Source organism: Gossypium arboreum, chromosome 6, assembly GCF_025698485.1.
Source record: "Gossypium arboreum isolate Shixiya-1 chromosome 6, ASM2569848v2, whole genome shotgun sequence".
Classification (NCBI taxonomy): Eukaryota; Viridiplantae; Streptophyta; class Magnoliopsida; order Malvales; family Malvaceae; genus Gossypium; species Gossypium arboreum.
The window spans coordinates 73,918,745-74,207,102 of NC_069075.1; the positions used below are offsets into that span (position 1 = coordinate 73,918,745).

The 288,358-nt window shown below is 37.0% G+C and overlaps 1 non-coding gene across 1 annotated transcript; it reads left to right on the forward strand.

Moving 5' to 3' along the window:
- The first annotated feature begins 277,089 nt into the window (after positions 1-277,089).
- LOC128294973 (small nucleolar RNA R71) lies at positions 277,090-277,196 on the forward strand. Its single transcript, XR_008285280.1, has one exon. It is a non-coding gene; the product is annotated as a small nucleolar RNA R71 (small nucleolar RNA).
- Positions 277,197-288,358: the final 11,162 nt, after the last annotated feature.

Consider the following 288,358-nt stretch of genomic DNA (forward strand, 5'->3'; position numbering starts at 1 on the left):
TCCAAATATGAACCCTAGGTTAAATTATTACTAGCATAAGCTTAATCGAGCTTCCGGATTCCAAAAGCGTAAAGAACATTAAAAGCGGGCTTAGAATCACTTACTATGGAGCTTGAAAGTTGAAGAATCCCTAGCTATGGAGAGAGTGAAGTTTCGCAGCAACTAAATGGGGAAGATGACTATTTTGTGTTATTTTTCCCATTTTATTTCATTTAATATCAAAATGACTAAAATACCCTTACTACTAAACTTTCCAAAAATTCCTTCCATGTCCTAAATTTGTCCATGAACTTAAAATTGGTAGAATTGCTATTTAAGACCTCCTAATAAATATTTCAAAACAATTTCATACTAAAATTTCTAGTATGCAAATTTTGCAACTTATTCGATTTAGTCCCTACTTTCAATTTAAACACTTTAGGCATAGAATTTCATCACGAAATTTTCACACAATCATGCAATCATATCATAAACCCCAAAATATTTATAAAACAATTATTTCTATCTCGGATTTGTGGTCACGAAACCACTATTCGATTAGGCCCTAATTCGGGTTGTCACAATTCTCCCCCCTTTAGAGATTTTCGTCCCGAAAATCTTACCCATAAAGAGGTTTGGGTCTGTTTCCTCATAGCTTCCTCGGGTTCCCACGTAGCCTCTTCTATCCCATGTCCGTGCTACAATACTTTCACTAAGGCTATACTTTTGTTTCTTAACTGTTTAACTTCTCGAGCCAAAATCTTTATTGGTTCCTCCTCATAGGTCATATCCGATCAAATCTCAATTTCATTGGGGAAATCACATGTGAAGGATCGAACGATAACGTCGCAACATTGATACATGAAACACGTTATGAATCTTTTCTAACTCTGCCGGTAAGGCCAACCGATATGCCATTGGTCCAATTCTCTCAAGAATCTCGTGACGCCCAATAAAACGCGGACTCAACTTGCCTTTTCGACTAAATCTCGAATCTTTTCCATGGTGACACCTTCAAGAACACTTTATCACCCACTTTAAATTCAATCTCTTTTCTTTTTAAATCGCATATGACTTTTGTCGATCCAAGCGACTTTCAAGCAATCCCGAATTACTTTTATTTTCTCTTCGGTTTCTTTAACTAGATCAACTCAGTGAATCTGTTTCTCACTAAGCTCGGTCCAATATAAAGGAGTCCACACTTACGACCATATAAGGCTTCATGCGGTGCCATTTGTATACTTGATTGATAACTGTTATTGTAGGCAAACTCAATCAAAGATAGATATTTCTCCCAACTACCTCCAAATTCTAAAACACAAGATCTAAGCATATCTTGAGTACCGGATTACTCTTTCCGCTTGACCATCTGTTTGTGGATGAAATGCGGTACTAAAGTTCAATTTTGTACCCAAAGCTTCTTGTAACTTTTTCCAAAATCTCGAGGTAAATCTTGGATCTCTATCGATATTATAGACATATTACTCGTGCAACTTCACAATTTCAGCAATATATAATTGGCTAATTTATCAAGTGAGTAATCAGATGCGTCTTGGTATAAAGTGGGCTGACTTTGTTAATCTATCAACCACTACCCAAACAAAGATCCTTCTTTTTAGGAGTTAAAGGCAAACCGGTTACAAAATCCATGGTAATCTTGTCCCATTTCCACTCGTGCACCATTACGGTTGAAGTAATCCTCAAGGTACTTGATGTTCACTTTTACTTGTTGATGATCAAACACTTAGTTACAAATTGAAATGTCCCTTTTCATACCGCCACCAATCTGACTTCTTTAAATCATTATACATTTTGTGCTACCGGTGAACTCGATAAATGTACCATTGTGTGCCTCATGCAATATTTTTCGAATCAATTTATCATTTTTCGGCACACATATTACGTCTCGAAACATCAAACAGTCATCGGTCCAACTCGAAAATCGAGTCATAACTCGATTCGCATTGAGTTCTCTTGATCCGCAACTCACTATCATTCTTTGAGCATCACAAATCAACTGGAGAAATAACGGTTTAGCTCTCATCTCGCTAAAATTGACCCGTCATCGACAATGCTAACCCGTGTTCATGGCTCTCAAAGTGAAAAGAAATTTTTCGCTCAAGGCGTCAAGAACTACATTTGCTTTTCCGGATGATAATCAATCACTAGATCATAATCCGTTAATAATTCAAGCCATCTTATTGTCGCAAATTTAGGTCCTTTTGATTCATCAAGTACTTCAAACTTTTGTGATCGGTAAAATTCGGCATTTTTCACCGTATAAATAATGTCGCCAAATCTTCAAGGCAAAAACAACAGCAGCCGGCCCAAATCATGTGTAGGATAGTTCTTCTCATGCGGTTTTAAGCGCCTCAAGCATAAGCTACTACTTTGCCCTCTTGCATCAACACACATCCAAGGCCCGTCAATGATGCATCACTATAAATTATGAACTCCTTTCCGACTGGGCTGTACTAAAATTGGTGCTTCATCAATCGTGCTTTCAACTTTTCAAAACTCGTTGACATTTATCGGTCCATTCAAACTTAACATTCTTTCGCAACAATTTAGTCATAGGAGAGGCAATTATCGAAAATCCTTCAACAAAACGCCTATAATACCCGGCCAAACCTAAAAGCTTCTAACCTCAGATACATTCTTGGCGGTTTCCAATCAACGATCGCAGAAATCTTGCTTGGATCCACCGAATACCATCACCGAGACTATATGCCCCAAAAATCCGACTTCACGAAGCCGAACTCACTTTTACTAAACTTGGCAAAGCAGTTTCTTTTCTCTCAAGATCTCGCAATATAGTTCTCAAGTGTTGGCATGTTCAAACTCATCTCGAGAATAAATTAAAATGTCATCTATAAACACTACTACAAACTTATCCAAATATGGCCGGAAAATCCGATTCATTAAGTCCATAAATATGGCTGGAGCATTTGTTAAGCCAAAAGGCATCACCGTAAACTCATAATGTCCATACCTTGTCCTAAAGGCGGTTTTAAGACATCGACTCCTTAACTCTCGGTGATAGTAACCGGACCTCAAATCAATCTTTGAAAACACTGTGGCCCCTTTAACCGATCGAATAAATCATCAATCCTCGGCAATGGGTACTTGTTCTTTATAGTCACCTTATTGTCGACGGTAATCAATGCAAAGTCTCATTGAACCATCCTTCTTCTTCTGAATAATACAGAGCACCCAGGAGAGAAACTCGGTCTCACAAATCCCTTGTCTCGTTAACTCCTGAATCGAGCCTTCAATTCTTTTAATTCATGAGCCATTCTATATGGAGCAATCGAGATCGGCAAGATGCAAGCAACAAATCAATGGCAAAATCTATCTCTCTGCTTGGAGGCAACCTGCAATTCCTCCGAAATACATCCGAAACTCACAGACTATAGGTATCGATTCAAATTTCAGTTGAGACATCTCAACATTCATTACATAAGCGGATAAGCTTCACACCTTTTCTCATGTATTTTGCAGACATATGCGAAATCACCATAGGCAATTTATTTGATTAAATCTGTTTCAACCCACGTAATTTCTCCATTTTCACATTTTAACTCTAGTGTCTTTTGTTTACAATCTACCTTAGCATCATACAATGTTAACCGGTCCATTCCCAAGATAACGCCAAACTCACCAAATGGTAACAAAGATCAAGTTGGCCGGAAAATGTGACCTTGAATCATTAATGGGCAATTCTTGCAAACCTTGTCAACTAGCACATATTGGCCTAAGGGTTCGACACTTTAATCGTAAACTCAATAAATTCAACAGCAACTTTTATTGGATACTAAATTCATGCAAATATAGGAATGGGTGGACCCGGGATCAATCAATGCAATAACAATAGTATCATAAAGAGAAAATGTACCAAGAATGACATCGGAGATGATGCATCTTCTCGAAACACGTATAGCATAAGCTCTAGCAGGTGCTCTAGCTTCGATCTTGCCGTTAAATCTTTCATCACAGTTCTACTACTAGTCCCACCTCCAAGATTTCTGGTGGTCTACCTCTACTAGCGGTGGTATTCATCTAACACTGAAATCTTTCTTCTTTAACCTTTCCAGGACGGTCTCTAATAAAATGCTCGCGAGAACAGAGACCAAACAAGCTCGCTCGATCCCCAACACTCACCATAATGTTGCTCGCCACATTGTCGACACTCGGGCTTTCTAGGTCGCACATTACCCACACTTGCCATCAAGTAGCTTGAGCTTTAGACCGAATATGCTCTACCACGATCTACGTGTAAATCCCCAATTGAAACTGTCATTCGAGGGTTTGTCTCTTTGGACCTCTTTGGTTGAGATTGAAATGGCTTACTTATCTGTCTTTTTCGACATCTCGAGCCTCAATAGCAACTTTTCTTCTTTCTTTGTTCAATTCTTCGGCTTTAAGAGCTCGATCAACCAATACTACAAATTCTTTCAACTCCAAAATCCCTACAAACACTTTAATGTCCTCATTCAGCCCATCTTCAAATCTTCTACACATAATGGCCTCGGTGGACACACATTCTGGGCATACTTGTTGAGTCTTACAAATTCGCGTTCATACTCTGCATGCGGACATTTTTCCTTGCTTCAATTCAAGGAACTCCTTCCGTTTTTGATCAATAAATCGACTTATGTATTTCTTTCTAAATTCTTCCTGGAAGAAATCCCAAGTAACTTTTTCTTTTGGCACCACTGCAACCAAAGTCTTCCACCAGTGGTAGGCCGAATCTCTCAAAAGTGATACAGCATACTTTAAGCATTCCTCAGGTGTACATGAGAGCTCATCAAATACACGGTAGAATTTTCAAGCCGAATTCCGCTTTCTCGGGATCATCATCAACCTTTGCTCTAAACTCTTCGGCCCTTGTTTTGAATCTTGTCAACCGGAGGCTTGTTCATTCTTACCAAATTTATACCTTGAGCACTCTGAGAATCGTCGAGGTATAGGAGGGGTGGAGGAGGTTGAGCATTTGGATTTGCTCGAATAAATTCAAGATACCAATTGTTCATCATTTGGAGAAAGGCGCCCCGAGCCTCATCTCCTTGTCCCAATGTCTCGGTCTATTTTCCACAGTAGCGGTCCCTTGTGCGGGAGCCATTACATTAGCAAACATCATCACCGTAGTTCCTTCAGGATCCATTACTATATTAAAATAAAACACGCTTTAGAATAATCAGAGTCACCACACTATCACAATATTTTTATGGCATGTATAGCTAGACTTTTACACACACTTTATTAGTCCGAGAACCGACTAAACCATAGCTCGATACCACTAAATGTAACACCCTTACCCGTTACTGTCGCCGAACAGATACAAGGTATTACGTAACATAACATATACCAAGATAGAAATATGTCATCCCATTTGATAATGCATCGTATAACATATATCTTGAACAATATTAGCCAACTTTTATGGCTTGTACAAAGTAATCGGTCGAAATCAGAACTAATATTTTAAACCTAGACAAATATGACACATAACAAAATAATTTTTTTGCCTACTATACATGCCATAATTCAAAACATTTAGTTCAAATACCCCAAAGTATGATAGTGCGGGTAGATCTTCACGATCCTTGACTCTGAGCAAGTTGGAGAACACTATAAGACAAAAGAGAGAAAACGAAGTAAGCTTATAGCTTAGTAAGTAGTATGTAAATACTAATTTAAGAATCTAACATGTTTACACAACAATTCAAGTATGTCTACTTTAACTTCACTACTTATTCCACTTCGATTAAGCTGTCTCTGCTGTGTCATATTCACTAAATAAATCATAACTCGAGTTACAAAACTCGAAATTCATATCCGTAAAATTTCCTGAATCTAGACTCATAAAGATTCTTGCTAAATTTTTTTATAATTTTGGTTCAGCATATTAGTACAGTTTATTAGTTAAAGTTTCCCTGTTACACAGCTCGACTGGCCTGACCTCTGTCCACTACGAATTGAATTTCTCTCAGTACATAACTCAAACAACCCTGAAGTCTGTTGTATTTAAAACTAGTCTCAATAAGGAATTTAGGCATGTAAACTATAATTCTTAGTTTGCTTTTTACAATTTTAATGATTTTCAAAGTGGAAACAGGGATCACGTATTCATCCTGAGCAAGTCAGTTACAATTGTAAATATCTCAAAATATAGAATTCCTTTGCTTGCCCTGCTTCTTTTATATGAAAGTAGACTCATTAAGCTTTAATTTCACATCTCATTCAACCTCTAATTATATTCCTCCTATTTTTGGTGATTTTTCAAAATCACGTCACTGCTGCCATCTAAAAACAGTTTTAATACTAATTTCACTCTTTCACACATTCTTTATGCTAACCTCATTTTATCGTATATATGTATATGCCACAATTCATTTTCACCACATTTCATTCACTATAAGTGTAGGTCCAAACCACAATGTCACCACAAAACCATCCCGTTGAACAATTCGGATCAATCCTCGATATTTAACGGTTTCAAAGACACACACCCACCATCATACTTCATTTAGTTCGGCTCTCTTGTACACATGGGGAACACTTAGTACCACTCATGCGACCTAGCCGATTTGTCTCGTAGCTCTCTTGTCTACATGGTGTCCTTCACTTGGAATCACGCATGCACCTAGCTACATTTATCTTCACGTAGCTCTCTTGTCTACATGGTGTCCTTCACTTGGAATCACGCATGCGACCTAGCTACATTTATCTTTCACGTAGCTCTCTTGTCTACATGGGATACATCTCGTATCACGCATGTGACCTAGCTACTACAGGTGTCTCAGTAGCTTTCTTGTACACATGATGTGCACTCAGCATCATACATGTGACCTAGCTACGCCCTCTATTTCATTCGATCTCTCCAATGTTCAACCGGGATCTCTCTCTCAGTATTTATTTCCATTCTTCCCATAGTCAATTTATATTTTAACATCAGCTAGTATATTTATATAATAGGCTGAAATATAAGAATGTACATGAAATTATTGTAATATTTACATACAACTTACCTTGGTGCAAAATATGGAAATTTTGCAATTTAGTCCAAAACTTTTTCTTTCCCCGCTCGAGGTCGGTTCAGCGCCTTTCTTGATCTATAATAACACATTTAGCTCATTTAATACTCATACTATTTATTTCAATCCAAAAATCACATTGTAGAAAAATTACATTTTGCCCCTAACTTTTACAAAATTACAATTTAGCCCCTAGGCTCTGGAATTTAATTTCAGCCCTTATTCTTATGTTTTATGATATGCTGAACATTTTCTCTTCTACAACAACATCAAATTCCCACTCTATCATATAGTTATGAACATTAGGTATTTTTACCGATTATCTTGCTTTTACTGCGTTTTCACTTAAAACCGAGTAGCACAAATTATTTAACACAATTTAAAACCTCATATTCTATCATAAAACATCAAAATACACAAATTTCACCTATGGGTATTTTTCCAAATATGAACCCTAGGTTAAATTATTACTAGCATAAGCTTAATCGAGCTTCCGGATTCCAAAACGTAAAGAACATTAAAAGCGGGCTTAGAATCACTTACTATGGAGCTTGAAAGTTGAAGAATCCTAGCTATGGAGAGAGTGAAGTTTCGCAGCAACTAAATGGGAAGATGACTATTTTGTGTTATTTTTCCCATTTTATTTCATTTAATATCAAAATGACTAAAATACCCTTACTACTAAACTTTCCAAAAATTCCTTCCATGTCCTAAATTTGTCCATGAACTTAAAATTGGTAGAATTGCTATTTAAGACCTCCTAATAAATATTTCAAAACAATTTCATACTAAAATTTCTAGTATGCAAATTTTGCAACTTATTCGATTTAGTCCCTACTTTCAATTTAAACACTTTAGGCATAGAATTTCATCACGAAATTTTCACACAATCATGCAATCATATCATAAACCCCAAAATATTTATAAAACAATTATTTCTATCTCGGATTTGTGGTCACGAAACCACTATTCCGATTAGGCCCTAATTCGGGTTGTCACAGACTCAACTCAATGAGCTCGGGTGTTCGCATCCATAAGTGAACTCGGACTCAACTCAACAAGCTCGGATGCCTAGTTACATCTCACGAACTCGGACTCAACTCAACGAGTTCGGATGCCTAGTTACATCTCACGAACTCGGACTCAACTCAACGAGTTCGGATGCTCAACCATCCTAGTGACATGTCACTTGTATCCTAATATATTCCTAAGGTTCAAACGGGATTTTTCTCGAACACTTATCCTTACCGTCTTTCGTAGAATGCCGAAATTAATACTCGGTAACTATTATATTTAACAAGTAGCTCACATAATTTACATATTATTTGAAATTAACCACAAAGCATACATTTCATAATGAAATTCAGCATAACATATAATTAACATCAATAACTTAAAAATAACCATTATGCTACATTATTTACACATGAACTTACCTTGGTACCAAAATACAAAGATTTTGCACTTTAGTCCACAATCTTTTCTTTTCCTTGATTGAGGTCGATTCCACATCTTTCTTGATCTAAAATAACACATTTAGCTTATTTAATACTCACATTATCAAATTAATCCTTAACTCAAATTTTGGCAAAATTACAATTTTGCCCCTAAACTTTTGCATATTTACATTTTTGCCCCTAAGCTCGGGATTAAACTTTATTCCTTATTCTTATGTTTTACAACATGCTGATCACTTTTCTCTTCTATGGCAACATCAGATTCTCACTCTAACATGTACTTATGACTATTAGGTATTTTTACCGATTAAGCCCTTTTACTCGTTTTCGCTCAAAACCGAGTAGCACAAGTTTTCTAACATAATTTAAAACCTCATATTCTATCATAAAACATCAAAATACACAAATTTCACCTATGGGTATTTTGCCAAATATAAACCCTAGGTTGAATTATTGCTAACATAAGCTCAATCGAGCTACCGGGATTCCAAAAACGTAAAGAACATTAAAAACGGGGCTTGGAATCACTTTCTATGGAGCTTGGAAGCTTGAAACAAACCCTAGCTATGGAGAACCCTTGAAATTTCGGCCTAATGAAGAAGATGGACAAAAATTGGCTTTTAATTTTGTTTTTAATTCATTTTAATAACTAAATGACCAAAATACCCTTACTACTAAACTTTCCAAAATTCCTTCCATGTCCTAATTTTGTCCATGAACTTAAAATTGGTAAAATTTCTATTTAAGACCTCCTAATAAATATTTCAAAGCAATTTCATACTAAAATTTCTAGAATGCAAATTTTGCAACTTATTCGATTTAGTCCCTACTTTCAATTTAAGCACTTTAGGCATAGAATTTCATCACGAAATTTTCACACAATCATGCAATCCTATCATAATCATCAAAATAATTATAAAATAATTATTTCTATCTCAGATTTGTGGTTACGAAACCACTATTTCGATTAGGCCCTGATTCGGGATATTACAACTCTCCCCCCCTTTAAGGATTTTCGTCCTCGAAAATCTTACCAGAAATGATGTGGGTATTGATTTCTCATAGTTTCTTCGGATTCCCATGTAGCTTCTTCTACTCCATGCCTTTGCCACAACACCTTCACAAGTGCAACATTTTTATTCCTTAGTTGTTTGACCTCTCGAGCTAAAATCTTAATCGATTCTTCTTCGTAGGTCATATCTGGTTGTAGTTCAATTTCTGTCGGTGAAACTACATGTGAAGGATCCGAACGATACCGACGTAACATAGATACGTGGAACACATCTTGAATCTTCTCTAATTCAGGTGGTAATGCTAGCCGAGATGCTACCGGTCCAACTTTTTCAATTACTTCATACGGCCCAACAAAACGCGGACTTAATTTGCCCTTCCGTCCAAATCTAAGGACTTTCTTCCACGGAGTCACCTTTAAAAATACTTTATCACCAACTTGAAATTCAATGTCCTTTCGTTTTAAATCTGCATAAGATTTCTGTCTATCTAAAGCAGCTTTCAAACAATCTCGAATTACCTTCACTTTTTCTTCAGTTTCTTTTATTAGATCAACTCCATAAATTTGATTTTCCTTGAGTTCAGTCCAATACAATGGCGTTCGACACTTACGACCATATAATGCTTCATAAGGTGCCATTTTCAAGCTCGTCTGATAACTATTATTGTAAGCAAATTCCACCAACGGTAAGTATCTTTCCCAACTTCCTTGAAATTCCAATACACAACATCTAAGCATATCTTCAAGAATCAATTATTCTTTCCGATTGTCCATCAGTTTGTGGATGAAAAGCAAGATGAAATTTAACTTCGTACCTAACGCGTCATGCAACTTTTGCCAAAACCGCGAGGTAAACCTTGGATCTCTATCTGAAATAATCGATAATGGTATTCCGTAATCTAACAATTTCTCTAATATACGCTTTAGCCAACTTGTTAAGAGAATAATCCGACGCATAGGGATAAAATGAGCCGACTTAGTTAATCATCAACTATTACCCAGATGGCATCTTTCTTTCCGAGTCAATGGCAATCCGAAACAAAATCCATAGTAATCCGATCCCATTTCCATTCAGAACCATAATAGGCTGGAGTAATCCTCGAAGGTACTTGGTGTTCACTTTACCGTTGACAAATTAAGCATTTGGACACAAACTTTGATATATCTCTTTTCATTCCATTCCACCAATACATTTTCTTCAAGTCATTATACATTTTCGTACTACCGGATGAATCGAGAAATAACCACTATGTGCTTCCTATAGGATCTTTTGAATCAATTCCTCATTATTCGGTACACAAATCCGATCTTTAAACATTAAGCACCCATCGAACCAATTCGAAATCGATCTCGTGATCGCCTTCACTTTGCTTTCTTTTGGCTAGCAAATCTTGATCATTTTTCCGAGTTTGAAATCTCTTGTAAAACTTCGGTTTTACTCTTAGCTCGCTAGAATAGAACCATCATCCGACACTTTCAACTGAGTGTTCATAACTCTCAAAGCAAACAACAACTTTCTGCTCAAAGCATCAGCAACCACATTTGCTTTTCCTGGATGATAATCAATAACAAGCTCGTAATCTTTCAATAACTCCAACCATCTTCGCTGTCTTAAATTCAAGTCTTTTTGTGACATCAAGTACTTAAGACTTTTATGATCGGTATATACCCGGCACTTTTCACCAAACAAATAATATCGCCAAATTTTCAAAGCAAACACCACCGCAGCCAATTCCAAATCGTGAGTAGGATAATTCCTCTCATGGGGTTTTAACTGCCTCGAAGCATATGCCACCACTTTTCCTTATTGCATGAGCACACATCCCAAACCATTTAGAGAAGCATCACTATACACCACAAATTCTTTACCTGATCCGGGTTGTATCAACACTGGTGCTTCAGTTAATAACTTTTTCAATTCTTCGAAACTCTGTTGACATTCTTCCGTCCATTCAAATTTAACATCCTTTCGGAGTAGTCTAGTCATAGGAGCCGCAATTATAGAAAATCCATTTACAAACCGCCGATAATACCCAGCTAGCCCCAAGAAACTTCTAACTTCAGTTACATTTTTCGGTGGTTTCCAATCAACAATGGCTGAAATTTTACTAGGATCAACCCATATACCATCACGAAACAATATGACCCAAAAATCCAACTTCCTGAGCCAAAATTCACTTTTACTAAACTTAGCATACAACCGCTTATTTCTCAAAGTTTGTAAAACTATCCTCAAATGCTCAAGATGCTCGTCTCATCTTTTGAATAAATTAAAATATCATCTATAAACACCACAACAAATTTGTCCAAGTATGGCGAAATATGCGATTCATTAAATCCATAAACACAAGCAGAGCATTTGTCAATCCGAATGGCATAACTAAAAATTCATAATGACCATACCTTGTTCTAAAAGCGTTTTAGGCACATCCGACTCTTTTACCCGCAGATTGGTAATACCTAGATCTCAAGTCAATCTTTGAAAACCATGTCGCTCCTTTTAGTGATCAAACAAATCATCAATTCTTGGCAACGGATACTTGTTTTTGATTGTCACCTTGTTTAACCGACGATAATCAACACACAACCTCGAGAACCATCCTTCTTTTCACAAATAACACGGAGCACCCCAAGGTGAAAAACTCGGTCTCACAAAACCTTTATCACCAACTCTTGCAATCGCAACTTTAATTCCTTCAACTCTGCTGGTGCCATTCTATACGAGCAATCGAAATCGGAGTTGTTCCCAGTATCAAATCAATACCAAATTCTACTTCCCCGATCGGAGGCAAACCCGCAATTCTTCCGAAATACGTCGCAAATTCACACACAACCCAAGACCGATTCAACTTTCTTTTCAACTTCTTTTGTATTAATTACATACGCCAAATAAGCTTCATAACCCTTTCTCAGATATCTTTGAGCCGACATTGAAGAAATCACACTAGGCAATGCCTCTGATTTATCTGATTCAACCCGCAGAGTTTCACCATTTCCACACTTTAATTCTATAACCTTTTCTTTGCAATTTACTATAGCATCATGCAATGTCAACCAATCCATACCCAAAATAACATCAAATTCATCAAACGGTAACAACATCAAGTCGGCCGAAAAGTAATGACCCCGAATCATTAAAGGACATTTCTTACATACTTTATCAACAGTCACACATTTGCCTAACGGATTCGACACTCTAATCATAAATTATGTGTTCTCAACAGGTATATTCATACTAGACACCAATTTCATGCACACATATGAATGAGTAGAACCGGGATCAATCAAAGCAATAACATTAACATTATAGAGAGAAAATGTACCGGTAATCACATCAGGTGAGGAAGCATCTTCACGCGCTTTAATAGCATAAGTTCTAGCCGGAGCCCTTCCTTCAGGTCTAACCGGTGCATCCCTGGCTACATTCTTACTGCTTGCTTCGCTCCCAGCTTTTCTTGGATATCTTCCTCTCGAATCCATCCCACTTGTTTTTGTATTCTGAAATTTTTCTTTTTCACTCTCTCTCAGGCGTCTCTAATAAAATGATCTGGAGAACCACATCGAAACATTCATTTGCTCTACACGGACCAAAATGATTTCTACCACACCGCGGCACTCAGGTTTAACAAATCTCGAGTTCCCTACACCTTTGGTAAGTATATTCGAGATTTAGGACCCACATTTTGCTTCTTATAGTTCCCATATGATTGTCTAGCTGAAGCTTGGGAATGAGGATTCATATTCCTTGACTTTCTAGGTTGCTGTGAAAATGAACTACTCATCGGTCTTTTCTTCCAATTTCTAGTCTCAGCCTCTACCTTTTTCTTTTCTTTAAGTAGTTCTTCAGCCTTGCAAGCTCGATCAACCAGTACTACCATTTCTTTTAGTTCAAGGATCCCGAAAAATACTTTAATGTCTTCGTTGAGCCCATCTTCAAATCGTCGGCACATCTTGGCTTCAGAGGAACATATTCCCGCATACTTACTCAATCGAACAAACTCTCTTTCATATTCGAGATCGTCATATTACCTTGCTTCACTCAAGAAACTCTTTACATTTCGATCAATAAACCTTTCACTAATATATTTCTTTGAAACTCTTCTTGAAAGAATTCCTGTGTTACCTCTCTTTTGGTACCACCGAAATCAAAGTCTTCCACCAATTATAGGCTGAATCTCTCAACAAAGATGTAGCACATTTCAAACATTCTTCAGGTGTACAAGATAATTCATCAAATACCGGATAGAATTTTCAAGCCGTAACTCGCTTTCTCGCATCATCATCAATATTTGCTCTAAATTCTTCAGCCCCTTGTTTACTTAATTCGTCAATGGGGTTCTGTGAAATTTTATCATATCCATACCTTGAGGCATCGGGTGCAGGTTGAGGAATTGGGGGTGGTGGGGGAGGTTGTACATTTGGGTTCGTACGAACGAACTCAGTGTACCATGCACTCATCATTTGGAGAAAGGCTTCCCGACCCCTTTCTCCTCCTCCCTGACCAACAGTAGGAGGTGGATTTTCAGTCGGCGCTGCTCCTTCAGTCGGAGCTGGCGCATTACTCTCTACTTCATCTGCCACAGCTGGATCGGGATCCATTTACTATATAAAAAATCATTTAAAAGGTCAAGTCGTCACACTATCACAATTTATACATATGGCATGTATAGCAAAATCCGTACATACAACACGTAGTCCGAGAACCGACTAAACCTGCTCTGATACCACTAAATGTAACGCCCCCACGCCCGAGACCGTCGCCGGAGTCGAGTATGAGGTGTTACTAAGCTTAATTTAACATATTTAGAACTTTGGATTATTTATTTCTACATTCGCAGCTTTTAAGCTACTTGCATCACAGTAACAAGAAAAATCATATCTCGAGTTACGAAACTCGAAATCAAGATCCGTAAATTTTCTCTGACTCTAGACTCATATACCTATCTACTAATTATTTTCTAGAATTTTTAGTTGGGCCAATTAGTACAGTTTATTAGTTAAAGTTACCCCTGTTTCAGGACTTGACTGGTCTGACCTCTATTTACTACGAACCACATTTCTCTCTGTAAAAAATTCATATGAATATGAGGTTTATTTATCCTGAAACTAGACTCAATAAGGATTCTTATAATATAAAATAAACCACATAATTATATCTTTACAATTTATGGTGAATTTCTAAAGTTGGAACAGGGGATTCAGAAACTGCTATGACCCTGTTTCACTAAAATTCAAATATCTTCTAACATATAATTCCTTTACTTGTTTCATTTGTTTCATGTGAAGCTAGACATAATAAGCTTCAATTTGATATGTATTCCATCACCAAATTCAATTTATATGATTTTTAGTAAATTTTCAAACTCGCGTCAGTGTTGCTGCAGTATTCTGTTTATGGCAAATTTCATCCCTTTTATGAGTTTTTATGCACTAAGTATCTTATTAATTTTCCTTATCATCAAGCATAATCTAAACTAACCATTTTCATAATTTATCATTATCAAACATTTCCTCAACCATTCCATTACCATACCATAAGATCATTTACACAAAATAGATATATTGCTATACATGCCATACTTAAATTTACAAGCCTTTACCAAAAGTCTTCCGGATAGTGTGACTGAGCCTTCGACCTATCCCGACTCCTGAGCTAGCTTGGCCAAAACTACAATGAGTAAGAAGGAGGGAGTAAGCATAAATGCTTAGTAAGTTCATATGCAAATAATAAGTAACATAACAAACAGTTATACCAATCAACATTAGCATACATCAATAAAACACATGTCACATTTCAAATCATTTTTCATCATCTTATTACCTTATCATGATTGTATCAATACTCAACCCGAGGGTTAAATACATACTTGTTCAAAATATCCATTTCACATCACTTACCAATACGTCTCTTTACATCTCAAATATTCCTCCATTTGAGTAGAGCTTTACCCGTTGAACACATCGGAATATAATTCGGATACATGGATAACTTGCACATAAGTGCCATATATGAAATCAAGCAATCATGTAACCCGCCCATAAGTGAACTCAGACTCAACTCAATGAGCTCGGGCGTTCGCATCCATAAGTGAACTCGGACTCAACTCAACAAGCTCGGATGCCTAGTTACATCTCACGAACTCGGACTCAACTCAACGAGTTCGGATGCTCAACCATCCTAGTGACATGTCACTTGTATCCTAATCTATTCCTAAGGTTCAAACGGGATTTTTCTCGAACACTTATCCTTACCGTCTTTCGTAGAATGCCGAAATTAATACTCGGTAACTATTATATTTAACAAGTAGCTCACATAATTTACATATTATTTGAAATTAACCACAAAGCATACATTTCATAATGAAATTCAGCATAACATATAATTAACATCAATAACTTAAAAATAACCATTATGCTACATTATTTACACATGAACTTACCTTGGTACCAAAATACAAAGATTTTGCACTTTAGTCCACAATCTTTTCTTTTCCTCGATTGAGGTCGATTCCACATCTTTCTTGATCTAAAATAACACATTTAGCTTATTTAATACTCACATTATCAAATTAATCCTTAACTCAAATTTTGGCAAAATTACAATTTTGCCCTAAACTTTTGCATATTTACATTTTTGCCCTAAGCTCGGGATTAAACTTTATTCCTTATTCTTATGTTTTACAACATGCTGATCACTTTTCTCTTCTATGGAAACATCAAATTCTCACTCTAACATGTACTTATGACTATTAGGTATTTTTACCGATTAAGCCCTTTTACTCGTTTTCGCTCAAAACCGAGTAGCACAAGTTGTCTAACATAATTTAAAACCTCATATTCTATCATAAAACATCAAAATACACAAATTTCACCTATGGGTATTTTTCCAAATATAAACCCTAGGTTGAATTATTGCTAACATAAGCTTAATCGAGCTACCAGGATTCCAAAAACGTAAAGAACATTAAAAACGGGGCTTGGAATCACTTACTATGGAGCTTGGAAGCTTGAAACAAACCCTAGCTATGGAGAACCCTTGAAATTTCGGCCTAATGAAGAAGATGGACAAAAATTGGCTTTTAATTTTGTTTTTAATTCATTTTAATAACTAAATGACCAAAATACCCTTACTACTAAACTTTCCAAAAATTCCTTCCATGTCCTAATTTTGTCCATGAACTTAAAATTGGTAAAATTTCTATTTAAGACCTCCTAATAAATATTTCAAAGCAATTTCATACTAAAAATTTCTAGAATGCAAATTTTGCAACTTATTCGATTTAGTCCCTACTTTCAATTTAAGCACTTTAGGCATAGAATTTCATCACGAAATTTTCACACAATCATGCAATCCTATCATAATCATCAAAATAATTATAAAATAATTATTTCTATCTCAGATTTGTGGTTACGAAACCACTATTTCGATTAGGCCCTGATTCGGGATATTACAACTCTCCCCCCTTTAAGGATTTTCGTCCTCGAAAATCTTACCGGTAAACAGATGTGGGTATTGATTTCTCATAGTTTCTTCGGATTCCCATGTAGCTTCTTCTACTCCATGCCTTTGCCACAACACCTTCACAAGTGCAACATTTTTATTCCTTAGTTGTTTGACCTCTCGAGCTAAAATCTTAATCGGTTCTTCTTCGTAGGTCATATCTGGTTGTAGTTCAATTTCTGTCGGTGAAACTACATGTGAAGGATCCGAACGATACCGACGTAACATAGATACGTGGAACACATCATGAATCTTCTCTAATTCGGTGGTAATGCTAGCCGATATGCTACCGGTCCAACTTTTTCAATTACTTCATACGGCCCAACAAACGCGGACTTAATTTGCCCTTCCGTCCAAATCTAAGGACTTTCTTCCACTGAGTCACCTTTAAAATACTTTATCACCAACTTGAAATTCAATGTCCTTTCGTTTTAAATCGCATAAGATTTACGCTCTATCTAAAGCGACTTTCAAACAATCTCGAATTACCTTCACTTTTCTTTTTCTTTTATTAGATCAACTCCATAAATTTGATTTTCCTTGAGTTCAGGTCCAATACAATGGCGTTCGACACTTACGACCATATAATGCTTCATAAGGTGCCATTTTCAAGCTCGTCGATAACTATTATTGTAAGCAAATTCCACCAACGGTAAGTATCTTTCCCAACTTGAAATTCCAATACACAACATCTAAGCATATCTTCAAGAATCAATTATTCTTTCCGATTGTCCATCGGTTTGTGGATGAAAAGCGAGATGAAATTTAACTCGTACCTAACGCGTCTTGCAACTTTTGCCAAAACCGCGAGGTAAACCTTGGATCTCTATCTGAAATAATCGATAATGGTATTCCGTGTAATCTAACAATTTCTCTAATATACACTTTAGCCAACTTGTTAAGAGAATAATCCGACGCATCGGGATAAAATGAGCCGACTTAGTTAATCATCAACTATTACCCGGATGGCATCTTTCTTTCCGAGTCAATGGCAATCTGAAACAAAATCCATAGTAATCCGATCCCATTTCCATTCAGAACCATAATAGGTGGAGTAATCCTGAAGGTACTTGGTGTTGACTTTACTTTGTTGACAAATTAAGCATTTGGACACAAACTTTGATATATCTCTTTTCATTCCATTCCACCAATACATTTTCTTCAAGTCATTATACATTTTCGTACTACCCGGATGAATCGAGAAATAACCACTATGTGCTTCCTGAGGATCTTTTGAATCAATTCCTCATTATTCGCACACAAGTCCGATCTTTAAACATTAAGCACCCATCGAACCAATTCAAATCGATCCGTGACGACTTCACAATTATTTTCTTTTGGCTAGCAAATCTTGATCATTTTTCCGAGTTTGAAATCTCTTGTAAAACTTCGGTTTTACTCTTAGCTCTGCTAGAATCGAACCATCATCTGACACTTTCAACTGAGTGTTCATAACTCTCAAAGCAAACAACAACTTTCTGCTCAAAGCATCAGCAACCACATTTGCTTTTCCTGGATGATAATCAATAACAAGCTCGTAATCTTTCAATAACTCCAACCATCTTCGCTGTCTTAAATTCAAGTCTTTTTGTGACATCAAGTACTTAAGACTTTTATGATCGGTATATACCCGGTACTTTTCACCAAACAAATAATGTCGCAAAATTTTCAAAGCAAATACCACCGCAGCCAATTCCAAATCGTGAGTAGGATAATTCCTCTCATGGGGTTTTAACTGCCTCGAAGCATATGCCACCACTTTTCCTTATTGCATGAGCACACATCCCAAACCATTTAGAGAAGCATCACTATACACCACAAATTCTTTACCGATCCGGGTTGTATCAACACCGGTGCTTGATTAATAACTTTTCAATTCTTCAAACTCTGTTGACATTCTTCCGTCCATTCAAATTTAACATCCTTTTGAGTAGTCTAGTCATAGGAGCCGCAATTATAGAAAATCCATTTACAAACCGCCGATAATACCCAGCTAGCCCCAAGAAACTTCTAACTTCAGTTACATTTTTCGGTGGTTTCCAATCAACAATGGCTGAAATTTTACTAGGATCAACCCGTATACCATCACCCGTATACACATCGGAATATAATTCGGATACATGGATAACTTGCACATAAGTGCCATATATGAAATCAAGCTATCATGTAACCCTCCCATAAGTGAACTCGGACTCAACTCGACGAGCTCAGGCGTTCGCATCCATAAGTGAACTCGGACTCAACTCAACAAGCTCGGATGCCTAGTTACATCTCACGAACTCGGACTCAACTCAACGAGTTCGGATGCTCAACCATCCTAGTGACATGTCACTTGTATCCTAATCTATTCCTAAGGTTCAAACGGGATTTTTCTCGAACACTTATCCTTACCGTCTTCCGTAGAATGCCGAAATTAATACTCGGTAACTATTATATTTAACAAGTAGCTCACATAATTTACATATTATTTGAAATTAACCACAAAGCATACATTTCATAATGAAATTCAGCATAACATATAATTAACATCAATAACTTAAAAATAACCATTATGCTACATTATTTACACATGAACTTACCTTGGTACCAAAATACAAAGATTTTGCACTTTAGTCCACAATCTTTTCTTTTCCTCGATTGAGGTCGATTCCACATCTTTCTTGATCTAAAATAACACATTTAGCTTATTTAATACTCACATTATCAAATTAATCCTTAACTCAAATTTTGGCAAAATTATAATTTTGCCCCTAAACTTTTGCATATTTACATTTTTGCCCCTAAGCTCGGGATTAAACTTTATTCCTTATTCTTATGTTTTACAACATGATGATCACTTTTCTCTTCTATGGAAACATCAAATTCTCACTCTAACATGTACTTATGACTATTAGGTATTTTTACCGATTAAGCCATTTTACTCGTTTTCGCTCAAAACCGAGTAGCACAAGTTGTCTAACATAATTTAAAACCTCATATTCTATCATAAAACATCAAAATACACAAATTTCACCTATGGGTATTTTTCCAAATATAAACCCTAGGTTGAATTATTGCTAACATAAGCTTAATCGAGCTACCGGGATTCCAAAAACGTAAAGAACATTAAAAACGGGGCTTGGAATCACTTACTATGGAGCTTGGAAGCTTGAAACAAACCCTAGCTATGGAGAACCCTTGAAATTTCGGCCTAATGAAGAAGATGGACAAAAATTGGCTTTTAATTTTGTTTTTAATTCATTTTAATAACTAAATGACCAAAATACCCTTACTACTAAACTTTCCAAAAATTCCTTCCATGTCCTAATTTTGTCCATGAACTTAAAATTGGTAAAATTTCTATTTAAGACCTCCTAATAAATATTTCAAAGCAATTTCATACTAAAAATTTCTAGAATGCAAATTTTGCAACTTATTCGATTTAGTCCCTACTTTCAATTTAAGCACTTTAGGCATAGAATTTCATCACAAAATTTTCACACAATCATGCAATCCTATCATAATCATCAAAATAATTATAAAATAATTATTTCTATCTCAGATTTGTGGTTACGAAACCACTATTTCGATTAGGCCCTGATTCGGGATATTACAACTACACAAGGATGTCAAGTTTGAATGAACAAAAAAGTGTCAATAGAGTTTCGAGATATTAAAGGCTTTATTGACCGAAGCTCCAGTGTTAGTGCAACTAGAGTCGGCAAGGAGTTTGTGGTATATAGTGATGCCTCCTTGAATGGTTTAGGGTGCATGCTTATGCAATAAGGTAAGGTCATAGCTTACGCTTCAAGACAGTTAAAGCCACATGAGAAAAATTATCCAATGCATGATTATAGTTGGCTGCCATAGTATTCACGTTGAAAATTTGGAGACACCATCTATATGGCAAGAAGTGTCAGGTGTTCACTGATCATAAGAGCCTTAAGTACTTGATGACTTAAAAGGATTTGAACCTAAGGCAACGATGATGGTTAGAGTTAATAAAGGATTATGAGTTGATTATTGACTACAACTCAAGAAAAACGAACGTGGTTGCCGATGCATTGAGTAGAAAATCATTATTTTCACTGAGAGCAATGAATGCCTCTATGGCTTTGTCTGATGATGGTTCAGTTCTAACAGTTTTGAGAGCTAGACTGACGTTTCTTCAAGAGATCCAAGAAGCTCAGAAAGGTGATGAGAAATTGCAAGCTAAGAGAACTCAGTGTGAGTCAGGAATTGAATCAAACTTTCGTATTAGTACCGATGGATATATAATGTTCAAAGATAGAGTTTGTGTACCCAAGAACAATGAGCTTATTTAGAAGATTTTGAGAGAGGCACATAGTGGTTGTTTGTCTGTCCACCCAGGTAGTGTGAAAATGTACAACGACCTTAAGAAAATGTATTGGTGGTCGGGTATGAAAATAGACATTTCAGAGTTTGTGTCTAAGTGCCTAGTGTGTCAGTAAGTGAAGGCTGAACACCAAGTACCTTTGGGTCTACTTCAGCCTAGCATGGTCCCCGAATGGAAGTGGGATCGGATCACTATAGATTTTGTGACAAGTTTGTCGGTAACCCCAAAGAAAAAAGATGTTGTTTGGATTGTTGTGGATAGGCTAACAAAGTCGGCATACTTCATACCTGTGCGTACCGACTACTCCCTTGAGAGATTAGCCGACTTGTACGTTTTCGAGATTGTGAGATTACACGGGGTGCCCATATCGATTATTTCAGATAGAGATCCGAGATTTACCTTGAGGTTTTGGAAAAAGTTACAAGAGGCATTGGGAACAAAGTTGAGTTTTAGCATAGCTTTCCATCCTCAAATCGATAGTCAGTCAGAGAGAGTAATTCAGATATTAGAGGACATGTTACGGTGTTGCGTCCTTGAGTTCCAAGGAAGTTGGGAAAAGTATCTACCGTTGGTTGAATTCACCTATAATAATAATTATTGTACAAGTCTGAAAATGGTGCCTTATTTGTATGGGCGGAAGTGTCGAACGCCCTTACATTGGACCGAGCTTAGAGAAGGTTAGATTCAGGGGGTCGATTTAGTCAAGGAGACTGAAAAGAAAGTTAGAGTGATTCGTGACTACTTGAAGGCTGCCTCAGATATACAGAAATCCTATACAGATTTGAAACAAAAGGAAATTGAATTTCAAGTCAGTGATAAGGTATTTTTGAAAGTGTCCTTGTGGAGGAAAGTCCTCAGATTTGGTAGAAAAGGCAAGCTGAGTCCTTGTTTTATAAGGCCTTATGAGGTTATTGAGAGAGTAGGATCGATTGTCTACCGATTAGATTTGCCACCGAAATTGGAAAAGATTCATGATGTGTTTCATGTGTCCATGTTACGTCGATATAGATCAGACCCTTCGCATGTGATTTCACCATCAGAGGTTGAGATTCATCCGGACATGACTTATGGTGAAGAGCTGGTCAACATTTTAGCTTAGGAAGTCAAACAATTAAGAAATAAGAGTATAGCACTTGTGAATGTTTTTTTCCATAGACATAGAGTCGAAGAAGCCACATGGGAACCCGAGGAGACTATGAAAGATCAGTACCCAAACTTATTCACCGGTAAGATTTTTGAGGACGAAAATCCTTAAGGGGAAGAAATGTAACAGCCTAATTTTGGGGCTAGTCAGAATTTTAGTCTTGAGACCACAAATTTGAAGTTGAAAAAATTATTTTATTATTATTTTGGAGTCATAGCATGTTTATATTAATACATGAAAAATTCGGTGAGTTAATTTTGGCATTTGTGAGCTCAATTGCGAAAAAGGACTAAATCGCATAAAGTGTAAAAGTTCTATTCTGATAGCTAAAGGTGTTATTTTATTAGAGAAGAAAAATTGGGGGACTCTAAAGGGCAATTAGACCCCTAGAAATGGAGTGGCCGACCAAAGGAGACATATGTGGTCAAAACTTTCAAAATTTGTTGGGTGAGGTGACCAATTTTGACTAAAATAGAAATAAAATAAAAGAAGGATGATATCATCCCTTACACAACTCTTTTCTCCATCGAAAATTAGCCATGGATGGGGGTTTGAGAGCTTAAAATTTTTTAGCAACTTGAAGCACTCACAAGTAAGTGATTTCCATACCCTTTGTTGATGATTTTTGCATTTTTGAAACCCTTGAAGCATGAGCTTTCAAATGAGGGGTATATCTTGCAAAATGGTTGAAGGTCTAAGGTTTTTCCATGAGAGAATTTAAGGTGTTTTCTGAAATTTTATGAAAGAATATGAGTCTTAGTTGGGTAATAGAAAACTTTTGTGAAAGGTGTTACCATGACAACACCAAAAGGGACTATTTTGCACAAGTTGTAAAATAATTGATAAATGTGTGAAATGGAGAGAATTTGGGGTTGCTATAAGTGTAAAAGGAGTTTAGCTAAGCTTAAGATTGGAAGAAATTTGATAAAAATCGATTTTCGAGCATAGGGGGTAAAATAGTCATTTTGCCAAAGTTTAGGGGAAAAACGGTCATTTTATCGAAGATGTGAATTTTAATTTCTTAATTTTATTTAGTGATTAAATGAGTGCATTTTTCCATTTTAGATTAAGAATTGCCAAAATCTGAACCTAGACTAGAGAAAAGCCAAGCAAATCGACTAAACCGCTAGTCGTGTACATTTTGTAATCCGAGGTAAGTTGTATGTAAATAATACAACAACATTGTTATTGTATGTATTGAATTGTATTGAGTTAATATAGCATGAATTGTTTGGTTGTGAAATTGAGAATGTATAATGATAATTGGGATAGTGGAAATTCCGTTGTAACCTTAGGAAGTAAATCAGATATTCATGCCATGACGTTTGGGTCATTTGTTTGTGAGCTAGTGCAAGACATGTCTGGGACATGCATCGACCACATTATGAGAGCCAGTGTAAGACCATGTCTAGGACATGGCATCGGCATTGAGACGAGTGCTAGTGTAAGACATGTCTGGGACATGCATCGGCTATGAGATGATACTTAGTGTAAGACCATATCTGGGACATGGCATCGACTTGAGATTTGAGCCAGTGTAAGACTATGTTTGGGACATGGCATCGGCACCTTACCCATGCTTGAGGCTTAATGAATATCCGGTAGTGTTTCAAATGGTTCAACAGTGAACGTTATTTTTTTAAGCTAATGAGGAAAGTATAACTGTGATGTGAGTGGTAAAATTGGTACATATGAGATATGACCTCCTTGAACAATAAGTGACTGGTATGGATGGTAATGAGTAAGTTATGCTTATGCATATCTTGGTAGCATGAGCATATGGATCATTGATAAAATGTTGTTGTTGTGTACTTACTTATATGCAACTTACTAAGCTTTTATACTTACTCCCTTTCCTTTCCATTTCCTTACAGTGCCGCCTAACTAGCTTAAGGATCACCAGAAGTCAGAGATATCGATCAGACTATCGACCGAAGCTTCTGGTATAGTTGGATTTATATTTTTGATTATGGCATGTATAGAACTTATACTTTATTATTTTGTGTCATTGAGGATTGGCCAAATGTGTTGTCTTGGGTTGGAAACCCTCATTTTGTATTAAGCCTTCAACGATGATTAATACTCATTTTGATTTTATAAAAAAATACACTATCATGGTTGAATGAATGTCAAATGTGGTTGATTGGATTATAGAAATTATGCCCGTTTTGGTTTTGGTTGGCATTTGTATAAAACTCGGTAGGTAAGGGTGGCATTGAGGCTTGGTAAATAGCCTTATATTGTCCACACAGGTAGACACATGGGCATGTGTCTAGGCCATTTCTGACACACGGTTTGCACTATAGGCGTGTAGATCGGTCGTGTGTCCCCTGCACGTAAAAATTTCAAGTCAGTATGCATTGTAATAAACACACGGGTAGAGACACGACCGTGTGTCTCTGCCGTGTAAAGGACATGGCTTAGCACACGGGCGTGTGCCTTGGCTATGTGACATCATGAGCATGCTGACATCAGAAATAGAATGTCCATGTTTTTGCACACGGGCTAGGACACGGGCATGTCATGGTCGTGTGAGGGACATGGGCAATTGACACGGGCGTGTGTTTGGCCGCGTGAAAACCCCTGTAGGTTTGAATTAGAAATTAATTCTACAAGGGTATGGTACGTAGGTGTGTCCTAGGGTGCTTCGGCCGTGTGAGCCACATGAGCCAACAGCACGACCATGTCAAAATAGCCACACGGGCATGTTACCCTTCCACACGGGCGTGAGCCCTGTTTTAAAAGCAAAATTTCTTAAGGTTGGTGTAATGACCCGGAATGGTCCTGAATAGTTTTCAACGGTCGATTTGAAACTCGTAGGCCCACAATAAGAAGTTTAAGGTAGAAATTGAAAAGGTTTTAATTCGGACCGAGTCTCGGCGACTTGAGATTGTTTGCATGCATGAGATCAGGTATAGGTAATACCTCGTACCCTGCTCTGGCATGGGTTACGGGTATGGGGTGTTACAACTTGGGAGTTCTTCCAATCTAAATTCTGAAAGAAATACATAAGTTAGTGATTTCTTGATTTGAAACATAAAGAATGTCTAGAATAAAAACAAGGCGGAATGACTGTGATCGAGTACGAAAGAGAATTTGTGCGATTGAGAAAATATGCTTGGTAATATGTGTCGACTGAAAAGATCATGTGTAAACAATTCGTTGATGGATTGAAAGAAGATATAAAAATGTTAGTCAGAATTCTTGAATTGAAAGAATTTTTTGTATCGGTTGAGAGGTCTTGTAAACCGAGGATCACGGCAAAGAAAACAGAAAAGCTTATTTTGAAGCAAGATATTCGAGAAAAAGATCAACAAGTAAATATTATTAGTCTGCATCGAAGAAATTTTGAGACTCGTTTAATCATTCAAATGCATGTATCGGACATTCAAACAGAGATCGAGTGAGACAAGAGTCGAGCTTCAAAGCTTCAGCTACTTCGATAGCTAGTGTTAAGAGTGCGAGACCTAACCGACTTGAATGTAAACATTGTGGTAAAAGGCATTCCGGTGATTGTAGATTAAATGATCGGGCCTATTTTAAATGTGGATCATTGGATCATTTTATTTGTAATTGTCTTGAGTTGGCTGAGCAAGATACAGTATGAAACACGAGGCCGAGTAACATTTCAGCTAGAGGTAGACCACCCAGAAACACGGAAAATGTGAGTGGTAGCCAGAAAATAACTTAAGACTCTATTGTGAGGTCAAAGGCGAGAGCACCTGCACGAGCCTACACTATTCGTGCTCGCGAAGAAGCGTCATCTCCAGACGTCATTACCGGTACTTTTACTGTCTATGATACTAAAGTTATTACATTGATAGATCTAGGATCAACCCATTCATATGTATGTGTGAATTTAGTATCCAGTAAGACTTTGCTTGTAGAGTCTACTGAATTTATAATTAGAGTATCGAACCCCTTAGGCAAGTGTGTGTTGGTTGATAAAGTGTGCCACAACTGTGCATTAATGATTCGGGATACTTGTTTTTTGGTTGGTCTGATTTTGTTACCATTTGATGAATTTGATATAATTCTGGGTATGGATTGGTTAACGTTGCATGATACTGTTGTGAATTGTAAACAAAAGATGATTGATTTGAGATGTCAGAATAATGAGATTATCTGAATTGCGTCAAATGATTTGAATGGTTTGCCAACGGTGATTTCATCGATGTTAGCTCAGAAATACGTGAGAAAGGGTTGCAAAGCTTGTTTTGCTTATGTGCTAGTTACGAAAGTGACTAAAAAAAATATCAAATCAGTAGTAGTTGTGTATGAGTATCCAGATGTGTTTCCCAAAGAGTTACCGGGTTTACCACTAATCTGAGAGGTAGAGTTTGGCATTGACTTAATGCCAGGTACAACACCGATATCGATAGCCCCATACAGAATGGCTCTGACAAAGCTAAAAGAGTTGAAAGCTCGGTTGGATGAATTGATGGATAGAGGTTTTGCAAGACCGAGTTTCTCGCCTTTGGGTGCTCCTGTGTTGTTTGTGAAAAAGAAAGATGGTACGATGAGAATGTGTATAGACTACTGACAGCTTAACAATGTAATGATCAAGAACAAATATCCTTTACCACGGATTGATGATTTGTTTGATCAATTGAAATGGGCTACTATGTTTTCGAAGACAGATTTGAGATCGGGTTATTATCAGTTGCGAGTTAAAGACTCCGATGTGCCAAATATTGCTTTTAAAATGAGGTACGGACATTATGAATTCCTTGTTATCCCTTTCAAACTAACGAGTGCACCTGCAGTCTTTATGGATTTACTGAACAGGATTTTCAGACCGTACCTAGATCGATTTGTCGATGTATTCATTGACGACATTTTGATTTATTCACGAGATAAAACTGAGCATGCCGAGCATTTGAGAATTGTATTCCAGACTATGTGTGATAAGCAATTATATGCAAAGTTTAGTAAATGTGAATTCTGGTTGCATGAGGTTGGTTTTCTGGGGCATATTGTGTTAGCATCGGGTATTCAAGTCGATCCGAGAAAGATTTCTACAATAACGGATTGGAAGCCTCCAAGAAATGTATCCAAGGTCCATAGTTTTCTGGGACTAGCTAGCTATTACCGACAATTTGTGAAAGGATTTTCAATGATTACAACTCCATTGACGAGATTACTTCAGAAAGATGTAAAGTTTGAATGGTCAGAGAAATGACAGAAAAGTTTCGATAAGCTGAAAGTTCTTTTGACTGAAGCTCCAATGTTAGTATAGCGAGAATTGTGTAAAGAATTTGTGATCTATAGTGATGCATCGTTGAATGGTCTAGGCTATGTTTTGATGCAGGAAGGCAAAGTCATAACCTATGCTTTGAGACAGTTAAAGCCTCATGAAAAGAATTACCCGACGCATGATTTGGAGTTTCCAGCCATTGTGTTTGCATTGAAGATTTGGTGTCATTATCTGTTCGGTGAAAAATGCCATGTTTATTCAGATCACAAGAGTTTGAAATATCTGATGACTCAGAAAGATTTGAATTTACGACAGTGAGGATGACTAAAATTGCTAAAAGATTATGAGCTAGTAATTGACTACCATCCGAGAAAAGAAAATATTGTTGCTGATGCATTAAGCCGAAAATCTTTGTTTGCTTTACGTTCAATGAATACTCAGTTAGCTCTATCTAATGATGGTTTAATTGTAGCTGAGTTGAAAGCGAGACCTTTGTTTTTACAGTAGATTTGTGAAGTCAGAAATTTGATAATGAAATGTTAGCAAAACGAGCTCAATGTGATTCGAACCCTGATTCAGAGTTTCAAGTTGATTCAGATGACTGGTTAAGATTGAGAGGCAGAATATGTGTTCAAAGGAATTCAGAATTAATTCAGATGATTTTAAATGAAGCACATAGTAGCCATTTATCTATTCATCCCAGAAGTACGAAAATGTATTTGAAATAGCTCTATTGGTGGCATGGTTTGAAACATGACATTTCAGAGTTTGTTTCTAAATGTTTGAATTGTCAACAAATTAAAGCTGAGCATCAGGTACCATCTGGTTTATTACAGCTAATTATGATTCCGAGTGGAAATGGGATAGAGTGACTATGGATTTTGTTTCACCCTATCTCCAAGTAAGAAAGATGCAATCTAGGTTATAGTTGACAGATTGACAAAATCATCTCATTTCATTCTGATATGAACGGACTATTTGCTTGAAAAGTTAGCTGAGTTGTATATCTCTGAGGTTGTGAGATTACACGGAGTACTTGTTTCTATTATTTTAGATAGAGATCCGAGATTCACATCGAGATTTTAAAAGAAACTGCAAGATACGTTGGGTACAAAGCTACACTTTAGTACTAATTTTCATCCAAAAACAGATGGTCAATTTGAGCCGATTATTCAAATACTCAAGGATATGTTGAGATGTTGCATTCTTGAGTTTGAAGGTACATGGGAATGATACTTGCCATTGATTGAATTTGTGTATAATAATAGCTTTCAATCGAGTATCAAATGGCACCATACGAAGCTTTATACGATTGTAAATGTAGAATACCGTTGTACGGGACTAAACTTAGTGAGAATAAGGTTTTTGGAGTCGATTTGATTAAAGAGACTGATCAGAAAGTGAAAGTAATACGAGATAGTTTGAAAGCAGCATCAGATTGACAGAAATCATATGCAAACATGAAATGGAAAGGTTTCAAATCGGGGATAAAGTGTTTCTAAAAGTATCACCGTGGGAAAATATATCACGGTTTGGTCCAAAAGGGAAATTGAGTCTGAGATTCATCGGACCGTATCAGATTATCGAGCAAGTCGGACCAGTGGCTTATCAGCTACCATTATCATTCGAGTTAGAAAAGATTCATAATTTACTTCATGTATCGATGCTACAAATGTACAAGTTAGATCCTTTGCATATTATTTCCCCAACTGAAGTTGAAACTCAATCAGATTTATCGTATAGTGAAGAACCGGTCCAAATTCTAGCTCGTGAGATCAAAAAGCTGAGAAATAAAAGAATGGCATTAGTAAAATGTTAAAGCATCGAAAAGGGGTAGAAGAAGCTACGTGGGAACCCAAGGATGCTATGAGAAAGCAATATCGAAACCTATTCACTGATAAGATTTTCGAGGACGAAAATCCCTAAGGGGGAGAGTTGTAACAGCCCGATTTTAGCTAAATCAGAATAGTTTTGAAACCACAAATCTGAGGTCGTAAAATTATTTTAATATTATTTTTGGTGTTTATGTTTACAGCATGTGAATATGTATGTGCGAAAATTTTGTGAGTTAATTTTATCGTTTAATAGCTCAATTTGAGAAAAAGGATTTAATTGCGTAAAATGTAAAAATGGCATTCTATATGTTAAATGTGTTTAATTGCTATGGTTGATTAAATGTGAGGTCCTTATGATGTTATTAGACCATAGATAGTGGGAATGGACATAAATGGACATTTATTAAGGTGTTTTAATGAATTAATATTAAGGTTAAATTAGTAAAATTGTAAATAATCATAAAATAGCTAAAACAAAAAAGCCATATCATCTTTATTTCTTCATCTTAGCGAAATTTGAAGAAGAAAAAGAAAGCTTTCATGCTAATTTAGGGTTCGGCACTTGTGAGCTTCAATTGGTAAGTGCTTTGAGCACAGTTTTTTATGATTTCTATGTTTTGTGATCGTTGCTTCTTATTTTAGCTAGTCCGTACCTTAATTTCTGAACTTGTTGATGAATTTGTGAGTTTCCATTGATGAATGCTTGAGCTCTTGAATGTTTGATGATGGAAAATGAGTATTTGTTGATAGAGTATCATGTTTTGTAAAGTGATTTTTGGTAAAAATACAAATTAGGGATTAAATTGTGAAAACATGAAAATGTGGGGTTAAAAGTTTGAATAAATGTGACATATAGGTTGCTAGGGGTATTTTGGTAATTCGGATAAGCATGGATTAAATTGAATTGTCTTAATTTGATGTATTTGAGAAATGTGGACTAAATTGAATAAATGTGTAACTTTAGGGGCTAGAGTTCAAAAATGCCCAAATATGTGATTGTGAATGAAATTGAATGTGTTGATGAATAAAAGAGTTAATTTTGAATGTATATAGATCAAGAATAAAAGAAATCAGATTTAGATCAGGAGAAGTCAAAAGTTATTAAATAGCGATCTGGTTCCTCTATTCCGACTACAAGGTAAGTTCATATGCAAATAAGTGTATTTAAATTGAATTATATGTGATTACTTGCCTTTGAGTTGTTATGAATGTTGAACGAGTAATTACAAGCAAGAATTTATGAAGTTACGATATCCAAAAGCCTCGTACGATCCTTAGGAATAGTATAGGATACGAATGTCATGACATTAGGTTACCAGGATGTGATTACATGTAAGACCATGTCTGGGACATTGGCATTGTATTGAGATTACATGTAAGACCATGCTTGGGACATTGGCATCATTAATCGATTTCGTGTAAGACCCTGTCTGGGATAGTGGCATCGATATGTAATAACATGTAAGACCATATTTGGGATATGGCATTGTATGAGCTATATATGTTTGTCGAGTATCCTTAATGATTCCGAACAGTTCAACGAGAAAGGTCAAGTTGAGAAAGAATATGTGAATGAGATAAGTGACTCAGTTTCGTACGAGATTCATATGAGTATTAAGAAGTGAAGTAAATGATGAATTTGATTAAGATATTGAATATGTGTTCAATGAGAAAGGTTTGTGAACTTGTGTGTGATTAGTATGTTTAGCATATTTGAATTGATATGCAAAGGTTCATATGATAACTTTATTTGTATATGACTTACTAAGCTTTTAAAGCTTACTTTGTGTGCTCTTTCCATGTTTTATAGATAATCAAAGCTAGTTTAGGCATCGGGAATCATCGGGAACCATCATCACACTATCGACTACTTGTTGGTACTTTTAGAGCTTGTATATATGGTATATGGCATGTATAGGCTAGTGTCATTTTGGTATATTTTTGAATCATGATATTAGCCATGAGATTTGGCTTGTAAATGTTAGTGTGTACGGCAATTTAAGTTGGCTTGAATTATGTGTTTGTTAAGTAATATATATGAATCATAAGTTACCTTGTGTTTAGGTATGTTCGCCATAGTTGTTGGTATAGCTAAATAGTTGCATCTTTTGATTGATTATTAATTGATGTACTAATGCTTGGAAATTGGCATATTGTAGTTTGTTTTGAGATGATGATATGGTGTGTTATGTGACTTGAATTAGAGGATTAGTTGATGAATAAATGAGATTATAAGTTATGTAAGTTTTGTTGATTTTGGTATATTGATTTGGTATGTTTTTTATTATGGAATTGAATAGTTGAAATGGTTGAAGATAGATGGCATTATATGTGTATGAATTGGCATGTTTTGGCTGCCTATATATGTGTTAAAATGATACCATTTTGTTGGTTAGGTGAGCATGAGAAAAGGGTGGCAAATTGGCTTTTCAAATGGCCTATTTTTGTCCACACAAATAGAGCTGCAACACATGGTCATGTTACACGGCCGTGTGTCACCTAGGGTGCTCTTCGAATTAAAGTCAGTATACCCTACAGGTTTGGCACGGCCAAAACACATAACCCTGTCAACTGGCCGTTTGTGGCACACGGGCTCACATATGGGTGTGTGGTCGGCCGTGTGACCCAAGTCAGTAACTTCCCAAGTTTTCCCATGGCCATGGCACTCGGGCATGTCTTCGCCTGTGTGGTGCAAGTTAGTATGTGTGTCCTTTTTTCACACGGCCTGTAACACAGGAGTGTTTGGTGACCGTGTGAGGCACACGGCCTGTTCACACGGGCGTGTGACCCTTATATGTTTGAAAATTTTTTAAGTTTCCTAAAGTTTGTAAATGTTATCGGTTTAGTCTCGAATCACTTCTAAGCATGTTTTAAGGTCTCGTAGAGCCTTATAAGGGACAATGTGAATGGTTTGAATGAGTTTTATATATAAGTGCATAAATGAATATGTTATGTATGTGAATGATGTGTATTGATTGGTAATATCTCGTAACCTTATTTTGGCGATGGATACGGGTTAGAGGTGTTACAGAAAATCCCTAAAGGGGGAGAGTTGTAACATCCCGCATTAGGGCCAAGTTAGAATAGTGGTTCTGAGACCAAAAATCTAAAGTAGAAATAATTATTTTATGATTATTATGAGGTCTATGATATGATTGCATGCTTGTGTGAAAATTTCATGAAGAAAATTTGTGAATAAGTGTCAAAATTAACTTTTAGGACTATATTAGAAAAGTTGCAAAATGTGATTTCTAGAAGCTTTAAGCATGAAATTGCCATGGATTATTAATTAGAGGTCCTTAAATAGTAATATAGACATAGTTAGGAAAATTTGAAATAAAGGCATTAAAGGGCATTTTGGTCATTTGGTTATTAAAAGAATAAAAAGGGAAAAATGAAGTAAAATTTTCTCATCTTCTTCAAGTTTGTGCCGAAAATTAGAAGTGCCATAGCTAGGGTTTTTCTTCAACTTTCAAGCTCGATTGTAAGTACACCCTAGCCCCATTTTTAATGTTCTTTATGTTTTTAAGATCCTTGAAGCATGATCTAGCTATTTCTAGCCTTATTTTGAGTTAGGGTTCATGCTTAAAAATTGACCCATGTGTGACATGCATGTATTTTGATGTTTAATGGAGGAATATAAAAGTTTGATGTGTGATAAACATCTTTTACTAAAAGGTTCTTCATGAAAGCATCTAAAAAGGACTTATTTGTAAAGTTTGTAAAAAGAGTAGTAAGATGTATGGTTTGATGAGAAATGTGGACTGTTATGAGCATGTTATAAGTTAGGCTAGGCATGTTATAAGTTAGCCAATCTAGCTCGGGAATCGAAGGACATCGGAGCTCGATTCACACTACCAACTAATCTTTTGGGTATAGTGAATTCAAGTATTTTGAGTATGGCATGTATAGGGACTTGGTCTTTTTTGTTATGTCATATTTGTGTAGCCAAATGTGTTGGCTTATAATGATTTGATGATTCATTATGTATATGGCCATGAGATGTGGCTCATATTAATTATGGGGATGTAATCCTATTCGTATATGCAAGCATGTGCTATGGTCACTCATGATGTGGTTAAATTCATTTGGCATGGATGAATTGTGGATATGATCATGGATATTTGATGATGGAATTGTAGGTAAATGGCATAAGGCATGAATGTATAAAATGGAAGTAAATTGATGTTACATATTGCATGTGATTTGGTAAACTTGATCTAAATAAAATATGGAGTCTTAAGCTAGCATAAATTGATAAGAAGTTAATATGCATGAGCCATGTTTATGAATGCATAAGTGCTCATTTATGCCATGTAGGATGTCATTGAGATGTTTAAGTGTGCATGTGTTATTGAGGGTGACAAAAGGCTTGGAAAATAGCCTAAAAGTTGTCCACATGGGTAGGCACACGGGCATGTGTCTCAACTGTGTGTGACACACGGTCTGCCCCATAGGCATGTGATCCAGCTGTGTGTCCCCTACACCCTAATTAGGTAAAACAGAATGTCTAGTAGTAAACACATGGGAAGAGACACGGTCGTGTGTCTCATCTGTGTGAAGGACACGACCTCAAGACATGGGCGTGTGCTTGGCCGTGTGAAGTCTGCATCTAATTTTTGGAATTTAATTCGCCACACGGCCTCAGTACACGGGCTTGTGACTTGGCCGTATGAACCTAATTGTGTCGATGATGTCATAAACAGAGAGTTACACGAGCTGAGGACATGGGCATGTCTCAAGCCACATGGGCGTGTGCGATCACACGGCCTACCCACTCGGGCGTGTGACCATCCAAAAGTTCTTGGTTTAGTCCCGAACTGTAACAGCCCGACTATGGGCCTAATCGGAACAGTGGTTTCGGGACCACAAATTTGACATAAGAAAATTTATTTTTATAATATTTTAATGGTCTACAATTTCACGAAATGATTTCGTGAAAATTTCGTTCGAAAATTTCGACGTTTGGGCACTCAATTTAGTCAAAAGGACTAAATTGTAAGAAGTGTAAAAATTGAGTTCTACATACTAAAGGTGTCCAATTGTTATGAAATTTTAAATTGGAGGTCCTTATATGGTAGACCATTGGTTAAGTTGGTGGACAAAAATGGACATGGTTAGGCATGTTTCCAAAGTTTTTCATTAAGGGCATTTTGGTCATTTAGTTATTAAAATGAATTAAAAACAAAATTAAAAGCCAATTTTTATCCATCTTCAACCCTTTGGCCGAAACTTGCATGGAGAAATCATGGCTGAGGTTTTTCCAGCTTTTAAGCTCTATTGTAAGTCCGTTCTAGCCTGGTTTTTAATGATTTTGCGTTTTTGAAATCCTCTTAACAAGATCTATCTATTTCTACCACTAATCTGAGATATGGTTAAAGTCTAGGGTTTTGACCCATGATGAATATGTGTGTATTTTGATGTTTAATGGTAGAAAATGTATATTTATAGTCAGAGAAATGACTTTTACAAGGTGATTTTCGGTGAAAATGCCTAAAATGACTAATTTGTAAAAGTTATAAAATGTCATAACCATGTGTTTTAATGGAAATTGTGGGCTGTTATAATTATGAAAATGGTTCAGCTAGGCTTCAAGTACAAAGAAATTTAATGAAAATCATTTTACGAGCCTAGGGGCAAAAGTGTAAATATGATAAAGTTTAGGGGCAAAATTACTTTTTTTCCAAATATGATTTTTGGGCTGAATTGAGTAGTATATTGATAAAATAAGTTAAATGTGATGTTATAGATCAAGAAAATGAGGCTCGGACTTAAATTAGGGAAAAACAAGTATTTAACGAATAAGTCCTTTTTTACCGATTTTGCTTTCGAGGTAAGTTTGTATGTAAATGATGCATCGTTTTTACTTACGTTATCACATTTTATTATGTTTTATACAAGTATCAAAAAGTAAGAAATTTTTCAGTTGAACATTGGAACAGAATAGGATACAAGTGACATGTCATTAGTGACTCAAGTGTGGTGCTATGTGAAGGCCACTTTGAGAAGAGATAGCTTGGTCACAAGTGTGGTACTATGTGAAGGCCATTTTGTGGAGAAAGATAGATTTGGTCACAATTGTGGTACTATGTGTGGTACTATGTGAAGGTCACTTTGTGAAGAAAGATAACTTTGGTCACAAGTGTGGTACTATGTGAAGGCCACTTTGTGAAGAAAGATACCTTTAACTACAAGGGTGGTACTATGTGCGGGCCACCAGGTATCCATTATTATTCTGATGTGTTCAACAGTAAATGACTAAGTGTAATTAAATATGGCTATGTGATGAATAAGTGTAGGTACGTGTGTGTAAACTTATGAGCAATTTGCTCAATATGTGATCAATCGTTGGTAATATTGATATGAAGTAAGTGTTACAATGAAAGTTACTACAAAGAAAACATGAACGAGTGAAATTTAGTAATAAAATAGTTTTGGATGGCAATAGTTGTGTGACTTTGAAAAATCACCAAAAATGATAAAAATTGAATTAGAGGCTAAATAAGATATGAAATTAAATTTTATTGAATCTATTTTCATATAAAGGAAACAAAGAAAGCAAAAGAATTTTATATTATGAGATATTTGAATTTTTGTGAGACAGAGTTAGAATGATTTTGGAATCCCCTATTCTAATTTGGGAAAATCATTCAAAATTGTTAAAACATAATTATGGGTTATAATTTATATGCATAAAATCCTTAATGAGTTTATTTTCAAAAGAAACAAATGGGAACATCATCCTAATCTCATATGAGGAGATAATTAAATTTTAATGAAGAGGTGTCGAAATTGTCAGACAGCAAAATAGGGGTGACTTTAAAGAATAAAATATACTTATTGGCTAAACCAAAAATTCTGAAAATTTTATGGTCAAAATATATGCGAGCCTAGTTTCTGGAAAAATTACCAGATCTTAATTTAGAGTTCCACGGCTTTAGATATAAATAATTTAGTGACTGTGACTCGAATAGACAGCTTGTTTTGAACTTGAGTAAATAGTGAAATTATTATGATGTATTACCTTGAGAACATATTCTGAGAATTGGTGAAAACATGTTATTGAATTGCTTATTATTTTCATATGGGCTTACTAAGTTATATAGCTTACCCCTCCCTTTTCCTCATTTTATAAGGTCACTAAGCTAGCTTGGGTTAGAGATCGTCTGAGATTCTATCACACATCAAGCTATCATTTGGGTATAAGTGAATGCAAGTATTTTAAGTCTATGACATGTATAGGGACTTATTCATTTTGTGCATGTGTTATTATGTTTTGGAAAAATGTATTGGCTTGTAATGGTTAAAGGTTAATGTATTATGTAGCCATGTTAATTGGCTTATATTAGCTAATTGATTGTAAGCCTATATATTTATTCATATGCGTATGCCAATGTCTTATGATGTGAGTTATGTTTGCATGATACATGATGAATTGTGGTTATGGCCCAAGACCTAATAGCTGAATGTGCTAATAGTCTTGATGTTGAATGTCTAAGTTTGGCTCAATGGTATGGTATGATAATTAGATGTAACTATGCATGTATAAGAGTTGTTGCTGATGCATATTGAATGTGGCTAAGTGTGACTATGTATGATGGTTTTTAAATGACAAGTCTAAGGCTGAATTTTTGATGTATCGGTAGCTTATTTATGCCATGAAATGTACTATTAAAGTTGTGTTTAAGTATGTGAAAAATGAGGGTGGCAATTGGCTTGGTAAATTGTAACGCCCCGTACCCGAGACCATTGCCGGAGTCGAACACGAGGTGTTAACGGACTTAATTCATTACTTAAACAGCTCATACAATTCATTTTAAAATTTCGGACAAGTCGGCTAACTGCATCATAGTCGCTTTAAAATCATATCTCGAGTTCAAACTCGAAATCCAATTCCGTAAATTTTACTGAAACTAGACTCATATATATATCTACTAATTTTTATAGAATTTTTGGTCAGGCCAATTAGTACAGTTTATTAGTTAAAGTATCCCTGTTTTGAGGTTCGACTACTCGACCTCTGTGTATTACTTAATCGATATCTCCTGCATGAGCTTCAATGACTATGCCGTTTGTCTCTAATAAAACTAAACTCAATAAGAAATCTGTATATATAAATCATGACGTCTAATTATCTTTGTAAAATTTATGGTGAATTTCAAAATTCAGAATAGGGGATCCAAAAATCGCTCTGGCCCTGTTTCACAAAAGTTTAAACATCTCATAAAATATAGCTCATATACCTGTTTCGCTTCTTCCATATGAAAATAGACTCATCAAGCTTCGATTCCATAACTTATTCATTATTTAATTCCATTTCTACTATTTTTAGTGATTTTTCAAATTCACATCACTACTGCTGTATCGAATCTATTTTATGGTAAATTTTACCTATTTCATGGTTTCCATGGATTAGCTAGCAATTTGACATACATAACACCAAATATGATCATGATTAGCCATTCCAATGGCTAATCATTACCAAGCATTTCCATACCACTCAATAACCATATCATAAGACCATATATACAAAATGATTATAATGCTATACATGCCATACTCAAAATATACAAGCCATTATGCCAAGATGGTATACGGATAGTGTGAGCGAGCCTCCGACCGTTCCCGATTTCGAGCTGACTTGTCAAAACTACAAGGAATGAAAAGGAGGAGTAAGCATAAATGCTTAATAAGTTCACATGCAAATAGCAAGTAACATAACCGTATAAGCAAACATAAAACATCATTTGCATAATCATCACCAAGACATTCATATCACATTTTCATTTATCATCTTACCATATTGTTGTTATATCAATTTTTCAACCCGAGGGTTAAGTACATACCTGTTCAAAGTACCCATTTCACAACACTTACCAATACGTCCCTTTCATCTTGAGTATTCCTCCATTTCAGTAGAACTTTACCCGTTGAACATATCGGAATATAATTCGGATACATGGAAAGTTTGCACATAAATGCCACATATGTAGCCAAGCTACCATGTAACCCGCCCATAAGTGAACTCGGACTCAACTCAACGAGCTCGGATGCCTAGTTACATCTCTCGAACTCGGACTCAACTCAACGAGTTCGGACATTTGCATCCATAAGTGAACTCGGACTCAACTCAACGAGTTCGGATGCTCAACCATCCTAGTGACATGTCACTTGTATCCTAATCTATTCCTAAGGTTCAAAGCGGGCTTTTTCCTCGATCTCACATTTGCCGTCTTCCATGGAATATCGGGAACCGATACTTGGTGATAGTTCATACTCATCAAGTAATTCACATAATTACATATTATTCAACAATAACCACAAAGCATAATATTTCATGATAATAACCAGCATCATATCATACAAACAACATTAAATTGCTTAAAATGACAATTATGTTACTACATTTACACATGAACTTACCTCGTATGCGAAAATGACTACTTTTACCATTTCGTCCACAACTTGGTATTTTCCCCATTTTAGCCCGAATTTCAGTTTTCCTTGCTCTATCATTTAAAATATAGTCTAATTAGGACTCACATTATTCAAATTGACCCAAAATCATATTTTGGAAAAATTACAATTTTGCCCCTAAACTTTTGCATATTTACACTTTTGCCCCAAAGCTCGTAAATTAAACTTCAGCCTATTTTCTTATGTTTTATGACATGCTGATCATTTTTCCCTTCTATGGAAACATCAAATTCTCACTCTAACATGTACTTAAGACTATTAGGTATTTTTACCGATTAAGCCCTTTTGCTCGTTTTCACTTAAAACCGAGTAGCACAAGTTGTCTAACATAATTTAAAACCTCATATTCTATCATAAAACACAAAAATACACAAATTTCACCTATGGATATTTTTCCAAATATGAACCCTAGGTTGAATTATTGCTAGCATAAGCTTAATCGAGCTACCGGGACTCCAAAAACATAAAAATCATTAAAAACGAGGCTAGAACGGACTTACAATCGAGCTTGGAAGCTTGAAAAACCCTAGCCATGGTTTCTCCTTGCTATATTCGGCCATGGGGTTGAAGATGAGCAAAATTGGCTTTTAATTTTGTATTTTAATTCATTTTACCCCTAAATGACCAAAATGCCCTTACTACTAAACTTTTCAAAAATTCCATCCATGTCCAATTTTTGTCCATAGACATAGAAATTGGTAAATTTGCTATTTAAGACCTCCTAATTAATATTTCAAAACAATTTCATACTAGAAACTTCTAGAATACAAGTTTTGCAAATTATTCGATTTAGTCCCTAATTTCAATTTAAGCACTTTATGCATAAAATTTCTTCACGAAATTTTCACACAATCATGCAATCATATCATAGACCTTAAAATAATCATAAAATAATTATTTCTGTCTCGGATTTTGTGGTCACGAAACCACTATTTCAACTAGGCCCAAAATCAGGATATTACAACTCTCCCCCCTTCAGGGATTTTCGTCCCCGAAAATCTTACCAGAAAAGTGGTCTTCACTTTTAATCTCATATTCGGTGCCGAAGAACTTGCACTTAGACTGTACCTCCAATACATCTCTTCAATTTCTCATATGATCTAAAATCTTACAGTCTCAACTCTCAACTGTTCTTAAACTTTCAACCCTTCTCAGTTTCCCATGATATCATGACATAAAACCCGGATCTCAACTTGATTTAATGGAGACCAAAATTTCAAGAAATCCAACAATCAAAGAGACCTGAAGTTCCATGAATCTGATGAGTAGGAATTCATTCAATACAGATATGATTTATAGATCTCGCCAAACATTTAATAATAGGATACATCACATTTTCCTCTTTCCGCCATAGAAATGATTTTGACATGGCCTCAAGAATAATCCTTCTCATTTCCATCCCAATATCAACACTGACAAGGATAATTTTGATAGATCCCAATGCTCGACTTTAACCCCTTTAACAACTCCGATTTTATGTAACATCAGATGCTCTAAACTATCACATTACCTCACTGTCTTGAAACACATCACAATTCATACAACAATACATTACTGAAAGTCAAGAAGTCTTTGCTCAATGTAGACTAGTATAGTTCAGACGCTTCGGTTACCAATATTCTCATCTATCCGAACTCTGTCAACATGTAATAAACTTTTCAGCTTTCACAAGATGGAAACCTTATCATTCGTAGTGACTTAAACTAATATCCAACTCTTTTCTAATAAATATACACTTCTCGTTCAAACTATTTACTCTTTTATCCGTACAAAATGAAATTCTATTATCGACTTGGGAAAATAATCCGACATAATTGTCACATGAAATCTTTCAAATAAATAATTTACCATACCGATGAAACTCGCGCTTTTATCACCTATGCCTTTCTCGATGTCAAATCCTTACACAAAAATTAGAAAAAATCCCAATACTAAAATCACCACATTACTAAGATCAAATTAGAAGTATAGTCATATTTTACATGATTATCACGAGTTGAAGAACCCACTTCGAACATGAGTCGTAATTGACAAATTATGGAACAAAGATAATAAGAAAACCGAATAAAGAAATCCAAGATAGAGACACCCGGAATAAAGAAATCCAGAATAAAGAGATCCAGGATAAAGAAACCCAAGATACGATACTATGCTAGAGAATCGAAAACCAAACTCATAGAGAAAATACGGAATACCCCGATAATTCTTCAAAGAAAGAAAGTCCAGAAGAAAACATCATTTAATCCCACTAAAATCAAATATAACAAGATCAATATATCTTCCCATACATATATATCAGATGAAGCATCAAGCAGAAGAAACAAAATCATAATATCATACGTATTCTCTCATCAATTCTTATCAGACGAAATGAAATAGAATACCTGATGAAATAGAGCAATATAAATTATAAACCAGTTAGACTACCAATGCTTTCATCCAACACCGAAATTAGAAGACATTCCCATATAACAAGAATTTCTTCAGAAGATCAATAGCCATAGAAATATTTTTGAGAACGGGTAAACACATAGAACATCTCAAAAGAGACTGCTAAATCTGTCCATCATTAACTGTCACACTCAGATAGTTCACATTTCAATTATCATTTCCCCAACTAGTTTTGCCGTCACAAATTTCATATTAAACCATTCACTAAAGAAGGCCAATTCTGAATAAATTTCGATTTACACTTTTCTCAACCTTGCACCTGAGTAATTCGGTTTACCAAGGAGAATTCCTTTTCTAACTGGGACAGTGCATAACTCCAATAATCTTTACGTCAATCCGATACTTTCTTGGCTCGACTTTACTTATCAGCTCATTTTCAATCTCTAATCATACTTATAATTATTCTATCACTTTGTACTCTTTGGGTTCTCAACCGGAAACTTATTCAATACAAATCTCATGAAATTCCATTATAAGTGCCACTTGGTAAGGGGAGGGTTGTAGGACCTCGACTCGACTTTCTTATACATACACATATGACACAACTTCCATCATCATAGTAACATCATCAAAATCATGTCATTCATTCATGTTGGCTTACACCAATTTTCCTATTGTCCCATTTAGACAATATACTTATGCATACATTCTATGTTTTCTAGACAGACTTTACTTATCCATTCATTTGATTAAATTAATTCATGCTCATGACATTATATAAGGCCAAACAAACATAGATATTTGCATCACAATCACAACTTTCATTTTGTGCATCATCATGTACATATCATTACAATCATATAATTCAGGTCCAACAATTTAACATAGATAAGTTCATTTCATTATAATCATTTATCTCATAAAATTATATATCATTAACATTTATCAACATTCGACGTCCAAATCAAGACAAGGACATTTTCACTCGTATCATAATATTATGACCTTTATTCATACCTCTACTACTTTCTATTTATTCCGTTCATCTTATCAAGTAAGCCACATACACTACATCATATGAGCATTAAGCAAATATGAATATTTATCACATATGTATCATAAACCTTTAATCATACTTTTCTGAACCGAGACTTATCATAATCATAATTTTACTCAAATACCTTCACATAACATTGAACATGGTCGGCACAGCTCGGTTGGAGAGTACCCTGTCTAAATAAGACGGTACTCATACGCATCAGAAGACATTACACTATCACAAATCAGTGGCATGTATAGCTAAACTTTTACACATGCTCGGTTAGTCTGAGAACCGACTAAACCTACTCTGATACCACTAAATGTAATGCCCCGTACCCGAGACCATTGCCAGAGTCGAACACGAGGTGTTAACGGACTTAATTCATTACTTAAACAGCTCATACAATTCATTTTAAAATTTCCAGACAAGCTGGCTAACTGCATCACAGTCGCTTTAAAAATCATATCTCGAGTTTCGAAACTCAAAATCCAATTCCGTAAATTTTTACTGAAACTAGACTCATATATCTATATACTAATTTTTTTATAGAATTTTTGGTCAGGCCAATTAGTACATTTTATTAGTTAAAGTCTCCCCTATTTCAGGGTTCGACTACTCTGACCTCTGTGTATTACGAATTAGATATCTCCCTGTACAGAGCTTCAATGACTATGCCGTTTGTCTCTAATAAAACTACACTCAATAAGAAATCTGTACATATAAATCATGACTTCTAATTATCTTTGTAAAATTTATGGTGAATTTCAAAAGTCAGAACAGGGGATCCAGAAATCGCTCTCGTCCTGTTTCACAAAAGTTTAAACATCTCATAAAATATAGCTCATATACCTGTTTCGCTTCTTCCATATGAAAATAGACTCATCAAGATTCGATTCCATAACTTATTCATTATTTAATTCCATTTCTACTATTTTTAGTGATTTTTCAAATTCACGTCACTACTGCTGTCTGAATCTATTTTATGGTAAATTTTACCTATTTCATGGTTTCCATGGATTAGCTAGAAATTTGACATACATAACACCAAATATGATCATGATTAGCCATTCCAATGGCTAATCATTACCAAGCATTTCCATACCACTCAATAACCATATCATAAGACCATATATACAAAATGATTATAATGCTATACATGCCATACTCAAAATATACAAGCCATTATGCCAAGATGGTATACGGATAGTGAGAGCGAGCCTCCGACCGTTCCCGATTTCCGAGCTGGCTTGTCAAAACTACAAGGAATGAAAAGGAGGGAGTAAGCATAAATGCTTAATAAGTTCACATGCAAATAGCAAGTAACATAACCGTATAAGCAAACATAAAACATCATTTGCATAATCATCACCAAGACATTCATATCACATTTTCATTTATCATCTTACCATATTGTTGTTATATCGATTTTTCAACCCGAGGGTTAAGTACATACCTGTTCAAAGTACCCATTTCACAACACTTACCAATACGTCCCTTTCATCTTGAGTATTCCTCCATTTCAGTAGAACTTTACCCGTTGAACACATCGGAATATAATTCGGATACATGGAAAGTTTGCACATAAATGCCACATATGTAGCCAAGCTACCATGTAACCCGCCCATAAGTGAACTCGGACTCAACTCAACGAGCTCGGGCATTCGCATCCATAAGTGAACTTGGACTCAACTCAACGAGCTCGGATGCCTAGTTACATCTCTCGAACTCGGACTCAATTCAACGAGTTCAGACATTTGCATCCATAAGTGAACTCGGACTCAACTCAACGAGTTCGGATGCTCAACCATCTTAGTGACATGTCACTTGTATCCTAATCTATTCCTAAGGTTCAAACGGGCTTTTTCCCTCGATCTCACATTTGCCGTCTTCCATGGAATATCGGAACCGATACTTCGGTGATAGTTCATACTTATCAAGTAATTCACATAATTACATATTATTCAACAATAACCACAAAGCATAATATTTCATGATAATAATCAGCATCATATCATACAAACAACATTAAATTGCTTAAAATGACAATTATGTTACTACATTTACACATGAACTTACCTCGTATGCGAAAATGGCTACTGTTACCATTTCGTCCACAACTTGGTATTTTCCCCATTTTAGCCCAATTTCAGTTTTCCTTGCTCTATCATTTAAAATATAGTCTAATTAGGACTCACATTATTCAAATTGACCCAAAATCATATTTTGGAAAAATTACAATTTTGCCCCTAAACTTTTGCATATTTACACTTTTGCCCCAAAGCTCGTAAATTAAACTTCAGCCTATTTTCTTATGTTTTATGACATGCTGATCATTTTTCCCTTCTATGGCAACATCAAATTCTCACTCTAACATGTACTTAAGACTATTAGGTATTTTACCGATTAAGCTAGCTTTTGCTCGTTTTCACTTAAAACCGAGTAGCACAAGTTGTCTAACATAATTTAAAACCTCATATTCTATCATAAAACACCAAAATACACAAATTTCACCTATGGGTATTTTTCCAAATATAAACCCTAGGTTGAATTATTGCTAGCATAAGCTAAATCGAGCTACCGAGACTTCAAAAACGTAAAAATCATTAAAAACGAGGCTAGAACGGACTTACAATCGAGCTTGGAAGCTTGAAGAACCCTAGCCATGGTTTCTCCTTGCTATATTCGGCCATGGGGTTGAAGATGAGCAAAATTGGCTTTTAATTTTGTATTTTAATACATTTTACCCCTAAATGACCAAAATGCCCTTACTACTAAACTTTTCAAAAATCCCATCCATGTCCAATTTTTGTCCATAGACTTAGAAATTGGTAAAATTTCTATTTAAGACCTCCTAATTAATATTTCGAAACAATTTCATACTAGAAACTTCTAGAATATAAGTTTTGCAAATTATTCGATTTAGTCCCTAATTTCAATTTAAGCGCTTTATGCATAAAATTTCTTCACGAAAATTTCACACAATCATGCAATCATATCATAAACCTTAAAATAATCATAAAATAATTATTTCTGTCTCGGATTTTGTGGTCACGAAACCACTATTTCGACTAGGCCCAAAATCAGGATATTACATAAATAGCCATTTTCTTTGCCAGATGGGCAGAGACACAGTCGTGTGTCTCAATCGTGTCCAAGACACAACCCCGGGACATGGGCATGTGCCTAGGCCTTGTGAAGTCTACACTTTATTTTTTAGAATTTAATTCACCACACGGTCTACTCACACAGGCGTGTGACCCTTCAAAACTTGAAAAATTTCTAAGTGTTAAAAAAATTCTGAAAGTTCTCAGTTTAGTCCCGCACCACTCCCAATGTATGTTTTGGGCCTCGTAGGCCCATATAAGCGATGATATGCATATGTATGAATGGTTTTAAATTGAATGAAATTTTATGACACAATTTTGTATGAATGTTTATGTTAAAGTTTGGTAATCCCTCGAACCCTGTCCCGGCATCAGACACGGGTAAGGGGTTTACACGAACCACACTCAATGTATGTTTTGGGCCTCGTAGGCCCTATAAGGGACGATATGCATGTGTAAGAATGGTTTTAACTTGGGCAAAATTTTATGGCCCAATTTTGTATGAATGTTTATGTTTGAGTCCGGTAACGCCTCAGACCCTGTCCGGTGTCGGATACGGGTAAGGGGTGTTACAGTTATAAAGCTTAGTAAGCTCGTATAGTTAATAAGTAAAACTCACCATTCATTCACAAATCAAGTAGTATGAACATATTATACTACAAAATCATTAAAGCATAAGGATAACATATATTCAATCACATAAATAATCATGAACTCACAACTTTCATATGTTCAATGCTCATATAGTTTCCGTACATACCTGTACTGATACGTATCTATTTCTCACCATTTCATATCTTCGATATACCCGTTGAACCATTTGGAATACTATCGGATACTCAAAAATCTTGCACCCTAAGTGCCAATACATAGCCGAAGCTATCTCAATCTCATATCACATATAATGCTCACTCTCGAGCTATCAATGGGTCTGCTCACAAAAGCTGATGGTCATGACATAGCTACACGGTGCTGCTCACACAAGCTGATGAGAATCCGCAAGACATACTGGATAACTCAGCCACCGGTAGGACGTACGGACTAGCACCCAAATCACATAACCCCTAAGACATGTCATTCGTATCCTAATCTATTTCTAAGGTTCAGCCGAGATTTCTCAATGCCGAATCTCCGTCGAACTCTTCCATGGAATCATATTCATTAATAATTAAAATATAAATAATTTAAAGCATAATTACAATAATGCATATTATCATACGAACTTACCTCGATTGCAAAAACAACAAAACAGATCGGCTAGTCCAAAACTTTTTTTCTCTAATTTAAATCTGATATTCACTTTTCTTGATCTATATGTAATAAAATTTAGCTTATTTAATTATCATTCTATTCAATTAAGCCCAAAAATCATAATATGGCAACTTTACACTTTTGCCCCTAATATTTCAATTTCTTTACAATTTAGTCTTTATCTCATAAAAATACAAATTCATGCAATTCAATTTCAACCCATTACAGTTGAATATCAATTCATTCCCTAGCAGCCCAAAATTTTCATTTATTTCACAATTTTTTACCAAAAAATTTCCACATTTCTTAATTTAATCCCTAATTGACAATTTTACTAAAAATCACTTTACAAATGTTGTTTATCTAACAACAAGCATACATTTTCTATCATCAAACATAAAAATACACCTATATTCATCAATGGGAAAACCCTAAACCCTTAACAGTTTTGCAAATTAGTTGCTAGGCTTGTTAGATTAAGCTGCAATGATCTCAAAAATATAGAAATCATTAAAAACGGGACAAAAATTAACTCATATGCACTAGATGAACTTGGTCGACTGTTAAGCACCTCCCATGGCTATTTTAGGTTGAATTTTTGGTGGATGAATACACTAAGGAAGAAGAGACATTTGTTTTTCTATATTTTACTTAATTTAATTCATTAATTTACAAATTTAACCTTAATTAATAACATTTAAAACACTTAATAATATGTCCAAATATGCCCACTAACATTAACCATGGACTAATTATAATGACCTCTATTTTAAGATTCCATAGCTATTAAACACCTTTAGCTGATTGAACACAAATTTTACACTTTACGCGATTTAGTCTTTTTTAACTAATTAAGCATTTAAACACTAAAATTTCTTAACGAAATTTTCACACATTCATACTATCATGCTATAGACCTCAAAATAATAATAAAATAACTATTTCAACCTTGAATTTATGGTCCCAAAACCACTGTTCTGATTTGACTAAAAATGAGTTGTTACAACTCTCCCCAATTAGAAATTTTCGTCCCCGAATATATTACTAGAAAAGAGGTTAGGGTACTATTTTCTCATAGGTTCCTCAGGTTTCCAAGTAGCTTCTTCGACACCGCGATGTTGCCAAAGAACCTTAACTAAAGCTATGCTTTTATTTCTCAATTCTTTAATCTCTTGAGCCAAAATTGTGATCGATTCTTTGCTATATGTCATATCAGGTTGAATTTTAATCTCTGTCAGAAAAATTACGTGTGATGGATCTGATCTATATCAACACAACATCGAAACATGAAATACATTATGAATCCTTTCTAATGTTGATGGTAAAGCTAGTCGATATGCCACTGGCCCTATTCTTTCAATAATCTCATACGACCCGATAAATCGCAGACTCAATTTTCCTGTGCAACCAAATCGAAGAATCTTCTTCCATGGAGATACTTTCAAAAATACTTTGTCACCAATTTAAAATTCAATTTCTTTACATTTCAAATCTGCATAAGATTTCTGTCGATCAAAAGCTACTTTCAAAGTGCAGCAAATTACTATCACTTTGTTTTCAGTCTCTCTGATCAAATCAACCCGTGGATCTTTTTCTCACTAAGCTCAATCCAGTACAATGGAGTTTGACATTTACGACCATACAAAGCTTTATACGGTGCCATCTTTATGCTAGATTAAAAATTGTTGTTATACGCGAATTCAACTAATAGTAAATATTTTTCCCAGCTACCTTTAAACTCTAAAACACAACAACGAAGCATATCTTCAAGAATATGAATTACTCTCTCAGATTGACCATCAGTTTGCGGATGAAATGCAGTACTAAAATGCAACCGCGTACCCAAAGGTTCTAGCAATTTCTTACAAAATCGCGATGTAAATCTTGGATCTCTATCCGAAATAATAGAAACTGGCACCCAGTGCAATCTAACGATCTCAGAGATGTACATCTCAGCTAGTCTATTGAGTGAAAAGTTTATATGTACTGGAATGAAGTGTGTAGACTTCGTCAGTCAATCAATGACAACCCAAATAGCATATTTCCTTTTTAGAGATAAGGGTAATCCCGATACAAAATCCATCGTATCTCTATCCCATTTCACTCTGGTACCACCACTAGTCCCAAAGGTACTTGATGTTCGGCTTTGACTTGTTGACAAACCAAGCATCTCGATACAAACTCTAAAATATCTCGTTTCATGCCCGACCACCAATGCAATTGTTTCAAATCATTGTACATTTTTGTACTCCCTAGATGAACAGATAAACAACCGCTGTGTGTTTCGTGTAGAATTTTCTAAATAAGTGTAGAGTTTCTCAGTACACATATTCTACCTCAGTACATTAAACAATCATCGGATCGGATCTAAAACTCTGAATCAATAGTCAACTCGTATTGTACTCTTTTTGCTTGCAACTCGTTATCACATTTCTAAGCTTCACAAATGTGCTGAAGAAATAATGGCTTACCTTTTAACTCAGCTAAAATCGAGTCAGCATTAAACAAGTTAACTATGTATTCATTGCTCACAATGCAAACAAAGATTTTCTACTCAAAGCATCTGCGAGTACATTCGCTTTCCCCAGACGATAATCAACCACTAATTCATAGTCTTTTAGCAACTCGAGCAATCTTCGTTGTCGCAAATTCAAATCTTTCTAAGTCATTATCTACTTCAAACTCTTGTGGTCGGTAAAGATATGGTGTAATGTCCCAAGCCCAACCTGGACGTTATGGCCAAGTCTGACGTGTCACATTGACTTACAGTTGGTTGTGTTCTTTGTTTATGGTAATCAGGGTGATTTTGTAAAAAAATGGCTAATTATTGACTAAGAAAAAAAAACCGATTAATTAAGTCTTTAGGTTATCCGTTTGTTACGCTCGTTGTGTTTTGAAATCGCTTATTAATTTTGAACAAAAACCCATACAGCCTGAATCTAACAGTTTAAATCGAGTATAAGTAAAACAATTAATAAAACCATAAATTTACGAGCGGCTTTATTACAACTTAAAATCCAAAACAATTAAAGTAAGTAAAGGCTTCTCAAAACACATGAAGAAAACCGAATTTGTAGAACATGTGGCCACTCCGAATCCCTCATAGCTCCAAGTCCACTATGGTTAGGGATTTCCTGCATGGATGAAATTAAGGGGTGAGTTTGGAAAACTCAGTGTGTAAAATAACCCAACCATAGTCCAAATTAGATCAAACCACAAAAATAGATTAAGTTGGGCCTTAGCCCTATAGAGTATTCAGAATGAAGCCATAGGCCCATAACAGATACAGATCAGATATTTCATGTATGCAGAAAACCCAACCCATATCCATCCGTATACACCCCCGTACCAACCTTACACCATGCAGGGAGACAACTCGACCCACCCATCTGCTACACACCACAGAAATTGCAGCATGGCTGCCAGAACAGATATTGTGACAGAGTCACCAGATACAGATATTGTGGCAGAGTCACCAGAACAGATATTTGTGGCATAGCCACCAAAAACAGATATTTGTGGCATAGCCACCAGAATGCTTCCTCCAACAATATAACCTATATCCCATGTAACAGATATACATGTCATGGCATACAACATACAGAATCAGAATATCATGCATTTCAGTCAAAATTAACCCTAGGGGTATAACGGTCACTTTGCACCTAGAGGTATCTTGGTAATTTTCATACTTAGGGGTATTTTAGTAAATTTACTATTTTAGGGTTTTCATGCATATTACAGCCATTAAAGTATTAACAGAAACACTTTCTGAGCATTTTTATCGAATTGGGCCAACGGGCCCATTAACCCGATTTTGGCCCATTAAGCCTAAATATACTGAAGTGCACGAAATTGCGCACTCTGTAATCTTATCGCTTGAGATTACCAGGATTAACAAACAAACTATCTCACGAGCACTCACACGCTGGCAAGCTCACAAAATGCCGACTCTTCAGCATGTGACAGCCCTAATTTGACCCTAGTTGGAATGTTGTTTTGGGACCACAAAACCGAGTCATAAAATTTATTTAAAATTTTATTTGCATATCTTTTATGTGTGATAGTGCTTGTATAAAAATTTGATGTTTTAATTTTATTTTAGGAATGTGAATTTTGATTGAAAGGATTTAGTTGAGCAACTTAGAAAAATATGATAGGTAAATTTGTAAGGACCAAACAATAACAAAATGTGAAAGCTTGGATTTGCATGTCAATATGCCCAAAATACAATAAGTGCCCGACCAAGTAATGATGCCCCTCCACTAAGTCTAATTAATTATAATATTTTGTTAGCAAATAATTAAAATATTCTAAATAAAATGAATTAATAAAAGAAGAAATAGAAGGAGAGAGAAAGTGTTCATCTTCTTCTTCATCTCCCAAAACCGAAACAAAATGAAAGAAAGAGGGAAATTGATACTAAGGCAATTCGGCATCTTCTTTTGTTAGTAAGAGGTGAGTTTTGAATTTTTTTTGATTAAATCTTATATATGTTAAGTTAATTTTGAATGCATTTTTGGCAATGTCAATAAAATTTTAATAATCTATGGTGGTTTGGACACTAAGCCGTGTATCAAAGTGTTAGATTTAGAGATGGTTTTCATGTTGTATTGAATAAGTAGACGATAGAATAGGGTTGAACTTGTTGAATAAGTAGTTGGGTAATATTTTGTGCATTCGACCATATGGAGTCTAGATGAAATGTCATTTTGTTGTTATTTTACTTGTATGATAAATGGTTCATTGTTAAGACCGAATGAGTCATGATAGAGAAGTAGAAATTAGATGAACATTAGTTGAAGTTTTAATTTCTCAAACAATGACGATTGTAAGATGTAGTGAAAATCATTAAACTATATATGTGAGTAATTAGCAAGGGTGGTTGCCGTATATACAAATATATATGTGTTTATATATTTGTGTTTAAGTGAAGTATTGATTGGATTATTGATAGTAAGGTGATCTTAAGTGGTCAATAGCTGAATAGCTTAAAAGCATAGGGTAGAAAGATCAAATTTTACCGTGCAGTTCTTGTGATATAAAATCATTAATATCATTGGATATAAATAAATAGCAAAGTGATTAAACTAGTTAAATTTATTTATTTTAAGCTCAAGAACTTAAAGGAGGGGAATCAAGCAAGGGCAAAGCAAAGAATATCGAGTAGCCGATTGGAACCGGTCCGTCAAAAACAAAGTAAGTCTATAAGCAATTAAGCTTAGTTATTCTATACATAATTGGTGTATGCATATCGTGAAGGAATTACTATTGTTTATGTATTATTTTGATTGAAAGGCAAGTGACCGATTATGCTTAGTTGATAGAATGAATCACTTTGTTAAAACGAAATGACTTTGGCACTATGTGTGTGGACTTGTATGGCACTATGTGTGTGGACTTGTATGGCACTATGTGTGCGGAATTGTATGGCACTATGTGTGCAGATTTGTATGGCACTATGTGTGCGGATTGGAATGTCAATATGTATGTGGATTACTAAGGCACTATGTGTGCGGGCTAACATGGCACTATGGGTATGAATTTCCTTGCTTGAGCATTACGTGCGTGAAATTAATTGTTGATAAAATAAATGCAGGAACTGAATGAAGGGCAAAACTATTGTCCGAATAGGAAATTTGGAACATGAAAATTAAAAAATAAATACATGAATGCATCTATTTCATTGTTGTTAAATATTGGAGGAAGGATTTAAGGTATTCGGTTATATGATCCTTTGAGTTAATAGTAAGACTTGACTAGTAGTTGAATAGAAAATTTCGATAATCTATGGACCTTTCTAGTTTTTAGGTCGACATATTCAGTTAATTGTTTGCATTATATGGCTTATGACTTACTGGGTTAAAAAACTCATTTGGTGTGTTTACTTGTCTTTTATTTAGATTTCTTTTTGATCCGTTCCGTGCTCGGGACCAACCTCGAAGTCATCACACCTGCCAGCATCTTTTTGGTACCTCTTCCTAGTTAATTATAGGTTAATATTATGGCATGTATAGGATAATATTTTAGGAGATTTTGTTGTCTTGATCGCATTGTACATAAAGGTCATGAGAAAGTGGCTTAAAATCTTTGTAAAATTTTGTTTTTTTGCTAGACTATGACTTAAGTTCTTTTTGATTATTATATAATGTGTCATGGTTGATTTTAACTAATTCTATGTGTTTGCATTATTTTGGTTAACTATTAAATTTGGATAAGGCATGAATATAGCAAAAATATTGATTATGCTATATATATATACACTTGGTTTTGTTTTTGAGTCTATTATGAGAATGTAAAGAAAATACATGATGTTTGTGATGATGTTATGTAAATTCGGTCTAACATAGTAAATTGTGGTTGCATTCCTAATTTTTGGTTATCATGAATATGTTGTTAAAGTGGGTCTCAAATGTCAATGAGTAAATCCAAGCTTGAGTTGTCTGAATATGAATTATTGTTTGGTTATTGAGTATATGATCATAGACATATTAGTTAGTCTAGGTAATAAGAGTACTTTTTGAGGGATGTGTGTTTATTAAATGATTAGATTTATTAAAACCAAATGTGCATAATCTAATGACCTGGAATAAATATGTATAGTCTTTTGGGATTATTATTTTTTTCTTGAAGTATGGTAATGTGTGGTTGGAGCCGAATGGTTGTATCATTTCGTATATAGGTACAAATCATGCAAGTTTAAAATTGATCTTGACTTAAGTTGCATGCGTAAGCAATTTTATTTATGTATATTTTGACTTTTTAAATTATATGAGTAAGCTTGTGATATTTGATGGTTATGCATAACTTCATTAGTAACTTAATAATATTTTTAACCATGTTGTTAATAATTAAAGTTGAATATATATGCTTTATATGCAGTAAATGCTAGGCTGGAATTGGATATGATATTTGTTTACATTGTGCAACAATAATATATGTTTTGACTTGAGTGGAAATTTATAAATAATTGTGATTGTGTTTTTGATCGGTAATGCCTCAGAACCTTAATCCGTCGATGGATATGGGTTAGGGGTGTTACATTTTATTGGTATCAGAGCTACGGTTTAGTCGATTCTAGGACTACCGTAGCGTGTATGAGTCTAGCTGTACATGCCATAATGCTATTAAATGATAGTGTAATGACTTTTGACGGTTGAAATTGTGGTTTTGATTAGTAAATGGAATCCCCTCTGGAGAGAGCATTAGCGGATGATGTGGAGAGTGTAGCGCCTGCTCCCGCGCAAGGGACAGCACCTGTTGAACCTCAACCTTCTGCGAGTAATCAAGATAATGGGGTAAGCAAGCCTTCTTTACCATGATGAATGAGTGGGTTGCACAATATGCCCGAACAAACCCGGCTGCTCAACCATTTTCGAATTTAAATAATCCTCCTCCGGTGCTTATAATACCAGCAACTACTGATCCCTTGAGGCTGAGTAAACCTCCTGTTGATTTGATTAGGAAGCGCGGGGCCGAGGAATTTAGAGCCACAGCTATTGATGACACTGAAAGGGCTGAGTTTTGGCTTGATAATACTATTCGCATTTTCGATGAGCTGTCTTGTACACCTGATGAGTGTCTAAAGTGTGCAATATCCTTATTACGAGATTCAGCCTACTATTGGTGGAGAACCCTAATTTCGATTGTTCCAAATGAATGAGTTACTTGGGACTTCTTTTAGACGGAGTTTCGTAAGAAGTATATTAGTCAGCGGTTTATCGATCAAAAGTGCAAAGAATTTTTAGAGCTTAAACAAGGCGGATTGACGGTATCTGAATACGAACGTGAGTTTGTAAGACTCAGTCGTTATGCTCGGCAATGTGTAGCTGATGAAATTGCCATGTGCAAAAGATTTGATGAGGGATTGAATGAAGATTTAAAGCTGCTGGTGGGTATTCTAGAAATAAAGGAATTCGTAACACTAGTTGAACGAGCTTGCAAGGCTGAAGAGCTTGGAAAGGAGAAAAAGAAAGCTGAATGTGAAGCTAGGGACTTTCGTAAAAGATCGGTGGGTAAAAATCCTTTTTTGACTGCAAAGAATTCAGAGATGATACTAACAAATCAAAGACAACTGCAGGAATTCCAATTAAAGAACGACCATCAACGAAATCTCGAGCTACTTCGGTCGCTAGTGTGGGCAACAATCAGCAAGAAAAACCCGAATGTCCACAGTGTGGAAGACGACATGTAGGTGAATGTTGGGGTAAGTCTATTAACAGAGCCTGCTATAGATGCGGTTTGCAAGATCATTTCGTTCGAGATTGCACGGAACTTGATGAGAAAAATAAGGTGCAAGGTGCGAGATCGAGTGGTACAATGATTAGAGGTAGGCCACCGAGAAATACAGGAGGCAGGGGTGGTAGTCAGAGAGGGACTTTCGATATGGCTGTTCAATCTAAGACTTGTGCTCCTGCCAGAGCTTATGCCATCCGTGCACGAGAGGAGGCATCTTCCCCTGATATTATCACTGATACATTCACTCTCTATGATACTAGTGTACTTGCTTTAATTGATCCTGGTTCAACTCATTCTTATGTATGTGAAACATTAGCATTCAGTAAGACTCTACCTGTTGAGTCTACTGAATTTGTGATATGAGTGTCAAACCCTTTAGGTCCGTATGTGTTAGTTGATAAAGTATGTAAGAGATGTTATTTGATAATTAAAGATTTCTGTTTTCTGGTGAATTTGATGCTATTACCCTTCGACGAATTCGGTATTATTCTCAGAATAGACTGGTTAACCGAACATGATGCTGTGGTAAATTGCAAGCGAAAGACTATAGAATTGCGATGTTCGAGTGGTGAAATGATTCAAATTGAATCTAATGATTTGAGTGGGTTACCAGCAGTGATATCTTCTATGTTAGCTCAAAAATATGTGAGAAAAGGTTATGAAGCTTATCTTGCATATGTACTGGATAGCAAGGTATCGGAACGAAAGCTCGAGACTGTGCCTGTGGTTTGTGAGTATCCAAAAGTGTTTCCTGAAGAATTACCGGGATTACCCCCTGTTAGAGAAGTAGAGTTCGGCATAGAATTGGTTCCAGGTACGACTCCGATTTCAACCGCTCCTTATCGTATGGCACCGACCGAGTTAAAAGAATTGAAAGCTTAATTGCAAGAGTTGACTGACAGAGGTTTTGCGCGACCCAGCTTCTCACCCTAGGGTGCTCCAGTTCTGTTCGTGAAAAAGAAAGACGGAACTATGCGAATGTGTATTGATTATCGTTAGCTCAATAAAATAACGATAAAGAATACATATCCATTGCCGCGGATAAATGACTTATTTGACTAGTTGAAAGGAGCTTCTGTGTTTTTGAAGATTTATTTGTGATCTGGCTATTATCAGTTGTGAGTTAGAGATTCTAACGTTCCTAAGACTGCTTTCAGAACGAGATATGGACACTATGAGTTTTTAGTGATGCCGTTTGGGCTCACTAATGCCCTGGCAATTTTCATGGATCTGATGAATTGGATATTCAGATAGTATTTAGATCGATTTGTAGTGGTGTTCATAGATGATATTCTGATTTACTCACACAATGAGTCCGAGCACGCTGAACACTTGAGGTTGGTACTTTAGATTTTGCAAGATAATCAATTGTATGCAAAATACAATAAATGTGAATTCTGGTTAAAGGAAGTCAGCTTTCTGGGGCATGTTGTATCCGCTTCGGGAATTAGAGTTGATCCAAACAAAATTTCAGCCATTCTTTATTGGAACCCTCCAAGGAATGTTTCTGAAGTTTGGAGCTTTTTGTGACTCGCGGGATACTATCAACAATTCGTTAAGGGTTTCTCTATGATCGCAACACCGTTGACAAAACTACTCCGGAAAGATGTCAAGTTTGAGTGGTCATAGAAGTGTCAGACAAGTTTTGACTAGCTGAAAACCCTTTTGACGAAGGCTCCTGTGTTAGTTCAGCCAGAGTCTGGTAAAGAGTTCGTAGTCTACAGTGATGCGTCTTTGAACGGTTTGGGTTGTGTGCTGATACAGGAGGGTAGAGTTGTTGAATATGCTTCGAAAAAATTAAAGCCTCATGAGAAAAATTATCCAACTCATGATATCGAGCTAGCTGCGATTTTGTTTGCTCTTAAAATTTGGCGTCATTACCTGTTTGGAGAGAAATGCCATGTTTATACTGATCACAAAAGCCTAAAATATTTAATGACTCAGAGAGACTTGAATCTGAGACAACGACGGTGGCTTAAATTATTAAAGGATTACGAAATTGTCATTGATTATCATCCAGGTAAGGCAAATGTGGTGGCTGATGCCCTAAGTCGAAAGTCTCTGTTTGCTCTTCGAGCAATGAATGTACATTTGTCTATTTCCGCTGATGATGTGTTGGTAGCGGAATTAAAAGCAAAACCAATGTTAATACGACAAATTTGTGAAGCACAGAAAATCGACGAAGAATTGGTTGCTAAATGAGATCAATGTGATTCTAATATGGGTTCAGAGTTTCGAATTGACGACAATGATTGTTTAAGATTCAGAGGTCATTTGTGTGTTCTGAGAAATTCAGAAATTGCTTCGATGATTTTGAGTGTGGCCCATTGTAGCCGAATGTCGGTCCATCCTGGTAGCACAAAAATGTACAACGATCTAAAAAGACAATATTAGTGGCATGGTATGAAAAGAGACATTTTTGACTTTGTTTTTAAATGTTTGATATGTCAACAAGTGAAAGCAGAGCATCAGGTTCCTTCGGGATTATTACAGCCGATCATGATACCTGAGTGGAAATGGGATCGAGTAACGATGGACTTTGTATCTGGTTTACCGTTGAAACAGAACAAGAAGAACTTAATCTGGGTTATTGTGGATAGATTGATGAAGTCCGCTCTGTAATATCCTGATTTTGGGCCTAGTCGGTGTGACAGCCCAAAATTGACCCTAGTCGGAATGTGGTTTCAGGACCACAAAACCGAGGCATAAAAATAATTAAAAATTTATTTTGATGCCTATAATATGTGTGTGCTCATGTATGACATTTTATGATGATTGATTTAGTGTTATAAAGGTGAATTCCACTAGAAAGGACTTAGTAGTGAACTTTGAAAGTACGATAGGGAAATGTGTGATGACTAAGTAGAGCATGCATGCAAAATAATGGACTTGCATGTCAAATTCCCCTTTTTACAAGTGATGGCCGGCCATGACAAAGAGATATGGGCTAAACATGTCATGAAACATGTTTTGTTGGGCATTAGGGAGAAATAATAAACAAATAAGCATGGGTAAGAAAAGAATGAAAAAAAATGTGTGTGAGAGAGTAGCATTCCCCCCATTGCCGTGCAACCAAGAAGAGAAAACAAAAAAAATTGTTCATCCTTGTTCTCTCCTTTTGGCCAAAAATACTAAGAGGAAGAGGGATTTTGCTTCATTTCCTTTGTTTAGAAGAGATCTAGAAGGTGATTTGGCTAAATTTGCATCAAGAGTAAGGTATGTATGAGGTTGTGTTGGGAGTTTCATGCATGTTTTGGTTGCTAATTTGATGTGCATGTTAGCCATGGCTCAAATCTTTGTTATGCCATGGAAATGGCATTTGGCCAAAGTTGTTATGGTGATAAAGCCATTGCATGCTAAGTGTGAAACTTGATGATGATGCATGCAATGATGGATTGTCTACTCATGAGTAAGATTTTGAGCTTTCTTTTGTTTTATCATGATTGAAGTTGAAAAGAAGCATGATTGTCATATTCGCCATGATGCATTCTTGAGCATGATTCATGCTTCTTGCATGTTAGTTAAAATTTGTGTTTTGGATGGCTATGGACACCTTGAAATTGCCATGCTCATATATGCATATATATGATTGCACATTATGTTTTGGTTATGAACTAAGTGATGAATATATTGGTTTAAAGAAGAAGATGTGGAAGAATGCTTGTGAAATTGCAAGCACAATTGCCTAGCACACATGTAGGTGCTTGATGCTATATTATAAGTTTTGGGCCATAATGTGCAAAGCATTAATTAGTAAATTGCACGCTGTTTTGTGAGGTATTAAGTGCAAAATTGACCTCAACATGTACATGAATATTCGCCTTGGGTAGCCTATTGAAGGCCTTAGCATTTCCTTGATGCTCGAATAAATTGTATTGAATTGCTTGATGTAGTATAAAATGTGCATGACCATTGTGTATTCAAGCTAAAGGGTGGCCATATGACCATTTAAACTCCTTGTCATATTCGCCAAAAACTAGCACAATGAGGTTTTAATAAATTGAATTTGTTTGAATTAGCTCAAGAGCTTAGAAGACCACAATTGGACAAGGGAAGGAAAAGGTGATCGAATAGCCGAAAAAGCCGTTCGACAACATCCGAGGTAAGTCCTCAAGAAGTGACCGTACTTGAATTGTGTGAAATAAAGTATGGATGTGTATTGATTATTGATTGTGTATGCATGAGTATTTGAATTCTACCGGGCCAAGTCCCAAGGCGAATATGCTTGTGACTATAATTGCGTTTGAGCCTTAGTAACGAAAATGGATTATGTATGTCCAATGATAATTGATGTATGTGTTCATGGAAATTGAATGATATCCGGCTAAATCCAAGACAATTATGCTGGAAATTATATCCGGTTAAGACCCAAGGCAATTGCGCTAGTGGCTACATCCGGCTAAGACCGAAGGCATTCGTGCAAGACATTTTATCCGGGCTAAGACCGAAGGCATTTGTGCACGTGATTATATCCGGTTATATTCGAAGAATCTTGGGCTGGAGGTGAGTGTTGGTTGCTGTAATGAATTCAATTAGCACACTCGAAAAGCCCAAAGGATAAGGTACGTTATATGTGCATTGGAAAGTCGACATGTTTGAGCAACATTCGCTCAATCGACTAATGAATTTCAGTTATTGAATTGATTGATACTTTGTGAAATTATATAATGATGAAGTGTGAAGTAGGAATGTGTACAAATGAAATGATGCATTTGGCTATGTGAATGTATTGCTGTAATTAGAGTTGAGTATATTCCTTGAGACTTACTAAGCATAAAAATGCTTACCCCGTTGCTTTGGCTCTCAGTTTTCTAGATTTCGCTCGAGGCAATCGGATTTGGGATCGTTGAAGTCGAAGTCATCCACACTATCAAGCCTCCATTTTGGTATAAATTTTTGGTTGAACTTGAGATGGCATGTATAGGACTACCCCTTGTTTGTTAAATATGTTGTAATGTAAGTATGTACGGCCATGCGAAAATGGCTCGAAAAGGGAAGCATGAACTTAGACTAATTGTGGGTTGTATGTATATATTTGGTGTCATGATGTGGCTATGGCTTGGAAATGGGAATGTTGGTCATATGATCAGCCATTGGCATGGTTAAAATGATCATATATGAACCTATGTATGGCAAGACTAGTTGAATCATGGAGACTACCAAATAGGTAAGTCCTACCTTAAAAACAGATGCTGCCAGCTGCAGTGGCGTGAATGTGAAAAATCACCAAAATTCATAGGAATGGAATTAAATAGTGAATAAGCTATGTAAATGAACCTTGATGAGTCTATTTTCATATGGAAGAAACGAAATGGTCATAGGAGTTACAGGTTAAGAGATATTAAAGCTATTGTGAGACAGGGCCAGAATGGTTTCTGGGTTCCCTGTCGCAACTTTAAAATTCACTATAAATTATCCAAAAAGAATTAGGAGACATACCTTATATGTACAGATTCCATTTTGAGTCTAGTTTCATTAGAAACAAACGAAACCAGCATTAAAGCCCTGTACAGAGAGATATTCAAGTTATACCGCGCGAAGGTCAGAGCAGTCGATCCCTGTAACATGGGTGACTTTAACTAATAAACTGTACCAATTGGCCCGACCAAAAATCCTAGAAATAAAACCATGGATGTATATATGAGTCTAAATTCAGGGAAAATTTACGAAACCAGTTTCCGAGTTTTGAAACTCGAGATATGATTTTTAAGGCGACAGTGACGCAGTTTTCCAGCGTGACTGGAAATGTCAAATTGGTGGGCAAAAACATGTGAACTTGGCTTGTTAACCCCTCGGGTCCGACACCGGCGATGGTCTCGGGTTTGGGGTGTTACAGTCGGAATAGCGGTTTCATGACCACAAAATCCGAGATAGAAATAATTATTTTATAATTATTTTGAGGTCTATGATATGATTGCATGATTGTGTGAAAATTTCGTGAAGAAATTTTATGCATAAAGTGCTTAAATTGAAATTAGGGACTAAATCGAAGAAATTGTAAAACTTGCATTCTAGAAGTTTCTAGTAAGAAATTATTTTGAAATATTAATTAGGAGGTCTTAAATAGCAATTTTACCAATTTCTAAGTCTATGGACAAAAATTGGACATCGATGGAATTTTTGGAAAGTTTAGTAGTAAGGGCATTTTGGTTATTTAGGGGTAAAATGAATTAAAATACAAAATTAAAAGCCAATTTTGCTCATCTTCAACCCCATGGCCAAATATAGCAAGGAAAAACCATGGCTAGGGTTTTTCATGTAACACCTCGTACCCGAGACCGCTGCCGGAGTCGGACACGAGGGGTTAACGGCTTAAACCATTCATTTTCACAGTCCATTTTAATATTTTCCAGACGACTGGCTAACTACGTCAATGTCACCTTAAAAGTCATAACATGAGTTCCACAACTCGAAAATCAGATTCATAATTTTTCCTCGAAACTAGACTCATATATCCATCTACAGATTTTTTTCTAGAATTTTTGGTTGAGCCAATTAGTACAGTTTATTAGTTAAAGTCTCCCCTATTCCAGGGTTCGACTACACTGCCTTCATGCATTACGAATTGGATATCTCCCTGTACAAGGCTTAAATATTGATGCCATTTGTTTCTATAGAAACTAGACTCAAAGAGGAATCTATACATATATGGCATGGCACCTAATTATCTCTGGTTAATCTACAATGAATTTCCAAAGTCGGAACAGGGACTCCAGAAACCGTTCTGGCCCTGTCTCACTAAAACTTAAATATCTCTTAACATACTATTCATATGATCGTTTCGTTACTCTCCTATGAAAATAGACTCGTCAAGGTTCTCTTACATAATTTATTCACTGTTTAATTCCATTCCTACTATTTTTAGTGAGTTTTCATATCCATGTCACTGCAGCTGACAGCATCCGCCTTTGAGGTAGACTTTACCTATTTCATAGTTCCATGATTCCATTAGTCCTTTTTGCATACACAGCACAAATCATAATCATAATTAACCATTCCAATTGCTAATCGTTTCCAAACACTTCCATACTTCTTAATGATCAACATACAACACGATTATAGTACTATGCTAAAAACGTATATAAGCCATTTTCGCATGGCTATCCAAATTTACACAAAATCCATGGGTACATGACCAAATATCCTCTCACTACTAGTCTATTCTATACATGCCATAAGATATTCCAAAACATAGCAGTACCAAACAGTGGATAGTGATAGTGTGACTAGTTCTTGACGATCCCGAGCCTGTAGCTTCCAAATGAGATCTATAAAACAGAGAAAACAAAGTAAACGGAGTAAGCATTTCAATGCTTAGTAAGTTTCAAGCAGTGTCAACAGATAACAATCAAATTATAACATAGTTATTCGTATTTTTATCTCACTCTTCCTTCGGGCATACCATCCCTTTACCAAATATGCACATCTCATCATATACAATAGGCAGATAAACTTTCACATCTCATCATGGGACATAGATATATTGTATGATTTCACATAACCTCTCACACTGATCCGATGTCACATACTCATAGGAATAGTCTCATGGATTGCTCTCGTATGCATCACATAACTACCTTATGATTTAGTTCAAATCAAGCTCACATATAAACTTGGAGTACATACCTGTTTAACCTTTCGCATTGCGTATATTTATAAGCAATTCTTATTGCGAAGTCTTACCCGGACATAATCTCCACACGTAGTCATCGGGTCGTACCCGGACATAATCTCCACACGTAGTCATCGGGTCTCACCCGGAACATATTTCCAAGTTTCATGTACACTTAATCACATGTTTCAACATTCACATTAGCCATTCGGCTTTGCCACATATATATATACACTTTCACATTCATCACGTCAGCCATTAGGCCTTATCACATATATACACACTTTCACATTCATCACATCGGCCATTAGGCCTTATCACACATATACACACTTTCACATTCATCACATCGGCCATTAGGCCTTATCACATATATACACACTTTCACATTCATCACATCGGCCATTAGGCCTTATCACACATATACACACTTTCACATTCATCACATCGGCCATTAGGCCTTATCACACATATACACACTTTCACATTCATCACATCGGCCATTAGGCCTTATCACATATATACATCTCATACATATTTCATATTTTTCTTGTACATCAATTTCAGCAATAGCTTATAAGCAACTCAAATAGTTTCATCAAAGTTTACAACAAAATCACATATTCACTACATGCAGTTTTCCTGAGCAACAGTCACTAAATTGTTTATAACTGGAGCTACAAAACTCAAAATCAATTGCCGTTAATTTTTCCTGAATATAGACTCACATATCTTCCATCCATAAAATTTTCAGAATTTTTGGTTTGGCCAATCAATACCAGATTTTTCTTAAATTTTCCCCTGTTTCACTTTTGACTAATCTGACCACTCTTCACTACGAATCAAATTTTTCATTGTACAGAATTCATAATGTGTTCTATTTGATTCCATTTGAAACTAGACTCGTTAAGGAGTCTAAGCATATAAATATTATCTTATAACCATTTTTGTACAAATTATAATGATTTTCCAAAAACAAATCAGGGAATTTCGGAGTCAATCCGACATTGTCTCACAAAACTTTAAATATACCTTTATAGGAAATTCCTTTGCTTACATAGTTTCTTTTATAAGACACTAGATTCAATAAGCTTCATTTTCATATTTTATTCAACTTCGAACTCGCCTTCTACAATTTTTGGTGTATTTTCAAAGTTACAACACTGCAGTAACTCAAATCTGTCAAGACTAGTTCGGCACTTAAACTATATAAATTCATCCTTCTCGCTACTAAGTTTATACAATCTTTAAGTATACTAAAGTAAAGTTCAAACACTTGAGAACTTACCTCGGATACTGTTGATCAATTTCAAAACGGCTATTCAATTATATTCGCCTTCCCGCTATGCAAGATTGATTCCTTGAGCTCGTGAACTAAATCAACCAATTTAACAACTCAATTTACATTCGCAATGTCATCACATACATAACAAAATTAGATTCATTTCTTAAACCATCCCCGGCAATTCACCTTCCAAGAACCTTGATTCACTTTAAGCTAAACCACTTCATGGTATACATTTACACATTCGGCTAATATAAACAAGGTTAGCACTTAGCCGAAATAATTTCTTTAACATTTTAAATTTCATTCGGTCTAATCTCCATATCAACTACTAATTCACAATAAGAATCAAATCCAAAATCAGCTACTATAATATATATCTAAATGCCATGTAGCTACTTAGTTGATTATCAATTATCACTTAATTCACATATTAATACATAACATCTCACATTAGCAATTCATTTGTATTATTCGAATACAAGCTCAACATGTAACCTCATCCCTTTAGTTTTCCATTCAATAATCGAACACAAAGATCACATGCCTAACTCACTATCCAATCTTGATTTCTAACACAAATACTCTCCCTTAACCGAATGTCCATAACCAATTTGCAAAACATTTTCGCTTCAACATAGCCGATTGTCATTAAGCAATTAAGCCACATCTATTCAATTTTTTTACCAAGCTCAACTTATCTATAATCAACCTTCAATACACTAAAGCATCAAAAACAACAAAAAGGTACAACCATCCATGACCGAATGTCATCTTCATAAATTTACAAAAACATTTGCCAAGAGCTAGCTTCTATACTTGATGACCACTCCAAATATACAAAGATTTTCAATGAAAGAGCATTAACATACCTTAATCCCAAGAATCACCTTGGCCAAACTTCCCCTCTTCTTCCTCCTTCAATACACGGCCAAGAAGAACCAACTTCTTCTTTTCTTTCTTTCTCAAGTCACGGCTAAAGGGGAAAGAACATGGATGAGACAACTTTTTTTTTCTCATCACCCTTCCCATTCATTTATTTATTACAAACCCTTTATTCTTTTCTTTCTCCCATAACCCACTAACACAACATGTTTCCAACATGTTTCACCCCATAACATTTTGTCCATCCTCATGCTCATGGCCGGCCACTACTAGTTAGGGGGGGAAAATTGACATGCAAGTCCTCCCTTTTGACTACATGCACTATTAGATCCTTGTAGATTAGCCTATCACATTTCAAAAGTGTCACACAAGTCCTTTTGACTAAATTCACATGCAATTTACTAAATCGAAGCTTAAAATTTTTGCACATTCATATTCACATATTTTAGACCATAAATATCACATCCAAATAATTTGGTGACTCGGTTTAGCGGTCCCGAAACCGCTTTCCGACTAGGGTCACTTTAGGGCTGTCACATTTCAAGCTTCAAAGCTCGATTGTAAGTCCGTTCTAGCCTCGTTTTTAATGATTTTTACATTTTTGGAGTCCCGGTAGCTCGATTAAGCTTATGCTACCAATAATTCAACCTAGGGTTCATATTTGGAAAAATATCCATAGGTGAAATTTGTGTATTTTGGTGTTAAATTATGTTAGACAACTTGTACTACTCGGTTTTAAGTGAAAACGAGCAAAATGGCTTAATCGGTAAAAATACCTAATAGTCATATGTACATGTTAGAGTGAGAATTTGATGTTACCATACAAGGGAAAAATGATCAGCATGTCAAAAAACATAAGAAAATTGGCTGAAGTTTAATTTACGAGCTTTGGGGAAAAAGTGTAAATATGCAAAAGTTTAGGGGCATAACTGTAATTTTGCCAAAATATGATTTTGGGTCAATTTGTATAATGTGAGTCCTAATTAGACTATATTTTAAATGATAGAGCAAGGAAAACTAAAATTCGGGCTAAAATGGGGAAACTACCAAGTTGTGGACGAAATGGTAAAAGTAGCCATTTTCGCATACGAGGTAAGTTCATATGTAAATGTTGGTAACATAGTTATTATTTTAAATGTTTTAATGTTATTTAAATGATATGATAATTATTATGAAATATTATCTTGTGATAATTGTTTGTTAATATGTCAAATTATGTGATATACTTGGAAAATGTGAAATACTACCGAGTATCGATAGCGGCATTCCGTAGAAGATGGTTGAGACACATGATTGGGAAAAAGGTCCGTTGAACCTTAGTAATGGATTAGGATACAAGTGACATGTCACTAGGATATTTGGGCATCCGAACTCGTTGAGTTGAGTCCGAGTTCACTTATGGATGCGAATGTCGAACTCGTTGAGTTGAGTCCGAGTTCGAGAGATGTAACTAGGCATCCGAGCTTGTTGAGTTGAGTCCGAGTTCACTTATGGATCTGACGCCCGAGCTCATTGAGTTGAGTCCGAGTTCACTTATGGGCGGGTTACATGGTAGCTTGGCTACATATGTGGCACTTATGTCCAAACTTTCCATGTATCCGAATTATATTCCGATGTGTTCAACGGGTAAAATTCTACTCAAATGGAGGAATACTCGAGATGAAAGGGATGTATTGGTAAGTGTTGTGAAACGAATACTTTGAACAGGTATGTACTTAACCCTCGGGTTGAAAACTCGATATAACAACAATATGGTAAGATGATAAATGAAAATGTGATATGAATGTCTCGGTGATGATTATGCAAATGATGTTTTATGTTTGCGTATATAGTTGTGTTACTTGCTATTTGCATGTGAGCTTACTAAGCATTTATGCTTACTCCCTCCTTTTCATTCCTTGTAGTGTTGACAAGCCAGCTCGAAAATCGGGAACGGTCGAGGCACACTCACACTATCCGTATACCATCTTGGCATAATGGCTTGTATATTTTGAGTATGGCATGTATAGCATTATAATCATTTTGTATATATGGTCTTATGATATGGTTATTGAGTGGTATGGAAATGCTTGGTAATGATTAGCCATTGGAATGGCTAATCATGATCATATTTGGTGTTATGTATGCTAAATTGCTAGCTAATCCATGGAAACCATGAAATAGGTAAAATTTACCATAAAATAGATTCAGACAGCAACAGTGATGTGAGTTTGAAAAATCATTAAAAATAGTAGAGATATAATTAGATGATGAATAAAATATAGAATTGAAGAATTATGAGTCTATTTTCATATGGATGGAACAAAACAGGTATATGAGTTATATTTTATAAGATGTTTAAATTTTTGTGAAAGAGGTCCAGAGCGATTTCTGGATCCCCTATTCTGAAATTTGAAATTCACCATAAATTGTTCAAAGATAATTATAAGTCATGATTTATATGTACAGATTCCTTATTGAGTCTAGTTTTATTAGAAACAAACGGAATAGTCATTGAAACTCTGTACAAGGAGATATCTGATTCGTAATACACAGAGGTCAGAGCAGCCAAACCCTGAAATAGGGGAGACTTTAACTAATAAACTGTACTAATTTGCTAGACCAAAAATTCTATAAAAAATTAGTAAATAGATATATGAGTCTAGTTTTAGGGAAAATTTACAGAATTGGATTTCGAGTTTTGGAACTCAAGATATGAATTTTTAAGCGACTGTGACGCAGATTGCTAGCTTGACTGAAAATTTTAAAAATAAATTCTTTGAGCTGTTTAAGTAATGAATTAAGTCTGTTAACACCTCGTGTTCGACTCCGGCGACGGTCTCAGGTACGGGGCATTACATTTGGTGGTATTAGAGCAGGTTTAGTCAGTTCTCAGACTAACTTAGCATGTGTAAAAGTTTAGCTATACATGCCACTGATCTGTGATAGTGTGATGTCTTCCAACGCGTATGTGTATCGTCTTATTTAGACAGGGTACTCTCCAACCGAGCTGCGCCGACCATGTTCAATGTTATGTGAAAGTATTTGAGTAAAATTATGATTATGATAAGTCTCGGTTCAGAAAAGTATGAATAAAAGTTTATGATACATATGTGATAAATATCCATATTTGCTTAATGCTTATATAATGTAGTGTATATGGCTTACTTGATAAGATGAACGGAGTAAATAGAAAGTAGTAGAGGTATGAATAAAAGTCATAATATTATGATACGGATGAAAATGTCCTTATCTTGATTTGGACGTCAAATGTTGATGAATGCTAATGATATATAATTTTTATAAGACAAAGGATTATAATGAAATGAACTTATCTATGTTAAATTATTGGACTGAATTATATGATTGTAATGATATGTACATGATGATGCATGAAATGAATGTTGATATCTATGTTTGTTTGGCCTTATATGATTTCATGAGCATGAATTAATTTAATTAAATGAATGGATAAGTAAAGCTATCTAGAAAACATAGAATGTATGCATAGGTATATTGTCTAAATGGGACAATAGGAAAATTTGTGTAAGCCAACATGAATGTTGCATTGCCTGAATGAATGACATGATTTTGATGATGTTGCTATGATGATGGAAGTTGTGTCATATGTGTATGTATAAGAAAGTCGAGTCAGAGGTCCTACAACCCTCCCCTTACCAAGTGGTACTTATAATGGAATTTCATGAGATTTGTATTGAATAAGTTTCAGTTGAGAACCCAAAGAGTTCGATGATAGAATAATTATAAGTATGATCGAGATTGAAGATGAGCTGATAAGTAAAGTCAGAGTCAGTAAAGTATCGGATTGATATAAAGATTATTGGAATTATGCACTGTCCCAGTTAGAGAAGGAAATTCTCTTTGTAAATCGAATTACTCAGGTGCAAGGTCGAGAAAAGTGTAAATCAAAATTTATTCAGAATTGACCTTCTTTAGTGAATGGTTTAATATGAAATTTGTGATGGCAGAACTAGTTGGGGAAATGATATTTGAAATGTGAACTATCTGAGTGTGATAGTTATGACTGGACAGATTTAGCAGTCGCTTTTGAGATGTTCTATGTGTTTACCCGTTCTCAGAAATATTTCTATGGCTATTGATCATTTGAAGAAATTCTTGTTATATGGGAATGTCTTCTAATTCTAGTGTTGGATGAAAGCATTGGTAGTCTGACTGGTTTATAATTTATATTGCTCTATTTCATCGGGTATTCGATTCCATTTCGTCTGATAAGAATTGATGAGAGAATACATATGATATTATGATTTTGTTTCTTCTACTTGATGCTTCATCTGATATATATGTATGGGAAGATATATTGTTCTTGTTATATTTGATTCCAGTGCGATTAAATGATGTTTTATTTTGGACTTTCTTTCTTTGAAGAATTATCGGGGTATTCTGTATTTTCTCTATGAGTTTGGTTTTCAATTCTCCGGCATAGTATCGTATCTTGGATTTCTTTATTCGGTTTTCTTGTTATCTTTGTTCTATAATTTGTCAATTATGACTCATGTTCGAAGTACATTCTTTAGCTCGTGATAATCATGTCAAATATGACTATACTTCTAATTTGATCTTGGTAATGTGGTGATTTTAGTATTAGGATTTTTTTTCTAATTTCTGTGTAAGGATTTGACATCAGTAAAGGCATAGGTGATAAAAGCGCGAGTTTCAGTCGGTATGGTGAATTATTTATTTGAAAGATTTCATGTGACAATTATGTCAAGATTATTTTTCTCAAGTCTGATAATATAATTTCATTTTTGTACTGATAAAAGAGTAAATAGTCTGAACGAGAAGTGTATATTTATTAGAAAGAGTTGGATATTAGTTAAAGTCACTATGAATGATAAGGTTTTCGTCTTGTGAAAGCTGAAACATTTATTACATGTTGACAAAGTTTGGATAGATGAGAATATTGGTAACCGAAGCGTCTGAACTAGACTAGTCTACATTGAGTAAAGACTTCCTGACTTTCAGTAATGTACTGTTGTATGAATTGTGATGTGTTTCAAGACAGTGAGGTAATGTGATAGTTTAGAGCTTTCGATGTTACATAAAATTGGAGTTGTTAAAGGGGATAAAGCCGAGCATTGGAATCTATCAAAATTATCCTTGTCAGTGTTGATATTGGGATGGAAATGAGAAGGATTATTCTTGAGGCCATATCAGATTTAATTCCATAGCAGAAAGAGGAAAATGTGATGTATCCTATTATTAAATGTTTAGCGAGATCTATAAATCATATCTGTATTGAATGAATTCCTACTCATCAGATTCATGGAATTTTAGGTCTCTTTGATTGTTGGATTTCTTGGAATTCCGGTCTCTATTAATCAAGTTAAGATCCGAGTTTTATGTCATGATATCATGGGAAACTGAGAAGGGTTGTGTAACACCCCGAACCCGAGACCATCGCCGGTGTCGGACACGAGGGGTTAACAAGCCAAGATCACATGTTTTGCCCACCAATTTGACATTTCCAGTCAGGCTGGAAGACTGCGTCACCTTCGCCTTAAAAATCATATCTCAAGTTTCAAAACTCGGAAACTGGTTTCATAAATTTTCCCTGAATTTAGACTCATATATCCATCCATGGATTTATTTCTAGAATTTTTGGTTGGGCCAATTGGTACAGTTTATTAGTTAAAGTCACCCATGTTACAGGGATCGACTGCTCTGACCTTCGCGCGGTATAACTTGAATATCTCTCTGTACAGGGATTTAATGCTGGTGCCGTTTACTTCTAATGAAACTAGACTCAAAATGGAATCTGTAAATATAAGGTATGTCTCCTAATTCTTTCTGGATAATTTATAGTAAATTTTTAAAGTTGTGACAGGGGACCCAGAAACCGTTCTGGCCCTGTTTCACAATAGCTTCAATATCTCTTAACATATAACTCCTATGACCATTTCGTTTCTTCCATATGAAAATAGACTCATCAAGGTTCATTTACATAGCTTATTCACTATTTAATACCATTCCTACGAATTTTGGTGATTTTTCACATTCACGTCACTGCAGCTGGCAGCATCTGTTTTTAAGGTAGGTCTTACCTATTTGGTAGTCTCCATGAACCAACTAGTCTTGCCATACATAGGTTCATATATGATCATTTTAACCATGCCAATGGCTGATCATGTGACCAACATTCCCATTTCCAATCCATAGCCACATCATGACACCAAATATATACATACAAACCACAAATAGTCTAAGTTCATGCTTCCTTTTTACGAGCCATTTTGCATGGCCGTATACATATACATCACCACATTTTTAAACTAACAGGGTAGTCCTATACATGCCATTTCAAAGTTCAAACAAAATTTATACCAAAATAGAGGCGTTGATAGTGTGGATGACTTGACTTTATTGATCCCGAATCCGATTGCTATCGGCGAAATCTATAAAACAGAGAGCCAAAGTAACGGGTAAGCATTTTTATGCTTAGTAAGTCTCAAGGAATATAATCATCTCTAATTACAGCAATACATTCACATAGCCAAATGCATCATTTCATTAATACACATTCTTACTTCACACTTCATCATTATATACTTTCACAAAGTATCAATCAAGTCAATAACTGAAATTCATTAGTCGATTGAGCGAATGTTGCTCAAATGTGTCGGCTTTCAATGCACATATAAACGTACCTTATTCTTTGGGCTTTTGGTGTACTAATTGAATTTATTACAGCAACCAACACTCACCTCCAGCCCAAGATTCTTTGAATATAACCGGATATAACCATGTGCACAAATGCCTTGGTCTTAGCCGGATAGAATGACTCGCACGAATGCCTTGGTCTTAGCCGGATATAGCCACTTGCACAATTGCCTTGGTCTTAACCGGATATAATTTCCAGCATAATTGTCTTGGGCTTAGCCGGATATCATTCAATTTCTCATGTACACATACATCAATAATCATTGGACATACATATTTCATTTTAGTTACTAAGGCTCAAACGCAAATATAATCACAAACATATTCGCCTTGGGACTTAGCCGGGTAGAATTCAAATACTCATACACACATAATCAATAATCAATACACATCCATACTTTATTTCACATAATTCAAGTAGGGTCACTTCTTGAGGACTTACCTCGGATGTTGTCGAGCGGCTTTTTCGGCTATTGGATCACTTTCTCCTTCCCTTGTCCAATTGTGGCCCTCTAAGCTCTTGAGCTAATTCAAACAAATTCAATTTATTAAAACCTCATTGTGCTAGCTTATGGCGAATATGACAAGGAGTTTAAATGGTCATATGGCCACCCTTTAGCTTGAATACACAATGGTCATGCACATTTTATACTACATCAAGCAATTCAATACAATTTATTCGAGCATCAAGGAAATGCTAAGGCCTTCAATAGGCTACCCAAGGCGAATATTCATGTACATGTTGAGGCCAATTATGCACTTAATACCTTACAAAACAGCATGCATTTTACTAGTTAATGCTTTGCATATTGTGGCTCAAAACTTATAATATAGCATCAAGCACTTATATGTGTGCTAGGCGAATTGTGCTTGCAATTTCACAATTATTCTTCAACATCTTCTTCTTTAAACAAACTTATTCATCACTTCCTTCATAACCAAAACATCATGTGCAAACATATATATACATATATGAGCATGGCGAATTTCAAGGTGTCCATAGCCATCCAAAACACAAATTTTAACTAACATGCAAGAAGCATGAACCATGCTCATGAATGCATCATGGCGAATATGACAATCATGCTCCTTTTCAACTTCAATCATGATAAAACAAAAGAAAGCTCAAAATCTTACTCAAGAGTAGACAATCCATCATTGCATGCATCATCATCAAGCTTCACACTTAGCATGCAATGGCTTTATCACCATAACAACTTTGGCCAAATACCATTTCCATGGCTTAACAAAGATTTGAGCCATGGCTAACATGCACATCAAGTAAGCAACCAAAACATGCATGAAACTCCTAACACAACCTCATACATACCTTAATCTTGATGCAAACTTAGCCAAATCTCCTTCTAGATCTCTTCCAACCCAAGCATGAAGCAAAAATCCTCCCCCTTTTTCCTTAGTATTTTCGGCCAAGAAGTGAAAATAGATGAACAAATTTTTTTTCTTTTCTTTCTTTAGGATATTCGGCCAAGGCTATGGAGAAAGATGAACACTTTTTTTTTGTTTCTCATCCTACTAACATTAATTTTTTTCCATACTCTTATTTTATTATTTCTAACATCATCCATTAGTAAAACATGTTGGGAACATGTTTCCCTTGCCCATAATTTGTCATGGCCGCCATCCACCTTAGGAAATGGGATAATTGATATGCAACTCCATTTATTTCACTTCATGCATTATTAGGCCACTTAAAAATACACCTATCACATTTTCAAGTCCTAGCACATGGGTCCTTTCTTATAAATTTGCACCTAATTAATAAAAATCGAGACACGAAATATTTACGCATACAAATTCCACATACAATAAGCACGGAATATAACACCTAATTATTCTTGTGACTCGGTTTCGTGGTCCTGAAACCACTCTCCGACTAGGGTCACATTAGGGGTGTCACAGGTTGAAAATTTAAGAATAGTTGAGAGTTGAGACTGTAAACTTTCAGATCATATGAGAAATTAAAGAGATGTATTAGAGGTACAGCCTAAGTGAAAGTTCTTCGGCACCGAATATGAGATTAAAAGTGAAGACCACTTTTTTGGTAAGATTTTCGGGGACGAAAATCCCTAAAGGGGGGAGAGTTGTAATATCCTGATTTTGGGCCTAGTCAGAATAGCGGTTTCGTGACCACAAAATCTGAGATAGAAATAATTATTATATGATTATTTTGAGGTCTATGATATGATTTCATGATTGTGTGAAAATTTTGTGAAGAAATTTTATGCATAAAGTGCTTAAATTGAAATTAGGGACTAAATCGAATAATTTGTAAAACTTGCATTCTAGAAGTTTCTAGTATGAAATTGTTTTGAAATATTAATTAGGAGGTCTTAAATAGAAATTTTACCAATTTCTAAGTCTATGGACAAAAATTGGACATCGATGGAATTTTTGGAAAGTTTAGTAGTAAGGGCATTTTGGTCATTTAGGGGTAAAATGAATTAAAATACAAAATTAAAAGCCAATTTTGCTCATCTTCAACCCCATGGCCGAATATAGCAAGGAGAAACCATAGCTAGGGTTTTTCAAGCTTCCAAGCTCAATTGTAAGTCCGTTCTAGCCTCGTTTTTAATGATTTTTACGTTTTTGGAGTCCCGGTAGCTCGATTAAGCTTATACTAGCAATAATTCAACCTAGGGTTCATATTTGGAAAAATATCCATAGGTGAAATTTGTGTATTTTTGTGTTTTATTATAGAATATGAGGTTTTAAATTATGTTAGACAACTTGTACTACTCGGTTTTAAGTGAAAACGAGCAAAATGGCTTAATCGGTAAAAATACCTAATAGTCATAAGTACATGTTAGAGTGAGAATTTGATGTTACCATAGAAGGGAAAAATGATCATCATGTCATAAAACATAATAAAATAGGCTGAAGTTTAATTTACGAGCTTTGGGGAAAAAGTGTAAATATGCAAAAGTTTAGGGGCAAAACTGTAATTTTGCCAAAATATGATTTTTGGTCAATTTGTATAATGTGAGTCCTAATTAGACTATATTTTAAATGATAGAGCAAGGAAAACTAAAATTCGGGCTAAAATGGTGAAACTACCAAGTTGTGGACGAAATGGTAAAAGTAGCCATTTTCGCATACGAGGTAAGTTCATATGTAAATGTTGGTAACATAGTTATTATTTTAAATGTTTTAATGTTATTTAAATGATATGATAATTATTATGAAATATTATACTGTGATAATTGTTTGTTAATATGTCAAATTATGTGATATACTTGGAAAATGTGAAATACTACCGAGTATCGATAACGGCATTCCGTAGAATATGGTTGAGACACATGATTGGGAAAAAGGTCCCGTTGAACCTTAGTAATGGATTAGGATACAAGTGACATGTCACTAGGATATTTGGGCATCCGAACTCGTTGAGTTGAGTCCGAGTTCACTTATGGATGCGAATGTCCGAACTCGTTGAGTTGAGTCCGAGTTCGAGAGATGTAACTAGGCATCCGAGCTCGTTGAGTTGAGTCTGAGTTCACTTATGGATGCGAACGCCCGAGCTCGTTGAGTTGAGTCCGAGTTCAATTATGGGCGGGTTACATGGTAGCTTGGCTACATATGTGGCACTTATGTGCAAACTTTCCATGTATCCGAATTATATTCCGATGTGTTCAACGGGTAAAATTCTACTCAAATGGAGGAATACTCGAGATGAAAAGGACGTATTGGTAAGTGTTGTGAAATGAATACTTTGAACAGGTATGTACTTAACCCTCGGGTTGAAAACTCGATATAACAACAATATGGTAAGATGATAAATGAAAATGTGATATGAATGTCTCGGTGATGATTATGCAAATGATGTTTTATGTTTGCATATATAGTTGTGTTACTTGCTATTTGCATGTGAGCTTACTAAGCATTTATGCTTACTCCCTCCTTTTCATTCCTTGTAGTGTTGACAAGCCAGTTCAGAAATTGGGAACGGTCGGAGGCACACTCACACTATCCGTATACCATCTTGGCATAATGGCTTGGATATTTTGAGTATGGCATGTATAGCATTATAATCATTTTGTATATATGGTCTTATGATATGCTTATTGAGTGGTATGGAAATGCTTGGTAATGATTAGCCATTGGAATGGCTAATCATGATCATATTTGGTGTTATGTATGCTAAATTGCTAGCTAATCCATGGAAACCATGAAATAGGTAAAATTTACCATAAAATAGATTCAGACAGCAATAGTGATGTGAGTTTGAAAAATCATTAAAAATAGTATAGATACAATTAGATGATGAATAAAATATGTAATTGAATAATTATGAGTCTATTTTCATATGGATGGAACAAAACAGGTATATGAGTTATATTTTATGAGATCTTTAAATTTTTGTGAAACAGGTCTAGAGCAATTTCTGGATCCCTTGTTCTGAATTTAGAAATTCACCATAAATTGTTCAAAGATAATTATAAGTCATGATTTATATGTACAGATTCCTTATTGAGTCTAGTTTTATTAGAAACAAATGGAATAGTCATTGAAACTCTGTACAAGGAGATATCTAATTCGTAATACATAGAGGTCAGAGCAGTCAAACCCTGAAATAGGGGAGACTTTAACTAATAAACTGTACTAATTTGCTAGACCAAAAATTCTATAAAAAATTAGTAAATAGATATATGAGTCTAGTTTTAGGAAAAATTTACGAAATTGGATTTGAGTTTTGGAACTCAAGATATGAATTTTAAGCGATGTGACGCTTGATTGCTAGCTTGACTGAAAATTTTAAAAATAAATTGTTTGAAATTTGTTTAAGTAATGAATTAAGTCTGTTAACACCTCGTGTTCGACTCTGGCGACGGTCTCGGGTACGGGGCATTACATTTGGTGGTATCAGAGCAGGTTTAGTCGGTTCTTGGACTAACTTAACATGTGTAAAAGTTTAGTCGGTTCTCGGGTACGGGGCGTTACACGCTCACTTTATTCCTGTTCGTACAGAGTTTTCACTCGATAGATTGTCAGAATTATATGTTTCTCAAATTGTTCGACTACATGGAGTACCTACTTCTATTGTTTCTGATAGAGACCCCAGATTTGCATCCCGATTCTGGAGAAAATTGCATGAAGCGTTGGGTACTAAGCTACATTTTAGCACTGCTTTCCATCCCCAGACAGATGGTCAATCTGAACGAGTTATTCAGATACTCGAAGATATGTTGAGATGTTGCATTCTCGAGTTCAGTGGTTTGTGGGAACAGTATTTACCTTTGATTGAATTCGCATACAACAATAGCTTCCAATCAAGTATCAAGATGGCACCATCGAGGCTTTATATGGTCGCAAATGCCGCACACCATTGTATTGGACCGAACTCAGCGAAAATAAGATATACGGGATTGATTTGATCAAAGAAGCTGAAGAAAAAGTAAAAGTGATTAGTGATAGTTTGAAGGCAGCATCGGATCGTCAGAAATCATATGCAGATTTGAAACTCAAAGAGATTGAGTATCAAATTGGTGATATAGTATTTTTGGAAGTCTCACCCTGGAAAAAGTTGCTCCGATTTGGCCGTAAGGGTAAATTGAGCCCAAGATTTATTGGACCGTACAAGATAGCAGAACGAATAAGGCCAGTTGCTTATAGATTGGTTCTGCCACTTGAACTCACAAAGATTCATAATGTGTTTCACGTATCGATGCTTAGACGGTATAGATCGGATTCGTCACATGTGGTTGGTTTATCTGATGTTGAGATTCAATCGGATTTGAGCTATGAAGAAGAACCGATCCGTATCTTAGCTCAAGAAGTGAAAGAATTGTGGAATAAGAAGATTTCTTTAGTAAAAGTATTATGGGTCAAACATGGAGTAGAAAAGGCTACTTGGGAGCTCGAAGACACTATGAAAGAACGTTATCCGAATTTATTCGCTGGTAAGATTTTCGAGGATGAAAAACTTTTTTAGTGGGGGAGAGTTGTGACAGCCCTAATTTGACCCTAGTCGGAATGTGGTTTCGGGACCACAAAACCGAGTCATAAAATTTATTTAAAATTTTATTTGCATATCTTTTATGTGTGATAGTGCTTGTATGAAAATTTGATGTTTTAATTTTATTTTAGGAATGTGAATTTTGCTTGAAAGGATTTAGTTGAGAAACTTAGAAAAATATGATAGGTAAATTCGTAAGGACCAAACAATTACAAAATGTGAAAGCTTGGATTTGCATGTCAATATGCCCAAAATACAATAAGTGGCCGGCCAAGTAATGATGCCCCTCCACTAAGTCTAATTAATTATAATATTTGTTAGCAAATGATTAAAATATTCTAAATAAAATGAATTAATAAAAGAAGAAATGGAAGGAGAGAGAAATTGTTCATCTTCTTCTTCATCTCCCAAAACCGAAACAAAATGAAAGAAAGAGGGAAATTGATACTAGGGCAATTTGGCATCTTCTTTTGTTAGTAGGAGGTGAGTTTTGAATTTTTTTTGACTAAATCTTATATATGTTAAGTTAATTTTGAATGCATTTTTGGCAATGTCAAGAAAATTTTAATAATCTATGGTGGTTTGGGCACTAAGCCGTGTATCAAAGTGTTAGATTTAGAGATGGTTTTCATGTTGTATTGAATAAGTAGACGATAGAATAGGGTTGAACTTGTTGAATAAGTAGTTGGGTAATATTTTGTGCATTCGACCATATGGAGTCTAGATGAAATGTCATTTTGTTGTTATTTTACTTGTATGATAAATGGTTCATTGTTAAGACCGAATGAGTCATGATAGAGAAGTAGAAATTAGATGAACATTAGTTGAAGTTTTAATGTCTTGAACAATGATGATTGTAAGATGTAGTGAAAATCATTAAACTATATATGTGAGTAATTAGCAAGGGTGGTTGCCATATATACAAATATATATGTGTTTATATATTTGTTTTTAAGTGAAGTATTAATTGGATTATTGATAGTAAGGTGATCTTAAGTGGTCAATAGCCGAATATCTTAAAAGCATAAGATAGAAAGATCAAATTTTACCGGGTAATTCTTGTGATATAAAATCATTAATATCATTGGATATAAATAAATAGCAAGGTGATTAAACTAGTTAAATTTATTTATTTTAAGCTCAAGAACTTAAAGGAGGGGAATCAAGCAAGGGCAAAGCAAAGAATATCGAGTAGCCAATTGGAACTGTTCCGTAAAAAACAAAGTAAGTCTATAAGCAATTAAGCTTAGTTATTTTATACATAATTGGTGTATGCATATCGTGAAGGAATTACTATTGTTTATGTATTATTTTGATTGAAAGGCCTGTGACCGATTATGCTTAGTTGATAGAATGAATCACTTTGTTAAAACGAAATGACTTTGGTACTATGTGTGCGGACTTGTATGGCACTATGTGTGCGGAATTGTATGGCACTATGTGTGCGGATTTATATGGCACTATGTGTGCGGATTGGAATGTCAATATGTATGTGGATTACTAAGGCACTATGTGTGCGGGCTAACATGGCACTATGGGTATGAATTTCCTTGCTTGAGCACTACGTGCGCGAAATTAATTGTTGATAAAATAAATGCAGGAATTGAATGAAGGGCAAAACTATTGTCTGAATAGGAAATTAGGAACATGAAAATTAAAAAATAAATACATGAGTGCATCTATTTCATTGTTGTCAAATATTGGAGGAAGGATTTAAGGTATTCGGTTATATGATCCTTTGAGTTAATAGTAAGACTTGACTAGTAGTTGAATAGAAAATTTCGGTAATCTATGGACCTTTCTAGTTTTTAGGTCGACATATTCAGTTAATTGTTTGCATTATATGGCTTATGACTTACTGGTTGAAAAACTCATTCGGTGTGTTTACTTGTCTTTTATTTAGATTTCTTTTTGATCTGTTCCGTGCTCGGGACCGTCCTCGAAGTCATCACACCTGCCAGCATCATTTTGGTACCTCTTCCTAGTTAATTCTAGGTTAATATTATGGCATGTATAGGATAATATTTTGGGAGATTTTGTTGTCTTGATCGCATTGTACATAAAGGTAATGAGAAAATGGCTTAAAATCTTTGTAAAATTTTGTTTTTTTGCTAGACTATGACTTAAGTTCTTTTTGATTATTATATAATGTGTCATGGTTGATTTTAACTAATTCTATGTGTTTGCATTATTTTGGTTAACTATTAAATTTGGATGAGGCATGAATATAGCAAAAATATTGATTATGCTATATATATATACACTTGGTCTTGTTTTTGAGTCTATTATGAGAATGTAAAAAAAATACATGATGTTTGTGATGATGTTATGTAAATTTGGTCTAACATAGTAAATTGTGGTTGCATTCTTAATTTTTGGTTATCATGAATATGTTGTTAAAGTGGGTCTCAAATGTCAATGAGTAAATCCAAGCTTAAGTTGTCTGAATATGAATTATTGTTTGGTTATTGAGTATATGATCATAGACATATTAGTTAGTCTAGGTAATAAGAGTACTTTTTGAGGGATGTATTTTGAGGGATGTGTATTTATTAAATGATTAGATTTATTAAAACCAAATGTGCATAATCTAATGACCTGGAATAAATATGTATAGTCTTTTGGGATTATTATTATTTTTTCTTGAAGTATGGTAATGTGTGGTTGGAGCCGAATGGTTGTATCATTTCATATATAGGTACAAAGCATGCAAGTTTAAAATTGATCTTGACTTAAGTTGCATGCGTAAGAAATTTTATTTATGTATATTATGACTTTTTAAATTATACGAGTAAGCTTATGATATTTGATGGTTATGCATAACTTCTTTAGCAACTTAATAATATTTTTAACCATGTTGTTAATAATTAAAGTTGAATATATATGCTTTATCTGCAGTAAATGCTAGGCTGGAATTTGATATGATATTTGTTTACATTGTGCAACAATAATATATGTTTTGACTTGAGTGGAAATTTATAAATAATTGTGATTGTGTTTTTGATCGGTAATGCCTCAGAACCTTAATCCGGCGACAGATACGGGTTATGGGTGTTACACGGTATTTTGGCTTTTCGGTTTTTTTCGATCTAGTCTATAAGTGGGTGTCGTTTACACACCTATTTTGCGACGAATTGACGACGGGATCCCCTTACGATATCCTACAATCGGTTACCCACATGTTAGACTACAAGTCGATAACTATCATGTATTAAACTCCTTACCATATTTGGCCATTAACACCTTAGGCCTTAAAGTTCTCACCTTTGCCTAAATTTGGACTAGATCTAGATGTCCAACAGTGTTAGCCTTCGAAGCCCTTTGCTGAATGTCCCCCTTGTCCACACTAGCGCACACAAAACCAAAAGAAAGAGGCCAATATGCACTTAGTCCAAACGTTAACCACCCTTAGTTGATAGGGATTTCGACTTTTACCTTAAAACATGAGTAACTAATGAAAGATTCAAGCACTTACCTAAAACGTTATGACACTACTCCCGATCTACTGTAGATCCAACCACCGTACAAGAAGAGAAAATTATAATCAAAGATTCGGCTTCTGAAGTACCTCAGTGTAGAAAATTTTCAATTTGAAAGAAAGGATGAGAGGTTCGGCTTCAATGGAGATTCGACTAACCAGCTTTGATAAGGGTTAATGAGGAAAAGAAGAAGAGAAATATGGAGGATATAGGTTCGGCTAAGGAGAAATCGGCAGCAAGTATTTGGTTTTGAGGGAAAACAAAGGTGAAGAAGATGAGGGTCGATAAGAAAAGAGAAAAGAAGAGGGGAGGAGATGAGAGAATTCGGTTTTGAAGAAGAGAAAGGATGATAGTTTTATCTTACACAAGTCGGCAGAAGTGTAGGGTGTAGGTTTCGGCTTTTAGCAAAAGAAAGAAAAAGAGAAAAACCTAAGGTACCCTACCCTATTTAGGAAAAACAAGAGAATGACCAAACAAATCCTGAAAATGTACAAAAAGAATTCGGCAACCACTAATCCAAATGCCGAGATTGCAAACACTAAGAGACCTAGCCAAATTTGCACTTACAGAGTCCCCTATACGGTCAACTCTTGCTTTCTACTCAGACTCCTTGATTTTCTCCCCTTATCCCTCCTTTACTCAATCCCCTGAACAACTCAAACTCTTTCTGACAAAGTTTCACCTGATTTTCATCACATACCATTCCTGCTTATAAAAAAAAAATAATACCTTTATTTGCTTACCTTGTGACTTGAATCTTAGCTCCCCCTTGACTTCCACACGCCACCTTTTTAGCACCTCAGTGGCGTCACCCTGCCACTTTACCACAAGTCTTCTTGTGGATTATTCTACCAATTTAATCTTAAAAGCCCAATACACCAAAGCCCCCTTCCCTTTTAAAATCAAAATTTATTAAATCTACCAGGTTTTAACTTAGACTTGGGCCTTCTAGAAGCCCACTAACATTCTTAAACATGATTTATACAATCAGATTATACAAAAATCAAGATTCACCAAAACTCACAGAAATCCCGAAAAGTCCTGAAAATCAGGGCGTTACAACTCTACCCTCCTTAAAGAAATTTCATCCTCAAAATTTACTTGATCCAAACAGATGAGGGTATTATTGACGCATCCCCTCTTCTGGTTCCCAAGTAGCTTCCTCTCTGCCATGATTACGCTAGATTACCTTTACCAATGGAACTGACTTCCTTCTTAGAACCTTAACATCTCGATCCAATATTTGCACAGGCTCTTCCTCGAAAGTCAAATCAGGCTCCACTTCAATCTCTGCAACCGGCACGACATGAATAGCGTCAGAACGATATCGCCTTAACATGGAGATGTGAAAAACATCGTGAATCCTGTCTAACTCCGAAGGTAATTCCAATTGGTAAGCCACTGGACCTACTTGCTTAAGAACCCGATAAGGCCTGATGAATCGCAGACTCAACTTGCCCTTCTTACCAAACCTTAATATCTTCTCCCAATGAGAAACCTTCAAGAAGACTATAGCACCCACTGAGTACTCAATCTCCTTACGTTTTAAATATGCATAAGACTTTTGCCTATCAGATGCTTCTTTTAACCGATCTCTGATTATTCTGACCTTATCTTCAGTATTCGCTACCAACTCAGGTCCAAGAACCTGTCGTTCTCCCAATTCAGTCCAACAACTAGGTGTACGACACCTACGTCCATACATCGCTTCATATGTTGCGATTCGAATACTCGCCTGATAACTATTGTTATACGCAAACTCTGCCAATAGCAAGTAATCATCCCAACTACCTCGGAAGTCAATAACGTATCCCCTCAACATTTCTTCCAAAATCTAAATAACCCTTTTCGACTGACCATCAGTCGAGGATGAAAAGCCGTACTAAAGTTCAATCGCGTTTCCAACGCCTCATGTAACTTTTACCCGAACTGAGATGTGAACCTAGGATCCCGGTCAGAAATAATTGAGACTGGGACTCCATGAAGTTGAACGATCTCTGTACATACAACTTAGCTAACTTCTGAAGTGAATAATCAGTGCCGACATGTATGAAATGAATAGATTTGGTCAACCTATCCATAATCACCCAAACAGAGTCCTTCTTCATCGGTGTCAAGGGTAGCCCACTCACAAAGTCCATGGTTACCCTCTCCTACTTCCAAAGTGGTATCTTCACTAGCTGTAAAAGTCCGAAAGGTAGTTGATGCTCAGCTTTCACTTGCTGGCATGTCAGACATTTCCCCACAAACTTTGCTACTTCTCGTTTAAGCCCAGGCCACCAATACAATTCTCGCAAGTCACGATACAACTTTTTCCCTCCAGGATGCATAGCACAAAGTCCTCCATGAGCTTTTTTCAGTATCGACTGCCTTAAGTCAGAGTCCTTTGGAATGCAAACTCTTCCTCGAAAACATAGAACTCCTTCACTATTCAACCCAAACTCAGAAGTTTCCCCTTTCTTAACTTGTTGGAATCGAGAAACTAAAGACTCATCCTTCAACTGCCTTTCCCTAATCTGATCCACCCAGGTTGGCCTTACTTGTAACTCAGCTAACAAACTACCATCATCATACCGACTCAGACAAGCAAACATTGCTCTTAGATCAGATACAGTTCTACGGTTTAGGGCATCGGCTACCACATTAGCCTTACCTGGGTGATACTCAATCGAACAGTCATAATCCTTAAGCAACTCTATCCATCTTCATTGTCTAAGGTTTAGCTCCTTCTGAGTCAGCAAGTACTTAAGACTCTTATGGTCTGTGTATATGACACACCTTTCTCCATACAAGTAGTGTCTCCAAATCTTAAGTGCAAAGATTACAGCTGCCAATTCTAAATCGTGAGTAGGATAGTTTACTTCGTGAGACTTAAGCTGTCGCGATGCATAAGCAACCACCTTACCCTCTTGCATCAACACACAGCCCAAACCCACATGTGATGCGTCATTGTACACGGTAAAATCCTTCCCAGACTCTGGCTAAATTAATACAGTTGCCTCGGTCAGAACTTTCTTCAATTTCTCAAAAGCTTCCTGCTGCTTCTCACTCCAAACAAACAGTGCTCCTTTCCTTATAAGCTTTGTCAATGGTGCTGCCAACACAGAAAAACCTTCCACAAACCTTCTGTAGTACCTTGCCAAACCCAGGAAACTCTGAACTTCTGATACCGACCTAGGTGGCTTCCACTCTAGAATCGCTTCAATCTTTCGAGGGTCCACCTTGATCCCCTTAGCAGAGATAACATGACCTAAGAAGGTTACCTTCCTCAACCAGAATTCACACTTACTGAATTTCGCATAAAGTTCCTTCTCCCTCAACACTTGCAACCCAATGCGGAGATGCTCAACATGCTTCTCTACAGTTTCAGAATATACTAGAATATCGTCAATAAAAACGACTACAAATCGACCCAAGAATGGTTGGAATACACTATTCATCAGATTCATGAATGCTGTAGGAGCGTTCGTCAGTCCAAATGGCATAACTAAAAAATCATAATGACCATACCGAGTCCTGAATGTCATCTTATGAATATCTACCTCATTGACCCTTAACTGATGATATCCAGATCGAAGATCGATCTTGGAGAATATCGAAGCTTCTCTAAGTTGGTCAAACAGATCGTCGATTCTTGGCAGAAGGTACTTATTCTTAATCGTCTGTTTGTTCAACTACATATAATCGATGCACATCCGCATCGTCCCACCCCTTTTTTCACAAAAAACAATGGTTCTCCCCAAGGAGACACACTCGACCTAATAAAGCCTCTATCCAACAACTCTTGAATCTGTGCTTTCAGCTCCACTAACTCCTTCGATGCCATCCTGTATGGTGTGATGGACACTGGTCCTGTTGCAGGCAACAAGTCGATTTGAAACTCGACTTCTCAGTTCGAAGGCAATTCCGGAAGCTCCTCTGGAAAAACATCTTGGAATTCCTTAACGACTCTAACCTTATCCACCGTCAGTTCCTCAGTCTCCGACTGACTTACAAATGCCAAATAAGCCTCACAACCCTTACGAATCCACTTCTCGGCTCTCATCGCCGACACCACATTGGACAAATAATCCCTTCGCTCACCTATCACCATAATTTCCTTACCCTCCACGGTCTTTAACACCATTCACTTAGTGGCACAATCTAGAGTTGCCCTATGCTTAACAAGCCAGTCCATTCCCAGAATGAGGACGAATTCTCCGAACAGTAACTCCATTAAGTCTCCAGAGAAAATCTTACCTTGATTTTCTAAAGGCACGTCTCTATACAATTTGTCTACCCTAACCGAGTGGCCCAAAGGACTTAGTACCGATACCCCACTCACAGTCTCCTTAGAGTGCACACCAAACGACCTAGATATGGCACATACATGCAACATACGAATGAGTAGATCCAATATCTATCAAAGTAGTGTACAGCATGCTAGAAATCAAGAACGTACCGGTTATGACATCGGGTGCATCACCCTCCTCTCGACGACGAGCTGCATACACCAACGCTGGTTGACGAGCCTCAGCATTTTCGGCACCCTTGCCAGGTGCTCCTCTACCCTTACCATTTCCATTACCGCCCCTACCTTGTCCACGTCCTCTTGGTGGTTGTGATCCACCTCTCACTGGTTGAGCAACCTTGTGTTCTGCAACTTGAACCTGATCTGTTTTCTGAGGACAGTTCTTGACTTTATGCTTCATAGATCCGCACTGGAAACAAGCACCAGAACGTCTCCTACAATCGCCCAGATGTACCTTACCACAGTCCCCACAAACTTGCGGTCTAACAACATTCATTGGAACTGCTCGAACTGGCTCTTCCACTCTTGCTCTTTTAACATTCCTATTTGCACCACCCGAAGGTCCTAAATCCCTCTGAAAATGGTTTCGATCCTTCTCACGATTCTGTCTTTCAGTACGCTTCACCTCTTCAGCTATCTTAACTTTCTCCACCAAAGCAGTAAAGTCACGCTCCCTTTACGGAGCAATCAGCACCCTAAGTTTATCTCTAAGACCATCCACGAGGCGCACACTACGTTCATACTCTGTAGGTACTATCCCAACAGCATACCGGCTCAGCCTCAGAAACTCATTCTCGTACTCAGCAACTGTCTTACCCCATTGAACCAATTCAAAAATTCTTTCCTGCAGGCATCCACATAACTAGCCCCAACATATTTTCCCTTGAAGGCTATCTTAAATAGCTCCCAAGTACCCTGTCAGCTAGGGTCCCATCTCTCATAGTGAGCCACCACTGATAAGCCTCATCTCGTAGCAATGATATGGCTCCCTTCAGCTTCTGCTCTACGGAACAGTCCAAATCATCCATAATCCATTCCGTGGCCTCTAACCAATATTCAGCCACATTCGGGGCTACATTAGATACATCCCTAAAGATCTCCGCTCCATTAGCTCGAAGTCACTAAAAAATAGATCCTCGAATTTCGTTACCCGTACTTGCCCCGGCAACCCTTTCTAGAGCACGAAGTATTGCCTGAGATAGAGCGTCATCCTTGGCACCTCAATCATGAGACTCCACTTCTGTTACCGGTGGTACCGGTGCATCTGCCGCTGGCATATGTCCTGAAGACGAAGATCCAACCCGTGCACTACCTCGGCCACGTCCCCGGCCTCTTCCACGAGCTGCTCTCGTACTCATATCGTATTATCTGATTACGAATTTTATGCATCAATTAAATATTTCAGTGTTTATAATAGATGTTTTATGAACAGACAGTAATTTAGAGTTTGTTTTTCGCGGAATCGTAGCCTAGCTATAGTCTCAATCTACTTATCAAAATTCCTACAGTTTCAATGTCACCCTAACTAGAGTATCATAATAGGGTTTCAGTACAGGCATATAGCTGATAATTTAGAAACATTCAGAAAAATTCAGAATGATACTTACAGACTTGGGCCTGAGATTCGGTGTGCCACTTTCTTAGAATCCAAATTTTTAGAAAACCAGATTTGCAATCTTTGAAATCATTTATTGTAGAAAGAAAATCTTAAAAAAACGAATTCCCAAAGCGATTTTCGAAAATCTTTGTTTTATTTTTAAAAAATTTCCAAAAACTTTTGTTTGCTTGTTTGTTTTTTTAGACCCATTCCACAGCCGAGTTGTTGCAACCTAGCTCTGATACCACTAAATGTAACGCCCTAAACCCAGCCTGGACGTTATGGCCAAGTCTGACGTGTCACATTGACTTACGGTTGATTGTGTTCTTTGTTTATGGTAATCAGGGTGATTTTGTAAAACAATGGTTAATTGTTGACTAAGAAAAAAAACACCGATTAATTAAGTCTTTAGGTTATCCATTCGTTACGCTCGTTGTGTTTTGAAATCGTTTATTAATTTTGATCAAAAACCCACACAGCCTAAATCTATCAGTTTAAATCGAGTATAAGTAAAACAGTTAATCAAACCATAAAATTTACGAGTGGCCTTATTACAACTTAAAATCCAAAACAATTAAAGTAAGTAAAGGTTGATCAAAACACATGAAGAAAACTGAATTTGTAGAACATGTGGCCACTCCAAATCCCTCACAGCTCCAAGTCCACTATGGTTGGGGATTTCCTGCATGGATGAAATTAAGGGGTGAGTTTGGAAAACTCAACGTGTAAAATAACCCAACCATAGTCCAAATCAGATCAAACCATAGAAACAGATTAAGTTGGGCCTTAGCCCTATACAGAATTCAGAACAGATACAGAACAGATATTTCATGTATGCAGAAAACCCAACCCATATCAATCCATATACACCCCCGTACCAACCTTACACCATGTGGGGAGACAAATCGACCCACCCATCCGCTACACACCACAGAAATTGCAGCATGGCTGCCATAACAGATATTGTGACAGAGTCACCAGATACAGATATATGGCTGAGCCACCAGAACAGATATTTGTGGCATAGCCACCAGAAACAGATATTTGTGGCATAGCCACCAGAACGCTTCCTCCAACAATATAATCTATATCCCATGCAACATATATTCATGTCATGGCATACAACATACAGAATCAGAATGTCATGCATTTCAGTCAAAATTAACCCTAGGGGTATAACGGTCACTTTGCACCTAGGGGTATAATGGCAATTTTCATGCATATTACAGCCATTAACGTATTAACAGAAACACTTACCGAGCATTTTTACCGAATTATGCTCATTGGCCCATTAACCCGATTTCGGCCCATTAAGCTCAAATATACCGAAGTACATGAAATTGCGCACTCTGCAATCTTACCGTTTGAGATTACCAAGATTAATAAACAAACTATCTCATAAGTGCTCGCATGCTCGCAAGTTCACAAAATGTCAGCTTTTTGGCATTTAGGCTTTTCAGCTTTCGTCAATCTAGTCTATAAGTGGGTGTCGTTTACACACCTGTTTTGCGACGAATTGACGATGGGATCCCCTTACGATATCCTACAATCGGTTACCCGCATGTTAGACTACAAGTTGATAACTATCATGTACTAAACTCCTTACCATATTCAGCCATTAACACCTTAGGCCCTAAACTTCTTACCTTTGCCGAAATTTGGACTAGATCTAGATGTCCAACAGTGTTAGCCTTCGAAGCCCTTTGCTGAATGTCCCCCTTGTCCACACTAGCGCACACAAAACCAAAAGAAAGAGGCCAATATGCCCTTAATCCAAACGTTAGCCACCCTTAGTTGATAGGGATTTCGACTTTTACCTTAAAACATGAGTAACTAATGAAAGATTCGAGCACTTACCTAAAACGTTATGACACTACTCCCGATCTACTGTAGATCCAACCACCGCACAAGAAGAGAAAAGTATAATCAAAGATTCGGCTTCTGAAGTACCTCAGTGTAGAAAAGTTTTAGTTTGAAAGAAAGGATGAGAGGTTCGGCTTTAATAGAGATTCGGCTAACCAGCTTTAATAAGGGTTAATGATGAAAAGAAGAAGAGAAATATGGAGGATATAGGTTCGACTAAGGAGAAATCGGCAGCAGGTATTTGGTTTTGAGGGAAAACAAAGGTGAAAAAGATGAGGGTCGATAAGAAAAGAGAAAAGAAGAGGGGAGGAGATGAGAGAATTCGGTTTTGAAGAAGAGAAAGGATGATAGTTTTATCTTACACAAGTCAGCACAAGTGTAAGGTGTAGGTTTCCGCTTCTAGCAAAAGAAAGAAAAAGAGAAAAACCTAAGGTACCCTACCCTATTTCGGCAAAACAGGAGAATGACCAAACAAATCCCGAAAATGCATAAAAAGAATTCGGCAACCACTAATCCAAATGCCGAGATTGCAAACACTTATCCCTCCTTTACTCAATCCCCTGAACAACTCAAACCCTTCCTGACAGAGTTTCACCTGAGTTCCATCACATACCATTACTACTCATAAAAAAATAATACCTTTATTTGCTTACCTTATGACTTGAACCTTAGCTCCCCCTTGACTTCCACATGCCACCTTTTTAGTACCTCAGTGGCGTCACTCTGCCACTTTACCATAGGTCTTCTTGTGGCCTATTCTACCAATTTAATCTTAAAAACCCAATACACCAGAACCCCCTTCTCTTTTAAAATCAAAATTTATTAAATCTACCAGATCATACAAAAATCAAGATTCACCAAAACTCACAGAAATCCCAAAAAGTCTAGAAAATTAGGGCGTTACATAGGCACTTATCACCGAATAAATGATGTCGCCAAGTTTTCAATATGAAAACAATAGCAGCCAATTCTAAGTCGTACATCAGATAATTCTTTTCAAGCGGCTTTAACTACCTAGAAGCATAAGCTATCACTTTGCCCTCTTGTATCAAAACACAATCCAAACTGTTCAATGGTGCATCGCTGAAAACCATAAACTCTTTACCGGACTCAGGCTGAACTAAAACTAGTGCTTTAGTTAACAATGCTTCAACTATTCAAAACTCTGTTGCATTTCTCGGACCATTGAAATTCACAGCTTTCTGTAATAAATGAGTCATTAGTGTAGCAATCATCGAGAATCCTTTTACAAAACGTCGATAATAACCAGCCAATCCCAGAAAAATTCTAACTTCAGATAGGTTTCTTGGTGGTTTCTAGTCAACAACTGCTGAAATCTTACTCAGATCAACTTGGATGCTTTCCGCTGAAACAATATGTCCCAAAGATCCAATCTCTCGGAGCCAAAACTCGCATTTACTAAATTTAGCAAATAATTGCTTATCTCTCAATGTTTGTAACACAATTCTCAAATGTTCAGCATGTTCAAATTCATTTTAGGAATATATCAGAATGTCATCAATGAATACAACAACAAATCTATCTAAATACGATCTAAAGATTCGATTCATCAAATCTATAAAAACTGCAGGAGCGTTAGTTAATCCAAAAGGCATTACAAGAAATTCATAATGCACGTAGCTTGTTTTGAACGTAGTCTTCAACACATTCGAATCTTTAACTCGTAACTGATAATAGCCAGATTTCAGATCAATCTTTAAAAATATTATTGCTCCTTTCAACTAATCGAACAAATCATCAATTCTCGAAAAAGGATACTTATTCTTAATTGTAACCTTGTTAAGCTGATGATAATCAATACACAATCTCATCAATCCATCTTTATTCTATACAAACAATACTGGTGCACCCTAGGGCGAAAAACTAGGTCGCACAAAACCTCTATCTGTTAACTCTTGCAATTGAGATTTCAACTCTTTCAGTTCTATCGGAGCCATTTTGTACGGAGCTATCGATATCGGTGATGTTCCCGGAACTAATTCAATAGAAAACTCAACTTCTTTGATTGGTGGCAACCCGGGCAACTCTTTTGGAAACACATCCGGATACTCACAAACCGCTGGCACTGATTCAATTTTGGATTCAAACACTTTTGTATCCAGTACATACGCAAGGTAAGCATCGCAACCTTTTCTTACATATTTCTGAGCTAACATCAACGATATCACAATAGGCAATCCACTCGACTCATCAAATTCAATTCGAAGAGTTTCGTTATTTTGACATTTCAATTCAATAGTCTTTTGTCTAGAATTCACTATAGCATCATGCAAAGTAAACCAATCCATACCCAGGATCACGTCGAATTCATCAAATAGTAAAAGCATCAAATTTGTTTGAAAACAGTAACCCCAAGTCATCAAAGGACAATTCTTGCAAACTTTATCAACTAGAACATACTTTCCTAAGGGGTTCGATACTTTAATCACAAATTTGGTATACTCAATTGGGAAACTCTTACTAGGCACTAGATTCATATAGCTATATGAATGAGTAGATCCAGGATCAATCAAAGCAATTACATCAGTGTCATAAAGAAAAAATGTATCGGTGATAACATTTGGTGATGTTGTATCTTTGGGAGCACGAATAGCGTAAGCTCTGGCTAGTGCTCTAGCCTCGGATGTCACAGAAGAGTCCTTTGCCATTCCTTTGCCACTAGACATATTTCTCGTATTTCTAGGTGGTCTCCCTCTAGCAGCTGTATTACTCGGTCTTGCATTCAGAAGTTTATCTTTTTGGATAACTTAGGACAATCTCAAAAAAAAAATGATCTAGCGAGCCACATTTGAAACAAGCTTTATTATACATCCAATAGTCTTCAAAATGTCGTCTTCCACATTGTTAACACTCGAGTTTATTGTTTCTCACACGACCCACACTCGATACTGAAGTAGCCTGAGCTTTAAGACTCATGTATTGCTTCCCAAGATCACTATTTGAATATCCCTCTGAAGTTGTCAAACGATTATACGAATCCCGTGATTTCTTCGACGAGGTGTGATAGGGTTTACTCATCGACCTCTTTCTCGAATCTCTTGCCTCGAAATTAGATTTCCTCTTTTCTTTGCCTAGTTCCTCTGCTTTGCATGCTCTATCGACTAACACAACAAATTCTTTCTACTCTAGAATCCCAACTAGCAATCTGATGTCTTCCTTTAACCCGTCTTCGAATCTCTTACACAAAATTGCCTCTGTGGAAACACATTATTGAGCATATTTACTAAGTCTCACAAACTCTCTCTCATACTCAGTCAGAGACATACGACCCTATTTCAGTTCCAGAAATTCTTTGTGCTTCTGGTCGATAAACCTTTGGCTTATATATTTCTTTCTGAACTCGGCTTGAAAGAATTCACACATTACTCTTTCTCTAGGTACCACAGATATCAAAGTATTCAACCACTGATATGTAATATCTCTCAGAAACAATACAACACAATTAACACATTCAGCTGGCATGCAAGAAATTTCATCAAATACCAGGATCGTATTCTCAAGCCAAAACTCGGCTCTCTTAGGATCATCGTCAACTGTAGCTCTAAACTCTTCAACCCTATACTTTCTGATTTTATCAACTGGAGGCTTACTCAATAGTAAAGGTCCCAATCCTTAAGGAGTTACAAGGACTGGTTGGGGCATATGTTTGGGTGGAGGATGCTGAGCACCCGGATTAGTTTGGACAATCTTAGTGAACCACTTGTTCACTATTTGGGAGAAGGCTTCCTTGGCCTCTCCTTCCTGACTACACGATATGAGTCTTGACTCAAACTGTGCTACTCCATGAACGGAGGCTGGCGCATTACTCTCAACATCATCAGCTATTGTTCTATTGGGATCCATTACTATATGAAAACACGATTTAAATTGTCAAGAGATATCACACTATCACAGGTTATTTATGGCATGTATATCTAGACTATCACATACGCTATGTTAGTCCTAAAATCGACACTATACCCTTGCTTTGATACTAATAAATGTAACACCCCTAACCCGTTATCGTGGCTGAAATAGGGTTATGGAGCATTACCAAACTTATAACACAATCGAACATGCATTTCACATAAATTTTTCCATTTCAAATATAAAACATTCAGAATCGTTCGTAACACCCCTAGTACAAGCCTACGAGGCCCAAATCATGCTTTAGAAATGGTTCGGGACTAAACCAATAACTTAGAAAATTTTCAAAAAACTTAGAAACTTTTTTTTAAATACAGGGGACACATGCCTGTGTGGCCAGGCTATGTGTCTCACATGGCCAAAGACACGCCCGTGTCACAAGTCGTGTGGACATTCGAAATAGGATCACATGGCTGTGTCCCAGCTCGTGTCCGACCACATGTAACTCCATGGCTTGGGTCACATGGCCAACCACACGCCTGTGTGACCACCCCGTGTGCCCTTCAAAATTGCCATACGCACCCGTGTGCCAGGCCATGTGCTAGGCCATGCCAAACTTGTAGGGTATACTAACTTATGCCACACGGCCAAGTCACGCGCCCATGTGTTGGGACATGTGGAGCATATTAACTTGGTTTCTAATTAAACACCAGGGGACACACGGCTGTGTCACTTGACCGTGTGTCACACACGCCCACGTCTCTGCCTATGTGGACAAAAAAAAGCTATTTACCAAGCCATCTTTCTCACCCAAACTACAACCACCTAAAAACATCAATTAGCATATAACATAACATCGATAGACATTCAAACCAATCTTGATAAGCATAATTCATGCCATTTTAATACCATCAACTACAAGGCACACAAGTACCACAATAAGCTATTCAATTTTATACCAAATTCACATTCTTAATTCACTTAACTAGTTAATTTCATAAATGCACTTTCTTACCTCTAATCACATGCATACAAATCTACAATTTTTCAACCGTATAGAACTCCAAATACCAATTCACAATAAGCATATAAATGGAAATATTACACAACATAACAAAAGGCTATTTGCACATACATATACATCACCAAATATACCAAAATAAGCCAACTCTCATGGCTATACACAAAACCAAACACTTAACATTTATAAGCCAACTCAAATGGCTAAATCTATTACCAAACTATATACCAAAATGACCATAACTTCTATACATGCCATATAACTAAATACAAAAGATCAAAAGTACCAAAGTGATAGCTTGATAGTGTGATGAGATCTCTGACGACTCCCAATCTATGCTAGCTTCGATATTTATTATAAAACACGGTAAAGTAAACATAGTAAGCTATAAAGCTTAGTAAGCTCGTATAGTTAATAAGTAAAACTCACCATTCATTCATACATCAAGTAGTATGAACACATTATACTACAAAATCATTAAAGCATAAGGTTAACATATGTTCAATCACATAAATAATCATGAACTCACAACTTTCATATGTTCAATGCTCATATAGTTTCCGTACATACCTGTATTTGTACGTATCTATTTCTCACCGTTTCATATCTTCGATATACCCATTAAACCATTTGGAATACTATTGGATACTCAGAAATCTTGCATCATAAGTGTCAATACATAGTCAAAGCTATCTCAATCTCATATCACATATAATGCTCAATCTCGAGCTATCAATGGGTCTGCTCACACAAGCTGACGGTCATGACATAGCTACACGGTGCTACTCACACAAGCTGACAAGAATTTTCAACACATGCAGGATAACTCAGCCACCGGTAGGATATACGGACCAACACCCAAATTACATAACCCCTAATGACATATCATTCGTATCTTAATCTATTCCTAAGTTCAACTGAGATTTCTCAATGCTAAATCTTCATCGAACACTTCCGTAGAATCATATTCATGAACAATTCAAACAGAAAGCATTTAAAACGCAATTACAATAATGCTTATTATCATACGAACTTACCTCAATCGCAAAAACAACAAAACAGATCGACTAGTCCAAAACGTTTTTCCTCGATCTAAATTTGAACTTCACTTTGCTTGATCTATATGTAATCAAATTTAGCTTAGCTAATTATCATTCTACTCAATTAAGCCCAAAAATCATATTATGGCAACTTTACACTTTTGCCCCTAATATTTCAATTTCTTTACAATTTAATCCTTATCTCATAAAAATACAAATTCATGCAATTCAATTCCAACCCATTATAACTGAATTTCAATTCAGTCCTTAGCAGTCCAAAATTTTCATTTATTTTAAAATTTTACCACAAAATTTCCACATTTCTCAATTTAGTCCCTAATTGACAATTTTACTAAAAATCACTTTATAAATGTTGTTTATCTAACAACAAGCATACATTTTCTATCATCAAACATCAAAATGCCCCTATATTCATTAATGGCAAAACCCTAAACCTTTAACAATTTTGTAAATTAGTCCCTGGGCTAGTTAGGTTAAGCTGCAACAATCTCAAAAACATAGAAATCATTAAAAATGAACTCACATGCGCTAGATGAACTTTGTAACACCCCAAACCCGGCCTAGACATTATGGCCCAATTTGTGACATCACATTGGAGTGAGTTTTGAAAAGCGTAGTTTTACTAGAAAATGTCCTTTTGTGTTAAAACCTCATTTGTGTTCTTTAAGAGAAGTTAACTTATTTGTTCATTTGTTAATTTACAGGGTTGATTAGCAAAACATGGCCCATGCTAAATCATTATTACGTTTTAAAAACATTGTTCGTTGCGAAAGCTTTTAAAACGAGTTGTGTAGCTTGGTAGCTGAAAATCATTTACATTTTGAAAAAAACCCGTATCCTACTGCTAACAGATATAAGTCAATTTAAATAAATCCCCAAATAAAAACAAAACTTAAAATGGCCTTATTACATAAATTTTACCCAAATAAAACTACTTTTACGAAAATCCAAAACGAAACATAAACAGTAGTGTGGCCATCTCCGAGTCCCTCGCAGCACTGACCCGCTTAAGGATTACCTACATAGATAGGCAGAAAATGTGAGTTTATGAAAATTCAGTGTGTAATCCATAGTTATCAAACAGTCAAACATACAGTGTTGAACAGTCTGGGCCTAACCCCATATCAGTCGTAATATCAGTGTGGGCCTTAACCGTATATAGTGACAGTATCAGTGTGGGCCTTAACCCATTTCATTATAGTATCCAAAATGCATACAAGATCCTACCTTACACTCCACTCTGTCCAACCCTACACTCCATGTGGGGATAAAATCGACCCACACATCCCTACACTCCAGAAAATAGTATCAGTTGCGGCACTAATAGTATTCGCACCAGAGCTGCCAGTAATAGGCTTATAGCCTTTCAGTACACTTCCTCCAATATCATATGTCCCACTCCATGATTTGCAACATAATATAAATGTACATATATAATTAAGATGCATGCTCAAGCATTCATATATCACACAGGGGTATTTCTGTCATTTACCTCCTAGAGGTATAACTGTCATAACATAAATTAGGGTCTAGCTGTACTTATCGACCCAACAGTAAGTCCACAGTCATCTCATGCGATCCGTGGAACCTTAACAATTTTAACAACAAAAATGGCCCAAAGCCCATAATGCGACCCATGTGGGCCCATACACTCGTGTGGTCTAATAAGCCCAAAAAATGGCCTTGGCCGTGTAAACTAAACAGCCAGCCCAATTATCTCCATACAACAATGTGGTTTACCTATGCGAGACCGACAAGCTGTGGGCCCACACGGCTCATTTTTTCCCAACACGACCCAAAATGGCCTAAGCCCCTGAGATCGGTCATGGTGGCCTCTACTGTCAAACGCACATCTTCGTGAATTCGATTCACCATATTAGCGAGCGCACGCTCGCGTAGTGTGTATGAACATGCTTTCTGGCTTTTGTCGATTAGTAGCTTTACAGTGTGATTACATACCTTAAACGAAGATGCGCAAGTAGTCCTCGAGTCCAAAGCCTATATTCCATCAAAATACTCCATTAGCCAACAACAATAGGATTAACATCCCTTCTTATACTTATCATAACTACTTCACTAATACTTGCCTTTATCGCAGCAAAGAAGATTCCACCCTCAAACTAATACACGATCCTGATTACCAACACCTTTAAAGATTACTTGCGTTTCAAATGAACGTATTACTAACATAAAACACATACATGAATCTAACCAAGCGCACAATCACTTACGAAAGATGTAAAACCAAAACTAAAGAAGGCAATAATCGGTTCACAATTCCAAAGGAAAGCCACAAAAGCAAGGCAAGACTAGCGCAGACCCTCCCCTAACAATCGCCGACTAGAAAAGAAGGTGTTATGAAGAGAACTAATGATTTAGTAGGCAGGAAAAGAGTGAACAAAACCAAATTAAAATAATAGCACTTACCACCACAATCAGCAATGATGAATCACAAGAAAAGTCGACACACAGAGGGTAAATGAAGGGCAATATTCGACCAACAAGGAGTAATTGCACTTGAGAGAAGGGGAAAGAGAGAAAGATAGACTCGATCACCCCAGGCTAAACCCAAATGATTTGAGAGGTAAGGACGTAACAGGTGTTCGGTCACAAGGGAAACCATTGGGAAAAGATGTGAGAGAAAAGATAGTTTGTGAACAAATGATTTGGAGAGAAAAGTAGAGTCGCACTTACTAGAACAGAATGGTACTTTCAAAACAACACATAACTTGGCTTCAGAACAAATGGAAAGGACCCCAAATGTCAAAAACCCGAAAGAAAGGAAAATTGAGAGGAAAGCAACAAAAGAAACCACAACTAACACAAATTGGGAAGCACAAATTCACACTAACAAGCCTATGACCGAAATAACACAATGGGGAATCCCACTTTCAGCCAACCATTACCACATCCCCCCTAATCCACTCCTAAAATCTCTCCCCACATCACTCCAACCGAACACTATCCAAATCCCCTCAAAATCTCCTAGTTTTTCTCCTCACAACCACCCATTCAACCACTTCAATTTCGGTCAACCTAGGACACCTTCACGTCATTTGCAGCAAAAAAAAAAAAATCCATTGCGTACACCACAACTCCAACCTCAGACCCCAAGAACACTTCAGACGCCCCTTGCCACTGCACCAGCATTTCTTTATGCCATACTTTACCTAATTTAATTTAAGAGACCCACTAACCAATGACAAGTTTAACTCAAGAAAAAACCAAAATTTAGTACAAGCCAAGGCTTGAACCCAAGACCTCTCCCACATTCCTTAGGACACTCAACCACTGAAGCAAGCATACATTTATGCAACACAGCACCAAAAAATAAATACCTAAATTTTGGGGCATTACAACTCTACCCCCTAAAGAAAATTTTGGCCTCGAAATTTACCTGGTCAAAACAGATGAGGGTATTGTTGTCGCATTGCGTCCTCAGGTTCCCACATGGCTTCCTCAGAACTATGATTTCGTAACAGCATTTTAACCAGTGGAACAAAATTTCTTCTCAGAACCTTTACATCACGGTCTACTATCTGAACTGGCTCTTCCTTAAAGGTCAGATTTGGTCTGACCTTAATCTCTTCAGTCAAAACGATGTGCGTAGGATCAGAGCGATATCGTCTCAAGATAGAGACATGGAACACATCATGAATCCGATCCAACTCCGGAGGTAACTCGAGTTGATAGGAAACTAGTCCTATACGCTTCACTATACGATAAGGCCCGATGAACCTCGAGCTTAGCTTGCCTTTCTGACCAAACCTCAGTACCTTCTTCCATGGTGAGACCTTAAGAAACACCAAGTCCCCCACAAAATACTCAATCTCTTTACACTTTAGGTCTGCGTACAATTTCTGCCTGTCAAATGCTGCCTTCAGTCTATCCAATCAATCTAACTTTATCTTCTGTAGTAGAAATCAATTCAAGACCTAGAACCTGTCGCTTGTTCAACTCAGTCCAACACGTAGGAGTACGACACTTACAACCATATAATTCCTCATAAGGTGCCATATGTATGCTAGAGTGGTAGCTATTATTGTAACAAACTCTACCAACGGCAAATAATCCTCCCAACAGCCCCTGAAGTCAATCACACAACTCCTTAACATATACTCCAATATCTGAATCACCCTCTCTGACTAACTGTCTATCTAAGGATGGAATGCAGTACTGAAGTCCAACCTTGTACCCAAAGCTTCATGTAACTTCTTCCAAAACCAAGACGTGAAGCGAGGATCTCTATCGGATATGATGGAAACCGGTACCCCATGCAATCTCACAATTTCAAACACATATAGCTTAGCTAGTTTCTGCAACGAGTAATCAGTACGAACAGGTATAAAATGGGTAGACTTGGTCAATCAATCCATAATGACCCATACCGAATCCTTCTTAGAAGGTGTTAGGGGTAGCTCACTAACAAAGTCCATAGTTACTCTCTTCCACTTCCAAAACAGAATCTTAACTAGCTAAAGCAACCCTGAAGGCAACTGACGCTCCGCCTTAACCTGTTGGCAAGTCAGGCATTTACTCACAAAATCGATAACTTCCCGCTTAAGACTAGGCCACCAATATAATTTCCAAAGGTCTCGGTACATCTTATTCCCGTCAGGATGCATAGCGTAAGGGGTACTATGTGCCTCTTGCAGTATAGACTGCCTCAAATTAGTATCTTTCGGTACACAAATTTGTTGGAACGCTGGTGCCTCCAAGGCCCAGCGGAAAAAAAAATAATTAAAAACATTCCGACGATCCAAACCATGGATCCATGTGTAAGGAACGTATCAGGGTGATAAAAGGTTTTGAAATTACCAAAAATTCAATCTGAGTAGACAGCGACGCCTAGGCAACGGGAATCCTGAACCACTATTGAACCAAGCCGTAACCTTTCCGATGTCGGCCTCTACGTAGTCCACCTAGTTGACAATGAACGGTAGAAAAATCTCAGAAACTATTTCAGTGATTTTTATGCTTGACGGCTGCTAGACCTTTTTGCATAGTTTCGGGCTTATTTATATATTATCTCTTTAGGGTTTTTACCCTTACCATATATAACACCCTTTTAATTGGTATATCTTTTAATGAATATTAATTCATTAAAATTAATCAACATAATAGTCATCATTAAAATAAATATAATAATGTTTAACGAAAATTATAATTACATTAATTATAATAAAGATTTCAATAAACTATATTTATTTAAACTTATATCTGAACCAAATTCATATACTAATGAAATTATGTTCGATTATGTATACAACATCCTTGTACGTATAGTATGTTCAACAATTTGATTGCCCAATTAAATTAATTCTATAATTAATTTAATTCATCTGACAATCAGAATACAATACCAACTATGTTTTACTCCGTTCATTTCAACCATAGGGTGTGACCCTATAGGTTCTTGTAACGTTAGTAGTAATATTAGAACGATTCTAATTTTACAAACAATGAGTGGCATCTAGCAATGCATCATTGCTACCTAAGTTACGAGAAGTCATGATTCGACATAACCTTTTGTGATTAACCATTCATGCATTAATCCTTAAGTCCTATATCTTTGGAAAGGACACAAGTCATGGAATAGTCACACTTGTATAGTCCATCCCATGTTTCTTGATACCTTAAGTGAACTATGATACACAAATAAGTATGACATCTCATATCAACTTATTTGAGCATGGCCATGCATTTCTAGTCTCACTCAATCAAGTGGCCTAAGACATTACTCCCATTATGTATGAGGGACTTATCCTATATTGATCAACCATATCCCTCTACATATATTGTGGTATATCCAACACTAGTCTTTATAGAACAACTAGTTATGATGTTAGTTTGACTATATCAAAATATACAACTCACCATGTTGGGATAATGATGATCTCAAGTATGAGGATTATATACATATTAATCACTATGAGTAATGTTGTGACAATTACATAATAATCCAAGAAACATACTCATAGCAGGTCAGTCCAATATGTTGTTCTCTAACACACATATTCATGCATTGATTTTGACACTCCATGTCAATGACAACTCTTTATCATCAATCAACTACATGTTAGTCGTAATGCATTATTGTTGTCCTAGCCAACAATAATAATTGACTAAGGATCTTTTAAGAATAATCATATTATTCTCAGGACATTATTATAAAACAGTTTACTTATGTACTCAGAAAAGAAACTAAAATAATAAGGGCAATGCCTTATATCAATAAACATGATAAATCAATTATGTTATTACAACCATCTCGTGATTCATCTTTGGGCATACTCTTACAAAATTCTCCCATGGAAACAAAGTACCTATGACAGCCCTAATTCGACCCTAGTCAGAAAGTGGTTTCGGGACCACAAAACCGAGTTATAAAAATAATTAACCGTCATAATCTATGTTTATTATATGTGAATATGAATGTGTGAAAGTTTCATACTTTAATTTGGTCAGTATATGTGAAATTTATTAGTAGGGACTTATATGAGACAATTGTGAAACGTGTTAGACTAATGTAAAAGTGATCTAATAGTGCATGATGTCAAAAAAAGTGTACTTGCATGTCAAATTAGCCAAATTTTGGATAGTGGCCGGCCATGATATGGGTTATTAATTATAATATGTATTTTTCTATTAACATTTTTAGTTTACAAAATGAATTAATGAATTAAGAATAATAAAATATGGGGTGAGTGGGAGGAGAAACCAAAGTTGGTTCATCCTTGCTCCTCCATTGCTGTAACTTGAGGGAGGAAGAAGAAAAGAATTTTCTTGTTTCATGTTCGGCTTGGATGATGTTTAGGAAGAGGTAAGTACTTTGAAATTCTTGGAAATTTATGTATAAATAAGGTGATTAGTTCAAGTTCTATGGATTAAGTTTTGGTTGTTTGGAGGTTTGATATTCGGCCAAGTAGTTTGAAACTCTTAGTATATATATATATATTTTTTTTTTCTTTACTTGAAAGTTGAAATTGGTTTGTTTATAGGGAGGTGCCGAATGTGGTCATTGAAGGGTCTTAATGAACAATATGTGTGGATTGGGTTTATAACATTCGGTTAAGGAATTTTGTGTGCTAGCAAGTTTGGTTAAATATATAGATGTAAATCACCTTGTATTTGGTAATTTGAAGAGTAGGAAATGGCAAATTAAAATGATGTTGGGTAAATTTTTAGTTTAGTTGTGCTTAAGCATTCGGCATTAATTATTGATATTGGTTATGAAAGTATGAAAGATTAAAGATTATTTTTTTATGAATTATGACATTAATATGAACAAGATAGAAAATTGGTTATAGATGTGATTGAGTGATTCGGTCATTGATGGGCATTATTGTAACCGAATTGTGTTTTGCTACTTTTAAATTTCGAGATGGAATTTGTATATAAAAGCTAAGTTGAGCGGTTAGGGCCGAATGAGGTATTTAAGATATTAAAGCATGCTAGAATTATACATTAGTGAATATGTGTGATTGTACTAAATTCTCTACTTGAATTCGGTTAGGTATAGTCATGGTATGAGCTCATTAGGGATAATACCTTATGAGTGAATGTAGCTTTAGTTAACTTTATGTGTTATGCGTGTGTTAAAATAGTTACTGATTTGGATATTATTATAGGTATTTATGCTAAAGATTTTTCGGCTATGTTTTGTACCCATGTGATGACTCTAATGTCTAATATATATAAGAGTAATTTCGGCTTAAAAAAAAAAATAAATTATGTAGTATGTGTATGGAAATTGTATAAACATGAGGCATTGAAGTTACCTTATAAGACCGAATTGGGTAATTAAATTATTGATGAGTATGCATTTCGATTTTGTGTAGCTTAACATATGAGATGGGTATATGTTAGTTAATAGTTGTACTTAGAGTGATGTGTTAAAAATAATTAGTTGTGACATCCCTAAATTGACCCTAGTCGGAAAGTGGTTTCGGGACCACTAAACCGAGTCATAATAATAATTAACCATCATAATTGATGCTCATTATATGTATATATGCATGTGTGAAAATTTCATGTTTGGATTTTGTTAATTGTAAGTGAATTTTTATCAAATAGGACTTATGTGAGAAAATTTAGAAATGTGCTAGGCAAATGTAAGGTGGCCTATTAATACATGTGGGAAAGTGTTGTCCTTGCATGTCAAATTAGCCAAAATGAAGCATGATGGCCGGCCATACTATGGGTGGAAACATGTCTCCAACATGTTAGACTAGTGATGCATGTAGGAAACAATAAATTAAGAAAGTTAGCATTAAAGAAATGGAAAAAAGATAATGATGATAACAAAAAAAAAAGAGTGTGGATGCTTTCCCCCCTTGCAGTACATGGGAGAAACAAAACAAAGAAAGAAAGAAAAAAAGTGTTCATTCTCTCATTTTCTCCTTGCTTGGCCGAATGTTCTAAGAAGAAAGGGGAAGCTTGAGAAAATCAGCCATGGGAGTTTGCTAGACTAAGGTATGTTGATGTTATCCATGAGATTTATGCATGTTTTTAGTTGATAGTTTGAGTTCCACCTAACCCATGGTCTAAACCTTTACTATGAAATGGGGATGATATTCGGCCATGGGTGTTGTCTTCTTGGTATCATTGATGTTTGATGTTTGATGTTGTGGTGGTGAGGCATGAAGATGAGTTAAGGTTCAACTAAGGTGGATTTGTGGATGTTATTTGCATGCTAAAGGTAAAGCTTGTAATGATGCATGGTATGGTGTTGTATGGCATTTGGCCATGGTAGGAAATAAAAGGAAACTATGTTCGTTGTTCATGTCATTTGAATGAGAAGTGCTAGTAAGGTGAAGTACAAATGTTAGTGTTTGATTTACTAGTGTATATATGCATACTAGCCTAGTTGTGAACTTGAATCAAATTGGTGTTAAGTCGATACAAGCGACCTTACTTGTTGAATGTATCAAGTGTGGAAATCGGCCTTAACATGAATGTGTATGTTCGCCACATGAACGAATACATATGTTGATGTGTATATTCGGCCTTAGGTAGCCTATTGAGGGCCTTAGCTTTTCCTTGATGCTTGAATGAATTGTATTGAATTGCTTGATGTAATATAAAATGTGCATGACCAATGTGTATCCAAGCAAAAGGGTGGCCATATGACCATTTAAACTCCTTGTCATATTCGCCATAAGCTAGCATAATGAGGTTTTAATAAGTTAAATTTGTGTGAACTAGCTCAAGAACTCAAAGGATCAAAGTTGGACAAGGGAAAGACAAAGTAATTGAATAGCCATTGAAAACGATGCGACAACATCCGAGGTAAGTCATTAAGCATATATTTGGTATTGATTTAAATGATCATAATATATATGCAATTGTGTTTAATGAATTGATGTGTAAATGAAAATGTATGTGTATGGAATGATGCCATTGTTGAATGTATAAAGGCAGCAAAATGCATAAGGTATTGGTCACGGCACTAAGTGTGCGGGTATAAATGGAGACGGTGACAAGATTGGCACTAAGTGTGCGGGTATAAAATTGTACAGCACTAAGTGTGCGAGTTTGATTCTATAGCACTAAGTGTGCGAGCTGAAAATATATAGCACTAAGTGTGCGGATTCACTATATGCTCTTGTATTACAATTGGCACTGAGTGTGCGACATTATCGAGTTAATCCGGACAGCGAATCGGGTAAGTACCTTGAGCTCATGACGAATAGACAATATGTTCATGCTCGGGGTTGAGCTTGGTAAGCTTTAAATCTATGTGATGATTGCAATTGTGTGATTGTGGTGAAAATGAGTTAGTGTGTGAAAATGCCTCAAATATCTTATCGTATAAATATGAAATGTGGATGTATGGCTTGGTATGAGATTGAACCGAAAGGTCCGAGGAATTATGGTATAGTTCGATATGGATGAAGTACCTAGCCTTGTTTCATTGTTTCACTTTGTGATGAATTTAGCTAATGGATAATTGTAAAGTGCTTATGACTTACTGAGTTATAAACTCACTCGGTGTTTTCTTGTCACCCATTTTAGGTCTCGGACTCGTATTGTTTGCGTGATCGGGACCGTCGTTGAAGTCATCACACTGGCTGAAATCTTGTGGTATTGTTTTTGTTGTTGAAGAACATTTGGCATGTATAGGCTATTATATTTTGTCGAATTGTGGGTTGTAAACTTTAAACCATGCGAAAATGGCCTATGTGGTCGTCGAGTGGGATGCTAGAACCTATAGCCACGAGTCTTAGAAACTCAAATTTTGATAAGGTGGCCATAATTTGTGTCATGTATGATGGATGATTAAGGCCAAGGAAAAATTCATGAAATTGGCATAGTCTACTGCAGTAACTGCTGCGGACAGCAGCAGTGAGGTGAGATTGAAAAATCACTAAAAATAGTAGAAGTAGAATTAAATAGTGAGTAAATTATGGAACTGAACCTTGATGAATCTATTTTTATATGGACGAAACGAAATGACCATATGAGCAGTATACTGAGAAATATTAAAGTTCTCGTGAGACAGGGCCAGAACGGTTTCTGGGTCCCCTGTCGCGACTTTGAAAATTTACCATAAATTATCCAGAAAGAATTAGGAGTCATGCCTTATATGTACAGATTCCATTTTGAGTCTAGTTTCATTAGAAACAAATGGTACCAGTATTAAAGCCCTGTACAGAGAGATATTCAAGTTGTAACGCGCGAAGGTCAGAGCAGTCAATCCCTGTAACATGGGTGACTTTAACTAATAAACTGTACCAATTGGCCCAACCAAAAATTCTAAAAATAAATCCATGGATGGGTATATGAGTCTAAATTCAGGGAAAATTTACGAAACCAGTTTCTGAGTTTTGAAACTCGAGATATGATTTTTAACGCGACGGTGACGCAGTTTTCCAGCCTGACTAGTAATGTCAAATTGGTTGGTATCTTGAGAGGATTTGGCCGTTAACCCCTCGTGTCCGACACCGGCGTCGGCCACGAGTTAGGGGTGTTACAATTTTATTGGTATCAGAGCTATGGTTTAGTCGGTTCTAGGACTACCATAGAGCGTGTGAGTCTAACTATACATGCCAAATTGTTAGTGCTTAATAATGTGATGACTTCTGACGGTTGAAATTTTTGTTTTGATTAGCGATGGAACCCGGGATAGGGAGACCCTTGGCGGATGACGTTGAAAGTGTAGCGGCTGCTCCTGCGCAAGGGACACCGCCTGTTGAGCCTCAGTCATCCGCGAATAATCAAAATGAAGGGGCGAAACAAGCCTTCTTCACCATGATGAATGAGTGGGTCGCGCAATATGCCCGAACCAATCCGGGTGTCCAACCATTCCCGAATTTAAATAATCCACCCCAAGAGCCCGTGATGCCATCAGTTACTGATCCTGTGAGGCTGAGTAAACCACCTGTGGACTTGATTAGGAAGCGTGGCAATGAGGAGTTTAAGGCCATAGTTACCGACGATGCCGAAAGGGCCGAGTTCTGGCTTGATAACACCATTAGAGTGTTTGATGAACTGTCATGCACACCCGATGAATGTCTTAAGTGTGCGATATCTTTGTTGCGAGACTCAGCCTACTATTGGTGGAGGACCTTGATTTCCATAGTCCCAAAGGAACAAGTTACTTGGGATTTCTTTCAAACGAATTTGGAAGAAATATATTAGTCAACGGTTCATCGATCGAAGCGTAAGGAGTTCCGGAACTCAAGCAAGGCCGTATGATCAGATCTCGAATCTGAACATGAGTTCGTAAGACTTAGTCGGTATGCTCGGGAGTGTGTGGCTGATGAGGTTGCTATGTGCAAAAGATTTGAAGAAGGATTGAATGAAGAGTTAAAGTTACTAGTGGGAATTTTGGAGATAAAGGAGTTCGTGACACTAGTCGAACGAGCGCAAGGCGGAAGAACTTGGGAAGGAGAAGAAGAAGGCTGAATTTGAAGCAAGAGATTACTGTAAAAGATCAACAAGTAAAGCTCCATTCTCATTGTAAAGAGGTTCGGGGAGGACGCTAGTAAGTCGAGGGCGATCATGGAATTTCCATTAGAGCCCGACCATTGACGGACTCGAGCTACATCGATAGCTAGTGTGGGCAATAATCATCAAGAGAGACTGAATGTCCCCAATGTGGAAGACGACACCTAGGTGAATGTTGGGGTAAGTCATTAACCGGCTCATTACGGATGTGGTTCAAGGACCACTTCATTAGGGATTGCACGGAGCTAGATGAGAAGAATAAGATGCAAGGTGCGAGATCTAGTGGGGCGACAGCCTAGAGGTAGACCCCGAGGGTTTCAGGAGGTAGGGGTGGTAATCGAGGGGAGCCACCGACACGGCTGTTCGATCCGAGACCCGAGCTCTGCTAGAGCATATGCCATCCGCGCACGAGAGGAGGCATCCTCCCCGACGTTATCACCGGTACTTTTACTCTCTTTGATACTAGTGTGATTGCATTGATTGACCCCGGCTCTACTCATTCATATGTATGTGAAACTTTAGCATCCAAGAAGACTCTACCGTTGAGTCTCATCGAGTTCGTAATTCGAGTGTCAAACCCTTTGGGTCAATACGTATTGCTGATAAAGTGTGCAAGAGATGCCCCTAATAATTCGAGAATCTGCTTTTCCTACCGATCCGATGCTTCTACCATTTGATGAATTCGATGTTATTCTTGGTATGGATTGGTGACCGTACATGATGATGGTGGATCGCAAAGGAAAACCATTGATTTGAGGAGTGCAAATAATGAGGTAGTCCGAGTCGAGTCTCATCGATTTAAAAGGAGTGCCGCGATAATATCTTCTATGACCGCCGGAGGTATGTGAAAAGGGTGTGAAACATACCTTGCGTATGTGTTTGGAAGTAAAGAGACGTAAAGGAAACTCGAATCGGTACCAGTGGTTTGTGAGTATTCGGATGTTTTTCCGAGGAGTTACCGGATTGCCACCGGTTCGAGAAGTGGAATTGACATCGGTTGTACCGGTACTACGCCGATTTCAATAGCCCCGTATCGTATGGCATTAACGGAATTAAAGGAATGGAAGGTTCAATTGCAAGAATTGACGGATAGAGGTTTCGCCGACCGAAGTTTTTCTCCATGGGGCGCTTTGTATTGTTTGTGAAGAAGAAGGACGGAACCATGAGGTTGTGCATCGACTATCGTCAACTCAATAAAGTGACGATAAAGAATAAATATCCATTGCCACGAATTGACGATTTGTTTGATCAATTAAAGGGAGCCTCGGTGTTTTCAAAGATAGATTTGAGGTCGGGTACTATCGGTTGAGGGTCCGAGAATCGGACATACCCAAAACGCTTTTAGAACGAGCTACGGTCACTACTGAATTCTTGGTGATGCCGTTTGGGCTCACTAATGCCCTCGGTGTTTATGGATTTAATGAATAGAATTTTCAGGCCATACTTGGATCGGTTCGTAGTTGTATTTATCGATGACATTTTGGTCTATTCGAGAGATGAAACCGAACATGCTGAACACCGAGGCTAGTGTTGCAAATCTTACGAGATAAGCGATTATACGCAAAGTTCAAGAATGTGAATTTTGGTTGAAAGAGGTTAGCTTTTGGGGCACGTGGTGTCCGTGACGGTGTCGTGGTGGACCGAACAAAATTCCGCCATAGTCGATTGGAAACCACCAAGGAATGTTACCGAAGTTAGGAGCTTTTGGGGCTTGCGGTTATTACCGATGATTTGTAAAGGTTTCTCGACGATAGCCACGCCAATGACGGCTTACTCCAAAAGGATGTTAAGTTGAATGGACGGAGAAATGTCGAAAAGTTTCGATCAACTGAAAGCTTATTTGATCGAAGCCCCAATTCTAGTGCAACCCGAATCGGGCAAAGAGTTTGTCATTTATAGTGACGCATCCCTACTTGGGTTGGGTTGCGATTGATGCAAGAAGGGCGAGTTGTGGCCTATGCGTCGAGACAATTAAAGCCACATGAGAAAATTATCCGACCCATGATCTCGAATTGGTCGCCATCGTATTCGCCTTAAAGATATGGCGACATTACTTATTTGGTGAGAAGTGCCATGTATTCGGATCACAAAAGTCTCAAATATTTGATGACCCAAAGAGACTTAAATCATGCGACAAAGGCGATGGCTCGAGTTGTTAAAAGATTATGAGCTCGTCATTTATTATCACCGGGAAGGGCTAATGTGGTTGCGGATGCCTTAAGCCGAAATCACTATTTGCTTTATGAGCGATGAATGTACACTTGTCTATCCTACCCGACAATGTGTTAGTAGTGAATTGAAAGCCAAACCATTATTGATACGCCAAATTCGTGAAGCTCGTAAAGTCGACGATGAGTTGGTTGCAAACGGGATGAGTGTGTTCGAACAAGGACTCGAATTTCAAATCGATGATGACGATTGTTTGAGGTTCGAAGTCGTCTGTGTGTTCCAAAGAATTGAACTTATTCCAATAATTTTGAACGAAGCCCATTGTAGTCGAATGGCAATCCACCCGGGAGTACGAAGATGTACAACGATTTGAAACGTCGCTTTGGTGGCATGGTATGAAACGAGACATCTCGATTTTGTTTTGAGATGTTTAATATGTCAACAAGTGAAAGCGGAACATCAAGTGCCTTCAGATTACTTCACCGATCACGATACCCGAGTGGAAATGGGATCGAGTCACAATGGACTTTGTATCCGGACCGCCATTGTCGGTGAGTAAAAGGATGCGATTTGGATCGTTGTCGATAGATCGACTAAGTCGGCTCACTTTATCCCCGTGCATTTACGGATTTTTCAATGGACAAACTAGCCGAATTGTACGTTTCGATTGTGAGATTACACGGGTGCCTATTTCCATCGTGTGGGATAGAGATCCGAGATTTACCTCGCGATTTTGGAAGAAGTTGCAAGAAGCTTTGGGTACCAAGTTGCATTTCAGACCGCCTTTCACCCCAAACCGATGGTCAATCCGAACGGATAATTCAAATACTCGAGGATATGTTGAGATGTTGTATCCTTGAGTTTAGTGGTTCATGGAACAGATCGCCTTTGATTGAATTAAACACAACAATAGCTTTCAATCAAGTATTAAGATGGCGCCTTACGAGGCTTTATACGGTCGTAAATGACGTACCCCATTATTCGGATGAACTTAGTGAAGGTAAATTCTTGAGGTTGATTTGGTTAAGGATGCCGAGCAAAAGTTCGAGTAATTCGTGAAAGTTTGAAAGTCGCCGGATCGCCAAAAGTCGTATGCGGATTTGAAAAGAAAAGATGTTGAATATCGGGTTGGAGACAAGGTCTTTCTCAAAGTTTCACCTTGGAAGAAGGTGCTTAGATTTGGTCGTAAGGGCAAATTGAGTCCGAGGTTCATCGGGCCATATGAAGTATCCGAACGAGTTGGGCCATCGATATCGATTAATTTTGCCCTCGAGCTCGAAAGGATTCACAACGTTTTCATGTCTCGATGCTTCGACGATATAGGTCGATCCATCGCACGTAATTGCTCCATCCGAGATTGAGATTCACCTAATTTGAGCTATGAAGAGGAACCGTTCGCATTATGAGGCGTGAAGTAAAAGAGTTGCGCAATAGGAAAATCCCGTTAGTGAAGGTGTTGTGGCATAAACACGGAATGGAAGAAGCCACTTGGGAACTTGAGGACTCTATGAAAGAGCGATACCGAGCCTATTTACAGTAAGATTTTCGGGACGAAAATTTCTTAAGTGGGGAGAGTTGTGACATCCCTAAATTGACCCTAGTCGGAAAGTGGTTTGGGACCACTAAACCGAAGTCATAATAATAATTAACCATCATAATTGATGCTCAAGATATGTATATATGCATGTGTGAAAATTTCATGTTTGGATTTTGTTAATTGTAAGTGAATTTTATCAAATAGGACTTATGTGAGAAAATTTAGAAATGTGCTAGGCAAATGTAAGGTGGCCTATTAATACATGTGGGAAAGTGTTGTCCTTGCATGCCAAATTAGCCAAAATGAAGCATGATGGCCGGCCATACTATGGGTGGAAACATGTCTCCAACATGTTAGACTAGTGATGCATGTAGGAAACAATAAATTAAGAAAGTTAGCATTAAAGAAATGGAAAAAGATAATGATGATAACAAAAAAAAGAGTGTGGATGCTTTCCCCCCTTGCCGTACATGGGAGAAACAAAACAAAGAAAGAAAAAAAAAAAAGTGTTCATTCTCTCATTTTCTCCTTGCTTGGCCGAATGTACTAAGAAGAAAGGGGAAGCTTGAGAAAATCAGCCATGGGAGTTTGCTAGACTAAGGTATGTTGATGTTATCCATGAGATTTATGCATGTTTTAGTTGATAGTTTGAGTTCCACCTAACCCATGGTCTAAACCTTTACCATGAAATGGGGATGATATTCGCCATGGGTGTTGTCTTCTTGGTATCATTGATGTTTGATGTTTGATGTTGTGGTGGTGAGGCATGAAGATGAGTTAAGGTTCAACTAAGGTGGATTTGTGGATGTTATTTGCATGCTAAAGGTAAAGCTTGTAATGATGCATGGTATGGTGTTGTATGGCATTTGGCCATGGTAGGAAATAAAAGGAAACTATGTTCGTTGTTCATGTCATTTGAATGAGAAGTGCTAGTAAGGTGAAGTACAAATGTTAGTGTTTGATTTACTAGTGTATATATGCATACTAGCCTAGTTGTGAACTTGAATCAAATTGGTGTTAAGTCGATACAAGCGACCTTACTTGTTGAATGTATCAAGTGTGGAAATCGGCCTTAACATGAATGTGTATGTTCGCCACATGAACGAATACATATGTTGATGTGTATATTCGGCCTTAGGTAGCCTATTGAGGGCCTTAGCTTTTCCTTGATGCTTGAATGAATTGTATTGAATTGCTTGATGTAATATAAAATGTGCATGACCAATGTGTATCCAAGCAAAAGGGTGGCCATATGACCATTTAAACTCCTTGTCATATTCGCCATAAGCTAGCATAATGAGGTTTTAATAAGTTAAATTTGTGTGAACTAGCTCAAGAACTCAAAGGATCAAAGTTGGACAAGGGAAAGACAAAGTAATTGAATAGCCATTGAAAACGCATGCGACAACATCCGAGGTAAGTCATTAAGCATATATTTGGTATTGATTTAAATGATCATAATATATATGCAATTGTGTTTAATGAATTGATGTGTAAATGAAAATGTATGTGTATGGAATGATGCCATTGTTGAATGTATAAAGGCAGCAAAATGCATAAGGTATTGGTCACGGCACTAAGTGTGCGGGTATAAATGGAGACGGTGACAAGATTGGCACTAAGTGTGCGGGTATAAAATTGTACAGCACTAAGTGTGCGAGTTTGATTCTATAGCACTAAGTGTGCGAGCTGAAAATATATAGCACTAAGTGTGCGGATTCACTATATGCTCTTGTATTACAATTGGCACTGAGTGTGCGACATTATCGAGTTAATCCCGGACAGCGAATCGGGTAAGTACCGGAGCTCATGACGAATAGACAATATGTTCATGCTCGGGGTTGAGCTTGGTAAGCTTTAAATCTATGTGATGATTGCAATTGTGTGATTGTGGTGAAAATGAGTTAGTGTGTGAAAATGCCTCAAATATCTTATCGTATAAATATGAAATGTGGATGTATGGCTTGGTATGAGATTGAACCGAAAGGTCCGAGGAATTATGGTATAGTTCGATATGGATGAAGTACCTAGCCTTGTTTCATTGTTTCACTTTGTGATGAATTTAGCTAATGGATAATTGTAAAGTGCTTATGACTTACTGAGTTATAAACTCACTCGGTGTTTTCTTGTCACCCATTTTAGGTCTCGAACTCGTATTGTTTGCGTGATCGGGACCGTCGTTGAAGTCATCACACCGGCTGAAATCTTGTGGTATTGTTTTTGTTGTTGAAGAACATTTGGCATGTATAGGCTATTATATTTTGTCGAATTGTGGGTTGTAAACTTTAAGCCATGCGAAAATGGCCTATGTGGTCGCCGAGTGGGATGCTAGAACCTATAGCCACGAGTCTTAGAAACTCAAATTTTGATAAGGTGGCCATAATTTGTGTCATGTATGATGGATGATTAAGGCCAAGGAAAAATTCATGAAATTGTCATAGTTCACTGCAGTAACTGTTGCGGACAGCAGCAGTGAGGTGAGATTGAAAATCACTAAAAATAGTAGAAGTAGAATTAAATAGTGAGTAAATTATGGAACTGAACCTTGATGAATCTATTTTATATGGACGAAACGAAACGACCATATGAGCAGTATACTGAGAAATATTAAAGTTCTCGTGAGACAGGGCCAGAACGGTTTCTGGGTCCCCTGTCGTGACTTTGAAAATTTACCATAAATTATCCAGAAAGAATTAGGAGTCATGCCTTATATGTACAGATTCCATTTTGAGTCTAGTTTCATTAGAAATAAACGGCACCAGTATTAAAGCCCTGTACAGAGAGATATTCAAGTTGTAACGCGCGAAGGTCAGAGCAGTCGATCCCTGTAACATGGGTGACTTTAACTAATAAACTGTACCAATTGGACCAACCAAAAATTCTAAAAATAAATCCATGGATGGGTATATGAGTCTAAATTCAGGGAAAATTTACAAAACCAGTTTCCGAGTTTTGAAACTCGAGATATGATTTTTAACGCGACGGTGACGCAGTTTTCCAGCCTGACTAGTAATGTCAAATTGGTTGGTATCTTGAGAGGATTTGGCGTTAACCCTCGTGTCCGACACGGCGCCGCCACGAAGTTAGGGTGTTACAATTTTATTGGTATCAGAGCTATGGTTTAGTCGGTTCTAGGACTACCATAGAGCGTGTGAGTCTAACTATACATGCCAAATTGTTAGTGCTTAATAATGTGATGACTTGACGGTTGAAATTTTTGTTTTGATTAGCGATGGAACCCGGATAGGAGACCCTTGGCGGATGACGTTGAAAGTGTAGCGGCTGCTCCTGCGCAAGGGACACCGCCTGTTGAGCCTCATCATCCGCGAATAATCAAAATGAAGGCGAAACAAGCCTTCTTCACCATGATGAATGAGTGGGTCGCGCAATATGCCCGAACCAATCCAGTGTCCAACCATTCCGAATTTAAATAATCCACCCAAGAGCCCGTGATGCCATCGCCATCGATCCTTTGAGGCTGAGTAAACCACCGTGGACTTGATTAGGAAGCGTGGGGAGGAGTTTAAGGCCATAGTTACCGATTTATGCCGAAAGGGCCGAGTTCGCTTGATAACACCATTAGAGTGTTTGATGAACTATCATGCACACTCGATGAATGTCTTAAGTGTGCGATATCTTTGTTGCGAGACTCAGCCTACTATTGGTGGAGGACCTTGATTTCCATAGTCCCAAAGGAACAAGTTACTTGGGATTTCTTTCAAACGAATTTCGGAAAAATATATTAGTCAACGGTTCATCGATCGAAGCGTAAGGAGTTCTGGAACTCAAGCAAGGCCGTATGATCAGATATCTGAATCTGAACATGAGTTCGTAAGACTTAGTCGGTATGCTCGGGAGTGTGTGGCTGATGAGGTTGCTATGTGCAAAAGATTTGAAGAAGGATTGAATGAAGAGTTAAAGTTACTAGTGGAATTTTGGAGATAAAGGAGTTCGTGACACTAGTCGAACGAGCTCGCAAGGCGGAAGAACTTGGGAAGGAGAAGAAGAAGGCTGAATTTGAAGCAAGAGATTACCGTAAAAGATCAACGAGTAAAGCTCCATTCTCATTGTAAAGAGGTTCGTGGAGGACGCTAGTAAGTCGAGGCGACGGCGGAATTTCCATTAGAGCCCGACCATTGACGGACTCCGAGCTACATCGATAGCTAGTGTGGGCAATAATCGTCAAGAGAGACCTGAATGTCCCCAATGTGGAAGACGACACCTAGGTGAATGTTGGGGTAAGTCATTAACCTGCTTATTACGGATGTGGTTCAAGGACCACTTCATTAGGGATTGCACGAGCTAGATGAGAAGAATAAGATGCAAGGTGCGAGATCTAGTGGGGCGATACTAGAGGTAGACCCCGAGGGTTTCAGGAGGTAGGGGTGGTAATCGAGGGGAGCCACCGACACTACTGTTCGATCCGAGACCCGAGCTCTGCTAGAGCATATGCCATCCGCAGACGAGAGGAGGCATCCTCCCCGACGTTATCATTGGTACTTTTACTCTCTTTGATACTAGTGTGATTGCATTGATTGACCCGGCTCTACTCATTCATATGTATGTGAAACTTTAGCATCCAAGAAGACTCTCACCGTTGAGTCTCATCGAGTTCGAATTCGAGTGTCAAACCCTTTGGGTCAATACGCACTCGTTGATAAAGTGTGCAAGAGATGCCCCTAATAATTCGAGAATCTGCTTTTCCTACCGATCCGATGCTTCTACCATTTGATGAATTCGATGTTATTCTTGGTATGGATTGGTGACCGTACATGATGCAGTGGTGGACTTATATCCGGACTTATACTTGAACTAAAATGTATTATATGACCATTAAGTGATAAGATGGCCAAAATGTGTCAAAGTATGATCATAATTGTATGTGCTGAAATTATATCCGGACTTCAGTCCGCAGTTATGTCTTTGGAATTATATCCGGACTTCAGTCCGCAGCTATGTCTTTGGAATTTTATCCGGACTTCAGGTCCGCAGGCTATGAGCCGGAATTATATCCAAGCTTAAATTCCCAAAGACTTTTTGCTAGTGAGTGGACCCGGGTTTTAACCTAGTAGGCTTAACGTCGGTAATTTGAGTAAGGTTATGAATTAAATGCACGAGGTAACTATTATTAATTATGTATTATACAAGATGAAGATCGTGTACATATTTTGTACTCATAAGTGAACAAATCTTTAGATTGAAGTAGTAATAACGAGGAATGGAATATGTATATGTGCGTATAGATATATGTATGATGAATACGAATCTCTGAATATGAGAATGACCATTTCGGATGATGTCCACTATTATATGAAAGTATACGATTTAAATTAATTATATAAGCCATGTTGATGATCGAGGTTTAGGTTGTAAATTTCTTTGTGTTTGGCATATATATATATATATATATATATATATATGTATTTTGGGCAAGTGGTATAAAGTTGATATTTCGTAACATTGATTTACATGTCAAGTTTTTATCTGCTTGAATTACTTAAGACTTACTAAGCATCAATATGCTCACTTAGTTACATTGATTCTTTGTTTTATAGATCCTGCTCGTTAGCTATCGCTTTTGGAGTTTCAAAGTTGAAGTCATCCACACTATCAAAGCCCTTTCGGTACTCTTGTAGCTGAACTTTGTAAATGGCATGTATAGGACTAACTTTTGTTGTTAATTAAGTATCCTTTTGGTAATGTATATTCGTATAGCCATGCGAAAATGGCTCGTTAAGTTATTATAATGATTTCATATGGTTAATGTGTATGTGTGGTTGATATTCGATTAGTGTTTTAAATGTTTTGATAAGAATTGAACTTAGGATTATTCTATAGTGTTAAAAGAAATCTCGTGCTTGTTTTGTAATACTTCTTAATCCCTCCGGTGACGGGTACGGGTTAGGGGCGTTACATTTTATTGGTATCAGAGCCAAGTTTAGTCGATTCTAGGACTACCGTAATAATGCTGTGTCTAGCTATACATGCCATTATGTGTTTATTTGATAGTGTGGTGATTTTACGCTTAAAAAAATGTGTTTACTTATAGTAATGGATCCGATTCCAACCGAAGCGGTGGTGATGATGTTGAGAGTGTAGTGCCTGCTCCCGCACATGGGACAATGCGCCGGTGGACTCTCAACCTATTGCTAGTAATCGAACGATGAAGCTAGACAGTGCTTTTTATAGCGTGATGAATGATTGGTTTAATCAAGATATTCGAACTAATACTACTGTTCCACAACCCCCACCTGGACTAATACAACCCTACACTGCGATACCTCCCAGAATCGACTGATGAGGTTAAATAAGCCCCCAGTAGACAGAATCCAAAAACACGGGGCTACTGAATTTAAAGCTATAGACAGCGACGATGCCGAGCAAGCTGAATTTTGGTTGGACAACACTATTAGGGTACTTGATGAACTATCTTGCACACCCGATGAATGCCTAAAGTGTACTATCTCCTTGCTACGTGATTCTACCTACTATTGGTGGAATACGTTGATTTCTGTTGTGTCCAGAGAGCTTAGTAACTTGGGAGTTTTTCAAACCGAGTTTGAAAAAAGTATATCACCAGAGATTCATTGATTAAAATGTAAATAATTTCTTGAACTTAAACAAGGTTCCATGTCTTCATCGATTATGAACGAAAGTTTGTGAGGCTTAGCCAGACGCCGAGAATGCGTTTCTTGAAGTCGTAATGTGTAAACGTTTTGAAGATGGATCGAACGAAGATATAAAAGCGTATGTTGGCATTTTAGAAATCGAGAATTTGTAGTACTTGTCGAGCGAGCTTGTAAAGTCAAGAGCTCAAGAAGGAGAAAAGAAAAGGCGATATGGGAGCAAAAGAGTTTCAGAAGAGATCTTCGAGAAAGCCCTTTCAATACCATCGAAGAAATTTAGAGATGATTTAGGCTGATCTAAAGACACTTGGGCTTTTCTAGACGAGATCGTGATCGACCCCGTGAGTACACGAGTCACTTGGTTGCTGCTGTTGGAAATGATCCACGGATGTAATAGAGTGCCGATTGTGGTAAATGGCATTCGGGGTTGTAGATTCCATGACAGCTCCTGTTACAAGTGCGGATCAGCTGACCACTTTATTAAAGACTGGCCGAGATTGTCTGAGCAGAATGTAGATCAGAGTGGGAGACCGGGTGCTACTACTACCCAGGGTAGACCATCTAGTAATACGGGCAATGCTAGTGGCGGTCAGAGAGGATCTATAAATGTTACAACCAGATCTGAGGCTCGTGCTCCTGCTAGAGCTTATGCTATACGCGCACGCGAGGATGCTTCCTCGCCAGACGTTATTACCGGTACTTTCACTCTCTTTGATACTAATGTGATTGCATTGATTGACCCTGGTTCTACTCATTCATATGTATGTGAGACTTTAGCATCTAGTAAGACTTTACCTGTTGAGTCTACTGAGTTCGTAATTTGGGTGTCAAATCCCTTGGGTCGTTATGTGCTTGTCGACAAAGTGTGTAAGAAATGTCCCTAGTAATCCGAGGTTCTGTTTTCCTACCGATTTGATGCTTTTACCGCTTGATGAATTTGATGTTATCCTCGGTATGGATTGGTTGACCGTACATGATGCGGTTGTAAATTGTAAAAAAGACTATTGATTTGAGGTGTGTAAATAATGAGATAATTGAGTTGAGTCTCTCGACTTAAACGGATTTCAAGAATAATATCCTCGATGTTGGCTCGGAAACATGTGAGAAAGGGTGTGAAGCATATCTTGCGACGTACTTGATAGCAAAGAGTCGAAGGAGACTTGAATCTGTGCCAGTGGTTTGTAAGTATTCAGATGTTTTTCCTGAGGAGTTACCAGGATTACCACCCGTTCGAGAGGTTGAATTCGGCATCGAACTAGTACTTGGTACCACTCCAATTTCGATAGCTCCGTATCGTATGGCACCAACGAAATTGAAAGAATTGAAAACTCAGTTGCAAGAGTTGACGGATAGAGGTTTTACTCGGCCGAGTTTTTCACCTTGGGGTGCACCAGTATTGTTTGTGAAAAAGAAGGACGGAACCTTGAGAATGTGCATCGACTATCGTCAATTGAATAAAGTGACAATAAAGAATAAATATCCGTTACCACGTATTGATGATCTGTTTGATCAGCTGAAGGGAGCTTCAGTGTTTTCAAAGGTAGATTTGAGATCGGGTTATTATCAGTTACGAGTTCGAGATTCAGATATACCCAAAACTGCTTTCAGAACGAGATACGGTCACTACGAATTCTTACTGATGCCGTTTGGGCTCACTAATGCCCCTGCGGTATTTATGGATTTGATGAATCTGATTTTTAGACAATATTTGGACCAGTTTGTAGTTGTGTTTATAGACGACATCTTGATTTATTCACACGATGAAATCGAACATGCAGAGCACCTGAGATTAGTGTTGCAGATTTTATGGGATAAACAGTTGTATGCTAAGTTCAGTAAATGTGAGTTCTGGTTGAAAGAAGTTAGCTTTTTGGGACACGTGGTATCTGCATCGGGTATTAGAGTTGATTCGGGCAAAATATCAGCCATACTTGATTGGAAGCCCCTAAGAAATATTACTGAAGTTCGGAGCTTTTTGGGACTTGCCAGTTACTACAGACGATTTGTAAAGGGTTTCTCGATGATAGCCACCCCAATGACGAAACTACTTCAAAAAGATGTTAAGTTTGAATGGTCAGAAAAATGTCAGAAAAGTTTTGATCAATTGAAAACTTATTTGACTGAAGCTCCGGTGCTAGTGCAGCCTGAATCCGGTAAAGAGTTTGTCATTTACAGTGATGCATCCTTACTTGTGTTGGGTGGTGTGTTGATGCAAGAAGGTCGAGTTGTAGCTTACGCGTCGAGGCAATTGAAGCCACATGAGAAAAACTATCCGGCTCATGATCTCGAATTAGCCGCCACGTATTCGCTTTGAAAATATGGCGACACTACTTGTTTGGGGAGAGGTGTTATGTATATTCGGATCACAAAAGTCTTAAATATTTGATGACTCAAAGAGATTTGAATCTACGACAAAGACGTTGGCTTGAGCTGTTGAAAGATTATGAGCTTGTCATCGACTATCACCCGGGAAAGGCTAATGTGGTTGCCGATGCTTTAAGTCGTAAATCACTGTTTACCTTACGAGCGATGAATGTACACCTGTCTGTTTTATCCGATAATATGTTAGTAGCAGAATTAAAGGCTAAACCATTATGGATTCATCAAATTCATGAATCTCAGAAAGTCGACAATGAATTGGTTGCTAAACGAGCTGAATGTGCTTCTAATGTGGAATCAGAGTTTCAAATAGACGACAATGATTGTTTAAGGTTCAGATGTCGATTGTGTGTTCCAAGAAATTCAGAACTTATTTCGATGATCTTGAGTGAGGCTCATAGTAGCCGAATGTCTATCCACCCGGGTAGTGCAAAAATGTACAACAATTTGAAACGTCAGTTTTGGTGGCCTAGTATGAAACGAGACATTTCTGACTTTGTTTCGAAGTGTTTGATATGTCAACAAGTGAAAGCGGAACATCAAGTGCCTTCAGGATTACTTCAGCCGATCATGATACCAGAATGGAAGTGGGATTGAGTCACGATGGATTTTGTGTCTGGGTTGCCATTGTCATCAAGCAAGAAAGATGTGATCTGGGTTGTTGTTGATAGACTGACAAAGTTGGCTCATTTTATTCCTGTACGTACGGATTATTCCCTTGACAAGCTAGCTGAAATATATGTATCTCAGATTGTAAGGTTACATGAGTACCTACTTCTATTTTGTCTGATAGAGATCCGAGATTTACATCGCCATTTTGGAAGAAATTGCAAGAAGCCTTGGGTACCAAGTTGCATTTTAGCACCGCTTTTCACCCCCAGACTGATGGTCAATCTGAGTGGATAATCCAGATACTCGAGGATATGTTGAGATGTTGCATCTTTGAGTTTAGTGGTTCATGGGAACGGTATTTACCTTTGATTGAATTCGCTTACAACAATAGTTTTCAATCAAGTATTAAGATGGCACCTTACGAGGCTTTGTACGGTCGTAAATGCCGTACACCGTTGTTTTGGACCGAGCTTAGTGAAAGTAAAATCTTCGGGGTTGTTTTGATTAAAGATGCTGAGCAGAAAGTAAAAGTAATCAGTGAAAGTCTGAAAAAAGCTACAGATCGTCAGAAGTCGTATGCGGATTTGAAACGAAAAGACATTGAATTTCAGGTCGGAGACAAAGTGTTTCTTAAAGTTTCACCTTGGAAAAAAGTTCTCAGATTTGGCCGTAAAGGCAAATTGAGTCTGAGGTATATCGGGCCTTATGAGATATCCAAACGAATTGGGCCAGTCGCTTACAGATTGATTTTACCCCCTGAACTTGAAAAGATTCACAATGTTTTTCATGTCTCGATGCTTCGACGTTATAGATCTGATCCTTCGCACATAATTAGTCAATCCGAGGTTGAAATTCAATTTGATTTGAGTTATGAAGAAGAACCGATTCGTATCCTAGCTCGTGAGGTGAAAGAGTTGCGAAACAAAAAGGTTCCTTTAGTAAAGGTGTTATGGCTCAAACATGGGATCGAAGAAGCTACTTGGGAAACCGAGAACTCTATGAGAGAACGATACCCAAATTTATTCACTGGTAAGATTTTCGGGGACAAAAATTTCTTAAGTGGGGGAGAGTTGTGACAGCCCTAATTTGACCCTAGTCAAAAAGTGGTTTCGGGACCACAAAACCGAGTTATAAAAATAATTAACCGTCATAATCTATGTTTATTATATGTGAATATGAATGTGTGAAAGTTTCATACTTTAATTTGGTCAGTATATGTGAAATTTATTAGTAGGGACTTATGTGAGACAATTGTGAAATGTGTTAGACTAATGTAAAAGTGATCTAATAGTGCATGATGTCAAAAAAAGTGTACTTGCATGTCAAATTAGCCAAATTTTGGATAGTGGCCGGCCATGATATGGGTTATTAATTATAATATGTATTTTTCTATTAACATTTTTAGTTTACAAAATGAATTAATGAATTAAGAATAATAAAATATGGGGTGAGTGGGAGGAGAAACCAAAGTTGGTTCATCCTTGCTCCTCCATTGCCGTAACTTGAGGGAGGAAGAAGAAAAGAATTTTCTTGTTTCATGTTCGGCTTGGATGATGTTTAGGAAGAGGTAAGTACTTTGAAATTCTTGGAAATTTATGTATAAATAAGGTGATTAGTTCAAGTTCTATTCATTCCATGGATTAAGTTTTGGTTGTTTGGAGGTTTGATATTCGGCCAAGTAGTTTGAAACTCTTAGTGTATATATATATATATATATATATATTTTACTTGAAAGTTGAAATTGGTTTGTTTATAGGGAGGTGCCGAATGTGGTCATTGAAGGGTCTTAATGAACAATATGTGTGGCTTGGGTTTACAACATTCAGTTAAGGAATTTTGTGTGCTAGCAAGTTTGGTTAAATATATAGATGTAAATCACCTTGTATTTGGTAATTTGAAGAGTAGGAAATGGCAAATTAAAATGATGTTGGGTAAATTTTTAGTTTAGTTGTGCTTAAGCATTTGGCATTAATTATTGATATTGGCTATGAAAGTATGAAAGATTAAATATTATTTTTTTTTATGAATTATGACATTAATATGAACAAGATAGAAAATCGGTTATAGATGTGATTGAGTGATTTGGTCATTGATAGGCATTATTGTAACCAAATTGTATTTTGCTACTTTTAAATTTCGAGATGGAATTTGTATATAAAAGCTAAGTTGAGCGGTTAGGGCCGAATGAGGTATATAAGATATTAAAGCATGCTAGAATTATACATTAGTGAATATGTGTGATTGTACTAAATTCTCTACTTGAATTCGGTTAGGTATAGTCATGGTATGAGCTCATTAGGGATAATACCTTATAAGTGAATGTAGCTTTAGTTAACTTTATGTGTTATGCGTGTGTTAAAATAGTTAATGATTTGGATATTATTATAGGTATTTATGCTAAAGATTTTTCGGCTATGTTTTGTACCCATGTGATGACTCTAATGTCTAATATATATAAGAGTAATTTTGGCTTAAAAAAAATTAAATTATGTAGTACGTGTATGGCAATTGTATAAACATGAGGCATTGAAGTTACCTTATAAGACCGAATTGGGTAATTAAATTATTGATGAGTATGCATTTCGATTTTGTGTAGCTTAACATATGAGATGGGTATATGTTAGTTAATAGTTGTACTTAAAGTGATGTGTTAAAAATAATTAGGTACATGCTTGGTTTCATTATTAAATATAAGGGTTAAGTACCTTAAATTTATCTTTGATGTTCAAAATGATTAAATCAATTCATTTGTTAAATTAAGCTCAAGAGCAAAGGGAAACTAAATCTGATAAAGGAAAGGAGAAAGCAATCGAGTAGCCTATCCGTAACTACTCCAACATACCGAGGTAAGTTTAAGTATCTTCAATTAATATATAGTTAACGATGCTGTAACACCCCGTACCCGATACCGTTGCCGGAGTCGAACGCGAGGTGCTAACAGACTTGATTACTTTGTTTTCACAGTCCATTTAAAAAAAATAATTCCAGACAGGCTGGCTAACTGCGTCACTGTCGCCTTAAAAATCATATCTCGAGTTCCAAAACTCGAAAACTGATTCCGTAAATTTTACCTGAAATTAGACTCATATATCCATCTGTGGATTTATTTCTAAAATTTTTGGTTGGGCCAATTGGTACAGTTTATTAGTTAAAGTCTCCCCTGATTCTGGGTTCGACTACTCTGACCTTCATGTATTACTACTTAGATATCTCCCTGTACAGAGCTTCAATACTCATGCCGTTTGTTTCTAATGAAACTAGACTCAAAGCGAAATCTATACATATAAGTCATGACTTCTAATTGTCTCTGGATAATTGTGGTAAATTTTCAAAATTGAAACAGGGGATCCAGAAACCATTCTGGCCCTGTTTCACGAGAACTTTAATGTCTCTTAATATACTGTTCATATGATCTTTTCGTTACTTTCATATGAAAATAGATTCATCAAGGTTCGATTACATAATTTATTCACTATTTAATTCCATTCCTACAAATTTTAGTGATTTTTCAAATCCACACCACTGCTGCTGTCAGCATCTATTTTCAAGGTAAACTTTACCTATTTCGTGGTTTCCATGGACCAACTAGAGTTTTGTCATACATAGGTCCACATATGATCATATTTAGCCATTCCAATGGCTGATCATTTGCCCAACACTTCCATTCCAGTCCATAGTCACATCATGAAACCATATATATATACATAAACACAAATGGTCTAATGCCATACTCCACTTCTACGAGCCATTTTCGCATGGCTGTACACACATACATCACAAAAAGTACTTGGAAAACAACAAAGGGTAGTCCTATACATGCCATATCCAGAGTTCAACTAAAAGAGTACCAAAAGGGCTTTGATAGTGTGGATGACTTCGACTTCGATGATCCTGAATCCGATAGCTAACGAGCAAAATCTATAAAACAGAGAGCCAAAGCAACGGGGTAAGCATTTTAATGCTTAGTAAGTCTCAAGCAATGAAATCAGCTTTGACTAAAGTATTACATTCACATAGCTAAATGAATCACTTTATTAATACACATTCTCATAATCATACTTACTTCACACTTCATCAACATATACACACACAAGGTATCAACCTATCTAAGAGCCGAAAGTTCATTAGTCGATTGAACGAATACTATTTAAAACGAATCAACTTTTCCGATGCACATGCAAACATACCTTATCGTTTGGGTTTTTCGAGCGTATTAATTAAAATTATTATAGCACAAATCGCTCACCTTCAAACCCAAGTTTCTTCGGGATTTAGCGGATATAACCACACGCCTAATTGCCTTGGGTCTTAACCGGACATAGCAACTTCGCACAAATGCCTTGGTCTTAGCAGGATATAACAACTCGCACAAATGCCTTTGGGTCTTAGCCGGATATTTCAACTCGCACAAATGCCTTTGGGCTTAGCCGGATATCATTCAAATGCTCATGCACACATATATCAATATTCATGACACATCCATATTTCATTTCAAGTTACTAAGGCTCAAACACAAATCATTTATCAAACCTTTCCAATTTCGGCTCAATAGCCACACACAAAGAGCATGATTTCAATTGGCTTTATAACATAGGCTCTATGCACATTCTGGCTATCCGCCATAATATGACAAATCATTTCAATATAAATCAAGTAGGGTCATTACTTGAAGACTTACCTCGGATGTTGTCGAATGATTTCGACGGCTATTCGATCACTTTTTCCTTCCCCTTATCCAACTTTGGTCCTCTAAGCTCTTGAGCTTAATTCAAACAAATAGAGCTTATTTAATAATTTATCAATTTAACAATCCGATTAAATACATTCATATTATACAATTAGTTGCGAATAGCTTTATTGACTAGTTATTCAAGCATTACACATGTGCTCTACTCATGCACCACCGAATAATAGGACTAGCTTAATACCTTGCATTTTCGAATTCATAGACATCATTTCGTTCCTCACAACACACATTTTGTCCCTAACCATCATAAGAGCCCAAGGCATCACTTACAATGCCGAATTCCAATTAAGTCTACCATCATAGCATTATCATATTTATGCACTTGGTAAGTTATGTCTCGAACACATTCGGCACTAGGTGTCGAAACCAATGTTCCTCGAACATTAAACTCAATTTATAACCCATTCAAAATTCCTTAGCAACAAGCATTTAACAACAATGTACTTAACCAATTCCTTAAGCACACATTCGGCAACATATATATATATATATGTCAATGACTAAAACACTTAGGCCGATTCTTTCCATTTTGTATCTATGCACCTATTTGATCATTAGTTTAGTTCAAACACCCTTACACCAAGATTCATCCAATTTAACATGAAACACAAACCTAAATCCTCAATAGCTACCATGGCCGAAAGTTCTAGTCATCCCAAAATTCAAAATTCTTAGCATGGGCTACCTAGAGGATTTGATGACTAGTTCAAATCTCAAACCATTTAACATACTTATCAAAATATATAACATTACCACCATTTTTCTTTAACCTCTACCATGGCCGAATGTTCATGTCACCATCCATTTCAAAGATTTCGGCATGGTTAAGTAAGGGACTTAGAATCTAGCTTAAAACCATGCTAAGATTTTAAAGGACTAGCTTGAGTTTCTTACCTTAATGAAGGCCTACCATGGCCGAATGGCTCCTCCTCTTCCTCTCTTAGAATCAGCCAAGAAGAAAACATGAGAAAGACTCCTTTGTTTCTTTTCTCTTTTCCTTATTTTATTTACTTATGCTATAAAATATAAGCTACTAACTAATAATTAATACATATTATGTGCATATAAGCCCATCATGGCGGCCACTACTTATGATATATGGGAAATTTGACATGCAAACCCTCATTTTTGCATGCATGATCCACTAGTCATCACACATTTCCCCATTATTCTTCCAAAGTTTACTACTAGGTCCTTTCTAGTGAAATTCACATTTATAACTCTAAATCAAAACATCAAAAATGTCACACATGAGTTAACACATATTATAGGCATCAAAATAAATTTTAAATTATTTTTATGCCTCGCTTTTGTGGTCCCGAAACCACATTCCGACTAGGGTCATTTTAAGGTCGTCACAACTCTCCCCACTTTAGAAATTTTCGTCCCGAAAATCTTACCGTAAATAGGTTTGGGTATCGCTTTTCATAGAGTTCTCGGGTTCCCAAGTAGCTTCTTCTATCCCGTGTTTGAGCCATAACACTTTCACTAGCGGAACCCTTTTGTTTCACAACTCTTTCACTTCACGTGCTAGGATACTGAATCGGTTCTTCTTCATAACTCATATTGGCTTGAATTTCAACCTCGATGGACTAATTACGTGCGACGGATCGGATCTATAACGTCAAGCATCGAAACATGAAAGACGCTAGAATCTTTTCGAGTTCGGGGCAAAATCAAACGATACGAATCGGACCGACTCGTTCGAATACTTCATATGGCCCGATGAACCTCAGACTCAACCAAATCTGAGTATCTTTTTCCAAGGCGAAACTTTAAGGAACACTTTATCTCCCACCTGATACTCAATGTCTTTTGTTTCAGATCCGCATTTACTTTCGACGATCGGAGGCTATCTTCAGACTTTCATGGATTACTTTTACTTTCTGCTCAGCATCTTTAATCAAATCCACTCAAAATTTTACTTTCACCGAGCTCGGTCCAAAACAATGGTGTACAAGATTTACGCCCGTACAAAGCCTCGTAAGGTGCCATCTTAATACTTGATTGAAAACTATTATTGTAGGCGAATTCAATCAAAGGTAAATACCTTTCCCATGAACCACTAAACTCGAGGATGCAACATCTCAACATATCCTCGAGTATCTGAATTATCTGCTCGGATTGACCATCGGTTTGGGGATGAAAAGTAGTGCTAAAATGCAGTTTGGTACCCAAAGCTTCTTGCAATTTCTTCCAAAATCGCGAGGTGAATCTCGGATCTCTATCTGACACAATAGAAATCGGTACCCCGTGTAATCTCACAATCTGAGAAACATACAATTCAGCTAGTTTATCCAATGAAAAATCCGTGCGTACGGGGATAAAGTGAGCCGACTTAGTCAGTCTATCGACAATGACCCAAATCGCATCTTTCTTACTTGCCGACATTGGTAACCCAAATACAAAATCCATCGTGACTCGTTCCCATTTCCATTCAGGTATCATGATCGGCTGAAGTAAACCCGTAGGCACTTGATGTTCCGCCTTGACTTGCTGACATATTAAACACTTCGAAACAAAATTGGAAATGTCTCGTTTCATACCATGCCACCAAAACTGATGTCTCAGATCATTGTACATTTTCGTACTCCCCGGGTGAATTGACATTCGGCTAAAATGAGCTTCATTCAGAATCATCGAAATGAGTTCTGAATTTCTTGGAACACACAACCGATTTCTGTACCTCAAACAATCGTCATCATCAATTTGAAACTCCGATTCCACATTCGGAACACATTCAGCCCGCTTTGCAACCAACTCATCGTCGACTTTCTCGAGCTTCACGAATTTGATGAATCAATAATGGTTTGGCCTTTAATTGGCTACTAACACATTGTCGGGTAGAATAGACAAGTGTACATTCATCGCTTTGTAAAGCAAAGCGGTGATTTCCGCTTAAGGCGCCCGCAACCACATTAGCCTTTCCCGGTGATAATCAATGACAAGCTCATAATCTTTTAACAACTCGAGCCAACGTCTTTGTCGCAGATTCAAGTCTCTTTGAGTCATCAAATATTTGAGACTTTTGTGATCCAAAATACATGGCACTTCTCACCAAATAAGTAATGTCGCCATATTTTCAAGGCGAATACGATGGCGACTAATTCGAGATCATGGGTCGGATAATTTTTCTCATGTGGCTTTAATTGTCTCGACGATAGGCCACAACTTGACCTTCTTGCATCAATACGCAACCTAACCCAAGTAGGGAGGCGTCACTATAGATGACAAACTCTTTGCTCGATTCGGCCGCACTAAAATTGAGCTTAGTCAAATAAGTTTTCAGTTGATCAAAACTTTTCGACATCTTTCCGTCCATTCGAACTTAACCTCTTTTGAAGTAGCTTCGTCATGGGTGTGGCTATCATCGAGAAACCTTTACAAACCGTCGGTAGTAATGTAAGCAAGCCCCAAAAAGCTCGAACCTCAAGAATATTTCTGAGGCTTCCAGCTAAGTATGGTCAAATTTTGCTCGGGTGAACTCGAATACCGATGCAGATACCACATGACCCAAGAAGCTAACCTCTTAACCGTAACTCACACTTATCGAACTTAGCATATAACTACTTATCCCGTAAAATTTGCAACACTAATCTCGGTGTTCAAAGATGTTCGGTCTCATCTCTTGAATAGACCAAGATGTCATCAATGAACACAACCACGAACCGTCCAAATATCGCTCAAGATCCGATTCATCAAATCCATAAATACCGTAGGGCATTAGTGAGCCCAAACGGCATCACTAAGAACTCGAGTGGCCAGATCTCGCTCGAAAGCGGTTTTGGGTATATCCGAATCTCGAATTCAAGAATCGATAATAACCCGATCTCAAATCTATCTTTGAAAACACCGAGGCTCCTTTAGTTGATCAAACAAATCATCAATACGCTGTAACGGATATTTATTCTTTATCGTCACTTTATTCGGTGACGATAGTCAATGCACAACCTCATGGTTCCGTCCTTCTTTTCACAAACAATACTGGTGCACCCTAAGGTGAGAAACTTGGTCGGCGAAACCTCTATCCGTCAATTCTTGCAACCGAAGCTTTCAACTCTTTTAACTCGGTTGGTGCCATACGATACGGAGCTATCAAAATCGGCGTAGTCCCAGGTACAAGCTCAATACCAAACTCTATCTCCCAAACAGGTGGCAAACCCGGTAATTCTTCGGGAAAAACATCTGAGTATTCACAAACCAACGGCACCGATTCGGGTTTTATTTCTAACTCCTTATCATCAAGTACATACACAAGTTATGCTTCGCACCCCTTTCTTACATATTTTTGGGCCAACATTGATGATATTACAGCTGGCAACCCCTTTAAGTCCGTAGACTCAACTCGGATCATCTCGTTATTTGCGCACCTCAAATCAATAGTCTTGCTTTTGCAATTCACAACCGCATCATGCACGGTCAACCAATCCAAACCAAGAATAACATCAAATTCATCGAACGGAAAAAGCATCAAGTCCGCCGGAAAACAGGAACCTCGAATTACTAGGGGGCATTTCTTACACACTTTGTCGACAAGCACGTGACGACCCAAGGGATTTGACACCCGAATTACGAACTCAGTAGACTCAATAGGTAAAGTCTTACTAGATGCTAAGGTTTCGCATATATAAGAATGAGTAGAACCAGGGTCAATCAAAGCAATCACATTAGTATCAAAGAGAGTGAAAGTACCGGTAATAACATCTGGCGAGGAAGCATCCTCGCGTGCACGTATAGCATAAGCCCTAGCAGGAGCGCGAGCCTCGGATCTTGTCGTAGCATCTCTAGATCCTTTCTGATCACCACTAGCATTACCCGTATTTCTAGATGGTCTACCTCGGAAATGGTAGCACCGGCTTCCCACTCGATTTACATTACATTCGGGCAACCTCGGGCAATCTTTAATGAAGTGGTCAACTGATCCGCACTTGTAACAGAGCGGTCATGGAATCTACAACTTCGAATGCCATTTGCCACAATCATGGCACTCCGCTCTATCTCGACAATCATTTCCAACATTGGCGATCAAGTGACTCGTGTGCTCACTGGGGTCGATCGCGATCTCGCCTAGAAAAGCCCGAAGTGTCCTCGACCGCCCAAGCCATCTCTAAATTTCTTCGATGATCGTGGGAAGGGCTTCCCAAGACCTCTTCTGAAACTCCCTTGCTCCCACCTCGGCTTTTCTTTTCTCCATATCGAGCTCCTCACCTTGCAAGCTCGCTCAACAAGTACTACAAATTTCTGATTTCCAAGATGCCAACATACGCCTTTATATCATCATTTAGTCCATCCTCAAACGCTTACACATTATGGCTTCGAGGAAATGCATTTCGCATGCATCTGGCTAAGCCTCACAAATTTTCGCTCATAATCAGAACCGACATGGAACCTTGTTTGAGTTCAAGAAATTCCTTCCATTTTTGGTCAATGAATCTCTGACTGATATACTTCTTTCGAAACTCGGTTTGGAAGAACTCCCAAGTTACTTGCTCTTGGGGCACAACAGAAGTCAGAGTACTTCACCAATAGTAGGCAGAATCGCGTAGCAAGGAGATAGTACGCTTTAGGCATTCATCGGGTGTGCAAGATAGTTCATCGAGTACCCGAATAGTGTTGTCCAACCAAAATTCAGCTTGCTCGGCATCATCACTATCCGTAGCCTTAAATTCAGTAGCCCCATGTTTTTGGATTCTATCAACTGGGGGCTTATTTGACCTTATTTGGTCGATTCTGGGAGGCATTGTAGGTCTGGGGGTTGTGTTTGTTGGGAAAGGAGGTTGTGGAACAGTAGTATTAGTTCGAATGTATTGGTTGAACCAATCATTCATCACGCTTATAAAAAGCTTGCCTAGCCTCATCATTCGGATTGCTAGCAATAGGTTGAGAGTCCGCGCTGTCCCTTGTACGGAGCAGCGCCACACTCTCCACATCATCAGCTATCGCTTCGGTTGGGATCGGATCCATTACTATAAATAAACACAAACTCAAATGTCGAAATCACCACAAGATCAATTAATCACATAATGGCATGTATAGCTAGACCCAAACGTATTACGGTAGTCCTAGAATCGACTAAACCGTAGCTCTGATACCAATTTAATTGTAACACCCCGTACCCGATACCATTGCCGGAGTCGAACGCGAGGTGCTCACAGACTTGATTACTTTGTTTTCACAATCCATTTAAAAAAAAAATTCCAGACAGGCTGGCTAACTGCGTCACTGTCGTCTTAAAAATCATATCTCGAGTTCCAAAACTCGAAAACTGATTCCGTAAATTTTCCCTGAAATTAGACTCATATATTCATCTGTGGATTTATTTCTAAAATTTTTGGTTGGGCCAATTGGTACAGTTTATTAGTTAAAGTCTCCCCTGATTCTGGGTTCGACTACTCTGACCTTCATGTATTACGACTTGGATATCTCTCTGTACAGAGCTTCAATACTCATGCTGTTTGTTTTTAATGAAACTAGACTCAAAGGGGAATATATACATATAAGGCATGACTTCTAATTGTCTCTGGATAATTTATGGTAAATTTTAAAAGTCGAAACAGGGGATCCAGAAACCGTTCTGGCCCTGTTTCACGAGGACTTTAATGTCTCTTAATATACTGTTCATATGATCGTTTCGTTACTTTCATATGAAAATAGATTCATCAAGGTTCGATTACATAATTTATTCACTATTTAATTCCATTCCTACAAATTTTAGTGATTTTTCAAATCCACACCACTGCTGCTGTCAGCATCTATTTTCAAGGTAAACTTTACCTATTTCGTGGTTTCCATGGACCAACTAGAGTTTTGTCATACATAGGTCCACATATGATCATATTTAGCCATTCCAATGGCTGATCATTTGCCCAAAACTTCCATTCCAGTCCATAGTCACATCATGAAACCATATATATATACATAAACACAAATGGTCTAATGCCATACTCCACTTCTACGAGCCATTTTCGCATGGCTGTACACACATACATCACAAAAAGTACTTGGAAAACAACAAAGGGTAGTCCTATACATGCCATATCCAGAGTTCAACTAAAAGAGTACCAAAAGGGCTTTGATAGTGTAGATGACTTGACTTGATGATCCCGAATCCGATAGCTAACGAGCAAAATCTATAAAAAGAGAGCCAAAGCAACGGGTAAGCATTTTAATGCTTAGTAAGTCTCAAGTAATGAAATCAGCTTTGACTAAAGTATTACATTCACATAGCTAAATGAATCACTTTATTAATACACATTCTCATAATCATACTTACTTCACACTTCATCAACATATACACACACAAGGTATCAACTTATCTAAGAGCCAAAAGTTCGTTAGTCGATTGAACGAATACTATTTAAAACGAATAAACTTTTCCGATGCACATGCAAACATACCTTATCGTTTGGGTTTTTCGAGCGTATTAATTAAAATTATTATAGCACAAATCGCTCACCTTCAAACCCAAGTTCCTTCGAGATTTAGCCAGATATAACCACACGCCCAATTGCCTTCGGGTCTTAACCCGGACATAGCAACTCGCACAAATGCCTTCGGGTCTTAGCCCGGATATAACAACTCGCACAAATGCCTTCGGGTCTTAGCCCGTATATAACAACTCGCACAAATGCCTTCGGGGCTTAGCCCGGATATCATTCAAATGCTCATGCACACATATATCAATATTCATGACACATCCATATTTCATTTCGTTACTAAGGCTCAAACACAAATCATTTATCAAACCTTTCCAATTTGGCTCAATAGCCACACACAAAGAGCATGATTTCAATTGGCTTTATAACATAGGCTCTATGCACATTCGGCTATCCGCCATAATATGACAAATCATTTCAATATAAATCAAGTAGGGTCATTACTTGAAGACTTACCTCGGATGTTGTCGAATGATTTCAACGGCTATTCGATCACTTTTCCTTCCCTTATCCAACTTTGGTCCTCTAAGCTCTTGAGCTTAATTCAAACAAATAGAGCTTATTTAATAATTTATCAATTTAACAATCCGATTAAATACATTCATATTATACAATTAGGCGAATAGCTTTATTGACTAGTTATTCAAGCATTATACATGTGCTCTACTCATGCACCACCGAATAATAGGACTAGCTTAATACCTTGCATTTTCAATTCATAGACATCATTTCGTTCCTCACAACACACATTTTGTCCCTAACCATCATAAGAGCCCAAGGCATCACTTACAATGCCAATTCCAATTAAGTCTACCATCATAGCATTATCATATTTATGCACTTGGTAAGTTATGCGTCGAACACATTCGGCACTAGGTGTCGAAACCAATGTTCTCTAACATTAAACTCAATTTATAACCCATTCAAAATTCCTTAGCAACAAGCATTTAACAACAATGTACTTAACCAATTCCTTAGCACACATTCGCAACATATATATATATATGTCAATGACTAAAACACTTAGGCCGATTCTTTCCATTTTGTATCTATGCACCTATTTGATCATTAGTTTAGTTCAAACACCCTTACACCAAGATTCATCCAATTTAACATGAAACACAAACCTAAATCCTCAATAGCTACCATGGCCGAAAGTTCTAGTCATCCCAAAATTCAAAATTCTTAGCATGGGCTACCTAGAGGATTTGATGACTAGTTCAAATCTCAAACCATTTAACATACTTATCAAAATATATAACATTACCACCATTTTTCTTTAACCTCTACCATGGCCGAATGTTCATATCACCATCCATTTCAAAGATTTCGGCATGGTTAAGTAAGGGACTTAGAATCTAGCTTAAAACCATGCTAAGATTTTAAAGGACTAGCTTGAGTTTCTTACCTTAATGAAGGCCTACCATGGTAGAATGGCTCCTCCTCTTCCTCTCTTAGAATCGCCAAGAAGAAAACATGAGAAAGACTCCTTTGTTTCTTTTCTCTTTCCTTATTTTATTTACTTATGTTATAAAATATAAGCTACTAACTAATAATTAATACATATTATGTGCATATAAGCCCATCATGGTCGGCCACTACTTATGATATATGGGAAATTTGACATGCAAACCCCTCATTTTTGCATGCATGATCCACTAGTCATCACATTTCCCCATTATACTTCCAAAGTTTACTACTAGGTCCTTTCTAGTGAAATTCACATTTATAACTCTAAATCAAAACATCAAAAATGTCACACATGAGTTAACACATATTATAGGCATCAAAATAAATTTTAAATTATTTTTATGCCTTGATTTTGTGGTCCCGAAACCACATTCCGACTAGGGTCATTTTAAGGCTGTCACAGATGCCATTATAAGAGTATAGTATGTAAATTCGATCTTTGACTTATACTTGAACTAAAATGTATTATATGACCATTAAGTGATAAGATGGCCAAGATGTGTCAAAGTATGATCATAATTGTATGTGCTGAAATTATATCCGGACTTCAGGTCCGCAGGCTATGTGCTGGAATTATATCCGAACTTCAAGTCCGCAGGCTATGTGCTGGAATTATATCCGGACTTCAGGTCCGCAGGCTATGTAACACCCCAAACCCGTGACCGTCACCGGATTTGAAACACGTGGTGTTACCGGGCTTACTTCCCTTTTTTCTCTCTTGACAATAATTGATTTCAGTTCCAGGCAGGCTAGCTAACTGCGTCACTGTCACCTTAAAAATCATATCTCGAGTTCCAGAACTCAAAAATCAGTTCCGTAAATTTTCCCTGAAACTAGACTCATATATCCATCCCTGGATTTATTTCTAGAATTTTTGGTCGGGCCAATTGGTATAGTTTATTAGTTAAAGTCACCCATGTTACAGGGGTCGACTACACTGACCTTCGCGCGTTACAACTTGAATATCTCTCTGTACAGGGCTTTAATACTGGTGCCGTTTGTTTCTAAAGAAACTAGACTCAAAATTTAATCTGCACATATAAGGCATGACTTCTAATTATTTCTGGATAGTTTATAGTAAATTTTCAAAGTCGCGACAGGGGACCCAGAAACCGTTCTGGCCCTGTCTCACAAGAACTCTAATATCTCTCAGTATACTGCTCATATGGTCGTTTCGTTTTGTCCATATAAAAATAGATTCATCAAGGTTCAATTTCATAATTTATTCACTATTTAATTCTACTTCTACTATTTTTAGTGATTTTTCAATCTCATCTCACTGCTGCTGTCAGCAACAGTTACTGCAGAGACTATGCCAATTTCATGAATCTTTCCTTGGCCTTACTAATCATCCATCATACATGACACAATTTATGGCCACCTTATCAAAGTTAAAGTTTCTAAGACTCGTGGCTATAGGTTCTAGCATCCCACTCGACGACCACATAGGCCATTTTCACATGGCTTAAAGTTTACAACCCACAATTCAACAAAACATAATAGCCTATACATGCCAATTGTTCTCCTAGTTCAACTACGAAGACAATACCAAAAGGTTTCCAGCCGGTGTGATGACTTCAACGACGGTTCCGAAAGCACGCGACAACACGAGTCCAAGAGACCTAAAATGGGTGACAAGAAAACATCGAGTGAGTTTATAACTCAGTAAGTCATAAGCATTCATCAACCATCCATTAGTAAAATTTTCACAACATGAAACGAAGAACGAGGCTAGGTACTTCATCCATATCGAAACTATACCATAATTCCTCGGACCTTTCGATTCAATCTCATTCCAAGTCATACATCCACATTTCATATTCTATACAATAAGATAATTGAGGCATTTTTACACACCAACTCATTCACATCACAATCATACAATTGCAATCATCACATAGATTTAAAGCTTACCACGCTCAACCCCGACAAGAACGTATTGCCTATTCGTCATGAGCTCAAGGTACTTACCCGATCCGCTGTCCATACTCAACTCGATGGAGACACACCTCCATATAATTGTTCGACGGAGATATATATATATATATAGAGTACGCACACACGATGCTTAATACTCGATTTCGCACACTTAGTGCCATGCGATCTAAGCCCGCACACACAGTGCCATACCCTTCGAGCTCGCACACTTAGTGCCATATATTTCCGGCATGCACACTTAGTGCCATATATTTCCAGCATGCACACCCAGTGCCATATTTTTCCAGCATGCACACTTAGTGCCAATCTAAATCACCGTACACTCAGATTGTTCAAGACACTTAGTGCCGAAAGCAACTTTCTACACATTTCACTATTTCTTTTACATTCAACAAATGTCATCATTCCATACACATACATTTTCATTTGTAAATATATATATCACCCCATTAAACACAATTGCATAAATTTTACAATCATTTAAGCAATATCAAATACGCGCTTAATGACTTACTTTGTGTTCGGTAAATAATTCCAAGTCGGCTACTCGATGATCTTCGATTTCCCCTTGTTGGACGCCTCTCCTTTAGGATCTTGAGCTTAAACAAATAAATTAGCTCATTCAACCGCTTTGGTACATATATTGGTATCCACATTTTAATGATCTTATGACATACGGAACGACATGGTAAAATTTTTATCTTACTACCTTACGTTTTAGCTATTCTGGCTAATAGCCTTATGCAATTACCATACTATCAATAATCCAATCATATTCATTACTCAAGTATAGTATTTTCACATTCGCAATAGTATTACATACAATAGCCGATTCTTCTTACTTTGTATTTATGCATCTATTTGATCATTAGTTTAGTTCAAACACCCATACACCAAGATTTATCAAGTTTAGCATGAAACATAACCTTAATCCTCAATGACCACTATGGCGAAAATCCTAGTCAACCCAAAATCACAATTTCTAACACATAATTGTTCATAACACAATTAAAGCATCCTCTCCATTCCAACACTTCAAGACACATACATTTCCCACAAATCTCCAACTTCATATTCGGCCTTAGTGTACATACACAAGCCGATTTTTTTTCTTCCTATCATCCAACCTAACTATATGAATATTTAACTAGTGACACTTCACCCATCCACAATCACTCATTTAACACAAAGAAAATAATCAACTCCCTTCACTATCTACCATGGCGAATACTTCATGCACCACCCAAATCCAAAATTTTAACATGGGCTAGTTAAAGAACTTAGTAATCAACTTACATTAAGCTGAAATTTCAAAATCTAACATGAATTACTAACCTTGTTTTGAGCTTAAAGTTGACCGAAATCTCCCTCCCCTTTCTTTCTTCAATTCGCTAAGAGAGAACCAAAGGAAATGAAGCTCTCTTTTTTTCTTTCTTTGCTCCATTCACGGCAAGGGGGCAACCACACACACACACATTTTTTTTTTGTTTCTCTTCCTACAACCTTAATATTTTATCAATTTTGACATCAACCATTAACAAAACATGTTTATGACATGTTTTCTTTTGCCCATCATCCTTGTCATGGCCGCCACTAGGCTATCTTTAGGAAATTTGACATGCAAATCCTCATTTTCACAACATGCATTATTAGGCCACTTTGCATTTGCCTAGCACATTTCTAAATTTTCTCACACAAGTCCTTTCTAGTGAAATTCACCTTTATAACACTAAATCAAAACATCAAAATGTCACACACAATTTAACACATATCATAGGCATCACAATAAATTTTAAATTATTTTTATGCCTCGGTTTTGTGGTCCCAAACCACATCCCGCCTAGGGTCAATTTTAACATCAAAGCTATGTGCTGGAATTTTATCCGGACTTCAGGTCCGCAGGCTATGAGCTGGAATTATATCCGGGCTTAAATTCCCGAAGACTTTGTGCTAGTGACTGGACCTGGGTTTTAACCTAGTAGGCTTAACGTCGGTAATTCGAGTAAGGTTATGAATTAAATGCACGAGGTAACTATTATTAATTATGTATTATATAGTATGAAGATCAGGTACATATTTTGTACTCATAAGTGAACAAATCTTTAGATTGAAGTAGTAATAACGAGGAATGGAATATGTATATGTGCGTATAGATATATGTATAGATGAATACCGAATCTACGAATATGAGAATGACCATTTCGGATGATGTCCACTATTATATGAAAGTATACGATTTAAATTAATTATATAAGCCATGTTGATGATCGAGGTTTAGGTTGTAAATTTCTTTGTGTTTGGCATATATATATATATATATGTATTTTTGGGCAAGTGGTATAAAGTTGATATTTCGTAACATTGATTTACATGTCAAGTTTTTATCTGTTTGAATTACTTAAGACTTACTAAGCATCAATATGCTCACTTAGTTACATTGATTCTTTGTTTTATAGATCCTGTTCGTTAGCTATCGTTTTCGGGAGTTTCAAAGTTGAAGTCATCCACACTATCAAAGCCCTTTCGGTACTCTTGTAGCTGAACTTTGTAAATGGCATGTATAGGACTAACTTTTGTTGTTAATTAAGTATCCTTTTGGTAATGTATATTCGTATAGCCATGCGAAAATGGCTCGTTAAGTTATTATACGTATTTCATATAGTTAATGTGTATGTGTGGTTGATATTCGATTAGTGTTTTAAATGTTTTGATAAGAATTGAACTTAGGATTATTCTATAGTGTTAAATGAAATTTCGTGCTTGTTTTGTAATACTTCTTAATCCCTCCAGCGACGGGTACGGGTTAGGGGCGTTACAGTACCCCTTCACTATTCAGTCCAAAATTTGAAATTTCACCACTCTCTACCTGACGAAATCGAGGACTTAGTGACTCATCCTTCATCTACTTATCCATAATCTACTCAATCCACCTCAGTTTAACCTGAAGTTCAGGCAAGAGACTGCCATCGTCGTATAAGCTGAGACGAGCAAACATTGCCCTCAGATCAATAACAACCCTATGGCTCAGTGCATCGACTACCACATTAGCCGTACTAGGATGGTATTCAATCGAACAGTCATAATCCTTAAGCAACTTTATCCATCTACGCTGCCTAAGGTTTAACTCATTCTGAGTGAAGAGATAGTTGAGGCTCTTGTGATGTGTATAAATGATACACCTCTCACCATATAGGTAATGCCTTCAAATCTTTAGTGCGAATACCACAGCTGCCAGCTCCAAGTCATGAGTCGGGTGGTTTGCTTCATGTGTCTTAAGCTGACGAGATCCATATGCCACTACCTTACCCTCTTGCATCAACATGCCTCCCAAGCCATCATGTGATGCATCACTATAGACAGTGAATTCCTTCCCAAGCCACTACTTTACCCTCTTGCTTCATGTGCTCTATAGATTCGCACCTCAAACATGCCCCCATCCATACCCAGCACTCGCCCTAATGGAGTTTCCTACAAATAGTACAAGGCTACAACACAAAAGTAGCAACAGGGGGCCCAACTCTGACTGGCCCATCAACTGTGGCTTTTTTCTTAGACCTCAAAGTTGAATTGAGGGCTCCCAAACCCTCTTGTTACTTTCTCTGTTCGCCTCGTGATTCTGGTGCTCAGCGCGTTTCATATCCTCAGTGATCTTCGCCTTTCCCACTAGCACAACAAAATCTCGCTCCCTCTGAGGAGCTATCAACACTCGTAGATCATTTTTAAGACCGTCCCCAAAATGCTCACAATGCTCATATTTAGTTGCCACCATGCCTCGCGCATAGCAACTCAAGTGCAAAAATTTCGCCTCATATTCAGTCACAAACTTATCCCCCTGAGTCAAATTTAGAAACTCCTTCCTGCGGGCATCCACATAACTAACGCCTACATATTTCCCTTGGAATGCATTCTTGAAAAACACCCAAGTCAATTAATCAGGTTGAGTACTCTCTTTCACAGTAAGCCACCATTAATAGGCTTCATCTCTCCACAACAACACTGCACCTTTTACTTTCTGCTCTGGGGTGCAGTCAAGATCATCAATGATCCTCTCCATGGCCTCTACCCAATATTCAGCCATATTAGGGGCAACTCCAGTGATACTTCTAAAAATCACAACCCTATTAGACCTGAGTCGTTCCGTTACCGACCCACGGCCTACAATACCAGTATTGGGGCCAACGACCCTTTCCAAAATTTGTAGCATAGCTTGGGACAGTGCGTCGTCCCCAGCTACCCAATCGTGTGACCCAGTTTCAGTCACAGGTGAAGCTGGTGCCTCTCTTGCCTCAATGTTAGGCATATGGCTCGATGTCGAAGACCCAGCTCGAGCATCTTCACGGCCTCCGTCGCGGCCTCTCGTACCCCCTCAACAAGTACCTCTGGTGCTCATATCGATTTGTGTATTATCTTTATTAACAGTTTTATGCATCACTTTTACAGTTCCAGTGTTTATTAACGGATGTTTATGAAAAATAGCATTGATAATTCAGAGTTGTTTTGTTTTTGCAGATCGTAGTCTTACTACAGTTTTAGGTTACCTTAATAAAGGTATTATCTATGGTAATCTCAGTATTTCAATTAAATCAAATAGTTGTTTCAGAAAACTTACAAAATCAGCGCCAAAGACTCGGTAGACCACACATTCGAAAACAACAACACAAAATTTTTTTTATCATTTGAAATAATTCTTTTGATATTTATGTTTTTAGGAAAAACCCAAATCCACAGCTAAGTTTTGCAACCTAACTCTGATACCACTAAATGTCACACCTCAAACCCAGCCTAGACGTTATAGCCCAATTTGTGATGTCACATTGGAGTGAGTTTTGAAAACCGTAGTTTTACTGGAAAAAGTCATTTTGTGTTAAAACCTCATTTGTGTTCTTAAAGAGAAGTTAACTTATTTGTTCATTTGTTAATTTACAGGGTTGATTAGCAAAACATGGCCCATACTAAATCGTTATTACGTTTTAAAAACATTGTTCATTGCGGAAGCTTTTAAAAAGAGTTGTGTAGCTTGGTAGCTGGAAATCATTTACTTTTTGAAAAAATCTCGTGTCCCATCGCTAATGAGATATAAGTCAATTTAAATAAATCCCCAAATAAAAACAAAACTTAAAACAACCTTATTACATAAAATTTACACAAATAAAACTACTTTTACCAAAATTCCAAAACAAAACATAAACAGTGGTGTGGCCATCTTCGAGTCCCTCGTAGCACCGACCCGCTTAAGGATTACCTGCACAGATAGGTAGAAAAGGTAAGTTTATGAAAACTCAATGTGTAATCCATATTTATCAAACAGTCAAACATATAGTGTTGAATGGTCTGGGCCTAAGCCCATTTCAATATAGTATCCAAAATGCATATAAGATCCTACCCATCCATCCTCTACACTCCACTCTGTCTAACCCTACACTCCTTGTGGAGATAAAATCGACCCACCCATCCCTACACTCCAGAAATAGTACCAGTTGCAGCATTAACAGTATTTGCAGCAGAGTTGCCAGTAATAAGCTTATAGCCTTTCCATACACTTCCTCCAATATCATCTGTCCCACCCCGTGCAATGCAACATAATATAAATGTACATATATAATTAAGATGGCATGCTCAAGCATTCATATAACACATAGAGGTATTTCTATCATTTACCTCCTAGGGGTATAACTGTCATAACATAAATTAGGGTCTAGGTGTACTTACCGACCCAACAGTAGGTCCACAGTTATCTCATACGACCTGTGCAACCTTAACAATTTTAACAGCAAAAATGGCCCAAGCCCATAATACGGCCCATGTGGGCCCACACACTCGTGTGGCCCAATAAGCCCAAATAATGGCCTTGGCCATGTAAACTACACAGCCGGCCCAATTATCTCCACACAACAATTTGATTTACCCATGCGAGACCCACGAGCCCGTGGGGTCACACGGCCTATTTCGGCCCAACGCGGCCTAAAATGGCTTAAGCCCGTGAGATCACTCATGGTGGCCTCTACTATCAAACGTACATGTTTGTGAATTCGATTCACCAGACGAGCGAGTGCATGCTCGCGTAGCGTGTATGAACATGCTCTCCGGCTCTTGCCGATTAGTAGCTTTACAGAGTGATTACACACTTTAAATGAAGATGTGCAAGTAGTCCTCGAGTCCAAAGCCTATATTCCATCAAAGTACTCCATTAGCCAACAACAATAGGATTAACATCCCTTCTTATACTTATCATAACTACTTCACTAATACTTGCTTTTATCACACCAAAGAAGATTTAACCCTTAAACCAATACATGATCCTGATTACCAACACCTTTAAAGATTACCTGCGTTTCAAACAAACGTATTACTAACATAAAACAAGTACATGAATCTAACCAAGTGCACAATCACTTACCAAAGATGTAAAACCGAAACTAAAGAAGGTAATAATCGGTTCACAATTCCAAAGGAAAGCCACCACAGCAAGGCAAGACTAGCGTAGACCCTCCCTTAACAATCACCGACCAAAAAAGAAGGTCTTACGAAGAGAACTAATGATTCGGTCAATAGGAAAAGGGTGAACAAAATCAAATTAAAATAACAACACTTACCACCACAATCAGTAATGAAGAATCACAAGAAAAGTCGACACACAGAGGGTAAATAAAGGGCAATATTCAACCAACAAGGAGTAATTGCACTTGAGAGAAGGAGAAAGAAATAAAGATAGACTCAATTACCCCAGGCTAAACCCAAATGGTTTGAAAGGTAAGGAAGCAACAGGTGTTCAGTCACAAGGGAAACCGTTGAGAAAAGATGTGAGAGAAAAGAAAGTTCGTGAACAAATGATTTGGAGAGAAAAGTAGAGTCGCACTTACTAGAACCGAAAGGTACTTTCAAAACAACACACAACTTGGCTTCAGAACAAATGAAAAGGACCCCGAATATCAAAAACCCAAAAGAAAGGAAAATAGGGGGGAAAGTATCAAAAGAAACCACAGTTAACAAAAATTGGGAAGCACAAATTTGGCACTAAAAAGCCTATGACCAAATTAACACAATGAGGAATCCCACTTTAGGCCAACCACTACCACCTCCCCCCTAATCCACTCCTAAAATCTCTCCAAACATCACTCCCATTGAACACTATCCAAATCCCCTCAAAATCTCCTAGTTTTTCTCTTCACAACCACCCATTCAACCACTTCAATTTTGGTCAACCTAAGACACCTCCACATCACTTGCAGCAAAATAAAAACCATTACGCACACCACAACTCGAACCTCAGACCCCAAGAACACTCCACACGCCCCTTGCCACTACACCAGCCAACTCCTTATGCCATACTTTACCCAATTTAATTTAAGAGACCTACTAACCAGTGACAAGTTTAACTCAAGCAAAAAACCAAAATTTAGTACAAGCCAAGGCTCGAACCTGGGACCTCTCCCACACTCCTCAGGACACTCAACCACTAAAGCAAGCATACATTTATGCAACACAACACCAAAAAAATAAATACCTAAATTTTGGGGCGTTACAAACTTGGTTGAATGTTAAGCGCCTCCCATGGCTATTTTAGGTTGAATTTTCAATGGATGAATGTAACACCCCGTACCCGAGACCGTTGCTGGAGTCGGACACGAAGTGTGAACCAACTTAACTCATTTATTTTCACAGTCCAAAAATTTTCCAGACAAGCTGGCTAACTGCATCACAGTAGCTTTAAAAATCATATCTCGAGTTCCGAAGCTCGAAAACTGATTCCGTAAATTTTCCCTGAAACTAGACTCATGTATTCATCTACAAATTGTTTTCTAGAATTTTTGGTCAGGCCAATTAGTACAGTTTATTAGTTAAAGTCTTCCATATTTCAGGGTTTGACTGCTCTGACCTTCATGCATTACGACTTATATATCTCCCTGTACAGGGCTTCAATACTGATGCCGTTTCTTTCTATAAAAACTAGACTCGGAAAGAAATCTATACATATATGGTATGACTTCTAATTATCTCCGGTTAATTTACAGTAAATTTCCAAAGTCAGATCAGGGGATCCAGAAATCGCTCTGGCCCTGTTCCACGAAAACTTAAATATCTCTTGAAATACTACTCATATGACCATTTCGTTTCTTCCATATGAAAGTAGATTCATCAAGGTTCGATTAAATAATTTATTCACTATTTAAATCCATTCCTACTATTTTTAGTGATTTTTCAAATTCACACAACTGCTGCTGTCAGCATCTGCCTATAAGGTAGACTTTACCTATTACATAGTTTCCATGATTCAACTAACCCTTTAGCATATATAGCACAAAATATGATCGTGATTAACCATTCCAGTGGCCAATCATTGCCAAGCATATCCACACCTCTCAATAACCATATACATACAAGATGATTATAACATTATGCTCAAAATATATATAAGCCATTTTCGCATGGCTATCAAAATTTGTACAATACCGAAAGGTACATGACCAACATCAAAAGAGGTAGTCCTATGCATGCCATTTTCAGAGTTCAACCAAAAGTGTACCAAAAGGGCTTTGATAGTGTGGACGACTTCGACTTCGACAATCCCGAGTCCGATAGCTGACGAACCAAAATCTATAAAACAGAGATTCAAAGAACAGAGTAAGCATTTAGTGCTTAGTAAGTTTCGAACAAGGAAATTAGGCACAACTGAGGTATAGCATTCATATAACTAAACGGATAATTTCATATACACATATTCTTAAAAATCAGTCCTACTCCACATTTCCAACCCTTATATTCACACATAAGGAATCAACTTAGCCAAAGGCCGGAAACTCATTAATTGACTGAGCGAATTCTATTTATAAGGATCAACTAATTCAATGCATATACGAAACATACATTGTCGTTGGGGTTTACGAGCGTATTAATTGAAATTATTACATCAAGATTCCTCATTTCCAACCCGGTACCTTCGGGATTTAGCCGGATATAACTACTCGCTCAAATGCCTTCGGGACTTAGCCCGGTTATAGTAACTCGCACAAATGCCTTCGGGACTTAGCCCGGATATAGTAACTTGCACAAATGCCTTCGGGACTTAGCCCGGATATAGTAACTCGCACGAATGCCTTCGGGCTTAGCCCGGAATTAGTCACTAGCACAAATGCCTTCGGGACTTAGCCCGGTTATCATCCGAATATCCATGCACGTGTCAATAAATCATGACACATCTATATTTCATTTTCATAACTAGAATTTAAATACAAGTCACTTATCAAGCATTATCATTTTCGGCTCACTAGCTACATACAAAGGGCGTGATTTTGATTTGCTTATAACATAATCTAAGTTTCATTACTCGAAAACTTACCTCGGATGTTGTCGAACGATTTCGACGACTATTCGATCACTTTTTCCTTCCCTTTATCGGACTTAGTTCCCCTTTGCTCTTGAGCTTAATTTAACAAATAAATTGATTTAATCATTTGAACATCAAAAAGAGAACTCAAGGTACTTAACCCATATATACATTAGACATTAGAGTCACATATATATGAAATCATGAATCAAACTCAACATTTTAGCCCACACTCTCTTTTAGCCGATTATCTAAGCCAAGATAAAAGCATTAATATGCTTGCCTCTAACCGAATACATGCAACACCAATCCATCTCATGTGGCGAATATGCATGTCTATGTTGAGGCCAATTATATACTTAATACCACATATAAATGACATACATTTTACTAACTAATGCATTACATATTATAACTCAATACGCATCCATCATTTACTCCATAACTGAAACACCACCATATATAAATATATACCTTGAGATAATATATATGTCATACCAATACATCATGTGCAAATATATATATATATGTCCAAGAGCCGAATCACAAAGTTGATTATAACCATCTCATATATTTTCATCATATACCCGAATGCACAAGTACATTATAATAACTTCCAACTCAATTCATGTCACAAATTTATACTTCACAAGAATAAATCATTAACCAAATATAAACATATATCCAAAACACAAATCTTACCTACCATGTAATAAGCATATCGAAATAAACTCTTTCTATGTTCGAATATAACCTAATATCATTTAATACCAAATCATGTATAACACCTCAACCAAATATATTAACCAAATTCACATTTATATTTTATTTTTACATGAACCATAGCCGAATCGTTTTAACCATGAGTAACATAACAAGCATAAATCATACTTATGGATATACCATGGCCAATTCAATCTAATCACATCCAAAATCATCAACCATTTTCAATGCATATAACATATATAAACATGAATAAGTTTCATATAATCTCTTAACACATTAATTTCTTTCATCAACAATCTTTTTGTTTCTTTATCCATCAAAACTTAAAGGTAAGAAAAAAAATCAAGTTCTTCTCACACATACCATAACCGAAAGTTCCATCCAACACTCTAAATTCAAAATTCAAAATAGAGTATTTGACATGCAAAGCCATTATTTTCACTACATGCTTTAATAGGTCCTTATAAATTAACCTATCACATTTCAAAAGTGTCACACATACAGGCTATTAACTAAGTTCACATGCAATCGACTAAATCGAAGCTTAAAACTTTCACACATTCATACTCACATATTCTAGACAATAATTATCACATTCAAATACTTCGGTGACTCGGCTTAGCGGTCCCGAAACCACTTCCCCACTAGGGTCAATTTAGGGCTGTCACAACTCTCCCCCTATTAAGAAATTTTCGTCCCCGAAAATCTTACCGGTAAATAGGTTTGGGTATTGCTCTTTCATAGAGTTCTCAGGTTCCCAAGTAGCTTCTTCCATCCCGTGCTTGAGCCATAACACTTTTACTAAAGGAACCCTTTTGTTTCGTAACTCCTTCACTTCACGAGCCAGGATACGAATCGGTTCTTCTTCATAACTCATATCGGCTTGAATTTCAACCTCGGAGGGACTTATTATGTGCGAAGGATCAGATCTATAACGTCGAAGCATCGAAACATGAAAAATGTTGTGGATCCTTTCAAGTTCAGGCGGTAAAAGCAACCTATATGCAACTGGACTAACTCGCTCGGAGATTTCATACGGCCCAATGAATCTCGGACTCAATTTGCCCTTACAGCCAAATCTGAGTATCTTTTTCCAAGGCGAAACCTTAAGAAACACTTTGTCTCCCACCTGATACTCAATATCTATTCGTTTCAAATCCGCGTACGACTTCTGACGATCTGTGGCTGCCTTCAGACTTTCACGGATTACTTTTACTTTCTGTTCAGTATCTTTAATCAAATCAACTCCGAAAATTTTACTTTCACCGAGCTCGGTCCAAAACAGTGGTGTACGGCATTTACGACCGTACAAAGCCTCGTAAGGTGCCATCTTAATACTTGATTGAAAACTATTGTTGTAAGTGAATTCAATCAAAGGTAAATACCGCTCCCATGAGCCACTAAACTCGAGGATGCAACATCTCAACATATCCTCAAGTATTCGAATTATCCGCTCGGATTGACCATCGGTTTGGGGGTGAAAAGCGGTGCTAAAATGCAACTTGGTACCCAAAGTTTCTTGTAATTTCTTCCAAAATCGCGAGGTGAATCTCAGATCTCTATCCGACACAATAGAAATGGGTACCCTGTGTAATCTCACAACTGAGAAACATACAATTCAGCTAGTTTTTCCAAAGGAACAATCCAGACGACGAGAATAAAATGAGTCGACTTAGTCACCTATCAACAACAACCCAAATCGCATCTTTCTTACTTGTCGACAATGGCAACCTGGACACAAAATCCATTGTGACTCGATCCCATTTCCATTCGTGTATCATGATCGGTCAAGTAAACTCAGAGGCACTTGATGTTCCGCTTTCACTTGTTGACATATTAAACACTTCGATACAAAATCGAAATGTCTCGCTTCATACCATGCCACCAAAACCGACGCCTCGGATCATTGTACATTTTCGTACTCCCCGGGTGAATAGACATTCGGCTACAATGAGCTTCATTCAGAATCATCGAAATGAGTTCTGAATTTCTTGGAACACACAAACGACTTCTGAACCTCAAACAATCGTCATTATCAATTTGACACTCTGATTCCATATTCGGAACATATTCAGCCCGTTTTGCAACCAATTTACCATCGACTTTCTGAGCTTCACGAATTCGATGAATCAACAATGATTTGGCCTTTAATTCTGCGACTAACACATTGTCGGATAGAACGGACAAGTGTACATTCATTGCTCGTAAAGCAAACAGTGATTTACGACTTAAGGCATCCGCAACCACATTAGCCTTTCCCGGGTGATAGTCAATGACAAGCTCATAATCTTTCAACAACTCGAGCCAACGTCTTTGTCGCAGATTTAAGTCTCTTTGAGTCATCAAATATTTGAGACTTTTGTGATCCGAAAATACATGGCACTTCTCACCAAATAAGTAATGTCGCCATATTTTCAAAGCGAATACGATTGCAGCTAATTCGAGATCATGGGTTGGATAATTTTTCTCATGTGGCTTTAATTGTCTCGACGCATAGGCCACAACTCGACCTTCTTGCATCAATACGCAACCCAACCCAAGTAGGGAGGCATCACTATAAATGACAAACTCTTTGCCTGATTCGGGTTGCACTAGAATTGGAGCTTTAGTCAAATAAGTTTTCAGTTGATCAAAACTTTTCTAACATTTTTCCGTCCATTCGAACTTAACATCTTTTTGAAGTAGCTTCGTCATTGGTGTAGCTATCATCGAGAAACCTTTTACAAACCGTCAAGAGTAAGCAAGTCCCAAAAGCTTGAACCTCAAGAATATTTCTGAGGCTTCCAGTTAAGTATGGCTGAAATTTTGCTCGGATCAACTCGAATACCCGATGCGGATACCACATGGCCCAAGAAGCTCACCTCTCTTAACCAGAACTCACACTTACTGAACTTAGCATATAACTACTTATCTCGTAAAATCTACAACACTAATCTCAGGTGTTCAGCATGATCGGTTTCATTTCTCGAATAGACCAAAATATCATCGATAAACACAACTACAAATCGATCCAAATACGGTCTAAAGATCCGATTCATCAAATCCATAAATACCGCAGGGCCATTAGTGAGCCCAAACGGCATCACTAAGAACTCGTAGTGACCGTATCTCGTTCTGAAAGCAGTTTTGGGTATATCAAAATCTCGAATTCGCAACTGATAATAACCCGATCTCAAATCTATCTTTGAAAACACTGAGGCTCTCTTTAGTTGATCAAACAAATCGTCAATACGCGGTATCGGATATTTATTCTTTATTGTTACCTTATTCAGCTGACGATAATCGATGCACAACCTCATGGTTCCGTCCTTCTTTTTCACAAACAATACTGGTGCACCCCAAGGTGAGAAACTTGGTCGAGCGAAACCTCTATCCGTCAACTCTTGCAACTGAGCTTTCAATTCCTTTAATTCTGTTGGTTCCATACGATACGGAGCTATCGAAATCGGTGTAGTCCCAGGTACAAGCTCAATACCAAACTCTACCTCCCGAACAGGTGGTAAACCCGGTAATTCTTCGGGAAAAACATCCAGATATTCACAAACCACCGACACAGATTCAGGCTTCTTTTCTAACTCTTTGTCATCAAGTACATACGCAAGGTATGCTTCACACCCCTTTCTTACATACGCACCCCTTTCTTACATATTTCTGTGCCAACATCGATGATATTATAGCTGGCGACCCATTCAAGTCAGTAGACTCAACTCGAATCATCTCATGATTTGCACACCTCAAATCGATAGTTTTTCTTTTGCAATTTACAATTGTATCATGTACGGTCAACCAATCCATACCGAGGATAACATCAAATTCATCAAACGGTAAAAGCATCAGGTCAGTCGGAAAACAGGAGCCTCGGATTGTTAAGGGGCATTTCTTACACACCTTGTCGACAAGCACATAATGACCCAAGGGATTTGACACCCGAATTACGAACTCAGTAGACTCAACAGGTAAAGTCTTACTGGATGTTAAGGTTTCACATATATAAGAATGAGTAGAACCAGGGTCAATCAAAGCAATCACATTAGTATCAAAGAGAGTAAAAGTACCAGTAATAACATCTGGCGAGGAAGCATCCTCGCATGCGCGTATAGCATAAGCTCTAGCAGGAGCTCGAGCTTCAGATCTGGTTGTAGCATCTCTAGATCCTCTCTGACCGCCACTAGCATTGCTCGTATTTCTAGATGGTCTACCCCGAGTAGTAGTAGCACCCGATCTCCCACTCTGATCTACATTCTGCTCAGACAATCTCGGGCAGTCTTTAATAAAGTGGTCAGCTGATCCGCACTTGTAGCAGGAGCGGTCATGGAATCTACAACTCTCTGAATGCCATTTACCACAATACTGGCACTCCGTTCTGTCTCGACGATCATTTCTAACACTGGCGACCCAAGTGACTCGTGCACTCACAGGGGGTCGATCACGATCTCGTCTAGAAAAGCCCGAAGTGTCTCTAGATCGGCCTAAATCATCTCTAGATTTCTTCGATGACTGTTGAAAGGGCTTTCCCGAAGATCTCTTACGAAACTCCTTTGCTCCCATATAAGCTTTCCTTTTCTCCATACTAAGCTCCTCGGCTTTGCAAGCTCGCTCGACAAGTACCACGAATTCTCGGATTTCTAAAATGCCAACATACAGCTTTATATCATCGTTCAGTCCATCTTCAAACATTTACACATCACGGCTTCAAGAAATGCATTCTCGTATGCATCTGGCTAAGCCTCACAAATTTTCGCTCATAGTCAGAATCGACATGGAACCTTGTTTCATTCAAGAAATTCCTTCCATTTTTGATCCATGAATCTCGACCGATATTCTTTTCCAAACTCGGTTTGGAAAAACTCCCAAGTTACTTGCTCTCTGGGCACAATAGAAGTCAACGTATTCCACCAATAGTAGGCAGAATCACGTAGCAAGGAGATAGTACACTTTAAGCATTCATCGGGTGTGCAAGATAGTTCATCTAGTACCCGAATAGTGTTATCCAACCAAAATTCAGCTTGCTCGGCGTCGTCGTTGTCTGTAGCTTTAAATTCAGTAGCCCCATGTTTTCGGATTTTGTCAATTGGGGGCTTATTTGACCTTATTTGGTTAGTGACCGGAGGCATTGCAGGTACGGGGGTTGTATTAGTCGGGAATGGGGGTTGTGGAACAGCCGTATTAGTTCGAATGTATTGGTTGAACCAATCATTCATCACGCTATAAAAAGCTTGTCTAGCTTCATCGTTCGGATTACTCTTAATAGGTTGAGAGTCCGCCGGTCTTGTCCCTTGTCTTGAGCAGCGCTACACTCTCAAGATCATCACCTACGCTTCGGTTGGGATCGGATCCATTACTATAAATAAACACATTTTCAATTGTCAGAAATCACCACACTATCAAATAATCACAAATGGCATGTATAGCTAGACCCAAACATATTACGGTAGTCCTAGAATCGACTAAACCGTAGCTCTGATACCAATTTAATTGTAACACCCCGTACCTAAGACCGTTGCCGGAGTCGGACACGAAGTGTGAACCAACTTAACTCATTTATTTTCACAGTCCAAAAATTTTCCAGACAAGCTGGCTAACTGCATCACAGTAGCTTTAAAAATCATATCTCGAGTTCCGAAGCTCGAAAACTGATTCCGTAAATTTTCCATGAGACTAGACTCATGTATTCATCTACAAATTGTTTTCTATAATTTTTGGTCAGGCCAATTAGTACAGTTTATTAGTTAAAGTCTCCCCTGTTTTAGTGTTCGACTGCTCTGACCTTCATGAATTACAACTTATATATCTCCATGTACAGGGCTTCAATACTGATACCGTTTGTTTCTACAGAAACTAGACTCGGAAAGGAATCTATAAATATATGGTATGACTTCTAATTATCTCTGGTTAATTTATAGTAAATTTCCAAAATCATATCAAGGGATCCAGAAATTGCTCTGGCCCTGTTCCACGAAAACTTAAATATCTCTTGAAATACGACTCATATGAACGTTTCGTTTCTTCCATATGAAAGTATATTCATCAAGGTTCGATTACATAATTTATTCACTATTTAACTCCATTCCTACTATTTTTAGTGATTTTTCAAATTCACACAACTGCTGCTGTCAGCATCTGCCTATAAGGTAGACTTTACCTATTACATAGTTTCCATGATTCAACTAACCCTTTAGCATATATAGCACAAAATATGATCGTGATTAACCATTCCAGTGGCCAATCATTGCCAAGCATATCCACACCTCTCAATAACCATATACATACAAGATGATTATAACATTATGCTCAAAATATATATAAGCCATTTTCGCATGGCTATCCAAATTTGTACAATACCGAAAGGTACATGACCAACATCAAAAGGGGTAGTCCTATACATGCCATTTTCAGAGTTCAACCAAAGGTGTACCAAAAGGGCTTTGATAGTGTGGACGACTTCCACTTTGACAATCCCGAGTCCGATAGCTGACGAACCAAAATCTATAAAACAGAGATTCAAAGAACGGAGTAAGCATTTAGTGCTTAGTAAGTTTCGAACAAGGAAATTAGGCACAACTGAGGTATAGCATTCATATAACTAAACAGATAATTTCATATACACATATTCTTAAAAATCAGTCCTACTCCACATTTCCAACCCTTATATTCACACATAAGGAATCAACTTAGCCAAAGGCCGGAAACTCATTAATTGACTGAGCGAATATTATTTATAAGGATCAACTAATTCAATGCATATACGAAACATGCCTCGTCGTTGGGGTTTACGAGCGTATTAATTGAAATTATTACAGCAAGATTGCCCATTCCCAACCCGGTACCTTCGGGATTTAGCCGGATATAACTACTCGCTCAAATGCCTTCGGGACTTAGCCCGGTTATAGTAACTCGCACAAATGCCTTCGGGACTTAGCCCGGATATAGTAACTTGCACAAATGCCTTCGGGACTTAGCCCGGATATAGTAACTCGCACAAATGCCTTCGGGCTTAGCCCAGAATTAGTCACTAGCACAAATGCCTTCGGGACTTAGCCCGGTTATCATCCGAATATCCATGCACGTGTCAATAAATCATGACACATCTATATTTCATTTTCATAACTAGAATTTAAATACAAGTCACTTATCAAGCATTATCATTTTCGGCTCACTAGCTACATACAAAGGGCATGATTTTGATTTGCTTATAACATAATCTAAGTTTCATTACTCGAAAACTTACCTCGGATGTTGTCGAACGATTTCGACGACTATTCGATCACTTTTTCCTTCCCTTTATCGGACTTAGTTCCCCTTTGCTCTTGAGCTTAATTTAACAAATAGATTGATTTAATCATTTGAACATCAAAAAGAGAACTCAAGGTACTTAACCCATATATACATTAGACATTAGAGTTACATATATATGAAATCATGAATCAAACTCAACATTTTAGCCCACACTCTCTTTTAGCCGATTATCTAAGCCAAGATAAAAGCATTAATATGCTTGCCTCTAACCGAATACATGCAACACCAATCCATCTCATGTGGCCGAATATGCATGTCTATGTTGAGGCCAATTATATACTTAATACCACATATAAATGACATACATTTTACTAACTAATGCATTACATATTATAACTCAATACGCATCCATCATTTACTCCATAACTGAAACACCACCATATATAAATATATACCTTGAGATAATATATATGTCATACCAATACATCATGTGCAAATATATATATATATGTCCAAGAGCCGAATCACAAAGTTGATTATAACCATCTCATATATTTTCATCATATACCCGAATGCACAAGTACATTATAATAACTTCCAACTCAATTCATGTCACAAATTTATACTTCACAAGAATAAATCATTAACCAAATATAAACATATATCCAAAACAAAAATCTTACCTACCATGTAATAAGCATATTGAAATAAACTCTTTCTATGTTCGAATATAACCTAATATCATTTAATACCAAATCATGTATAACACCTCAACCAAATATATTAACCAAATTCACATGTATATTTTATTTTTACATGAACCATAGCCAATCGCTTTTAACCATGAGTAACATAACAAGCATAAATCATACTTATGGATATACCATGGCCGATTCAATCTAATCACATCCAAAATCATCAACCATTTTCAATGCATATAACATATATAAACATGAATAAGTTTCATATAATCTCTTAACACATTAATTTCTTTCATCAACAATCTTTTTGTTTCTTTATCCATCAAAACTTAAAGGTAAGAAAAAAAATCAAGTTCTTCTCACACATACCATAACCGAAAGTTCCATCCAACACTCTAAATTCAAAATTTTAGAATGGCTAGGTAAGAAAAACATGATGATTAACCTGAACAAACTAAGATTTCAAAAGAAAGATTAACAAAATTTACTAACCTTCTATTCATTCAAAAGGCCGAATGCCTTCCCCCCCCTTTTTCTTCTTCTTGTACGGCTAAGAAGAACAAGGTGATAACCCCTTTTTTTTTCTTTTATTATCCTTAGTATTTCTTTTATTATTTCCTTTCTTTTACATAAAATAATGACCACTTCATGGAAATTTACCACATATTCTAATATATGCTCCATCATGGCCGGCCACTATGTATAAAAAAAGGGAGTATTTGACATGCAAAGCCATTATTTTCACTACATGCTTTAATAGGTCCTTATAAATTAACCTATCACATTTCAAAAGTGTCACACATACGTCCTATTAACTAAGTTCACATGCAATCAACTCAATCGAAGCTTAAAACTTTCACACATTCATACTCACATATTCTAGACATAATTATCACATTCAAATACTTCGGTGACTCGGCTTAGCGGTCCCGAAACCACTTCCCGACTAGGGTTAATTTAGGGTTGTCACAATGAATACACTAAGGAAGAAGACACATTTGTTTTTCTATATTTTACTTAATTTGATTCATTAATTTATAGGTTTAACCTTAATTAATAACATTTAAAACACTTAATAATGTGTCCAAATATGTCCACTCACATTAACCATGGATTAATTACAACATAAGGACCTCTAATTTAAGATTCCATATCTATTAAACACCTTTAGCTAATTGAACACAAATTTTACACATTATGTGATTTAGTCCTTTTCAACCAATTAAGCATTTAAACAATAAAATTTCTTAACGAAATTTTCACACATTCATACTATGATGCTATAAACCTCAAAATAGTAATAAAATAACTATTTCAACATAGGATTTGTGGTCTCAAAACTATTGCTTTGATTTGACTAAAATTGGGCTGTTATAGATCCTGAACACAGGCGTTCTGGGCAGTCAAGAAACTGAATATGGATTTGAAATCTGTTGGAAATAATCGTTCACTGGAGTTGAATCAGATGGACGAATTTCAAACTCAAGCCTATGAAAATACCAAACTATACAAATAAAAGACCAAACGATGGCATGACAACAAAATTTTGCCACGATAATTTATTCCTGGACAACAAGTCTTGCGTTTCAATTTTGGGCTTAAATTGTTTCCTAGAAAATTAAAATCTTGGTGGTTGAATCCTTTCGAAGTTGTTCAGGTATATCCTCATGGAGCAGTAGACGTCCAAGATGAAAGAAATGAGTCTACTTTCAAAGTAAATGGCCAGTGGTTATAGAATTATTTCGGAGCTCCTATACTTCATGATAAAACTTCCATCATTTTTTCAAACTAATTAATATTTCTCTCCTACACTATTTTTTCAATTATTTTATTTTTAATCTCTTTGTTTCAGTTGATTCAATAATTTTAATTAACTTTTATTTTCATTTTGTTGCAGGTACATTATGGCCCAAGTTTGTAGGATTCAACTTACTCATTCTCTTAGCCACTTTTTAGTTTAATAAATTTACTTAGTATTTCATTTTTTTCCCTCTTAAATATTTACTGTTACTTATGTCAGACCATGATGAAGGCCCAATCATATCACGCATGTCACAGATTCTTTCCCTTCAAGTTTTTACCTTAGGCGATTCAGTTTCCTCTTCACTGTTACCTTCACTTTATTTCTCTGTTATTTTGCTCTCTATTTTCATCCTAAAACTTTTAAAGCTCTCACATTTTTCACTCTTACAGTTACCATCTTCTTTGCAATGGTTCGTTAAGCACCATCTACTTCTACTGCTGCGCAACCGTGTATATTCTTCAGTAAGACAGTGGAAACCAAATACCACCAAAACTTCTCTAAAGATCCTCTGTGCATGGAAAAAGGATTCCTTTTTTCAAGATTCTTTTTTTATGAGCTATACTGAAGCCATTTCCTCAGTTGTGGAGCAATGCGAATGGCAGATTTTCTGTCTCCATCCTAATGATGTTTTTTCTAAAGTAGTAAAGGAGTTCTACGCTCACCTTACTTCCCCTGAAAATACTTTTATATATGTGCGGGGTGCTTCAGTACTATTTGATTCCGACTCGATAAATGCAAAATATAGCTTATTTGATGGTCCCGATGAACATGCTGATTTTGTCAAGATAATGACAGCAAAAAGATTAAACCACATGCTTACTGATAACTATGTTGAGGGCACAAAATGGACGATCTCAATGAATGATTCTTACACTATTAACAGGGTAACTTTGAAGGCCCACTGTAGGGTTTGGTATTATTTCCTCAAAAATCCTCTCATTCCATCCACCCACAATTCTACAATCTCAAAGGACTGTCTGCTACTGCTCCATTCGATTATGGTGGCATGAAGGATAAATGTTGGGAACACTATCTTTTGAGAGGTCCACTGCTGTGCTTAGAAAAACACATATACTATGAATTTTTTGTCGCTTATCATTGCACTTTGTCCGAAGGTCAACATTCCTTTTCAAGTCAATGAAGACTGAGTCCCTAACAAAGGTGTTATGACTAAGCACATTGCTCTGAAATTTTCTGGCAAGGAATTGCCATGGCATTCGGATCCTTCCCTGACATCTTCTCCAGCTAAGCCTAATGATGCTACTCCATCAACCTCTAAGAATGCATTTGAGTAGAAGGTGGTTGAGACTCTAGAGGTTTTGTAACAACAATTTCAGAAACTAGAGAAACACCAATAAAGGCTAGCCACTGATTTGGTCGTGCTCAAGAGGAAATGGCTATCTTTTGGGGGTATATTCGACGAAGAGATAGGGCCCTGAAGAAATCTCTTTAGAAGAACTTTACAAGACCAATGCCTACATCCCTTGATTTTCCTAACGAGTTGTTGTTGGAGTCTAAGGAGGATGATGGCGAGAGAAGCAGAGAAAATTGAATATGATATGCTTAATTTGGGAAGCAAGATAATGATGTGACTCAAGCTACCGCACTTGCAGACACTACCACAACCACCACACCAAGATTGAAAGCACCTATAACACCCCTAACCCATATCCGACACTGAAATAAGGTTATGAGGCATTACTGAAAAACACATCTCATTCACATACATTTATGCCATCATAATCAAAATCCATTCATATGAACCACATTGTCCTTTATAAGGTCTATGAGACCTTAAAACATGCTTAAAAGTGGTTTGGGACTAAACCGATAACATTTACAAAGTTTGAGAGACTTAGAAAATTTTCAAACATTTAAAGGTCACACACTCGTGTGCCTCACATGGCTATCAGACACGTCCGTGTCACAAGTCGTGTGAAAATAGGGCATATATACTGACTTGCAGCACACGGCCGAAGACACGCTCGTGTGTCATGGCCATGGAAAAATTAGGGAGGTTACTGACTTGGCCACACGGCTGACCACATGCCCATGTGCCAGCCCGTGGGCCAAACACAGCCAATAGACATGCCCGTGTGCCTATGTCGTGTCAAAACTGTAAGGTATACTGACTTAATTCGAAAGGGAACCCTAGAGGACACATGGCAGTGCAACATGACCGTGTGTCACACACGACTGAGACACACACCTGTATCTCTGCCCGTGTGGTCAAAAATAGGCCATTTGCAAAGCCAATTTGCCACCATTTTCTCATGCACACCTAACCATCAAAATGGTATCATTTCAACACATATATAGGTAGCTAAAACATGCTAATTCAATCACATATCATGCCATCTATCATCAACCATTTCAATAACTCAATTCCTTATTCAAAACATACCAAATTACTAAACCAAAATCATCAAAACTTACATATCTCCTAAATGAATTTTCTGACCTTTCTACCAACCAAATCATGCTTCTCAAACATACCAATTCATCATCTATAAATCATACCAAAATATACCATTTTTCAAGCATTAATATATCAACTAATAACTAACCAAATGAGCAACCACTTAGCCATACCAACAACCATGGCAAACATGCCAAAACATATGGTAAATTATAAACATCACATATATCATTTGTCAACATATAAATCAAGCCAACTCAAATGGCCAAATACATGCCAACATTTACAAGCAAAATCCCATGGCTAATATCATAAGTCAAAACATACCAAAATGACACTAGCCTATAATGCCATATACCATATATACAAGGCTTCAAAGGTACCAACGAGTTGATCGATATTGTGATGACATTTCCCGACGATCCTTGAATTTGAGTTAGCTTTAATACTTTATAAAACACAGACAAATAGCATACAGTAAGCTTCATAGCTTAGTAAGTTCGTACTAAATAACTCGATAGTTCATAATATTTAAATCATCAATTAATAAACACTTAATAAGTTTCATATCATCAGTCAATTCTAACCCATAACCATTTATCATATTTTTAGAAATCCATCAAGCTTCATACACATAGTGTCAACTACCACATAGGTATCGTACGTACCTGTACTCTCCCGTATTTATTTATTACATTTTAACCTCTTTGTTCAATACGTTATTCCATCCAGAAATCTTTCAATACTCAAAGAATTTGCACACTTAGTGCAAAAATGATTAGTCGAAGCTATAACGATGTCACACACTTAGTGCCATCACATTAAACCGAAGCTATCTTAGAATTGCGCACTTAGTGCCACATATAACTGAAGCTATTCCAATTCACACACTAAGTGCTATATATAACCGAAGTTATCTCGAAATGCACACTAAGTACGAAACTTAGTCAATTTGTCGTCATACTCAACCTGTAACACCCCTTACCCGTACCGAGGCCGGGCTAAGGTACGAGGAGTTACCAGACAAACATACAAACATTAAACTAAAATACGAGCCATAAAATTTTATTCATATTTCAAAGCATTCATTCTCTTACACATAGTCCCTTATTTGAGTCTACGGAGCCCAAAACATACTTTAGAAAGGGTTTGGGACTAAACCGAGAACTTATGAAAATCTTGGAAATTTCATGCTTTAAGGCTCCACACGCCGTGTCCCAAAGTCGAAATGTTCCATACACTACTGAGACACATGGTCGTGTCTCTGCCTGTGGAATATACCTAGGCTATTTTCCAAGCTTTGGTCAACCTTGATCTCTTACACACTTATACAAAATCAAAAGCATATAACATGGTATTCATTTAATGATTAAACATCCTCAATTAAACCACAAACATAGCATTTGTATATCATCATACATGTGTCTCTCATACTCATTTTACCTTGTTTATTATAGTAGCACTTATACATTTATACCAAGATTATCATCTTACCAAATATCTTCAGCTTAATCATCAAGCATTCATATTTAAAGCTAGATCATATCTTTATAAAATACCACGATTCAGGTACGAAGAATAACATGTTTGACTGAAACATTTCAATTCAATTCCGTACCCAACAAGCATTACGTTGAGACTAGTCATATATATATATATATATATATATATACATGTCATGATACATAACATTCTCTTTTTGTTTTCTTATAAACACATATCATTTATTTCATTATATCAATATTTCATATACCATAGTTTCCATGTATTCCACATATATTTATTTTCCTCCTCCTCCTCTCCATTCCACATCCTTAATGTATATAGCATTCTTGTAAGTACGATTTCACAATTTACTAATAAATGTTCACATCAAACTATCCACACGAGTCATAGTCACTTAATTATTTATAATTTGAGCTACAGAGCTCTAAATTAAGATCTGTAAATTTCCCCTGAAACTAGACTCACATATCGTTCCATCATAAAATTTTCATAATTTTTGGTTTAGCCAATTATTACAGTTTATTCATTAAAATTTCCCCTGTTTCACTTTCTGACAGTTCTGACCTCTCTTCACTAAAAAATAATTATCTCACAGTACAGACCTAGGATAATGTTCTTGTTGATTTATCTTGAAAATAGACTCATTATGGATTTTAAAAATGTAATTTTTAGCCTCTAATTATTTTTCTCCAAATTTTTGTGATTTTCCAAAGTCAGAACAGGGGATCACGTAATCATTCTGAATCAGTCTCACGAAAACATAAATACATAAAAGTATAGAACTCATTTTCTTTCTATGTTTCTTTTATATTAAAATAGACTCATTAAGCTTTAATTTGATATCTCATTCAATCTCTGATTCAATTTATACTATTTTTGGTGAGTTTTCAAAATCACATCACTGCTACTGTCCAAAACAGTTTTATTGCTAATTCACTCTTTCACACTTTCTTTGTATTAACCTCATTTTAACATACATATCACAAATCATTTTCACCACATTTCATACATCATAAGTATAGGCCCATGATCACAAGGTCACCATAAAATCATCCCCATGTATAACTTACTTGTTTATAACCTTACCACATCCTGGTCACTTAATGAACACATCATTCACATAACCAAGTTCCTGCACATATTCATCACAAAACTCACAAAGAAATACATAGAAAGTCTCCCATTGAACACTTCGGATCAATCCTCGATACTTGGTGGTTTCAGCACATAGCTCCACCCATCATATAGTTCGGCTCTCTTGTACACATGGTGAACACTTAGTACCACCCATGTGACCTAGCCAGTTTATCTCGTAGCTCTCTTGTCTACATGGTGTCCTTCACTTGGAACCACGCATGCGACCTAGCTACATATATCCTGTAGCTCTCTTGTCTACATGGTGTACACATAGTATCACCCATGCGACCTAGCTACATCATAATGTCTTGTAGCTCTCTTGTACACATGATGTGCACTCAAGACTATACATGTGACCTAGCTACATATCATCTCAGATCATCCAATCTTTCCGAAGGTTCAACCGGATTTCTCTCTTTTCCAACAATTTCACCAATCAAGTAATTATCCACAAACATATTTCCAATATTTTTATAAAATATCATAATAAAAGTAATAGTGATGTATTACTTACATATAAACTTACATCTCATTTAATATCAACATAATAACATTAAATTACACATTGTCTTATTAAAAATCATATGAACTTACAATTTCCCATAATATCCATAATCATAGAAATCACATTTATGTATGATAATTCAATGCACTTCATGTACCATAGAGATATTTTTAAATCAATTCATAAACTTGGCACCATAATCATTTAATTTAACATAATTCAATTAATTCACTAAATTTAACTTTTAAATATAAATTACAGACATTATTGTTGTATTATTATCATACCAACTTACATACTTTCAACACCTCGGAGATCATAGTAAATATATCAATTTTATATTGAAACATGCATAAATTAGTGCTTACTATACATATGAACTTACCTTGATATTAAAACGGCCATTTTACCAACTTTCCCAATTTTCGATTTTTCTCTCATTCTAGGTTCAAATCTCATTTTCTGGGATCTAAAATATCCTATTTTACTTATTTAATTAATGTACTATTCAAAACAGTCCTTAACTCAAACTTTGGAAAAATTACAATTTTGCCCCTAAACTTTTGCATATTTACACTTTTGCCCCTAGGCTCGGGAATTGAACTTCATCCCTTATTCTTATGTTTTATGACATGATGATCACTTTTCCCTTCTATGGCAGCATCAAATTCTCACTCTAACATATACTTATGACTATTAAGTATTTTTACCGATTAAGCCCTTTTGCTCGTTTTCACTTAAAACCGAGTAGCACAAGTTGTCGAACATAATTTAAAACCTCATATTGTATCATAAAACACCAGAATACACAAATTTTACCTATGGGTATTTTTCAAAATATGAACCCTAGTTGAATTATTGCTAGCATAAGCTAAATCAAGTTACCGGGACTCCAAAAACGTAAAGAACTTGAAAAACGGGGTTAGAACGGACTTACAATTGAGCTTGGGAAGCTTGAAAACCCTAGACATGGAGTCTCCCTTGGTATACACGTCTATGGTGAAGAAGATGAGCAAAATTGGCTCTTAATTTTGTATTTTAATTCATTTTACCCCTAAATGACCAAAATACCCTTGCTACTAAATTTTCCAAAAATTTCATCCATGTCCAATTTTTGTCCATAACTTAGAAATTGGTCAAATTCTATTTAAGACCTCCTAATTAATATTTCATATCAATTTCATACTAGAAACTTTTAGAATGCAAGTTTTGCAACTTATTCAATTTAGTCCCTAACTTCGAATTAAGCACTTTATGCATAGAATTTCTTTACGAAATTTTCACACAATCATGTAATCATATCATAGACCTCAAAATAATCATAAAATAATTATTTATATCTCAGATTTTATGGTCCCAAAACCTCTGTTCCAACTAGACCCAATTTTGGGCTATTACACAACCGTAGTCTCATATATATAATTTATATGATATTAAATCATTTGAAACATAATTGTGACAATGTTTATTACGTACGAACTTACCTCGAACGTAAAAACAACGAAACTAGTCGATTAGTCGAGTACTTTGTTCTTGCCTCATCTAAGTCTGAGTTCCTCTTATCTTAATCTATATTATAACAAATTCAACTCATTTAATCACATAATCTTTCAATTTAGTCCACAAACACATATGTGGGCATTTTTACACTTTAGCCCCTAAAGCTACACATTTATTCAATTTAGTCCCTATTTCATAAATGCACAAAATTCACAAAATTCAATGTGACCCATGCTTAGCTGAATTTTCCTAGTACACATATCAACCCATATTTATGATTTATTTCATAATTTAACCCCTCAATTTACATTTTTCTCAAATTAATCCCTAATTGAATTTTTTGTCAAAAATCACTTTACAAAACATGTATATCAAACACCAAGCTTGCATAGTTCATCATCAAACATCATAAAACTCATGGATTCATCAATGGCATTTTTTAAAATCACTAACAAACTCAAAAAATTAAGGTACGGGCTAGCTAATACTCAAGGCAACGATTACAAAAAACATAGAAATCATCAAAAATAGAACAAAAATCACATAACAATTTGAGCTCACAAGTGTCGAACCTTCAAAGCCCTAACTATGGTATTCTTTATTCTTATTTTCAGCTAGACAAGATGATAATGAAGCCAAATTCTTGATTTATTTTATTAATTATAACTAATATGCCATTTTACAATTTTAGCCTTAATGAAACCTTTATAAAATCATCTAATATATGCCCATTTATGACCATTCCCAATATCAATGGTCTAATATCAACATAAGGACCTTTCATTTAATAAGCCATAGCAATTAGACACATTTATCAAATAGAATGCAACTTTTGCATTTTACGCGATTTAGTCATTTTTTCTCAAATTGAGCTATTAAACAATAAAATTAGCTCATGAAATTTTCACACATATATAATCACATGCTATGAACACCAAAAATAATATTAAAATAATTTTTTGACATCGGATTTGTGGTCCAAAAACCACTATTCCGATTTAAGCTAAAATCAGGCTATTACAACACCTATGACCGCACAGGAACGTGCAGTTCATCAATTGATTGATGAACTCAGGAAATCAGATTCTAATGATGATGAAGATGTGTCTATTAATCAACTTAAAAGGAAATGTTACAAGATAACTATGGAAAACCAGTCCAAGCTGATAGTGGTGAAACAAAGAGGCAGCAGCGTTGTAAACATGCAGCCAAAAAGTCCACCAAACCAAATTAAGAGTAACAACTATGTTTTCCAAGCTTTTATTTCTAATTCCTGCATTCAATTTTTTCTGCCATTTCATATCCCTTAGCTTTGGGGGTGTGTTGTGCATATAGGTTGCATTTTATATGTATGTTAATATTTGTTGTCTTGTCATTCATTTTTGCCATAACATACAATTGCCAATTAATTGCCAGACTTTGTTAAGTATATTTTTGTCTATGATATTGAATGAGGATAATAACTCTTCAATAAATTTAGAAATTTGTGATAGTTGATTAGGACTGTTTAGCTTAGGATAGTTGTTTGAAAATTGATCCCTAAAAGTAGAATGCCTTAATTATAATTGCAATTAGTTAATAGTAGGTTTCTTTTAATACACTTAGAAATTCTTTAGCCTAAGATCAGTAAATTAGCAATGTGTAATAACAAATACCACAATAGAGCTGAGGGTAAATTAAAAAGATGCTATGAAGCACTCCAATGTTTGAATTGTTGAGTAGGTTACTAATGCTTTGTTTGACCCATTGTATTATTGATCAGAAAAGCAAGATCAAATAACAGTGAGTAAAAAAAAAAAAAAAAAAGAGAAAATAGTTTAAGGGCACTTCATTATAGTAGTAGGTTGAGTAGCTAAGGGGGTAGTTGTTTGCTCCATCTATCTTTTTAGTCAGAAACCTTAGCTTCATGAGTTACATTTAAATTGTGGCGTGATGTAATACTTGGCAATCTAGTGTATGCTCCATTGAGATTGTCATGTAAAGAAATCATGCGACAAGATGAATTCCCTAGAAAAAAAATATAATTGAAGTATAGAATAACAGAATAATTATAAGAAGAGACACTGAGTTTCAGTGGACAGATAAACTAAGTACATTAAGGCGTGCTTGTTATAGTCAAAATTGTAACACCCCGAACCCAAGACCGTCGCCGGAGTCGAACACGAGGTGTTAACAGACTTCAAACCACTTATTGAGAATTTCCCAGATAAGCTGTCAATCTGTGTACTAGTCGCTTCAAAAATCATAACTTGAGTTTTACAACTCGAAAATCAGTTTCGTAATTTTTCCCTGAAACTAGACTCACATTTCCATCTACATATTTTTTTCTAGAATTTTTGGTTGAGCCAATTAGTACAGTTTATTAGTTAAAGTCTCCTATGTTATGGGGGTTGACTACACTGACCTTCGTGCGTTACAACTCAAATAACTCCCTGTGCAGGACTTCAATACTGATGCCGTTTGTTTCTATAGAAACTAGACTCAAAGAGGAATTTATACATATATGGTATGACTCCTAATTATCTCTGGTTAATTTATAATGAATTTTCAAAATCAGAACAGGGAATCCAGAAACCGTTCTGGACCTGTTTCACGAAAACCCAAATATCTTTTAACATACAACTCATATGATTGTTTCGTTTCTTCCATATGAAAATGGATTCATCAAGGTTCATTTACATAATTTATTCACTATTTAATTCCATTCCTACTATTTTTAGTGATTTTTCACATCCACGTCACTGTTGCTGCCAGCATCTATTTCTAGGGTAGACTTTCTCTAACACATAGTTTCTATGATTCAACCACCCCTTTTATATATATAGTCCAAAATATAATCATGATGAACCATTCTAATGGCTGATCATTGCCAAACATTTCCGTGCTTCTTAATGAGCATATACATACCAAATGATTATAACATTATGCTCAAAACATTTATATGCCATTTTCGCATGGCTATTCAAAATTTTACATACCAAGTTCAAACAAAACATAATAGCCTATACATGCCGAAATGTACTCCAAGACCAACTACGAAGAAAATACCAAAAGTTGTTAGCCGGTGTGATGACTTCGATGACGGTCCCGAATACGCAAAAAGTCGAGTCCAAGAAACCTAAAATAGGTGACAAGCAAACACCGAATGAGTATATAACTCAAGAAGTCATAAGCAATGCACTAACAACCATTAATAACATTATCGCAAGAGGAAACAAAATGGAACGAGGCTAGTTACTCCATTCAAACCGAACTATACCATAGTTCCTTAGACCTTTCGATTCAATCATACATCTACATGACCTTTCACTCATTCCGCGATAATTCTTATGTACGTGACTTCAATTTACATTGTCACATAGGTTCAAACTTACCAAGCTCGACCCCAAATATAAACATAGCGCCTATTAGCCATGAACTCAAGGTACTTACCCGATCCGCTATCCGTAATCAACTCAATAGTGTCGCACACTCAGTGTCAATAGTGATTCAAAAGCATATAGTGTGTCCGCACACTTAGTGCTATATAATCAACTCGCACACTTAGTGCTACATGATCAAACTCGCACACTTAGTGCTGTACAAGTTTTAAACCCGCACACTTAGTGCCATTCTCATGATCACAAATGTTTATACCCGCACACTTAGTGCCGAAATCAACAACTCAATACATCTCACCTCTTTTCCTTCCATTCAATACTTCCATCACCACATACACACATGTATATAAATTCATCATTCCTTTCGCATAATTACATAGACATTATGTCTATTCAAATCAATACAAAATATATGCTTAGTGACTTACCTTGTGTTGGGTAAAACAGTCCAAGTCGGCTACTCGATGACCTTCGTCTTTCCCTTGCTTGATTCTCCTTCTTTAACTCCTTGAGCTTAATCAATAAATCAACTAGTTTAACCATCTTGCTAAACATTCATAATTCAATTACACATGCATATGTATGTTTGTATATTCGGCAACCATCCTCACTTTTTACCCATTTAGTCAATTATCTAAGCCAAGATAAGGCTTCAATACGGTTGCCTCTAACCGAATACATGCACACCAATCTACTTCATTTGGCCGAATATGCATGTCTATGTTGAGGCCAATTTTACACTTAATACCACACAAAAAAACAGCATACATTTTACTAACTAACGATTACATATTGTAGCTCAATACACATCTCTCATTTACTACATAACCGAAACATCATCACAAGCAAATATACACCTTGAAATAGTATATATGTCATACCAATTCATCATGTGCAAACACATATTCATGTAGGTGCAAGGGTCGAATCTCAAGTTGTTTATATCCAAATATAAACACATATCCAAAGCTCAAATCTTACCTACCATGCAACATGCATGAATCATACTTATGGATATACCATGACCGAATACATCACAACACCATAATTTTGGTCATGATTAAGCAAAGAACTTAATGTCTTACTCAAAATACTAAAAAGAAAGTCCAAGAGCCATCAATCCCCATCACATATACCATTAATAAGCTTCATATTTAACATGCAATGGCATTAACACAAAATCCACCTTGGCCAAATACCATACCCATGATATAACAAAGATTTGAACCATGGGCTAATAAGAACATCAAGCTAGTAACTAAAAACATGCATGAATCTCATGGCACAACCTCAAACATACCTTAATCTTGATGCAAGTATAGCCAAACCCTTCCTAATCCTCTTCCAAACCAAACATGAAGCAAAAATTCTCTTCTTCCTTAGGATTTTCGGTCAAGAGAGAATGAAAGGATGATCAAATTTTTTTTTCTTTTCTTTTCTTCAATACACGGCAATAGGGGGGTTCACTCACACACTTTTTTTTTTCATTCTTTATTACCCATGCTTATTTGTTTATTTCTTTTCTCCCTAATGCACCAACAAAACATGTCTATGACATGTTTTGCCCATCCCTCATTGTCATGGCCGGCCACCTCTTATAAAAAGAGGGATATTTGACATGCAAGGCCATTGTTTTGCATGCATGCTTTAATTAGTCATTACACATTCCCCCATCATACTTCCAAAGTTTTCTACTAGGTCCTTTCTAGTGAAATTCACATTTATAACTCTAAATCAAAACATCAAAAATGTCACACATGAGTTAACACATATTATAGGCAATAAAATAAATATTAAATTATTTTTATGCCTCGGTTTTGTGGTCCCGAAACCACATTCCGACTAGGGTCGTTTTAAGGCTGTCACAAAAATTGCATGAATATTTAGGAAATTTTATTTTTAGGTAACAATTTCTACAGTTCGTGTAACACCCTTTACCAGAGTTCGACGTCGAAACAGGAATACGAGGTGTTACCGGACTTCAACACATACAAACGTCAATTTCTTATTTATGAAATCTCGCCCCAATTTTAGATCCTTTCACAATACCTTGATGTCCCTACTATGGGCCCTGTAACACCCCTAACCCGAATCCGTGCCAGAATGGGGTTACGAGGCATTACCGATCATAAGACAATTCAGAACAACATTCATTACAAGGTAAACCATCTAATAAAATTTTAAACCAAATTAACATGTTTTGATTATACCATTTATCTAATTATTCAAATTACTGTTATTACAACACAAATAAATTATCATAGAAATTAAATGCTTAACTTATAACCCAATATAATTCATTTCACATTCAAATCATATATGCAACCTTAACACTTAAAGTATACAAATGGTTTACATATGAATTAATCTATTAACTTACAATTTATAGACACCAACTTTAATTAATAAAATCATACATCACTTTGCTTCATATAAATAACATACATCACAATGTTCACTTCGTTTAACAAATATTACTAAACCTTATACATAATTATAACACGAGCATACAAGTAACAAATTGTGACCTATTTTAATCACTTTTTCTGAACTACAAATGTAGTTTATAAATAAGTCTAAATAACATATCCGATTTGTCTCTACTTAGCCAACTTATTATATTAATAACCATGACTTATGCACATATGTATATATATACTTATACATTGCTGTGACAACCGAATTTAAACAACTAATACCCATTCAAATATATACACATATCTTAATCATTTCACTTCAGTACTAAGCCAAATTTAGTAAGCCATTCTCAAATACAAACATATCAAATAATACCTAAACCAAAATAAATCCCAATCACATTAGAATATAACCGAATACTCTTAGGTATCAATTCACATACATGTTTATCTATGCATGAACTATAACCGAATCATTCAACCACAATTGTCATATCAAACTTAAAACATTCTTGTGAGTGTACCATGGCCAATTAAATCTAATGACATCCAAAGTCATCAACCATATTCAATTTATGAAACACATATCACAAATATCTTTCATCCCTGACACATAACATTATAATAAAAAGAACTTAAACCATAGCAACCCATCATGAATTATACATATCACTTATATTGACCATGAATGAACACCGTATATACCCTATGTACTTATCTTGATTTTTACCCTACTAATATATGATATACCTTAGTTCATTTTATAACCATTATATGTCATATGGTCGAGACTCATAAACAAACTCCATAGCATCATATACCATGGATACAATTCCAATATAAGCTCGAACCAAGATCAAATATTTACACAACTAATGTCATTATAACTGACCATAGATCACGTGAAAATATATAAGGCCGAATCACCAAAATCACAACCAAATACAACCATCATCAAAACGAAACATTAAATCCTAGCATGACAAATTATTAAGCCATTTTCGCATGGCTCACAGTTACACTAACCAAAATTAGACATTTCAAAACTAAAATCCAGCCTATACATGCCATTGATTTGTAAGTTCAATTATAAAGATATCGAAGACAGTCGATAGTGTGATAAGCTTCTCTGACGATTCCCGAGCTCATAACTTGAATCCAAAATCCGTGAAACAGAGATAAACATGAACACACACAGTAAGCTTTCATATCTTAGTAAGTCATAAGCAAATAAACAACTAAATGACATAATCAAGTCATTTAAATTAAACTAAATTATACTATGATAGTTATTTTAAATCTTAAACTTACAATTGCATGTATTTTATTTATACTCTCACATGTAGATTATTCATGGTGAATGAACGTATATATATTTTAACAAACTATCATTCAATTTCCAAGACAAAATATCTTTATCATAACTAATACATATACGCTTATATGTATAAATTCATAAGTCAAAAGATAACAATCACATACATAATTATATTATATAGCCGAATACACACACATATATATATATATAAGCAAAATATCTTCAATTTCAAAGCTAAATATCATTATGAGAACACATATACATTCACTCATGAATCAAAATATGATATCATATACATATACATAGCAAAGGCCGAATATTCTTCACAAGGCACACATGTTCACATTAGTAACTTAGGTAATTTACATCACATACATAATGGTCCACTTACCTTATTTTTTTCAAATAGGTAATCAACTAACTCATACGTGGTCGTTAAGCTCGTTTTACCCTTCGTTCACATCTTATCATTACCAGTTGAACTATTCAGAATTGGATAGGGCACTCGGATAATCAAAAATATCATACAATGCCAACGTCCCAGACATGGTCTTACATGTAATCACATATCGATACCACTATCCCAGACAGAGTCTTACTCGCACACATATATCAGAGTCACATATCGATACCAACATATAAAACGTGGTCTTACTCGTACACATGTATCGATGCCATGGTCTTACTCACACATCACATACCAGAATCCTATGTCATGACATATGTATCCTAGCTATTCCTAAGGTTCATACAGGGCTTTCGGACGTCGTAACTCGGTCGAAACAAATTCATAAATATCTCTACCAAACTTATTCACATTTGGCTAATACATAGATATATTTACATATTTCAACGAAACATGTATAATTCACATTTATTTAAAATTTAGTACATCTATTTGCTTATAAACCTACCTCGGACGATGTAAAACGGAATGGGACGACTAGTCGACAACTTTAGTTTTCCCCCGATCCAAATCCGATTTCTTTGATTCTTGATCTAAACATATTCAAATTGAACTCATTAAAACATATTTCCATTCAATTTAGTCCAAAAACACATAAATGGGCAAATTACCATTTTACCCCTGACATTTTACACTTTTTACAATTTAGTCCCTATTACACAGAACACAAAATATGCAAAATTTCAATATACCCATGTTTGGTTGAATGTTCCTAGTATTCATACAAGTCCATATATTTCATTTATTTCACATTTTAGTCCCTCAAATTATTATTTTTCAATTTAGTCCTAGTTACTCAAAATCATCAAAAATTCCAATATAAAACATGTTAACCCAAAACATATATTTTATATTTCATCATCAGACAACAAAAATCACAAGCCCTCATCAATGGAATAACTCAAAATATTCATCAAAATAAAAAATTCAAGCATGGGTCTTGAAGATAACTTAGCAACGATCTCAAAAACGTAAAAATTATCAAAAACCGGGCAAGTTACATACCTTAATCAAGATCAACCATGGTCGAAACCTAAGCTTCCTTTACTTCTCTTTATGTTTTCATATTCGGTCATAAGAAATAAATAATGAACATGGCTTTTAAATTATGTTAAAATATAATATATAATAACATATTATTTAATTTACATATATAACCTTTACTAATTAATTTAAACCATTATAACACAAAGTTTTTACCGTCCATTACTAATTATTATGGGCAATTTGCCTCTTAAATACTTCAACTTACAAAGACAAACACAATTTGGCCCTTACACATTATACCATTGAATTTTCATTTACGTGATTAAGTCCTTTTATTAATCGGACTCTCAAACAAAAAAAATTAAATTACAAAAATTTCACAGATATTAATTCACACATAATAAACACAGAAAATATTTGTTTTAACTCGAATTTGTGGTCCCAAAACCACCGTTCCAACTAGGGTCTAAATTGGGTTGATACAGGCCTACAAGGCCCCAAACACACTGTGGAATTGATTTGGGACTAATCTGTGCACTCTAGAAAACTTTGCAAAATTTCACATAGACAGGGGCACACGCCCGTGTGGAATGGAAACACACCCGTATGTCATCTTTAACATGATCGTGCTGAAGGCCTGTGTAGCTCACACGACCTGGGCATGTTTGGACACTCCCGTGTCCCTAACCCATGTGGATTATTTCTCGATTCGAACCTACAGGGGTTTTCACATGGCCTGGCACATGACCGTGTCCATGGCCTGTGTCCCTCACATGGCCATGACATGCCCGTGTATCAGCCCGTGTACAAAAACCTTGACATTCTGTTTCTGACATCATCAACAAATTAAGGGCACACGGCCAAGGTACGAGTCCGTGTGTTAGGCCATGTCCTCCACATTGCTAAGACACACGGCCGTGTCTCTGCCCGTGTTTTTACTGCCATCCATATTGAATTGTAAAATTGAGCTATAGGGGACACAAGACCGGACTACACGCCAAGGGGAAAACCATGTGTCACACAGGGCCTAGACTCACGCTCGTGTGTCTGTCCGTGTGGACAAAAATAAGGCTATTTTCAAGCCTTTTTGCCACCCTTACTTGCACCAACTGTGACAACCCTAAATTGACCCTAGTCGGAAAGTGGTTTCAGGACCACTAAACCGAGTCATAAAAATAATTAACCGTCATAGTTGATGCTCATTATATGTACATATGCATGTGTGAAAATTTCATGTTTGGATTTTGTTAATTGTAAGTGAATTTTATCAAATAGGACTTATGTGAGAAAATTTAGAAATGTGCTAGGCAAATGTAAGGTGACCTATAAATGCATGTTGTGAAAATGCTGGGTTTGCATGTCAATTTACCCAAAATTTAAGCATAGTGGCCGCCATGTTATGAATGGAAACATGTTGCAAACATGTTTAGTTAGTGGTTATGTTAGAAAGAATAAATAATGAAAAGGAATATGATGAAAACAAAGAAAAGAAAAAAAGTGTCCATCCTTTCACATTTTGTTGGCTTGGCCGAATGTTCTAAGAAGAAGGGGAAGAGCTTGAGAAAATCAGCCATGGGAGATTGCTAGACTAAGGTATGTTTGATGTTGTCCATGAGATTCATGCATGTTTTTAGTTGTTAGTTTAAGTTCTACCTAGCCCATGGTTTAAATCTTTGCTATGAGATGGGGATGATATTCGCCATGGGTGTTGTCTTCTTGGTTGATGTTTGATGTTTGATGTTGTGGTGATGAGGCATGAAGATGAGTTAAGTTTCGCTAAGGTGGATTTGTGTTGATGTCATTTGCATGCTAAGTGTGAAGCTTTGTAATGATACATGTGTATGGTGCTTTTGATGTTGTGAATGGAAGTTGAGGAAAAGTAAAAGAAAATTTATGTAGAAATGTGATATATGTGGATTTATAGGATGTTACAAATATATGTGAAGCCATGCTAGATTAGGAAAAATTTAGTCAAGTGTTCATGAGATGAAATTTTGTGTTTAGGTGAATTAAAGATGATAGTATAGTTGATATTATATATATATGTATGCATATTCGGCCATCAAATTAAGAGCATAGGTGATGATGAGTCTAAGCCTTGTACATTCGGCCATATATATATATATATGCATGTGTGATTGGATTATTGATAGCAGGCGATAGCATATGGTTATTAGCCTAATAGCTAAGAGCATAAGGTAGCAAGATAAAATTTTACCATGCCGTTCAGTATGTCATAAAATCATTAAAATGTGAATACCAATATATGTAACAAAGTGGTTGAATGAGTTAATTTATTTGTTTAAGCTCAAGATCCTAAAGGAGAGGCGCCCAACAAGGGAAATCAAGGTCATCGAAAGTAGCCGACTTGGAATTATTTTACCCAACACAAGGTAAGTCATTAGCATATAGTTGGTATTGATTTAAATGATCGTAATACCTATGCAATTGTGTTTAATGAGGTGAAATGTATACAAATGTATATGTATGTAGAGATGAAATTGTCGAATGTAAAAAGGAAGTGAAGCGTATATAGTGGCTGGTTTTCGCACTAAGTGTGCGGACAATAAGTGTTCACGGTTGAGAGAATTGCACTAATCAGACGGGCTTGAAATGCATGGCACTAAGTGTGCGAGTTTAAAGTACATGGCACTAAGTGTGCGTGGTTGATTATTAAGCACTATGTGTGCGAACCCACTATATAAATATATATATATATATTTTCAATCAATTATTTATATTAAGGGTGCGACCTTACCGAATCGATTTTAACAATGGAAAGGGTAAGTACCTTGAGTTCATGGCTAATAGGTGCTATGTTTATATATGGAGTTCAGCGTGGTAAGTTTTGAACCTACGTGATGATTATAATTGAAGTCACGTACATAAGGTTCATCGTGGAATAGGTGAAAGTTCGTTTAGTTGTATGATTGTAACGAAAATAAAATGATGTATGGAAATGCCTCAATTATCCTATTGAATAGCGTATGAAATGTCAATGTAGGACTTGGAATGAGATTGAATCGAAGGTCTAAGAAACTATGGCATAGTTCGGTATGGATGGAGTACTTAGCCTCATTTCGTTGTTTCCTCTTGTGAAAATTTTATTAATGGATGGTAGTGTAATGCTTATGACTTCATCGAGTTATATACTCATTCGGTGTTTGCTTGTCACCCATTTGAGGTTTCTTGGACTCGACTTTTTGCGATTCGGACTGTCACCAAGTCATCACACCAGCTTGCAACTTTTGGTATCTTCTTCTTAGTTGGTCTAAGAGAACATTTCGCATGTATAGGCTATTATGTTTGTTTGAACTTTGGTATGTAAAACTTTGGATAGCCATGCGAAAATGGCTTATATACGTTTTTAGCATAGTACTATAATCGTTTGTATGTTGATCACTAAGAGGTATGGAAATGTTTGGAAACGATTAGCCATTAGAATGGTTAATCATGATTATACTTTGTGTTATGTATGCAAAAAGGGCTAATTGAATCATGGAAACTATGAAATAGGTAAAGTCTACCTTAAAGGCAGATGCTGACAGCAGCAGCGATGTGGATGTGAAAAATCACTAAAAATAGTAGGAATGGAATTAAATAGTGAATAATTTATGTAAATGAACCTTGATGAATCTAATTTCATATGGAAGAAACGAAACGGTCATATGAGTTGTATGTTAAGAGATATTTAGGTTTTCGTGAAATAGGGCCAGAACGGTTTCTGGATTCCCTGTTCCAAATTTGGAAATTCATTATAAATTAACCCGAGACATTTAGAAGTCATGCCATATATGTATAGATTTCTTTTTGAGTCTAGTTTCCATAGAAACAAACGGCATCAGTATTGAAGCCCTGTACAGGGAGATATCCAGGTCGTAATGCATGAAGGTCAGTGTAGTCATACCCTGGAACAGGGGAGACTTTAACTAATAAACTGTACTAATTGGCCCGACCAAAAATTCTAGAAAAAAAATTGTAGATGGATATATGAGTTTAGTTTCAGAGAAAAATCAAAAAACTGATTTTCGAGTTGTAGAACTCAAGATATGATTTTTAAGGTGACAGTGACACAGTTAGCTAGCTGTCTGGAAAATTTTTTTTATGAACGGTGAAATTAAGTGAACGAAGTCTGTTAACCCCTCGTGTCCGACCCCGGCGACGGTCTAGGGTACGGCGTGTTACAATTTTATTGGTATCAGAGCTATGGTTTAGTCGGTTCTAAGACTACCATAGCGCGTATGAGTCTAGCTATACATGCCTTAATGTTAGTGCTTAATAATGTGATGACTTCTGACGGTTAAAATTTCTATTTTGATTAGCAAATGGAACCCGGGGTAGAGAGACCCTTAGCGGATGACGTTGAAAGTGTAGCGGCTGCTCCTGCGCAAGGGACACCGCCTGTTGAACCTCAGTCATTTGCAAATAATCAGGATGAGGGGGCAAAACAAGCCTTCTTCACCATGATGAATGAGTGGGTCGCGCAATATGCCCGAACCATTCCGGCTGTCCAACCATTCCCGAATTTGAATAATCCACCCCAAGAGCCCGTAATGCCATCGCCATCGATCCCGTGAGGCTGAGTAAACCACCGTAGACTTGATTAGGAAGCGCGAGCCGAGGAGTTCAAGGCCATAGTTACTGATGATGCCAAAAGGGCCGAGTTCTGGCTTGATAACACCATTCGGGTGTTCGATGAACTATCATGCACACCCGATGAATGTCTAAAGTGTGCTATATCCTTGTTGCGAGACTCAGCCTACTATTGGTGGAGGACCTTGATTTCCATAGTCCCAAACGAACGAGTTACTTGGGATTTCTTCCAAGCGGAATTTCGAAAGAAATATATTAGTCAACGGTTCATCGATCAAAAGCGTAAGGAATTCTTGGAACTCAAGCAAGGTCGATGACAAGATCTCGAATCTAACATGAGTTCGTAAGACTCATCAGTATGCCCGGAGTGTGTGGCTGATGAGGTTGCTATGTGCAAGAGATTTGAAGAAGGATTGAATGAAGATTTAAAGCTACTAGTGGGTATTTTAGAGATAAAAGAATTCGTAACACTAGTTGAACGAGCACGCAAGGCGGAAAACTTGGAAAGGAGAAGAAGAAGGCTGAATTTGAAGCTAGAGACTATCGTAAAAGATCGATGGGTAAAGCCCATTCTCTACTGTAAAGAAGTTCGTGGAGGACACTATTAAATCGAGGACGATCGGGAATTTCCATTAGAGCACGACCATCGACGGACTCGAGCTACTTCGGTAGCTAGTGTGGGCAATAATCGCCAAGAGAAACCTGAATGCCCCCAATGTGGAAGACGACACATAGGTGAATGTTGGGGTAAGTCTACTAACAGGCCCGCTACGGATGCGATTCAAGGACCACTTCATTAGAGATTGCACGAGCTTGATGAGAAGAATAGGATGCAAGGTGCAAGACCTAGTGGAATGACAACTAGAGGTAGACCACCGAGAATTTCAGGAGGTAGGGGTGGTAGTCGAGAGAGGGCCTCGACACTACTGTTCGATCCGAGACTCAGACTCGCTAGGGCATATGCCATCCGCACGAGAGGAAGCATCCTCCTCGATGTTATCACTGGTACTTTCACTCTTTTTGACACTAATGTAATTGCATTAATCGACCCTAGCTCTACTCATTCTTATGTATGTGAGACTTTAGCATCCAGTAAGACTCTGCCTATTGAGTCTACTGAGTTCGTAATTCGAGTGTCAAATCCTTTGGGTCAATATGCGCTTGTTGACAAAGTGTGTAAGAGATGCCCTCTAATGATCTGAGAATCCTGTTTTCCGGCCGATTCGATGCTTTTACCATTTGATGAATTTGATGTTATTCTTGGTATGGACTGGTTGACCGTATATGACGCAGTGGTGAGTTGCAAAAGAAAAACCATTGATTTAAGGTGCGCAAATAACGAGATAATCCGAGTTGCATCTACGGACTTAAAGGGGTTGCCAGCTGTAATATCATCAATGTTGGCTCAGAAATATGTAAGAAAGGGGTGCGAAGCATACCTTGCGTATGTACTTGATGACAAAGAGTTAGAAAAGAAACCCGAATCTGCTTTGGTGGTTTGTGAATACCGGACGTTTTTCCGAAGAATTACCGGGTTTACCACTGCTCGGAGGTAGAGTTTGGTATTGAGCTTGTAATGGACTACTCCGATTTCGATAGCTCCGTGATCGTATGGCACCAACCGAGTTAAAAGAGTTGAAAGCTCGGTTGCAAGAATTGACGGATAGAGGTTTCGCCGACCAAGTTTCTCACCTTGGGTGCACCAAGATTGTTTGTGAAAAGAAGGACGGAACCATGAGGTTGTGCATCGACTATCGTCAGCTGAACAAAGTGACAATAAAGAATAAATATCCGTTACCGCGTATTGATGATTTGTTTGATCAACTAAAGGGAGCCTCAGTGTTTTCAAAGATAGATTTGAGATCGGGTTATTATCAGTTGCGGATTCGAGATTCGGATATACCCAAAACTGCTTTCAGAACGAGATACGGCCACTACGAATTCTTAGTGATGCCGTTTGGGCTCACTAATGCCCCTGCGGTATTTATGGATTTGATGAATCGGATCTTCAGACAGTATTTGGACCGGTTCGTAGTTGTGTTCATTGACGACATCTTGGTCTATTCAAGAGATGAGACCGAACATGCTGAGCACCTGAGATTAGTGTTGCAAATTTTATAGGATAAGCAGTTATATGCTAAGTTCAGTAAGTGTGAGTTCTGGTTAAGAGAGGTTAGCTTCTTGGGCCATGTGGTATCTGCATCGGGTATTTGAGTTGACCCGAGCAAAATTTCAGCCATACTTAACTGGAAGCCTCCGAGAAATATTACTGAGGTTCGGAGCTTTTTGAGACTCGCCGGTTACTACTGACGGTTTGTAAAAGGTTTCTCGATGATAGCCACACCCATGACGAAGCTACTTAAAAAGATATTAAGTTCGAATGGACGGAAAAATGTCAGAAAAGTTTTGATCAATCGAAAACTTATTTGGTCAAGCCCCAATTTTAGTGCAATTCGAATCGTGCAAAGAGTTTGTCATCTATAGTGACGCCTCCCTACTTGGGTTAGGTTGCGTGTTGATGCAAGAAGGTCGAGTTGTGGCCTATGCGTCGAGACAATTAAAGCCACATGAGAAAAATTATCCGACCCATGATCTCGAATTAGTCGCCATCGATTCGCTTTGAAAATATGGCGACATTACTTATTTGGTGAGAAGTGCCATGTATTTTTGGATCATAAAAGTCTCAAATATTTGATGACTCAAAGAGACTTAAATCGCAACAAAGACGTTGGCTTGAGTTGTTGAAAGATTATGAGCTGGTCATTGATTATCACCCGAAAGGCTAATGTGGTTGCGGACGCCTTAAGCCGTAAATCACCGCTTGTTTTACGAGCAATGAATGTACACTTGTCTGCTTTTACCCGACAATGTGTTAGTAGCCAATTAAAGGCCAAACCATTATTGATTCATCAAATTCGTGAAGCTCAGAAAGTCGACGATGAGTTGGTTGCAAGACGGGCTGAATGTGTTCCGAATATGGAATCAGAGTTTCAAATTGATAATGACGATTGTTTGAGGTTCAGAAGTCATTTGTGTGTTCCAAGAAATTCAGAATTCATTTCGATGATTCGGAACGAGGCTCATTGTAGCCGAATGTTGATTCACCCGGGGAGTACGAAAATGTACAACGATCTGAGACGTCAGTTTTGGTGGCATGGTATGAAATGAGACATTTCCGATTTTGTTTCGAAGTGTTTAATATGTCAGCAAGTAAAGGCGGAACATCAAGTGCCTACGGGTTTACTTCAGCCGATCATGATACCTGAATGGAAATGGGATCGAGTCACGATGGATTTTGTGTCTGGGTTGCCATTGTCGACAAGTAAGAAAGATGCGATTTGGATTGTTGTTGATAGACTGGCTAAGGCGGCTCATTTTATCCCCGTACGTATGGATTTTTCATTGGATAAACTAGCTGAATTGTATGTTTCTCAGATTGTGAGATTACACGGGGTACCGATTTCTATTGTGTCGGATAGAGATCCGAGATTCACCTCACGATTTTGGAAGAAATTTCAAGAAGCCTTGGGTACCAAGTTGCATTTTAGCACCGCTTTTCACCCCCAAACCGATGGTCAATCCGAGCGGATAATTCAGATACTTGAGGATATGTTGAGATGTTGCATCCTCGAGTTTAGTGGTTCATGGGAACGGTATTTACCTTTGATTGAATTCGCCACAATAATAGTTTTCAATCAAGTATTAAGATGGCACCTTACGAGGCTTTGTACGGTCGAAAATGCCGACGCCATTGTTTTGGACCGAGCTCGTGAAAGTAAAATTTTCGGAGTAGATTTGATTAAAGATGCTGAACAGAAAGTAAGTATAATTTGTGAGAGTCAAGGCAAGATCGATCGTCGTAAGTCGACGCGATTTAAAACGAAGAGACATTGAGTATCAGGTGGCAGACAAAGTGTTTCTCAAGGTATCACCTTGGAAAAAGATACTCAGATTTGGCCGTAAGGGCAATTGAGTCCGAGATTCATTGGGCCATATGAGATCTCCGAACGAGTTGGCCCAATTGCATATAGGTTGCTTTTACCCCCTGAACTCGAAAGGATCCACAACATTTTTCATGTTTCGATGCTTCGACGTTACCGATCCGATCCTTCGCATGTAATAAACCCCTTCGAGATTGAAATTCAAGCCGATATGAGTTATGAAGAAGAACCGATCCGTATCCTAGCTCGTGAAGTGAAAGAGTTGCGAAACAAAAGGGTTCCGTTAGTGAAAGTGTTATGGCTCAAACACGGAATGGAAGAAGCTACTTGGGAACCTGAGAACTCTATGAAAGAACGATACCCAAACCTATTTACCGGTAAGATTTTCGGGGACGAAAATTTCTTAAGTGGGGGAGAGTTGTGACAGCCCTAAATTGACCCTAGTCAGAAAGTGGTTTCGGGACCACTAAACCGAGTCATAAAAATAATTAACCGTCATAGTTGATGCTCATTATATGTACATATGCATGTGTGAAAATTTCATGTTTGGATTTTGTTAATTGTAAGTGAATTTTATCAAATAGGACTTATGTGAGAAAATTTAGAAATGTGCTAGGCAAATGTAAGGTGGCCTATAAATGCATGTTGTGAAAATGCTAGGTTTGCATGTCAATTTACCCAAAATTTAAGCATAGTGGTGGCCATGTTATGAATGGAAACATGTTGCAAACATGTTTAGTTAGTGGTTATGTTAGAAAGAATAAATAATGAAAAGGAATATGATGAAAACAAAGAAAAGAAAAAAAAAGTGTCCATCCTTTCACATTTTGTTGGCTTGGCCGAATGTTCTAAGAAGAAGGGGGGGAAGAGCTTGAGAAAATCAGCCATGGGAGATTGCTAGACTAAGGTATGTTTGATGTTGTCCATGAGATTCATGCATGTTTTTAGTTGTTAGTTTGAGTTCTACCTAGCCCATGGTTTAAATCTTTGCTATGAGATGGGGATGATATTCAGCCATGGGTGTTGTCTTCTTGGTTGATGTTTGATGTTTGATGTTGTGGTGATGAGGCATGAAGATGAGTTAAGTTTCAGCTAAGGTGGATTTGTGTTGATGTCATTTGCATGCTAAGTGTGAAGCTTTGTAATGATACATGTGTATGGTGCTTTTGATGTTGTGAATGGAAGTAGAGGAAAAGTAAAAGAAAATTTATGTAGAAATGTGATATATGTGGATTTATAGGATGTTACAAATATATGTGAAGCCATGCTAGATTAGGAAAAATTTAGTCAAGTGTTCATGAGATGAAATTTTGTGTTTAGGTGAATTAAAGATGATAGTATAGTTGATATTATATATATATATGTATGCATATTCGGCCATCAAATTAAGAGCATAGGTGATGATGAGTCTAAGCTTTGTACATTCGGCCATATATATATATGCATGTGTGATTGGATTATTGATAGTAGGGCGATAGCATATGGTTATTAGCCGAATAGCTAAGAGCATAAGGTAGCAAGATAAAAATTTTACCATGCCGTTCCGTATGTCATAAAATCATTAAAATGTGAATACCAATATATGTAGCAAAGTGGTTGAATGAGTTAATTTATTTGTTTAAGCTCAAGATCCTAAAGGAGAGGCGCCCAACAAGGGAAATCAAGGTCATCGAATAGCCGACTTGGAATTATTTTACCCAACACAAGGTAAGTCATTAAGCATATAGTTGGTATTGATTTAAATGATCGTAATACCTATGCAATTGTGTTTAATGAGGTGAAATGTATACAAATGTATATGTATGTAGAGATGAAATTGTCGAATGTAAAAAGGAAGTGAAGCGTATATAGTGGCTGGTTTTCGCACTAAGTGTGCGGACAATAAGTGTTCACGGTTGAGAGAATGGCACTAAGTGTGCGGGCTTGAAATGCATGGCACTAAGTGTGCGAGTTTAAAGTACATGGCACTAAGTGTGCGTGGTTGATTATTAAGCACTATGTGTGCGAACCCACTATATATATATATATATATTTTTTTCTATCAATTATTTATATTAAGGGTGCGACTCACCGAATCGATTTCGAACAATGGAAAGGGTAAGTACCTTGAGTTCATGGCTAATAGGTGCTATGTTTATATATGGAGTTGAGCGTGGTAAGTTTTGAACCTATGTGATGATTATAATTGAAGTCACGTACATAAGGTTCATCGTGGAATAGGTGAAAGTTCGTTTAGTTGTATGATTGTAACGAAAATAAAATGATGTATGGAAATGCCTCAATTATCCTATTGAATAGCGTATGAAATGTCAATGTAGGACTTGGAATGAGATTGAATTGTAAGGTCTAAGAAACTATGGCATAGTTCGGTATGGATGGAGTACTTAGCCTCATTTCGTTGTTTCCTCTTGTGAAAATTTTATTAATGGATGGTAGTGTAATGCTTATGACTTCATCGAGTTATATACTCATTCGGTGTTTGCTTGTCACCCATTTTAGGTTTCTTGGACTCGACTTTTTGCGTATTCGGGACCGTCATCAAGTCATCACACCAGCTTGCAACTTTTGGTATCTTCTTCTTAGTTGGTCTAAGAGAACATTTCGCATGTATAGGCTATTATGTTTGTTTGAACTTTGGTATGTAAAACTTTGGATAGCCATGCGAAAATGGCTTATATACATTTTTAGCATAGTACTATAATCGTTTGTATGTTGATCACTAAGAGGTATGGAAATGTTTGGAAACGATTAGCCATTGGAATGGTTAATCATGATTATACTTTGTGTTATGTATGCAAAAAGGGCTAATTGAATCATGGAAACTATGAAATAGGTAAAGTCTACCTTAAAGGCAGATGCTGACAGCAGCAGCGATGTGGATGTGAAAAATCACTAAAAATAGTAGGAATGGAATTAAATAGTGACTAATTTATGTAAATGAACCTTGATGAATCTAATTTCATATGGAAGAAACGAAACGGTCATATGAGTTGTATGTTAAGAGATATTTAGGTTTTCGTGAAACAGGGCCAGAACGGTTTCTGGATTCCCTGTTCCAACTTTGGAAATTCATTATAAATTAACCCGAGACATTTAGAAGTCATTCCATATATGTATAGAGTTATTTTTGAGTCTAGTTTCCACAGAAATAAACGGCATCAGTATTGAAGCCCTGTACAGGGAGATATCCAGGTCGTAATGCATGAAGGTCAGTGTGGTCGCACCCTGGAACAGGGGAGATTTTAACTAATAAACTGTACTAATTGGCCTGACCAAAAATTCTAGAAAAAAATTTGTAGATGGATATATGAGTCTAGTTTCAGGGAAAAATCACAAAACTGATTTTCGAGTTGTAGAACTCAAGATATGATTTTTAAGGTGACAGTGACACAGTTAGCTAACTGTCTGGAAAATTTTTTTTATGAACGGTGAAATTAAGTGAACGAAGTCTGTTAACCCCTCGTGTCCGACCCCGGCGACGGTCTCGGGTACGGGGTGTTAAACCAACCTACACAATATTAACCAAAACCAGCCCAAGCATAACACATATACCATATGAGCCAACATCAAATGCCAACATAAATTGCCTACACAAAATAACTATCACCTCCACCATATGAGCCAACACTTGTGGCTAAACTAACAAGACACTGAACAAAAGATTCAAGTCCCTACACATGCCACAATCAAAACATTTAAACTAGCTATACCAAAAGCATCAAGTGATAGTGTGATCGATGCCTCCGACATCCCTTGATCCCCGATGCTAGCTTGGCAACACTAAAAGAAAATGGGAAGGACAGGGAGTAAGCATAAAGCTTAGTAAGTTGCATATAAATAAGTAACAACATCAATCATGCATATTATAGATCAACACAACAGTCTTGAGTGAACATGGTTAAATATCACTACTTGCTTATATATCACAAGTATAACCCAAAGATTTCAATATCGTTCCAAAATCATTTCATAGCTAGTACTTACTCATTTCATTCTTACCATCATTGCAAGATAACTAGATTCATATCTTATGAATTTTGAATAAGAACCTGTACCACTCACAACATGATTATATAGTTCCATATCATTATCATAAGCTTTAAAATAACACGTAAAACCATGTGGAATACTAAAGGATATCTGACAAGCTTTACACAAAAGGGCAAATTGTCGATGCCATGTTCCAATTACATTGGCTCACATGTCGAGGTCGATGCCATGTCCCAGACATGGTCTTATACTAGCTCTCATCTCAATGCCGAGGCCATGTCCCAGACATGGTCTTACACTGGCTCTCACAACATCACCGATGCCATGTTCCAAACATGGTCTTACATTGGCTCTTATGATGTGATCGATGCTATGTCCCAGACATGGTTTTACACTAGCACACATATCAATGACGATGCCATGTCCCAAACATATTCTTACACTGGCACACATATCAATGCCGATGCCATGTCCCAGACATGGTCTTACACTGGCACAGGTGTCACCCAAATGTCATGGCATGGATATCCAATCTATTCCTAAGTTCAATCGTGACTGTACTACATTAAATTTCTTCATGCATTATTCATAAGCAATTTCAACCATATTACACAAAATTAATCATTCAACACATAATAGCGATAAAGTTGCCTTACTTACATACAACTTACCCCGTATACAAAAAGTGGACGACTAATTAGCTTTAGTCTACTAGCTTGGCCTTCCCACGGTCTTGGCCCAAATTTTGTATTTCTTGATCTAAAATAATAAAAATTCATTGATTTAATAGTCATATTAATCAATACATTTCATAATTCATATTTTGGCAAAATGACCATTTTGCTCCTATGATTTTACAAAATTACTATTTTACCCTTATGCTCGTAAATTGATTTTTATCAAATTTTCTCACTAACCAAGCCTAGTCAAACTCTTTTTATACCAGAAGTAGCCCACAGTTCCCATTATTTCACATATTTATCACATAATTTATAACTTAAGGAAAATTGTCCTTTGTTAGGGTTTTCATGAAAACTACTTCACAAAAGTTGTTTGTTTAAAAACCATGATTCATTTTATTCCTTAAAATTTTAGAAATCAACATGATTACTATCATGGCAAAACCCTAGTCTTCCAACCATTTTGCAAAATAGTCCCATCATTAGCTAAATTATGCTACAAGGGTCCCAAAAGTACAAAAATTATCAAAAAAGTCATCAAAATCACTTACTTATGAGAGAACTTAATGGCTGAAAGCTTCAAGCTTCAAAAACCCCTTTCTTGTTGAAAATTTTGATGGAGAAGAGAAAAAGAGTAAAAAGATGATAGCTAGCCTTTAGGTTTATTATTTATTTATCAATTAAGTCACCTACCCTTTGACCATCCCATGAATTAAGGCTCTATGTTCGGCCACTAACATTGTATTGGTTTATTTACTTAATAATAACCTCTACTTTAATGCTCCACAGCTATTTGACACCTTTATTTAGTAGAACAAAACTTTCGCACTTATTGCGATTTAGTCCTTTTTCGCAATTAGGCATGCAATCGCTAAAATTATTTCACCAAAATTTTCATGCACCCATATAATCATGCTATAACACATAAAATAATATATAAAAAATAATTTCTTTGACCTCGGGTTAGTGGTTCCGAAACCACTATTTCGACTAGGCCCAAAATCAGGCCATTATAATTCTTCCCCTTAGGGATTTTCGTCCCAAAAATCTTACCGGTGAAATGGTTAGGGTATTGATCTCTCATAGTCTCCTCGAGTTTCCATGTGGCCTCTTCAACCCCATGTCAATGCCACAGTACTTTCACGAGTGTTATACTTTTATTCCTCAATTGCTTGACCTCTCGGGCTAAGATCTTAACCGACTCTTCGCCATAAGTCATGTCTGATCGAATCTCAACCTCTGTTGGCGAAAGAACATGCGAAGGGTCAGAACGGTAATGGTGTAACATTGACACATGGAAATCATTATGGATCTTCTTTAACTTGGATGGTAAGGCTAGTCGATAAGCTACCAGTCCAATTCTCTCTGTTACCTCATAAGGTCAAATAAAACGTGGACTTAATTTTCCTTTCTTACCAAATCTGAGGACCTTCTTGCACGGGGATACTTTCAAAAACACCTTATCAACGACTTGAAACTCAATTTCCTTTCGTTTCAAATTCGCGTAGGATTTCTGTCTATCCAAAACGGCCTTCAAACAATCATGAATTACCTTAACTTTTTCTTCGGTCTCTTTGACTAAGTCGACCCTGTGAATCTGATTTTCTCTGAGTTTCATCCAAAATAAGGGCGTTCGGCACTTACATCTATACAAAGCCTTATAAGGCGCCATTTTCAAACTCGACTGATAGCTATTGTTGTAGGCAAACACTGTAATATCCTGATTTTGGGCCTAGTCGGAATAGCGATTTCGTGACCACAAAATCTGAGATAGAAATAATTATTTTATGATTATTTTGAGGTCTATGATATGATTGCATGATTGTGTGAAAAATTTGTGAAGAAAGTTTATGCATAAAGTGCTTAAATTGAAATTAGGGACTAAATCGAATAATTTGTAAAACTTGCATTCTAGAAGTTTCTAGTATAAAATTTTTTTGAAATATTAATTAGGAGGTCTTAAATAGCAATTTTACCAATTTCTAAGTCTATGGACAAAAATTGGACATGGATGGAATTTTTGGAAAGTTTAGTAGTAAGGGCATTTTGGTCATTTAGGGGTAAAATGAATTAAAATACAAAATTAAAAGTCAATTTTGCTCATCTTCAACCCCATGGCCGAATATATCAAGGAGAAACCATGGCTAGGGTTTTTCAAACTTCCAAGGTCAATTGTAAGTTCGTTCTAGCCTCATTTTTAATGATTTTTACGTTTTTGGAGTCCCGGTAGCTCGATTAAGCTTATGCTAGCAATAATTCAACCTACGGTTCATATTTGGAAAAATACCCATAGGTGAAATTTGTGTATTTTGGTGTTTTATGATAGAATATGAGGTTTTAAATTATGTTAGACAACTTGTACTACTCGGTTTTAAGTGAAAACGAGCAAAAAGGCTTAATTGGTAAAAATACCTAATAGTCATAACTACATGTTAGAGTGAGAATTTGATGTTACCATAGAAGGGAAAAATGATCAGCATGTCATAAAACATAAGAACATAGGTTGAAGTTTAATTTACGAGCTTTGGGGCAAAAGTGTAAATATGCGAAAGTTTAGGGGCAAAACTGTAATTTTGCCAAAATATGATTTTGGGTCAATTTGTATAATGTGAGTCCTAATTAGACTATATTTTAAATGATAGAGCAAGGAAAACTAAAATTCAGGCTAAAATGGGGAAATACCAAGTTGTGGACGAAATGGTAAAAGTAGCCATTTTCGCATACGAGGTAAGTTCATATGTAAATGTTGGTAACATAGTTATTATTTTAAATGTTTTAATGTTATTTAAATGATATGATAATTATTACAAAATATTATACTATGATAATTGTTTGTTAATATGTCAAATTATGTGATATACTTGGAAAATGTGAAATACTACCGAGTATCGGTAACGGCATTCCGTAGAAGATGGTTGAGACACATTATTGGGAAAAAGGTCCCGTTGAACCTTAGGAATGGATTAGGATACAAGTGACATGTCACTAGGATATTTGGGCATCCGAACTCGTTGAGTTGAGTCCGAGTTCACTTATGGATGCGAATGTCCGAACTCGTTGAATTGAGTCCGAGTTCGAGAGATGTAACTAGGCATCCGAGCTCGTTGAGTTGAGTCCGAGTTCACTTATGGGCGGGTTACATGGTAGCTTGGCTACATATGTGGCACTTATGTGCAAACTTTCCGTGTATCTGAATTATATTCCGATGTGTTCAACGGGTAAAATTCTACTCAAATGGAGGAATACTCGAGATGAAAGGGATGTATTGGTAAGTGTTGTGAAATGAATACTTTGAACAGGTATGTACTTAACCCTCGGGTTGAAAAATTGATATAACAACAATATGCTAAGATGATAAATGAAAATGTGATATGAATGTCTCGGTGATGATTATGCAAATGATGTTTTATGTTGCGTATATAGTTGCGTAACTTGCTATTTGCATGTGAGCTTACTAAGCATTAATGCTTACTCCCTCCTTTTCATTCCTTGTAGTGTTGACAAGCCAGCTCGGAAATCGGGAACGGTCAGAGGCACACTCACACTATCCGTATACCATCTTCGCATAATGGCTTGTATATTTTGAGTATGGCATGTATAGCATTATAATCATTTTGTATATATGGTCTTATGATATGGTTATTGAGTGGTATGGAAATGCTTGGTAATGATTAGCCATTGGAATGGCTAATCATGATCATATTTGGTGTTATGTATGCTAAATTGCTAGCTAATCCATGGAAACCATGAAATAGGTAAAATTTACCATAAAATAGATTCGCATGTAAAAAAGTGATGTGATTTTGAAAATTATTAAAAATAGTAGAGATACAATTAGATGATGAATAAAATGGAATTGAATAATTATGAGTCTATTTTCATATGGATGGAACAAAACAGTATATGAGTTATATTTTATGAGATGTTTAAATTTTTGTGAAACAGTCCGAGCAATTTCGATCCCCTGCTCGACTTTGGAAATTCACCATAAGTTTTTCAAAGATAATTATAAGTCATGATTTATATGTACAGATTCCTTATTGAGTCTAGTTTTATTAGAAACAAATGGCATAGTCATTGAAACTTTGTACAAGGAGATATCTATTTCGTAATACACAGAGGTCAGAGCAGTCGAACCCTGAAACAAGGGAGACTTTAACTAATAAACTGTACTAATTTGCTAGACCAAAAATTCTAGAAAACAATTAGAAAATATATATATGAGTCTAGTTTTAGGAAAAAATTACGGAATTGGATTTCGAGTTTTGGAACTTGAGATATGAATTTTTAAGCAACTGTGACGCAGATTGCTAGCTTGACTGAAAATTTTAAAAATAAATTGTTTGAGCTGTTTAAGTAGTGAATTAAGTCTGTTAACAGCTCGTGTTCGACTCCAGCAGCGGTATCGGGTACGGGGCATTACATTTGGTGGTATCAGAGCAGGTTTAGTCGGTTCTCGGACTAACTTAGCTTGTGTAAAAGTTTAGCTACACATGCCACTGATCTGTGATAGTGTGATGTCTTCTGACGCGTATGAGTACCGTCTTATTTAGACAGGGTACTCTCCAACCGAGCTGCGCCAACCATGTTCAATGTTATGTGAAGGTATTTGAGTAAAATTATGATTATGATAAGTCTCGGTTCAGAAAAGTATGAATAAAAGTTTATGATACATATGTGATAAATATTCATATTTGCTTAATGCTTATATGATGTAGTGTATATGGCTTCCAAAACCAAGACGTGAAGCGAGGATCTCTATCGGATACGATGGAAATCGATACCCCATGCAATCTCACAATTTCAAACACATATAGCTTAGCTAGTTTCTGCAACGAGTAATCAGTACGAACAGGTATAAAATGGGTAGACTTGGTCAATCAATCCACAATGACCCATACCGAATCCTTCTTAGAAGGTGTTAGGGGTAGCTCACTAACAAAGTCCATAGTTACTCTCTCCCACTTCCAAAGCAGAATCTTAACTAGCTAAAGCAACCCTGAAGGCAACTGACGCTCCGCCTTAACCTGTTGGCAAGTCAGGCATTTACTCACAAAATCGATAACTTCCCGCTTAAGACCAGGCCACCAATATAATTTCCAAAGGTCTCGGTACATCTTATTCCCGTCAGGATGCGTAGCGTAAGGGGTACTATGTGCCTCTTGCAGTATAGACTGCCTCAAATCAGTATCTTTCGGTACACAAATTTTTTGGAATAATGGTGCCTCCAAGGCACAGCGGAAAAATAAAATAATTAAAAACATTCCGACGATCCAAACCATGGATCCATGTGTAAGGAACGTATCGGGGTGATAAAAGGTTTCGAAATTACCAAAAATTCAATCTGAGTAGACAGCGACGCCTAGGCAACGGGAATCCTGAACCACTATTGAACCAAGCCGTAACCTTTCCGATGTCGGCCTCTACGTAGTCCACCTAGTTGACAATGAACGGTAGAAAAACTCAGAAGCTATTTCAGTGATTTTTATGCTTGACAGCTGCTAGACCTTTTTGCATAGTTTCGGGCTTATTTATATATTATCTCTTTAGGGTTTTTACCTTGCCATATATAACACCCTTTTAATTGGTATATCTTTTAATGAATATTAATTCATTAAAATTAATCAACATAATAGTCATCATTAAAATAAATATAATAATGTTTAACCGAAAATTATAATTACATTAATTATAATAAAGATTTCAAGAACTATATTTATTTAAACTTATATACTGAACCAAATTCATATACTAATGAAATTATGTTCTGATTATGTATACAACATCCTTGTACGTATAGTATGTTCAACAATTTGATTGCCCAATTAAATTAATTCTATAATTAATTTAATTCATCTGACAATCAGAATACAATACCAACTATGTTTTACTCCATTCATTTCAACCATAGGGTGTGACCCTATAGGTTCTTGTAGCGTTAGTAGTAATATTAGAACGATTCTAATGTTACAAACAATGAGTGGCATCTAGCAATGCATCATTACTACCTAAGTTACGAGAAGTCATGATTCGACATAACCTTTTGTGATTAACCATTCATGCATTAATCCTTAAGTCCTATATCTTTGGAAAGGACACAAGTCATGGAATAGTCACACTTGTATAGTCCATCCCATGTTTCTTGATACCTTAAGTGAACTATGATACACAAATAAGTATGACATCTCATATCAACTTATTTGAGCATGGCCATGCATTTCTAGTCTCACTCAATCAAGTGGCCTAAGATATTACTCCCATTATGTATGAGGGACTTATCCTATATTGATCAACCATATCCCTCTACATATATTGTGGTATATCCAACACTAGTCTTTATAGAACAACTAGTTATGATGTTAGTTTGACTATATCAAAATATACAACTCACCATGTTGGGATAATGATGATCTCAACTATGAGGATTATATACATATTAATCACTAGGAGTAATGTTGTGACAATTACATAATAATCCAAGAAACATACTCATAGCAGGTCAGTCCAATATGTTGTTCTCTAACACACATATTCATACATTGATTTTGACACTCCATATCAATGACAACTCTTTATCATCAATCAACTACATGTTAGTCGTAATGCATTATTGTTGTCCTAGCCAACAATAATACTTGACTAAGGATCTTTTAAGAATAATCATATTATTCTCAAGACATTATTATAAAACAGTTTATTTTTGTACTCAGAAAAGAAACTGAAATAATAATGGCAATGCCTTATATCAATAAACATGATAAATCAAGTATGTTATTACAACCATCTCGTGATTCATCTTTGGGCATACTCTTACAAAATTCTCCCATGGAAACAAAGTACCCCTTCACTATTCAGTCCAAAATTTGAAATTTCACCACTCTCTACCTAACGAAATCGAGGACTTAGTGACTCATCCTCCATCTACTTATCCATAATCTACTCAATCCACCTCAGTTTAACCTGAAGTTCAGGCAAGAGACTGCCATCGTCGAATAAGCTGAGACGAGCAAACATTGCCCTCAGATCAGTAACAACCCTATGGCTCAGTGCATCGGCTACCACATTAGCCTTACTAGGATGGTATTCAATCGAACAGTCATAATCCTTAAGCAACTTTATTCATCTACGCTGCCTAAGGTTTAACTTATTCTGAGTGAGGAGATAGTTGAGGCTCTTGGGATGTGTATAAATGATACACCTCTCACCATATAGGTAATGCCTTCAAATCTTTAGTGCGAATACCACAGCTGCCAGCTCCAAGTCATGAGTAGGGTGGTTTGCTTCATGTGTCTTAAGCTGACGAGATCCATATGCCACTACCTTACCCTCTTGCATCAACATGCATCCCAAGCCATCATGTTTTGCATCACTATAGACAGTGAATTCCTTCCCAAATTCTAGTTGTATTAAGACAGGAGCCTCAGTCAAAACTTTCTTAAGTTTTTCAAAATTTTCCTGCTGCTTATCAGTCCAGTTAAATAGTACCCTTTACGCAACAACTTAGTTAGAGGTGCAGCAATTAATGAGAACCCCTCAACAAACTGTCTATAATACCCTGCCAGTCTCAGAAAACTTCAAATTTTAGACACGGGCTTGGGCTGTTTCCAATCTAGAACAGCTTCAATTTTTGAGGATTAACCCTAATCCCCTCAGCTAATACCACGTGACCCAAAAAAGTTACCTTATGTAGCCAGAATTCACATTTTTTGAATTTAGCATACAACTGCTTCTCCCTCAAAATTTGCAGAACAACCCAAAGATGTGCATCGTGCTCCTCCTCAATCCTCGAATACACCAAAATGTCATCATAAACACCACTATGAACCGATCCAGATAGGGCTAGAACACTCAGTTCATCAAATCCATAAAAGCTGCTAGTGCATTCATCAGTCCAAACGGCACCACTAGGAACTGTAATGACCGTAACGAGTCCTAAATGTCATTTCAAAAACATCAGTCTCCTTGACCCTCAACTGATGATACCCCGATCGGAGATCAATCTTAGAAAAGACTGAAGCACCCTGAAACTAGTCAAATAGATCATCAATCCTTGGTAAAAGGTATTTATTCTTAATAGTCAATTTATTTAATTGCCGGTAGTTGATGCATTGTGCATCGTTCCATTTTTCTTTTTTACAAATAACACCGGTGCTCTCCATGGGGACACACTTGGACGAATAAACCCTCGATCCAGTAACTCTTGAATCTGTGCTTTAAGCTCCTCAAGCTCCTTTGGTTCCATTCTATAAGGGGAGATATACACTGGAGCTGTACCAGGCAAGAGCTCTATCCCAAACTCAACTTCACAGTTAAGAGGTAACCCTGGTAACTCATCGAAAAAGACATTCGAAAAATCCTTAACTGTTCTAATATCTTTCACAAACAAAACCTCAGAACTTGAAGAACAGACGTAGGCTAAATATGCCTCACAACCCTTACGCACCAACTCCTTAGCCTTAAGTGCAGAAATCACATTTGTCAAATAATTTCGATGCTTTCCAATCACAATTACTTCATCACCCTTTTCAGTTCTCAGTATGATCTGCTTTGTAACACAGTCCAAATTTGGCTGATACTTAACCAGCCAGTCCATGCCCAAAATTATGTTGAATTCCCCAAAAGGAAGTTCCATTAAGTCAACTAAAAAGATCATTCCTTCAACCTCCAAAGGTACATCCTTAAACAATTTGTTCACCCTCACTGACTGCCCTAATGGACTCAACACGGTAACCTCACTCATAGTGTTTTCAACCATTATAACCAAAGTCTTAGACACAATGCATGTTATATAAGAGTGCATAGATCCAACATCAATCAGTGCAGTATAAGGTACATTATGAATAAAGAACGTACCCGTAATAACATCTGGAGCGTCTCTATCCTCTCGACAACGTGCAGCATAAACCAGTGCCGGTTGTCTCACCTCAGTATGAGCAGCACCTCTACCTGGTGCTTTTTGACCACGGCTCATACCATTTCCACCTTTGGCCTGACCACGGCCTCTCAATGGCTGCTGAAAACCTCTTTATGGCTGAATAATGCCTATACTAGTACCTTGCATCTGATCGACCCTCTTGGACAATCACTGATACGGTGCTCTATAGATTCGCACCTTAAACATGCCCCCATCCATACCCAGCACTCACCCTGATGGAGTTTCCTACAAACAGTACAAGGCTACAACACAAAAGTAGCAACAGGGGGCCCAACTCTGACTGGCCCATCAACTGTGGCCTTTTTCTTAGACCTCAAAGTTGAATTGAGGGCTCCCAAACCCTCTTGTTACTTTCTCTGTTCGCCTCGTGATTCTGGTGCTCAGCGCGTTTCATATCCTCTGTGATCTTCGTCTTTCCTACTAACACAACAAAATCTCGCTCCCTCTGAGGAGCTATCAACACTTGTAGATCATTTTTGAGACCGTCCCCAAAATGCACACAACGCTCATATTTAGTTGCCACCATGCCTCGCGCATAGCAACTCAAGTGCAAAAATTCCGCCTTATATTCGGCCACAAACTTATCCCCCTGAGTCAAATTCAGACACTCCCTCCTGCGGGCATCCACATAGCTAACGCCTACATATTTCCCTTGGAATGCATTCTTGAAAAACACCCAAGTCAATTAATCAGGTTGAGTACTCTCTTTCACAGTAAGCCACCATTAATAGGCTTCATCTCTCAACAACAACACTGCACCTTTTAGTTTTTGCTTTGGGGTGCAGTCAAGATCATCAATGATCCTCTCCGTGGCCTCTACCCAATATTCAGCCACATTAGGGGGCAGCTCCAGCAATACTCCTAAAGATCTCAGCCCTATTAGACCTGAGTCGTTCCGTTACCGACCCTCGGCCTACAGTACCAGTATTGGGCCCAACGACCCTTTCCAAAATTTGTAGCATAGCTTGGGACAGTGCGTCGTCCCCAGCTACCCGATCGTGTGACCCAGTTTCAGTCACATGTGAAGCTGGTGCCTCTCTTGCCTCAACGTTAGGCATATGGCTCGATGTCGAAGATCCAGCTTGAGCATCTTCACGGCCTCCGTTGCGACCTCTCGTACCCCTTCCACAAGTACCTCTGGTGCTCATAGCGATTTGTGTATTATCTTTATTAATAGTTTTATGCATCACTTTTACAGTTCCAGTGTTTATTAACAGATGTTTTATGAAAAATAGCATTGATAATTCAAAGTTGTTTTGTTTTTGCAGATCGTAGTCTTACTACAGTTTTAGGTTACCTTAATAAAGGTATTATCTACAGTAATCTCAGTATTTCAATTAAATCAAACAGTTGTTTCAGAAAACTTACAGAATCGGCACCGGAGACTCGGTAGACCACACATTCGGAAACAACACCACAAAATTTTTTTTATCATTTGAAATAATTCTTTTGATATTTATGTTTTTAGGAAAAACCCAAATCCACAGCTAAGTTTTGCAACCTAACTCTGATACCACTAAATGTAACACATCAAACCCAGCCTAGACGTTATGGCCCAATTTGTGATGTCACATTGGAGTGAGTTTTGAAAACCATAGTTTTACTGGAAAAAGTCATTTTGTGTTAAAACCTCATTTGTGTTCTTAAAGAGAAGTTAACTTATTTGTTCATTTGTTAATTTATAGGGTTGATTAGCAAAACATGGCCCATACTAAATCGTTATTACGTTTTAAAAACATTGTTCATTGCGGAAGCTTTTAAAATGAGTTGTGTAGCTTGGTAGCTGGAAATCATTTACTTTTTGAAAAAATCTCGTGTCCTACTGCTAACAGATATAAGTCAATTTAAATAAATCCCCAAATAAAAACAAAACTTAAAACAACCTTATTACATAAAATTTACACAAATAAAACTACTTTTACCAAAATTCCAAAACAAAACATAAACAGTGGTGTGGCCATCTTCGAGTCCCTCGTAGCACCAACCCGCCTAAGGATTACCTGCACACATAGGTAGAAATGGTGAGTTTATGAAAACTCAATGTGTAATCCATATTTATCAAACAGTCAAACATATAGTGTTGAACGGTCTGGGCCTAAGCCCATATCAATTGCAATATCAGTGTGGGCCTTAGCCCATTTCAATATAGTATCCAATATGCATATAAGATCCTACCCATCCATCCTCTACACTCCACTCTGTCCAACCCTACACTCCTTGTGAGGATAAAATCGACCCACCCATCCCTACACTCTAGAAATAGTACCAGTTGCGGCACTAACAGTATTTGCAGCAGAGCTGCCAGTAATAGGCTTATAGCCTTTCCATACTCTTCCTCCAATATCATCTTCCCACCCTGTGCAATGCAACATAATATAAATGTACATATATAATTAAGATGGCATGCTCAAGCATTCATATAACACATAGAGGTATTTCTGTCATTTACCTCCTAGGGGTATAACTGTCATAACATAAATTAGGGTCTAGGTGTACTTACTGACCCAACAGTAGGTCCACAGTCATCTCGTGCGACCCGTGCAACCTTAACAATTTTAACAGCAAAAATGGCCCAAGCCCATAATACGGCCCATGTGGGCCCACACACTCGTGTCGCCCAATAAGCCCAAATAACAGCCTTGGCCATGTAAACTACACAGCCGGCCCAATTATCTCCACACAACAATTTGATTTACCCGTGCGAAACCCACGAGCCCGTGGGCCCACATGGCCTATTTCGGCCCAACGCGGCCTAAAATGGCTTAAGCCCGTGAGATCACTCATGGTGGCCTCTACTATCAAACGTACATGTTCGTGAATTCGATTCACCAGACGAGCGATTGCACGCTCGTGTAGCGTGTATGAACATGCTCTCCGGCTCTTGCCGATTAGTAGCTTTACAGTGTGATTACACACTTTAAACGAAGATGTGCAAGTAGTCCTCGAGTCCAAAGCCTATATTCCATCGAAGTACTCCATTAGCCAACAACAATAAGATTAACATCCCTTCTTATACTTATCATAACTACTTCACTAATACTTGCTTTTATCGCACCAAAGAAGATTTCACCCTTAAACCAATACATGATCCTGATTACCAACACCTTTAAAGATTACCTGCGTTTCAAACAAACGTATTACTAACATAAAACAAGTACATGAATCTAACCAAGTGCACAATCACTTACCAAAGATGTAAAACCGAAACTAAAGAAGGTAATAATCGGTTCACAATTCCAAAGGAAAGCCACCACAGCAAGGCAAGACTAGCTCAGACCCTCCCTTAACAATCACTGGCCAGAAAAGAAGGTCTTACGAAGAGAACTAATGATTCGATCAATAGGAAAAGGGTGAACAAAACCAAATTAAAATAACAACACTTACCACCACAATCAGTAATGAAGAATCACAAGAAAAGTCGACACACAGAGGGTAAATAAAGGGCAATATTCAACCAACAAGGAGTAATTGCACTTGAGAGAAGGGGAAAGAAATAAAGATAGACTCGATTACCCCAGGCTAAACCTAAATGGTTTGAAAGGTAAGGAAGTAACAGGTGTTCGGTCACAAGGGAAACCGTTGAGAAAAGATGTGAGAAAAAAGAAAGTTCGTGAACAAATGATTTGGAGAGAAAAGTAGAGTCGCACTTACTAGAACCGAAAGGTACTTTCAAAACAACACACAACTTGGCTTCAGAACAAATGAAAAGGACCCCGAATATTAAAAACGCAAAAGAAAGGAAAATAGGGAGGAATGTGACAGCCCTAATGTGACCCTAGTCGGAAAGTGGTTTCGGGACCACAAAACCGAGTCACAAAAATAATTAGATGTTATATTCTGTGCTTATTGTATGTGGAATTTGTATGTGTGAATATTTCGTGCCTTGATTTTATCAATTAGGTGCTAATTTATAAGAAAGGACCCATGTGATAGGACTTGAAAATGTGATAGGGTAATCTACAAGGATCTAATAGTGCATGTAATCAAAAGGGAGGTCTTGCATGTCAATTTTCCCCCCCTAATATGTAGTGGCCGGCCATGGGCATGGGTGGACAAAGTGTTATGGCTAAAAACATGTCATAAACATGTTGGGACAATGCATTATGGAAGGGATAATAAAATAAAGAGCATGGGCAATGTGTGTGTTTGTTCTCCCCTTTTGCCGTGAGTGGGAGGAAAGAAAACAAAAAATGAAAAAAATGTTCATTCTTGAACATCCTTGGCGAATAGAGGAAAGGAAGGAAGGGAAGAGCTGGAGAAAATCGGCTATGGTGGTTGTTAGATTAAGGTATGATATCATGTGATTCTTTTGGAATTTTGTGAAGATGAGTTTGTTTTGGTGCTCATAACATGACCCATGTGTTCATTTTTGAGTTTTGTGTTGCAAGAAACATTTGGTTATGTCCTTATATGTCAAATTGATGATAAATTTTGATATTTGGTGAATGAATATGGGTTTCGTTCATGGTAGATAACAAAGAATGTGGTTGTTGTTCTTGTAAATTTGGATGAAATTTTGATGGATGATTGGAGCATTCGGCTAGGGTATAAAGGAAGGGATTTTGATTGTTTCACCTATGTATTGATGATGAATGTGTTATGGAAAGAAATCGGTCTTCCTAAGAATATGATTTGTGAATGTTTATATTAGTAATAGCCTAAATTAAAGAGGTTTGATGTCTTGAACAAATGTTGATTATATGATTTGAAAATGAGATATGTTAATGATGAAGTAGAATCGCCATGAGGTAGCTCATTTTGGAAGTGGGATTTGTGGTATATTTTTCTTTGTGGTTGATTATAAAAATTTGGCTTAAGTGAGGTAATTGGTAAAAGATGTGTTTATGATGTAATACATATGTTCTCATAAGCTAAGTTATGTATATGTGATATCTTGCATATTGGTTGTTATGGTAAGGTTTGAGATATTGACGTATGAATACGTTTTGTTTGTGGTTCGGCAACTAATGGTTAAATTGTTAAGTTACATGCTTGAGTAGTAAATATGTTAAGAATGGTTCTAAAATGTATATGGATGCCGTGTGATTGTGTTTGATTGGGAACTAAATTATTTGATTTAGCTCAAGAGCCTAGAGGATCAAAGTCGGATAAGGGAAAAGAGGAAGTAAACGAATAGCCGTGGATATCTAGTCGTCGACCACTTTCGAGGTAAGTTTTAAGTGATTAAATGTTGAGTAAATTCAACTATAATAGGATATAATGAGTTGATTTAATAAGATATGATGTGGCCATGATATGTCTTAAACCCAAATGGTAAGTTCATAAGTGTTTGGACTTGGAAATTTAAGAGCAAATTGTAATAAATTGCTTGGACAGCAGCAGTAATGTGATTTTAGAAAATCACTATAAATTTTTGGTGTGGAATTATAGGCTGAATAAAATATGTAATCAAAGCTTAGTTGGTCTAGTTTCTTATAAAGGAGACCGTGGAAGCAAAGAAATTTCCTATAAAGAGATATTTAAAGTTGTGCGGGACAGTGTCGGAATGACTCGAAATCCCTGTTTGGTTTTAAGAAAATCACTATAATTTGTACAAAAAATGGTTACAAGATAAAATTTATATGCTTAGACTCCTTAATGAGTCTAGTTTCAAATGAAATCAAGTAGAACATACTTTGAATTCTGTACAATGAGAATTTTGATTTGTAGTGAAGACTGGTCAGGTTAGTCAAACAGTGAAACAGGGGAAACTTTAAGAAAAATCTGGTATTGATTGGCCACACCTAAAATTCTGAAATTTTTATGGATGAAAGATACATGAGTCTACATTCGGGAAAATTAACGGCAATTGATTTTGAGTTTTGTAGCTCCAGTTATAAACAATTTAGTGACTGTTGCTCAGGAAAACTGCTTGTAGTGAATATGTGATTTTGTTGTAAACTTTGATGAAAATATTTGAGTTGCTTATAAGCTATTGCTGAAATTGATGTACAAGAAAAATATGAAATATGTATGAGATATATATATGTGATAAGGCCTAATGGCCGATGTGATGAATGTGAAAGTGTATATATATGTGATAAGGCCTAATGGCCGATGTGATGAATGTGAAAGTGTGTATATATGTGATAAGGCCTAATGGCCGATGTGATGAATGTGAAAATGTGTATATATGTGATAAGGCCTAATGGCCGACGTGATGAATGTGAAAATGTGTATATATGTGATAAGGCCTAATGGCCGACGTGATGAATGTGAAAGTGTGAATATATGTGATAAGGCCTAATGGCCGACGTGTAACACCCTGTACCCGAGACCGTTACCGGAGTCGAACACGAGGTGCTAACCGACTAATTCATTTACTCTCGCAGTCCAATTAAAAATTTTTCCAGACGACTGGCTAACTGCGTCACTGTCACCTTAAAAATCATAACTTGAGTTCCACAACTCGAAAATCAGATTCGTAATTTTTCCCTGAAACTAGACTCATATTTCCATCTACATATTTTTTCTTAGAATTTTTGGTCGGGCCAATTAGTACAGTTTATTAGTTAAAGTTTCCCCTAATCCAGGGTTCGACTACACTGACCTTCACACATTACGAATTGGATATCTCCCTGTACAGGGCTTCAATACTGATGCCGTTTGTTTCTATAGAAACTAGACTCAGAGAGGAATCTATACATATATGGCATGACTCCTAATTATCTCTGGTTAATTTACAATGAATTTCCAAATTCGGAACAGGGATTCCAGAAACCGTTCTGGCCCTGTTTCACAAAAACCTAAATACCTCTTAACATACAACTCATATGACCCTTTCGTTTCTTCCATATGAAAGTAGATTCATCAAGGCTCATTTAAATAATTTATTCACTATTTAATTACATCTCTACTATTTTTAGTGATTTTTCACATCCACATCACTGCTGCTGCCAGCATCTATTTTTAGGGTAGACTTTATCTAACACATAGTTTCTATGACTCAACTAACCCTCTTGCATATATAGTCCAAAATATAATCAAGATGAACCATTCTAATGGCTGATCGTTGCCAAACATTTCCATGCCTCTTAATGAGCATATACATATCGAATGATTATAACATTATGCTCAAAACATTTATAAGCCATTTTCGCATGGCTATCTAAAATTATACAAATCCAAAGGGTCCATGACCCACAACAAAAGGGGTAGTCCTATACATTGACCAAAATATCCTCTCACTACTAGTCTATTCCATACATGCCATAAGATATTCCAAAACGTAGCAGTACCAAACGGTGGGTAGTGATAGTGTGACTAGTTGCTGACGATCCCCGAGCCTCTAGCTTCCAATGAGATCTATAAAACAGAGGAAACAAAGTAAACAGAGTAAGCATTACAATGCTTAGTAAGTTTTAAGTAGTGTCAACAGATAAGAACCAAATCATAACATAGTTGTTCGTATTTTTATTTCACTCTTCCTTCGGGCATACTATCCCCTTTTCCGAATATACACATCTCATCATATACACTAGGCAGATAAACTCTCACATAAAAGTGAGCTCATGTGACATAGATATATCGTATGATTTCACATAACCTCTCACACAAAACCGATGTCACATAATCATAGGAATAGTCCCATAGATTGCTCTCGTGTGCATCATATATAAACTTGGAGTACATACCTGTTTAACCTTTCGCATTGCGTATATTTATAAGCAATTCTTATTACGAAGTCTTACCTGGACATAATCTCCACACGTAGTCATCGGGTCTTACCCGGACATAATCTCCACACGTAGTCATCGGGTCTCACCCGGAACATATTTCCAAGTTTCATGTACATTTAATCACATGTTACAACATTCACATTAGCCATTCGGCTTTACCACACATACACATCACACATATATTTCACATTAGCCATTCGGCTTTACCACATATACATATCACACATATATTTCACATTAGCCCTTCGGCTTTACCACATATACACATCACACATATATTTCACATTAGCCATTCGGCTTTACCACATATATATATCACACATATGTTTCACATTCATCACATCGGCCATTAGGCCTTATCACATATATATACACCTTCACATTCATCACATCGGCCATTAGGCCTTATCACATATATACTCTTTCACATTCATCACATTGGCCATTAGGCCTTATCACATGTATATACACTTTCACATTCATCACATTGGCCATTAGGCCTTATCACATATATATACACCTTCACATTCATCACATCGGCCATTAGGCCTTATCACATATATACTCTTTCACATTCATCACATTGGCCATTAGGCCTTATCACATGTATATACACTTTCACATTCATCACATTGGCCATTAGGCCTTATCACATATATATACACCTTCACATTCATCACATCGCCATTAGGCCTTATCACATATATACTCTTTCACATTCATCACATTGGCCATTAGGCCTTATCACATATATACTCTTTCACATTCATCACATTGGCCATTAGGCCTTATCACATATATACATCTCCTACATATTTCATATTTTTCTTGTACATCAATTTCAGCAATAGCTCATAAGCAACTCAAATAATTTCATCAAAGTTTACAACAAAATCACCTATTCACTACAAGCAGTTTTCTTTTCCTGAGCAACAGTCGCTAAATTGTTTATAACTGGAGTTACAAAACTCAAAATCAATTGCCGTTAATTTTCCCCGAATGTAGACTCATGTATCTTTCATCCATAAAATTTTCAGAATTTTAGGTTTGGCCAATCAATACCAGATTTTTCTTAAAGTTTCCCCTGTTTCACTGTTTGACCAATCTGACCACTCTTCACTACGAATTAAATTTTTCATTGTACAGAATTCATAATGTGTTTTATTTGATTCCATTTGAAACTAGACTCATTAAGGAGTCGAAGCATATAAATCTTATCTCATAACCATTTTTGTACAAATTATAATGATTTTCCAAAAACAGAACAGGGGATTTCGGAGTCATTCCGACACTGTCCCGCACAACTTCAAATATCTCTTTATAGGAAATTCCTTTGCTTCCACGGTCTCTTTTATAAGAACCTAGACCAACTAAGATTTGATTACATGTTTTATTCAGCCTATAATCCCACACCAACAATTTATAGTGATTTTCTAAAATCACATTACTGCTGCTGTCCAAGCAATTTATTACAATTTGCTCTTAACTTTCCAAGTCCAAACATTTATGAACTTACCATTTGGGCTTAAGACATATCATGGCCACATCATATCTTATCAAATCAACTCATTATGTCCTATTATGATTGAATTTACTCAACGATTAATCGCTTAAAACTTACCTCGGATGTGGTCGAACGATTTCGGCGGCTATTCGATCACTTCTTCCCTTCCCTTATCCAACTTGATCCTCTAGGCTCTTGAGCTTAATTAAACAAACAAATTGACTTAATCATTTGAGCATCGAAAAGAGGAATACAAGATACTTAGCCAATATATATACTCATTAGGCATCAAAGTCGCATATGTGCGAAATCATGAATCGAACTCAACACATTAGTTAATATTCCTCTTAGCCGAATTTTCTAAGCCAAGAATAGGCATCAATATGCTTGCCTCTAACCGAATGCATGCACACCAATTTCCCCTCATGTGGCCGAATATACATGTCCATGTTGAGGCCAATTATACACTTAATACCACACAAAAACAGCATACATTTTACTACTAACGCATTACATATCGTAGCTCAATACACCTCTCTCATTTACTTCATAACCAAACATCATCACAAGCAAATATACACTTGAAATAGTATATATGTCATACCAATACATCATGTGCAAACATATATTCATGTAGGTGCAAGGGCCGAATTCTCAAGTGGCTTATATCCAAATATATACACATATCCAAAGCTTAAATCTTACTTACCATGCAACATGCATGAATCATACTTATGGATATACCATGGCGAATACCACAACACCATAATTTTGGTCATGATTAAACAAAGAACTTAGTATCTCCTTCAAAATGCTAAAAGAAAATCTAAGAGTCCTCAATCCCCATCACATGTTTCATTATCAAGCTTGATATTTAGCATGCAATGGCATTAACACCACATTCACTTTGGCGAATTTCATTCCCATGACATAGCAAAGATTTGAACCATGGGCTAACAAGAACATCAAGCTAGCAACTAAAAACATGCATGAATCTCATGGCACAACCTCAAACATACCTTAATCTTGATGCAAGTATAGCCAACCTCTTCCTAATCCTCTTCAAAACCAAACATGAAGCAAAATTCCTTCCTTCCTCTAGTATTTTCGGTCAAGGGAGAAAAATGGATGAACAAATTTTTTTTTCTCTTTTCCTCAATACACTGCAAGGGGGTTCACTCACACACATTTTTTTTTCATTCTTTATTACCCATACTTATTTGTTTATTGTTTCTCCCTAATGCACCAACAAAACATGTTTCATGACATGTTTTGCCCATGATTCCTTGTCATGGCCGGCCACTAGAACTTGGGGGGGGGGGAAATTTGACATGCAAGTCCTCCCCTTTGACTACATGCACTATTAGGTCCTTATAGATTAGCCTTTCACTTTTCAAAAGTGTCACACAAGTCCAACTAATTGAATTCACATGCAATCGGCTAAATCGGAACTTGAAATTTTCACACATTCATAATTACATATTCTAGACAATAAATATTACATTCAAACATTTCGGTGACTCGGTTTAGCGGTCCCGAAACCACTTCCCGACTAGGGTCAATTTTGGGCTATCACACGACGTGATGAATGTGAAAGTGTGAATATATGTGATAAGCCCTAATGGCCGACGTGATGAATGTGAAAGTGTGTATATATGTGATAAGGCCTAATGGCCGATGTGATGAATGTGAAAATGTATATATATGTGATAAGGCCTAATGGCCGACGTGATGAATGTGAAAGTGTATACATATGTGATAAGGCCTAATGGCCGACGTGATGAATGTGAAAGTGTATATATATATGTGGTAAAGCCGAATGGCTAATGTGAATGTTGTAACATGTGATTAAGTGTACATGAAACTTAGAAATATGTTCCGGGTGAGACCCGATGACTACGTATGGAGATTACGTCCGGGTACGACCCGATGACTACGTGTGGAGATTATGTCCGGGTAAGACTTCATAATAAGAATTGCTTATAAATATACGCAATGCGAAAGGTTAAACAGGTATGTACCCCAAGTTTATAATGATGCATACGAGAGTAATCTATGGGACTATTCCTATGATTATGTGACATTGGATTAGTGTGAGAGTTTATCTGCCTATTGTATATGATGAGATGTGCATATTCGGTAAAGGGATGGTATGCCCGAAGGAAGAGTGAAATAAAAATACGGACAACTATGTTATAATTTGATTGTCATCTGTTGACACTGCTTAAAACTTACTAAGCATTGTAATGCTTACTCCGTTTACTGTGTTTCCTCTGCCTTATAGGTCTCATTGCGAAGCTCTAGGCTCGGGGATCGTCAGCAACTAGTCACACTATCACTATCCACTGTTTGGTACTGCTATGTTTTGGAATATCTTATGGCATGTATAGAATAGACTAGTAGTGAGAGGATATTTTGGTTAATGTATAGGGCTATTCTTTCGTTTGTTGGTCATAGACCCTTTGATTTTGTATAAATTGGGATAGCCATGCGAAAATGGCTTGTATACACTTTGGCATGGTATCATAATCATTTTGTATGTTGTTCATTAAGAGATGTGGAAATGTTTGGAATCGATTAGCCCTTGGAATGGTTAATCGCGATCATCTTTTGTGCCATGTATGCTAAAAGGGCTAGTTGAATCAAGGAAATTATGAAGTAGGTAAAATCTACCTTAAGGACAGAGGTTGACAGCTGCAGTGATGTGGATGTGAAAAATCACTAAAAATAGTAGGAATGGAATTAAATAGTGAATAAATTAGGTAAATTAACCTTGATGAATCTAATTTCATATGGAAGAAACGAAACAGTCATATGAGATGTATGTTAAGAGATATTTAGGTTTTTGTGAAACAGGGCCAGAACGGTTTCTGGATTCCCTGTTCTGTCTTTGGAAATTCATTGTAAATTAACCAAAGATAATTAGGAGTCATGCCATATATTTATAGATTCCTCTTTGAGTCTAGTTTCTATAGAAACAAACGGCATCAGTATTGAAGCCCTGTACAGGGAGATATCCAGGTCGTAATGCATGAAGATCAGTGTAGTGGCACCCTGTAACAGTGGAGACTCTAACTAATAAACTGTACTAATTGGCCAGACCAAAAATTCTAGAAAAATATATGTAGATGGACATATTAGTCTAGTTTCGGGGAAAAATTACGAATCTGATTTTCGAGTTGTGGAACTCAAGTTATGATTTTTAAGGTGACAGTGACGCAGTTAGCCAGTCGTCTGGAAAATTTTTAATTGGACTGTGAGAGTAAATGAATTAGTCGGTTAGCACCTCGTGTTCGACTCCGGTAACGGTCTCGGGTACGGGGTGTTACAAGGAAAGTATCAAAAGAAACCACAGTTAACAAAAATTGGGAAGCACAAATTTGGCACTAAAAAGCCTATGACCAAATTAACACAATGAGGAATCCCACTTTAGGCCAACCACTACCACCTCCCCCCTAATCCACTCCTAAAATCTCTCCAAACGTCACTCCCATTGAACACTATCCAAATCCCCTCAAAATCTCCTAGTTTTTCTCTTCACAACCACCCATTCAACCACTTCAATTTTGGTCAACCTAGGACACCTCCACATCACTTGTAGCAAAATAAAATCCATTGCGCACACCACAACTCGAACCTCAAACCCCAAAAACACTCCACACGCCCCTTGCCACTACACCAACCAACTCCTTATGCCATACTTTACCCAATTTAATTTAAGAGACCTACTAACCAGTGACAGGTTTAACTCAAGCAAAAAACCAAAATTTAGTACAAGCTAAGGCTCGAACCTGGGACCTCTCCCACACTCCTCAAGACACTCAACCACTGAAGCAAGCATACATTTATGCAACACAACACCAAAAAAATAAATACCTAAATTTTGGGGCATTACAAACTTGGTTGAATGTTAAGCACCTCCCATGGCCATTTTAGGTTGAATTTTCAATGGATGAATACACTAGGGAAGAAGACACATTTGTTTTTCTATATTTTACTTAATTTGATTCATTAATTTATAGGTTTAACCTTAATTAATAACATTTAAAACACTTAATAATGTGTCCAAATATGTCCACTCACATTAACCATGGATTAATTACAACATAAGGACCTCTAATTTAAGATTCCATATCTATTAAACACCTTTAGCTAATTGAACACAAATTTTACACATTATGTGATTTAGTCCTTTTCAACCAATTAAGCATTTAAACAATAAAATTTCTTAACGAAATTTTCACACATTCATACTATGATGCTATAGACCTCAAAATAGTAATAAAATAACTATTTCAACATAGGATTTGTGGTCTCGAAACTATTGCTCTGATTTGACTAAAATTGGGCTGTTACAGATCCTGAACACAAGGCGTTCTGGGCAGTCAAGAAACTGAATATGGATTTGGAATCTGTTGGAAAGAATCGCTCACTGGAGCTGAATCAGATGGACGAATTTCAAACTCAAGCCTATGAAAATACCAAACTATACAAATAAAAGACAAAACGATGGCATGACAACAAAATTTTGCCACGGTAATTTATTCCTGGACAACAAGTTTTGCGTTTCAATTTTGGGCTTAAATTGTTTCCTAGAAAATTAAAATCTTGGTGGTTGAATCCTTTCGAAGTTGTTCAGGTATATCCTCATGGAGCAGTAGACGTCCAAGATGAAAGAAATGAGTCTACTTTCAAAGTAAATGGCCAGTGGTTATAGAATTATTTCGGAGCTCCTATACTTCATGATAAAACTTCCATCATTTTTTCAAACTGATTAATATTTCTCTCCTACACTGTTTTTTCAATTATTTTATTTTTAATCTCTTTGTTTCAGTTGTTTCAATAATTTTAATTAACTTTTATTTTCATTTTGTTGCAGGTACATTATGGCCCAAGTTTGTAGGCTTCAACTTACTCATTCTGTAACACCCCGAACCCGAGACTGTCGCCGGAGTCGAACACGAGGTGTTAACAGACTTCAAGCCACTTATTAGAAATTTCCCAGACAGGCTGCCAATCTGCATACGGGTCGCATTAAAAATCATATCTTGAGTTCTGAAACTCGAAATCCAGATCCGTAAATTTTCCCTGAATCTAGACTCATATATGCATCTACAAATTTTTTTCTAGAATTTTTGGTCGGGCCAGTTAGTACAGTTTATTAGTTGAAGTCCCCCATGTTACAGGGATCGACTACACTGACCTTTGCACATTACAACTTGGATATCTCCCTGTACAGGGCTTCAATACTGATGCCGTTTGTTTCTATAGAAACTAGACTCGAAAAGGAATCTGTACATATATGGCATGGCTTCTAATTATCTCTGGTCAATTCATGATGAATTCCCAAAGTCAGGACAGGGACTCCAGTAACCGTTCTGGCCCTGTCCCGCGAGAACTTAAATATCTCTTGACATACAGCTCATATGGTTGCTTCGTTTCTTCTATATGAAAATAGACTCATCGGGCTTCGATTCCATAATTCATTCATTATTTAATTCCATTTTCCCTATTTTTAGTGATTTTTCAATCTCACGTCACTGCTGCTGCCATCACCTGTTACTAAAGCAACTATGCCTATTTCATGATTTCCCTTTGATCTAACTAGTGATTCATCATACATGTCACAAATTATGATCATGACTAGCCATACCAAAGGCTAATCATTGTCAAACATCTCCCTACTACACTATTGCCATATCATGAATTTTAACACCAAAATAATCAACCATGGCATATGGCATAAAAATCGAATTACCAAGACTTGCAACTTAACATTAGAGAACTAAATCCAACCGAACATTTATGCCATTTTCGCATGGCTAAAAGTTTACATACCAAAGTTCAACAAAGCATATTAGCCTATACATGCCAAAATGTTCTCCTAGACCGACTACAAAAAAGATACCAAAAGTTGCTAGCGGTGTGATGACTTCGATGACGATCACGAGCACGCAAAAGGACGAGTCCAAGAAACCTAAAATAGGCGACAAGCAAACACCGAGTGAGTATATAACTCAGTAAGCCATAAGCATTATATTGCCGTTCACTAATAATATATCATAAGAGAAAATAATTAATGCGGGATTAAAATCCTCCATCCACACCCAAACTGTGCTATAATTCCTTAGGCATTTCGGTTTGATCTCATACCAAGCCCTACTTTGATATTTCATACATTACACCATATGACATTGCATGCATTTATCTTCAAGTATAATCACCACATAGGTCAAGACTTACCAAGCTAAATTCCAAATATAAATAAAATGTCCATTCCTCATGAGCTCAAGGTGTTTACTCGTACCGCTGTCCATGATTGACTCGGTAAGGCCGCACACGTAGAGCTTGTATGTTCATTTGAGGATGTGTAATAAGCCCGCACACTTAGTGCTTAATAGTCGAACTCACACACTTAGTGCTATATAATCAAACTTGCACACTTAGTGCTATACAATTTGAACCCGCACACTTAGTGCCAATTTGTGATCATAAATGTTTACACCCGCACACTTAGTGCCGAAACCAATAACTCAATACATCTCACCTCTTTTCTTTCCATTCAATACTTTCATCACCACATACATACAGGTATATATATATATATATTTATCATTCCATTCAGCATCATTACTTGGACATTACGACCATTTAAATTAGTACAAAATAAGTGCTTAATGACTTACCTTATATTGGATGAAATGATTCCCAATCGACTACTCGATTATCTTTGCTTTGCCTTTGCTTGATTCTCCCTCTTTGGTGTCTTGATCTAAAATGAATACATTTAGTAGTTTAATCTTCTTGCTGGATTTTTATGTGTATAATTTAATGGTTTTCACCCCATTTCACAACTATCCTTGTTCAAAATATCAAAACCTCAACCAATATTCGATTAATGCTTCAAGGTCGAATGTATTGTCACCATTAAGTTAATCTAGTCTCAAGTATTTTTAATCCTAATATACAACATCATGAATCAACTCAACCTTATAAGCCAATATTACTCCTACAATCGATTGTAAAGAGTTAACAAAGAAAATATATTTTCACAAACATATACACCCATATGGCCGATTATACCAAATCAAGTTTAACCTTACTTATCTCAAAATTTTCATTCCATACTATCATCCCCATGACATAGCAAAGTTTTGAACCACGGACTAATTAGAACTAAAACTAGCAACTAAAAACATGCATGAATCTCATGGCACAACATCAAACATACCTTAATCTAGATACAAGGATAGCCAACCTCTTCCTAATCCTCTTCCAAACCAACCATGAGCAAGAACCCCTTTCTTCTCCCTTGGGATTTTCGGCCAAAAGGATGAAAAAAAGATGAACAAATTTTTTGTTTTCTTTCTCACCTTCACGGCAATGGGGAGGGGGGGAGAAGCCTTCACACACACATTTTTTTCTCATTTTTTTATTGCTCATGCACCTTATTTTATTTATTCCAACATAAAACACTCACCCAACATGTTTCATGACATGTTTTGCCCATGATTCCTTGTCATGGCCGGCCACTAGCACTTGGGGGGGGGAAATTTGACATGCAAGTCCTCCCTTTTGACTACATGTACTATTAGGTCCTTATAGATTAGCCTATCATTTTTCAAAAGTGTCATACAAGTCCTACTAACTAAATTCACATGCAATCGACTAAACCGAAGCTTGAAATTTTCACACATTCATAAATACATATTCTAGACAATAAATATTACGGTCAAACATTTCGGTGACTCGGTTTAGCGGTCCCGATACCACTTCCCGACTAGGGTCAATTTTGGGCTGTCACAACTCTCCCCCACTTAAGAAATTTTTGTCCCCGAAAATCTTACCGATAAATAGGTTTGGGTAACGCTCTTTCATAGAGTTCTCGGGTTCCCAAGTAGCTTCTTCCATCCCGTGTTTGAGCCATAACACTTTTACTAACGGAACCCTTTTGTTTCGCAACTCCTTCACTTCACGAGCTAGGATACGAATCGGTTCTTCTTCATAACTCATATCGGCTTGAATTTCCATCTCGGAGGGGTTTATTACATGCGAAGGATCGGATCGGTAACGTCGAAGCATCGAAACATGGAAAACGTTGTGGATCCTTTCGAGTTCAGGGGGTAAAAGCAACCTATACGCTACTGGGCCAACTCGTTCGGAGATCTCATACGGCCCAATGAATCTCGGACTCAATTTGCCCTTACGGCCAAATCTGAGTATCTTTTTCCAAGGTGATACCTTAAGAAACACTTTGTCTCCCACCTGATACTCAATATCTCTTCGTTTTAAATCCGCGTACGACTTCTGACGATCTGATGCTGCTTTCAGACTCTCACGAATTATACTTACTTTCTGTTCAGCATCTTTAATGAAATCCACTCCGAAAATTTTACTTTCACAGAGCTCGGTCCAAAACAATGGTGTACGACATTTTCGACCATACAAAGCCTCGTAAGGCGCCATCTTAATGCTTGACTGAAAACTATTGTTGTGTTTAATTCAATCAAGGGTAACATCGTTCCCATGAACCACTAAACTCGAGGATGCAACATCTCAACATATCCTCAAGTATCTGAATTATCCGCTCGGATTGACCATCGGTTTGGGGATGAAAAGCGATGCTAAAATGCAGCTTGGTACCCAAAGCTTCTTGCAATTTCTTCCAAAATCGTGAGGTGAATCTCGGATCTCTGTCCGATACAATAGAAATTGGTACCCCGTGTAATCTCATAATCTGAGAAACATACAATTCAGCTAGCTTATCCAATGAAAAATCCGTACGTACGGGGATAAAGTGAGCCAACTTAGTCAATCTATCAACGATGACCCAAATTGCATCTTTCTTACTTGCCGACACTGGCAAGCCAGATACAAAATTCATCGTGACTCGTTCCCATTTCCATTCAGGTATCATGATTGGCTGAAGCAAACCCGTGGGCACTTGATGTTCCGCCTTTACTTGCTGACATACTAAGCACTTCGAAACAAAGTCGGAAATGTCTCGTTTCATACCATGCCACCAAAATGGCGCCTCGTGTCATTGTACATTTTCGTACTCCCGGGAGAATTGACGTTCGGCTACAATGAGCTTCGCTCGTAATCATAGAAATGAGTTCGAATTTCTTGGGACACACAAACGATTTCGAACCTCAAACAATCGTCATCATCAACTTGAAACTCTGATTCCATATTTGGAACACATTCAGCCCGTTTTGCAACCAATTCATCATCGACTTTTTGAGCTTCACGAATTTGATGAGTCAACAAGGGTTTGGCCTTTAATTCCGCCACTAGTACATTGTCGGATAGAATGCATAAGTGTACATTCATCGTCTCGAAGGCAAACAAAGGATTTACGACTTAGGGCATCCGCAACCACATTAGCCTTTCCGGGTGATAGTCAATGACAAGCTCATAATCTTTTAACAACTCGAGCCAACGCCTTTGTCGCAGATTCAAGTCTCGTGAGTCATCAAATATTTGAGACTTTTGTGATCCGAATACACATGGCACTTCTCACCAAATAAGTAATGTCGCCATATTTTCAAGGCGAATACGATGGCGCTAATTCTAGATCATGGGTCGGATAATTTTTCTCATGTGGCTTTAATTGTCTCGACGATAGGCCACAACTCGACCTCCTTGCATCAATACACAACCCAACCCAAGTAGGGATGCGTCACTATAAATGACAAACTCTTTGCCACGATTCGGGTTGCACTAAAATCGAGCTTCGGTCAAATAAGATTTCATTGATCGAAACTTTTCGACATTTTTCCGTCCATTCAAACTTAACATCTTTTGAAGTAGCTTCGTCATGGGTGTGGCTATCATCGAGAAACCTTTTACAAACCGTCGGTAGTAAAGCAAGTCCCAAAAAGCTCGAACCTCGTAGTATTTCTGAGGCTTCCAGTTAAGTATGCTGAAATTTTGCTCAGTCGACTCGAATACCGATGCCGATACCACATGACCCAAGAAGCTAACCTCTCTTAACCGTAACTCACACTTGCTGAACTTAGCATATAACCGCTTATCCCGTAAAATTTGTAACACTAATCTCGGTGTTCAAAGATGTTCGGTCTCATTTCTTGAATAGACCAAGATGTCATCAACGAATACAACTACGAACCGTCCAAATATCGTCTCAAGATCCGATTCATCAAATCCATAAATACCGTAGGGCATTAGTGAGCCCGAACGGCATCACTAAGAACTCGTAGTGACCGTACCTCGTTCTGAAAGTAGTTTTGGGTACGTCCGAATCTCGAATCTGCAACTGATAATAACCCGACCTCAAATCTATCTTCGAAAACACTGAAGCTCCATTTAGTTGATCGAACAAATCATCAATACGCGGTAACGGATATTTATTCTTTATCGTCACTTTATTCAGCTGATGATAGTCAATACACAATCTCATGGTTCCGTCCTTCTTTTTCACAAACAATACTGGTGCACCCCAAGGTGAGAAACTTGGTCGAGCGAAACCTCTATCCGTCAATTCTTGCAACTGAGCCTTCAACTCCTTCAACTCGGTTGGTGCCATACGATACGGTGCTATCGAAATTGGCGTAGTCCCAGGTACAAGCTCAATACCAAACTCTATCTCCCGCACAGGTGGCAAGCCCGGTAATTCCTCGAGAAAAACGTCCGGGTATTCACTAACCACCGGCACAGATTCGGGTTTCTTTTCTAACTCTTTGTCACCAAGTACATACGCAAGGTACACTTCGCACCCATTTCTTACGTATTTCTGAGCCAACATTGACGATATCACAGCTGGCAACCCCTTTAAGTCCGTAGACTCAACTCGGATCATCTCGTTATTTGCGCACCTCAAGTCAACGGTTTTTCTTTTGTAATTCACCACCGCGTCATATACGGTCAACCAGTCCATACCAAGAATAACATCGAATTCATCAAATGGTAAAAGCATCAAATCGGCCGGAAAACAGGATTCTCGGATCATTAGAGGGCATCTCTTACACACTTTGTCAACAAGCGCATATTGACCCAAGGGATTTGACACTCGAATTTAACTCAAGAGACTCAATAGGCAGAGTCTTACTGGATGCTAAAGTCTCACGTACATAAGAATGAGTAGAGCCAGGGTCGATTAATGCAATTACATTAGTATCAAAAAGAGTGAAAGTACCAGTGATAACATCAGGGGAGGATGCTTCCTCTCGTGCACGGATGGCATATGCCTTAGCAGGAGTACGGGTCTCAGATCGAACAGCCGTATCAGTGGCCCCTCTCTGACTACCACTCCTACCTCCTGAAATTCTTGGTGGTCTACCTCTAGCTGTCATTCCACTAGGTCTTGCACCTTGCATCCTATTCTTCTCATCAAGCTCCGTGCAATCTCGAATGAAGTGGTCCTTCGAACCGCATCCGTAACAGGCCCTGTTAGTAGACTTACCCCAACATTCACCTATGTGTCTTCTTCCACATTGGGGGCATTCAGGTTTCTCTTGACGGTTATTGCCCACACTAGCTACCGAAGTAGCTCGGGAGTCCGTCGATGGTCGTGCTCTAATGGAAATTCCCGCAGTCGTCCTCGATTTATTAGTGTCCTCCCTGAACTTCTTTACAGCCGAGAACGGAGCTTTACCCATCGATCTCTTACGATAGTCTTTAGCTTCAAATTCAGCCTTCTTCTTCTCCTTTCCAAGTTCTTCCGCTTGCAGTGCTCGCTCGACTAGCGTTATTTAACTCCTTTATCTCCAAAATACCCACTAGTAGTTTTAAATCTTCATTCAATCCTTCTTCAAATCTTTTGCACATAGCAACCTCATCACCACACACTCCCGAGCATACCGACTAAGTCTTACGAACTCATGTTCAGATTCGTAATCGTCATACGGCCTTGCTTGAGTTCCAAGAATTCCTTACGCTTTTGATCGATGAACTGTTGACTAATATATTTCTTTTGAAATTCGTTTGAAAGAAATCCCAAGTAACTCGCTTCGTTTGGGACTATGGAGATCAAAGTCCTCCACCAATAGTAAGTGAGTCTCGCAACAAGGATATAGCACACTTTAGACATTCATCGGTGTGCATGATAGTTCATCAAACACCGAATGGTGTTATCAAGCCGTAACTCGGCTCTTTCGGCATCATCAAGAACTCGGCCTTGAACTCCTCACCCCCCGCTTCCTAATCAAGTCTGGTGGCTTACTTAGCCTCACGGGATCAAGAATCGATGGCATTACGGGCTCTTGGGGTGGATTATTCAAATTCGGAATTGTTGGATAGCCGGATTGGTTCAAGCGTATATGCGACCCACTCATTCATCATGGTAAAGAAGGCTTGTTTAGCCCCCTCACCCTGATTATTCGCAGATGACTAAGGTTCGACAGGCAGCGTCCCTTGTGCAGGAGCAGCCGCTACACTTTCAACGTCATCCGCCAAGGTTCTCTCTACACCGGGATCCATTTACTAATCAAAACAAAAATTTTAACCGTTAGAAGTCATCACACATTTAAACATTAACATTAAGGCATGTATAGCTAGACTCATACGTGCTATGGTAATCCTAGAACCAACTAAACCATAGCTCCGATACCAATCAAAATGTAACACCCCGAACCCGAGACTGTCGCCGGAGTCGAACACGAGGTGTTAACAGACTTCAAGCCACTTATTAGAAATTTCCCAGACAGGCTACCAATCTGCATATGGGTCGCATTAAAAATCATATCTTGAGTTCTGAAACTCGAAATCCAGATCTGTAAATTTTCCCCGAATCTAGACTCATATATGCATCTACAAATTTTTTTCTAGAATTTTTGGCCAGGCCAATTAGTACAGTTTATTAGTTGAAGTCCCCCATTTTACAGGGATCGACTACACTTACCTTTGCGCATTACGACTTGGATATCTCCCTGTACAGGGCTTCAATACTGATGCCGTTTGTTTCTATAGAAACGAGACTCGAAAAGGAATCTGTACATATATGGCATGGCTTCTAATTATCTCTGGTCAATTCATGATGAATTCCCAAAGTCAGGACAGGGACTCTAGTAACCGTTCTGGCCCTGTCCCGCGAGAACTTAAATATCTCTTAACATACAGCTCATATGGTTGCTCGTTTCTTCTATATGAAAATAGACTCATCGGGCTTCAGTTCCATAATTCATTCATTATTTAATTCCTTTTCCCCTATTTTTAGTGATTTTTCAATCTCACATCATCTGCTGCTGCCAAAGACTGTTACTAAAGCAACTATGCCTATTTCATGATTTCCTTTGATCTAACAAGTGATTCATCATACATGTCACAAATTATGATCATGACTAGCCATACCAAAGGCTAATCATTGTCAAACATCTCCCTACTACACTATTTCCATATCATGAATTTTAACACCAAAATAATCAACCATGGCATATGGCATAAAAATCGAATTACCAAGACTTGCAACTTAACAATAGAGAACTAAATCCAACCGAATATTTATGCCATTTTCGCATGGCTAAAAGTTTACATACCAAAGTTCAACAAAGCATATTAGCCTATACATGCCAAAATGTTCTCCTAGACCGACTACAAAAAAAGATACCAAAAGTTGCTAGCCGGTGTGATGACTTCGATGACGATCACGAGCACGCAAAAGGACGAGTCCAAGAAACCTAAAATAGGCGACAAGCAAACACCGAGTGAGTATATAACTCAAGAAGCCATAAGCATTATATTGCCGCTCACTAATAATATATCATAAGAGAAAATAATTAATGCAGGATTAAAATCCTCCATCCACACCCAAAGCGTGCTATAATTCCTTAGGCATTTCGGTTTGATCTCATACCAAGCCCTACTTTGATATTTCATACATTACACCATATGACATTGCATGCATTTATCTTCAAGTATAATCACCACATAGGTCAAGACTTACCAAGCTAAATTCCAAATATAAATAAAATGTCCATTCCTCATGAGCTCAAGGTGTTTACTCGCATCACGTCCATGATTGACTCGGTAAGGCCGCACACGTAGAGCATGTATGTTCATTTGAGGATGTGTAATAAGCCCGCACACTTAGTGCTTAATAGTCGAACTCGCACACTTAGTGCTATATAATCAAACTTGCACACTTAGTGCTATACAATTTGAACCCGCAAACTTAGTGCCAATTTGTGATCATAAATGTTTACACCCGCACACTTAGTGCCGAAACCAATAACTCAATACATCTCACCTCTTTTCTTTCCATTCAATACTTTCATCACCACATACATACATGTATATATATATATATATTTATCATTCCATTCAGCATCATTACTTGGACATTACGACCATTTAAATTAGTACAAAATAAGTGCTTAATGACTTACCTTATATTGGATGAAATGATTCCCAATCGACTACTCGATTATCTTTGCTTTGCCTTTGCTTGATTCTCCCTCTTTGATGTCTTGATCTAAAATGAATACATTTAGTAGTTTAATCTTCTTGCTGGATTTTTATGTGTATAATTTAATGGTTTTCACCCCATTTCACAACTATCCTTGTTCAAAATATCGAAACCTCAACCAATATTCGATTAATGCTTCAAGGTCGAATGTATTGTCACCATTAAGTTAATCTAGTCTCAAGTATTTTTAATCCTAATATACAACATCATGAATCAACTCAACCTTATAAGCCAATATTACTCCTACAATTGATTGTAAAGAGTTAACAAAGAAAATATATTTTCACAAACATATACACCCATATGGCCGATTATACCAAATCAAGTTTAACCTTACTTATCTCAAAATTTTCATTCCATACTATCATCCCCATGACATAGCAAAGTTTTGAACCATGGACTAATTAGAACTAAAACTAGCAACTAAAAACATGCATGAATCTCATGGCACAACATCAAACATACCTTAATCTAGATACAAGGATAGCCAACCTCTTCCTAATCCTCTTCCAAACCAACCATGAGCAAGAACCCTTTCTTCTCCTTGGGATTTTCGCCAAAAGGATGAAAAAAGATGAACAAATTTTTTGTTTTCTTTCTCACCTTCACGGCAATGGGGAGGGGGAGAAGCCTTCACACACACATTTTTTTTCTCATTTTTTATTGCTCATGCACCTTATTTTATTTATTCCAACATAAAACACTCACCCAACATGTTTCATGACATGTTTTGCCCATGATTCCTTGTCATGGCGGCCACTAGCACTTGGGGGAGGGAAATTTGACATGCAAGTCCTCCTTTTGACTACATGTACTATTAGGTCCTTATAGATTAGCCTATCATTTTTCAAAAGTGTCATACAAGTCCTACTAACTGAATTCACATGCAATCGACTAAACCAAGCTTGAAATTTTCACACATTCATAAATACATATTCTAGACAATAAATATTACGCTCAAACATTTCGGTGACTCGGTTTAGCGGTCCCGAAACCACTTCCCGACTAGGGTCAATTTTGGGCTGTCACAACTCTCCACCACTTAAGAAATTTTCGTCCCCGAAAATCTTACCGGTAAATAGGTTTGGGTAACGCTCTTTCATAGAGTTCTCGGGTTCCCAAGTAGCTTCTTCCATCCCGTGTTTGAGCCATAACACTTTTACTAACGGAACCCTTTTGTTTCGCAACTCCTTCACTTCACGAGCTAGGATACGAATCGGTTCTTCTTCATAACTCATATCGGCTTGAATTTCAATCTCGGAGGGGTTTATTACATGCGAAGGATCGGATCGGTAACGTCAAGCATCGAAACATGGAAAACGCTAGGATCCTTTCGAGTTCGGGGTAAAAGCAACCTATACGCTATTGGGCCAACTCGTTCGGAGATCTCATACGGCCCAATGAATCTCGGACTCAATTTGCCCTTACGGCCAAATCGAGTATCTTTTCCAAGGTGATACCTTAAGAAACACTTTGTCTCCCACCGATACTCAATATCTCTTCGCTTTAAATCCCGCATTCGACTTCTCGACGATCCGATGTCGCTTTCGGACTCTCACGAATTATACTTACTTTCATTTAGCATCTTTAATCAAATCCACTCAAAATTTTACTTTCACGAGCTCGGTCCAAAACAATGGTGTACGACATTTTCGACCATACAAAGCCTCGTAAGGCGCCATCTTAATGCTTGACTGAAAACTATTGTTGTGTTTAATTAAATCAAGGGTAAAACATCGTTCCCATGAACCACTAAACTCGAGGATGCAACATCTCAACATATCCTCAAGTATCCGAATTATCCGCCGGATTGACCATCGGTTTGGGGATGAAAAGCGGTGCTAAAATGCAGCTTGGTACCCAAAGCTTCTTGCAATTTCTTCCAAAATCGTGAGGTGAATCTCGGATCTCCGTCGCACAATAGAAATCGGTACCCGTGTAATCTCACAACTGAGAAACATACAATTCAGCTAGCTTATCCAATGAAAAATCCGACGACGGGATAAAGTGAGCCGACTTAGTCAATCTATCAACGATGACCCAAATTGCATCTTTCTTACTTGCCGACACCGGCAAGCCGATACAAAATCCATCGTGACTCGCTCCCATTTCCATTCGTATCATGATTGGTCAAGCAAACCCTTGGGCACTTGATGTTCCGCCTTTACTTGTCGACATACTAAGCACTTCAAACAAAGTCGAAATGTCTCGTTTCATACCATGCCACCAAAATCGGCGCCTCGTGTCATTGTACATTTTCAGACTCCGGGTGAATTGACATTCGGCTACAATGAGCTTCGCTCGTAATCATAGAAATGAGTTCGAATTTCTTGGGACACACAAACGATTTCGAACCTCAAACAATCGTCATCATCAACTTGAAACTCGATTCCATATTCGAACACATTCAGCCCGTTTTGCAACCAATTCATCATCGACTTTTTGAGCTTCACGAATTTGATGAGTCAACAAGGGTTTGGCCTTTAATTCGCCACTAGTACATTGTCGGATAGAATGCATAAGTGTACATTCATCGTCAGAAGGCAAACAAAGGATTTACGACTTAGGGCATCCGCAACCACATTAGCCTTTCCCGGTGATCGTCAATGACAAGCTCATAATCTTTTAACAACTCGAGCCAACGTCTTTGTCGCAGATTCAAGTCTCTTTGAGTCATCAAATATTTGAGACTTCGTGATCCGAATACACATGGCACTTCTCACCAAATAAGTAATGTCGCCATATTTTCAAGGCGAATACGATGGCAGCTAATTCGAGATCATGGGTCGGATAATTTTTCTCATGTGGCTTTAATTGTCTCGACGCAAAGGCTACAACTCGACCTCCTTGCATCAATACACAACCCAACCCAAGTAGGGATGCGTCACTATAAATGACAAACTCTTTGCCGATTCGGGTTGCACTAAAGCTCGAGCTTCACCAAATAAGATTTCATTGATCGAAACTTTTTCGACATTTTTCCGTCCATTCAAACTTAACATCTTTTGAAGTAGCCGTCATGGGTGTGGCTATCATCGAGAAACCTTTTACAAACCGTCGGTAGTAACCGCCATCCCAAAAAGCTCGAACCTCAAGAGTATTTCTGAGGCTTCAGCTAAGTATGGTTGAAATTTTGCTCGGTCGACTCGAATACACGATGCCGATACCACATGACCCAAGAAGCTAACTCTCTTAACCGTAACTCACATTTGTTGAACTTAGCATATAACCGCTTATCCCGTAAAAATTGCAACACTAATCTCGGTGTTCAAGATGTTCGGTCTCATTTCTTGAATAGACCAAGATGTCATCAACGAACACAACTACGAACCGATCCAAATATCGTCTCAAGATCCGATTCATCAAATCCATAAATACCGTAGGGCATTAGTGAGCCCGAACGGCATCACTAAGAACTCGAGTGACCGTACTCGCTCGAAAGCGTTTTGGGTACGTCCAATCTCGAATCCAAGAATCGATAATAACCCGACCTCAAATCTATCTTCGAAAACACCGAGGCTCCCTTTAGTTGATCGAACAAATCATCAATACTGTGGTAACGGATATTTATTCTTTATCGTCACTTTATTCATTGACGATAGTCAATACACAATCTCATGGTTCCGTCCTTCTTTTCACAAACAATACTGGTGCACCCTAAGGTGAGAAACTTGGTCGAGCGAAACCTCTATCCGTCAATTCTTGCAACCGAGCCTTCAACTCCCGCAACTCGGTTGGTGCCATACGACACGGTGCTATCGAAATTGCCGTAGTCCTGTGTACAAGCTCAATACCAAACTCTATCTCCCGACAGTGGCAAGCCCGGTAATTCTTCGGGAAAATGTCCGGTATTCACTAACCACCCAGCAGATTCGGTTTCTTTTCTAACTCTTTGTCACCAAGTACATACGCAAGGTACGCCGCACCCATTTCTTACGTATTTCGAGCCAACATTGACGATATCACGGTGGCAACCCTTTAAGTCCGTAGACTCAACTCGGATCATCTCGTTATTTGCGCACCTCAAGTCAACGGTTTTTCTTTTGCAACTCACCACCGCGTCATATACGGTCAACCGGTCCATACCAAGAATAACATCGAATTCATCAAATGGTAAAAGCATCAAATCGGCGGAAAACAGATTCTCGGATCATTAGAGGCATCTCTTACACACTTTGTCAACAAGCGCATATTGACCCAAGGGATTTGACACTGAATTACGAACTCAAGAGACTCAATAGGCGTAGTCTTTATGGATGCTAAAGTCTCACGTACATAAGAATGAGTAGAGCCGTGGTCGATTAATGCAATTACATTAGTATCAAAAGAGTGAAAGTACCAAGTGATAACATCGGGGAGGATGCTTCCTCTCGCACGGATGGCATATGCCCTAGCAGGAGTACGGGTCTCAGATCGAACAGCCGTATCAGTGGCCCCTCTCTGACTACCACTCCTACCTCCTGAAATTCTTGGTGGTCTACCTCTAGCTGTCATTCCACTAGGTCTTGCACCTTGCATCCTATTCTTCTCATCAAGCTCGTGCAATCTCGAATGAAGTGGTCCTTCGAACCGCATCCGTAACAGGCCCTGTTAGTAGACTTACCCCAACATTCACCTATGTGTCTTCTTCCACATTGGGGCATCCAGGTTTCTCTTGATGGTTATTGCCCACACTAGCTACCAAGTAGCTCTGGAGTCCGTCGATGGTCGTGCTCTAATGGAAATTCCCGCAGTCGTCCTCGATTTATTAGTGTCCTCCCTGAACTTCTTTATAGCCGAGAACGGAGCTTTACCCATCGATCTCTTACGATAGTCTTTAGCTTCAAATTCAGCCTTCTTCTTCTCCTTTCCAAGTTCTTTCGCTTTGCAGCTCGTTCGACTAGCGTTATTTAACTCCTTTATCTCCAAAATACCCACTAGTAGTTTTAAATCTTCATTCAATCCTTCTTCAAATCTTTTGCACATAGCAACCTCATCGGCCACACACTCCCGAGCATACCGACTAAGTCTTACGAACTCATGTTCAGATTCAGTAATTGTCATACGGCCTTGCTTGAGTTCCAAGAATTCCTTACGCTTTTGATCGATGAACCGTTGACTAATATATTTCTTTCAAAATTCGTGTGAAAGAAATCCCAAGTAACTCGCTTCGTTTGGGACTATGGAGATCAAAGTCCTCCACCAATAGTAAGTCGAGTCTCGCAACAAGGATATAGCACACTTTAGACATTCATCGGTGTGCATGATAGTTCATCAAACACCGAATGGTGTTATCAAGCGAACTCGGCTCTTTCGGCATCATCAAGAACTATGGCCTTGAACTCCTCAGCCCGCTTCCTAATCAAGTCTACGGTGGCTTACTCAGCCTCACAGGATCAAGAATCGATGGTATTACGGGCTCTTGGGGTGGATCATTCAAATTCGGGAATTGTTGGATAGCTGGATTGGTTCGGGCGTATTATGCGACCCACTCATTCATCATGGTAAAGAAGGCTTGTTTAGCCCCTCACCCCGATTATTCGCAGATGACCGAGGTTCGACAGCGGCGTCCCTTGTGCAGAGCAGCCGCTACACTTTCAATGTCATCCGCCAAGGTTCTCTCTACACCGGATCCATTTACTAATCAAAACAAAAATTTTAACCGTCAAGTCATCACACATTTAAACATTAACATTAAGGCATGTATAGCTAGATTCATACGTGCTATGGTAGTCCTAGAACCGACTAAACCATAGCTCGATACCAATCAAAATGTAACACCCGAACCCGAGACCGTCACGAGTCGAACACGAGGTGTTAACGGACTTCAAGCCACTTATTAGAAATTTCCCAGACAGGCTGCCAATCTGCATACGGGTCGCATTAAAAATCATATCTTGAGTTCTGAAACTCGAAATCTAGATCCGTAAATTTTCCTCGAAACTAGACTCATATATGCATCTACAAATTTTTTCCTAGAATTTTTGGTCGGGCCAATTAGTACAGTTTATTAGTTGAAGTCCCCCATGTTACAGGGATTGACTACACTGACCTTTGCACATTACGACTTGGATATCTCCCTGTACAGGGCTTCAATACTGATACCGTTTGTTTCTCTAGAAACTACACTCGAAAAGGAATCTGTACATATATGGCATGGCTTCTAATTATCTCTGGTCAATTCATGATGAATTCCCAAAGTCAGGACAGGGACTCCAGTAACCGTTCTGGCCCTGTCCCGCGAGAACTTAAATATCTCTTAACATACAGCTCATATGGTTGTTCGTTTCTTCTATATGAAAATAGACTCATCGGGCTTCGATTCCATAATTCATTCATTATTTAATTCCATTTCCCCTATTTTTAGTGATTTTTCAATCTCACGTCACTGCTGCTGCCAGCACTGTTACTAAAGCAACTATGCCTATTTCATGATTTCCTTTGATCTAACTAGTGATTCATCATACATGTCACAAATTATGATCATGACTAGCCATACCAAAGGCTAATCATTGTCAAACATCTCCCTACTACACTATTGCCGTATCATGAATTTTAACACCAAAATAATCAACCATGGCATATGGCATAAAAATCGAATTACCAAGACTTGCAACTTAACATTAGAGAACTAAATCCAACCGAACATTTATGCCATTTTCGCATGGCTAAAAGTTTACATACCAAAGTTCAACAAAGCATATTAGCCTATACATGCCAAAATGTTCTCCTAGACCGACTACAAAAAAAGATACCAAAAGTTGCTAGCCGGTGTGATGACTTCGATGACGATCACGAGCACGCAAAAAGACGAGTCCAAGAAACCTAAAATAGGCGACAAGCAAACACCGAGTGAGTATATAACTCAAGTAAGCCATAAGCATTATATTGTCGTTCAGTAATAATATATTATAAGAGAAAATAATTAATGCGGATTAAAATCCTCCATCCCCACCCAAAGCGTGCTATAATTCCTTAGGCATTTTGGTTTGATCTCATACCAAGCCCTACTTTGATATTTCATACATTACACCATATGACATTGCATGCATTTATCTTCAAGTATAATCACCACATAGGTCAAGACTTACCAAGCTAAATTTCAAATATAAATAAAATGTCCATTCCTCATGAGCTCAAGGTGTTTACTCGTACCGCTGTCCATGATTGACTCGGTAAGGCCGCACACGTAGAGCATGTATGTTCATTTTAGGATGTGTAATAAGCCCGCACACTTAGTGCTTAATAGTCGAACTCGCACACTTAGTGCTATATAATCAAACTTGCACACTTAGTGCTATACAATTTGAACCCGCACACTTAGTGCCAATTTGTGATCATAAATGTTTACACCCGCACACTTAGTGCCGAAACCAATAACTCAATACATCTCACCTCTTTTCTTTCCATTCAATACTTTCATCACCACATACATACATGTATATATATATATATTTATCATTCATTCAGCATCATTACTTGGACATTACGACCATTTAAATTAGTACAAAATAAGTGCTTAATGACTTACCTTATATTGATGAAATGATTCCCAATCGACTACTCGATTATCTTTGCTTTGCCTTTGCTTGATTCTCCTCTTTGATGTCTTGATCTAAAATGAATACATTTAGTAGTTTAATCTTCTTGCTGGATTTTTATGTGTATAATTTAATGGTTTTCACCCCATTTCACAACTATCCTTGTTCAAAATATCAAAACCTCAACCAATATTCGATTAATGCTTCAAGGTCGAATGTATTGTCACCATTAAGTTAATCTAGTCTCAAGTATTTTTAATCCTAATATACAACATCATGAGTCAACTCAACCTTATAAGCCAATATTACTCCTACAATCGATTGTAAAGAGTTAACAAAAAAATATATTTTCACAAACATATACACCCATATGGCCGATTATACCAAATCAAGTTTAACCTTACTTATCTCAAAATTTTCATTCCATACTATCATCCCCATGACATAGCAAAGTTTTGAACCATGGACTAATTAGAACTAAAACTAGCAACTAAAAACATGCATGAATCTCATGGCACAACATCAAACATACCTTAATCTAGATACAAGGATAGCCAACCTCTTCCTAATCCTCTTCCAAACCAACCATGAGCAAGAACCCCTTTCTTCTCCCTTGGGATTTTTGGCCAAAAGGATGAAAAAAAGATGAACAAATTTTTTTGTTTTCTTTCTCACCTTCACGGCAATGGGGAGGGGGGGAGAAGCCTTCACACACACATTTTTTTTCTCATTTTTTTATTGCTCATGCACCTTATTTTATTTATTCCAACATAAAACACTCACCCAACATGTTTCATGACATGTTTTGCCCATGATTCCTTGTCATGGCCGGCCACTAGCACTTGGGGGGGGGAAATTTGACATGCAAGTCCTCCCTTTTGACTACATGTACTATTCGGTCCTTATAGATTAGCCTATCATTCTTCAAAAGTGTCATACAAGTCCTACTAACTGAATTCACATGCAATCGACTAAACCGAAGCTTGAAATTTTCACACATTCATAAATACATATTCTAGACAATAAATATTACGTTCAAACATTTCGGTGACTCGGTTTAGCGGTCCCGAAACCACTTTCCGACTAGGGTCAATTTTGGGCTGTCACACATTCTCTTAGCCACTTTTTAGTTTAATAAATTTACTTTGTATTTCATTTTTTTCCCTCTTAAATATTTACTGTTATTTATGTCAGACCATGATGAAGGCCCAATCATATCACGCATGTCACAGATTCTTTCCCTTCAAGTTTTTACCTTAAGCGATTCAGTTTCCTCTTCACTGTTACCTTCACTTTATTTCTCTGTTATTTTGCTCTCTATTTTCATCCCAAACTTTTAAAGCTCTCACATTTTTCACTCTTACAGTTACCATCTTCTTTGCAATGGCTCGTTAAGCACCATCTACTTCTACTGCTGCACAACCGTGTATATTCTTCAGTAAGACAGTGGAAACCAAATACCACCAAAACTTCTCTAAAGACCCTCTGTGCATGGAAAAAGGATTCCTTTTTTCAAGATTCTTTTTTTATGAGGTATACTGAAGCCATTTCCTCAGTTGTGGAGCAATGTGGATGGCAGATTTTCTGTCTCCATCCTAATGATGTTTTTTCTAAAGTAGTAAAGGAGTTCTACGCTCACCTTACTTCCCCTGAAAATACTTTTATATATGGGCGGGGTGCTTCAGTACTGTTTGATTTCGACTCGATAAATGCAAAATATAGGTTATTTGATGGTCCCGATGAACACGCTGATTTTGTCAAGATAATGACAGCAAAAAGATTAAACTACATGCTTACTGATGACTATGTTGAGGGCACAAAATGGAAGATCTCAATGAATGATTGTTACACTATTAACAGGGTAACTTTGAAGGCCCACTGTAGGGTTTGGTATTATTTCCTCAAAAATCCTCTCATTCCATCCACCCACAATTCTACAATCTCAAAGGACTGTCTGCTACTACTCCATTCGATTATGGTGGCATGAAGGATAAATGTTGGGAACATTATCTTTTGAGAGGTCCACTACTGTGCTTAGAAAAACACATATACTATGAATTTTTTGTCGCTTATCATTGAACTTTGTCCGAAGGTCAACATTCCTTTTCAAGTCAATGAAGACCGAGTCCCTAACAAAGGTGTTATGGCTAAGCACATTGCTCTGAAATTTTCTGGCAAGGAATTACCATGGCATTCGGATCCTTCCCTGACATCTTCTCTAGCTAAGCCTAATGATGCTACTCCATCAACCTCTAAGAATGCATTTGAGTAGAAGGTGGTTGAGACTCTAGAGGTTTTGTAACAACAATTTCAAAAACTAGAGAAACACCAATAAAGGCTAGCCACTGATTTGGTCGTGCTCAAGAGGAAATGGCTATCTTTTGGGGGTATATTCGATGAAGAGATAGGGCCCTGAAGAAATCTCTTTAGAAGAACTTTACAAGACCAATGTCTACATCCCTTGATTTTCCTAACGAGTTGTTGTTGGAGTCTAAGGAGGATGATGGCGAGAGAAGTAGAGAAAATCGAATATGATATGCTTAATTTGGGAAGCAAGATAATGATGTGACTCAAGCTACTACACCTGCAGACACTACCACAACCACCACACCAAGATCGAAAGCACCTGTAACACCCCTAACCCATATCTGACACTGAAATAAGGTTATGAGGCATTACTGAATAACACATCTCATTCACATACATTTATGCCATCATAATCAAAATCCATTCATATGAATCACATTGTCCTTTATAAGGTCTATGAGACCTTAAAACATGCTTAAAAGTGGTTTGGGACTAAACCGATAACATTTGCAAAGTTTGAGAGACTTAGAAAATTTTCAAACATTTAAAGGTCACACACCCGTGTGCCTCACATGGCTATCAAACACGTCTGTGTCACAAGTCGTGTGAAAATAGGGCATATATACTGACTTGCAGCACACGGCCGAAGACACGCTCGTGTGTCATGGCCATGGAAAAGTTAGGGAGGTTACTGACTTGGCCACACGGCTGACCACATGCCCATGTGCCAGCCCGTGGGCCAAACACAGCCAATAGACACGCCCGTGTACCTATGTCGTGTCAAAACTGTAGGGTATTGTAACACCCCGTACCCGAGACCGTTGCCGGAATCGAACACGAGGTGCTAACAGACTTAATTCATTGATTCTCACAGTCCAAAAAAAAAAATTTCCGGACAAGTCGGCTAAGCTGCGTCCTTTGTTACCTTAAAAATCATATCTTGAGTTCCAAAACTCGAAAACCAGTTTCGTAAATTTTACCTGAAACTAGACTCATATATCCATCTACAAATTTTTTCTAGAATTTTTGGTCGAGCCAATTAGTACAGTTTATTAGTTAAAGTCTCCCCTGTTTCAGGGTTCGACTGCTCTGACCTTCATGCATTACGACTTATATATCTTCCTGTACAGGGCTTCATTACTTATTCTGTTTGTTTCTAACGAAACTATACTCAAAAAAGAATCTATCCATATATGGAATGACCCCTAATTATCTCTGGTTAATTTATAGTGAATTTCCAAAGTCAGATCAGGGGATCCAAAAATCGATCTGGCCCTATTCCACGAAAACTTAAATATCTCCTAAAATACGACTCATATGATGGTTTGGTTTCTTCCATATGAAAGTAGATTCATCAAGGTTCGGTTACATAATTTATTCACTATTTAATTCCATTCCTACTATTTTTAGTGATTTTTCAAATCCACACCACTGCTGCTGTTAGCATCTGTTTTTAAGGTGAACTTTACCATTTTCATGGTTTTCCATGAATCAACTAGAACTTGTCATACATAGCACCAAAATGATCATGATTAACCATTCCAATGGCTAATCGTTACCAAACATTTCCATACCTCTCAATGAACATCATACAAAAACGATTATAATGCTATGCTCAAAGTATATATAAGCCATTTTCGCATGGCTATCCAAATTTATACAAAACCAAAGTGTACATGACCGACAACAAAAAGGGTAGTCCTATACATGCCATTTTCAGAGTTCAACCAAAAGTGTACCAAAAGCGCTTTGATAGTGTGGAAGACTTCGACTTCAACAATCCCGAGTCCGAATAGCTGACGAACCAAAATCTATAAAATAGAGAATCAAAGAAACGGAGTAAGCATTTAATGCTTAGTAAGTTTTGAGCCATGAAATTAGACACAACTAAAGTATAGCATTCATATGGCTAAATGGATAATTTCATATGCACAAATTCTCAATATCATACTTACTTCACATTACCAACCCTTATATTCATACCCAAAAGATCAACTTAGCCAAAGGTCGGAAGCTCATTAATTGACTGAGCGAATAATATTTCAAGGGAATTTACTACTCCAATGCATATATGAAACGTACCTCATCGTTGGGATTTCTGGCGTATCAATTTAAATTATTACAGCAAGATCGCTCATTCCCAAACCAAGTACCTTCGAGTTTAGCGGATATAGCTACTAGCTCAAATGCCTTCGGACTTAGCCCGGTTATAGTAACTCGCACAAATGCCTTGGGACTTAGCCCGGTGATAGTAACTCGCACAAATGCCTTCGGGACTTAGCCCGGTTATAGTAACTCGCACAAATGCCTTCGGGACTTAGCCCGGATATAGTAACTCGCACAAATGCCTTCGGGACTTAGCCCGAATTTAGTCACTAGCACAAATGCCTTCGGGACTTAGCCCGGGTATCAATCCGAATATCCATGCACATATCAATAAATCATGACACATCAATATTTCATTTTCATAACTAGAATTCAAACACAATTCAATTATTAAGCATTACATTTTAAGCTCAATAGCCGCATACGAACAACATGATTCGGCTTGCTTCATGACATGATTTCTATGCACATACGGCTACCCATCATACGTATAGACTAATTAACTCACATATGATTCAAGTAGAATCATTATATCACCGTATATTGTTGTAATTATACGTCATGACTTAATCAAATCGTAAACTAAGTTTCATTACTCGAAAACTTACCTCGGATGTTTTCGAGCGATTTCGACGGCTATTCGATCACTTTTTCCTTCCCTTTATCGGATCTAGTTCCCCTTTGCTCTTGAGCTTAATTTAACAAATAAATTGATTTAATCATTTGAATATCAAAAAGAGAAACTCAAGGTACTTAACCCATATATACATTAGACATTAGAGTCACATATATATGAAATCATGAATCAACTCAACATATTAGCCAATATTCTCCTTTAGCCGATTTTCTAAGTTAAGATAAAGCCATCAATATGCTTACCTATAGCCAAACACACAACATCAATCTATGTATTCATTCATGTGGCCGAATATGCATGCCTATGGTGAGGCCGATTGTATACTTAATACATTCTACAAATATGGTCACTTGTATTGGCTAATCACCATTTTGTTTCAAGTTCAAAGCTCGGCTAAAACACATATATACACTAGAAATCAATTACTAACATTTGCACTTCACCTTAATAGCTAACTTAGCAACCCTTAATTTAACATATAATTGTTCATAACAAAATTAATGCATCCTCTCCGTTCCATCGATTCAAAACACATACATTACTCAATAATATTCAAAGTCACATTCGGCCTTAGCACACAACTTCTCTACTTCATCTAACATGAACAACAACTATATTTCTCTTCTACTTCCTAGCATGGCCGAATGCTTCATGAAGTTGCTAAGACCTACCTTTTTCAAATTCCCACACACACTCACATCCAATCCTTTTTGTTGAGCACTCAAACTCTATCATCTTCATAACTCATCAACACAACATCAAACACCAACCAAAAAGACAACACCCATGGCCGAGTATCATCTCCCTCACATAGCAAGGATTTAAACCATGGGCTAGGTAGAACTCAAGCTAACAACTAAAAATATACATGAATCTCATGGAGCAACATCAAACATACCTTAGCCTAGTTACATGCATGGCCGAACCTCTTCAACCTTTCTTCTTCCTTCCTCCTTAAAATTTTTGGCCAAAGATGTTAAAGGATGAACACATTTTTTTTTTCTTTGTCTAGTCACGGCAATGGGGAGTAAGGGGGGACAACTTTGGTTTCTCCTCCCACTCACCTCATGTTTTATCATTCTTAATTCACTATTTTATTTTCTCAACCCATAATGCTAATAGGAAATTCATATTATCATCTATGACCCATCCATGGCCGGCCACTACTCAAAATAAATGGGTATTTGACATGCAAACCCTTCATTCTTATAACATGCATTAATAGGCCACTTACATTTGCCTAGCATATTTCTAAATTTTCTCGCATAAGTCCTATTAAATAAATTCACATGCAATTGACTAAATTGAAGCTTAAAACTTTCACACATTCATATTCACATATTCTAGACAATAAATATCACATTCAAATACTTCGGTGACTCTGTTTAGCGGTCCCGAAACCACTTCCCGACTAGGGTCAATTTAGGGCTGTCACAACTCTCCCCTACTTTAAGAAATTTTCGTCCCCGAAAATCTTACCGGTAAATAGGTTTGGGTATCGTTCTTTCATAGAGTTCTCGGGTTCCCAAGTAGCTTCTTCCATCCTGTGTTTGAGCCATAACACTTTTACTAACGGGACCCTTTTGTTTCGCAACTTTTTCACTTCACGAGCTAGGATACATATCGGTTCTTCTTCATAACTCAAGTTAGATTGAATTCCAACCTCTGATGGATTAATTATGTGCGATGGATCAGATCTATAACGTCGAAGCATCGAAACATGAAAGACGTCGTGAATCTTTTCAAGTTCAGGGGGTAAAATCAATCTATATGCAACTGGACCAACTCGTTCGGATATTTCATATGGCCCAATGAATCTCGGACTCAGTTTGCCCTTACGGCCAAATCTGAGTATCTTTTTCCAAGGTGAAACTTTAAGAAACACTTTGTCTCCCACCTGATACTCAATGTCCTTGCGTTTCAAATCCGCGTACGACTTCTGACGATCTGATGCTGCCTTCAGACTTTCACAAATTATTTTTACTTTCTGCTCAGCATCTTTAATCAAATCAACTCCGAAAATTTTAGTTTCACCAAGCTCGGTCCAAAACAATGGTGTACGGCATTTTCGACCGTACAAAGCCTCATAAGGCACCATCTTAATGCTTGACTGAAAACTATTGTTGTAAGTGAACTCAATCAAAGGTAGATACCGTTCCCATGAACCACTAAACAAAATAACTATCACCGCCACCATATGAGCCAGCACTTGTGGCTAAACTAACAATACACTAAACAAAAGATTCATGTAACACCCCTAACCCGAGACCGTCGCCGGAGTCGAACACGAGGTGTTAACAAACTTCAAACCACTTATTGATAATTTCCCAGACAAGCTGCCAATCTGTGTACTAGTTGCTTCAAAAATCATAACTTGAGTTCTACAACTCGAAAATCAGTTTCGTAATTTTTCCCTGAAACTAGACTCATATATCCATCTACAGATTTTTTTCTAGAATTTTTGGTCGAGCCAATTGGTACAGTTTATTAGTTAAAGTCTCCCATGTTACAGGGGTCGACTACACTGACCTTCGTGCGTTGCAACTCGAATAACTCCTTGTGCAGGGCTTCAATACTGATGCCGTTTGTTTCTACAGAAACTAGACTCAAAAAGGAATCTATACATATATGGCATGATTTCTAAATGTCTGGGGTTAATTTATAATGAATTTTCAAAGTTGGAACAGGGAATCCAGAAACAGTTCTGGCCCTGTTTCACGAAAACCCACATATCTGTTAACATACAACTCATATGACAGTTTCGTTTCTTCCATATGAATATAGATTCATCAAGGTTCATTTAAATAATTTATTCACTATTTAATTCCATTTCTACTATTTTTAGTGATTTTTCACATCCACATCACTGTTGCTGCCAGCATCTATTTCTAGGGTAGCCTTTCTCTAACACATAGTTTCTATGATTCAACCACCCCTTTTTCATATATAGTCCAAAATATAATCATGATGACCCATTCTAATGGCTGGTCATTGCCAAACATTTCCGTGCCTCTTAATGAGCATATACATACCAAATGATTATAACATTATGCTCAAAACATTTATAAGCCATTTTCGCATGGCTATTCAAAATTTTACATACCAAGTTAAAACAAAACATAATAGCCTATACATGCCGAAATGTTCTCTTAGACCATCTAAGAAGAAGATACCAAAAAGTCGCTAGTCGGTGTGATGACTTCGATGACGGTCCCGAATACGCAAAAAGTCGAGTCCAAGAAACCTAAAATAGGTGACAAGCAAACACCGAATGAGTATATAACTCAAGAAGTCATAAGCAATGCACTACCAACCATTAATAACATTATCGCAAAGGAAACAAAATGGAGCGAGGCTAATTACTCCATTCAAACAGAACTATACCATAGTTCCTTAGACCATTCGATTCAACCACATACCAAGTTACACATTCACATTCCATATACTAATCAATAGGATATTTGAAGCATTTCTATACACCATTTTGTTTTCGTCACAATCATACATCTACATGACCTTTCACTCATTCCACGATAATTCTTATGTACGTGACTTCAATTTACATTGTCACATAGGTTCAAACTTACCAAGCTCAACCCCAAATATAAACATAGCGCCTATTAGCCATGAACTCAAGGTACTTACCCGATCCGCTGTCCGTGATCAACTCAATAGTGTCGCACACTCAGTGTCAATAGTGATTCAAAAGCATATAGTGAGTCCGCACACTTAGTGCTATATAATCAACTCGCACACTTAGTGCTATATGATCAAACTCGCACACTTAGTGCTGTACAAGTTTTAAACCCGCACACTTAGCGCCATTCTCATGATCACAAATGTTTATACCCGCACACTTAGTGCCGAAATCAACAACTCAATACATCTCACCTCTTTTCCTTTCATTCAATACTTCCATCACCACATACATACATGTATATAAATTCATCATTCCTTTCAGCATAATTATATAGACATTATGTCTATTCAAATCAATACAAAATATATGCTTAGTGACTTACCTTGTGTTGGGTAAAATAGTCCAAGTCGGCTACTCGATGACCTTCGTCTTTCCCTTGCTTGATTCTCCTTCTTTAACTCCTTGAGCTTAATCAATAAATCAACTAGTGTAACCATCTTGCTAAACATTCATAATTCAATTACACATGCATATGTATGTTTGTATATTCGGCAACCATCCTCACTTATTACCCATTTAGTCAATAATCTAAGCCAAGATAAGGCTTCAATATGGTTGCCTCTAACCGAATACATGCACACCAATCTACTTCATTTGGCGAATATGCATGTCTATGTTGAGGCCAATTTTACACTTAATACTACACAAAAAAAAACAGCATACATTTTACTAACTAACGCATTACATATTGTAGCTCAATACACATCTCTCGTTTACTTCATAACCGAAACAACATCACAAGCAAATATACACCTTAAAATAGTATATATGTCATACCAATACATCATGTGCAAACATATATTCATGTAGGTGCAAGGGCGAATCTCAAGTTGTTTATATCCAAATATAAACACATATCCAAAGCTCAAATCTTACCTACCGTGCAACATGCATGAATCATACTTATGGATATACCATGACCGAATACATCACAACACCATAATTTTGGTCATGATTAAGCAAAGAACTTAATGTCTTACTCAAAATACTAAAAAGAAAGTCCAAGAGCCATCAATCCACCATCACATATACCATTAGCAAGCTTCATATTTAACATGCAATGGCATTAACACAAAATCCACCTTGGCCAAATACCATCCCCATGATATAACAAAGATTTGAACCATGGGCTAATAAGAACATCAAGCTAGCAACTAAAACATGCATGAATCTCATGGCACAACCTCAAACATACCTTAATCTTGATGCAAGTATAGCCAAATCTCTTCCTAATCCCCTTCCAAACCAAACATGAAGCAAAAATTCCTTCCTTCCTCTTTGGTATTTTCGGTCAAGAGAGAATGAAATGGATGAGCAAAATTTTTTTCTTTTCTTTTCTTCAATGCACAGCAATGGGGGGGGTTCACCCACACACATTTTTTTTCTTTCTTTATTACCCACACTTATTTGTTTATTGTTTCTCCCTAATGCACCAACAAAACATGTTTCATGACATGTTTAGCCCATACTCCTTGTCATGGCCGCCACCTCCTATAAAAGAGGGATATTTGACATGCAAGGCCATTGTTTTGCATGCATGCTTTAATTAGTCATCACACATTTCCCCATCATACTTTCAAAGTTTTCTACTAGGTCCTTTCTAGTGAAATTCATATTTATAACTCTAAATCAAACATCAAAAATGTCACACACGAATTAACACATATCATAAGCATCAAAATGAGCATTAAATTATTTTTATGCCTTGGTTTTGCGGTCCCGAAACCACATTCCGACTAGGGTCAATTTTGGGCTGTCACAATTCAAGTCCCTACACATGCCACAATCAAAACATTTAAACTAGCTATACCAAAAGCTTCAAGTGATAGTGTGATCGATGCCTCCGACATCCCTTGATCCCCGATGCTAGCTTGGCAACACTAAAGGAAAATGGGAAGGACAGGGAGTAAGCATAAAGCTTAGTAAGTTGCATATAAATAAGTAACAACATCAATCATGCATATTATAGATCAACACAATAGTTTTGAGTGAACATGGTTAAATATCACTACTTGCTTATATATCACAAGTATAACCCAAAGATTTCAATATCGTCCCAAAATCATTTCATAGCTAGTACTTACTCATTTCATTCTTACCATCATTGCAAGATAAATAGATTCATATCTCATGAATTTTGAATAAGAACCTGTACCACTCACAACATGATTATATAGTTTCATATCATTATCATAAGCTTTAAAATAACACGTGAAACCATGTGGAATACTAAAGGATATCTGACAAGCTTTACACAAAAAGGTGAATTGTCGATGCCATGTTCCAATTACATTGGCTCACATGTCGAGGTCGATGCCATGTCCCAGACATGGTCTTACACTAGCTCTCATCTCAATGCCGATGCCATGTCCCAGACATGGTCTTACACTGGCTCTCACAACATTGCCGATGCCATGTTCCAAACATGGTCTTACATTGGCTCTTATGATGTGATCGATGCTATGTCCCAGACATGGTTTTACACTAGCACACATATCAATAACGATGCCATGTCCCAAGCATATTCTTACAGTGGCACACATATCAATGCCGATGCCATGTCCCAGACATGGTCTTACACTGGCACAGGTGTTACCCAAATGTCATGGCATGGATATCCAATCTATTCCTAAGTTCAATCGTGACTGTACTACATTAAATTTCTTCATGCATTATTCAAAAGCAATTTCAACCATATTACACAAAATTAATCATTCAACACATAATAGCAATAAAGTTGCCTTACTTACATACAACTTACCCCGTATACAAAAAGTGGACGACTAATTAGCTTTAGTCTACTAGCTTGGCCTTCCCACGGTCTTGGCCCAAATTTTGTATTTCTTGATCTAAAATAATAAAAATTCATTGATTTAATAGTCATATTAATCAATACATTTCATAATTCATATTTTGGCAAAATGACCATTTTGCTCCTAGGATTTTACAAAATTACTATTTTACCCTTAGGCTCGTAAATTGATTTTTATCAAATTTTCTTACTAACCAAGCCTAGTCGAATTCTTTTTATACCAAAAGTAGCCTACAATACCCATTATTTCACACATTTATCACATAATTTATAACTTATGGAAAATTGTCCTTTGTTAGGGTTTTCATGAAAACTACTTCACAAAAGTTGTTTGTTTAAAAACCATGATTCATTTTATTCCTTAAAATTTCAGAAATCAACATGATTACTATCATGGCAGAACCCTATTCTTCCAACCATTTTGCAAAATAGTCCCATCATTAGCTAAATTATGCTACAAGGGTCCCAAAAGTACAAAAATTATCAAAAAAGTCATCAAAATCACTTACTTATGAGAGAACTTAATGGCTGAAAGTTTCAAGCTTCAAAAACCCCTTTCTTGTTGAAAATTTTGATGGAGAAGAGAAAAAGAGTAAAAAGATGATAGCTAGCCTTTAGGTTTATTATTTATTTATCAATTAAGTCACCTACCCTTTGACCATCCCATGAATTAAGGCTCTATGTTCAGCCACTAACATTGTATTGGTTTATTTACTTAATAATAACCTCCACTTTAATGCTCCATAGCTATTTGGCACCTTTAGTTAGTAGAACAAAACTTTCGCACTTATTACGATTTAGTCCTTTTTCGCAATTAGGCATGCAATCGCTAAAATTATTTCACCAAAATTTTCATGCACCCATATAATCATGCTATAACACATAAAATAATATATAAAAAATAATTTCTCTGACCTCGGGTTAGTGGTTCCGAAACCACTATTTCGACTAGGCCCAAAATTAGGCCATTATAATTCTCCCCCTTAGGGATTTTCGTCCCAAAAATCTTACCAGTGAAATGGTTAGGGTATTGATCTCTCATAGTCTCCTCGAGTTTCCATCTGGCCTCTTCAACCCCATGTCAATGCCACAGTACTTTCACGAGTGTTATACTTTTATTCCTCAATTGCTTGACCTTTCGGGCTAAGATCTTAACCGACTCTTCGCCATAAGTCATGTCTGATCGAATCTCAACCTCTGTTGGCGAAAGAACATGAGAAGGGTCAGAACGGTAACGGCGTAACATTGACACATGGAAAACATTATGGATCTTCTTTAACTTGGATGGTAAGGCTAGTCGATAAGTTACTAGTCCAATTCTCTCTGTTACCTCATAAGGTCAAATAAAACGTGGACTTAATTTTCCTTCCTTACCAAATCTGAGGACCTTCTTGCACTGGGATACTTTCAAAAACACCTTATCAACGACTTGAAACTCAATTTCCTTTCGTTTCAAATCCGCGTTGGATTTCTGTCTATCCAAAACGGCCTTCAAATAATCATGAATTACCTTAACTTTTTCTTCGGTCTCTTTGACTAAGTTGACCCTGTGAATCTGATTTTCTCTGAGTTTTATCAAAAATAAGGGTGTTCGGCACTTACATCTATACAAAGCCTTATAAGGCACCATTTTCAAACTCGATTGATAGCTATTGTTGTAGGCAAACACTGTAATATCCTGATTTTGGGCCTAGTCGGAATAGCGATTTCGGGACCACAAAATCCGAGATAGAAATAATTCTTTTATGATTATTTTTAGGTCTATGATATGATTGCATGATTGTGTGAAAATTTTGTGAAGAAATTTTATGCATAAAGTGCTTAAATTGAAATTAGGGACTAAATCGAATAATTTGTAAAACTTGCATTCTAGAAGTTTCTAGTATGAAATTGTTTTGAAATATTAATTATGAGGTCTTAAATAGAAATTTTACCAATTTCTAAGTCTATGGACAAAAATTGGACATGGATGAAATTTTTGGAAAGTTTAGTAGTAAGGGCATTTTGGTCATTTAGGGGTAAAATGAAGTAAAATACAAAATTAAAAGCCAATTTTGCTCATCTTCAACCCCATGGCCGAATATAGCAAGGAGAAACCATGGCTAGGGTTTTTCAAGCTTCCAAGCTCGATTGTAAGTCCGTTCTAGCCTCGTTTTTAATGATTTTTACGTTTTTGGAGTCCCGGTAGCTCGATTAAGCTTATGCTAGCAATAATTCAACCTACGGTTCATATTTGGAAAAATACCCATCGGTGAAATTTGTGTATTTGGTGTTTTATGATATAATATGAGGTTTTAAATTATGTTAGACAACTTGTACTACTCGGTTTTTAAGTGAAAACGAGCAAAAGGGCTTAATTGGTAAAAATACCTAATAGTCATAAGTACATGTTAGAGTGAGAATTTGATGTTACCATAGAAGGGAAAAATGATCAGCATGTCATAAAACATAAGAAAATAGGCTGAAGTTTAATTTACGAGCTTTAGGGAAAAAGTGTAAATATGCGAAAGTTTAGAGGCAAAACTGTAATTTTGCCAAAATATGATTTTGGGTCAATTTGTATAATGTGAGTCCTAATTAGACTATATTTTAAATGATAGAGCAAGGAAAACTAAAATTCGGGCTAAAATGGGGAAAATACCAAGTTGTGGACGAAATGGTAAAAGTAGCCATTTTCGCATACGAGGTAAGTTCATATGTAAATGCTGGTAATATAGTTATTATTTTAAATGTTTTAATGTTATTTAAATGATATGATAATTATTATGAAATATTATACTGTGATAATTGTTTGTTAATATGTCAAATTATGTGATATACTTGGAAAATGTGAAATACTATCGAGTATCGGTAACGGCATTCCGTAGAAGATGGTTGAGACACATGATTGGGAAAAAAGGTCCCGTTGAACCTTAGGAATGGATTAGGATACAAGTGACATGTCACTAGGATATTTTGGTATCCGAACTCGTTGAGTTGAGTCCGAGTTCACTTATGGATGCGAATGTCTGAACTCGTTGAGTTGAGTCCGAGTTCGAGAGATGTAACTAGGCATCCGAGCTCGTTGAGTTGAGTCCGAGTTCACTTATGGATGCGAACGCCTGAGATCGTTGAGTTGAGTCCGAGTTCACTTATGGGCGGGTTACATGGTAGCTTGGCTACATATGTGGCACTTATGTGCAAACTTTCCGTGTATCCGAATTATATTCTGATGTGTTCAACGGGTAAAATTCTACTCAAATGGAGGAATACTTGAGATGAAAGGGACGTATTGGTAAGTGTTGTGAAATGAATACTTTGAACAGGTATGTACTTAACCCTCAGGTTGAAAACTCGATATAACAACAATATGGTAAGATGATAAATGAAAATGTGATATGAATGTCTCGGTGATGATTATGCAAATGATGTTTTATGTTGCGTATATAGTTGTGTTACTTGCTATTTGCATGTGAGCTTACTAAGCATTTATGCTTACTCCTTCCATTTCATTCCTTGTAGTGTTGACAAGCCAGCTCGGAAATCAGGAACGGTCAGAGGCACACTCACACTATCCGTATACCATCTTGGCATAATGGCTCGTATATTTTGAGTATGGCATGTATAGCATTATAATCATTTTGTATATATGGTCTTATGATATGGTTATTGAGTGGTATGGAAATGCTTGGTAATGATTAGCCATTGGAATGGCTAATCATGATCATATTTGGTGTTATGTATGCTAAATTGCTAGCTAATCCATGGAAACCATGAAATAGGTAAAATTTACCATAAAATAGATTCACACAGAAACAGTGATGTGAGTTTGAAAAATTATTAAAAATAGTAGAGATACAATTAAATGATGAATAAAATATGGAATTGAATAATTATGAGTCTATTTTCGTATGGATGGAACAAAACAGGTATATGAGTATATTTTATGAGATGTTTAAATTTTTGTGAAACAGGTCCAGAGCGATTTCTGGATCCCCTGTTCTGACTTTGGAAATTCACCATAAATTGTTCAAAGATAATTATAAGTCATTATTTATATTTACAGATTCCTTATTGAGTCTAGTTTTATTAGAAACAAACAGCATAGTCATTGAAACTCTGTACAAGGAGATATCTGATTCGTAATACACAGAGGTCAGAGCAGTCGAACCCTGAAACAGGGGAGACTTTAACTAATAAACTGTACTAATTTGCTTGACCAAAAATTCTAGGAAAAAATTAGTAAATAGATATATGAGTCTAGTTTTAGGAAAAATTTACAGAAATGGATTTCGATTTTTGGAACTTGAGATATGAATTTTTAAGTGACTATGACGCAGATTGCTAGCTTGACTGAAAATTTTAAAAATAAATTGTTTGAGCTGTTTAAGTAGTGAATTAAGCCTGTTAACACCTCGTGTTCGACTCTGGCAACGGTCTCGGGTATGGGGCGTTAAAAACACTACTAGCAGTAAATACTTCTCCCAACTACCTTGGAATTCAAGAACAAAACACCGCAACATGTCCTCAAAAATCTGAATTACTCTCTCTGACTGGCCGTCAGTTTGCCGATGGAAAGCCGTGCTAAAATTCAACTTTGTCCCCTAAGCTTCGTGTAAATTTTTCCAAAACTGTATAGTAAACCTCAGATCCTTATTTGAAATAATCGACAAGGGCACTCTATGAAGTCTCATAATTTCAGAAACATACAACTCGGCTAACTTATCAAGTGAGTAGTCGGTACGCAAGGGAATAACTGAGCTGATCTCATTAATTGATTGACTACAACCCAAACAACATCTTTCTTTCTTGGTGATGACGACAATCCCGTCACAAAATCCATGGTAATTCGATCCCATTTCCACTCGGGAACCATTACAGGTTAAAGTAAACTGGAAGGTACTTGGTGCTCAGCTTTCACTTGCTCACAAATCAAACATTTCGACAGAAACTCTAAGATGCCTCTTTTCATACTCGGCCACCAATACAATCTCTTCAAGTCATTATACATCTTAGTACTACCCGGATCGATTGACATACAACTACTAGATGCCTCGTGAAAATTTTTCTAAATAAGCTCATCATCTCTAGGTACATAGACCCTATCTCGAAACATCAAACAACCATCTGTACTAATCCGAAAATCTGATTCGTCAACTGTCTCACACTGAGTCATCTTGACTCACAAATCTTTATCACTCTTCTGAGCTTTACAAATCTCTTGAAAAAAATATAGGTCTAGCTCGTAACTCTACTAAAATCGAGTGACCCTCAATTACAAACAAATGAGTATTCATAGTTCTCAAGGCAAACAATGACTTCCTACTTAATGCATCCGCAACCACGTTCACCTTTCTCGGGTGATAGTCAATTACTAACTGGTAATCCTTAATCAAATCCAACCACTTTCGTTGTCGTAGATTCAAGTCCTTTTGAGTCATCAAGTATTTTAAGCTTTTTTGGTCGGTGAATACTCGACATCTCTCACCATACAAGTGGTGCCTCCAAATCTTCACTGCGAACACTATGGCTGCTAATTCTAAATCGTGTGTCGAATAATTTTTCTCATGTGGCTTCAGCTGTCTTGAGGCATTTGCTATTACTTTGCCCTCTTGCATGAGCATGCATCCTAATCTATTCAAGGATACATCACTATACACTACGAATTCTTTTCCAGGTTCTGGTTGCACTAAAATTGGGGCTTGAGTAACAACATCTTAAGTTTTTCAAAGCTCTGCTGGCATTTTTCCATCAAATCAAACTTGACATCTTTCTATAGCAACCTCGTAATCAAAGTACCAATCATAGAGAACCCTTTAACGAATCTTCTTTATTAACCCGCTAAGCTTAGAAAACTTCTAATCTCTGATACATTCCTCGACGGTTTCCACTCAACAATAGCCGAGGTCTTACTCAGGTCAACTCTAATCCCATCACTCGACACGATGTGTCTTAAGAATCTGACCTCTCTAAGCCAAAATTAACTTTTGCTAAACTTGGTGTGACAGCCCAAAATTGACCCTAGTCGGAATGTGGTTTCGGGACCACAAAATCGAGGCATAAAAATAATTTAATGCTCATTTTGATGCTTATGATATGTGTTAATTCGTGTGTGACATTTTTGATGTTTGACTTAGAGTTATAAATGTGAATTTCACTAGAAAGGACCTAGTAGAAAACTTTGAAAGTATGGTGGGGAAATGTGTGATGACTAATTAAAGCATGCATGCAAAACAATGGCCTTGCATGTCAAATATCCCTCTTTTTATAGAAGGTGGCCGGCCATGACAAGGGAGTATGGGCTAAACATGTCATGAAACATGTTTTGTTTGTGCATTAGGGAGAAACAATAAACAAATTAGTATGGGTAATAAAGAAAGAAAAAAAAATGTGTGTGAGTGAACCCCCCATTGCAGTGCATTGAGGAAGAGAAAAGAAAAAAATTGTTCATCCATTTTCATTCTCTCTTGACCGAAAATACTAGAGGGAAAGGAGGAATTTTGCTTCATGCTTGGTTTGGAAGAGGATTAGGAAGAGGTTTCGCTATACTTGCATCAAGATTAAGGTATGTTTGAGGTTGTGCCATGAGATTCATGCATGTTTTAGTGGATAGCTTGATGCTCTTGTTAGCCCATGGTTCAAACCTTTGTTATATCATGGGGATGGTATTTGGCCAAGGTGGATTTTGTGTTAATGCCATTGCATGTTAAATATGAAGCTTGCTAATGATATATGTGATGGTGGATTGATGGCTCTTGGACTTTCTTTTTAGTATTTTTGAGTAAGACATTGAGTTCTTTGTTTAATCATGACCAAAATAATGGTAGTTGCTTACATCTTAATATCTATGAGTTCCTTTCTTGGTTCTACCATAGACCCACGAAGTATATGTTTATTTGGTGTTGTTGGAGATTATGATAGAAGCTAATGAGTGAGAGTTTGATAGATACTATGAGGTTAAACTTCATGAGGTTGTAAGCTTGTAATTTGGATGATGAAATTTATGCTTTGTGAAGGTAAATGGTGTGGAAGGAGCATTCGGCCATGGTAGTAAGATGAAATGCAAAATGTTAGTATTTGCTTTCTAGTGTATAAATGCGTATTAGCCGAGTTTTGAATTTGAAATGAAACGAGATATAATCAATACGAGTAACCATACTTGTAGGAAGTATTGAGCATAATTGGCCTCAACATATACATGCATACTCGGCCACATGAGAAGATTAGTGTTGCATTCTTTCGGTTAGAGGCAAGCATATTGATGCCTTTATCTTGGTTAGGAAAATCGACTAAAAGGGATGTGAGTTAATATGTTAAGTTGATGCATGATTTCACATGTATGTGACTTTAATGTCTAATGTATAAATATGGGCTAAGTGCCTTGTATTCCTCTTTTCGATGCTCAAATGATTAAGTCAATTTGTTTGTTTAATTAAGCTCAAGAGCCTAGAGGATCAAGTTGGATAAGGGAAGGGAAGAAGTGATCGAATAGCCGCCGAAATCGTTCGACCACATCCGAGGTAAGTTTTAAGCGATTAGTCGTTGAGTAAATTCAATCATAATAGGACATAATGAGTTGATTTGATAAGATATGATGTGGCCATGATATGTCTTAAACCCAAATAGTAAGTTCATAAGTGTTTGGACTTGGAAAGTTAAGAGCAAATTGTAATAAATTGCTTGGACAGCAGCAGTAATGTGATTTTAGAAAATCACTATAAATTGTTGGTGTGGAATTATAGGCTGAATAAAACATGTAATCAAAGCTTAGTTGGTCTAGTTTCTTATAAAAGAGACCGTGGAAGCAAAGGAATTTCCTATAAAGAGATATTTGAAGTTGTGCGGGACAGTGTCGGAATGACTCCGAAATCCCCTGTTCTGTTTTTGGAAAATCATCATAATTTGCACAAAAATGGTTATGAGATAAGATTTATATGCTTAGACTCCTTAATGAGTCTAGTTTCAAATGGAATCAAATAAAACACATTATGAATTCTGTACAATGAAAAATTTGATTCATAGTGAAGAGTGGTCAGATTGGTCAAACAGTGAAACAGGGGAAACTTTAAGAAAAATCTGGTATTGATTGGCCAAACCTAAAATTCTGAAAATTTTATGGATGAAAGATACATGAGTCTACATTCGGGGAAAATTAACGGCAATTGATTTTGAGTTTTGTAGGCTCCAGTTATAAACAATTTAGTGACTGTTGCTCAGGAAAAGAAAACTGCTTGTAGTGAATAGGTGATTTTGTTGTAAACTTTGATGAAATTATTTGAGTTGCTTATGAGCTATTGCTGAAATTGATGTACAAGAAAAATATGAAATATGTATGAGATGTATATATGTGATACGGCCTAATGGCCAATGTGATGAATGTGAAAGTGTATATATATATGTGATACGGCCTAATGGCCAATGTGATGAATGTGAAAGTGTATATATATATGTGATAAGGCCTAATGGCCAATGTGATGAATGTGAAAGTGTATATATATGTGATAAGGCCTAATGGCCAATGTGATGAATGTGAAAGTGTATATACATGTGATAAGGCCTAATGGCCAATGTGATGAATGTGAAAGAGTATATATGTGATAAGGCCTAATGGCGATGTGATGAATGTGAAGGTGTATATATATGTGATAAGGCCTAATGGCCGATGTGATGAATGTGAAACATATGTGTGATATGTATATGTGGTAAAGCCGAATGGCTAATGTGAAACATATGTGTGATATGTATATGTGGTAAAGCCTATATATGTGATAAGGCCTAATGGTAGATGTGATGAATGTGAAACATATGTGTGATATGTATATGTGGTAAAGCTGAATGGCTAATGTGAAATATATGTGTGATATGTATATGTGGTAAAGCCGAAGGGCTAATGTGAAATATATGTGTGATATGTATATGTGGTAAAGCCGAATGGCTAATGTGAAATATATGTGTGATATGTATGTGTGGTAAAGCCGAATGGCTAATGTGAATGTTGTAACATGTGACTAAATGTACATGAAACTTGGAAATATGTTAGGGTGAGACCCAATGACTACGTGTGGAGATTATGTCGGGTAAGACCCGATGACTACGTGTGGAGATTATGTCCGGGTAAGACTTCGTAATAAGAATTGCTTATAAATATACATAATGCGAAAGGTTAAACAGTATGTACTCCAAGTTTATATATGATGCACACGAGAGCAATCTATGGGACTATTCCTATGATTATGTGACATCGGTTTAGTGTGAGAGGTTATGTGAAATCATACGATATATCTATGTCACATGAGCTCACTTTTATGTGAGAGTTTATCTGCCTATTGTATATGATGAGATGTGCATATTTGGAAAAGGGGATAGTATGCCGAAGGAAGAGTGAAATAAAAATACGAACAACTATGTTATGATTTGGTTGTTATCTGTTGACACTGCTTAAAACTTACTAAGCATTGTAATGCTTACTCTGTTTACTTTGTTTCCTCTGTTTTATAGATCTCATTGGAAGCTACAGGCTCGGGGATCGTCAGCAACTAGTCACACTATCACTACCCACCGTTTGGTACTGCTACGTTTTGGAACTAGTAGTGAGAGGATATTTTGGTCAATGTATAGGACTACCCTTTTTGTTATGGGTCATGGACCCTTTGGATTTGTATAATTTTAGATAGCCATGCGAAAATGGCTTATAAATGTTTTGAGCATAATGTTATAATCATTCGATATGTATATGCTCATTAAGAGGCATGGAAATGTTTGACAACGATCAGCCATTAGAATGGTTCATCTTGATTATATTTTGGACTATATATGCAAGAGGGTTAGTTGAGTCATAGAAACTATGTGTTAGATAAAGTCTACCCTAAAAATAGATGCTGGCAGCAGCAGTGATGTGGATGTTAAAAATCACTAAAAATAGTAGAGATGGAATTAAATAGTGAATAAATTATGTAAATGAGCCTTTATGAATCTAATTTCATATGGAAGAAACGAAGCAGTCATATGAGTTGTATGTTAAGAGATATTTAGGTTTTTGTGAAACAGGGCCAGAACGGTTTCTGCAATCCCTGTTCCGACTTTGGAAATTCATTGTAAATTAACCAGAGATAATTAGGAGTCATGCCATATATTTATAGATTCCTATTTGAGTCTAGTTTCTATAGAAACAAACGGCATCAGTATTTAAGCCCTGTACATGGAGATATCCCATTCGTAATGCATGAAGGTCAGTGTAGTTGAACCCTAGAATAGGGGAGACTTTAACTAATAAAATGTACTAATTGGTCCAACTAAAAATTCTAAAAAAAAATATGTAGATGGACACATGAGTCTAGTTTCAAGGAAAAATTACGAATCTGATTTTCGAGTTGTGGAACTCAAGTTATGATTTTTAAGGTGACAGTGACGCAGTTAGCCAGTCGTCTGGAAAAATTTTTAATTGGACTGCGAGAGTAAATGAATTAGTCGGTTAGCACCTCGTGTTCGACTCCGGTAACGGTCTTGGGTAAGGGGTGTTACACTTGGCATACAACTTCTTATCTCTTAAAGTCTACAAAACAGTTCTCAAATGCCCCGCGTGTTCACTCTCATCACAAGAATAGATCAATATATCATCTATAAAAACCACAACAAATTTATCCAAGTATGGCCAAAAAATATGGTTCATTAAGTTCATAATCACGGTGGGAGCATTTGTTAAGCCAAAGGGCATGACAAGGAACTCATAATGCCAATATCTCATTCGAAATGCGGTTTTCGGCACATCTTGCTCCTTAACTCTTAGCTGGTAATAATCAGATCTCAAGTCTATCTTAGAGAACATCGTGGCTCCCTTTAATTTATCAAACAAACCATTGATCCTTGGCAAGGAATATTTGTTCTTCGTTGTAACCTTGTTGAGCTGTCTATAGTCTATACACAACCTTATCGACCCATCTTTCTTTTTCACAAAAAGTAATAGAGCACCCCACAGAGAATAGCTCGGTCTCGTAAAACCCTTATTTGTTAACTCTTGTAGCTGAGCCTTCAACTCTTTTGACTCCAACAGTGCCATCCTATACGGGGCAATCAATATAGGCGCAGTACCAGGGTCTAACTCGATACCAAATTTGACTTCCCTAGCTGGAGGCAGTCTGGGCAGCTCTTCCAGAAACACATCCAAAAATTCACAAACCACTTGCACTGACTCAATCTTCACTTTCGACACTTGGGTATTCAACACAAATGCGAGATAAGACTCATACCCTTTTCACTTATATTTTTCGGTAGTCATGGAAGAAATCACTACAGGCAAGCTATTCGGTTCACCTAATTCAACCCGATAAGACTCATCCCCATTTTCACATTTTAGTTCAATGAATTTCTTCCCACAATTTACTATGACATCATGGTTAGACAACCAATCCATACCAAGGATAACATCAAATTCATCAAACGGTAATAGCATGAGGTTAGCCAGAAAATAATGGCTTCAAATTGTCAAGGGACAATTTCTACATACTTGGTCAACTAATACATGCTTACCTAATGGGCTTGACACTTTTACCACAAATTATATAGACTTGACAGGCATATTCATGCTAGACACCAGTTTCACACAAGCATACAAATAGGTAGACCCCAGGTCTATCAAAGCAATAACAGAAATATCATGAAGAGAGAAAGTACCTATAGTCACATCTGGTGACAATGCCTCTTCGCGAGCATGAATGGTATAAGTCCTTGCAGGCGCTCGGCCCTCGGACCTCATGGAAAAATCTCTAGGTGTACCTCTGCTAAGTCCCTCTTCTCGGATTCTTCTATGGTCTGCCTCTTGAAGGAGCATTACTCGCTCTCATATCCTGCTTTTCGTCTTTTTTACCAATTTCAGGGTAGTTTCAGATGAAATGGTCTAGTGGCCCACATTTGAAACAACCTCTTTCATTCCCTCGACACTCACCAAAATGGCTTCTACTGCACTGTGAACATTCTGGTCTGTCTGGTCGAGCATTACCGACACTCGCGATAGAAGTGGTTTAAGCTTTAGACGTCATGTACTGTTTATTCTTATTTCTACTAGAGAATCCCATTGAAGCATTCAATCATGTAGTGTCTTTTCTTTGGTCAATTTTTCTGCCTTGCAAGCTCTTTCAACCAACATCGCAAACTTCCTTAACTCTAAGATGCCAACCAATAATTAAATGTCTTCATTCGACCTTACTTCAATTCTAAAAATTCCTTCCCCTTCTGATCTATGAACCTCTGACTAATATACTTCTTTCACAATTCCTCTTCGAAGAACTCCTATGTAATCCTTTCCCTTGGTACAACTAATACAAGGATGTTCCACCACTGAAAGGCCGAGTCGGCAGGAGTGACACAACACATTTCATGCACTCCTCAGGTGTACAAGATAACTTATCGAATACCCTAATGGTATTTCCAGCCAGAACTTTGCCCTCTCTGGGTCATCATCTATATTCGCTCTAAATTCCTCGGCCCCTTGTTTTCGAATTCTGTCAACTGGAGGTTTCTCTCTTCTAATCATCTCTACGGCTTCGGGAGCTATGGGGTTAGGCTGAGGGATGGGAGGAGGTAGGGGAGGTGGAGTGTTCGGATTTGCACGAACAAACTCTGAATACGAGGCATCCATCATATGGAGGTAGGCTTCTCTAGCACCTCTGCCCTAACTCATTGTCACGGGCCCAGTTTCAACTAGTGCGGTCCCCTCAACAGGAGTCGGCGCATTACTCTCTACATCATCCATCACTGCTCCATCAGGATCCATTTACTATAAGAAAATACAATTTAAAATCGTCAGGAGTCGCTACACTCTCAAAGTTCATATATGGCATGTATAGCTAGACTCGTACGCATGCTAGGTTGGTCCGAGAATCGACTAAACCTAAATGTAGGACCCCTTACCCGAGTTCGATGCCGGAACAGGAATACGAGGTGTTACCAGACTTCAACACATACAAACGTGCATTTTTTAGTTATGAAATTTTGCCCCAATTTTAGATCCTTTCACAATACCTTAATGTCCCAACTATAGGCCTACAAGGCCCCGAAAACACTATGGAATTGATTCAGAACTAATCTGTGCACTCTAGAAAACTTTGTAAAATTTCACGCACACAAGGGCACACACCGTTTGTCGTCTTAACATGATCGTGCTGAAGGCCCGTGTAGCTCATATTGCCTGGGCATGTCCGGACACGCCCCTGCTCCTAACCTGTGTGAATTACTTTCTCAATTTGAACCTACAGGGGCTTTCACACAACCTAAAACACGCCCATGTCCATGGCCATGTCCCTCACACGGCCATGACACGCCCGTGTCTCAACCTGTGTACAAAAACCTTTATAATTTGTTTCTGACGTCATCAACAAATTAAGGGCACATGGCCAAGGCACACGCCCATGTGTTAGGCCATGTCCTCCATACGGCTGAGACACATGGCTGTGTCTCTACTCGTGTTTTTACTACCATGCATACTGACTTGTAAAATTGAGGTACAGGGGACACACGACCGGACTACATGCCCGAAGGCAGACCGTGTGTCACACACGGCCTAGACACATGCTCGTGTGTCTGTGTGGACAAAAATAAGGCTATTTATCAAGCCTTTTTACCACCCTTACTTGCACCAATCTACACAATATTAACCAAAACCAACCCAAGCATAACACATATAGCCAAATCAACCAGAACTAATCGCGATTTTCGTGTGACATGATTTAAATATTTATAAAGAATCGTTCTTGAAACTAACTATTATCACAATATAGGCAAGTGTACCTATCGAACAGTAGTATAGTTTTAGCAAGACCAGATTGTCGAACCCAAAGGAACTAAAAGTACGAGTAATGACTGTCATTTTATTATCTAGCCTAAGAATAATGGGGTTTTGTTTTAACTAACTAATTATCTAAACTAAGAATTTGCAAAAAGTAGAATTGGGGGATTACTTTTGGAAAATGATTGAATTAAGACAATACCTAAGGAAAAATCCACCTAGACTTGTTATTCTGGCTCTGAATTGGATGGTTTATTCATTTAACTTGTCCTGTAGAGATCCCTAAGTTATATTATTATCCCTATTCAGGACTAATAACGTCTAATCCCTAGATTGAATAATTGAGACTTTTCTCTAATTAACACCCTATGGTTGCATTCACTCGATTTATGGATCCCCTTATTAGGTTTCACCCTAATCCGGCAAAATCTTGTCACCATATGTCTAGACACTCAATCAACTCCGCTTAATTATGACAAATGTACTCTTAAACAGGGTCTATTCCTCCTCTGAATAAGAGCTTATCTTGAATCAGTATCCTGGGATATCAAAACAAGAATTAAGTACACATAATTAAGAACAAGTTAGATATTTATCATACAATTCAGAAAATAATAACACTGTTCGTCTTAGGTTTCATCCCCCTTAGGTATTTAAGGGATTTAGTTCATAACTAAAAAGGAAAACATCTCAGAAGAATAATGAATACAAAACATAAAGAAAACCCAAAACTCTTGAAGGGAAATTGAGGGGAGATCTTCAGTCTTGATGGTGACTCTGGCTTCTAAGATGAATCAATCAGCTTCCCTTGAGCAGTTCCCTGCCTCCTTCTCTCTGTACCCCTTTTCCTCTTCCTTTAGGGTGTATTTATAGGCTTTAGAATGCCTAAAAGCCCTCAAAATTAGCCTTTTCTGGATTACACTCAACTTGGGTCGGCAGAGACACGCCCGTGTGTTATTACTTCAGGCTGTAGTCAAGCTTGTTAAATAGGCACGGGCGTGTGGTCTACCCGTGTGAGTCGTGCTTCGATTCTGCCAAATTGACACGGCCGTATGGTCTGCCCGTGTGAGGAAGTCCAGGCCGTGTTGATTTCATACTTTGGCCCTTTTTCTCAGTTTTTGGCTCGTTTCTCGTTCCTTTCACTCTCCTATGCTCACCTAAGTATAAAAGATGAAATTAAGGCATTAAGAGCATCGAATTCACCAATTCTACGGAAAAATCATCCATAAAATGCGTCAAGCATGGGGTAAAAATATGTATAAATTACGGTTTATCAAATACCCCCACACTTAAGCATTTGATTGTCCTCCAGCAAAATTCTCAACTCATAATCAAAATAAATTCTTCTTAACTTATAATCTCTATCGAAAATATCTCAAACTAATTCATGAGTAGTTGTACATTGAGAATTCAGCTAAAAGAACATTAGAGCTTCAAACATTCCAAGTTGAGTATTTAATCATGCAAAACTTAGGCATCTCCCCTTATCTAAGTGGTTACTTCGATCCGAAATCTCACGGAGTTTAACATCCTCATTAAAGATTCACTCAAATCACTCAAAGTGTTTAAGGACAATGAAAGTAGCACTCATCAGTCAATATGAAAAGTTATTACCATAGGCTTGCATGAAAATCACATCTCCACCATTATGAATTGAGATTATACATCAATCAAAAGGTCTTTAGAGGGTTGTAACATGGCTTTGGTTAGGGGGTGTGGTCACAAGCTGAAAGAAACAGTTAGAATCGAGATTGAATTGAAAAATCACTTAACTAGAAAAAGAAAAATCACTTGCATACAATAGAGCTTTTCTCAGAATATGGAATTTAACTTATTTAGCTCAGAAGATTACTACTACTAATATGTATACATGTTTTTTTTAAGAACAAGTTAAATAACATAGACTAACTATTAAGAACAAGACATAGCTGAGTAACTATTTCAATTCAAATCTCGACAAAAATAAGGATCAAATTTAGTTTAGGGGATTTCAACAATAATGGGTTAAGGGTTAATTGTGAATCCAGAATTAGGGCCTAAACGGAATAGTGGTTTTGAAACCATAATTCTAAAGTAGAAAAATTTATTCCGATTAATTTGTATAATTTATTGAGTGATTAGATGCATGTGTTAGAATATCGATAGAAAATTTCATGATTTGCATGTCTAATTTGCCTATTAGGACTTAATTGTAAAAGTTGATAAATATGAGTTTTAGATGTTAAAGGATTTAATTGAAGAGCATAATTGAAGTAGAGGTCCTTAAATGGTAATTATACCATTAGGTTTTCATGGACAAAAGTAGACATACATAGGTAGAAATAACCAAAGTTTTTAATGAAGGGTATTTTAGTCATTTGGTAATTAAAAGATTAAAAAAAGGAAAAAGATGGAAAAATATGTCCATCTTCTTCATTAGGACGAAATTTCAAGGGTTCTCCATAGCTAGGGTTTGTTTCAAGATTCCAAGCTCCATAACCAAGAAAGACGTGGAATCGACCTTGATCGGGGAAAGGAAAAGATTGTGAACTAAATTGCAAAATTTCTTTATTTTGTACCGAGGTAAGTTCAGGTGTAAATTTAGTAACATAATTGTCATTTTAAGTAATTTAATGTTATTTATATGATATGATGATTAATATCATGAAATATTATGCTTTGTGGTTATTATTGAGTAATATGCAAATTATGTGTGCTACTTGTTAAATATGAATAGCTACCGAGTATCGGTTTCAATATTCCGTGGAAGATGGCAAAGATGTGTGATCGAGGAAAAAGCCCGTTTGAACCTTGGGAATAGATTAGAATACAAGTGTCATGTCACTGAGATATTTGAGTTCCAAGCTCGTTGAGTTGAGTTCGAGTTCGTGAGATGTAACTAGGCATCCGAACTCGTTGAGTTGAGTTCGAGTTCACTTATGGATGCGAACGCCCGCGCTCGTTGAGTTGAGTCTGAGTTCACTTATGGGCGGGTTACATGGTAGCTTGGCTACATAATTTTCGCAGGCTATTGAGTTTGTCTAGCTGCGGGTATAGCACTTATGTGCATGAAATCCGTGTATTCGAATCATATTCCGATGTGTTCAATGGGTAAATCTTAAGTGGATAAGGTGAGTACCTAAAATGAAGGTGACATGTTGGTAAGTGTGGTGAATGATAAAATTTTTACAAGTATGTACTTAACCCTCGGGTTGAGACTTCAATATAACAAAAATTTTTACAAGTATGTACTTAACCCTCGGGTTGAGACTTCAATATAACAATAATATAGTAGGATCATAATGAGAAATATGATATGAATGCTCTAGTGATATTATGCAAATGTGGATTTCGTATTATTGCATGGTTATGTTACTTGCTATTTACATGTGAACTTACTAAGCAATTATGCTTACTCCCTCCTCTCTATTCTTTGTAGTTTTGTCAAGTCGGCTTGGAGATCGGGAACGGTCGGAAGTGCGCTCACACTATTAACAAACTATTTCGGTATAATGACTTGTATATTTTGGGAATATGGCATGTATAGCATTATAATCATTTTGTGTATATAATCTTATGATATGGCTCATGGATGGCATGGAAATGTTTGAGAATGATTAGCTATTTGAGTGGCTAATCGAGATTATATTTGATAACACGTATGCTTTATGTGCTAACTAATTTATGGAAATCCATAAAATGGTGAAATTGGCTATAAAATAGAATCACTGCAGCGATGGCGTGAGTTTGAAAAATCACTAAAAATAGTAGAGATAGAATTAGATGATGAATAAAATATGGAATTTAATCTTAATGGATCTATTTTCATGTGGAAGAAACAAAATAGGTAAAAGAGTTGTATTTTATGAGATATTTATGTTTTGGTGAAATAGGGTCTGTGACAGCCCTAATTTGACCCTAGTCGGAATGTGGTTTCGGGACCAAAAAACCGAGTCATAAAATTTAGTTAAAATTTTAATTGCACATCTTATATGTGTGATAATACTTGTATAAAAATTTGATGTTTTAATTTTATCTTAGGAATGTGAATTTTGCTTGAAAGGATCTAGTTGAGAGACTTAGAAAATTATGATAGGTAAATAAGTAAGGACCAAATAGTATTAAAATAGGAAAGTTTGGGTTTGCATGTCAAAGTGCCCAATTCATGTTAAGTGGCCGGCCAAGCATGGTTCCATTCCTCCAAGTTTATGTTGTTTATTATTTAATATTGGTAAGTAAATTAAAATAAATTAAAGAAAGGAATTAAAAGGAAAAGATGAATAAAATAAGGAGGAAGAGGAGTGTTCATCTTTTTTTTTTTGGCTATTGCCATGAGTGAGGAGAAGGAAGGAGATTTGGTTATTTGATTTTGGCTTGGAAGATGGCTAGAATGAGGTATGTATTGAATGATTCTTGAAAATCTATGCATGTTTGAGATGGTTAGTTCAAATTCTACTCATCCTATAGATTAGACTTAGGATTTTGAGGTTGAAATTCGCCAAGAAGCTTGAAACTCTTAGTAGATGTGTTAATGTCATTAAAATGGATAGTAATGTAGGATATGGTGAGTGGTTAATTGCTTTTAACTTGAAAGTTGAGGTTAAAATGGGTTAAGTGATTGCGAATCTAATTTAGGGTGGAGGATTGTGTTCATGTTATATTGGATAGGTAGAGGTTGTAATGAGGTCAAAATTGTTGAATTGTTAGTTGGGTAACAAATGAAGCAATCGGCCATATGGGGTAAAAATGGGATGTTCATTTTAGTTGTTGTTTCATTTTTGTGAGAAATGGGTCAAGTGTTCATGAGATGAAATTTTGTGATTAGATGAATTAAAAGTAATAGTATAGTTGATATATATATATAGATATACATATTCGGCCATCACTTAGGAGCTTACGTGATGTTGAGTTTAAGCTTTGCATATTCGGCTATATATACATATATATATGTAAGCCCATTCGTGATATTACCTTAGAACTATGTATATATAACCGACAAAAAAATGGGAAAAACTAGCAAAGGTGATTGCCGAATGTCCAAGTATACATATGCATGTGTGATTGGATTATTGAAAGCATGGTAATTGCATAAGGTTATTAGTAGAATAGCTAAGAACATAAGGTAGCAAGATAAAAATTTTACCATGCCGTTCAGTATGTCATAAAATCATTAAAATGTGAACACCAATATATGTAGCAAAGCGGTTGAATGAGTTAATTTATTTGTTTAAGCTCAAGATCCTAAAGGAGAGGCATCCAACAAGGGGAAATCGAAGGTCATCGAGTAGCCGACTTGGAATTATTTTACCCAACACAAGGTAAGTCATTAAGCATATAGTTGGTATTGATTTAAATGATCGTAATACCTATGCAATTGTGTTTAATGAGATGAAATGTATACAAATGTATATGTATGTAGAGATGAAATTGTCGAATGTAAAAAGGAAGTGAAGCGTATAGAGTGGCTGGTTTTCGGCACTAGGTGTGCGGGCAATAAGTGTTCATGGTTGTGCGATTGGCACTAAGTGTGCAGGCTTGAAATGCATGGCACTAAGTGTGCGAGTTTAAAGTACATGGCACTAAGTGTGCGTGGTTGATTATTAAGCACTATGTGTGCGAACCCACTATATATATATATATTTTCTATCAATTATTTATATTAAGGGTGCGACCTTACCGAGTCGATTTCGGACAGCGAAAAGGGTAAGTACCTTGAGTTCATGGCTAATAGGTGCTATGTTTATATTTGGAGTTGAGTGTGGTAAGTTTTGAACCTATGTGATGATTATAATTGAAGTCACGTACATAAGGTTCATCGTGGAATAGGTGAAAGTTCGTTTAGTTGTATGATTATATGAAAATAAAATGATGTATGGAAATGCCTCAATTATTCTATTGAATAGCGTATGAAATGTCAATGTAGGACTTGGAATGAGATTGAATCGTAAGGTAGAAACTATGGCATAGTTCGGTATGGATGGAGTACTTAGCCTTATTTCGTTGTTTCCTCTTGTGAAAATTTTATTAATGGATGGTAGTGTAATGCTTATGACTTACTGAGTTATATACTCATTCGGTGTTTGCTTGTCACCTATTTTAGGTTTCTTGGACTCGACTTTTTACGTATTCGGGACCGTCATCGAAGTCATCACACCGGCTAGCAACTTTTGGTATTTTCTTCTTAATTGGTCTAGGAGAACATTTCGGCATGTATAGGCTATTATGTTTTGTTGAAATTTGGTATGTAAACTTTTAGCCATGCGAAAATGGCATAAATGTTCGGTTGGAATTGGTTCTATGATGTTTGGACACAAGTCTTGGTAATTCGGTTTTGGTTGAGTATTGGTAGAGGCCTACTCAATTATTATGCCATATGTCATGGCTGATTATTTTCGGTGTTAAATTCATGATTTGGTAATAGTGTAGTGGGGAGATGCTCGGTGATGATTAGCCTTTGGCATGGCTAGTCATGGTCATAAATTGTGACATGTATGATGAATTATTAGTTAGATCAAGGAAAAATCATGAAATAGGCATAGTTTGTTTTAGTAATGAATCTTGACAGCAGCAGTGATGTGAGATTGAAAAATCACTAAATATAGTAGAAATGGAATTAAATAATTAATAAATTATGAAATCGAAGCTTGATGAGTCTATTTTCATATGGAAGAAACAAAATGACCATATGAGCTGTATGTTAGGAGTTAATTAAATTCTTGTGAAACAGGGCCAGAGCAATTTCTGGATCCCCTGTTTTGATTTAGAAAATTCACCGTAAATTTTATCGAGATAATTTGAGGTCATGCCTTATATGTAAAAATTCATTATCGAGTCTAGTTTCATTAGAGACAAACGGAATAGGCATTGAAGCCCTGTACAGGGAGATATTTAAATCGTAAGGTACAGAGGTCAGTGTAGTCGAACCTTGAAACAGGGGAGACTTTAACAAATAAACTGTACTAATTGGCCCAACAAAAAAATTATACAAAAATTCCCCCATATAGATATTTGAGTCTAGTTTCGGGGAAAATTTACAGAATTGGATTTCGAGTTTCAGAACTCAAAATATGATTTTTAAAGCGACCACAATCAAGAGCTGACTTGCACGGAACAAAAAAAAAGGAAATAAATGTAGTAAGCGGTAACACCTCGTGTTCGATTTCGATATGACCATGAGTTCGGGTGTTACATTTTATTGGTATCGAGCTATGGTTTAGTCGGTTCTAGGACTACCATAGCACGTATGAGTCTAGCTATACATGCCTTAATGTTAGTGCTTAATAATGTGATGACTTGACGGTTAAAATTTTTGTTTTGATTAGCAAATGGAACCGGGGTAGAGAGACCCTTAGCGGATGACGTTGAAAGTGTAGTGGCTGCTCCTACACAAGGGACACCGCTGTTGAACCTCGGTCATCTGCAAATAATCAGGATGAGGGGCAAAACAAGCCTTCTTCACCATGATGAATGAGTGGGTCGCATAATATGCCCGAACCATTCCTATTGTCCAACCATTCCGAATTTGAATAATCCACCCCAAGAGCCCGTAATGCCATCGATTCTCGATCTGTGAGGCTGAGTAAACCACTGTAGACTTGATTAGGAAGCGAGAGAGAGGAGTTCAAGGCCATAGTAAGCGATGATACCCAAAGGTAGAGTTACGGCTTGATAACACCATTCGGTGTTCGATGGTATCATGCACACCGATGAATGTCTAAAGTGTGCTATATCCTTGTTGCGAGACTCACCTACTATTGGTGGAGGACCTTGATTTCCATAGTCCCAAATGAGCGAGTTACTTGGGATTTCTTCCAAGCGAATTTGAAAGAAATATATTAGTCAACGGTTCATCGATCAAATCGTAAGGAATTCTTGGAACTCAAGCAAGGCCGTATGATAGTATCTGAATACGAACATGAGTTCGTAAGACTCAGTCGGTATGCCCGGGAGTGTGTGGCTGATGAGGTTGCTATGTGTAAGAGATTTGAAGAAGGATTGAATGAAGATTTAAAGCTACTAGTGGGTATTTTGGAGATAAAAGAATTCGTAACACTAGTTGAACGAGCCTGCAAGGTGGAAGAACTTGGAAAGGAGAAGAAGAAGGCTGAATTTGAAGCTAGAGACTATCGTAAAAGATCGATGGGTAAAGCTCCATTCTCGGCTGTAAAGAAGTTTAGGGAGGACACTAATAAATCGAGGATGACTGCGGGAATTTCCATTAGAGCGCGACCATTGTCGGACTCCCGAGCTACTTCGGTAGCTAGTGTGGGCAATAATCGCCAAGAGAAACCTGAATGCCCCCAATATGGAAGACGACACATAGGTGAATGTTGGGGTAAGTCTACTAACAGGGCCTGTTATGGATGCGGTTCGAAGGACCACTTCATTAGAGATTGCACGGAGCTTGATGAGAAGAATAGGATGCAAGGTGCAAGACCTAGTGGAATGACAGCTAGAGGTAGACCACCGAGAATTTCAGGAGGTAGGGGTGGTAGTCACAGAGGGGCCTCTGATACGGCTGTTCGAACCGAGACCCGTACTTCTGCTAGAGCATATGCCATTCGCACACGAGAGGAGGCATCCTCCCCTGATGTTATCACTGGTACTTTCACTCTCTTTGATACTAGTGTGATTGCATTGATTGACCACGGCTCTACTCATTCATACGTATGTGAAACCTTAGCATCGATAAGACTCTATCTGTCGAGTCTCTTGAGTTCGTAATTCGAGTGTCAAACCCTTTGGGTCAATACGTACTTGTTGATAAAGTGTGTAAGAGATGCCTCTAATAATCCGAGAATCTGTTTCCGGTGATTTGATGCTTTTACCGTTTGACGAATTTGATGTTATTCGGGTATGGATTGGTTGATTGTACATAATGCAGTGGTGAACTGTAAAAGGAAAACCATTGATTTGAGGGGTACAAATAATGAAGTAGTCCAAGTTGAGTCTACTGATTTAAAGGGGGTGCCAGCGATAATATCTTCAATGACCGCTCAGAGATATGTGAAAAAGGGGTGTGAAGCATACCTTGCGTATGTATTTGATAGCAAAGAGATGGAAAGGAAACTTGAATCAGTACCAGTGTTCTGTGAGTATTCAGATGTTTTTCCCGAAGAGTTACCGGGGTTGCCACCGGTTCGAGAGGTGGAATTCGGCATCGAAATTGTACCTAGTACCACGCCAATCTCAATAGCCCCGTATCGTATGGCATTAACGGAATTAAAGGAATTGAAAGTTCAATTGCAAGAATTGACGGATAGAGGTTTCGCTCAACCGAGTTTTTCACCATGGGGCGCACCAGTACTGTTTGTGAAAAAAAAGGATGGAACCATGAGATTGTGCATCAACTATCGTCAGTTGAATAAAGTGACAATAAAGAATAAATATCCGTTATGACGTATTGATGATTTGTTTGATCAATTGAAGGAGCCTCGGTGTTTTCAAAGATAGATTTGAGATCTGGTTATTATCGGTTGAGGGTCGAGACTCGGACATACCAAAGCGCTTTTAGAGCGAGTGCGGTCACTACTGAATTTTTAGTGATGCCGTTTGGGCTCACTAATGCCCTACGGTATTTATGGATTTAATGAATCGAGTATTGAGACCATACTTGGATCGGTTTGTGGTTGTGTTTATTGATGATATTTTAGTTTATTCACAAGGTGAAGTTGAACATGCCGAGCATTTGAGATTAGTATTACAAATTTTACGAGACAAGCGAGTTATCATAAAATTGATAAATGTGAATTTTGGTTGAGAGAGGTTAGCTTTTGGGGCGCGTGGTGTCGCATCAGTGTCGAGTGGATCCGAACAAAATTTGGCCATACTCGATTGGAAACCTCCAAGGAATATTCTTGAAGTTAGGAGCTTTTGGGACTTGCGGATACTCTTGACGTTTTGTAAAGGGCTTTTCGATGATAGCTGCACCGTTGACAAAACTACTTCAAAAGATGTTGAGTTCGAATGGTCGAAACTTTGTCGAGAAAGTTTCGATCGACTAAAACACTTTAACCGAGGCCCCAGTGCTAATACAGTAGAGTCCGGCAAGGAGTTTGTTATTCTGATGATGCATCCTTACTTGGGCTAGGTTGTGTGTTGATGCAAGAAGGTCGAGTTGTGGCTTATGCGTCGAGACAATTAAAGCCGCATGAGAGAAACTATCCGACCCATGACCTTGAATTAGCAGCTATAGTGTTCGCCTTGAAAATATGGCGACATTACTTGTTTGGAGAGAGGTGTCATATTTATTCGGACCATAAGAGTCTTAAATATTTGATGACTTAAAGAGATCTAAATCTGAGGCAAAGACGTTGGCTTGAGTTGTTGAAAGACTATGAACTTGTCATTGATTATCACCCGGGGAAGGCTAACGTGGTGGCCGATGCTTTGAGTCGTAAAGCACTGTTTACTTTGAGAGTGATGGATGCTCACCTATCTGTTTCGCCCGATGAGGTGCTAGTAGTTGAATTAAAGGCCAAACCATTATTGATTCATCAAATACTTGAATCCCGAGAAAGTCGATTTGAATTGGTCGCTAAACAATTTGAATGTGCCCGAATGAGGAATCGGAGTTTGGATTGACAACAATGATTGCTTGACGTTCAAGAGTCGATTATGTGTTCCAAGAAATTTGGAACTTATTTCGATGATTTTGAATGAGGCTCACGATGAGTCGAATGTCGATCCACCGGGTAGTACTAAAATGTACAACGATCTCAAGCGTCAATTTTGGTGGCGGTATGAAGCGAGACATTTTGAATTTGTTTCAAGGTGTTTGATATGTCAACAAGTAAAAGCGGAACATCAAGTGCCATCGGGATTACTTGACCAATCATGATACCCGAATGGAAATGGGATCGAGTGACAATGGACTTTGTATCTGGGTTACCTTTGACTCAGAGTAAGAAAGACTCGGTATGGGTTATTGTTGATAGATTGACCAAGTCTGCTCATTTTATCCCTCTCCGTACGAATTTTTAGCTCGATAAATTGGTAGAATTATACATCTCCCAAATTGTTCGATTGCATGGGGTACCTATTTCTATCGTGCCGGATAGAGACCCAAGATTTGCATCGCAATTTTGGAAAAAGTTACAAGAAGCGTTGGGTACTAAGATGCATTTTAGTACCGCATTTCATCAGATCGATGGCCAATCTGAGCGAATAATTCGGATACTCGAGGATATGTTGAGATGTTGCGTCTTAGAGTTTTGTGGTTCATGGGAAAGATATTTGCCTTTGATTGAATTAAACACAACAATAGTTTTCAATCAAGCATTAAGATGGCACCTTACGAGGCTTTATACGATTCGTAAATGCCGTACCCATTATTTTGGTGAACTTAGTGAAAGTAAAATCTTGAGGTTGATTTGATTAAGGATCTTTGAGAGAAAGTTCGAGTAATTCATGAAAGTTTGAAAGCCGCGGATCGTCAAAAGTCGTATCGGATTTAAAGAAAAAGACATTGAATATCGGGTTGGGGACAAGGTATTTCTCAAAGTTTCACCACGAAGAAAGTGCTTAAATTTGGCCGTAAGGGCAAATTGAGTCTGAGTTCATCGGTCCATATGAAGTATCCGAACGAGTTGGGCGATCGCATACCGATTAATTTTACCCCGAGCTTGAAAAGATTCTAGCGTTTTCCATGTCTCGATGCTTGACGATATAGGTCCGACCGTCGCGTAATCACTCCATCGAGATCGAGATTCAGCCTAACTTGAGTTATGAAGAAGAGCGGTTCGCATTTTGATGCGTGAAGTAAAAGAGTTGCGAAATAAGAAAATCCCATTAGTGAAGGTGTTCTGGCATAAACACGGGATCGAAGAAGCCACTTGGGAACTTGAAGACTCTATGAAGGATCGATATCCCAAATTTTTCACTGGTAAGATTTTCGGGGACGAAAATTCCTTATGTGGGGGAGAGATGTGACAGCCCTAATTTGACCCTAGTTGGAATGTGGTTTCGGGACCACAAAACCGAGTCATAAAATTTAGTTAAAATTTTAATTGCACATCTTATATGTGTGATAATACTTGTATAAAAATTTGATGTTTTAATTTTATCTTAGGAATGTGAATTTTGCTTGAAAGGATCTAGTTGAGAGACTTAGAAAATTATGATAGGTAAATAAGTAAGGACCAAATAGTATTAAAATAGGAAAGTTTGGGTTTGCATGTCAAAGTGCCCAATTCATGTTAAGTGGCCGGCCAAACATGGTTCCATTCCTCCAAGTTTATGTTGTTTATTATTTAATATTGGTAAGTAAATTAAAATAAATTAAAGAAAGGAATTAAAAGGAAAAGATGAATAAAATAAGGAGGGAAGAGGAGTGTTCATCTTTTTTTCTTTGGCTATTGCCGTGAGTGAGGAGAAGGAAGGGAGATTTGGTTATTTGATTTTGGCTTGGAAGATGGCTAGAATGAGGTATGTATTGAATGATTCTTGAAAATCTATGCATGTTTGAGATGGTTAGTTCAAATTCTACTCATCCTATAGATTAGACTTAGGATTTTGAGGTTGAAATTCGGCCAAGATGTGACACCCCTAATGTGACCCTAGTCGGAGAGTGGTTTCGGGACCACGAAACCGAGTCACAAGAATAATTAGGTGTTATATTCCGTGCTTATTGTATGTGGAATTTGTATGCGTAAATATTTCGTGTCTCGATTTTTATTAATTAGGTGCAAATTTATAAGAAAGGACCCATGTGCTAGGACTTGAAAATGTGATAGGTGTATTTTAAGTGGCCTAATAATGCATGAAGTGAAATAAATGGAGTTGCATGTCAATTATCCCATTCCCTAAGGTGGATGGCCGGCCATGACAAATTATGGGCAAGGGAAACATGTTCCCAACATGTTTTACTAATGGATGATGTTAGAAATAATAAACAACTAAGCATGGGTGAGAAAAGAATGAAAAAAAATGTGTGTGAGAGTAGCATCCCCCATTGCCGTGCAACCAAGAAGAGAAAACAAAAAAATTTGTTCATGCTTGCTCTCTCCCTTTTTGGCCGAAAATACTAAGAGGAAGAAGGGATTTTTGCTTCATTTCCTTTGTTTAGAAGAGATCTAGAAGGAGATTTGGCTAAATTTGCATCAAGATTAAGGTATGTATGAGGTTGTGTTGGGAGTTTCATGCATGTTTTGGTTGCTAACTTGATGTGCATGTTAGCCATGGCTCAAATCTTTGTTATGCCATGGAAATGGTATTTGGCCAAAGTTGTTATGGTGATAAAGCCATTGCATGCTAAGTGTGAAGCTTGATGATGATGCATGCAATGATGGATTGTCTACTCTTGAGTAAGATTTTGAGTTTTCTTTTTGTTTTATCATGATTGAAGTTGAAAAGGAGCATGATTGTCATATTCGGCCATGATGCATTCATGAGCATGGTTCATGCTTCTTGCATGTTAGTTAAAATTTGTGTTTTGGATGGCTATGGACACCTTGAAATTCGGACATGCTCATATATGTATATATATGTTTGCACATGATGTTTTGGTTATGAAGGAAGTGATGAATAAGTTTGTTTAAAGAAGAAGATGTTGAAGAATAATTGTGAAATTGCAAGCACAATTCGGCCTAGCACACATATAAGTGCTTGATGCTATATTATAAGTTTTGAGCCACAATATGCAAAGCATTAACTAGTAAAATGCATGCTGTTTTTGTGAGGTATTAAGTGCATAATTGGCCTCAACATGTACATGAATATTGGCCTTGGGTAGCCTATTGAAGGCCTTAGCATTTCCTTGATGCTCGAATAAATTGTATTGAATTGCTTGATGTAGTATAAAATGTGCATGACCATTGTGTATTCAAGCTAAAGGGTGGCCATATGACCATTTAAACTCCTTGTCATATTCGCCATAAGCTAGCACAATGAGGTTTTAATAAATTGAATTTGTTTGAATTAGCTCAAGAGCTTAGAGGGCCACAATTGGACAAGGGAAGGAGAAAGTGATCGAATAGCGAAAAAGCCGTTCGACAACATCCGAGGTAAGTCCTCAAGAAGTGACCCTACTTGAATTATGTGAAATAAAGTATGGATGTGTATTGATTATTGATTATGTGTGTATGAGCATTTGAATTCTACCGGGCTAAGTCCCGAAGGCGAATATGCTTGTAATTATATTTGCGTTTGAGCCTTAGTAACGAAAATGAAATATGTATGTCCAATGATTATTGATGTATGTGTACATGAGAAATTGAATGATATCCGGGCTAAGCCGAAGACAATTATGCTGGAAATTATATCCGGGTTAAGACCGAAGGCAATTGTGCAAGTGGCTATATCAGGGCTAAGACCGAAGGCATTCGTATGAAGTCATTCTATCGGGCTAAGACCGAAGGCATTTGTGCACATGGTTATATCCGGTTATATTCGAAGAATCTTGGGCTGGAGGTGAGTGTTGGTTGCTGTAATAAATTCAATTAGTACACCGAAAAGCCCAAAGAATAAGAATGCGTTTATATGTGCATTGGAAAGTCGACACGTTTGAGCAACATTCGCTCAATCGACTAATGAATTTCAGTTATTGACTTGATTGATACTTTGTGAAAGTATATAATGATGAAGTGTGAAATAAGAATGTGTATTAATGAAATGATGCATTTGGCTATGTGAATGTATTGCTGTAATTAGAGTTGATTATATTCCTTGAGACTTACTAAGCATAAAAATGCTTACCCGTTACTTTGGCTCTCTGTTTTATAGATTTCGCTCGATAGCAATCGGATTCGGGATCAATAAAGTCAAGTCATCCACACTATCAACGCCTCTATTTTGGTATAAATTTTGTTTGAACTTTGAAATGGCATGTATAGGACTACCCTGTTAGTTTAAAAATGTGGTGATGTATATGTATACGGCCATGCGAAAATGGCTCGTAAAAAGGAAGCATGAATTTAGACTATTTGTGGTTTGTATGTATATATTTGGTGTCATGATGTGGCTATGGATTGGAAATGGGAATGTTGGTCACATGATCAGCCATTGGCATGGTTAAAATGATCATATATGAACCTATGTATGAAAGACTAGTTGGTTCATGGAGACTACCAAATAGGTAAGACCTACCTTAAAAACAGATGCTGCCAGCTGCAGTGACGTGAATGTGAAAAATCACCAAAATTCGTAGGAATGGTATTAAATAGGGAATAAGCTATGTAAATGAACCTTGATGAGTCTATTTTCATATGGAAGAAACGAAATGGTCATAGGAGTTACATGTTAAGAGATATTGAAGCTATTGTGAAACAGGGCCAGAACGGTTTCTGGGTCCCCTGTCGCAACTTTTAAAATTTACTATAAATTATCCAGAAAGAATTAGGAGACATACCTTATACGTACAGATTCCATTTTGAGTCTAGTTTCATTAGAAGCAAACGGCACCAGCATTAAATCCCTGTACAGAGAGATATTCAATTTATACCGCGCGAAGGTCAGAGCAGTCGATCCCTGTAACATGGGTGACTTTAACTAATAAACTGTACCAATTGGCCCGACCAAAAATTCTAGAAATAAATCCATGGATGGATATATGAGTCTAAATTCAGGGAAAATTTACGAAACCAGTTTCCGAGTTTTGAAACTCGAGATATGATTTTTAAGGCAAAGGTGACGCAGTCTTCCAGCCTGACTGGAAATGTCAAATTGGTGGGCAAAACATGTGATCTTGGCTTGTTAACCCCTCGTGTCCGATACCGGCGATGGTCTCGGGTTCAGGGTGTTAGACAAGAAGCTTGAAACTCTTAGTAGATGTGTTAATGTCATTAAAATGGATAGTAATGTAGGATATGGTGAGCGGTTAATTGCTTTTAACTTGAAAGTTGAGGTTAAAATGGGTTAAGTGATTGCCGAATCTAATTTAGGGGTGGAGGATTGTGTTCATGTTATATTGGATAGGTAGAGGTTGTAATGAGGTTGAAATTGTTGAATTGTTAGTTGGGTAACAAATGAAGCAATCGGCCATATGGGGTAAAAATGGGATGTTCATTTTAGTTGTTGTTTCATTTTGTGAGAAATGGGTCAAGTGTTCATGAGATGAAATTTTGTGATTAGATGAATTAAAAGTAATAGTATAGTTGATATATATATATATAGATATACATATTCGCCATCACTTAGGAGCTTACATGATGTTGAGTTTAAGCTTTGCATATTGGCTATATATACATATATATATGTAAGCCCATTCGTGATATTACCTTAGGACTATGTATATATAACCGACAAAAAATGGGAAAAACTAGCAAAGGTGATTGCGAATGTCCAAGTATACATATGCATGTGTGATTGGATTATTGAAAGCATGGTAATTGCATAAGGTTATTAGCTGAATAGCTAAGAACATAAGGTAGCAAGATAAAAATTTTACCATGCCGTTCCGTATGTCATAAAATCATTAAAATGTGAACACCAATATATGTAGCAAAGCGGTTGAATGAGTTAATTTATTTGTTTAAGCTCAAGATCCTAAAGGAGAGGCGTCCAACAAGAGGAAATCGAAGGTCATCGAGTAGCCGACTTTGAATTATTTTACCCAACACAAGGTAAGTCATTAAGCATATAGTTGGTATTGATTTAAATGATCGTAATACCTATGCAATTGTGTTTAATGAGATGAAATGTATACAAATGTATATGTATGTAGAGATGAAATTGTCGAATGTAAAAAGGAAGTGAAGCGTATAGAGTGGCTGGTTTTCGGCACTAGGTGTGCGGGCAATAAGTGTTCACGGTTGTGAGATTGGCACAAAGTGTGCGGGCTTGAAATGCATGGCACTAAGTGTGCGAGTTTAAAGTACATGGCACTAAGTGTGCGTGGTTGATTATTAAGCACTATGTGTGCGAACCCACTATATGTATATATATTTTCTATCAATTATTTATATTAAGGGTGCAACCTTACCGAGTCGATTTCGGACAACGGAAAGGGTAAGTACCTTGAGTTCATGGCTAATAGGTGCTATGTTTATATTTGGAGTTGAGTGTGGTAAGTTTTGAACCTATGTGATGATTATAATTGAAGTCACGTACATAAGGTTCATCGTGGAATAGGTGAAAGTTCGTTTAGTTGTATGATTGTAACGAAAATAAAATGATGTATGGAAATGCCTCAATTATTCTATTGAATAGCGTATGAAATGTCAATGTAGGACTTGGAATGAGATTGAATCGTAAGGTCTAAGAAACTATGGCATAGTTCGGTATGGATGGAGTACTTAGCCTCATTTCGTTGTTTCCTCTTGTGAAAATTTTATTAATGGATGGTAGTGTAATGCGTATGACTTACTGAGTTATATACTCATTCGGTGTTTGCTTGTCACCTATTTTAGGCTTCTTGGACTCGACTTTTTGCGTATTCGGGACCGTCATCGAAGTCATCACACCGGCTAGCAACTTTTGGTATTTTCTTCTTAGTTGGTCTAGGAGAACATTTCGGCATGTATAGGCTATTATGTTTTGTTGAAATTTGGTATGTAAACTTTTAGCCATGCGAAAATGGAATAAATGTTCGGTTGGAATTGGTTCTATGATGTTTGGACACAAGTCTTGGTAATTCGGTTTTGGTTGAGTATTGGTAGAGGCCTACTCGATTATTATGCCATATGTCATGGCTGATTATTTTCGGTGTTAAATTCATGATTTGGTAATAGTGTAGTGGGGAGATGCTCGGTGATGATTAGCCTTTGGCATGGCTAGTCATGGTCATAAATTGTGACATGTATGATGAATTATTAGTTAGATCAAGGAAAAATCATGAAATAGGCATAGTTTGTTTTAGTAACAGATGCTGACAGCAGCAGTGATGTGAGATTGAAAAATCACTAAAAATAGTAGAAATGGAATTAAATAATGAATAAATTATGAAATCGAATCTTGATGAGTCTATTTTCATATGGAAGAAACGAAACGACCATATGAGCTGTATGTTAGGAGTTAATTAAATTCTTGTGAAACAGGGCCAGAGCAATTTCTGGATCCCCTGTTTTGATTTAGAAAATTCACCGTAAATTTTATCGAGATAATTAGAGGTCATTCCTTATATGTAAAAATTCATTATCGAGTCTAGTTTCATTAGAGACAAACAGCATAGGCATTGAAGCCCTGTAAAGGGAGATATTTAAATCGTAAGGTACAGAGGTCAGTGTAGTCGAACCTTGAAACAGGGGAGACTTTAACAAATAAACTGAACTAATTGGCCCAATAAAAAAGTTCTACAAAAATTCCCCCATATAGATATATGAGTCTAGTTTCGGGGAAAATTTACGGAATTGGATTTCGAGTTTCAGAACTCAAAATATGATTTTTAAAGCGACCATGATACAGTAGCCAGCTTGCCTGGAACAAAAAAAAATAGGGGGAAATAAATGTAGTAAGCCGGTAACACCTCGTGTTCGATTTCCGGTAACAGCCATGAGTTCGGGGTGTTACAGGGTCAAAGTGATTTCTAGATTCCCTATTCTGAATTTAGAAATTCATCATAAATTGTGTAAACATAATTAGGACTCACACTTTATATGTATGGATTCCTTATTGAGTGTATTTTTAAGAGAAACAAACGACGTGGTCATTAGATCTCTGTACAAGAAGAAATTTGATTCGTAGTGCACAGGGGTCAGAGTAGCTGAACCCTGAAACAGGGGAGGCTTTAACTAATAAACTGTACTAATTGGCCCTGCCAAAAATTCTAGATATATGAGTCTAGTTTTAGAAAAATTTATGGAATTTGATTTCGAGTTTCGTAACTTGAGATATGATTTTTTTAGCGACTGTGACGCAGATGGACAGTTTAGTACGAGAATTGTTTGAACTTGTTTAAATGCTAAAATAAGTTTAGTAATGTCTCATGCTCGACTCCGGTGACGGTTTCGGGTAAGGGAGCGTTACATTAATATTATGGGTAATACAAAAAAAATGGGTTGTTAGGCTCAAAGGGGTTCACTAGAGGTTAATTTTGGAGGTAGGCTTTTCATGGCATGAGTGGGTTAATACTAAGTGCCTTAATCATTTTGACATATCAAATCAAATGGTGTGGTCTTGACATGCATAATCAAGCAAGTTCTAGAATAATAGTTCAATACTGACGCACTCAAAGTAATAATAGAAGTGAGCATTAAAGAATTAATAAATGCTCAAAAGGCTAAAAAATCTCACAAAAATTATGGCTTTTTGATGTTTAAAACTTGTGAATTCCAACTCAAAGTAATACCTAAACTTTGGGGAAATAACTTAAAATTTTAAATTCTTAAAAATCAACTTATCATTCTTGATTCTCTAATGTCTTAACGTTTAAACAATCAATGCATAAATGCCTATGTTTTAATTCAAGATATATCAATAAAAATCATAAATCAATCCAAATTTATCCTAAATATGATATGAGAGCTTTTCAAGAGAACAAGGCAGTCATTCAGGGATTTTTCTGATAATGAAATGAATACCCCAACACTTAAGATGTACATTGTCCTCAATGTACAAAGATAGATATAAGAATATAGAAATAAGATAGGGAGAGGAGTGAAACTTCCTGAGTGATGAGTGAATTTTCTTGAACTGGAGTTTTGGAGAATTATCGGCGTGAGGGTGGAGGAGGATACTCCGGCGGTGGTAGAGGTTCATTAGTCCATAAGTCCTGCGCCAAAAGAATATTATATCTAAAGTTGGTTATGATCGTGGTCGAGCAGGACATAGCAGTCATGGAGAACCTTTCCTAGTGGAGTTTTGAGTTCCTGAGTAATAGTGAGCTGTGGAGCTCTTTATAACTGTGATAGAATCAGGAACTCTTTCAGAAAATATATAACGAAGGGTAAGTACTCAATAGGAATTAGCCAAAATTAAAAATTGTAAAATAATAATTTTAAATCCTAATAAAAATAAGGTGAAAGAAAAATAAAAAGTAGTCTTAAAATAAAATAAAAGTAAAAACATAAAATAATAAATAAATGTTTTTAAACATCTTCATTGCTAAATGGTTCGCGAGGTGGGGGTGTCGAAGAGATGTGGAGGTCCTGACAAATCTGTGTAGAGTAGCATCAATGTTGTCAAATCATTGAAAACACTGCTGCTCGAATTGAGTGAGGCGCTCAGAGATGTCAGCATATGAAGCCACCGCATGAACTGGACGAGAGGGTGGTGGTGGCTGAGACGATGGGTCCTCATGCTGTGGGGGGACATCATCAGTAATGTCCTCAGAGGCCTCCTCCTCTGTAGATTGGGCAAGACAATACTGAGGAGGGTAGGTTCCTCGGTGCTTTTTGATCATCCTCATGCTAAGCATGCTCGAGATGCCTTGTGGAGACATCTGGCCAATAAGGGTCAAGGATGATTCTTGGGCCGCGGTGCTGAGGAGCCCGAAGTGTTGAGCCAATCGTGTCACATAGGGGCCAATGGAGATGACCCCCTTCCTATGCCGCTCCGTCTAGTGTTGAATGAGGAGGGCAATGAAATAGGTAAGGTCGATGACGTGCTCGTGCGACATACACCATAGAAAGTAGGCGTCGTGAGTATTGACGATGCCAGTGCTCTCTCACCTTCCTGTTATCATGTGAGCCAAAATGGCGTGTAGTTGCCTTAAAGATGGAGGGAGAGCTGATGCCTTGGAGCAGCTAGGATTATAGGTGGCTGCACCTGGTACTAGTGCGTCCCAACAACGTGAAGGAGAAAGATGGATATAACGGTTGAGAGTATCTAAGTTATTCTCTTTCATGAATTCCTCCGTATATAAGCCCAGTGTCGTACCGAATTCTGGGACGCTGAGTTGGCGGACTAATCTGCCTAGGCGAAATTGCACCGTGCCGAGATCATCATAGTTCGTCATCACGGTCTAAAGATGAAATGTGGAGCATAATTCCATCGTGAGCTCAAGATACGTTGACTCGATGATCCCAAAGTAAAGCTCCCAAGGATCGGTGGTTAGGAGGGCCCGAATCGCATCAGCCAACTGAACTTGTTCTACTGTAGCCCAGTCGATGCAGCGGCCCACAATTAAAGGTCGGGCCCAGAGTATTTGGAAAAGTTCTTCTTGGGGCCTGATGGGGAATTGTAGAAAAGGGTGGCAAATTTCCGCAGTGGGACCCGAGGAAGATGACGCTTCCTTCCTTTTCTTTGAAGCAGGGACAGCGGTTTTCTTTCCTCATGAAGACGACATTGTATACCTACAAGCAAAACCATTATTTCGTCGTGAGGAATGTTCAAGGTAATACAAAAGAAAATCCAAAAAGGTAGAAGCCATAAATTAGAACAAATAATCTCAGTCACAACTACTAGAAAACTTAATCAAAAATAATTTTATGGTGTATCATTAGCATGACAATAGTATGAGTTTCCTAAAAAAATGGCAAATAATTCTATGTTAGTGCATTTTATTGATGGAGAATATCAACCCAAAATTCATGAGTATTTTCACTTTAAACTAATAAAATGTAGCAGATAAATCATGCAACGAGGAAGAACTTCAACATGAAAAGATAATAACTACTCTAGATATGAAATGTGAGTGATACAGAGATGAAAAGAGCATAAAAAATGCATAGTACTATGATAACTTAACATGGAAAATGAGTGCAATTAAAGGGGGAAGAGTAAACAAATGCTAGAAAGGGGAGAATGAGCATCAAAAATGGAGTTGGAGGCAGCGCATGGGCGTGGTAGGGGGCGTGTGGACTTGCAGCGGCTAGGGTTAGGGTTTTTGAGTGAAGAAAATAATGAATAGTGCAGCCTATTTATAGATTTTGGGGCACACGGCCAGGGAACACACGTGTTCCCCAATTTTTACCCGTGTGATTCGCGAATTTTGAATTTGGGCGCGTCTGATAATTTCCCCATGCCCGTGTTCTTTGGGCGTGTGGGTGCATACGGCAGTTTCACACGACCGTGCCTGGCTTCGTTCGCTTCTCCCATGCCCGTGTATGTAGGCCCACACCCGTGTTAATTTAATAGGTTCGCCCACGGTTGCTTGGCACGGGCGTGTCACACGCCCATTTTAATTTGATAGGTTCGGCCATGGGTTAAAGGCACGAGCGTGTTGCACGCCCGTGCTATTTTGGCATGTTCGCCCACGGCCATGTCGCACAGCCGTGTCGATTTATCGTATCCCGTGTTTTGGGAATTTTTTTCCCTGCTTCCACACTACCTAAGGCACGCCCGTGTGCTAGGCCGTGTCTGTGTGGAAAACCTGTGTTCAAGAGCTCCGTTAGTAAGTTAGGTGGTAAATACTAAAATTTAAAGAAGTTAATACAATTAGTGCTCAAGTTGCCTCCCGAGAAGCGCTTATTTATAGTCTAAGCTTGACTTACCTCTCCATTGAATGGTCATGGTGGTTCGAGGAGTTTATACTCCTCATTCCTGCTATCATTCTCATCAAAATAAGGTTTTAGATGGGTGTTGTTTACCTTAAAAGTTCTGAACTTGGGATAACTTACCTCGACTGTACCAAATGGGAAAATGCTAAGTACTGTAAGAGGGATTTCTTTGTTCAGTGTGGTAGTGACAATGTGAGAATCTGCGGCATCTAATAAGACTTTATCTCTAACCTTAAATTGACGTGGGAAGGTGTTGAGCTCGTTCTGGCATAGTTTTGGTTTATCATGTGTCCTCGGTTAATGCGTCTGCCATTCATCTAACTCCTCAATTTGTAGCCTTCGATCTTCATGAATAGGTCCTCTGCTACTGCTTGAGAATGACTCATGTGCTTCCTTCAGACTCATTTCCTACAAAATAGGTTGTACCATATTATCAGTTTTAGTAGAATGGTTTAGACGGTCACCTTCAATTTCTGATGTGGCGCCAAAATTGTGAACTTGAAGGGTGATTTTTTTGTCTCCCACACAGAGTGTGAGCTCACCTGTGCCAACATCAATAACCGTTTTAGCAGTTGGTAAAAAGGGCCGTCCCGAAATCAAAGGAGTGTTGCTATCCTCCTCTATGTCTAGAACAATGAAGTCAACGGGAAATATAAATTTATCGACTTTACCTAGCACATCTTCAATAATACCCCTAGGGAATCTTATAGTTTTATCTGCTAATTGAATTCTGCTAATTGAATGCTCATCCTAGTCTGTTTGGGTTTCCCAAGACCTAATTGTTTGAACATTTTGTAGGGCATGACATTAATACTAGCCCCTAAATCAGCTAATGCATTATTAACATCTAAACTCCCAATTAAGCAAGGAATCATAAAACTCCCTGGATCTTTTAGTTTGTTGGGTAGTTTATTCTGTAGAATAGCTGAGCAAACTGTGTTTAGCTCCACATGCGACACCTCGTCCAACTTCTGTTTATTTGCTAAAAGCTCCTTTAAAAATTTCATTACGTTTGGCATTTGCGATAGAGCTTCAATAAACGGTAAGTTAATATGTAATTTTTTTTAAGAGTCTAAGGAATTTACCAAATTGTTCATCTGAGCGATCTTTCCTTATCGCGTTAGGGTATGGCACACGAGGTTTATATTCGTCATTCACTGATTTGTTTTTATTATGACCTACCTCACCTTAACCTCTGCTTACCACAGTTTCTTGCCTCGGTTCTGGCTCAGGCTCAACGAATCATTCTTCATATTGAACATTAATCGTGTTGAGCTGTTCCCTCGGGTTGGGTTCAGTATTACTTGGCAAGCTACCTTGTGGTCATTCGGAGATTAGTTTGGAAAGTTCGCCGATCTGAGTTTCGAGCCCTTAGATCAATGCTTGTTAATTTCTAAGTGCGGTCTCGGTGTTCTGGAAACAGGTTTCTGACATTGAGATAAATTTAGACAGCATCTCTTCAAGGCTCGGTTTCTTTTCCTGTTGATAGGATGGTTGTTGAAAACCCAGAGGATGTTGTTGTAACATCTCGAAATAGGGCCTAAATGGAATAGTGGTTGCCAAACCACAAATCTAAGATAGAAAAGTTTATTTCGATTAATTTTTATGATTTAACAAGTGACTAGATGCATGTGTTAGAGTATTGATAAGAAATTTTATAGATTGCATGTTTAATTTGCCTATTAGGGCTTATTTGCAGAAGTTGCTGTAACAGCCCGATTTAGGGCCTAAACGGAACAATGGTTTTAGAACCACAAATTTGAAGAAACGGAACAATGGTTTTAGAACAACAAATTTGAAGTCAAAAAATTTATTCCGATTAAGTTTTAAGGTTTATTTATTGATTAAAATATTGTGTAAAAATATCGTTAAGTAATTTTACTGATAAAGTGCTTAATTGGACTTTTAGGACTAAATTGCAAAAGTTGCAAAATATGTGTTCTAATTCATAAGTACTTCATTGAAAAGGGAGTTTAAAGAGGAGGTCCTTAAATGGTAATTAGACCATTATATTTCGTTTGGACAAAAATGGGCATGAATAGGACAAAATTTTAAAGAAAAGCCTTAAGGGCATTTTAGTCATTTGGTAATTAAAAGAAATAAAAAGGGAAAATAAAGCCAAAATTGACTCATCTTTTCCATGGAGGCTGAAATTAGCATGGGGGAAGCCATGGCTAGGGTTTTCAAGCTTTCCAATCTCAATAGTAAGTCCGTTCTAGCCCCGTTTTTCAAGTTCTTTACGTTTTTGGAATCCCGGTAACTTAATTATGCTTATTCTAGCAATAATATAAGCTAGGGTTCATATTTGGAAAAATACCCATAGGTGAAATGTGTTTATTTTGATGTTTTATGGTAGAATATGAAGGCTGAAACTATGTTAAACAACTTTTGCTAAGCGGTTTTAAGCAAAAATGAGTAAAACGGCTTAATCGGTAAAAGTTGTTATTGTTCATAACTATGTGTTAGAGTGAGAATTTGATGTTGCCATAGAAAAGAAAAATGATCAGCATGTCATAAAACATAAGAATAAGGGATGAAGTTTAATTCCTGAGCCTAGGGACAAAAGTGTAAATATGCAAAAGTTTAGGGGTAAAATTGTAATTTTTCCAAAGTTTGAGTTAAGGACTGTTTTGAATAGTACATTAATTAAATAAGTAAAATATGATGTTTTAGATCCCAGAAAACCAGATTTGAACCTAAAATGGGAGAAAAATCGAAAATCAAGAAAGTTGGTAAAATGGCCGTTTTAGTATCGAGGTAAGTTCATATGTATAATAAGCATTAATTTATGCATGTTTCAATGTAAAATTGATATATTTACTATGATTACCGAGGTGTTGAAAGTAAGTATAATTATGATGATTTAAATGTTCAATATTAATTCGACATGGAAATGAGAAAGTATGTAAGTTTGTATGTAAATAATACATTATTTTTATTATGTTTTTATATTTCAGCATATTTTATGTATTGTAGCTGATTTTTGAGTCATAAATGACTATTGGAAGTATGGAATCAAGTATTAGAAAGAGAGAAATACGGTTGAACCTTGGAAAGATTGGATGATCTGAGATGGTATGTAGCTAGGTCACATGTATGGTGCTGAGTGCACATCATGTGTACAAGAGAGCTATGAGACATTATGATGTAGCTAGATCACATGGATGATACTATGTGTACACCATGTAGACAAGAGAGCTACGGGATATATGTAGCTAGGTCGCATGCGTGGTTCCAGGTGAAGGACACCATGTAGACAAGAGAGCTACGAGATAAACTGGCTAGGTCACATGAGTGGTACTAAGTGTTCACCATGTGTACAAGAGAGCCAAAATTATGTGTACAATCGAGCTAGGTCACATGAGTGGTGCTAAGTGAAGGCCACTGTGTGTGCAAGAGAGCTTCGATTTTAAAGGTGGGCTGTGTGCGATACCATCGCGTATCTGTTATTATTCCAAAGTGTTCAACTAGGAAATTGATTAAATGAAATTGTGTATGACTTTGTGATGATAAGTGTAAGTATATACGTGTGTACCTTATGAGCTATATGCTCGATATGTGATTGGAAATTTAGAAATATTGTTATGGGCAAGTGATGAATACAATTGAAGTGTGAAAGATCAAAATTGACAATAAAATTGTTCTGGATAGTTACAGTAAGGTGAATATAAAAATTTACCAAAAATAGTAGAAATTGAATCAGAGACTGAATGAGATATCAAATTAGAGCTTAATGAGTCTATTTTCATACAATAGAAACAAAGCAAGCAAAGGAATTCTATACTATGAGATATTTAAGTTTTTGAGAGACTGGTTCAGAATGACTACGTGATCCCCTATTCTGACTTGGAAAAATCATTAAACATTTTACAAAAATAATTAAGGGATATAATTTATATGATTGAAATCATTAATGAGTATAGTTTCAAATGAAATAAATGAGAACATCCTTTGAATTCTGTACGAGGATAAAATTGATTCGCAGTGAAGAGTGGTCAGAATAGTTGAGCAGTGAAACAGGGGTAACTTCAATGAATAAACTGTACTAATTGGCTAGACCAAAAATTCTGGAAATTTTATGGTAAGAATATAATTAAATCTAGTTTCAAGGAAAATTAACGTTTTGTAACTTGGAGTTTTGTAGCTTCAGAAATAAATAATATAACTGCTGGTACTCTGCTAGATAGTTTATTTTGAACCTGATTATAATTGTAATAGTGAAAGTATGTGTGTTTGTGATGGTAATATTCCGGGAACATATTGTGACTTTGTTTAAAGTATGATAATGTATTGTTTATTAATATTTACATACTTACTTACTAAGCTATAATGCTTATTCTCTTCCGTTCCTTTTTCCTATAGTGTCGCAGATGTTAGCTCGAGTTGGAGGTCACCGGAGGTTAAATCACACTATCAAACTATTGATCGATATATAAAGGTTTTAAAGTATTTTTAAGTCTTTGGCATGTATGGAGACTTGTTTAATTGTTATTAAGTTGCTAGAAATTGGCCTAAAATACTGACCTATGTTAATTGAAGGTCTCTATTGTATAAAGTCATTTAAGGTAGATATTCTTGATTATGTTATTAATTAAATGATGCAATTTATGAATGTGCATGCTTGCCTATGTGTGTGGTTGAATTAAAGCATGATATAGGCCTTGTAAGCCCTTTTTAAGGGACAGCTTGAATGTGTTTGAAAAAGTTTTAAATTAGAGTGAAATTATGAATAGTTTTTATACAATGATTAGTGATTAAGTCCGATAATGCCTCGTACCCTGTTCCGGCGTCGAACACGGGTAAGGGGTGTTACAGTTGTGGTCTTTGATTTCCTTGACCACCCCACGAGAAATTGGGATGGTTCCTCCAGCTTGCATTATAAGTGTTACTATATGGGTTATTTTGGGATCTATTGTTATTGTTACCCATATATTGGACTTGTTCCTCCTTGATGCTAGGGTTGAAGGATTGATACTCTGTGCATGCTCCTCCTCCATTCGTCTCGCACCTCATTACTAGATGTACCTGAGTAGAACCAAGTAAACCATCAATCTTTTTATTTAGAAGTTCTACCTGGTTTGACAGCATAGTGACCGAATTGACGTTATAAATGCCTACTATTTAAGTTAGCTTAGTCCTCATGACTTGCCACTGATAGTTATTCAGTGACATCTCTTCAATAAACTCATAAGCATTTTTAGGTGTTTTATTATTTATGGTTCCACCAGCAGCTACGTCAACCATTTGTCGAGTTGAAGGATTCAAACCATTATGGAATGTTTGAACCTGTAGCCAAAGCGGTAACCCATGATGAGGGCACCTTCTCAGTAAGTCCTTGTATCTCTCCCATGCATCGTAAAGAGTTTCTAAGTCCATCTACACAAACAAAGAGATATCATTACGTAATTTGGCCGTTTTAGCCTGCAAAAAATATTTTAATAGAAATTTTTCGATAATTTGTTCCCAAATAGTGATTGACCCTCGTGGTAATGAGTTTAACCATTATTTAGCTTTGTTTCTCAATGAAAAAGGGAATAATCGAAGACGAATGGCATCGTAAAAAATTCCATTAATTTTAAATGTATCGTAGAATTCCAGGAAATTTGCTAAGTGAGTGTTCGGATCCTCATTCTGCAAACCATCAAACTAAACAAATTGTTGTATCATTTGAATTGTGTTAGGTTTTAGTTCAAAATTATTTGCAGCAATAGCAGGCCTAACTATACTTGACTTAGTTCATGTTAAAGTAGGTTTAGCATAATCATACATAGTACGAGGAGCAGGATTTTGATTTGCTAGTTCAACGTGTATCGCAGGAGCTAGCTGATTGTCTTGGTTTTCAGCCATCTCTTCGGTTGGGGTTTGAGTATTGTGCTCTTGCTCGTTCTCTGTGTATCTTAAGCTTCGCCTTATTTCTCTTTGGTTTTTGTGAACTGTGCGATCGATTTCTTTGTCAAAAAGTAGTGGTCCTGATAGGTTTCTTCTAGTCATAAACTATAAAAACCTACCAAGAGAAAGAAAAAGTAAATTAATAAATAATAATAATAAAAAAATTAAAATTAAATTGCAAGAAAAATAAATGGCTAAAGTAATAAAAATTGAGCATTCCTAATATCTATGTTCCAGGCCAACGGCGCCAAAAACTTGATCGCAATTTTCATGTGATAGGTTTTAAATATTTATAAAGAATCGTTCTTGAAACTAACTATTATCACGATGTAGGCAAGTGTACCTATCGAACAGTAGCACAGTTTTAGCAAGACCGGATTGTCGAACCCAAATGAACTAAAAGTACTAGTAGTGACTGTCTTTTTATTATCTAGCTTAAGAATAAGGGGTTTTGTTTTAACTAACTAATTATCTAAACTAAGAATTCGCAGAAACTAGAATTGGGAGATTACTTTTGGAAAACGATTGAATTAAGACAATACCTAAGGAAAAATCCACCTAGACTTTACTTGTTATTCTGGCTCCGAATCAGACGATTTATTCATTTAACTTGTCCTGTAGAGATCCCTAAGTTATGTTATTATCCCTATTCAGGACTAATAACGTCTAATCCCTAAATTCAATAATTAAGAATTTTCTTTCATTAACACCCTAAGGTTGCATTAACTCGATCCATGGATCCCCTTATTAGGTTTCACCCTAATCCGGCAAAATCTTGTCACCCTATGTCTAGGCGCGCAATCAACTCCACTTAATTATGACAAATGTACTCTTAAAAAGGGTCTATTCCTCCTCTGTACAAGAGCTTTTATTTCTCCTCTGTATAAGAGCTTATCTTGAAGTAGTATCTTAGGATATCAAAACAAGAATTAAGAACACATAATTAAGAACAAGTTAAATATTTATCATACAATTCATAAAATAATAACAAGATTTGTCTTAGGTTTCATTCCCCTTAGGTATTTAGGGGATTTAGTTCATATCTAAAAAGGAAAACATCTCAGAAGAATAATAAATAAAAAACATAAAGAAAACCCAAAACTCCTGAAGGGAAATTGAGGGGAGATATTCAGTCTTGATGGTGACTCCGGCTTCTGAGATGGATCAATCAGCTTCCCTTGAGCAGTTCCCTGCCTCTTTCTCTTTGTGCCCCTTTTCCTCTTTCTTTAGGGCGTATTTACAGGCTTTAGAATGCCTAAAAGTCCTTAAAATTAGCCTTTTCCAAATTGGACTCAACTTGGGCTCGGCAGTGACATGCCCGTTTGCGATTACTTCAGGCCGTGGTCAAGCCTGTTAAATAGGCATGGACTTGTGGTCTACCCGTGTGAGTCGTGCTTCGATTCTGCCAAATTGACACGGCCATGTGGTCTGTCCATGTGAGGAAGTCCAGGTCGTGTTGATTTCGTACTTTGGCCCATTTTCTCAGTTTTTGGCTTGTTTCTCGTTCTTTTCGCTCTCCTATGCTTACCTAAGTATAAAACATGAAATTAAGGCATTAGGAGCATTGAATTCACCAATTCTAAGGAAAAATCATCCATAAAATGCGTTAAGCATGGGGTAAAAATTTGTATAAATTACGGTTTATCAACAACCAAGAGAAATTTACACCGAATTTATTTAATAATAATCAATATTAGCCAACATTAATTGCCTATACAAAATAACTATCACCTTTACCATATGAGCCAACACTTGTGGCTAAATTAACAAGACACTAGATAAAACATTCAAGTCTCTACACATGCCACAATCAAAACATTTAAACTAGTTATACAAAAAGCTTCAGGTGATAGTGTGATCGATGCCTCTGACTTCCCTTGATCCCTGATGCTAGCTTGGCGACACTAAAAGAAAATGGAAAGGAGAGGGAGTAAGCATAAAGCTTAGTAACTTTCATATAAATAAGTAACAACATCAATCATGCATATTATAGATCAACACAACATTCTCTGGTGAACATGGTTAAATATCACTACATGCTTATATATCACAAGTATAACCCAAAGATTTCAATATCGTCCCAAAATCATTTCATAGCTAGTACTTACTCATGTCATTCTTACCATCATTGCAACATAATTAGATTCATATCTCATGAATTTTGAATAAGAACCTATACCACTCAAGACATGATTATATAGTTCCATACCATTATCATAAGCTTTAAAATAACCTGTGAAACCATTTGGAATACAAAAGGATATCTGACAAGCTTTACACAAAAGAGTGAATTGTCGATGCCATGTTCCAAACATGGTCTTACATTGGCTCACATGTCGAGGTCGATGCCATGTCCCAGACATGGTCTTACTCTAGCTCTCATCTCAATGCCGATGCCATGTCCTAAACATGGTCTTACACTGGCTCTCATAACATCGTCGATGCCATATTCCAAACATGGTCTTACACTGGCTCTCATGATGTGGCTAATGCCATGTCCCAGACATGATCTTACATTAGCACACATATCAATACTGATGCCATGTCCCAAACATGGTCTTACACTGGCATACATATCAATGCCGATGCCATGTCCCAGACATGGTCTTACACTGGCACACGTGTCACCCAAATGTCATGGCATGGATATTCAATCTATTCCTAGGTTCAATCGTGACTGTACTACATTAAATTTCTTCATGCATTATTCATAAGCAATTTCAAACATATTACACAAAATTAATCATTCAACACATAATAACGATAGTGTTGCCTTACTTACGTACAAATTACCCCGTATACAAAAAGTTGACAACTAATTAGCTTTAGTCTACTAGCTTGGCCTTCCCCTGGTCTAGGCCCGGATTTTGTATTTCTTGATCTAAAATAAAAAAAATTCACTGATTTAATTATCATATTAATCAATACATTTCATAATTCATATTTTGGAAAAATGACCATTTTGCCTCTAAGCTTTCACAAAACTACTATTTTACCCTTAGGCTCGTAAATCGATTTTTATCAAATTTTCTCACTAACCAAGCCTAGCCAAATTCTTTTTATACTAGAAGCAACCCACAATTCCCATTATTTCACAGATTTATCACATAATTTATAACTTATGTAAAATGGTCCTTACTTAGGGTTTTCATGAAAGCTACTTCACAAAAGTTGTTTGTTTGACAACCATGATTCATTTTCTTTCATAAAATTTCAGAAATCAACATGATTGCTATCATGGAAAAACCCTAGACTTTCAACCATTTTGCAAAATGGCATCATTAGCTAGATTATGCTACAATGGTCCTAAAAGTACAAAAAAATCAAGAAAAGCCATCAAAATCACTTACTAATGAGAGAACTTAACGGCTGAAAATTTCAGTCTTCAAAAACCCCTTTCTTGCTGAAATTTTCGATGGAGAAGAGAAGAAGAGAAAAAAGAATATAGCTAGCCTTTAGGTTATTATTTATTTATCAATTAAGTCACCTACCCTTTGACCATCCCATGAATTAAGGCTCCATGTCCAGCCACTAACATTTTATTGGTCTATTTACTCAATAAGGACCTCTACTTTAATGCTCCATAGCTATTTGACACCTTTAGTTAGTAGAACAAAACTTTCAAACTTATTGCGATTTAGTCCTTTTTCACAATTAGGCATGCAATTGCTCAAATTATTTCACCAAAATTTTCATGCACTCATATAATCATTCTATAACACATAAAATAATATATATGTATATAAATAATTTCTCTGACCTCGGTTTAGTGGTTCCAAAATCACTATTCTAACTAGACCCAAAATCAGGCTGTTAGACTTCGTATGTTAAACAAACCTATAAACTTTGAACCAATTTTCTGAGATAGAAGACTACTAGGAATGGAGGTATAAAATATACTTCAGATAGTTTAGCAATATGTAATAGCCCATTTTTAGTTAAATCAAAATAGAGGTTTCGGGACCACAAATATGACGAGTAAAATTTTATTTTATTATTATTTTAATATGTGTGGGATGTTAGTAAGGTCATATATTAAGAAATTTTGGTGTTTTACATGATTAATTAAGCGAAAGGGCTAAATCGTAAAAAGTGTAAAAGTAGAGTTCCATTAGTTAAAAGGGTCAAATGGCTATAGAACATTAAGATGATGGACTTAGATGGTAATTAGACAATTTCTATGGTTAGTGGATATTCATGGCAAGGTATTATTGAAATTTTGAATGTTTTTAAAGGACAAAATGGTAAATGTGTAATTAAAGGTTAAATTAAAAAGAACAAATAGCATTCATCTTCTTCAATATTTGTGTTGTAACACCTCGAATTTGGGCCTAGAAGTATTGGGCCTTGAGTGGGGGTCCGTAAGGAGGTTGTATATAGGTATTTAATTGTGCTATGAAATAACACAATTAAATGTTTGCTTTAGTGGTTAATGGCTTTGAGAAGTGTTGGAGAAATCTTGGGTTCAAACTTGGGCTTTAGCAAAAATTTTGGTGTTAAGAGAAAAAAACCTGGATGCTTGGATGAGGGCTTTTAAATTATTGTGTTAAATAAATGACACAAGGAAGCTTGTAGTCTAGTGGTTGTGGCGTCATTAAGGTTGTATGGGAGCCTGGGTTCAAGCCTTGGCTCTTGCAATTTATTTTGGTTTTTTTAAGGGCACCTGAACTTTGGCCTTTAGACCTTATAATTAACTGGGGATAAAATATGACACAAAAAGCCTTGTGGCTTAGTGGCAAGTAACGTGTGGAGCATCTGAGGGGAGGCATGGGTTCGAATCCCATGGCAAGCAAGGAACATTTATTTTGCTAACAGGGGGTGGCAAGAGTTGGTGTTGAATTTAAACTCGATGTTCGAGGATCCCACATCGGAAGCTAACATAAGAGTGGATCTGGTCGGCTTTAAATAGAGGGAACCATGAGGAGAGTAAAGATACCTTTCTTGGCTGATCCCTTTCGTTGTATGGTGTGCTCGTTTGGGTTGGGCATCGGCTAAGAGTGTTCGGAGCGTGGATTAACTCCAGTCTCCTATCAGGTGTGTATTTCTCACTACTCTAGCTGTAGGATGGCTACTTCGGGCCGCGATGGGCCGAAAGGGGCTATGTGGGCCTAATGGGCCTACGGGCCCAATTGGATAAGTTGTTTGATTGTGTAGTAAATATTGGACTAGGCTAGGTGAATCTCATATTTGTGGCTAGATTTGGGCTAAAAGGGCCACAGAGCGTGTGGGCCCATTTGGGCCGAGAATGGGCTTTAGGGCCATTCGTATTGTTATCCCTGTTTAGAATACTTTAGTTTACCAAATTACAGAAATGCCCTCGACTTGTAAAATTACCAAAGTACCCTCGATTTATAGAATTATTGTTTTACCCTTGATTTACAAAATTATTGTTTTACCCTCGATTGTGAAATTACCGTTTTACCCTCGATTGTGAAATTACTGAAATACCCCTATAGGGTAGAATCACCAAAATACCACTAGTTTATAAAATTACCAAAATACCACTGGTTTGTGAAATTACCAAAATACCCTGAATTTGTAAAATTACCAAAATACCCCTAATTTACAAAATTACAAAAATACCCTTGACTTTCTAAAAATTATAGAAATATCATTGGTTTACAAAATTACTGAAATACCCTTGGCTTGTAGATTTACCGTAACACCCTTGTAGGATGAAATGACTAAAATACCCCTATTAGTTAAAAAGACCGTAAAGCCCTTGTAGGGTAAAGTGATCGTAAAGCCCCTATAGGGTAAAGTGACAGTAATACCCCTGTATGGTAAAATGACGAATATGCCCTTATGTTCTGTATGACTGATGGGCTTAGGATTTACATATATTGATATTGGATTAGTTAAGTTTGAGTAACAGGTGGTGGTTATCGTAGGTGATTGATTATGGAAACGTTTCAACTTCAACCCATAACAGGTGTGTACTAACCCTCGTAATAGCTTTGATTAATATTTGCTGAGAAGTCAAAATGCTAAAATACTGGTATTTTAGGAACTTGCAATGTTGCGTTTGGGTATAGATGCGATAAATACGATAAGATCGGTGTTTGGATCGATGGAACAGGTAAGAACTCAATTTTGTACACGATGGTAAGTTGGGCCTCAATGGGCTGAAATTGGGCCCAATGGACTTTCGGACCCATTTAGGTAGAATTGATAGAAAATGGAATTTGGAAAAGTTGCACGTTAACACGGTTAGTATTGTTGTAAAATTTGGGTTAAGTAGGCTAAATTAGCATTCGTAGGGCCCATTAGGGGTTTTGGGCCCAAAAGCCCGAATTTGATAAAGTGGGTTAAAGATTATTGTTTAAACACTCGGAAATATTGATAATTGTAATGAACATGGAAAACCCTGATATTTGGTAAAATTAAGAAAATACCCTTATAATGTGAAAAATGACTATTTTGCCCTTGTGGGCAAGTGGTGACTTAATTTGTGTGGTTGTGAATTTGATTGTGAATATATGTTGGTGATATGAATGACTTGACTGTGATTGTTTAATTCAAATATGGGCATGACATTACGCAAACATGACATGTTGCATTGGGTTGGGTTTTATATCGATGGAGGAAGTGCAAAAGGGCTTATGCCCGGTTTAAAAGGGCTTATGCCCCGATTTATTGAAAAGGGCTTATGCCCGGCCACAAAAGGGCTTATGCCCCGATTTATTGAAAAGGGCTTTGCCTCGGTTTCGAAAAGGGCTTTGCCCTAGTTATTAAAGAGGCTAGGGCTCGGATATATGATAAAGCGACTATCTTGCCGGTGGTGTGTTGGTTGGGTGGGTTGAGTTATTCCCCACATGGTGTGTTGGTTGGTACGGGTGGAGAGTAGCAGATGGTGGGTCGAGTAGTCTCCCCAAATGGGCTTGCATACATTCATTGGTATTTCATATGATATTGAAATGGGCTTGCATACATCCATTGACATTACATGTGATATTGAAATGGGCCTATGGGCCATCTTATTTCTGATAAAGGCTTGACCCAGTGAAATGATTTATGAAAAGGCTTGACCCGATGATATAATTTATGAAAAGGCTTCGGTCCAGTAACTGTTAAACGAAAGGCTTCGACCCAGTTTATGTCAAGACTAAATAGGCCTTTGGCCCAGATTGTACTGATACTGTGTTTTCACAGTTTGTTTGTTATTGGGATTACACACTGAGTTTTCATAAACTCACCCCGTTTCTAACTGTGCAGGTAATCCCTAAGCTTAGATGGTTTGGAGCTGCGAGGGACTCGGAGATGGCTACACTACTATTTCTGTTTCTTTTAATTCAATAAGTAGCCAATTTATTTCTTTATAAGTTTTATCTTATTAATATTATTGTTTGGTTTTCGGTTGTAATAAGGCCATTTTAATTATTTTTCTGGGATTATTTTATTTTTAATAACTTTAATCTGTTTGTTAATAAATGGGCTAGACTTAGGACGTGTTTTCAAAATGATAATTGTTTTCAAAATAACACCACGCCACGATTATCCGATTTATCAAAGATTTCAACTTAAATAAATTACAACTCAATTTAACCAAGTGTGGCAATGGTTGTGAATTGTGTCAAAACATCATGGATCAAATCAAAGCAACATAGCTACTTTTCAAGCATATAACCTAGTTCAATTACCTACCAAATCAAATCACAAATTTCCATTTCCAAGTCATCACAACATACCAAAAGACTTTGCATTTCAATTACCTAAAAGTTGCCAAAATGACCTAACTTAACGAGGTATTACAAATCCATCAAACTAAACATAAACTTCATAAGTATATACATACCAAATCAACCATTAACACTTTCATAAACTACCATTATAAAAGATCTTCTACATGCCATTTATAACCTTAGAAAAATACAAAAAAAACTACTGAAATAGTTGTTGGATAGTGTGATAGGTCTCCGACAAGCTTCCAACCGATCAAGCTCCCTTTAACTATAAAACAAAGTAGCTATGTAAGCAATGAGTGTTTAGTAAGCTCGTATAAATTGAAACATAACTTACCATTTCTTTAGCACAAACTATAAAATATGCATAATGTCATTACCAAGACCATAAGCTTAGTATAAGCCTATACAAGCACCAGCAAACTCACAAGTTAGTGTGCTTATCCATGATGCAAATGTACTCAATCATACAGTAAGTAAGTTCACATATACATCATTTAATTCATCAACTTTTTCATATGATCATGAACCATTTCATTTTTATACTTACCATTTCATTTCCTTTTCTCACCTATTGAACCATCTAGAATTGCATTAGATACTTGAGAATACTCACACACATAGTGTGCCTTTCCATATAACCGTAAGATTTTCTTTTCAATAATGCTCACACAAGCTGTGAAAAAGGCCTACTGTAACAAGCCAATTTTAATGAAATTAGAATAATGGTTTCGGGACCACAAATCTGAGCCAAAAAGAAAATTTATTTTAATAATATTGCATGGTCCGTATTATGATAGAAATGTTATATGAAAATTCTGATAAGAAAATTTTTTTGATTATGTGCTTAATTATGGAAAGGACCAAATTGCATAAAATGCAAAAGTTGAATTCTAATAGATAGAAGGATCAAATAGCTATAGAATTCAAAATAAAAGGTCCTTATATGGTGATTAGACCATTAAAGAAAATTTAGTAGATATTTTTGGTGATTCATCCATGGAAAAATTAGAAAAGGCTACGGACTAAATTGGAAATCAAAATAATTAAAAGATGATAATAGAAAATATCATCTTATTTTTCATCATCTTCCCCAAAATTTACATGGAAACCCTAGGAGAGAGAAAATAAACTAATCAATCTTAATTAGGTATGTTTTCTTGTCCCATTTTTAGTAATTTTTATATTTTTGAGATCGAGATAGTTTAATCTATCTACTTTGGGGATTAATTTGAAAAGATATCAAAGTATAAAATTTTTCCAGGGATGAATAAGCTAAAAAATTGAAATTTATGGTAGAAAATGAAAGGTTTTTGATAGATAAACAACTTTTACAAAGAGAAATTTGATGAAATCATGATTTAAGGACTAAATTGAAAAGTGTAAAACCCATGGAAAAATTCTAAATTTTGTGTAATACAAGTGTTGTAAATGTTATATGAAAGTTTCAGTTAGGCTTGTAATAAGGATTAAATTGCATGAATTTCATTTTTCAAGCCTAGAGACGAAATTGGAATTTATGAAAAGTTTAGGCGAAAAATGGTAATTTTGCCTAGGGTGTAAATTGAATCCAATTGACTATGAAATGGATTCAATTGATGATTAAATTAATTTATATAGATCCGGATAACTTAAATTCGAACCTAGATTGAGCAAAAGAAAAAGTGCCGGATTAGAAGACTTTTAAATATGAACAAGTATTGAGGTAAGTTCGTGTAACTAAATTTTGTTTATTTCCATGCTTGAATTGAATGTGGTATGTGATTGTGTGAATTATATAAATGTTATAAATAAATGAAATAATCACATATTCAATCAAGTTTGGAAAATGTTAAGTTCCGTTTGAATGATGAAATTCGATGGATATATGTGATTTCCCATATTGAATATGGTACTGCATATGTTGCAGCCAGAATATAGCTCGGACGAGCAATTCTGTTATAGCCCTCTCGGGCATCTTGTTAAATAGTTCTTGCAAGCATCCTAATCAGTAGTGATTCTGCATGTGTTGCGCACTACCGCAGATCTGTGTAAGCATCCTGTTTCATGATTTGATCGGTTGTGATCCAACACATTATCCGGACACAAACGCAGCTCCATGTGAGCGTCCTGATATAGGCTCTTATGAGCTTATTGACATAGCTCGTTTGAACTCCCTGTTACCTTATCATGTACTCCTTGATAATAACTCTTTGAAGTTACCTATTAAGCTCCATGAGCTCTCTGATTTAAACTCTTATGAGTTTCCTGTTTAGCCCGAATAAGTGTCCTATTACATGGCTCATCTGAGCATCCTGATATATGGTTTTAGAGTGTGCTCCCTGATTATGTACCCTAATGGGTACCCCTGATTATGAGTTGATGGTTTACAGTTTTGTACATCTTGTGTGTATTACATAAGTATCCATCGATATTTCAATAATTCAATGGATAAAACTTCTAACATGAGAAATTATGAGATTAAAAGAGCTATGTCCAGAATACTTCTGAAATACCTAAAAGAGTGTAGTATGATGAGCTCATCCATGCTTACTTGATGTGCATGTAAATTATGTGACTAACTTGCTTATTTGAATGTATGTCCTTAGGCAAATTGTCAATTTATTAGAAAGCATGGTATTGTATACTTATTGTAATGAATGTGATTGGTAAGTTTAATTCCTATTATACGAACTTACTAAGCATTAATTACTTACTAGGTTTTATTTTCTATGTTTTATAGTGCTCGGGAAGCTCAAAAAGGTTAGAGATCAGTCAGAGTATCATCACACTATCCACCAGTCTGTTTTCATATAAAAAACAATCTTATTTTGGTATAATTGCATGTATAGGTTAACTTGGCCAATATTGGCAAGTACATGGTTGTTTGTAATTTAGCCATTGGAATGGCTAATAATGGTTTGTTTTGGTATATTATTATGAGGTTATATATATATATAATGATTAAAATATATGTATGTTGTTGGTTAGATTGAATTAGGATAAGATATAAGGCCTTGC